The sequence below is a fragment of the Gymnoscopelus microlampas genome, assembly GCF_963454915.1.
Source record: "Gymnoscopelus microlampas genome assembly, chromosome: 7".
NCBI lineage: Eukaryota > Metazoa > Chordata > Actinopteri > Myctophiformes > Myctophidae > Gymnoscopelus > Gymnoscopelus microlampas.
Window position 1 is genome coordinate 40,544,905 of NC_139944.1, and position 233,224 is coordinate 40,778,128.

At 43.0% G+C, this 233,224-nt stretch overlaps 7 protein-coding genes across 22 annotated transcripts; 1 reads left to right on the forward strand and 6 right to left on the reverse strand.

Annotated features, from left to right (window-relative positions):
* Window positions 1-20,526: 20,526 nt before the first annotated feature.
* Window positions 20,527-36,360, reverse strand: trpc4apa (transient receptor potential cation channel, subfamily C, member 4 associated protein a). The gene is made up of 18 exons (XM_084061353.1): window positions 36,203-36,360; window positions 34,427-34,555; window positions 30,305-30,421; window positions 30,109-30,166; window positions 29,768-29,823; window positions 29,199-29,327; window positions 27,711-27,912; window positions 27,153-27,341; window positions 25,521-25,663; window positions 25,293-25,424; window positions 25,111-25,169; window positions 24,837-25,022; window positions 24,526-24,616; window positions 24,271-24,411; window positions 24,033-24,144; window positions 23,172-23,284; window positions 22,739-22,945; window positions 20,527-21,618 (listed from the first exon to the last, which is right to left on the reverse strand). Exons 1-18 carry the CDS (start codon window positions 36,344-36,346, stop codon window positions 21,481-21,483), a joined length of 2,346 nt encoding a protein of 781 aa, XP_083917479.1. The 5' UTR covers window positions 36,347-36,360; the 3' UTR covers window positions 20,527-21,480.
* A 900-nt stretch (window positions 36,361-37,260) lies between these two features.
* sla2a (Src like adaptor 2a) lies at window positions 37,261-41,505 on the reverse strand. 3 transcript variants are annotated; one of them, XR_014601074.1, is made up of 8 exons: window positions 40,422-40,570; window positions 40,043-40,142; window positions 39,865-39,951; window positions 38,780-38,883; window positions 38,346-38,498; window positions 38,076-38,208; window positions 37,585-37,858; window positions 37,261-37,367 (listed from the first exon to the last, which is right to left on the reverse strand). XR_014601074.1 is itself a non-coding variant. In XM_084061369.1 (8 exons), the coding sequence occupies exons 2-8, from the start codon at window positions 40,492-40,494 to the stop codon at window positions 37,726-37,728; spliced, it is 783 nt and encodes a 260-aa protein (XP_083917495.1). In that variant the 5' UTR covers window positions 40,495-40,518; window positions 41,369-41,505; the 3' UTR covers window positions 37,261-37,725. The 3 variants fall into 3 exon arrangements, 2 of the variants coding, with proteins under 2 accessions (XP_083917495.1, XP_083917494.1); XM_084061369.1 differs by adding an exon at window positions 41,369-41,505 and having other exon boundaries at window positions 37,261-37,858; window positions 40,422-40,518; XM_084061368.1 differs by having other exon boundaries at window positions 37,261-37,858.
* A 4,798-nt stretch (window positions 41,506-46,303) lies between these two features.
* Window positions 46,304-94,154, reverse strand: ndrg3a (ndrg family member 3a). 3 transcript variants are annotated; one of them, XM_084061363.1, is made up of 17 exons: window positions 94,017-94,154; window positions 69,138-69,222; window positions 67,142-67,174; window positions 52,888-52,993; window positions 52,563-52,683; window positions 52,223-52,285; window positions 52,038-52,098; window positions 51,044-51,130; window positions 50,664-50,720; window positions 50,180-50,283; window positions 49,731-49,796; window positions 49,586-49,637; window positions 49,328-49,375; window positions 49,210-49,245; window positions 49,058-49,109; window positions 47,640-47,678; window positions 46,304-47,006 (listed from the first exon to the last, which is right to left on the reverse strand). In XM_084061363.1, the coding sequence occupies exons 2-17, from the start codon at window positions 69,192-69,194 to the stop codon at window positions 46,837-46,839; spliced, it is 1,152 nt and encodes a 383-aa protein (XP_083917489.1). In that variant the 5' UTR covers window positions 69,195-69,222; window positions 94,017-94,154; the 3' UTR covers window positions 46,304-46,836. The 3 variants fall into 3 exon arrangements, with proteins under 3 accessions (XP_083917489.1, XP_083917490.1, XP_083917491.1); XM_084061364.1 differs by lacking the exon at window positions 47,640-47,678; XM_084061365.1 differs by lacking the exons at window positions 67,142-67,174; window positions 69,138-69,222; window positions 94,017-94,154 and adding an exon at window positions 57,599-58,034.
* LOC311048220 (ATP-binding cassette sub-family C member 10-like) lies at window positions 72,183-76,772 on the forward strand (the record flags this gene model as incomplete). Its single annotated transcript, XM_084061339.1, has 1 exon — window positions 72,183-76,772. One exon carries the CDS (start codon window positions 72,183-72,185, stop codon window positions 76,770-76,772), a length of 4,590 nt encoding a protein of 1,529 aa, XP_083917465.1.
* Window positions 94,155-95,574: 1,420 nt separating the features above from the next.
* On the reverse strand, window positions 95,575-117,476 carry phf20a (PHD finger protein 20, a). 4 transcript variants are annotated; one of them, XM_084061345.1, is made up of 18 exons: window positions 117,338-117,476; window positions 115,883-115,987; window positions 113,248-113,354; window positions 112,678-112,849; window positions 109,618-109,702; window positions 109,432-109,508; window positions 107,762-108,377; window positions 107,554-107,604; window positions 107,191-107,457; window positions 106,695-106,880; window positions 105,774-105,869; window positions 104,970-105,125; window positions 103,425-103,606; window positions 103,090-103,189; window positions 101,311-101,506; window positions 99,953-100,427; window positions 98,134-98,314; window positions 95,575-97,073 (listed from the first exon to the last, which is right to left on the reverse strand). In XM_084061345.1, exons 2-18 carry the CDS (start codon window positions 115,910-115,912, stop codon window positions 96,931-96,933), a joined length of 3,120 nt encoding a protein of 1,039 aa, XP_083917471.1. In that variant the 5' UTR covers window positions 115,913-115,987; window positions 117,338-117,476; the 3' UTR covers window positions 95,575-96,930. The 4 variants fall into 4 exon arrangements, with proteins under 4 accessions (XP_083917471.1, XP_083917470.1, XP_083917473.1 ...); XM_084061344.1 differs by having other exon boundaries at window positions 106,683-106,880; XM_084061347.1 differs by lacking the exon at window positions 104,970-105,125.
* Window positions 117,477-119,959: 2,483 nt separating this feature from the next.
* arhgap46a (Rho GTPase activating protein 46a) lies at window positions 119,960-159,410 on the reverse strand. Of its 4 annotated transcripts, none has more exons than XM_084061341.1 (10): window positions 159,267-159,410; window positions 143,584-144,096; window positions 131,764-133,198; window positions 128,362-129,004; window positions 127,956-128,048; window positions 125,069-125,142; window positions 124,011-124,210; window positions 123,205-123,296; window positions 122,452-122,621; window positions 119,960-121,910 (listed from the first exon to the last, which is right to left on the reverse strand). In XM_084061341.1, exons 1-10 carry the CDS (start codon window positions 159,278-159,280, stop codon window positions 121,716-121,718), a joined length of 3,429 nt encoding a protein of 1,142 aa, XP_083917467.1. In that variant the 5' UTR covers window positions 159,281-159,410; the 3' UTR covers window positions 119,960-121,715. The 4 variants fall into 4 exon arrangements, with proteins under 4 accessions (XP_083917467.1, XP_083917466.1, XP_083917468.1 ...); XM_084061340.1 differs by having other exon boundaries at window positions 128,338-129,004; XM_084061342.1 differs by lacking the exons at window positions 143,584-144,096; window positions 159,267-159,410 and adding an exon at window positions 139,845-139,958 and having other exon boundaries at window positions 128,338-129,004.
* Window positions 159,411-160,376: 966 nt separating this feature from the next.
* sulf2a (sulfatase 2a) lies at window positions 160,377-214,856 on the reverse strand (the record flags this gene model as incomplete). 6 transcript variants are annotated; one of them, XM_084063065.1, is made up of 22 exons in its annotated part: window positions 214,567-214,854; window positions 206,342-206,391; window positions 184,396-184,657; window positions 177,677-177,916; window positions 177,178-177,329; window positions 176,286-176,455; window positions 174,390-174,540; window positions 173,883-174,058; window positions 171,482-171,610; window positions 171,036-171,092; window positions 170,779-170,908; window positions 170,216-170,429; window positions 168,996-169,263; window positions 168,453-168,549; window positions 168,230-168,324; window positions 167,986-168,045; window positions 167,701-167,867; window positions 164,213-164,355; window positions 163,864-163,972; window positions 163,715-163,748; window positions 162,383-162,436; window positions 160,377-162,018 (listed from the first exon to the last, which is right to left on the reverse strand). In XM_084063065.1, the coding sequence occupies exons 3-22, from the start codon at window positions 184,592-184,594 to the stop codon at window positions 161,988-161,990; spliced, it is 2,676 nt and encodes an 891-aa protein (XP_083919191.1). In that variant the 5' UTR covers window positions 184,595-184,657; window positions 206,342-206,391; window positions 214,567-214,854. The 6 variants fall into 6 exon arrangements, with proteins under 6 accessions (XP_083919191.1, XP_083919194.1, XP_083919195.1 ...); XM_084063068.1 differs by lacking the exon at window positions 206,342-206,391 and having other exon boundaries at window positions 214,567-214,855; XM_084063069.1 differs by lacking the exon at window positions 162,383-162,436 and having other exon boundaries at window positions 214,567-214,851.
* Between the last annotated feature and the right edge of the window lie 18,368 nt (window positions 214,857-233,224).

The window sequence follows — 233,224 nt, forward strand, 5'->3', positions numbered from 1 at the left end:
GATCTGCTACTTTGATGCTTTATGCAACGCTGTAGTATAGATCAAGTAGGATGAGAGATTTTTGCCCGACAGTTTCGAACGTATGCTTAACACTAGCCTAAAATAAGTGTTAAATAGCTCTATATTCTGGTAGTTCTCATTGCTATAGTGTTTGTTCAGTAACAATATTAAATAGCTCTATATTGTGATAGTACTCATTGCTATAGAGTGTTTGTTCAGTAAAAGGAGTCTCCCATGTCTCTCCAGCTCTTTATTAAACAGAACATGCATTTTCAGTGCCCTCTCCTGATTGGCTTACATTGTGTCTACCTGAACATGTACTATATTGTGTTTATTAAAGAGCTGGAGAGACCCCTGTGACCGAACAAACACTCTGTAGCAATGATTATATCAGAATATAATACTTTAACCTTTTTAAAAAATACCAAAAAATATAACTTACCCTATCTTTAAGGAATATATATATGTATTTTTTGTTTGTTTTTTGTTTTACAATCTTAATATTCTATTCTACAATATATTATATGTAATATTGGTGTATATCTGTGTCTTGCAGGTTAATCATTTGGTGACCTTCTGCAGAGTGGACTAAATCTACTTCATACAGTGAGTTAAAAACGCTGAGTCATGGCTTCTAGCTATGACTCAGCGTTTGACTCACTGTATGAGTTCTTCAGTGAAGGTCATGGATGGATGGAGTCATCAGGAGATAGCTGGTAATAGAGTGTCTGTAACTCAGGACAAGGGGCAGGAAGATGGAACTTCGACGCAGCAGCGAGCCCTGAGAGCTGAAACGTATAACGGTGCCAACGAACGCTCTCCGTTGGAGATACAAGGCGTACGGTGCTCGGGACGTGGTGCCATACAACCTACGCGGCTCTATTAATACCAGCTATCTTCAACCGAGCGGCGGGAGACCCCACACGGTACGTACCTGTAACCTGCATGGATCACACCTAGCCAGCAGTGGTGGAAAGTAACTAGGTGCATTTACTTGAGTACTGTATAAAGTACAATTTCAAGGTATTTGTCTTTACTTGAGTATTTCAATACTTTTACTCCACTACATTTCGGATCCAAATATTGTACTTTTTAACTTTTTACTTCACTGCATTTATTTGAAAACTTTATTTTAGTTACTTTGTAGATTTTGACTAATTACAAAACATGTATTAACCACTTCAGCCCTATATACATTTTGGCCATTTGAAATTAGCCGATCTACAAGCTCACAATGCGATGCGACACATTGTGAGCTTGTAGATCGCCTATTTTCAAAAGATTTTGATATATTTTGAAAACTTGAGAAACGGGATATTCTACATAATGAGTACTTTTTATTTTTGGCACTTCAAGTACATTTTGATACCAGTACCTTTGTACTTTTACTCAAGTGAATTTTGAATTCTGGACTTTAACTTGTAACAGAGTATTTCTACATTGCAGTAGTGACACATTTACTTAAGTAAAAACAAATCAGTATTTTCTTCCACCACTGCTGGCCATTATAAACTAGGGCTGTGTCACCATTACAAAATGGAAGTTGACGATTCATTGTCACATGATTGATTGTGATCAAAGATTTAATTGTGTTTGACGTTGAGCATGGGAACATTATGAATACAAATGTAATTTATTTTTGGCTTTTAGGGCTTTGTAAACAAAAGTTGCACAAGGTAGATATGACAAATAATATACATCATTTAATTACAAAAAAAACATTCATAGTGGGATTAGCAGAGTGGAAATAGCCATTCTACAAGCTCAAAACGTGTCGCATCGCAACACGTTTTGAGATGGTAGATCTGCTATTTCCACAAAATATTTGAAAATATATGAACATTTTTAACATGGTAATGACTATGATGATTATGCAAAACACAATTGCAAATTCAAATAATTGCAATTAGGCTATTACGTAATAATTGTGACAGGTCTAGTATAAACCCTAGGGTTTATACTCATGGTAACTGATGGCTGATATCAGACATCACTTTGAGAGCCACTGGTCTAGTATAAACCCTAGGGTTTATACTCATGGTAACTGATGACTGGTATGAGAGCCACTGGTCTAGCGGCTGAGAGCTGAACCAAGACGTCTGTGGTTTTATTTTCAAGCCGAATCCCAACCCTCAACATTCTGCCTCCTCCAGTATTATGGAGAAATTGGTGACCTGACAAAAGATGTGTCCATCACATGTCAAACATCCAAAGTAAATCACTGCTGTTAGTTTATGAACAGAGTTGCTCTGTTCATAAACACATTGTTATTTACATTTGGACATGGTGATGTTTTTGTGAAGTCCATGAGATGGTTGCATGTTTTCTGAAGGTCACCAATTTCACTGTAACACACAACCATGCTGGAGGTAGGAGGCACAAACTGGAGTTTTGGAATCAGCGGCCATATTGGAAATAAATCGGGCCTCTTCCTCACTTCCCTTCACAGGTGTTACGATGATGCTAATGAAGGCTCTGTTCCCAATGGACCCTTACGGGTTTGTAACTCTTGAGTGTACAGATGGAAACAAATTACAGCCTCAGGTCCATTTGGTTCCATTTGTACACTCAGAGTTATGGGTGTCCTTTGAGAACCACTGTGCTACACTAAATAGAACAGAGCCTTCATTAGTATCATTGGTAACGTGGTAATGTGAAGGAAGTAAGGAAGAGGCCCAATCCTTGGCCAAATGAATATTCATGTGGGGGTCCTTGATATGAAAACGTTTGAGAGCCACTGTCTTTAGTTGTTTCTGAAACTTGATGAAATGATAAGTATTGTAGACTTTACTTGAACATGGTGTTTGATACAGGAATAGATGGCACCTCTTTGTTAAATTGGCAATTTTTCTCCCAAAATGTAAAGCAAATGAAGAATTTGCAAAATGTTCTTAAAGCAGGGGTCTTCAACAGGGGGTCCGGGACCCAGAGTTACTACAGGGGGTCCGCCAAATCTTTTTTTACTTTAACCACTTGAACCCTAGCATCCCTTTGCTGAGGAGAACTTAAGACAAAAATAGCAGATCTACAAGCTCACAACGCCTCGCGCTGCGAGTCGTAGTGAGCTTGTAGATCGGCTATTTTTGGCGAAGAGTTGTAGGTATAGAGGGAAAAAAGAGCAGCAAAAGTTTATCTCGAACACAATTTTATACAGTATAGAGGGGGTCCCTGCTTCATCTCTCTCTCAGCTAGGGGGTCCTTGGCCTGAAAACGTTGAAGACCCCTGTCTTAAAGGGATATGGATTAGTCACCCATGGAGACTTGAATTCATGGATATGTTTTTGTTTTTGTCTCATTCCTAAACCAATAATTTGATGACCAGCAGCGGTTCCGGTAGGAGACACAAAGAGTCTCCTTTGTGTCTCCTACCGGAACCGCTGCCTACCGGTCCATAATTCAAGGCTCCATGGGGTGACTAATCGATAGGAAAAAAATAAAGTTTTTGGGTGAACTATCCCTTTTTAAGTAATGTAAAGTATACATGATGTGGACATGTAGGGGTGGGTACATCATTATCAGACCTAAAACGTATTGTTTTATGCCCACAGTGGCTGTAGGCCAGTCAAGCATCTTCAAATCATGTACTTAAAGGAGTAGTTCACCCAAAAAATTACTTATTTTCTATAAATTGCACACCCCATGAGGCCTTGAATTCATGATTTTGTTTTAGTTTGTCTCATTACTAAGCCAATAATTTGATGACCGGGTGTATTTCCGGTAGGAGACACAAATACTTTACTTTGTGTCTCCTACCGGATACATTAGCCGGTAGGAGACGGGAATCTAATTATTGGCATAGGAATGCGACAAAAACAAATCCATGAATTCAAGGCTTCATGGCGTGTGCAATTGATAGAAAATAAGTCATTTTGTGGGTGAACTACTCCTTAAGTTACTTAATTACGTACTTTGAGGAATAGAAATGGCCAATTACACATTGAAGTGCCCACTTTTCCCGGGTGCCCACTCTTCTGGTTACAAAAAAATTAATTTATTTTCAAACATGTTCAATGTTCATGTACAATACAATTTAAATCCTTAATCACAATTATTTGTGACAATTACTCAAGTAAAATGCCATAATGGTGGCACAGCCCTGTCAGTGACCAGCTTATGGCTCTACAGACCATCTTCTTCGCTTCCAAAATGTCACCCTGTAAGGCCTGCTCAACTCAACGTTTTTGTTTTCTTTTTTGTGTCTTTACAGAACACGAAGATGACAAGAAGAAGACGTCCGTAAGTGAAGATGGCAGGAAGGTAGGAACCTTTTGATTGCAGCTGCTGCTTGTTAAGGGGGCTACATGCTACCATACCATGTATGTGGTCATTTGCGTCGTCTATCGTTTCTCGTCATTTGCATCGCGTCATTTGTGGGTAAAGCTTCATCACGTCGGTCCACATCACATAGGACCATGTGCCTTTCTGTGATGTGGATTTATGTGATTTTATTTATTGTTTCACGTAATTTGCGCCCAAAGCTTTGATCACATCGGTCCACATCACATACGACCATATGTGGTCGTAACTTCTCCTCTTTTTCTCTATTCTTTGCTTTAATAAAGCAATAACAAAATTATTTGTTTTTATTTACTTTTGTGTCCGAGTTATTTGATCGATTTTTTGTTTTTGTCTATCTTTCTTTTCACAAACACATTTCTTTCTTCTTGCCTGTCTATTGCACTAGTTCTTCACTAGTGGTTTGTGTGTACAAATGTATGTGATGTGGAGCTATGTGATTTATATCTGGTATCATTATGGTAGCATGTAGCCCCATTAACACCGTGTTTACAGTCATCTATGCTGTAGGTCTGTGCAAACTAAAAGAGAAAGCAAATGATGTGCGACGTGTCATTGGCTTCTTTCTTAGTGTTTTTTAATTTCATTTGCTGTTTGAGTCGTGGCTGCTGTTCAAGGTAAGTGATAGTAGTGACACGGTCTATCATTGGTTGTCGGGCAGAAACCTTGTGTATATATATATATGTGTATGTGTATGTGTATGTGTATATATATATATGATTTTTTTTTTTTTGTCGTAAATACATTTCTTTACTTGGTCATACCGTGTGACAGTGTCACACACTAAAGCAGTACAAACAGCCGATCTACAAGCTCACAACGCAAAGATCATGATAATTACATTGGATCCATTGGAACACAGGTTATTTTGTGTCCATTTTAAAAAGTAACAATTTTGGACATACACGGTTTCTGCCTGACCTCCATACTTTAACTTCCCCTCTTTTCTCTTCATTATTTGCTTGAATAAAGTTATAACTTCTTTCTTTTCGTGTGTCTTGTGGTTTTTGTGTGTACAAATGGAACCAAATGGTCCATTTGGTTCCATTTGTAGCACTGACGGTATACGTATACCAGGCTGTTTATGTAATGACAGGGTACAGTATATGTAGGCCTACGCTAAGCTGTATAATATAGTGACCGGGTACAGTATATGTATACTAGGTTGTATAATATAGTGACAGGGTATAGTATATGTGGCTCTTGGTCACATAGCAAACTCACATAGTTAAACCTATTTGTGCTTTATCTATTTTTGATAAAGTTAAAAATATAGCTTTTTTTGCCCTGTCATAGTATCAACTAAACATTTTTTTAGCTTTAACCGTAAAATGTGCACTATCAGTGTCGTTCGCGTAGCGCCGATTGCATTGCGTCATTTAACGGGTGGCGGGCCAGCGGTTTGCGTCGTTTGCGTTCAATGCCCGTCATTCGTGAAGAATAAGTAAGAAGGGACTCGACCAGTGTTTTTTATTATTGGGTCCCGGCCAGCGTTTGTGTGATTTGTCTCGTAGCATTTTGCGTTTTGATTTGATTTGCGTCGCGTCTCAGGATTTCACGTCACCGTGCAGGTAAGTCTTCATCACGTCAGCCCACATCACATAAGTCCATGGTGTAGTGTAGTGTAGTATGTGATGTGGATTGATGTGATGTATGTGTTGTCATTTCACAACACATGCGGGTAAAAATTACATTTGATTTCACGTCGCTTCCGTCATATGCAGGTAAGTCTTCATCACGTCAGCCCACATCACATATGACCGTACAGGGGGGCCGTATGTGATGTGCATTGATGTGATGTATGTGTTGTGTTGTGTCATTTCACAACATATGCGGGTAAAACATCATCACGTTAGTCCACGTCACATATGAACATATGTGGAGGTATGTGATGCATGTCGTCCTTTACGTCGTGTGTCGTTTCGCGTAATTTAATTGGCGTTGTACCGTTTCAGGCTATTTGCGAGTAAAGCTTCATCACGTCAATCCACATCACATAATAATAATAATAATAATAATAATAATAATAAGGGTAATAATAATAAATCACATTACTGGTCGTATGTGAATTACTGGTCGTATGTGATGTGGATTTATGTGATTTTGTGATTATTTCACGACATTTGCGGATAGCTCGTCATTCACATCGGTCGGCAATTTTTTCTTTTAGGCGAGGTACACGCCGTTGTTTACAGCAGGTCAGAACAGGGAGAGATGTAGGGCCATCATTCATATCATATGCATTTAACCTATTAAGACCTGGAACTGGGTCATTTTTAGATTTGAGCTAAAAAGCTTTATTTCACACTTTGGCTATTCAAAAATAGCAGATATACAAGCTCATAGCGCAGCACCGAGTGCCGCGCTATGAGCTTGTAGATCTGTTATTTTTGAAAATTCGTGAAAATGTGTGCAAATCTTTGAATATATATATTTTTAAAGCAAATATTTTTTAACTCAAATCTTTGCTTCTGGGGGGGGGGGGGTGCGTGGAACAAAATATTTTGATGGGTGTCCGCGGCCAAATACATATCATTTTGGGGGTCCTTGACATGAAAAAGTTTGAGAACCACTGATATAGAAACTTATGTTTTTCAGAAAACTGTTGGGATTTAGGAGACTTCCTAAATCGGCTTCAGGTCTTAAAGGGTTAATGACTTTGGTTATTCCTGTTGCTTGTGTTGTATGATACAACACAAGCAACAGGAATAACCAGTTGTATGTTGTGTATTAATGTTATTCATAGTGTTGTATGTTGTTTACTAATGTCATTCATAGTGTTGTATGTTGTGTACTAATGTCATTCATAGTGTTGCTGTATTGCTGACAAATATTGGCACAATTGATTTTGCGTTGCGTCATTTGCGTTAAAGCTTAATCACGCCAATCCACATCACATATGACCAGTATGTGATGTGAAGGTGTGTGTGACGGATGTCGGCATGTGCATCACGTATAGTTGCTCGTTATTTGTGCCGTCATTTGCGAGTAAAGCTTCATCACGTCAATCCACATCACATCATCATAATAATAATAATAATAATATAAACTATACATATGACCAGTATGTGATGTGGACTTCGTTTCACGTTGTTTGCGTACAATGCTCGTCATTTGGCAGGAGAATAATGAAGAAAATGGACTGATGCTGGACTGAGACTGATGCAGAGAACATGAAGCAAAGAATGCTGCTGCCATTGCGTCATATGCGCCTCGTATAATTTATGTCAATCGCCCACAAATGATGTAAATTATACAAGTCTCTCTATCTCTCTCTCTGTCTCTCTATCCCTCTCATCTCTCTATCTCTCCCCCTGGTAAGTATGTTGGTGAATGTAATGCACATTACAAAGTGCTTTGGTTAAAGGTACTATAGATAAATGCACCATTTAAATTGTAAACTTTGAATTGAACTCATAGGCATCAGCTAGCAGCCACTGTGACACTGTGTAAGAGGCAGTTCAGTCACTGTAGACTGTATTACTCCTGGAAAATAAAATAAACATTAGTCATAACTGTGTGATTGCATTCTGAACATTACAGTCATAACTGATGTCATTCAAAATGTGTAAGCTCTATATTTAACAGCTACCAGGCCTTGTGCCACTGCAGAGGTTCCCAAACCTTTTAGCTCAGGACCCAAACTAGTGAAGATAATAGATTTGCAAGCTCACAACGAGCATGTAAATCTTTTTCACAACCTCTTTTTTTGTTTCTAATTTATTGCTTAGATTTGTTGTTTTCACGAAATAGCACATGTTCTATTTTGCTTGCTTCTTATATGTGCTTTTAATTCATTTTAATGTTACTATTTGACCCCAGGAAAAATAGTCACTGTTTGAATCTGGATCTGAAATGATCAATAAACAAGCAATGGCAAAAACACACTGGAATGTAAACATTTCAGTGTAAAGATTTTCATAACGTTTTAGCTCGAGACCCAAAAGAGAAATGTGATGTCTCCCTGGGACCTAGTGAGAATAGCAGATCTACAAGCTCGGCTTGTAGATTTGCTATTTTCATTACTCTTATTTTAATATTTTAAATGGAATTTCTTTGATTTTTGTTTTTAAATGTATCGGGTTCTTTTGAAACATAAGAACGTTTTACTACTCTAAATATTTTTATTTTATTCATGTAAAACAATTGTAGGATACTAAAAGGAAAGGGGAATATTTACTGACTGATCTCAAAAACAAATGAAAACTGGCAGAAATAAAGACTCACTCCATAAAAACCTTAAGGAAAACTCCTTAGACAGAGACTAAGAACATATATTTTTATTTTATTTTTTCTATGTGCATCAAGTGCTCCAAGTGCTCCAAGTGAAAAGTGCAGCAACACACATTTAGGTCGTAGGACCATCGTCAGGGCTATATCATCAGATGTAATCATTTGCAATTAAAGCTTCATCACGTCAGTCCACATCACATAATGACCGTAGTGTAGTGTAGTGTAGTATGTGATGTGGATTTATGTGTTGTTTGTGGGTAAAGCTTCATTATTCATGCCGGTCAATAGGCGAGGCACTGACGATAGTCCTTTGACCCAAACGTTTGCTGCTGCACTTTTCACTTTTAGCACTTGGAGCTTTTTATGAGCATGAACAAATAAAACACTAATATATTTTTTTAGTCTCTGTCTAAGGTGTTTTTCTTAAGGTTTTTGTGGAGTGACTGCCAGTTTTCATTTGCTTTTGAGATCAGTCAGTAAATATTCCTCTTTCCTTTTAGTATCCTACATTTCGGGGGGGGGTGTTATTTACTCATGACCCAAGAAAATGTGTCCACAATTGAGTCCCGACCCATAACTTGGGAAACAGCGGACCAGGGTCCATTTGTTGCCTTAAATCTATGAGGTTCTTTTGAAATATGAGAACTTTTTATTTCTGTAAATGTTTTATTTTAAAAATTGTAGGAAACTAAAAGGAAAAAGAGGAAGATTTATAGACAGAGATTAAGAAAATCTATTTTTGTTTTATTTGTTTCATGATCATAAAGTGATCCAAGTGCTCAAAGTGAAAAGTGCAGCAACACACATTTAGGTCATAGGACCATCGTCAGTGCTATATCATCAGATCTAATCATTTGCGGTTAAAGCTTCATTACGTCAGTCCACATCACATATGACCATAGTGTATGTCTGGTGTAGTGTAGTGTAGTGTAGTATGTGATGTGGATTTATGTCTTGTATCATTTTGCGTAATTTGATTTGCGTCTCGTCTTATCATTTCACGTCACTTATAATTCATTTGCAGGTAAGTCTTCATCACATATGACCATAGGCGCTGTATGTGATGTGGATTTATGTGTTGTCATTTGTGGGTAAAGCTTGATTATTCACGGCGGTCAGTAGGCGATGCACTGACGATGGTCCTTTGACCCAAACGTTTGCTGCTGCACTTTTCACTTTTAGCACTTGGAGCTCTTTATGAGCATGAAAAATTAAAACGCTAATATATTTACTTAGTCTCTGTCTAAGGAGTTTTCCATAAGGTTTTTGTGGAGTGAGTCTTTTCTTCAACCGGTTTTTATTTTTTATAAAGATGTTAACATGGCTACCCATTTATGGTCTGTAAATGATTACATTATTACAATTTTCAAAAATATAAAATTGGTTGGAGGAGTCAAGATTTTATTTCACACTTGTAACTTTTGTGGACATTTTTGTTTTTTGATAACAAATATGATCTATATGTCGTTTACCCGGTTAAAAGCATCATCAGGTTTTTATTAAAACAATGTCCACAGAGCTTTAAAAAAGTGTTAAATAGAATAAAGTTCCTCTAAAAATGTCAATCTTAATTGTGAAACTTAATTACATGTTGCTCATGTACTTAATCCATAGGGTTAGGTTTTCATCTGCCGTAGTTGTAGATCTTTAATTAAATGTTCATTTCTGCTGTAGTTGTAGATCTTTGAAATGTGTAAATCAGTGGTTCTCAACCTTATTCTGGATCTGACCACTTAACACGGCAGCCGTGTTAATTGGACAGATGGGTGGGCCTTTTCAGAGCATGCTTTAAAGACCAATCAATCCATTGGTACTAACTTAGTATAATTTTTTTATTTAGTATAACTTTTTTTATTATTAAATCTTAATGTTTTTGCCAAATATTTAGGAGGAGAACCACTGGTTTAAATTTCAACTAAATGTAAGTTGTATGTTAAACAAATGATTCCCCTACTTTATGGAATTGCTTTCCTTTTTTTAATTTACTTTATGAAATTAGTTTGAGCTTGTAGATCTTCACTCTTGTAGATTTTCATTATTTTCTTTTCTTTATGGAATTTCTTATTTAGCATTTTATTAAATTACATTATTTTGAATGTTTTTCTTTATTTTGTGACATTGATCTTGTAGATCGTCTATTTTCACTTTTTATAATGTTTTTTGGACATCAACAATATTCCAATATGTCATATCTGCTCCATTCAGAACAAACCAATGTCATTTTCAAATGTATTTAATACATTACAATGTTCAATGAACCGTAATCCACAGGCCAATCACCTGCTGGAAGCTTTGATTGAATACTTAATTAACAGGTTGGGGGGGGGGGGGGGGGTTATTTACTCATGACCCAAGAAAATGTGTCCACGACCCATTATTGAGTCCCGACCCATAACTTGGGAAACAGTGGACAAGGGTCCATTAGGTTCCATGTGTTTCCTTAAATATATGACGTTCCTTTGAAAAATAACGTTTTATTTCTGTACATTTCTTTCTTTCTTTTTATTGTAGGAAAATAAAAGGAAAAAGAGGAATATTTACTGACTGTAGCTGGTCTCAAAAACAAAGCAAAACTGGCAGAAAAAAAGACTCCCTCCACAAACTCCTTAGACGGAGACAAAGAAAAGCTATTTTTATTTTATTCGTTTCATGATCATAAAGTGCTCCAAGGGATCAAAGTGAAAAGTGCAGCAGCAAACATTTAGGTCATAGGACCATCGTCAGTGCTATATCATCAGATCTAATCATTTGCGGTTAAAGCTTCATTACGTCAGTCCACATCACATATGACCATAGTGTATGTCTGGTGTAGTGTAGTGTAGTGTAGTATGTGATGTGGATTTATGTCTTGTTTCATTTTGCGTAATTTGATTTGCGTCTCGTCTTATCATTTCACGTCACTTCAGTCATGTGCAGGTAAGTCTTCATCACGTCAGTCCACATCACATATGACCATAGGCGATGTATGTGATGTGGATATATGTGTTGTCATTTGCGGGTAAAGCTTCATTATTCACGGCGGTCAGTAGGCGAGGCACTGACGATGGTGCTTTGACCCAAAAGTTTGCTGCTGCACTTTTCACTTAGCTCTTGGAGCACTTTATGAGCATGAACAAATAAAATGCAAATATATTTTCTTAATCTCTGTCTCTGTGACGGGATAGATGAGGGAGGTCAGCAAGAGTTTTTTTTTGTGCAAATATTAATTTGAATATCTGTTAGTTTATTGTATCTTATCTATATTTTGTTTTAGTTTTTCTCCTTTTTTATTGTTGTAATGTTAATCATTGACATGTATTTTGGGTTATTGTTTTCCTGTTTTCTTCTTGGTCGTCATGACTTTATGGCTTGTCAAAATTACATAATAGCATTAGTCATTGATGGATAATATCATTGGAAATTATGTAATATTTGCACAAAACATATTTCAGTTGTAATGTATGTTTTGTTTTAACTTCCAGAATGTGAAAAAAATTGTATTTATTTGTTTATTGCTTTCTTCTTTTTTTTTATAAAGGCGTTATATCACTAAACATTACCGTATCTGATCTCAATAGGCTCATTATCTGTAACTGTACAGCTGTGCTGCTTCAGGAATTCTGTGACCAACAGCGTAGCTCATCATTGTTGTAATGTGAAGAGACTCATCTTCAGACTCCACCTCATCCTGTAGCACTTAGATGCATTTTGAGCTTGTTGATCTGCTATTTTCAAATGGCCAAAGTTTAAATAAGGTTAATGTTTGTATGTTTTGTAACTAAAGGTTTCAAATAATTGTAGTGGAGTACAAGTACAATATTTGCCTCTGAGGTGTGGTGGAGTATAAGTAAAAGTACTGAAAATTGGAAATACTCCAGTAAAGTAAAAAATACCTCAGATGCTGGGTTCATTTGTTGACCTGGCATCCTATAGTTTCTATGTACAGATTATTAATTTATTATACCGTTTAGACTGATGCTAGGTTCTTGGTTTACCTGTGATCCTAGTTTACTGAGACGCTACACTGTCTCTGCTTTCTATGTATGTGTTTACCTTGTTTATTGTGAGTCACTCTGGACAAAGAGTATAGATGAATATCTACATTGAAAATTGTGAAGTGACTTTACTGTTGAAATGTAAATGAGTGAATGTTACCATGAGATTTGTAAATAACAACATAAAAACAAAGGCTCTGGTGTGGTTCTCCTGGTTTACCGGGATGGGGTTCAATTCCCTGCAGTGCCCTACTCATAGTGTTGTATTTACCATTTTATATGGTCTGTTTTATTTATGTTCATAGTGTTGTATTTACCCTTTATGGTTTTATGTTTTATTCTTTATGTTCATTGTGTTGTATTTACCCTTACATGGTTTGTTTAATTCTTTGTTCATAGTGTTGTATTTCCCCTTATGTGGTTTATTTTATCTTTATGTTCATAATGTTGTATTTACCCTTACATGGTTTGTTTTATTTCATTTCATGGATGAGGGCGTTGTGCAAAGACAGGCTGGGCACCTGCCTGTGCCTGGAGTGGGCCCATGCGCTGGACGACCCTGCCCTGGAAGATGACAGTGGGGGAGTAGTGAGTGAATCTGCGCTCATGTACTGCTAGGCTGGCAGCGTTATTGAAGACACGACTGTGTGCGAAAGAGTTTGGCCTCAGGGGTGTCGGCAAACCACAGATCATTGATGGGCTGTGGGGGCGTTGGGAAGGCTGGAAGGCGTACCTTGCCCTGTAAGCAGCAGAGACTGCTCGTCTCCTTATTGAATTTATATGTGCCACATTTGACGCACTTGATGCTGATTGTGCCAATAGTGTCAGCTGTGCGTGTGAGTTCAGAGATGTGTAGGTTGCCATTGAGAATGTGCAAAGTCTTAGTTGCAGGTTTGAGATGAGGCCGGGGCTGTTGTCTTTGTGGCTGTTTGCGGGTAGTTGAGTTGCGTGGTCGGTGTGGCCTTTGTTGGCTGTGTTGTGCTTCCATGTCAGTGGCCTGGGCCGGTGTCTGGCGTGTGTGTTCCTGGTGTGCAGCTGAGAAGGAAAGACAGTGGAGTTAGATGAATAAGTGGAATGTGAAATGAAGGCATGACAGGGCCAGGTGTTGTATGGAGGAGCATGAGAGTGGTGTTTTTTAGTGGTGAGGTTGTGAATTGGCATGTCAGTGTAGTAGATGCATAGTGTTTGACGATGAATGTGAATGCATGCATAACTCACCAGTGGCCGCAGCTTGTCGCAATGAGCGTCTACGTCTCTGTGCCTGGCTTTGCTGTTCCCGCCTGTGTGTCTTCTTTGCGAGGAGTCGAGCTGAGAAGTAAAGATAGTTGGATGTGAGGGGGAAAAAAAACACAGTACGGCTATATGCATGTGAGGTGTGGTCATGAACGGTAATGCTGTCTTTGGGAGAGATGTGAGAAATAATGTGCAGTGTGTTTGGGAGGGATGGGAGAAATTATGTGCTGTGGTGTTGGTGGTATGTGCAGCTGGGCAGGCAAATGTAGATAGGGGTGTGGGTGGAGAGAGTAGTACATGCAGGCGTTGCATGTTGGTGTGTATGTAGTGTGGTGTGCTTTTTGCTGAGGGGGAAGCAGTGTATTAGTTAGAGGGCATGTGTGAAATGACTCTGCCGTCATGTGGAATGTATGGAAGTGCAGAGGAGGGGCAACTGAGGAGCAGAGATAAGGGCAAAGAGGGCTGTGTGTTGCAGACAGAACATGCACACACACACGCAATGCACAGGGAGACACATACCCAGACTGTGTGCATGTATGTCGTGTGTGAGTATAGGGTGTATGACAGTGCAGTGGAGAGAATGTGTGCAAGAGTGGAGAAGAGCATAAGTCATTACCTTGTTTGGGAGACAGCTGCAAGTAAGGTTGTGCTGTGGCTGGCGCAAAAGTCTCAAGGAGCGTCTCGGTGTGTTGGGCTGCGGTTGGTGCTGCTGGCAGCGTGTGTTCTTTGCGAGGAGTTGAGCTGAGAAGTGAAGACAGTTGGCTATGAAGTAGTGTGAGGAGCAATTATGCAGTGTGGATGAGAGGTGCGTGAATTGGCAGTAAGGCAGTCTGTGTGATGTAAGTGATAGATATTGGGGGCTGGTGTAGTAGGTAGCTAGTGTTCAGTGTGAAGATGTACATAGGAATGTGGGGTGGAGACTGAAAGAATTGCACACACATGTATGTTGCGGTGTATATAGTGTGTGGTGCTGTTTGTGGAGGTGAAGCAATGTGAAGGTGAAAGGCAATGAGGGCAAAGAGTGTGGCGAGGGGTGTGATGTGAAGGCCAATGCAACAGCAGAGGACGTCCACCTGAGGACAACAGATGTGCGCAAGGACGTCTGTGTCGTGCAGACAATAGAGTGAAACACAGACACTCTGTGTGACAGAGAGACACAGACACACACACACACACACACACACACACACACACACACACACACACACACACACACACACAGACACTGCCACACAGACAGACACGCACACGCACACACACAGACACACACACACAGGCTGTAGTTGTGTGTGCATGGTGGTGATGTGAAAGAGTAGGTAGTACTTGGATGACAGTGGACTGCATGAGTGGAAGTAATGAGAATTGCATTAGGCAGTACCTTGCTTGTGAGGCAGCTGCAAGGTAGGGCCTGCTGTGTGTGCAGCGTGCTCCGGTGTGTGGTGACTGTGTTGATGGTGTTGTTGTTCTGTGCCAGTAGGCAGGTGTGTGCTGAGGCGATTGGGTTGATGGTCTGCACCTAATAATGGAAGACAGTTGAGGTGGATATATTTGTTGCATTGGAAAGGCAAGTAAAGGCATCAATGAGCAATTTTTTTTTGACACAGTAGGTGTACTGTGAGTAAGAGAAGTAGGTGAGGGTGATGTGGTGAGGATGTGAAATAAAGATGTCCCTGAAGTGAAGAGAATGTGTTGGAGGGTCAATGTAATAGCATGAGTTATCACCTGTGGCATGGGGCTGGGTGAATGTGCGTGTCCGTGTGTCTGGCGGCTGTTGCTGGTCGTGCGGGTGTGTGTCCTTTGCGAGGAGTTGAGCTGGGAAGTGAAGATAGTTAGAGATGAGGTAGTGGAATGAGCAGTAATGGCATGTGGATGTGATTATTGCAAGGACGGCTGCGTGTTGCAGACAATAAAGGGCCACGCACATAGACAGACACACAGACTGGCAGTGTTCCTCTGTGTGCATGTTGGTGAGGTGAGGTGAGGGTCTTCTACTCCTCCCCCTACTCTGGTTCCTACTCCTCCCCCTACTCTGGGTCCTATTCCTCCCCCTACTCTGGGCCCTATTCCTACTCCTCCCCCTACTCCGCCGCCCTACTCCTCCCCCTATTCCTACTCCTCCCCGTACTCTGCCTCCTACTCCTCCCCCTACCTCCTACTATCTATCTATCTCAGTAACTGAGACCGAATTGGCCAGATTCGGTCTCAGTTACTAAGGTGGTGACTGGATTTGAACCAGGACACTCCTACAAGTTATTCTACGGATATTAGTCAATTTATCCGCTGCCCCAATTTACCGGGGACTTGACGTTAGTGGGAATCGAACCCAGGATCGCTCGGTCCTGGGTTGCACTGGATTTGAACCAGCACACTACTACAAGTTATTCTACGGATATCAGTCAATTTATCCGTTGCCCCAAGTTACCGGGGACCCTTGACTCGAGTGGGAATCGAACCCACTCAAGTCAAGCCAAGTCATGTTATTGGACAGACGCTCTACCAGTTGAGCTATGCTGTTGGCTGAGAGTTGCAGGTTTCCTGGTGGTTTTAACTTGTTTTTCTAGAAGTTAGTCTGCAAAGGGAAGCATCACTAAGGATATCAGTCAATTTATCCGTTGCCCCAAGTTACCGGGGACACTTGACTCGAGTGGGAATCGAACCCACTCAAGTCAAGCCAAGTCATGTTATTGGACAGACGCTCTACCAGTTGAGCTATGCTGTTGGCTGAGAGTTACAGGTTTCCTGGTGGTTTTAACTTGTTTTTCTAGAAGTTAGTCTGCAAAGGGAAGCATCACTAAGGATATCAGTCAATTTATCCGTTGCCCCAAGTTACCGGGGACACTTGACTCGAGTGGGAATCGAACCCACTCAAGTCAAGCCAAGTCATGTTATTGGACAGACGCTCTACCAGTTGAGCTATGCTGTTGGCTGAGAGTTACAGGTTTCCTGGTGGTTTTAACTTGTTTTTCTAGAAGTTAGTCTGCAAAAGGAAGCATCACTAAGGATATCAGTCAATTTATCCGTTGCCCCAAGTTACCGGGGACACTTGACTCGAGTGGGACTCGAACCCACTCAAGTCAAGTCAAGTCATGTCATTGGACAGACGCTCTACCAGTTGAGCTATGCTGTTGGCTGAGAGTTACAGGTTTCCTGGTGGTTTTAACTTGTTTTTCTAGAAGTTAGTCTGCAAAGGGAAACATCACTAAGGATATCAGTCAATTTATCCGTTGCCCCAAGTTACCGGGGACACTTGACTCGAGTGGGAATCGAACCCACTCAAGTCAAGTCAAGTCATGTTATTGGACAGACGCTCTACCAGTTGAGCTATGCTGTTGGCTGAGAGTTACAGGTTTCCTGGTGGTTTTAACTTGTTTTTCTAGAAGTTAGTCTGCAAAGGGAAGCATCACTAAGGATATCAGTCAATTTATCCGTTGCCCCAAGTTACCGGGGATGAACTGGACACCATATTCTCAGTAGCCTACTGTACACTATTTAATGGGAAACTGCAACTCAGTAACTGTTGTTTACACACAAACATTGACTGTATTGACCTCAGAGATGACTTCTGTGTACTTATACTGTATATTATTCAACTCATCATGAGCAGAGCTTTCATTAGAGCCTAATAAGAAGGCTCTGTGACGATTTTGAAAGAAAAACCTTTTGGAGCTCATAATTGGCAGCCATCTTGCATTTGAAGGTCAACAATAGGTCAAATCATTATATAAACACCAAATATGTATTCCTTGACCAAAATAAGCTGAAACGATGTATTGTGCATCTTTGTAGGTCAAACCATTAAAAAGTTCATTTTCACGGTCGCCATTTTGGATTTTGGTCTCTCAAAAATTTTCCCCGCCCCTTTTAAAAATACACCCCGGCTAAATTTGTTTAATAACCCTCCTAGATGACAAATCCATTGAGAAACGGACCTTCGCTCTCCACAGTCACGGAAGTGCCACAGATGACCCAACTATGTGTTAAAGTGTCCCTGAACAAGACACTTAAAAGAATAGTTCATCCAAAAAATACTTATTTTCTATCAATTACACACTCCATGAAGCCTTGAATTAATGGAGACATCAAATTTCTCTTTTGGGTCTTGAGTCAAGACCCAGGCTCCCGGAGGGACATCAAATTTCTCTTTTGGGTCTTGAGTCTTGGGACTGAAGACCCAAAAGAGAAATTTGATGTCTCCCCGGGAGCCTGGGTCTTGACTCAAGACTCTTTTGGATCTTGAGTCTTGAGTCTTGAATTGACTTTCATGGTCTTTTATTCACCGGTTTCCTAGGCTGTGTTTTCCACTTCTTGTCGATTTGATCCAATGAAATTCAATGAAACTGGTCAGATGACCAATGATATAAACATTTTAAGTTGTGATTCTAAGCATTTATAATAAGTGTTATGCCTTATAAGCGCATTATGATGCATTATAAAAGCGCTAATAATGCGTGCCAGAAGTTTTCAATATGTATACAAATCTTGAAAATAGCAGATCTACAAGCTCACAACAAGTTGCGAGCTTGTAGATGGCCATTTTCAAATAGCCAAAGTATAGGGCTGAAGTGTTTGATGTATGTTTTGTGATATTAATCAAAAGTAAGTAGCATCTAAAATTGTCAAGTTTGTCAAGAGTACAATATTTGCCTTTGAGATGTGTAGTAGAAGTAAATGTATTGAAAATTGGAAATAAAAGTACAAATACCTCAAAAATATACCTAGAAAATGTACTTAGTTACTTTACACCAGTGGATATTCCAGTGCGGAATACATGATGGGGTGGGGGGGGGGGGGGACAAATGAAACTGACATTTTAAGGAGCATTTAGAATTTATTATTAAATTCACAAACAGCTGTTAAATAAGGTAAAATGAATTTCAATACCAGCATTAGGAGGATGAGCATGGGTGTGAAAGTAGGTTATGAAAAAAAAACTATCTTTTGGACGTTAGTGTGTTTGGAGACACACGGTTAGAAATAACTAAATTCTTGTGTACAAAAGAAACAACTTCCTGGATGCAGGAATCATACAAATTTGCAACACAACCAATGAGGTTTCATTTCTTACTCAATGCCATGGCAAATGCTACAAGTACATTTCTCGTTCAATGATTTCACCGCATATTTGACATACTGTGGTGTGATTCATTTACCACCATCCATTAAGTTCTCCAAACACCGCACATGCTGTCAAACCGGAATTGTTACAATCGAATCATGAGTTTGCTGTTAGAATGGTGTAGGATGTGCTGACAGAGGCAAAGAAGAATCTACCATGAACATGCCCACAAGTCATAGACCTGTTCATGCCAAGCACGTCATCCATTCTCCCTTCCATCCTGTATCTATCAAACTGTTCCATAAAGAAATGCCCCAAAATAATCTTATTGCAAATAATCTGCATTCAAAGTTAACCGTTATGCGGCACATATTGAACATTGGGTATTGGGATGAAAGGGATAAAAGATAACCAAAGCCTTTCAGCGTGAAATACATTGAATAAAGTAAATTAATTGCAGTGGAGTTATTTTGTACGTCATAAAAAGGAAACTCAGAAACTACTGTAACCAACAATTTTCAGAGGTACAGAGAGCAATTAAGAACAGATTTACTCTAGAGTGGATAGTGCCTCATTGTATTTAGTATTTTGTTGTATTTAGTATTTTGTTATCAAGCACACAACATTCATGTTCTTATGGCAATAGCTCTCATCATCCATGGCAGGTGACTGGAGTGATGACAAGACCTCTGAGCATTTGCAATGCACCATAAAAACTAGGACGATTGTACCAATATAGAAGTACCTACTGTCACACGACATCATGTAAGAGAAAAACAAAGCAATCTCCCCGGAAAGCTGTTGAAGAAAGTGAGAAGTGAAATTGCAAGAGAGAAGCACTTGTAAAAGTACTTGCATAAAGATCACTGCAAAGCACCACAATTAATAGGATACACACAACCATATAATTCAAAATATGTGCACACCCATGACTGATCAAGAGTTTTAAGACAACATGCTGAATGAGTTAAATAGCAAAAAACAAAGCAGCGTTTCTGCTTTAGTATGGATTTTTAAGCAAAGCAAAGAGATATTTAGAGCATAAAGAAAGCTTGTGGTGGCATCACATGATGGCATAGCACAAGTAACTCTTGGCATCAGGGCCAACCTGATTAAAAATGCCCTCATACATTCATTCATCTGAACATACAATATGATCCATGTGAGACATTGGGAGTTAAATGCTACACCCCCATTATTACTGGACAGAAGTGGTTAAATTCTTATGGTGCCAGGCAGAAAAATGAGGTAGCTCAATCATTTGTCATTTTTGTGTGGGGGGGGGTTGTCCATTTAATTGGGGCGATGCAAAGTGTTGGCTAAGCTCTGCATCCATTTCCACAGAAATGACAGCACATCCTGACCCGAAATGCCATAGCCACTTAGCCATACCCATCGCTCCCCAATAATCCAAACAAAAGGTTGGCGTTATCATGCAAAAGAACCATCACATACAGATTGTCAAATTCTAGGGGCTTGGGGTCAGAATTCTGATGTTACGTAGTGGATTGCAAGTTAAATGGTACAACATAACACTGTTGGGGCTGAAGGCCAAATCATATAATAAAGAAATGCTGTAACTGGGATAAAGAAAAGTGGTATTATAACGCTAGCGCCTGCATAGTTTATTCTTTTACCAAACCATCTCTAACAACATGGATACAAAGTCAGATACAAAATGAAAACAATGTATTTTTCAACAAAAAAAAAGTTAAAATACAATAAACAAAACAATTTAATCTGTGCAATGTTTTATTCTACAGTTTATCCAGCACTAAAAGCTATTTTTTCCAACAATATGAAAGAAGAACAAGAACAAAAAAAAAAGTAAAACTCCTTGGATGAGGTGTTTGAAGCCACTACAGAGTGGATGGGGTTAAGTGAGAGGGTATCTTCCTGTGTCAACTGTGAAACATCTCAGCATGTCCACAAGCTACCCAAGATGTGCTGAGAGGAGTTAAAAAAGCACCAGTCAATTCTAGTCACCAAAGAGAACAGACCCATGTACAGATCAAATGAAAGTACTCTTCAATTCAGAAGAACCATGAAGGATCCCCATATCACCATTGTCTCCCCAAAGGTCAGGCAGTGGAGTGGTACCGCCCTTCCCCTTGTTCTTGAGCTTTGGGGTTATAGTCTAACCTGGTGGTATTCCATTTTCAACCCTCAAGTCCACACAAATCCCAAATCTTTTTTTTTTTTTACCATCTCAATTTGTTGAATCATAGATTTCTTTTGTATATAGTATTTTGAATAGATCATATAAAAAGGCTCTATTTTAATTTCACCTAAAGCAAAAGAACCAAGTTAATTCCCATGTTTCCTTAATTTTATTTCTACCATGACCATGTGGAGCTTCTGGGGCGGGCAAACAGTCCTTCCCTCTCTTCCTTCGAGGCAAAGAAATAAAGAAAAAAGCTAAAGTGAGCGGAAAAAGACAGCCGGATATGGTTACGTCCACTCCGGTCTTGATCAAAAGCCTCTAGGCAAACGTACAGAAGAACAACCCAACTTGTCTCTGTGTCCACAATGCAGTCGCATAGTACTTCCCCGGCTGGCTGGTAAATAGAAGGGGAGGGGCCGGGGGTGTTACCCTCATCCAATCTAGGCTCAGAGGAGTTGTCACCAGAATAAAGCGTCCATACTCCCAGCAGCCCCCTCCCCAATACATGGGATTCCTGGCTGGAGTCAATCTTCCAGTAGGTCCCTGTCCAAGTCCATGAAGGGCTCGTCAATGTAGCTCGCTATGGCACACAGAGAAGTCCTGTCTGAACCCAGAAGAACTGAAACAGTCTCCTTCCAGTAGCTGAAGGGTATGCAGGAGCTCTGAACAACAAAAAAGGACAGACAAGTTAGGAGTTACACAATGAAGACTCAAACAAACAAGGTCACGCACATCCCCAAACAATGTTAAGGCAGGTGCTGAACCCAAAATGAATCTAGATCAAAGAGGAAAAGAAACGCCTGCACACTGTAGCTCCCTTGAAGTAACTTTTTGTTTGCGGCATCCACAAGTGATGTTTTGAGCAACACAGCTCTTCTACAGTCAGGCAGGTCTAAAGAGCTGTGTTGCTTGAAACGTCCCAATTTACATTTAAAACTCTATTAGAGTGCTACAGGGATGACATCTTTTTGTAGGCCAACCTGGAAGTTGAACACAACTCCGATGAGCAACGTCACACCCCAAATGCCAATCAGAACCTCACTAAATGTAGCATTAGTCAATGAGGAACAATACAGGGATGTTGAGTAATTCAAAACAAACGCTCTTCTATAAACCAACACCAACGTGGGTCCCATAATGAGGAAATTAGTTTCTTGTCCTTTTCACCATGGTGCGTTTGGTGTGCACTCTGTGGAAACCCAAATTCTGGAGGATCAAAGTGTACATAGTCATAGGATATGGAATACAAAAAGATAGAGAAAAGTATTTAAAAAAATGTTTGTGCTGTACAAAGTATTGTACAGCACTTTCTAGATGTTTTTTGTGGAGAAAATTACTTGGAAATGATTTGTCTTGAGTATTTAAACTACACAATGGGACAATGGGACATTTTATGCCAATATATGGGGATCCCCTGATGTCATCAGAATATGCCCAAATATTGTAATATATTGGAACTAGAGCGGTCTGCAGCAACAAGGGACTACTATACAAGGGGAATTGGGTATTTCATGACTAAATTGGAGTAAAGGGGACAATAGAAAGTTCAACTTGGTTGGGGATATTGTTACCACTTCACCAATTTTCAACCTGAATCCGACGTCCTTTTATTGACAAGATATGATATAAAACTTCCAAATGAGTTCTGTCTTGCGAGCTCACCATCTAGGTGGTCTGAATAACTCTTTACAGTAGAATGATAGGATTCAGCTAAAACAGTGAAGCTGGCTTTTACTTCAATGATCTTCTCGACTACATTTTCTCTAGGGGGCGGCCACTCACATTCTCCAGACACGTGCTGTCTTTGTCCTTGTTGAGGTAGTGTCGCTGCCAGAAGCGCAGTAGGTTGTGGAAGTTATTGAGCAGGCAGCCAGGGTATTTTTCAGCATACTCCTTCTCTCGCAGGGCGTTGAGGTAAAAGGGCAGCTTGGCCCTCCTCCTGGCCAGCATCAGAATTACAAGGCTCGTGTTCAGACAGCTCACATTCTCCTGTGTGTGAAAAACAAAGGTTGGACCAAAAAAAAAATAGTAGAATGAGCAGGTTAATATTTTACATGTCCATTAATATTACATCTAAATGCATTCAAATGGGAATAGTTTCTCATAATGAGAAACCGTTCCAATTCATACATCTAATTTATTTAACTATTTCTTCATTTTAAACCTGACATATGTTATGTATGAGTTATTGTGAATGTTAAAGCAGGGCAAAGACCTGGGTAAGAGTCTGCACGTTGATGATGTTGACCAGTCTGAAGAGGAAGGAGAGTCTGTTCTCCACTCTTGCCATGTAGGACAGCAAACAGCACTCTGATAGGACCTCTACCACTGGAACAAATAGCCCAAGGACATAAATAAATGTTTCAATTGAAATCAGTTAGCATCTTAACCCATTAAGACCTGAGGTCGCTTCTAAAAAAAAATCTAAATCCTAAAGTTTTTCAGAAAAAAATAAAAATTATTTAAGATTTAAAAAAAATAGCAGATCTACAAGCTCATGCTATTTTTCAATAGCCAAAGAAATATAAAGTGATACAGATGCGTTCCAGGTATTAATGGGTTAATGTAGAAAGTGAAACAGTAATTTCCACTTAGGTTTTACCCTCTACAACAAGTGCAAAACTAGAAAGATGCTGAATCACAGGGACGCTATGCAGTATTTTGCTGTTGCATATACAATACCACCAGGGACCCAGTGCACCCTCATGTGTTGACCTAAAGCACTAGAGTGGTCAACACAAATTTCAAAAAGCTGATTTTCTATGTTAGGGCCTAGGGCTGTCACGATTATGACATTTTACTTGACGATGATGAATTGTCAAACAAATAATTGCAATTAACGATTTAATTGTGATCCTGTCGTTGAACATTATTGGAACATTATGAATGAAAATTATATTTCTGTTTGGCTTTTAGCCTTCGTAAACAAAAGTTGCACAGGACAGATATGACAAACACATATGTAATTACTTTATACTAAAAAGAAACAATATGCGACGTGTTTTGCGCTTGTAGATCTACTGCTGTTATTTTTTCATTCATCGTTAAAAGAAAAACCCAGAGTTACTGTGTTTACCTTTGACGTCCTCTGTCTGGCTCTCAAAACGGTCCAAGGACAGGACAATGCATCTAACCAGCATGTTGGAGTCAACCAGAGAACTATTGATCTGTGTCAGAAATGTCTGAAACTGCAGACAGGGAATAAAACCACATCATGGGTCATATGTGATTTGTTGAAAATCAAGGCTCAACGATTACTAAAACACATTGATTCAGTTGGCCTGGACTTTGCTAAAGAGGGTGTGGGGCTGTACCTTCTCCTCAGTGTTGACATATTTGTTGAATCTCTTGAAGGCGTCAATGTTGAACTTCATGAGCTCTCCGAGCAGGTCAAAGTAGCTCTGAAGGACATCGCGAGATGTACAGCCACTGTCTATGATGCAAAACAGGATGTGCTGCAGTGGAATAGAGGCAGACAGGAATCAACCATTTTGAAGAAATGCTTTCTATATCTGTAGGAGGCCATAAAGGTTCTGTCATTTAAAGGAAGCCTCCGGCAGTATGATTACCTCTAGCAGTCCCCTCTTCAGGAGGAACATCTGGTCTGCGTAAGAGGTGGCTCCTCTGAGAAAGCTCTCCACAGCCCTTGCCTGCCAGAACCTGCAATACGGATCAGATATAAAAGACCGTGTCAAGCTAGAGGAAGTTGTCAAAACCATTTTAAAAATAGCTGATGCCCCTTCAAATTGAAAATGTTTTCCAAAGATGGAGATACAGAAGGCATTGGTACATTTCATATCAGATTCAATTTGAAAGTCTTCCTCGCTTATTGTCATTCCCCTCCATGTCCTAGAGCTTAGACTCCGCCTACAATGCACACCTGAAGGAGGAGTCAGGCGGCTCTCTCTTCATGACGGTAAGAAGGCGCGTGAGGAGGCCTTTCTTGCCGTCACACACCAGGCTCCTGTCCGTGTTGACAAGGGCCTCGACCTCAGGGATGTTGGCCTTCAAGGAGATGGCACTCAGTTCATTTAGCTCCTGGCTATTCAACAGCAGGTACTTGTTCCTGGAAAGAGGAGGCACGGTCTGAATACCCCAGACAAAGCTAGAACAAAAAGGTCAATACCACAGAGACTTGTTTTCAGCTCACTTACTCGTGGTGATCGCTGAAACTCTGCAGTAGCCGTAGAAACTGGATCTTGAAGGATATTTCCTGTAAGTGGTAAAGAGTAAGGATTAGACACCAGATTGGGGGGGGGGGGGGGGGCACGGACATATCATAATCAACGCTCAAAAGCAGTTTTAAAGGAGAAAGTATTAAGAAAGAAGTCTGTACCGGACTGCAGTCACAATTCTCGTTCTGGCCGTGCACCACATGATTGGAGGCGGTATACTTCCTCCAGATTAGCTTGTCGAACAAGTTATTGAGCCCTGGGATGAGACGGAACTCAGCCAGCATCTTATGGACCTGTGGAAAGAAACAGGAAAAGGCTCAGTAAATAGAGAGAGCTTTATTCTACTAGCTGCCCACGCCTTAGAATTAAAAATATCTCCAACAGATTACCTGGTTTCTCTGCCGGCCCATCAGAAGGACACAGAGCACATAGAGCACCTCCACCTTGTACATGATCTCATGGACAATCTTCATAGACTGGGGGAGGCGGTGTCTGAGAGGGCTGGTTGCCAGGGAGCTCTCATCTGATGACTCTGCAGGGATGAGGGGGAAAAAGGTCGATTTTAATCAGACTGCCAGGATCTGACTGATTGGTTTGGTATTGAGAATGTTGCCAGTGCAGTACAATCTAGTCTACAAAAGAATCGTTCAGTGCAATCCTTGGAGTGCGTCTGGATCGGACATTATCCTTCAAACAACATCTGGAAGAAGTCAAGGCCAAGGTGACATCCAGGGTCGCGCTGATCCGCCGCCTCGCTGGAACAACCTGGGGAGCCTCCGCTAAGACGCTGCGAATATCCACCCAAGCCCTGGTCTTCTCTGCAGCGGAATACTGCGCCCCAGTCTGGAGCAGAAGCCCACATGCGAGAAAGGTCGACGTGGCTATCAATACCTCACTCCGAATTATAACTGGATGCTTAAAGCCTACCCCTGTGTCCCTCTTGCCAGTCCTCGTGGGAATAGCACCGGCCGGCCTCCGACGGGAGGCTGCCACCCTCGCCCTGGCCAGGAAGGCACAAAAGTATGACTGGCACATCCTGCACAACACCACAATAACACCAGCACCTCCAAGCAGACTCAAGTCCCGCCACCCCTACAACAAGGCAGCACAAGAGATGCTCAACTCCACCTCTGAGGACATCTCCAGAGATGCATGGTTGGCAGCAGCTTGGAAGGAGGAGTGGGTGTCAGCCGGGCCCTCCCGAATCCACCGTTACATCTGGGACCCAGGAGATGGCGCCATTGGAGGAGATGACCTACCACGCCGGCAATGGACCACACTGAACCGTCTACGAACTGGGGTCGGTCGCTTTAAAACATCAATGAAGACGTGGGGCTTGGCGGACAGTGCGGCATGCGAGTGCGGTGACCCTGAGCAGACCGCCGACCATATAATCACCATCTGCCCCTTATAGAGACCACCCTCGGAAGCCAGCCTCTTTGACCTAGGACCAGAGATGCGGGCATGGCTACACGACACCGAGTTGGACCTCTGACGTTACACGAAAGAAGAAGAAGTGCAATCGTTTTAAGCTGTTGAAAGCCATCTTTTTCAAAAGGGGACATATACTGCATCTCTTGGCTACATCCACTTCCTGCTCTCTGGAAACCTAGTTCATCATCAGTGGTTGTGAATCAAAAATAATTCCAAACTAGAACGGAGTACCCTGCTGAGGGCAAGCCTCTGCCAAGCTGGATTGCGAATTAATCACACGGAAAAAGTTGAAAATCTATGCATGTAAAAAAAAAAGAAGATTGGCAAATCTCTTTGTTACACCAGTATAGGTCTTGTGAAGCACTTTTGTTGTAATTGATGAAGCATATATCAAGACCATTTGGCCAAAAGACACGTAGACTGCCATCACACCAAGACATGCCAATCTTGTGTAACTTTGCCACTGAACCATTGTGATTTGTGTGGCTTCATTCACAAACTGCAAACATAGTAACTATCAATAGTTGAAGATTCAATAGTGAAGCCTGGGGTAAAACAAAACCTGTATTTTAGGCGTGCCGGTTCACCTGTGCTACTTTGTTCAGCTTCCTCTGTGGCCATCTGCATGAGTGCATCCAAGACGAGAGCATTATCTAGCCATGTGTACCAGTCCTCCAGCTCCTGTAGGAAGTTGGATGCCCCGGTAGCCTCAGACACTTTCCTGGTGGCCAGTTTACACAGCCGTTCAATGAATCCCGGGATGTTCAACAGGGTTACTGATGGGAACAAGAAAGAGATCATTGATTCATCATTGCGGGATCGAATGTTTTCTATGATCCATGTCTATACAAAGAATTACATTCTGAATTCTTTAAAAAAAAAGTGAGGGTGTAGCAAGAGCACAACCTACTAGGGCTGTCAACTTTCCTCAGAAATGATATTCGAATATTGGTCTTAATTTTTTTTGTTGTTGACAGAAACAATGTATCGAGTGCTCGGATCCAATAAAACATATCTTTTGTTTGTTTTTATAACTTGATACATTGTTTTTTGTATTGTCCCTGTCAAATAAACATTAAAAAATTTTTTTTTTTTTCGAGGAATATTCCATATTCGAATATTAATTCACCAGCCCTACAACCTACCCTGGTTGACTTCTGCCCGCGAAGGGCTAGCGTTGCGTTTCTGCTGGGCGTTCTTAGCCAACAGGGTGTGTTTGTCATCATTGCCTATGTCAGGCTCTGAGATAGTGACGGACAGGATGCGACAGAAGTTTGCCAGCTGCTGCTGGTCGAAGCTCTGTACCAGGCCAGAGAGGTTGGGGATGCCCTCTAGCTGGATCATCTCCTGAAGACACCAACACACGGGTAACTGACATCATAACCACAGTTCTCAAACCACAATGAAAACTGAGGTAAGCAAACCAGCCACCAACTGAATTTATGATGTGGTTTTCATGTTTCCGTAGATCGTTTAAAGAAATTATAGCATTACAATATTATGCATGTATATGACCAACAGAACAAATAAGTTGCAAAGACGGTGGACATAATAGTCGCTCGAGAATGTCAATCTGTGTATTTGGATATTCGTCTGATTGACATGCCAATTTTTATGAACATGCCAAAATTTGCACAATTGCAGATGAACAAACAAAATAGAAACTGACAGATCTCCACCAAGGTGTCAGTTTGACTATAAGCTTCTGTCACCACATTCCATTTTGGCCAATATAATACTTCATGATGAATGTGACCAGAATGTGTGCGGTTTTGTGAGAGAACACACCCATGTGACAAATACCTGGCATAACTACAGTGATTGGTTCAGTATTGAGAATGTCAATACCTCGCCTTTTTGGGTAATTTGTGCGAAATGTTCATCAGTTCGACCACATTATGTGCAAATCCTCTCATGTGAGATGATATTGTGATAATAGACAGACAGGGGCTAAGAGGGTGTCCACAGAAAGCGCTCTTTGAGCGATGGAGCGCTTTGGATATCATGTCCGGAGGCAGCGCTACACACGCACCGAACAAGGCGCCTCTGATCAATGATTGTGGCATGTGTCTCTCCAACACTCTGCATAGGATTTTTTAGGTTTTACGATCAATTCAGATCATCAGGACATATACCGTATATGTCCTGATGAAGATCTGAATTGATCGAAACATTGATGACGCAATAAAAAAAATACACCAGCGCTTTTGTGATTTTCGAAAATATTGCCTAGTCCTCCTGACATTGAATCTCCAACCAACAAATGCGAGAAATAAAAACTGTTAGAAGACGAGATGTCGATGCCATGGCTACATTGTAGCAGGCAATTCCATATTGAAGAGGAAAGAGCTGCATGGGCCCTTAAGGTCCTTACACACCGGGCGACACCGGCGAAAATACGCAAAATTCGGACTCGTTCCGAATAATTAAAAGACGCTTTTTCGCTTCGCTTTTTCGCTTTTTCGCTCCATGTACGGAGCCATTGACTTTATAAGGTTTTAAAAAAAACGCATTATTCGCACAAAAAAATCGCCCCGGTGTGTAACAACCTTTAAGCTTCAAATTCAATATGCTATGATTCATTTAGTCAGTTAATCAGTTAAAGCATTAGATATAATAAAGCTTTGGCTGACCTTTTTAACTCCCAGAATGTCTTCAATTAAGGTAGCAGTCTGTAGGAAGGTCTTCTTGTTTGTCATCAGGGTGAAGAGAAAGAGAACAAAGTCATCTCTTGCAGCCAGGCTCTTCGTGACACCTTCCGTCTGAAAATGGGAAAATTGAGAGTAAATTTACGTTAATTAAATAATCATATTGTTTTTCTCTTTGTAAAAGGATACTGTTTTTTCTCTTTGTAAAGGGATATTGTGTTTAACACAGGAAAGAAAAACCATAACACTATCAACCTTTTTATTAACCCATTTAGACCTGAGGCCGATTCTAAAAATGCCTGACCTATTTGAAGTTCTGAAAAACTTCAAATATTTATTCAAAAATTACAACAAATGTATGTTGCTATATACTGTACATAGCAACAAGAACCCCAAAAGGGGTTCCCGTTCTGAAAGGTATAGTTACAAATAGGGGTTCCTGCCCAAAATGGGTTAAGAAAGACTCCTAGATATGATTAAAATGGAAGCAACACAAGTCATACTGTGCGTTAAAACATTTATTCGGTATGTGCAGGTGTAATATATATACTTACACATAAACAGCAGTTGTAGAGAACAGTAAGGCAGTCTTTGACCAAGTCATCATTCACTAGTAGGGCAAAAAAATAGACATCAAACTTCATTATTAGGGGTCTAACAATACAGGCTCTCTCTCTGCGAGGCGATAGGAAAACGCTGTTCGCCTCCCCACCTACCCTACCTGGCCACGCCCACAGTGGGCATGACCACGCCCACAGAGGGTGTGGCCAGGAATAAGGTCAATAAGACCATCACATCCTATCGAACTAAACCATGAGTTATGAGAAATAAATGTTGAATCTGGACCATATTCCCCAATAGACAACAAAGGGTAGGTAATGTCACATCGACTTACTTTTGGGTTTCTTCTTCTGCATAGTGAGAGTGGGCCTCATCAAGATCTCCACAAGCAGCTTCAAAGAAGGCAAAAATATATGTACAGTGAACAAATACTCTTGATTTCTTTTTGTATTATAACCTCTACAATACAACAGAGTGGCCTTATCTGGAGTAAGAAAATACCCTTTTGCATACAGTAAAGTAGAACTTACATCTACTCCGCCAAAGAGGACAAAGGTGTATGTGTGGGGGAAGGTGGATTCCTGAGCCGTCTTCCTGTCCTCGGTAACAAAAGACATGGCCTCCATGGAGAGTTGGGATGATAATACCTGATCAAAAATAACAGTTCAAGTCAGGTCAAATTTATTTGCATAGCCCTTGTTCACCGTTGCCATATAAAAAGGGCTTTACAAACGCACAATTGACAAAGGAAACAAAAACGATACCGCCTGTCTTTAGACCCTTTAATCAGACAAGGAAAAGCTCAATAAAAAAAGAAAAAACCTTTCACAGGTTATTTATGTCACTCTGGCTCTTTCACTTAAAAAGGGGTAGTTCACCCAAGAAAGGACTATTTATATTTTTTACATACCCGGTGGTGTCTTGGACTCATGGAGAGTTTAAGTTTGTAAAACATTGCTTAACGGTGAATCCAGAATCCAATAATGGAAGAAAAAACTTGATGGATGGAATTAATCAGAGACCCGAATTAACAACAGCAAAACAATATAAAATAATCTATCCTTAAAAGTCCAAAACACTGTTCTCTTCACGTTCAATTTTCTTCTTCTATGGTTATAGAACGAGAAAATAAAGGTTTTAAAACACCCGGAGGATAAACTGGCTCATGCACCAAAGACGCACGTGCCTGGGCGCTCACATGCATGTGAATAAGCTCCCGTTGAACCCTATGGGCATGGGCATGCCTGTGCAGGTTCTTCACTCGTGCATGTCACGGTTTGAACCGGAAGCGTTTTAAACGTTAATTTTATTTATTTTGGTGACTTCTTTCAACAGGCTTCGGCAGAAGATAATTTAAATGATATATGAGCGGTGTTTTGGACTTTATGGACGGATTTTTGTATATAGTTTGGCTGTTAATTCAGGTCTCTGATTAATTCCATTCATGAAGTTCTCTTCATTTTTGGATTCTGGATTCACCGTTAACAAATGTTTAACTAAAACTCTCTGTGAGTCAAAGACACCACCGGGTAGGTAAACAATAAAAATAAAGTCATTTCTTGGGTGAACTACCCCTTTACCACCAAATGGCAAATATTTAGTGGTGAGAGAGCTAAACCCAGTAATAACAAGACTTGTCATTTTGTCAAACATGGTATTTCGCTTTTCGCTGGTACCTTCCACGGCAAGCTCAACGCAACTTATTTTGTTTTCAGGCGGAAGTTGTGGTATCTGGTACTTTTTGGGGCACGGTGCCGAAGAGGTCAGCTGTCAAGAACAAGTTCATATCTATAGACCGTTATTCCAACTGTCCCCTAAGGCAGCGCCATTACGCCCGTTTCTGTGTGAGGTAGGCTAGCTACTTCCTGGTTAACTTGCGGGGCGTCAAATACTGCAGCAAACAGCTAAGCTAACGTCATCTGCCAATGGATACAGAATACTACGGAGCCATCTTCTATATCATCAAAAACCGACTTGGCTACTGTAATGCACTTTATGTTGGCATTAGCCAAGCCTGCCTGTTACGCCTACAGTAAAGTGCCATTCACACTGAGCATTATAACTATAACTAAATGATATCGTTCACAATTGTATTTTTTTGTGTGAACTCTGCCATCCACTTGACTTGGAACCATTTTTTAAACTATATTTTTATAGTTATAGTGCTCACTGTGTCAATGGCCCTTTAGTCCAAAACACTGCCGCTCGCCTCTTTAAAAAAAGGGGCATGCAAGCATGATCACATCTCCCCGATTCTTGCTCCCTAAACTGACTTAAATGCTTAGCTTGCTGGCTAGTTAGCTTATTATACAATCTAGTTGAGAATAAGTATTTAACATCTAATCATCCATGGTATTTCTTTCCAAGGCCTGTTTGTTCTGTGGGTTCTACTTGCTGACTTCCTGGTTTAATGTTAATTGCCTACCTATACATTTTTTGGGCACAGGCTTACAAAATGCAGACAACAAGCAATCCACCAGGCTACTAGTGCTGTATGCCTTCTGTCAGTCTCATAATGACAACTTTGATCTAAGCTAACACACCTTATCATTCTTGTTTAATATGGACCATTGAATAATTATTAATGTTGAAAATCCACTTTACATTCGTCATTACATGGATGAATGATTATGGTTTGGTTGAAATTGCTGGCCACGAGCCTGGCTGGCAAATGCCAAAAATATTAGGCTACTGTAACATCGTTGAACATATTATTTACATTCAGTGCCTTTTTTAATCTCCTTCAGACATGTTACTGTGAACCAAAGCTTTGAGGTTTTGTCAGGAAGCAGAAATGTATTCTACATTAAAATGGTGCATTTATATAGCGCTTTTATCCAAAGCGCTTTACATAGATTGTGCATTACATTCACCCAGTCACTAGTGCTGCACAATTAATCAAAAAAAGATTGTGATCTCGATTCAGACACCTATGCAATCTCGATTTTAAATTATGGCGATTTTTTTTCAATATTAAAAAAACATTACATTGACATTTTATTTTATTTTATATATTTACAAGAGAATCGTGTGAGAATCGTGATCTCAATTCTTATGGAGGAAAATCGTGATTCACATTTGAGCAAGAATCGTGCAGCACTACCAGTCACACACACACACAGATTCACACACCGATGGCGGAGGAAACCATGCAAGGCACCAACCTGCTCATCGGGAGCAATTAGGGGTTCAATGTCTTGCTCAAGGACACTTCGACACCAACTCTGGGGGAACCCGGGATCGAACCCGGCCACTCTACCCCTGAGCCACTGCCGCCCACATTGGCTAACACCATGCAATGTTATTTCAACAAACTGTTTTCACACACTTCTTTGAGAACTGAGACTACTAGAATAATAGCAGTGTTTAAATGACCTTGAGCTTGAGTTTTGATTACAACCAATGTTATCAACATCACTTTATATTTTTGGAGTGAACAGATTAGGAATGAAACCAATAATAATAACACGAAATATGAGTATTTGATATGGTGCAATAGACTAGCTTTCTCATGGTGCAATAGACTAGCTTTTTCATTGCTTTGATTAAGGTTGATTCATTTGACATTTCAGTCGCTGAACACAGTACACATGAATATAATTGGTATAGTGTAATAATACATGATTATATCGATGATAATGATGATAAGTCAACAATGTTCAGGAGCATGAGGGCAGAATAGAAGGCGGTGCAGACAACCATGGTTCAGCTACACAGCTGCAAGCCTGCAGATGTCACTTGCCACGGTATCTCAACATATTTACTTCCAATGACATTGGTCAACTTGGCCACGCCCCCGTGAAAAACAAAAAGGGAGACAAACAGACGAGGAGACAAAAGAACTGCCGAAGTCACCAAAACCTAACGCATACATTGATTTTATTTTAGCTGTTTATACAATAATGAAGTAAGAAGCCCTTATTAAATTGTGTTATTTAGCAGTGTTATACCTGAAGCTGTTTCACTCATGATACAATTTGTCTTTCAAAAGAGATATAGGCAGTAAGGAAATCCCATCAAAACAAATACCATATAGAAAGTACAAAAACTTTTTTTGTTGACAACCCTTTGATTACAACCCCAGTCAGTCTAAAAAAAACGAAATAATTCAGATTTGCCATATCCTAAGCTGATTAACCATTGCAATGGTTTAAATTCTGATCTACATCACAGCATAATGTTGCACACTCTGAAATGGTGAGACCAACCAAAGAGACAAGACAAATGTAATAATTTGGAGTGAAGCAGCTTCATCGTGGTATAACACTACAAAGTAACTCAATATAATATAAGAGCTTCTTACCTCATTGTCTCACTTAATTTCTGTAGTCTGTTCTGGTGACTTCAGTGCAGTACAGTATGTAGTTTGTCATCTATTTTCGCAGGCCTTTCGGACATAGCTGTAGATCAGTATCAATATCTATCTTCATTAATAGGAGCATCTTTACCTCATTGTCTAAATCGCAAAAATGGTTTGGTATCCATTGTCGTTCCAAGCGAGCCGAGGGAGTACCAAAAGGTGACATGAAAATGAAAATACTGCAGATTGCCGAATAGTCCGACAGTATCGTCACTAGCATTATTGCCTGACAACTCGAGTCAGTACCATGTGGTGTACATTTAGTTTTCGTGGCACAGTGTGGTTAACTTACCTTAAGTAAACTATGGGTGTGTGAGAGGTCACTATTGGGATGGCTGCTCTCATAGAGCTTCTGCAGCAGAGATGGGATGCCATGCCACTTTGCCCGCTTATCTCGCTCCTGGAGCAGGCTCTCTGGAAGCTACAATACATAGGCAGAGGGAAATGTCTGAACATTGCATGGTTAAGACATTTTGAGTTCTGTGTTTTATGTGAATTTAAGCACACACTTTTTTTCTATAGTCAAATGCCTGGAGTAAATTTAGTCATAGCAGCAGACAGCAAAGCACAGAAAGCCATAGTCAAGTCTTAGACCCATTATTTCAATGTACTGCATTAAAAAGTAAACAATTGTAGAAGATTCTAAATAACAGTGCCAACATAATTGTTAAGCATCAAGTTGCAGTAGCTGTAAAATGAAACATGTATAAGCCAAGAACCATTAATATGGATATAATACAATGCGTGTGATAAATATTGAAGCCATACAAAAAACGTGACCGTCTTGGGTCCAGTTGCCTTGGCAGTGGCAAAAACAATGCGATCAGGCAACGCAAAACGCAGCATAAAAAGCAGGGAGGAGGGCTGTAAACATCTAAACGACTGAATACTTGCAAATATAAATTAACTTAAATATAGGAAAAACTTTACACAAGTATGTCAACGTTAATTTATGCACGCAGCTGTTTGTGGGGTATCATCCATTTATAGCAGAAACGGTTATTGTGACTTGCGTGCGGTTACGTAATCACCCGAGTTGCTCACGTCACACGTCCCTTTCGACAACTGTCTGTCACTCACACGAAAATGACATGTTTTCAACTGAAAATACTGTCGACGTGATTCGCGTTTGACCCCAGAGAATAACATACATCATTTCTGTAGAACGAAAGAGTCGTTCCATGTATAAATAAAACATTAGCTAGCAACACATAGCGTTATGTGGCTTGTCAAATACTCTTAAAAACATTCCCAAATTGGTCACAAACTCATTTATTGAAAGAATTGCACGTGTCTTCGTGCAGTGAATATCCAAAAACAATTTATTGACAGCAAATGTACGTTAAAAAAACACTCAAATCAAGCAATGACGTTTATTACAATAATGCCTGCTAAAGTCAACTTAGCTTGCGATGCTAGGCTAATGCAGAGCTAACAACAAAGGAAACACTTTTAAGAGCCGAGCTGACCAACTATACCATCGAAGTGTACTCGTTTTATAAGACAACGTTAAGCTGCTAACGCACAGACAAGATGATAATGATGTTAAGTAGCATTTATGTTGTTTTAAAGTCCCCCACTATTGAAACAAGAGGGCGACTTCGTTCATCTTCACTCAAGGCTTCATTTATATATACTGCGTCGTACGAGCCCTTTCCTCTCAAAATAAATTACGTAGTATTAAGTGGAAAACGTCGCTTTTATCGCACGTTAAATGCTCTTTTGAGGTTAATTGTAGCCTATTAAATTAAGCCTTTTACAGCAGTGCTTCTCAAAGTGGGGTCCAAGGGGGTTCCAAATGGACCCTTGCAGGTCTGTAACTCTGAGAGTGTACAAATGGAACGGGTCCATTTGGTTCCATTTGTACACTCTCAGAGTTATGGGGGGGTCCTTGAAATTAAAAGGTTTGAGAACCACTGCTTCACAGGGCAGAATAGAACAGAAAAGGACTACGTGTTTGGTTGGTTTCTAGGCACTAAGGCAGGGTTCCAAACACCCTCGTCCCTCTGCTGTTGAAAGATGGAGCTCTATAACTCTAACCCGTACGTCACACATATATGTGTCTCACCTGTGTCCCTCGACTGAAACCCTGGCCGCTAATCTGACTGCTGGTGATTCTGGTGACAATGCTGCTGCTGTTGCAGGTCCTCGGTTTTCGTCCAGTCCAAGGCAGGGACTCGTCGGGGGACTCGGACCCCAGAAGCGTCGCCATTATTTCTGCTCTTCTTCCTGTTGAACTGAACTAAGTCGGGGCAGGAAGTACGCGAGGGCTTTGATAATCTCGCGTTACGTACGCAGCCAGACAGACCCCTCGACCTATCCGCCTGACGAGATGAGGCAATGGGGGAGAAGGGGGAATGATTCGATAAGGAGGTATTTTTTATGTTTTTTAAAATGTATTTCTCAAATAATGTGTATTCTCAAATATTGTATTGACTACATCTTATTCATTGGTTTAATTTGTTTAGGGCCTGATTCATTACAAACATCGAGGCAGCTTGGGCAAGCGCCACCTACTGGTTGAATTTGACAGTGATAGGTGGGCACTATAGGGAGATCTGGGCACCTCGATGTAAAATTGGCTACTTTGTCCAAAATGTTGATTATATATATATATATTTGAAAAAATTGTCTCAAGTAATGTAAAGTATACATGATGTGAACATGCACATGTACATCATTATCAGCCTTAAATGTATCCTTCAACTTCTTGTTTATGCCCCAAAATGACTGGGTAATAGGTGTTGTAGCAATTGTAGAAAATAGAAATATTAGACCTAGTTGAATGTTTAAGCATGTTCTAATCTAATCATGTACACTTTACTTCGCTTTAAAAAAGTGACAAGTAGTTTTTTTTTTTTTTTACATTTTGGATAAAATATCCAATTTTACATGTGCCCAGATGTCCCTAAGTGCCCACCTATCCTGTTACCCCATCACACTGAGTGAATATTTGGAGTACATCACATCTAGGTACATCATCATGGCAAGGTAACTCACAACCCCTCTACTCTACCAGTGTAGTGTAATTTTGCTTTATGGAGGTTTTGTTTACACTTGTATATTATCTCATCTTATCTTATCTTAGGGTGAACTCACTGCACAACACAGAAATTATGTAAACAATTGACACGATGCACACAGCCTTGTTTATTGGATACCAATCGATCACATATGTACAGAAGCCCAAAGTATAATAAATATAATTCCAAAACCCTTTGCATTACTGTTGCCTATCCTGTTCAGATGAGACGTACGAGACCCAAAATAGCGGTACCGCAGTGCCGACCAGCAGTTAGGTCAGCAGAAGTGAAAACAAATGTGGGGAAGTTATTCCATTAGCCTAAATTATGACTACCACTAAAATTGTATCTAAAACCGCCAGTGCCATAAAGCCAGGGTGGAGCGAAAATGTCATATGGATTTATATTGAATGGAATAATATACAACTCCAGATGTTCCATGTTGCCATTCAGAGGCGTTCAGAACATGATTTCTTCCTTTTTGCCAGCTCGTCCAGTCTTTATTGACCAGCAGCTGACCAGGCATGCCATTACTCATTATCCATTATCTGTCACCCAGTGTCTTTCCTCAAGTGTCCCAACTACTTAGAGATCCATTGTTTTCTCCTGTCATGTAGAGGTATGAAGTAATGGATTCCAACAATCCCTCGCTCACTAAAGAGTTCTCCTCCGCATTCGTTTTCTTCCTAAAGATCATCGACCTAGGGTGAGAGAGGCACAAGACATTAATAAGTTACAGTTACAGTTTAAGGCCTGTCAAATGGTAAGTAATCAAGAAGTTTCTCATTCAAGGCCTACATTATACAGGCTCTCCCCTGCCCAAGAGCCACATTAACCCATCATCATAAGTAGCAGTACTACAGCGACATCTTGTGGCAGTCATAGATTCTCTCAGTAAACAGACAGAATGGTAAGCACCTGCTCGTGTCCCTCCACTTAAAGGTAGGCCTCCTGATGGTCAAGGGCAATGGCATGGCATTCTCTGTAGTGGTGTTTGAACCCTGGATGAAGCAAGGCTCCTTCAGCATACAACACAGGCCATCTCCAAACCCTGTCAATGGATACAACATCTCAATTTCTCTTCTCTTTTTCAAATCAAATCACATATTTATTCTGGGATATCCTTTTTTAGGTATAAATCATCATCAAGAAGAAGAACAACAACAACAACATATTTTCACTACCCACCAGAGTAGTGTTGGACTAGGTGATGCAGAGAGGGGAAAGTGATGCTGGGGGATATATATAACCAGCCATTTTGGAGTCGACAGATGCGGTAGTGCTTCACTGAGTCCAGATATGACGAGCCAGCTCTCTTCAGGATAGAAAGTGAGTAACAGTCTAGGGGCAAAACAAGTACATAGACCATATAATAAACAGTAGCTTTTGAAGCACTGAAATATGAAATACAACCCAAATATAAAATACATTTACGTGAGCACAATCTTGGAAGCTATTTGTTTACAATTATTATTATTTTTTTTTCATGCAAATAGAAAATACTGCATGTCTTCAGGGATAAGCAAGGAAATGACTGGGTGTTGAGGTTAGACTGCCAGACTTGGATTGAAGATACACATTTTTGGTAGAATGAAACTCTAATCCAAAAGCAAGATACTCACCTCTGTTGGACTGTGAGTCTCTGACAATGAAAGCCCCTGTTTCGTTATTTGGTAGCAAAAGCAGCTGTTCTGCTTTGTTTCTGCTGATACCTGTGAACAGCCACCTGAACATGAACAGAAGATTTTAGACATTTAGGCCACATGGAAGAGGTATGTGTCATACTAACAAAATATTCTTTTAAACAATACATTATTATTTTGTTAGGAAACTCTATGGAACTACATCAGAGAGAATCTATGACTGGAGAACAACAGAACCTAAAAGCTGATGTAAGTTAACCCAAGAGTATAAAGGTCCTCTTCCACCCCTCTGTCTGCGATGTTCGCCTACACATAAACTCCTCAAAACTCTCAGGGCCGTCCCCATGTAGTTTCAGTCAGTGGTGGAAAAAGTACTAAATTATCTTACTTAAGTAAAAGTATCAATACTGCAATGTAGAAATAAGAAAAAAAAGTCTGGAATTAGAACTTTACTTGAGTAAAAGTACAAAAGTATTGGTATCAAGAAGTACTTAAAGTACCAAAAGTAGAAAGTACTCATTATGCAGAATGTCCCATTTCACAAGTTTATGTAAAAAAAAAAGTTTGTATAAAGATCTTTTGAAAATAGCCGATCTACAAGCTCACAATGCGTCATGACGCATTGTGAGCTTGTAGATCAGCTATTTTCAAATGGCCGAAATGTATACAGAGCTGAAGTGGTTAATGTACGTTTTGTAATAATAATCCAAATCTATACAGTAACTAGTAACTAAAGTTGTCAAATCATTGTAGTGGAGGAAAAGTATAATATTTGCCTCTCAGATGTAGTGGAGTAAGTAAAAGTACTGCAATTTGGAAATACTCCAGTAAAGAAACGTTACCTCAAAATTCTACAAACTGGTAATACATATTGTATCATATTGGTAATACATATTGTATCATATTTATTTTGCTTTCCGTGCTCTTTAAGTACAGTACTTGAGTATATGTACTTAGTTACTTTACACAACTGGTTTCAGTTATTATTGTAATTGTCCCCTGTGCTTCGACAAATAACATATTATAGAGATTTATTTATAGTTGATCATCTGGATGTGACTTACTTGTTTGTCACTTTGGCCGTGTAGTCAGTAGGAATGTAGCTCTCTTGGCCTGAGGTTGTAGATTTCACCATCATGAAATCTCCATCACTGTCAATAAAATGAGCAGTCAGTCAAACCTACTCCTTAAGAGAGTGAAACTAGGATTTACTTAAATTTGTCAGTCACTTAAGTTGCATACTTTGATACAATGGTGAGCCTTTCCCCAATACGCATGGTGAATTCTCCAAGACCATAAGCAGGGTAGTCATGCAGGGACACAATCATGTTTATCTGGCAGTCTGCAAAGGCAAGATAATATATTGGGTTAATTTCAAAAGAGCAGAAGCCAAAATAAGTTAAATAAATGTAATCATTTTTGTAATTAAATGTAAAGCCTATTATGCACACCGAAAATAGCCCTCCTACAGTACAAGCTCACAACGCTTTGCATCCAAGACAAGTTGTGAGCTTGCAGGTCAACTATTTTTGGAGTGTGACGCCATCGTACAACTATTGAATTGGGCTTAATGCTGATGATATCCTGTGGCATTGTGCATAATTTGGGGGGTGGACCGTACCTGGTATGATGGGTTCTGGTGGATTCTCCTGGGTTGGCATCTTAGATCTGAGTTGGATTAGGCAGTTCCCCATGATCTTTATCTTCTTTCTGTAGCTCTGCTGGGTTAGATGGCTTTACTTAGTGGTCATATTCATAATTCAATTCTCAGAAGAGCATGGCTATATCGTTAATATAACAACCCACAGCTAAAGGCGTGGTGTACTTTTTCACTTGTAGCGAGGCAAGAGAAAGAAAGGGTAAAGGAAGACAACTAACCACAACAACAGCCATTGACATCCTGTGTTATATTTCCATTTGAGCTCACATTTCAGGAAATAGACAAACTATTGTGACTTTTTTGCACATAAAAAAAAATAATAATAATGTGTCACTCAATAATGGTTAATTACTTAGGTGGTCTTTACAAGCAAAATGGCAGCACATTAGTTTGCACAATACAGTTAAATTATAAAAAACAAATGAAATGACACAAGCCAACATACACAAGAAGTAAAAGAGGGGAGCAATGATAATAGGAGAAATACAGAGCAAAACATTGATCTGCATTTAGTCAATTTACTCAATATTTAAAATGTCTGTGACTTTAGATTTAAATTCACCTCTGTTAAGGTGGTGGAGGTAACACGCACGCACGCACGCACGCACGCACGCACGCACGCACGCACACACACACACACACACACACACACACACACACACACACACGTGTACACACACACACACACACACACACACACACACACACACACACTCTCTCTCTCTCTCTCTCTCTCTCTCTATATATATATATATATATATATATATATATATATATATATATATATATATATATATATATATATATATATATATATATATATATATATATATATATATAAATAAACTAGGCTACTGTGGCATTGACTTTAATGGAATGAAAAAAATGCTACATAAAATGATGCTCACCTTTATTTAATTATGTGACCAGAAATGATGATGTTCAAAAGTAATCCTTCGCAGGAAAAACTGATATATGTGCAAAACCTTATGACAAAAACTTGTCTTCCCATAGACTATGCAAATATGTGCTCAGATGTGTATGAGCAGAGCTTATATTCCCTTTCAGTCAGGCTAGGTTCTTCCTTCCTTCCTTTAAAGACCTCCTCATGTGACTCATAGATGTGTGAGTTAAGAGAGTGAAGCTGGTAAAGCGGTAACAGGCAGCGGAAAACGTCTCCATAAAGATGATTATTATCTTTATTTTGACGCTGTCCACCTGTAGGTTAGGCTCTGTCTGTAATAGACAGTTGGCTTTGTTCGTTGCATTCAAGCACTGACGTCGGTTAAGCAATACAGTTGCTGTGTCTGTGTGCAGGGCTTTTGAGTGTGCACTGCAATGTATAAATATGATGTCACTATGGTTAACCACATAACTGCAACCATAATGAACGGAAAGGGACATGTGTACGGTACATATGTACCTTTCTAAATTAGGTAGCATACATAGATATGATTTGTGATGTGTCACTGACAGAACATTAAGTAGCCTAACTACCAGTAAATATGAGTGGGAGGAATCTTTAAGCCTAATCTTTAAGCCCCCTCCCCCCCTCATGGAACAACAAAAGCAAATTGCTCCATGTTGGCTTGAATGGGGTAGGCTATAAGTTACAGAAAACACACAGACAAGGTTGAAAAGTGGCAAAATTCTCTCTCCTTTTAAATAACTGCCAGTAAGCAGAAGTGGGTAGAAGCCTGTAAATCTCAGTTTACTTCCCTCTTTGGGTCAATTCAGGGCAATGGTTTCCAACACTTTTGTTAACGATTGTAACGGGTTATGATGATGATGATGACGTTGATGATATTTGGTGATAAGTGTCTCTATTTTTGTGGAGTGACACTGAACCACTTCTATAAGTAATCAAATTGAGTAAAAAGACAATCCACAGAAGCTTGAAGATAAAAATCTGCATTCAAACACTAATGTCAGTCATGCTAAATGATACAGCTGTGTCAGCTGTTGGCAGTGGTTCTCAAAATGGGTACAGAGGACCCCCAGGGATCCTTGAGGGGGTTCCAGGGGGTCCCCAGAGAATGTTAGTAAAAATCCACCGTGGTGCATCCGGCTTTGTCGAGCGTCTACACGAACACAATTGGCCCGTGTGCGGGGGAGGGAAGCCGGGCGGCGAGGGTGATACTGGTCATTGCTAGTACTCCTACTGGCTGGGGCACCTGTCAGCGGGGAGTGTTGGGCGGGAAGGACGATTCCGAAGGCTCTACGTCCTCCTGGTGGGGGCTCCTTAGTCCTTACTGGCAGGTGAGTCAGTAGGATACGAGAGCGGTGACAACACAGAAATGTGTGTGGGGAGGAATCAATTGGCATAACGACTAAATTGGGGAGAAAAAGGGGTAAAAAATCATTTGAAAAAGAAAAAGAAAATGTGTAATAATATTTAACTTCTCTATTAATTTATCTGTACATTCACAAAACCTCTATCTGTGTGTTCATGTTTGTCTGTCCCGAGCATAACTCGGGCGGCCTCTGACCGATTGACCTCAAACTTGGCGTGTATGCCAGAGATGACCCATCTGGTGCAGTGCCGAGTGGGAACTTGGTCGGACCAATGGTTGTCGAGAACCAAAAAATCACTAATGTCTGTTGTTTGTCCACGGGTCTGTGGATAAGGATAATTCCTTTAACACGTCCGTTCATGAAAGTCCATGCGGTCTTGTTTCCAATGAGGGCCTGTGAGCAATTAGGGGTTAAGAGTCTTGCTCAGGGACAAATTTCATTTCGTCGACACATTTGCTGGCCTGGCCTGGAATCGTACCTGGGGCAACTACTGTAGGGCCTCTGGCTGCCTAGGCGGGCTCACTCAGCTATGGCCGCCCCACAAAACTCTGTATCTGTGGGGGTATATGAACCGGCTTACCTGATTGGCCAACCTGACCCATCAGCTTCACGGATTGACCATATGGCGTCGCGTTTGTGCTGCTGCACCAATAAGTGGTAGCGACGTAGCGTAGTGTGTACAATTCTACTCTGTTAGAACTCCAAATATGGAGATCCCCATATCCATATTTAGTTGATCGGTCACATGGTAGTGGGTACCGCACTAGGTACTCTGACAACATGCACAATGAGTTTGCATAAATGGGTGGGGAATTCATTCCTAACTTACATTGGTCCCGAATAGGCCGGTGCCGGTTTATTTAAATAACCCATTGATTGTAATATCAAACTTTATTAGTACTGTGGTAACAGGTGGCCTACTGCATGGGGTGCATTGGCGTAACAACGGGTACAGCGAGTACTCTGACAACAGGTATCATTTATAACTGTTGGGGTGGGGCTATTCATTTCATTCCCAACTTGCATCATTCCCGATTTACAGTGTTCCCGACTTGGTTGGGTCCGAGTTAGTAATGTTTGATTTCACTATTATTACACTGGCTTTAAGTTAGCCCAATGAGAGAAAAAGGACTATTCAGATCATAGGTTTCACTTTCTCCACGATCTCTGCTATCACTATGTCCCCACCAATTCTGTATTAAATAGGGGTTTCTAAGGCTGTTCATCACCAGTCTGCATGATGACAAACCCGGACTGCCTAAGCAGTTAAGTTAAGCTATACAATTAAATCCCTCTTGATTCTTGATTTCCCGGCACAAAATCATTTCAAATGGGGGTCCATGACCTAATACGTATCAATTTGTGGGTCCTTCACATGAAAATGTCAAGGTCATACAGAATTGGTTTAAAAAGGTTTTATTCATTAAACTTAGGTCAGGATTGCAGCCAAATGAGAAAATGAGCAAACAATGTGGGAGGAGATATGATACATTTTAGGCACCTCTATCTATTTGTACTGATTCACTCTCATTTGTATAAGTATAGAGATACTTGTGACGGATAAAATTTTCAATTTAGGCTTAATATGCGCTCTTATCCAGAGCGACTCGATATGCGATGAGATACACAGTGCATTTTCTTTCAGTTTCTGTTTTTGGATTACTGTCTCAGTGTATTTAGTGTATTGTCTTGTGGTGTATGTATGTATTGTTGTTGTTGAAACCTAAAAAACAAAACAATTTAATAATAATGTCTGCAAGTCTCTGGTTTGATGACCGGGCAAGCTGGACCATTTGCTGCATGCCACCCCCTACTCTCTCTCTCTCTCTCCTGTTTCCTGTCTTTCTCCACTGACTAATTAAATTGGCATAATGACAAAATTGGGGAGAAGAAAAGGAGGTGAAAACTAATTGGCTACTCTAAATTTGAAAAAAAGGGTGATAAAAGGCTGGAAAATCCCCAAAAATAACGTTAAAAAAGAATCAGGGGCCCATTGTACTCTGATGTCATGTTTTAAGATAACTAGTCAATTTCTGAACGCCGAGGTAACTTCAAGGTTCCATAATCCCAAAATGAGAGATCTATTTAGGATAAACGTCCTGCTTCAAGTAGTCCACTACTGTATGTAATCACATAATTCGATTTCTTTTTTACTAAAAACTTGTCAAGTCTCCCATTGATGCAGTATTCTGCATCTTAACTTTGTTCCATAATCAAGAAACCAAGCTGCATTCACATAAAGGGATATTGTAGGCCTAGCCCTACCTAATTTGAACAAAAATTTTATTATATATCTTTACAAGAACAACCAGATTTGATTTGTGAAGTCACTATAAGAACATTAACTGCCAGTAAACAAGAGTGTTTCAGCTATTTCTGGAGAGTGACACATCTAAGTAATGAAAAAGTAAATAGACCATAAGGCAATCAGCAGAAGCTTGGAGATGGAACACTTCTTACTGACACTTAGATTCAACACCCACGAGATTCTGATTGCCATTCAAATGGAAAATTAATCTAGAACATTTTATCAGAGATGCAGAAGGGCTGACAATTTTTTTAAAATATTAAACTAGAAGAACATTTAATTTGAACTGCAGTCTACAGATGACAATTCTAGTTTCTTTTTTAGATTAAGCTAGCTAAATATAGATGGCCTAAACTGTGAAAAGAACATTTAAAAGATTGAGATCCATCATGAAAATGAAAGAAAAAAGCACAACTGCGGTTGGAAACTTGACCTCAGTCATTTCAGTTTCACACCTTGCAGAAGTAGCACAGGGCACCGATCTCATGCAACTTCTTTCTCTTTACTTCTTATGTTGAGTGAGATCATTCTGATTGACCCTGGAGGGAAAATAGATTTTGCAAACACAAGAAAGAAAGATTGTAGATTGATTACACTCACAGACCTTTTTTCATCTTCTAGCTTTATTCAGTAGTAGTATAAATGACTTGAATCAGCAGACAGTGAGAAGCACCACTGGGCCTCTCAGTGAAGGGACCGAACACATTTTTTTTCACATCTGAATCCACTTTTCAAAAGGAGGCTAAATGTAGGATTATAGGTCAACTGAACAAAAAACATCAACTGAACAAAAACATCAATTGAAAACAGAAAAAAACTAAATCAGTTTAAAAAAAAACAATCCAAAACAAGTTAATGTATGTAGTGAGAACTGACTGAAGCTACATATTAACCACTCCATATTATCACTGTCCTCTTGTATTTGCACATGTAAAAAGCAGCTTTCTTCAAGGTTTGTTTGAAATCAGGTTTAGTTCTACTTCAGCTAGTATGTAGTACAGTCAGCAATTAATAAGATCACTCTACCTGCCCAATTGCAGAAGCAAAAAGAAAAAAAAAGATACTGTGGAATCCCATTTCTGCAGGAATCACTCTACAGTGTGTGTGTATGTGAGTGATGACTGAATCGGCAAGATAACGCAGCAAGAAATGTTTCCACATAAAAACAACTACACTACAGTAAGTCACAATCGATGGAGGCTGTGTTTAGAGTCAAATGCATGAATGACGGGCTAAATGATAAAATAAATGTTTCTATATTTTATTCAGACAACAGAACAGGGTATATGAGACAATCTTCTGGCTGGGAATGAACAGTCAGTCAATGCAAAGACACATGGCAGTAAAATAAATACAAGGAACACTATTACAGGAACAAAAATGAAGGAGACAAGATAACTAAACTGATGCCTCCAAATGTGACTGCACAAGACATGCTTACACAGAGTGAAAATAGTGGAGAATGGCTAAGTTGTTCATACCTTCACACCATTTAAATATTTAACATTTTTGTTTAAATATAATTCTTTATATCCCCATTCGGAATGTGTATCAGACAGTGTATTATTCAATAGAATATTCAATAATATGCATCTTATTATATTTATTATATCTTCAGGTCTATCACACAAGTCATTACAGATCCTCCTGTTATTGAAGAGCTTAGGAGCAGGTTAGGAGAGTGAGAAGAGAGACAGATAGGAGACGTATAAGTTACTGAAGGGAGGTGGAGAACAGGAAAGGGTGGTAGCAAGAGGCTGGAGGGGTGTCATTTTAGCAGGATACCTCCATGGTCTGGGGTGCAGACACACTGTCCAGACCCCCAGTGCCACCCTCCAGCAGGCTGTTAAGGTTGCTGCGGCTGCGACTGCTGTCCATGGAAGTGATGCTGGAGGATGAGGCGGTACGAGAGCGAGCCAGACGAGTCATTCCTGCTGTCGGCACTGGGAGGTACACACACACGCAGACACATTAGCATGCCAGTCACACAGCACAGAGACTCATTGCAGTGCAGGGGAGTGCAATGATGTGACTCGACTGGTTTAGAATCACATTCCCAATAAGATGACTGAAAACAACCGCCAATATTCACCATGCAGACAATTCTGGGCAATTGTCATTTTCAAAATGAATCAAAATGAAAAATAAATGGAAAACAAATACGTGTGTGGAAAAAAACAATATATTGCACGTGTGAATGAACGATACAATTCAGTATTCAATTCAAACAAACTGAGGCAACAACACCAGAATACAGCATTGGCAATTCCACTCAACTGAAAGGAAGCAGCACTAGCACCTCATGCAACAAAATAGGACAGATAGAACTGAATCCATGCTCGGGGACGTAAATTAAACGCCTACAGGGAGATGAATGTGAGTCAAAGTATGCAAAAGATTTAATTGTGGACAGTTTAGAAACAATATCCACCACACTCCAATGCTAAACTCTCTTCTCTGGACCTTCTATGCATACATTGACATTCATCTTTTGTAGGGCAGAGGTGGGCTAAAGTGGAGGTTGGCATTGGGTCAGAAGCCTTCTAGCCTGGAAGCTGAGCTCAAGAACTTGGTACCTGATTCGGTGCTCAGGTGACTGAGGAGAACGTAGGGAACTGTAAGTGTTGGTTAAAGACAGGAAGAAAAGAGGGAGAAGGGAAGAAATGTTGAAAAAGTAGCTTTTGAGTTGCCATTTACCACGTTGGTTTGTGCCCGATTCAAACAGAAGGTCAATGGGGTATTGTGCCCATCACCGTGCCTTATTAGAACAAAAAGGTCTTAACGAAACTGCAGTAAATGGACTGTAGGCCACACTGTGGCCAGCAGTAAGTTCAAATGGCTTTTTTGTTTTTACACAATAGATAAGAGATCAAAGTATGCATTGAATCTCATCTCTGATACTTGTGTAGCCTTTTTTCATTTCACACTGTTGGCAATGTGTTAAACCGAGGAAAAGCAGCTTTCAGAAACACGCTGAGGTGTTCCATTTATTTTCCACCACTTTCTCTGCATGAAAAGACTCTTTTAATTTGTACTAATCCTGCAATGCCATTTCCTCAACAGGGGCGGTGAGGTGGGGTCAGGGGGCTTGGTGGCCTTTATAGCAACACTGATCCACGGCATACTAGATTATTTACCACCAACGGGTGCCCTCCCACTGTGAAGGGTTGGGGTTGGGTGGGAGGGACAGAATTAGAGCAACACAAATATACACAGGCATCACCTATAAAGCCAGAGCAAAAGCAAATCTACATATTCATGAATTTATCCATCCATGGACCAGCCTCTGGCTTGTGCACTTGTGCATTGAAAATCAATACGATCTAAAAAATATATAATAATGTTTTTGTATTATTCGTTTTTGCAGATGAATGGGAAGGTAAAACCTGGAGGTCTGTTTAAGTATGCACTTTGAATGTCTCTGGAGGACACTGCATCATTAAACAAATAATAGAAAATAGGAAAGATAAACACACAAGGCAGAAGAAAAATGAGTGTTTTTCACTCCCACTCAGAGCTGAACAGGAAATATATTGCTGTTCAGCACACATCTGTGATGCCACCTTCACTTCAGACATACTAGAAGCACCTCACCTACTGAGGATTGGGGGTGCGACACGAAACTGCAAAGAGCAGAAAGGAAATGGTGTTAGCGACCACAGAGGCGCAAAGAATGCCTCGCCGTGTCCGGGGTGACAAAAGCTGGGTCTTTTCAAGCATTGTTGGCCACGATCCACAGCCCAAAATTGAACACCGCATTGAAAACAACTCTCCTACATTCGTCATTGCACTCACGTCAACAGGAAATGCACCTAAGGACACAGGCTTCGACCACAAACACGGCAGTTCACAGACTTGTAAATATGATTTGACAGTTAGTACAGAACAGGCTGATACAAAACCTGAATAACATACAACACAGGACTGTAGCAACACAGGACTTATAAATTATGCCAAAACTGCACTGAAGGAAATGCAAGATTTGTGGACTTACTGTATCCCATGCCCTGAACAAAGTACTTGAAGGCCTCAGCCAGTTTGCCAGGCTGTGAAAATCAACAACAACATAGAAGCCATGATTTAGAATAAATTCAGACAGATAATGCAACTTTATGTTGATCTTTTTCTTTAAAAAATAAAACCCACCTGCACAACCTGGGGCAAGCCTCCACAGTCAGCCATCTTAGAAAGAAAGAACAATTTGTGAGGCTTTGTAAGTGATTGATATAGACAGAAAATTGAAGGTTGCATCAATGATGTTTACCTTTAGCAATGTGGTCTTGGTCGGATTTAATCTGGAATTGCACTCCACCTGAAACACGGCCATACATCTGAATTACAAGAAGCGATACCAAAACAGAAATAGGCTATTTTCTATATTATCTAAAAATATTAAAATTTGTAATGATATGCCCAAAACAGGAATATAAGGGTGTGGTTAATACCAAGTTTATTATTACCAAAGCTTCTTTGGTAATGATAAGCTTCCAAAGTTTTTGGGATATTATGCCATTCAACTCACCACAGCCTCCACGGCAGGTGATGTGTCCCCAACCACCAGCAGGGCAGGGCATCTGGGTAAGAAGAGAACAGGGACAGACATGACTACAACAGACGCACAAGTGAAACTGATTAAGTATTGCTATTAGCCCAGTGCCAAAACCTACGTTAGTGTGTTGACGGTATCCTCATTCAGACCTACAACTGGCCTCTCAATCTCCAGGTCCCGACGGCTAGTAAACAGAAGACACGTTGTTAGCTTGGACGAGACGTACTCCGCACAATGAATGGCTACTACTATATGTGCTGTAAGGTGATCTATGTGTCTTTTGGGCTCCACTGGCCAAAGTCCTGATTTATTGTGCAACTCACTATTTGATTGTCCTTGAGTAGGGATTTGTATTTTTTTGTGTGTGTGGCATTGATTGCTGTTGCTACATTTTGGGTTTGGGTTTTTGTCAGCACTCGCTGACAATGCAGGAATTTCTAAAATCGATAAATAAAATACTATCTTTCCAAGGATAAGAACACATCCAAAACCTTAAAATACTGATCTGCTATTCAAAGGGATATAGACAAAAGAAAAAGGTATATGTTACTGTATATATTGTCATACTATTGGTAGGAGCCGCAGAATAGGGCCAAATTGTCCTGGTTGATGTCCTGGGCGATGTGCAGACGATAGGTCTGGATGAGTTCCAGGTTGTCCGTCAGCTCCTCCTGAGAAGTGTAGAGTAGAAGAAAACTTAATTTGTGGAATGCAGACATATCTAAAAATACAGGAACAATTCAATGAACCTGGTCAAATTAAATAAAGAAAATTAAATCAGCATTTGAGCAAAGAAGACAAGATTTTAATGCCATCGCACTGACAAAAAAAAAAAGCAAAACTAACCAGTGACCACATAATGAGTCATCCTACAATCTATGCTAAATCTCCATCACCCAGTGGTAAGAGGACAGAAATAACAGTGTCTCTGTATTTCTAAGATAAAGACAAGAAAAATACATGCAGGAACATCAAGATGTTACTGTCACTGTGACTGTAACAATTCACACAAGGGGAAGACACTGATAGGAATATTGTGGTAAATACTCACGGTGCTGAAGTGGTGAGCCATTATTATGTCCACCAGGTTACTAGTCCATCCTGTCAGCTGTCAATATGCAATAAAAAAAAGGTCGAATTAAAGGAGCTGGCATTGTGACCTCCATATGTGTGTGCGTGCATGCGCGCGCATGTGTGAATGTTAACGTGTTTAACATGGGGGAGTATAAAGATGCATGAGTATGGTAGACATACAGCATACATTAGGCCACTCAATGAAACGTAACTTAGTGTTAATTTAACTCCAACAAGAGTATAAATGGAACCATAGGGACTTGGTCCGTTTGGTTCTATTTGCACTCTTCAAACCAAAGGTTCCATTTTTGCACACTACAGAGTTAAATGAACAGGAGGATTTAACTTTGTACCAACCTTGGAGGCGGCCCAATCAATCCAACCCTCTGCACAGGGGTCTACATCGATCAGGACGAGGCCTTCTGCCAGGGTGGGATTGTTCAGCTGTGAAGACAAGGAAAAAGGTCAGTTGTGGATAAGGTTTTAAATGAGCTTACTCTGCAACAATTGGCAGTTCACACATCTTTACTAATCCAGTATTCAATGGACTTGGATGATGAGGTAGTTTGTACCTTCTTGCGAACATACCGTCTTATACCAGATTTATACTTGGTTGCGCATTGTGTTGAGCAGTGAAAATAGCCGATCTACAAGCTCACAATGCATTGCTATTACTGCACAACTAAGCATAAGTCAGGCTTTAGCATCCACTGGGTTAGCCTACATGCTGGACACACCAAACTACCATGGTTTTCTTCCCACAAACAACCAATCAATCTTTCTTAATTAAATTCTGAAGAAGACCGGACCCTCCAAGGAGCAAGTCAGCTCAGTGATTACTAAACCCACCTGCATAGGCCGTAGCCCCCAATCCTCTCTTTTCGCCATTACATTTTTCCTCGACCCTGCTCGCTTTCCCTTCTTTCTGCTCTATTGTACAGACATCACGCCTACTAGCTATTCTGCATGAGTACAGTAACGTTAAAATTCTCTGCTTCAAATAAATGAAACAGAGAAATTGAGAATCACCTGGGGGGTGGTTCTGAAATGTTAACGTTTAGTAGATCAGCTCCATGACCTGTGTGGGCTGACCGACCCAACAGCCTGGAGAAGCTGTGGTTATGGACCCTTTTCACAGTCCATGCATGTAATAGATGGGCAAGCACAGCTGAAGGTAATAACACCCGCATGGAATGGACCCAGAAATGAATGTCATTACCTTCAGCTGTATTTTCAGCTCTATGAGAAAAGGGTTTTTTATTACAGGCCCGACAGAGATGATGGACAGCAGGGGATAGAGAGGTGGAGAGGTGGGGTGAATCAGTGGCTGAGCGTGTAGTTGTGGACATACCGCAAACCGGGAGAGGATGTACGCTCCTGCTCCGACACCGATGCCGATCACACTGTTCACCCTGCAGGGAGCACAGCCAGTTATTACAGGGACTGAAATGAACAGTCAGTGTGCAATATGCAGATTGTCACTGACACATTGATTGATTTGACAGCGGGGTGGGGGTGCAGCATGCATGCACTCACTTGAGCTGAGTCAGCACAGAAGGCAGCATCTCCGCCAGTTCCTCCATGGTTGGGTACTGGTATCTGGAGATGGACAAAGAGAGAGACAGAGAGACAGACAGAGACAGAGAGAGACTCAATCAGTTTGGGAACTTAGGATCACATCACCCAATTTCAACCTATCTTCATATAATTGGACCTCACTAATATTCATAATATGGTACCAGAAAGGAGGTGTCATTCACTGCCGCCGTCTTTCCTTTTTACATTTAATGTTTTGTATTTGTTGATGACACACACTAAGAGAAAAACATTGCCTATGAGCAGACACACGCTGACAGAAAAACACTGGGACACCCACCCAGCGGGGAAGGGTGGAGCACCCTCTTGTTGTCCAGGCGCGTCAACATGGACTACAGCAAAATGTTGGGTGATCTCCTGCATGTCCTCATAGTTGAACAAGGTGTTGAAGCAAGACTTGTCTGGATACGGAAAGAAATGGAAACGGTCACAACCATAAATATAAACTTTTAAGTCAAGAGTAGGACCCCCAACAATAGGTCGGAGCCTAATTTGACTCATGTAAGCTTTCTGATCCCTGTTAAACCCCCATGGCCCTGGCTGTAGTCTCAACTAAACAGAACGTAATGTACTATTTCGGACAGTGTGTGTGTACGCTGACTCACGGTTGAGGCCGATGTCATGGTACGTGAGGATGATCGGTCGGTTTCCCTTGGGCACGCCCCTCATGGTCACATGGAGGACGCCATGGGGTGTCTCAATGTCATGCTCCTGTATCCAATCAGAGAGAAAGAGCACACAATTCAGGATATGACAGACTCAACATCGACTTTTATCATTCTGTGTGCATATACTCATGACACAAACAATAGTTTGAAAACAAATGTTTTCAGGCTAAGGACCATAAGAGTGTAAAAATATAGACTTAAATTAAAGGGGGTGTGAGGGCTATTTTCTTGTTAAAATAAGAGGTAAATACTAAATAGCTCTACATTCTGATTGTAATCATTGCTATACAGTGCTCAGTAACAGTGGTCAACCACTCTCTGGCTCTTTAGTACAGCGAAGAGATGAAACAAAAGGATAGATGAGCAGGCAAAATATTAATTGGGATACTAAACATTTGAAGCCGATAAATGGGTTCTTTCTCCTGTTTGGATGAAGTTGGTTTACCACCTGAAAATATATTTTCTCTTCTATTAGAGAGTTGTCGAGAAAGGGACACCCTGAAACTGAACAAACACTCTAAAGCAATGATTACAATCAGAATATGGAGTTTTTACTTTTAACAAAAAACCTTTCATTTTAACAATTAAAAAAATGAATCACTTATAGCACTTTAAAACTATGCCCTTGTTCATGTGGGCGGAAAAGGAACACAATATATTAGGGATGGGACGATATGAAAATTACATGTCACGATTATTGTGGCAAAAAGAATTGCGATTAACGATATTATCGCGATAATCAAAATATGCTTAAAACTTAAAATGCCACTTTTGTTAACCACTTGAACCCCCAGCATCTCTATTATGGGGCGGAACGATCGCCAAAAATAGCAGATGTACAAGCTCACAACGTGCGTTGTGAGCTTGTAGATTGCCATTTTTGACGAATCGATGTGTAGAGTGAAATAAGAGGGTACCAAATCCGCTCTTACTCTTTTATCAAGTATAGAGGGTTTAAGTGGTACTGAATTTGCAGCTAAATTAAAGCCAATTCATCCTAGGGTATGACAGAGGACAATTTCACAATAAATGTAATTCTCTGCAATACAATTATTGAGAGCGTTCTTTTACCGACGATAATAACGATTATACTGTAGTCCCATCCCTACAATATATCTTATCTATGTATCTTATGTTACAACAACACTCATCATAAGAAATCAATGGTCAGGAGGACAATCCAGTTGCCAAACAAACTGTGGGGGTGCATTCATATTTAGGACTCAATATTCAGTGCATGCACGCCTTGGCTCCCAGCACAAAGCCCCAATACCCTGGGACAGACAAGTGTCTGAATGGGCTGTCTGGGAGTCCTTTTAATTTCAGGTTTTCTGAAACGCAAAGCCCTAAGCCTAAGTATGACTGCACAGAAAATCCCTGAGTCATACTCATCGCCTCTTGAATGCAGCTGCAGGAGGCTGCCATTAAAATTCAGGGAGCTGAAAGTTGATTCAGTTCAGTCCCATCCATCTCTCTTAGTATAGGCATTTCTATGAAGCCGTCAATTACCAGCGCCTTGCGGTAACACGGGGAAAGATTAACCGGAGCACACAGACAGTTAAGGCCTGTATTTGTGGTGCACAGGCTAACGTTTCAATGTTAGTACATCTTCATTAGTCAAGAGCAGCAGTCGAGCACCTTGCAGCACTCTTCTACAAAAGCAAGCGATGAAATGGTTGGGAAAAAGTGGCCATCAATCCACATCGATTTGCATTAAACAACATGACAATCTTGGTCCTTACTAGGGTTGTGTCTTGTGTCTTGGTTCAGGTAAAATGGGAGGATGACACAGCAAAAATACACAGTGGTCTGCATTAGTATTCAGAAGACACGAAAGAGGAAGTGACGCAATATACGGTAACAGACAGTCAATCTTTGGCATGTGTCCAAACTTTCCTCGTGCTCAGCTCTCTGCTGTACCGCTACAGATTCACAGCATCTTTTGACGTCACACTTGTACGGAATGCACGCACGCACGTGCAGCTTCCAAGGTCAGCGTGACTTGGCGCTGCACACAAAGGTGTGTGTGAGGAGATGGAACGAGAGAGAGAGAGAGATGGCAGCAGTGGCTCAGACGGTAGAGTGGCTGCCTGAGAACCTGGAAGGTCCCGGTTTGATCCCCAGCTCCTCCTGGCTCTGTGCTGAGGTGTCCTTAAGCAAGACACTGAACCCCTGCTCCAAATTAGCAGGTTGGTATGGCATGGTGGTTGCATGTTATGTTGGTGTGTGAATGTAACACACACATTGTTAAGGGTTTTGGATTAAAGGCGCTAAATCAATGTAATGTAGACAATTTACTACAGAAATGCAGACAATTAATAACACACACACGTTAATGTGCATGCACACAGACCTATTCTGCCTGTGTGTGTGTGTGAGTGGGTGTTGGGTGTGGTCCAGAGCCTGCCTGGCCTCAAGGCCCACTAGTCATCAATAATCCAGTGCACAAGCAGACACTCAGAGACAGAATGGCCACTGCATTGTGACTGTCTGTGTGCCCCGTTCCCCATTTTAGACATTTGGCTGATGGATACGTGTCACAAACTCTCTGGAGGTGTTGAAGGTTAATTCTCAAGGACGAGTGTTGCAGTATATTTTACGTCTGTGGCCACAGTGGGACCACATGAATCGTGTAATGGAAAAACACCCGTTCTCATGGCGGTAGAATGAGACATCGCCCTCTGAGTGGGTGTCTGTAATTACCCACAGTAAACACAAACAAGACAAAAAATGGCCACAAAAAAACAAAAAAAACACATTCAGACAAATTCACATAGCCTAGCCAGCAGTAGAAAAAAGATTACGGTGCCTCTTGAATGTATAACTATCATCATGTAATTACCTAACTCCGTTATAGAGGCTTTTCCAGGGCCTTTTCGTACGCCTCAAAAATGATTCTGCAATGCCAAGATGAGCGGCACAACAAGCTATCAAGGATGGAAAAGAAATTGTCCCCCATTTGACTGCAGTTTTGGAAATTGGGGAAGGACAGTGTCAAGGACAAACCATGTGGGAGGAGAAGATTTGTTCTAAGAAACGGGGCGCACAGACACACTCAGACTCACAAACTAATAATGAATGAAAGGGGAAAAGAGGGAGAGAACACCGCAATGGCTCTAACCCCTCATTTTTCGCTTATAACGCAGACGGCCATGCTGGCTGACAGCTGGGGGGGGCTGAAGCGGGGAGGGAGACCTCACCGGAATACTGAGCAGGAGTTTGTTTCTCTGAGGAGAAAGAGAGAGGGTTTTTTTTTTCTCCGCCATTCGCCTGGGGCTGATGGACGAGCCTCTGCAGTGTAACCACCCACCAGAGACTCTAGGTTCCATAGATAGAACCACACACGGTCCCATAATGAAGGAGAACGGGGGTAGAGAAGCTGGGGCAGGGGGTGATGACAGTGTGATGAGAGAGAGCGTGGGGCGTAATACTCAACAGGCAGAGGGGGCAGGGGGATGGTGTAAGGAGAGATTGAGAATAGGAGAGCAGTATGTCATGCTTCATCTCCTCCTGCAAATCCCGCTCCAGTCTACTCCAACCGCCACCCCTACCCCCTCAACCCCCACCCATTCTGTTTACCCTGCCTTGATGCTGACATCAATCAAACTCCACCAGGGAGCACCATTACAGGGCAGAAACGACGGGTTGCAAATGACCAACCCATGCATGTATTGTACACACACACACACACACACACACACACACACACACACACACACACACACAACATCCACACACACACACACTCCTCCACAAGCATTGATGGGTGGGTGCCCACACAAAATGTGTGTCTCCGTCACTGAAGGACTAGGTAAAACAAATTCAAGGTCTCTAAAGGAGAACAAATGGTGATTGGGGGGTTCTGCTCTGTTGTTACTATGAGCGGAGTGGGAGGGCATGTCCCCTGCTGGACTATTGCAGTACATCGTAAAACATACTGAGGGACAAGGCCATGTCATCAGTGATATCTAAAGTCAACACTATGGAACAATGCACCACCTCATAGCTATCATTTACTCTAACACATCCAGGCACAAAGGCACACACACACACACACAAGAATGCACCAAGAAAAACACGTGCATGTGAGTGCACAGAGTCTGCACACATTTACACTAATGGATAGAGTCGTAAACAGGCATTGAACACCCTCACAAATGCACACACAGCACTGTCCGACACAGACGGGCACGTACACACACTCTGGTTGTGGCATTTGCAGATTCAAAGACACTTAACACACAGATATGCATCTTTCATATCATCATCATGTTACAATGCACCACTGAACACCGGGTATGTGGTGGCTGCGCATCCTGACTTACAAAATAGACACACACATAAACACACACACAGGTTTTCCTGTGTGCACGCGTGCAAACATGCATGACATGAAATCGCGACAAGATCTTGCAGGAAAACGGTTCCACCCAATAGTACCAACTGCCCAGAAGAAAACAGCTCAGGCTCTGAGCTGTCTGTCTGAGGCAGTGATGGGCGTGCCAGGAAGACCCTGCACTCCACAGCTGGCTTCTGTCAACCTGGAGCCTGGCTAACGTGCCACAGAAACACCCCCTTGTTGAGCCAACCCCCCCGCTCCCTTCCCACGGCGAGGTGTGTCAGACAGGACAAGACGCACTTCACTCACCACTCCATTCCCAGAGCATGCAATCTGGTCCAGATCCAGAATAGCAGACATGTTTTCCCACGCAGGAGAGGAGTGTGTTATGCTATGAGTGCGTGCGCCAGAGGAGCTTTGAAGATCTACAACAGGGAGGGAGGGCAGGAGTGGGGATGCAGTGAGAGGCAGAGCAAAAGAGGTGTGAGTGAGAGAGAGAGACTGAGAAGAGGAGGGAGGGGAGGTAGAGGAACGGGGACCGACTGCACCCCTTGACGGCAGTGGGCTGAAGCTGTGCAGTAGCGGCGGGAGGGCGAGCGCAGCGACAGGAGGAAGAGGCGGCGAGAGACAGAGATGCAGCAAAGGGAGAGAGAGGAAGAATGGGCGAATAACCTGAATGAAAGGAAGGAGTAGGAAGGACAAGACACAGAGAGAGGTGGGGGAGAGAGAGAGAAAGAGAGAGACAGAGAGAGAGAGAGAGAGAGAATGAAAAAGATAGGCAGAGGCGGGGGAGAGTGAGACTGCAGTTTGCACTTGGTAAGCACAGCGCGTCCGTGGATCCAGCCAGGGCAGCTAATTGGATTAGAGACGGTCATGTGGATGAAGAATGGGCGGGGTTATGGGGAGAACGAACGGGGCTGGGGGATGAGGATGGATGGAGGAGGAGTGCTGGGTGGGAGGCAGGCAGCCCAGGAAGCAGCCAAGTGACGTCAAACAGCTCATTAACCCATTCAATCCGGAAACGCATCCGTGTGATTTTAGATTTCTTTGGCTATTAAAAAAATAGCAGATATACAAGCTCATAGCGCGGCACCGAGTGCCGCGCTATGAGCTTGTAGATCTGCTATTTTTGAAAATAAAATCGTGAACATGTGTGCAAATCTTTGAATATATATAAATCTTTAACTCAAATCTTTGCTTCTTGTGGGGGTCCCTGGAACAAAACATTTTGAGATGGGGGTCCGCGGCCAAATACATACATTTTGGGTGGTCCTTGACATGACGGATGTAGCAGATCTACAAACGAGTGCCGCTTGTAGTGCGGCACTAGGTGCCGTGCTATGAGCTTGTATATCTGCTAATTTTTGAAGATAATGGTTAAAGTGGTTAAAATCGAAAATGACAGATGCTTTCCTGGTCTTAATGGGTTAACGTGGTGCCATAGGAAGGGAGAGGAGATGAGAAAGGAACAGAGCATGGTAGGAGAGGAGAGAAGAGAGGAAAGGAGATGCTTTCACTGCTGACCCCAGCTGAGAGTTGAAAGTGATTTACCACTAATTGTTTTCTGTTCACCTGAACTCACCTCAACATTTTGTTTCAGATTAATTTGAATGATCTCTTCACAGAAATCAACAGTCATGGTCCCGTCTTAATACACCATATTAGTTCGTTGTTCTATCAAATCCAGTGATCCCAAATGCATGTTTTCAAAACGTGACAATGGCCATCCTTACAGACTACAGTATGCTTTGTTGTGAATCTCGGCTCAAGGTTCAGTTCTAGTGCTGTATAGAGGTTCTCTCTCACCACGTTCAAAAATCCTTTTCAGTAAAGTGATTTCACAACCTTGGAGGTCACCTTAGTTATGTTCTGCTGACCAGAAAATATAACAAAAACAATCCTCCTACGAACCCCCCCCACCCCCCAAATTAATATTGGTCACCATACAGTATTATATCAGTACTTTTCCACCCCAGTACAAAAACTGGTCAAATGTAAGAACGAGGTATGTGAGAGGACATATTTTCTCAGAATCTTTTCCTCTAATCCACATATTTTGTTCTCTAATTCCCGAGTAAATTCTGTAATTTAGAGCAAACATTGGCTGTTAGGGTGAAGCAGTGTGTGAAGCCTGTCCTTTGTTGAACCACTTGAAACCCAGCATGCCTATTCACAGGGGGTAACATTCGCAAAAAAATAGCCGATCTACAAGCTCACAACCAGACGCATTGTGAGCTTACACAACGCTTACTAGTAACTAGTCCATTTTATTAAGACTTAAGTGGTTAAAGCTGTCTAGGCTGCTGCGTGACCAATGATAATCCTGTAGCCAGAGCAGGACGGGTGGGTTGGTGGAATCAAGGGACATTCCACTCATTCATTGGTGCCAGCTACATCCAACCAGTGCAGCAGCATGCATGGTCGTGACTAGTGTAGTATTTCTATTTCCAGCACTGCTCGACAGGTGGTGCACCAACACATTATTAGGAAACACTCCCTTCATTGTCATTGTTGTACACAGACTATACCCAATTAAAATTATATACATTAAGCCAGATAAGAACGATCTGTTAACAACATTTCAAACATGCATTAAGTGACAAAAAAGACATGCAATTTTCTACTATACTCAGACAAAACCGAACATTGTGCTTGACACTAAACACCTAATTCAACTGATACTCTGGATGGTATTACCTAAAGCTGGACGCATACTCCACTTTTAGGTGACCACGCTCTCACCACGATGTTGGAAAACTACAACATGACGTCACTGAGCCACGGTGTGCCAAGTGAGTCACCACTCACCCCAACACATCTCTCTGTTTTTACTAACCGAAATCACCCTGCCGCTGTGATTGGTCTAGAAGTTGGGAGCATCAGGCTCAGTCATTGTGAATCTAGCAGTTCAGTGTTCATAGTTTATGTAGTCCAGCTGACATAGCATACTGGTATCTCGGTCATAGTAGAAGGTCCAGCTCTTGCCCATTCTTTTCCAGAACAGGGTGTTTTATGTAGATCCATAAGGAGGGCAACACTAACCGCAATTTGTCATCGCGGTTAGTGGTACTTGGTCACACTAGAATTGTTAGGAAAGATAGATAGATATAGATATATAGAAGATAGATTTCTTTGGCAATTCAAAAATAGCAGATATAGCTATATATCTGCTATATAGCTCTACTATTGTAGATCTGTTTTGTTTTTTTTAAATCGTGAAAAGGTGTGCAAATCTTTGAATATATATATAAAGAGATTTTTAACTAAAATCTTTGCTTCAGAAACTGGCTCAGGCTTATCTTGCCTTGGACTAGCCCTTAGTTATGCTGCTAAAGCAGTGGTTCTCAACCAGTGGTCCAGGGACCACCAGTAGTCCTTGAGGGGGTTCCAGGTGGTCCCCAGCTAAATGATGGAGTTGGTAACCAAATGGACCCTTACAGATCTTTAACTCTTGAGAGCGTAAAATGAAACCAAATGGACCGGTAAGGGCATTTTACGCTCTCAAGAGTTAAATTATTGTTAAACATAAATAATTGATGAAAAGGGTTGAAAACCACTGTGCTAAAGGCTTAGACTGCTGGCGGACTTGCCTTGCTTCACAGAGTTCCTTCCACTCCTTCTCTATCTGTAGGTATTCATGTCCCATCAATGCTTGGTACTACCTTGACATCTTTCCCCAAGTCTTTGGTGCTTTCTAGTTCCATTGCTGTACTGTAGCTCTGGCCCCTCCCTCCCACCCTCAGTCTCAACCCAACAGGCCATGGCAGATGGACACCCACCTTGAGCCAGGGGAGTTTTTCCTCACTGCCATTGCCAAGTGCTTCTGCTCATGAGGGAATTGTTGAGTCTCTGTATATTACAGAAAAGAGTATAGACCTGCTATATATGTAAAGCATCATTAGATAACATCTGTTGGGATTTGGCACAATATAATAATAATAAATATAATAAAATAACTAGATATAGACAGACAGAGAGGTAAAGAAAGGTTGATGAATGTACAATAGTACATAGACAATTCATATGTACTGTAACAATATAACATTTTTGTCGGTAACAATTCTGTTAAGTTGGCACAAATACAACTGAAACCATTATAATGTTATCATTGGCCAAGGTTAAAATCTGGGCTGCATAAAGGGGACATTTATTTCCCCCTTGCAGTCCAATCCGATCAATGATGATAAGTTATGCTGCTATTATGATGTCACACTGATCAAAGGTTGCCCAGTTTTCAGGAACAACATTTGGTGGAACATCATCATCAACATTTTCTGACTTTGGTTCCCTGAGCCAAAGAGGCATGCCCTCACAATGCTGCCAAGCAGGACAGAGTAAAAAAATAGCAGAACAGCATACAATGAGACATGGGAATGAGGATAGAATGAGGATCTCAACATGAGTGGTCGACCCGTTCACACGGGCAGATTAAAAGATACACGCTACCATTCATTTTCAATGGAAACCAGCGACATGAAGACACAAAGATACATCCAACGTTTGTAGCTGTGGCTCTAGGGACAAAGATACAAATTCAAGTCGAGCTGGGTTCAACTTCCAGATACAAAGATACAACTGTAGCTCCGATGTCCGCGCGTTTCATGACGTCAGCGAACGCGTTGAGCAACACAGATACAAAGCAACACAGCAACAAAGATGCGGTGTATTCTTGTATCTTTGTATCTTTTAATCTGCCCGTGTGAACGCATCATTGTCTCCGCCAGGCCGAAGGCATGGTGGAGAGCATGTTTTACCCTCCGTGTGTCCGTCCGTCTGTGAACACCTAACATCACAATATGTAATATAAATAGGTAAGACAGAATTAATTAGGAACAGTACTTTCTTTTACCACCTCGCCTGGCGGAGGAGGAGCACATTTTTCTAGGTATGGCTGTGTTGCTCGACGCGGTCGCTGACGTCATCAAACGTGCGGACATCGGCGCTAGCTTTGCATCTTTGTATCTGGAAGTTGAACCCAGCTCGACTTGAATTTGTAGCTTTGTATCTTTGTCGCTAGAGCTACAGCTACAAACGTCGGATGTATCTTTGTCTCTTCATGTCACCGGTTTCTATTGAAAATGGATGGTAGCACGTATCATTTAATCTGCCCGTGTGAACTCACCATTAGTCAGCAGTAAGCACTGCTGAACCCTAAGCATACAAATGTAAATAAATGTTCCATTAGCACTAGCACACTAGTACAGCATTCAGATATATAGAAACTTTAAATTTGGACTGTAACATGGTACTTGCATTGCTTCAATAATATGAAGACTGGAAGTGTCATACAAAGTCACAATCCTATACATACATATGCTCACACACACCTACACAGACATGCAAAAATAGTACAGGACCCCTGTAACAAAGAACAGCCTTATACTGCCCTCTCCTGGCCTTGATGATACAGTGCTGCTAGTTTAAGAGGCAGCAGCCTGCTCTGGCCTGCACCCTTTTGTTCTAATGTGGAAGCACAGGGATATTTTCTGTCTTTGTGCAATGATGGTACAAGGACACGTCGATAAGGGCCTCCGACGTCCATTACAACCTTCATATTTTGCATCACATTATTGATGATCAATGTTTATATAGGGGGGATTCTGAGGCAATATGTCACAGCCCATAAAAGACAAAAAAAAAATCATCACAAGAACAAACAAAAACACCAAAAGGAATCGTTGTGCTCCATTTACTCCTCTTGCACTCCACAGTGATCTACATCCACCCTGAGCAGTTCTACTTTTAAAAGCGGTTCTATTTTTAAAAGCGCACCGTCTGCCATTTCCTTTTCTATAAAGTTACCCAACCTTGAGTGTGCACTCTATAAAGACATACACGGTCTTGTGAGTGGATGGATTCCTCTAACTCACTCACCCCCCCAACCAATGAAGGAAGGACGCCTTAGGGGATGTTGAGACTGCACCATTGTACCACACCCTATTCGCCTTTTCCACTGCTTCCTCTGCTCCACGATTCAGGTACGGACGGGGGCATGGACTGACATGGCAGCTGCAATGCTTGTGGAATTCCTCTAGTGGGAGCTCTGGTAGTTCTGGAACAACCACAGAAAGGGGGAACGCAGCAGCATAGATACTTTAGCCAGCGGCTGCAGCAGCAGCACTGGAATATGAAGCCCTGATGATATGTGAACTGTGCATAGATGAGACAACTGTATGGTATTGTGAGTCTTGCACTGTCCTTTCTGCAGCGTACGTACACGAGAGACCTCTTGTCGTACAGTATGTACTGTGATACTGTATAGGTAGAGCAAAGCAGGGCATGGCAAAGCTCTGTTTCAAAGTAATTATTGTGTATTGGCTGAGCTTGCCAAAAAAGTGATCGAATTCTCATTCTTTTCAACTGGTGTCGGCTGGAACTGAATCCCACTAGAGCATTGACCTGTGTCTTAGTTTTAGAAGCTTTATGTTCAACTGGATGACTGACTACTTCCGACACTTAGGACTGGCTGTTGAGCTGTGCCGTGTGTGTGCCATGCACATGCATTTGATGTCTATACATAAATTATGTTGAATTAACAATTTATAAATACATTCATTATATATACACACATGACAGGACAGACTTTTCTCTTTGCTGTGGGTCACGGACAGTAGGAAATCCCTACACACTGTACATTCCTACCTAATATACACACACACACACACACACACACACACACACACACACACACACACACACACACACTATATAGTACATACACAGTAGGTACTAGGTAGTGTGTAGTGAGTACACAGTGAAAGAATAAGCCTATGCCTATTTTAGTAACAAAGGAAGAGGGGGCAGTGCAGACAGGAGCACATATGCCATGAAACACATGCACAAAGCCTGCTGTTCGGCACTGGGCGCTCTTCCTCTCCTCTCCTCTCATACCTGCAGTAGCTATTTTTAGCCCAAATGGGATGCTGGGAGCCGGCGTGACTGCAGAAAGTAAGGGGGGTGGGGATGGATGGGGTTTTAACCCCTCTAAGGCAAGTGAGTGATGAAAAGCAGCCTTTGGCTACATCTCTTAGTATGGAAGCTCATCACTTAGATAAAATCAAATTATCCCTCACATTGCCGTCCTTCCCATTGTTGAGCAACATGGCGCTAGTGTGGAATAAAAAAAAGTAGGGCAGATCGATATATTTTTTCTGGAACACCATTTCCTACGTCCTTCCTGGTAAAGATTTTGGCATGCTTTCTGTGCTGAGCCTGCTGACATCCAATCCATTGCCAAAAATAATTTCCCCTTAAAACATATCTCACCATGGAAAAGAGTGAAGGTTGTACACAAGAATTGGCTAATCGCATTTTCCGTTACATGTGCCTGTCTGTATCTTGTACTATATGTGGTTCTACATTATGCTATTCTTTTCCCTTGCAAGTTAGGATAATAGTACAGTGTGTAAAGATGAACTACCGTCTGTGACGCACTGCAAAAAGAGTCCCGTTCTCGTATCCAATTAGCGTGTCACAGCAACATGCAGCTTTGCAAAGAGGGAACTAGAGAATAATGGAAACAAAACTGTCAGATGATTATCTAGGTACACTTCCTGACACTAATCTAATATGAGGCTTACTTTGATCACACACACACACACACACACACACACACACACACACACACACACACACACACACACACACACACACACACACACACACACACACACACACACACACACACACACACACACACACTATGAGTTGCAAACATGTGAATGGTGACCAGTGATCACTCAGCACATACTGTACAATATTGATCATCTAGCTGTGCCACCAGACATTGGGACAAACCTGTTCCACAGTTTCTTGGGTTGTTCAGTAAGACCCGCGGTACAGTCAGGCATGGTTCCAAGCCCTCATGTGTGTACATGGCAGTAAACATTCCCCTGGGAAGCTTATTTCAGTAAGCAGGATTAGTATTCAAACTAGTGATACAGAATTTTAAGTATCTTGATGCACTTGAACATTTGGCGTGTTCAATTTACAAGGATAACACCTTGCCAAGCCATAACAACTGATAATCTTTACTTAAGCGTTTCCCAGTTTATAGAGCAAATCCTGCTCCTTGAATTACAGCCACAGAGCCAGCGGACCAGTGCAAGAAGAAGGGCTTTAATTGGCTGTTGATCAGCAGCACTGCTTAATGAGCCATGACTGCGATTTGACTGGGAGAATACAGAGTAAACAAAACACTACCTGACGGTTGTTAGCGCAGTCAGGCCTCAACTTCAGCCATCACAGTGCAGGGCACAGCCTCCAGTCTCATTTTCTTATCTCCTTCATTCTATCCCTCTCTTCCACTTTTTGTACTCTCCCTCACTACAATTTATTCTAAGAGATTCACATAACATAACATTTCTAATTACTACCATATTGTAGTGTAGCCCTGCTGGCTGTTCCTAAGACCAATGTGGAATTCATTTAAGGGTGTGTAGTAGAGCCATGATCATCACATGTCATATCATATGATGAATCCCACCTGTTCGTAAAACAAATGCACGTTCATGTGTCAATCAGTTGCCTTGTTCCACAGCACACCCGGTTTAATGCGTTCCTCTTCTTATTGCACTTGAACACATGCATTCTGACATTCAGTTGGTGCAGTGGTAAAGTAGCTGCGACCACCGCAGAGTCTGTGGGTTCGAATCCACCACGGTGCATCCGGCTTTGTCGAGTGTCTCTCTACACACGAACACAATTGGCCCGTGGAAAGCCGGGCAGGGAGGGTGATATTTGTCAATGTATGTACAGTACCCCAACAGGCTGGGGCGGCACCTGTCAGCAGGGAGTATTGGGTAGGAGGAGTAGGACGGAGGCGGTACGTCCTCCCGGTGGGGGCTCCTCACTGGCAGGTGAGACAGTAGGATACAACTGCAGTGACAACACAGGAATGTATGTGGGGAGGAATTAATTGGCATAAGGACTACTTTGGGGAGAAAAAGTGATAAAAAGCAAATAAATAAATAATGATAATAACGCATTCTAAGTGACGTCACGCATGTTTTCTGGCACACACAAATGTCTCAGAGCAGTGAGTATGGGCGTATCTAATGTACAAATTCACCTAAGAAGAATGATGAATCAGACTACGCTTGTGGAAATGCTCGCACAAGCATTTTAAGATAAAATATGAAATATGCATAAGCATGTTTCATGAGTCGTGACTGAGGCCCATTGATGTCTCTAAATAGTAACGCTCAGTTTGGCGTCGTACTCTAAATAGTAACACTCAGTTTGGCGTCATACTTAAGTCACGCACAAAACACAAGATCAACTGAATGTGTTGGCACTAATATTCTGGTTTGTGATGAATCTATAGTCATTAGTCACTGTAAGCAATGACCTTAGGCAATAAGGTATTCTTAGAGAGACAGGAACAAAATACAAGGGCCACGATGTGATCTTGGTCCTTGTTGAGTTAAAATGGACATGAGTTCAAGTTGAAAAAAACAGTTGTGTCTGTCTGCTTGTGACACACACACACACACACACACACACACACACACGATATGCTCTCCCTTATCAACAGGCTCAAGGCCCGGCCTGATGGAATGAATAATAGCAGGCTTGGGGCCATTACCAGGGGTGATCCAGCAGAATAAAAACCAAACCAACACACACACGAATACTTCCATTACCTCAGCAAAACAGTACATTCTTAATATATCGTCTTAAGCACAAATTCCCAGTGGAATTGCACACATGCACGCACGTTGCACGCACGACCTGTGAGTGAGGAACTACCTTAAACATCTAGGACAAGAAACTAGCCCGGTTCAGAATGGGGCCATGTAGCAATAGCTCCAGCCCTCCAACAACACACAGCTACTTATAACCAACACTCACCTGGCAATCAAAGTCTTGGAAGTTGCGTGAATTCTGCAAGAGAGAAAAACAGGGGAATCAAGAAACGTCACATCATAGTGTCAAACTAGCAAATGAGGTGGACTGTGCGTGAGGCCTGGCTCTCAACTGTGACACAATGGAAAAGTTGCAACACTCCTAGTTTGATTCCGGCTGGAACTCAGCGTTACATGTCTGTCTAAATAAAATAAAAACTCAAAACTGTCTAAATACCACCCCCCCTACCCACATCCCCTGACAAAAAAAGCAATAAACAGAAAGCAGCTGTGTGCCTGTGTCCCCCCTTTTCCCCCTCCATGGCCCATATATCTTTTTATACAGTGACCTCAATTGACTGTTGAGTTTTTGGTTGAAATGGCTGATTATACATGTAATACTGAAATTAATTTCAGGAGTCATTGAACGACTAAGCATCATCTTAAAACTACAATTAGAAAATGGTGGTTTCTGTGTGTTTGTGGCACATCTCCCAAAACACCAGGAAGTTTAATTGTCTACTTAGACGACATGTTTTGCACTTTTTGTGCCAATAGCTTGGCAACTAATGCATACCACACTGCTTGCTTGTGCCATAATTTCCAAATACAAGGACCCGGTTCAAAGTGGGCTCAGTGGGGCCAAAGAGGGCCGAAAAGGGTGGTCTGAGGCAGGCCAAACAGGGCCAAACAAAATGTGTAATGCTGCTTGCTACTGATTGGCCATGGTCATGACATTTCGGGAAACTAAAGTGAGGACTGTATTTGCTCTCCCCCAGGACTTCAGAACATTGTTTTTATTTGTATAAATATTTTGCACTGGATTAGCTGTGATTTAGACTGGGTTTGCTGTGATTTGTTTACATTTGTTGTTAATAAACGGTTTTATTAACAATATCCATTTGGTTCCATTTTTACACAGACCTGTAAGGGTCCATTTGGTTCTTACCGATAGCTGGAGTACTGATTTGCTTTGGTGTGCAGGACAACTGGCCAGTGGCCACTTGTTTACATTATATTGTTAGGCAAGAAGCAATGATCTCCACCTATGTACCGGTACTTAAATTACAAAGGAGTGTCAATGACCGTAGTCTGCTACACGTACCTGTGGATTTGATAGGAGGGGTACTATTGTGCTATGGAAACGGGAGATATTTTGGGTGCTGGGCTGTGCAAGGCTATGTGAGGCCATAAGGTGCGGTGTGTGGTGCTGGGCTGCTATGTGGAAACGCAGCATAAGGTGCTAGGCACCAAACATCTTTTATCTAAACTTTTCAATTATTTCTCGGATCATGGAGGAACTCAATTTCCATTCTGGCAGACACTGCTCTACCTCTCTTATTGTCTCAGCTGTCCTCGTTCCCGTCTGTCCTCATGTCTCTACTTGTGATGTCTTTTTAATGAGCTGGCCACTAGGTGGAGTGAGAGGTCAGCTCTGGCATCATTCATTGAAATGGGTTTTATGGCACTTTGCCCTGATCACCACTCAGGAGTCTTTTGACAGAACCGGTCAATCAACCTGGTGAAATGTACTCCATTCATTGTGTCCCCCTTTCCCCCCACCACACAACAGTGATGCAATCCCCCCTGAAGCTCTGAGAACTTGCTGTCAGTGACAACTGAATGGGAGGTTGAGAGAACAGATTGTGACGTTCCCAGATAATAAGCCTATATTTAAAAAAATGCCAGCCTTTTCTTTGATCTCTCCTTAATTCATTCTCCATGTCAATCCATCACTCGATCACTCTTCTGCCCCCCTAGCCTTAGTCAGACTAAAGCCTCCTGATTTTTCCTCCCTTTCTGTTCATTAACTCGCCTCTTTTCTCATTTCGACAGTAATACAGATATTATGAATTATTCACTTTGATGAACGGAGCTGAGTGCATATTCAATTTTAATTGTGTGCTCTACAAATACAACTGTTAATTACTGTGTGCAGCAGCCTGCACACGTGTTTGCATTTCTGCCAGCTCAGCAGGAGGCCACAGTCCCCAAACCCTCACCTTGTTGGTCAGCAGGGGCTTGATTTCGGTTAACTGTACATCCTGCAGCTCTTCCATCGTCCTGTCTGGTCAAATGTAGACTGCTCTGTGAACGGAGAGAAAAATACAACCGTTTAAGCTTAGCATCATCCACTATGTAGGAATACTGCACAAACAACACCATTGCTTATTAGTTGGTATGTCGTGGAATGCCCCGACACCATCCATTAAAACATAAAACAGGAGACCATAAGGGGAGGTAAATGCAAATTCCTATAGAAAGGAGGTGTAATTCTCTGCCGCCGTTTTCCTTTTTCGCCTTTGCAAATATAGTGTTTTGTATTTGTTGACAACATGTATTATTGTGTTATTTTTTATGCCATGTTGATGAATTGAATACATAGGACCACAATGGAAAGTCCCCAGGACCTTTTGTGTTATCCTTTTAGCCTTAATGTCTGACTACCTCGTGCCGTTTACATTTCTGACGAATAAAGTATTCAATCAATCAATGTTAATATGGAAAGTTATGAACACCGGCTAGCAAAAGAGTACAGCATCTATATTTTCCAATGTGTGACACACAAACGCAAGCTTTGCGCACACACCTGAAAGACATACATATATAAAAGACCTGAGAGAATATATACATGCCAGATATTTTGGGCAAAATGTGGGTGATTGATTGACTTGGTATGGGGCTGACAGAGGCGCTGCCATCTCTCTGCTCCTCTTCTACTTCCTGATCTGACAGACTGTCATGTCACATGTTGGTTGGCTGGCTGCTCGATACTTGGTGATGCGTGAAATGTTTGGGGTGGGGACTCAGGAGGATGGATGGTTGAAGGACATCCGCGCCATCAGTTCTTACAGGGAAAGGTCACCCTAGGTGTTTTATGCATGTGCATGCATATAGACAACCAAGCACACATGTGCGCATGTGTGCATAGACAACCTACACACTATCACACACACACACACACACACACACACACACACACACACACACACACACACACACAGTCCACCTGATTTGCTTTCCCCTTGAAATCAGCAATTTGTCCCTCCAAATAATTACAAATGACAACAAAAGTCTTTAACAGCGCCTTCCTCCTTGCTCTTGTTCCCCCAGTGGCCTGGTCTCTCAAGCCAGACAACTTCTTCACAATCTTTGAATGCTACAGACTCCTGAAAGCCGCAAACAGAAGTCAATATCGGTTCATCATTTCAGTTACGAAAATATATTTTAAAATATCTTTCAAATATATTACTGAATGTCCATCTCTGCTCTGCAGTTTGATTTACAGTAGGACACATTTACACAACTGCAAAGATTAAACAGAAGTAGTGGGAAAGCCGAAATCCGTTTCTTCAGATTTTCAGTGCTTCCATTAGTACCATTACACAGACTATGGCATAAGCGTTTGAAAATTGTGTGAGCCAACAGTCCGTCTGGAGACACTACCAGTGGCCTGGTCAGCCTCCATAAGGTGAGGACAGGAAGGGGTTTTGGGTTACCTGGCTAGTGTTACACATATGGTAGATAGAGCCTCAACTCCCCTCAACTCCCTTGTCTTTCTAGGTCAATGCATACAGCAGAGGGAGGAGAACACAAAGGTTAGGGGTTATAAATTGCGTCATGATCCAATGAATCCAGGGAAAAAATATGACGACCTACGGTTCAAGTCAAGAGTTATAAGACAAAACGTGAAGTGGGCTGTTGCAGCGGAGATAAAAAAAAAAAAGCGAGTCTTGTTTTGCCAGTTTTCCTCTATTTTTGAGATCACCACACCTGCAGTCAACCGTTACCAAAGGACAAAGAAGGGCGCAACAGTTTTCCCTGTTCTTCATTACTAATAATTAAATGCTAAAACATTTGAGCGGTTAGCAAAAATGTTACAGACAGACTATATCCTGGAACTGGATACCAATCCTAGCAAAACGGCATACTGTTAGCAAAATGGCATACCATTAAAAATATAAATCAGATTTTGGAACAGTACCACTCCCAGCAAAAGGCATAGACTGTTTGTTTTTTTATCGGTATAAACCGTTTTGTTAAGTGGCATACCACTTTTGGAGGTAGCTGTCTCTCCCAGAGAGAGAAAGCTGCATCAATGGTGTAATAATATTATTGGCCGTCATATGGCCATCAGCACACCCAGAAACACTGTCGTTGTTCATACGGGTGTGTAGTAAGTTAATAAAAGTGCTGAAGGTTTAATTACAGAACAATCTCATCAAGAACACACTGCTGTGGATTGTTTAGAAGCACTCAGCTTTCTACAATGACATAACGACTGATCAGCATACAGGGACTTTTATACAAGTGGTCCCTTCTCTTGCATTGTTTTAAATCTTAGGGGGCTATCTGTAGCCACGGTTACAGTCTCAGGTCTGTACTAGATAATACATCTCTATATATCTACTGTGTGTATGTAATATGTACACACACATACACATATTAACACACACACACACACACACACACACACACACACACACACACACACACACACACACACACACACGTCGCTGATTTAAAGCCAGGTCATATTTAAATGCAAAACAATGGTCAAGTCACACACACACCAATAGTTAACAACCATATGCTGTTTGTGTGGAAGTTTTTCAGTGTGAGCAGAAAACAGTTTGATTGAGCAGTTGAATTGCCTGGCAACCACCTTTAAAACAAGGAAATAATAAGCACCCAGTTTCATCTCTTGGTTTATACTATAATATATAGGGTGTTGTGTGTCAAAAAGATTAGATCTACAAGCTAAAATGCGTTGGGATACGACACCAGTGTTATCTTGTAGATCTATCTAGTCAGTGTTGCCTACTGTAGCAATGACATCATCAAATGACATCATCAGATAGCATAATCAAATCTGTAACCTCTGGGTGGGTCTAAAGCGACAGACATACCTCCATGGCACAACAAATACCAAATTATTATTAATTTACATATTGAAACAAACAAAAGGAGGTTCTTTGATATTTACCACATTATTCCAAACTAAACATTTTGATTTGTTCCCAGAATGAATTGAGTATAGGGGAGACATGGGTGATTTTGGCCCAGCAGAGTTGATCTCTGGCATCTGTCATACAGATGTCTGGAACCCCTTCCCGGTTTTGGAGAATGGAAGCATAAGCCCTTGTTTTAACCAGCTCATCCTGGGAACCCTGCCTCATGCTGGCATGGCAATCGTCAGTGTCTACTACCTTTGCATAACAAGGTACAGACTTCCTCAGAGGTCTACTCCATGTAGCTGGATGCTTAGAGTGGCATCGGCCCTGCTAGTGACACTGTTCTTCATGGGTGATGTAGTAGTGACAGCCCTTCTCAACCAAGATGACATGTACCTATATATCTTGGCTGATGGCTGTGCCATCTTGGCCTGGCTGGTACATTTTGGCACCATGATATTCCTCCGGAGGTCCATTCTCAGGGGAACCAGAGGCCCTCTGACTTTACTACTGTTGGTTCTTCTCACTGTTCCTAACCTTATGATCACCCTGATGGCTTATTACCATAGTGAGGCAGATCTAAGAAAAGAACCCCTCAAAATAACACAATTAATACTTGCCTCAGGTCGGACATTCCCTCTCACAGTTTACATCCTGGTATATATGTTTCCCAGCATTGGTGACAGAAGGGCGACCATGTATATCAACACCGTGGATGGCACTGACCTCATTCCAGAGAGTTCTCATCTGGATACAGGTGAGATGGTCGCCGAGGATGGTAGCGGCTGTGTCTCTGGGCTTCTGTACTTGTGGCTGAATCCTCTCCTTCAGCGAGGGCAGTGCGGGGAGTTGAACAGAACAAGCGACATCTATCACCTCCCTCAGAAACTGCGCACTGACGTCATCCAGCAACACTTCTACCACTGCTGGGAGGCCAGCCAGCAGGATGCAGCAGCCCGGTGCATAAGGCAGGATCAATGGCTCAGCCCAGTTGAGCTGAACAGCGAGGTAGTTTTGATGAGGGTACTGCACAAAGCCTTCGGGCTGAGGTACTACATATTAGGCCTTCTGAAGCTTTTAAGCAATATGCTGGGCTTTGCAGGTCCCCTGCTCCTCAGCAACCTGGTTAGTTTTATAGAGGATGAGGGAGCCCCTGTCAGCCAAGGCGTCTGGTGTGCCCTGGGACTCTTTGCCAGCACCCTCCTTTCGGCCGTCCTCCAAAACATTTACACCTTTCAAGTGTCCAAGGTGGCATTGTCTGCGCGCGCTGCACTTGTGTCGACCATCTATAGGAAAGCCCTGCGAGTCAGCAGCAGTGGGTTGGCACGTTTCACCCTGGGCGAGCTGGTCAACTTCATAAGCACCGACACAGACAATGTGGTCAGCTTCTTCAACAGCTTCCATGAGCTGTGGAGTTTGCCCTTCCAGTTTTCCATAGCCCTCTATCTCCTGTACCTGCAGATGGGCATGGCTTTCCTAGGAGGGCTCTGCGTGGCCTTGCTGCTTATACCACTCAACAAGATCCTTGCCTCCCGTATCCTTGACAACAACAAACAAAGGCTCAGGTACAAGGACAGTCGCATTAAGCTGATGGCAGAGGTCCTTTTTGGAATACGCATCATAAAATTACACAACTGGGAAACTCATTTTACTCAAAAGATTGCAGACTGTCGCAAACAAGAGCTGTCCCATCTCAAAGCCATCAAGTACCTGGATGCCGTGTATGTCTACACCTGGGCTGCCCTGCCTGTAGTTATGTCCATCCTCACCATTATCACATATGTGCTGCTGGGACACCAAATGACCGCAGCTAAGGTATTCACCACCCTGGCTCTGGTGGGCATGTTGATCCTGCCACTCAACAATTTTCCCTGGGTCATTAACGGCATCCTGGAGGCCAAGGTGTCCCTGGAACGGATCCAACGGTTCCTCAAGCTGTCCAACCAGGACCTCTGTGCATACTACAGTCTTGTGTGTCCCAAAGACCCTCAGATATCTGTCCTGTTGAGTCAGGGCTCTTTCTCTTGGCAGGATTCTGATGGCACAGATCATAACACAGAGCAACATATAGAAATGGAGACTTGTGTCACTAAAGGGAGTCTGCTGCTATGCATCATGAATCTCAACATCACCAAGGGCTCCCTTGTGGTTGTGGTGGGAAAGGTTGGCTGTGGGAAGAGCTCATTACTGGCAGCCATCACTGGGGAACTCAACAGGCTTGGTGGTATGGTGTATGTTGAGGAAAGAGAGGCTGGCTTTGGCCTGGCCTCTCAGGAGCCCTGGATCCAACATGCAACAGTACAGGACAACATCCTGTTTGGAAGAAAATACAACCCCACCTTTTATCAGACTGTGATCGAGGCCTGTGCACTCACAGATGACCTCAACATTCTTCCAAAGGGGGACAAGACAGAAGTAGGTGAAAACGGTGTGACTCTGAGTGGAGGACAGAAGGCTCGCTTGGCCTTGGCCAGAGCCGTTTATATGGAGAAAGACATTTACCTTCTTGATGATCCCTTGGCAGCAGTTGACAATGATGTTGCCCATCACCTTATGCAGAAATGCATCATGGGAATCCTCAGGAACAAGACCAGAATCCTTTGCACACACCGCATAGAGTTTGCAGACAAAGCTGACATGGTGGTCCTTATGGATAATGGGACCATCATTAAAACAGGCACGCCAGCAGAGGTCCTGCCAATGGTGGGGGCAGTGCCTACAAAGCACAGGAATGACAGCAATGCTAAAGAAAAAGACAGTAACGAGCAGGTGGAGGACCTGGGTGTGTCCAATGAGCTGCTAGCAGAGGATGAATCTGACCTATCAGGGGAGGAGCAGAAGCAGGTGGGCGGGTTGGCGTGGAAGGTTTACCAGACCTACTGGGTGGCTGTGGGCAGAGTGCTGTCTCTTTCCATCCTGATGTCTCTGCTTCTCATGCAAGCCTCAAAGAACGTGTCCGACTGGTGGCTGTCTAATTGGATATCTGAGTTGAAGAACAACGGTTCCTCTTGGATTAATGGTTCCTCTACAGTGGCCTACAACTCACCACACCTGCTGCTGTTCTCACCTGGAGGGCTACTAGTGTCTCCATTGCCCACTATGAAAAGCTCAGCCACAATGAGCTCAGAGATATTCTATCTGATAGTGTACAGCTCCATCGCCATTGCCAACACTGTGTTCACTGCCGTCCGTGCTTTCCTCTTCGCTTACGGAGCCATATGTGCCACGACGGTAATTCATAACAGACTTCTGGACAAGGTCCTTAAGGCCACCATGACGTTCTTTGACACCAACCCGCTGGGGCGGGTCCTCAACCGCTTTTCCTCAGACCTGTACACTATTGATGACAGCCTGCCGTTTGTGCTCAACATCCTGCTAGCCAACATATTTGGCCTGGTGGGAATGCTGGTTGTGATGACTTACAGCCTTCCCTGGATCCTGGTTGCTCTGCTCCCCCTGGGTCTGCTTTACCATCGTACGCAGAACTTCTACAGACAGACCTCCCGGGAGCTGAAGCGTCTCTACAGCCTCACACTCTCACCCATCTACGCACACTTCTCTGAGACACTGAGCGGGTTAGGCATTATCCGGGCCGGTCGAAGCTCAGCCAGGTTTGAACAGGAGAACTTAAGGCGTCTAGAGCAGAACCAACGCTGCCTGTTCCTTAGCAACGCTGCCATGCAGTGGCTTGACATTCGCATGCAGATGATTGGAGTCGCTGTGGTGACCGGCATCTCCATGATTGCAGTCATCCAGCACAACTCCATCGACCCAGGACTGGTGGGTCTGTCTCTGTCCTATGCCTTGTCAATCACAGGCCTGCTGTCTGGCCTCGTCTCCAGTTCCACACAGACTGAGATGCAGCTGGTCAGTGTAGAACGCATTGATGAGTACTGCAGCAGCCTGCCCACTGAGCCACAGCACCAGAACCCACAAGTGCCGCCATCATGGCCTCAGAAAGGCAGGCTGGAGTTCTGTGGAGTCGTGTTGGCCTACAGAGAGGCTTTGCCCAATGCCCTGGACGGTTTAAGCCTGGTGGTGCATCCCGGAGAGAAGGTCGGAATTGTAGGCCGTACAGGGTCTGGTAAATCCACACTGTTCTTGGCATTGTTCCGGATGGTGGAGCTGAACCAGGGACAGATCCTCCTGGATCACCTGGACATCAGCACTGTGGGCCTGGCTCAACTCAGGTCCAAGTTGGCAATTATCCCTCAGGACCCCTTTCTGTTCAGCGGTAGCGTGAGGGAGAACTTGGACCCCAGAGGACGGTACACGGACCAGAACCTACTGGAAGCTTTGGACCAATGTCACCTCAGACATATGGTCGACAGGATGGGTGGTCTGGATGCTGAGGTAGGAGAGAAGGGGAAGACATTCTCTCTGGGTCAGAGACAGCTGTTGTGTCTTGCCAGGGCTCTGCTGACCCAGGCCAATGTTCTATGTATTGATGAAGCCACAGCCAGTGTGGATCACAAGACTGATAAACTACTGCAGCAGACAATCAGACAAAGGTTTCAGAACAAGACTGTTCTCACAATTGCTCACAGAATCAACACCATCATGGACTCTGACAGGGTGCTGGTGATGCATGCTGGGAAGGTGGTGGAATTTGACACACCCTCCGCTCTGTACCAGATAGACAACTCAGTCTTTCACAGGCTAGTAGATGGAAGAGGAGAGTGACACCGTGAGTTTCTCAGTGAAGACGGCAGCACTTTTGACCCAATCCACATTTACACAGTTGAAGTGGCTGTAAAAGGGTAACAACATGTAATAATGACATACTCTCAATTTAATATGTTAACCAACCAGCCAAATTTGAATGATTAAAATAATTGGCAACATTATGTTTTAAAAATTGTGAAAATACATGCAGTTTTCGCTCTACCTTGGTGTCTGCTAAGGCTTGCTATATTTCCATATTTCACATGCAATTTGGCACACAGAAAATGTGGAGTTGTTTATAGTTGTTTGAATATGGGAATGCGTTAGGGGATTATGTTATGGGACTTTATGTGTAGTGTTGCGTCATGGTGTTAATATGGTGATTTGTGTTTGTTTTCACTAGCCCCTCTGCCTTTTCTTTTACGTCGTGTCGTTTTATGTGGCTGTGCCATGCATTATTCTTCGTCACACAACGCAGTATAAAACGGAACTGAAGGAGCTCGAAGGGCAGTCATTGAAAAGCTGGCTGCCGCTATGTAACTCTCGTTCTGTCTATTATTTGAAATCATCACTTGAAGCTGCACTGTATGTTCAGCAATTAGCATATTACAGTAGGAGTAGGACACGGCTTGCCTATTTCGCTGTTAAATGCATACAGTATAGGGCAAACACTACAGTTCCTACTTTGTCCATGTCATATTTTTTTAAGATTGTAGATTATATACAGGCTATTTACACTATTTTCGCACAACACTGTTGTGCGAAGAAGTAATGCTGAATGGGGAAATCGATTGCTTCTTGATTATTCAAAAACAGTAATTGATAATCAATAATCGATAATTGGAGCCCTAATTTAATGTTATTTACATTTCTTTCAGCCAGTTTATATTAAAGTTGGCTAATGGGAGGGAGGGCGGGTGGACCTCTGACTCAGCCATAAACAAACCATGGCTACATCACTATAACATAAATAAACCACGGCCACGTCACTCAGACAACATAATTGAGCTTCTCTTCTTCCCAGCTAAATCCAGCCCCACGCAGGATCTAACTTTTTCCATAGACAACCAAAGTCACCAGGGCGGTTCAAGGCACACATCACAGTGGTCACTTGATCCTGTAGGTTTACACGCTATAACATTCGAAGGATCAGACCCTTCCTCACCCAGGAGTCAGCCCAGCTCCTTATCCAGACATCAGTCATATCAAAACTTTACTATTGTAACTCTCTCCTTACTGGCCTCCCGTCATGTGCACTTAAGCCTCTCCAAATGATCCAGAAGGTCGGAGCACGCTTGGTCTTCAACCAGCCAACATTTTCACATGTCTCCTCCCTTCTCCGCTCCCTCCATTGGCTCCCAGTTACTGCCCGCACAGAGTCAAAACACTGATGTTGGCCTACAAAGCAACCAAAGGTATGGCACGGTTGGCACCCCCATATCTTCAAGCCCTGATCCAACCCTACAACCCCTCCCGCTCTCTCAGATCAGCTAATAGAGGGAAGCTGTCAGAACCTTCGCTAAAACATCCGGGACATCGCTCCACATGTCCCAGACTCTTTCATCTTCTGGCTCCCAAACTATGGAATGAAATCTCCATTGCAATATGGAAATAAAAGGGACAAGGACTGACAGATACAGAGATCTCCTTATATGGGCATATCAGCATGCCCATATATTGGCATATAGCGGCCAGAATCTCTAGTTATGAACAATCAAACATACAATTATTTACTTTTCTATTAAAGAAAGGTTACAAAAATGTTTTGTTTTTTGGCCATCAATTATAGCTTTTAGAAAGAAAATCTGAATTGGAACAATCGGTGAAGAATATTCCAATCTTATCTTCTCCGATTATAAAAAAAAAATCAATGTCACTTTTTTAGACTGACCAACCAAAATTAAGGAAGAGGCAAGACTAAGTCGTAAACTGCCGTCCAACTTCCCTGCCCTCTATGCCAGTACACACTGATGCACGTGCACTGGAAGAAAGACTGCACATTCATTTTTTTGTATATCCAAAGCATTCGCCTTCACGAAAATAAAACAACACTTTCTGTGGACACAGCTCCTTAGACGCCAACCAACAACGGGAGGTTCCTGTGATGATGACGCATTCCAGGTCGGAGTCAGCAGGAAGAATCCTGCAACCCTTCCCGTTTGCAACTCCCTGAAGTGAACGCGTGGTGGACAGGCCACAGCTGCCTGCTGACGCGACACGCAAAAAAAAGCAAGGAAAAAAAAGCAGAGGGGTCAGAGGTCACAGTATCGGGAAAGCAGATGGGACATGAACAAACAACAATCCACAAATTACATAAAACAATCAGTGGGGGGTGGGGCCCACGAAATCCCGCCAACAAATCCAGCTCAAGGGGAGGGGAGGGGGCACAGGGTAGTGACTAAATAATGTTTAGACAAGTAAACTAGGGAAAAAAAGAAAAACAAATACTCTGCATGCTTGAGCAGATTGAGCATATTGGCCGGATCAATCTCAACAACTTCCTCAGGCTGTCACAGAAAGTGGGACGGAGGCAAAGGCCAACTATAATCGTAGCCTGCTAAACGGCTAATTGAGGTGTTACCCCAACTGACAGACTGATGGCTCAACCCCACTGACCTCTTTACTACAGGCTTACCTAAGACCACCTACATGAAAGAGTAGCGAAAAACAATTTCAAGCCCTGAATGAGATTTAAACATGCAAATGTGTCCGTTTGAAATGTTTAAGTTTAGATTGATCCCTTTCATTAATGTGCACAATCATGGTTGGAAACAACACAGTACTCTTTTAATAACTATGAAAAAAGAATGCAATTCCTGGCTAGGATGACATAAATTCACATTTTCAGAGTCTGTGATCAACAATAAATCACTTAAGATCCATGTTGGCTGAAATTATGGTCTTTAAGTAAATGGTGTAATATTAGCTCAGTCTAATGAGCGTTTACCTCAACAACAATCACCCAAGGCTTGTTGCTTTAGTTTCAACCTGAAACACAAACACGGTTCACAAGGCTCAAGACCCCCCTATCCTACCCCATTTAACCTTGTATCAAATAACCAGTTAGAACACCAGGCCCCATGATTCTACACTACACTACCATCACCATCCACCTCTGTTTCCAACACAGTCACTTTAACCATGCTACTGTACAACATGCACTGCCGTTGCCATAGCGACAAAGCCCGTTGCCAATGTTTATTCTAAGCTAGTCTAGCCCCGAGGGACAAACGTGAGGCAGGGAGACGAGAACAGATAGAAATGAGAAGAAGAGGCAGGCATTCAGTGGTGTTAAAAACGTATGCTTTCAAAATATGATGCAGATTCTGTCTAGATTTGGCAATGAAGCTGCGATTGCTGTGGGGAAATCAGGAAAGAAATTTGTTTCTGTGCCAGATGACAGGAGATAAAAGTATTTGTCGTCTGTGTGATTTGCGGGGTTTGTCCCATATTCATCCCATACCATTAGCATGGATGGAGATTAGGGGCAGATGGTGGGGGTTGGGAAGCTGGACTACAACAGCTAACAGTGTGGAATGAGCACCTCTATTCTGGGTCGCAAAGATGGCAGGCTTGGCTGGTAGGGTGGATTGTTGTTAAAAGTGTCTTATTTGAGGCACACTGATAGATAATGATACAGTAATGCATCAACCACATACATGCATACCCAGTTAACATACCCAGTTTGAGGTTAGAGAGCGGGACACAATGTCACACAATGTCTCCAGCAATCAATTATCAGTCTGTCTAAGATAAATAGGAAAAATGGCCGTGTTCATATGCCATCATAATCAGTTTTACATCGCTCTGGTACTTGTAGACAAACACACTGACACACAATCATGTCATTTCAATTAAATTTCCCTACACAGCATGTAGCTGCCAGCGGAGCCTCAACTCCAAAATGCTAAATAGCACACTGCTTGCCACCACAATAGAGTGGCAATGGATGAGAGGCTATGATGGAATTAACAACACCGTGTGACATGCGACCAGGGTCAGCCTTCACAACAGCCTCCTGTCTGTGTTGCTGCTGTAGCAACTTAAACCTTCACTGTGTGGTGTTGAGCTAGAATAGAACACAACCCGCCGACTTCCGTAAGAAGTTCATTTGCGTTGTTTCTCTATGTGGAAAATGCGCAGGTTGCTCAGCTGTTCTCAATAAGCCTCGTTAACCCACATGTCGCGGGGCATTTGTGTTGAAAATACTGTGTATCCACAGCGTGATTAAAATGTAGGCATAGGCTAAAAAATTTAAATCACATAAAAGGATTTCAATGTTTTAGCTACACTTGATGGTTGGTGGAGACGCAAAACTTTGTGACAGGGGTTACTAGTGAAATGCAGTGTTTCAAATATACATGAGTTCTTACGGAGTATGTTAATGGATACTCATATGTGGGTTACTAGCACTACATAATAAGCTTAACTTTAGGTCTTACATTGTCTGTTTCAGATTGCATTTTGTTAATCTGCTCCAATTTTCAGAAAGAGACAGAGAGACATTGAGACGGAGAGACAGTGAGAGAGAGGGGGACAGAAAATGTAGTAGCCTACAGTTTTAATACTGATTTTAAAGATCAGTAGAATTAGGTGGGTTAGGTACAGCACATGTCTCCTACTACTCCGTGTAAGGTACACATGAGGGACAAAGATGCAAGGTTCATAATAATATGAAAAAGATCATTTTACATGTCATGGAAACAGAGATAGATAGCAAGTAGGAACTAAAGAACAAGGCAGAAAAAACGCTATGGGGAAAGGGAAGAATAAGAGAGACGTAACAGAGATATGGACAATAGGAAATAATAAAGACGTTTGCGACTTTGCGCCAGTATTTACTCACAGGTCTGGTGTTCTTTACAGAGCGGGATTCCCTTCAGATGATTTACAGTAAGCCTGATTTATACTACGTCATACAAGCTCACAACGCATCGCCATAGAGCAGTGCGTAGCAAGGTGCGTGACACCACTGTGGCAAAGTTTAAATAAAGATTGCCAGCAGAGAGGCAATGGGGACTGGGGAGGCGGGCACGTTGCCTGTAAAGAGAGGCAGGCACTCTGAAGAGAGGGAGAGAGAGAGAGAGAACAGAGAGCAACACACTCAAAGCCTTTAATAAAATCAATATGTCTGCAATATTGCGGCCATTTTTGGTATTGTGGTATTGGAAATGATATCTAATATATATATCTATATTTCTCTAGGTATTGTAGTGAAGTTAGAAATTCCAGTATCGTGAGTGTGTATGGAAGAAAACACGAAATCTAGTCGGGTGGAAATGGGCAGGGCCTATATGGGGAGTTGTATCATGATCCAAGGAATCCAGATACAATCCTTTTGACTGTACAACCTATGGTTCAAGAGTCATGGGCCAAAACATAGCTTGTTTTAGCACCACCATGAGGCCGATTCAAAGAATATGTGGTGGACGTTCTTCCTTAGCCTACTGGGAGTATGCGTTCAAAGTGTCATGTCAATCGGTCCAGTGGTGCTGCTCACAGACAGACCTGGAAAACCTTGAGCGAACCACATTTGTTGGGTCAATGTGTCTCAACATATGTGACAATATCTTTCTTCGGCGATAACTGAAGAGCTCATTGGCTGTTGCCTTTCACGGACATGACAGCCCTCCCCTAACGGCAAGAAAATCTAATAGTTTTGATGTTATCACAACAGTGTTAGCACTTAGCAGCTGTTAACACCACTCACGGTCATGGTTGTGCGCTATGACATGCCTATAATGCTTTGAGATATTCATAGGATAGGTAAATGAAGGCCAAGACTTAAAATCCTAGGGAAGGGGTGTACATGGCATGCTGTATAACTGGCAAAGACATCTTCCAATGCCTAACATGGACAAACTTTCCCAGCAGCAATGAGACAGATCGGCCCAAGCATGCTTGCTCACAGAAGTTATAGACCACGGGTCCCACGCAGACGCACAGCATATGCTGAACTAAAGGGAGTCGTGTAGCAGGTCCCATAGCAGCAGGTCCCACATGATCAACGAGGACTGGAGGATATATCCACCTCCCCCCACCCACCACAACCTTTGTTCTCTCTGTGTGTGTCTATCCATCTCGCCTCGGGCCATCATGATGTCTGGGAAGGCTCCATGATTGAGGACACGGACTCAGATCACAGCCTTGAGCTTGACCTCCACTCCACCACACCCCTTTTTAATCGCCATCAATAAGTCTCCATTTCTCCATGGCAACAGTGACTTTAAGCATCCTGCTCATCATCACCATGGTGACTTCAGCGTCAGACAATGATGACCAGGGAAAGGCCCTTGGTGAAATGTCACTGTCGTGACCTCATTTTGACCTGGCTGCATATCTCTGACTCAGCTATCAACAGTAGGCTAAGGATGAGTACCTTTCACATTTGAACCGATAGGGTACCTGGGGTACCTGGAATACGATATGGTACCAAAAACAGTACCTTTTTCTGTACTTTATTTTTGTACCTTATTTGGTATTTGACACACCATAGTTATTACGGCAAGTTTTTAGTTCTCCTTTTCTTTAGACTGGAGCAGGCAGAACTACAGACATCTGTAGCAGAACGAGACAACTTTTCATTTTTTGATACGATACTGAAAAAGGTAAGAAATTAGCAGATCATTTCTATCTCGCTCGCTGTCTTTTCTATCACTCAGATGTGTTCAAGAGTACCGGAATTTGGTAAAGTTAACTGGCATTCGGTAGTACTAACATTATTCGGTCGGTAGTCGGTACTGGTTAAATCCAAAGTACGGTACATCTCTCTCTCTCTCTCTCTCTTGCGAGTAATTTGATAGTTTCATAGTCTCTCACTTATTTCCTCTTGTCCAAAATCTCTGTTCCGTCTCTATTATTCTTCCCCTTCCACATAGTGTGTTTCTGAGTTAAATTAAGACTTTCTCTTGATCAAAGTAAAAAGCAATCTGCCCCAGATTGGAAGCGTTGCGTCATATGCCGGTCTGCTCCGGGCCCAAATTCTTTTAATTAAAGTTCAAAGCAAAGCTCATCTGGGGCCTGAATCTTATCACTCAGCCAGGCATCAAAAACACAAACAGAAATAGGTCAGGCAAATTGCATCTTCAGAGGTGAACCAACATACTGACCATGTAATGGCTGAGGAAACAAAACAAAATAGAAAAGTGCACTGCTCAGAGCACAGATCCCCCATTTGTGGTGGCGGCTCTTCAATGGCCTACTGGGAGTGTGTGTGCAAAGTTTCATGCCAATCGAACACTGCGTTCATGATTTGTGCCATTTTGTGCAAAACGGGCCCCTCCTGCAAACTTTGAAAAGCAATCATAGCCAATCGGAATGGAATCTGAAACATCTGACAGATACGTCTTGATCACACTACAGAGATAATGTGTGCCAACTTGCGTGAGGTTTGGACAAAGTCTGTAGGAGTAGTAGCAAAATATTTGTTTTGCAAAACGTCTGCATCATGGTGGCGCTATAACAGGCCGATTTGAAAATAATTGGGGTTCTTCCTTGGCCTACTGGAAGTGTGTGTGCAAAGTTTCATGTGTAAAGTTTCACGCCGATAGGTCCAGCTGTGCCCAAGATTAGCTGCTCACAGATGGACGGACAGACAGACTCAAATGAGCGAAAACATAATCCCTCGCCTTCGGCCATTCCGGCCTGGCAGGGATAAAAATCTTTATACCCATTGTATACAGTTATGGCTCTACTATTACCAGTAGTCTTCAAGTCCACTCCACCCAAAGCTACTACTAGCTATTACTAGAAATGTCTCTCTTTCCAAGCCAAGACACTATTTACAGTGCCCAGTCTGCAGAGGCAGTAATCTGCGTCTGAGTAAAACTCAACGAGTTCTTAGTTCCAGATTATTGCTCTAACCCGGGCCATTTGGTAAGAGAATTAGAGGAGGCAAATCTCTTGGCTTGGCATTTTCACTTCCTCCCCCTTCAGGGCACAACCACTGGCCAGGAAAGACCTCATGTTGTAATTTATTCAGACAGATGGATACAAACAAAACTGGCATAAACCATAAAAAGGAATGTACTTTATCAAGTTATTTATCAGAACCCAGTCAACCACTGACCTGATATAGAATGGATCCTGCATTGATGCACTCAGCACATGAGCAAGGAACCAAGCACGTTCACAGACACACATACATGCGCACACACAGCTCCCTGTGCTCCCAGTCTACTTAATTAAAGGTAGGACAGAGTGTTCTCTTGAGGCACCATCATCACGATCGTCACTGCTCATATTTTAGCTCTCATGATACAGGCAGTCATATCCTTTTTCATCTTCTGAGAAACAAGAACACCAGTGATGAACACCATGACAAGACTATTTTTGTCTACTGATATACCCAATATATCCCACATTACACATCCATTGTGGTGCTCAATCTTTTTCATGTCAAGGACCCCCAAAATTATATGTATTTGGCCGCGGACCCCCCATCAAAATATTTTGTTCCAGGGAACCCCCAGAAGCAAAGATTTGAGTTAAAATGTTCGCTTTAAGAATATATATATATATATATATATATTCAAAGATTTGCACACATTTTCGTGATTTTTCAAAAATAGCAGATCTACAAGCTCGTAGCGCGGCACTCGGTGCCGCGCTATGAGCTTGTATATCTGCTATTTTTGAATAGCCAAATTGTAATATAATGCTTTTTAGCACAAATCTAAAAATGACACAGTTCCAGGTCTTAATGGGTTAAAGTAGGCTGACACTAATCCTACTGGAACAGTGCATATCAAAACACATAATGCAAGGATATGAACAGTGTGGGTGCTTATCTTTCTGATGCACGGCTCATATGCAAGAAAACAACTCAGAGTAGCTATTTCAAGCCTGGTATTAATAAGAACACCACCAACACCTCCTTTTGTGAGCCTATTCTTGGATCCCTCCATGAATAGAAGGACTAACACATATGCCGTGTTGTACTACTTGACTAGGCCTAATCCTGTACAGTTGTGGAAAAACAAAACATTGCACACAGACGCGCACACATTTAATATCCTGAGCCTTGAGCAATAACTCAATACAAGTAATAAAACATAACACGCAGTTCAGGTCACGCTTGGATGCTGAATGAATACTGGGTACAGCGGATGAAATCAAGATATGAATGAATGAATGAATTATGCACACACACGCTCATGGGACATGTGACAGGTAATAAAACCCTGACCTTGAACTGTTCTGTGATGTCCCTTCTCTCGGTCAGTCAGTTTCTCGGCCTGCATGTTACTTGCACATAGACAAGTGAAACACACATTTTTTGTTAATTATATATATATATATATATATATATATATATATATATATATATATATATATATATATATATATATATATATATATATATATATATATATATATATATATATATATATTCTGCTTTTTGCACATTTGACACTGCTGTAAAGATATCTGTCTTTAGCTCTTGCACATTTTGACACTGCTGCTAAAGAGATCATACCAGTCTTTTTAATCATAGGTTTATCATACTGTTCCTGCCGTTCTACCTGTAGTCCTGTGCTTTACCTTTATTGGGTATCCCGACCTGAAAATGCATTTTCTGGAGAGACAGGAACGCCTGTTACTGGACAAACACTATAACAATGATTGCTATCAGAATATAGAGCTTTAACTTTTAACAAAATAAGTTTATTGTGTGCTTGTCTGTGTGCAAAAAAGGGAGCCCCATCCACCACTCCCTAAATTCACTACACACTGGGGACAGACTCTGGCACATTCACAAACTCTCACACACCATCTCAGACCCGCCAAAAAGTGTGCCGCTGCAACACACTCACCTCAAATCACCAGTATGTACATTACAAGCCCACAAATGGGAAGCATATCATGCACATAAAAACACTCCCTTCTGCTGCATGGCTACTTACAGCAAGACCAATTTAGGCATAACATAAGACGCTCTCATTACTCTCTGGGGGCTTTTATAGAATTGCATTAATCCTTGCGCGGCCACTTTATCTACTAATGGTCTTATGAGATAAAAAAAAAAGCATCTGGTCATACTGATTTATAGCCTACTATCCATTAGCATCAGCAGCATGCTTCACCTTCTATCGCTACCTCTGACTCACACGCATACATGGCACATACAGTAGGACACCACACACACAAGCCTGTTGGCTTCCTTACTATGGTCCACTTAATTTGCCGTGATTTCCAGGATAACTTCATGCTAAATTTACTGCACTGTTACATGGTCTGCAGACCAGCCCACAGCCATTTTCCCCTTTCATAAAGTAATGTTTCAGTCCAGCAACCTGGAAACTCAATTTAACCATTACATCAAACAAGAAAACTAAAGTAGCAGCTATGAATCATACAGTACATGCAATATGTGATGCAGCCTCTGGAGTGTCTTTGTGGGGGCAGGTTGTACACGAGTATGTGAGCTACAGTATGAGTAGTACTGTATGTCGTTACTCGTTGCCATGTTTGCCCATCAACAGAACATCCATGGCATGGCCTCAGTCAACTAGCCTCTATTTTGGTCTTCATGCATAAATTATGGAGAGGTCCATGCATGCACTAAGCTGCATATCAATTTTAAAGGTGATCACACATTGCTACAGGCGCCTTAAAAAAAACACCTTGGCAAAACAAGGGCATCGGGCAAAGCAACGAGGTGCGCCTGTGGAGCAGGTTAGGCTTAATACAGAATTGTGTGGGAATTATATGTATTCAAGTCACTGGTCTAATACACTTGTGTCTGCATTTGCCATTGTCCCAGTGTTCCTACCACATCTACCAACATCAAAATAGGACGAAAAGAAATGGTGCGACTCTGCGCCATGCACTAATAAGTGAGACTATTTGAACTTTTATGCATGTCTAAAAACTCAACTTCTAGAAAAATGTGACATGCAGCGAGTGAGAGTTTGTTAAATGTAATTTGATTATTATAAGTGCTACTTGTGTCGACTACTTGCCTTGTGTTCTCTCGCCAATCTGAGGAACAGATTGAATTCACAGTAGGCTTTTGCACAGATCCTTGGCTTTTAACACTGCAGTGATATACAGTACAGTACTGTAGACACTCACAACTCCTCGGCTTCCAAATAAGCCCTGTAAGGCAAAGCTGCATCTGATAGTGATGATTAAAGGGGAACTTTGCCTACATCCTATCACTCTATTGTTGTGAGGACTTGGGAAATGGAAATATTACATAACATTTTTGTGTTCTGCGATATCTGTGATTTGAGAGCTAGTGCTGGAAAATCACCACCAGTACAACTCATTATTGTTTTACATAGACTTTTCAAATGTGTAAAGAACGACCTCTTGGCAAACAGAGCACACTGGGAAGTGTTCCGTCAGAATTTCACATCACAATAGGAATGGATTCACATTAAATATCATTTAAGTTGCCCTTTGGGATGGAGGTTGGACCAGTAACAAAATGGAGACACAGACAACAATCTGGAGGGTGGCAGCTACATGGCAATGCATCATGGATAAATCAATACAAACAGGTTTCACATCACATGAATTCTGTAGGCAGATGAATCAAAAGAATCCAACAATAATATACTACTAACTGCTACTACTACTAAAGAGCAGACAACAGATGGATGACTCCCGATAAATCTGCTGTGATCTATAAGATGGGGTCAGAGAGAGGTGTGAAGCCGGATAAATGATTTGCTGTTGACCGGGCTTCCCTTGGTACAATCTGGCTATAAATCCGGGCAGAATGGCTCGGCCTGTCGCCCCTGCGCTCTGCACCGCTAATAGACTACCTGCCTGCCACCGCTGCGCTTTAGGGCTGTGTTACCTGCCCACTCGTCTATGGGGATTTCCCTCGCTGCCACGCTCACTCGTGCAGATAGTGGAAGTAGAGAAGGAGGGAGGAGTGGGAGAGAACAAAAGAGAAACGATGCGAGACAATAAAGAAATGGCTGAGCGTGGATCCTGAAAGACAGCTCTCTGACGTAGATGTATGGTACAGTACAGACCACCTGGCTGTGGCCTCCTGGCCAGGTGATAGATGAGGAGGGCCATCTGGTGCAGCCACCAGCCACCGAAACAACAGCAGCAGTACACTATCGCACAGCAGTCACAGATAACTATCTCATACTGTACTCTCACAATTACATCACCAAGCTATAGACGACTTCAAAACATAGTATAATAAATTATAACGACATGAAAACCCTTCAACCCATTCAATCCGGGAACGCATCCGTGTCATTTTAGATTTTAGCTATAGCCATTATTTAAAAATATATACACAGCTTGTAGATCTGGTGTTTTTGGCAAGTGAAATACACATATGATGGATATAAACTGATATAAACACTTTTGTGAGAGTGAATAAAGTATTTCTCATGTGTAAATGGGAAGAAGAAACTAGTTTTCCTAAGTTTAAACAGCGATGCCCTGGAACGAGATAATAATAGCATGGCAGGACATTATATAGAACTATATAGATTGTTCTACTAAAGAATTGTTCACAGTTGCTGAGGAGAAAAAATAAGTTGTTTGATGAAGCTGGAATGCAGGACACCGAACAAGTTATCCGATATATCGATTAAGGAAAGAAATAGCAAGCTCATAGCGCAGCACTTTGAGACTCAAATCTTTGCTTCTGGGGGGTCTGGAAAAACGTATTTTAAGATGGGGTTCCACAACCAAATACATATCATTTTGGGGGTCCTTGACATGAAAATGTTTGAGACGGCTAGTACAGGTCTTTCTACTACCTCTTTAAAAATAAAATAAAAGCCCCAGCGCACAGAGATGATACTGTATAATGGTTAAGACTCATTAATAATACATCAAAGGTGTGTTGCAGAATGTTTGTGCATGAAGCAGTGCCGAGCTGCCTGTTGCCCAGCAGAAAGAGAGCCTCTGTTCTTAGACTCATCCCAGAGGCTGCACTGGCAGTCACAATGACTGATTAACGACAACTCAATTTCCCAGAGAGAGGCCGAGCTGAGCCCTCCACCTCATTACAGCACCGACGCCTTCCCTCCCAACTCCTCTTCTCAGAGGTCGGCCATGTCCTTGGCAACCATGGCAGGCCACCAGCCCCGGTGGCGCCATGGAGATCGAGTAACTTTATCACTTTACATAAAGCCATTCTCTGGTCATCATGACAACCCCAACAAATTGGAATGCACCACCAGTCAACACATAGCTGTACTTGGCATTTAACAGACGCAATACTGAAAACATACCGTTTTGATAAAGAATAGGGGAAAGCATAAATATAGGCTAGGTCTAGTTAATTGTTACCACTGTCAAGGGAGGTGAGCCAGGAACAAGGTCTTCGAGAAGCTAAACACATCACACCCACCCTAATTGGTCTGTTGAGTTCAAACTTGTCAACATGAAAGAAGTGCAAGGATGAGACTTGATGATTCTACAAGCTTGGGCTATGGATGCTTTGTACCTCATTCACGAAACTCTCCTTAAATATCTACTACATTTTATTGTAGCCCCCGCTGCCCTCCTCATAAATAAAGACTGCAGTTGGATTCATGAAATATGTGTACAGCAGCCTTGATTTATGTGCAAAACTGTCCATACACAGGTTTATCCAATGCTGAATGCTACTCGTTTGTGTACACTGGTTGCAACCCATTTAACACCACAAAAAAGTGCAGCAAGCCTAACTCTATATCACAACGGTGTCACTAGTCAATAAGGACAGATGTACAAACTGACAACACAGCTTGTAGATTTGGTGTTTTTGGCAAGTGGAAACTGAACTTTTGTGAGAGTGAATAAAGTATTTCTCATGTGTAAATGGGAAGAATAAAGTAGTCTTCCAAAGTTTAAACAGCGATGCCCTGGAACGAAATAATAATAGCATGGCAGGACATTATATAGAACTATATAGATTGTTCTACTGAACTATTGCTCACAGTTGCTGAGGAGAAAAAAAATGAAGAAAAAAAAGTTGTTTGATGAAGCTGGAATGCAGGACACCGAACAAGTTATCCGATATATCGATTAAGGAAATGCATCCTAGCATTAACATATCCTATCTATTCAATCCACAGTCCTAAATCGGGAATACACATATTTTATTCAGGCTGCATGCAAGTGGCACCAGTGCTTGAAGATCAAATATGATTGTAAGCATGTTGAATATTGCCTCTGATAGCTCCATATTACAATGTTGACTGTTTTGGTAGATTTTTCGTTTGGTGTTTCCCTGGGGAATGTAAACACCACCAGTGCGAGATGAAACGGATATCCCTCAACACCACCGGTACTCTTCTTAAACTAGGCTAGTTCTGGGTAATCCCAAGACAAATCTGGGTCTTTTGTTGGTCAAAATACCTTGTTTCATCTTTTCTCTTCACAGACAGTCACTATTCACTACCAAGCTACACTCACTCACTCAGGGATGGAGTGATCGAGTGCCATTCACTGGTATTTTGTTTGTGGTGTATCACTTCTATAAATAGAAAACAAGCTGCACAGAATGGAAACAGCCTGAGAAGGCAGGCTACTCAACCAACTAGGGCATAATTTGGACTTGCCATTTTCTCCATTTCAATTGCGTCCATGAATGAAAGAAAATGAAGACAGATCGAGTTACCCTCCAGCAGCCTGTGTGATCCAACAGTTTGGCATGCCAAACAAACGACTGTGTCGACTGTATGCCACTGACATCTTGCACAGGCAAGCTGCTGAATGCCTCTGGTCATTCAAAGCGGTGCCTCTTATCACTGGTCCTGGGGACCGAAAACACTATCGCTTATTTAATAATAATACCTGAAATGTATATAGCGCTTTTCTAAGTAGTCAACGTCACTTTACATAAGTGTGTGGGGGACTGTCAAATCTATCAATCTCAAACTTGGTCAAATTTACAACCGAGCCAACAGGTGAATGCATTTTTTTAAAGCTAAAACTTCAAAAGTCCCCCTCCAGACATATTTTAAATGTTAAGTATGAACAAAAAAAAATTACATTCATTCTCCTCCAGGCTTTCCACAGGTACTGCGGAAAACCTGGGGAAGAGAGGTTAGAGGATATATAGTCTCATATCACAATATCAATTATGGCTGTATCAATATCAGCCAGCTATACATAAATTAAATACCACCCAGCTATAGGACAAAACTAAAAAGACCTTTTTATAAACTCCTGATACTTTTACAACAAAATACACTGCTTTACTTTTATCATAAAATCCATTAGTAATCAGTATATGCCCATATAAGGGCATGCACCAATAGGTCCAGTAGTTTAGCTCAGGACAGACAGACACACAGACACAGAGACACAGAGACACAGAGAGAGACACACACACACACACACACACACACACACACACACACACACACACACACACACACACACACACACACACACACACACACCATAAAAATGTGAGTTAAAGTGAGTTGTAGAGTGATGTACATCCCTGGAAATTGGTCAGTCAGGTGCAACAATGGCTTGCAATTACTGGAAACCTTTAAGTTAAGAGGTTATCCTGGAACAGAGATGTATGCATCAGCTGTTTTTGTTCTAAAAGCACCAAGCTGCTGTGCAAGGCTTGTTCTGTAACTCTAGTCCTCCTGACAGAGCTTGTATTACAGACACACTTCAGTTACAAAGACAAAACAACAGTGGAGCTCCAGTATAGAAGGCCAGGCTGTGTATTATTCACATACTGTGAAAATGAGGCTATCTACATCTACATCAGACCCACACATTTATTCACAGCAGCCTTGCTGTGGTTGTAAATAATGACAATAGATGATGGCCAGTTTCACCAGTTAAGAATCAGGGATGAGCTGTTGTTAGTTGATACAAGCCATTTGTTTTGAGCTGTGAGAAATGTTTAAGTCAGAGGCCCGACTCCAAGCTTGCAGCTTGTTTTGCCCTCCAGCACTGATTGACACATCTATAGGCTGATGCTGAGGTGAGAGTGAATACAGGGCTTGCTGACTGTCAAGTAGCTCTGTTTAATTACGACCGTCGACAGGCATCTCTCCACTGGACATTATTTCCCAGCACGTATCCCAGAGAATTCCTCTTGGAAAACCTGTTCCACATACGGTAGGCACCCACTGTAAAAAAGCTGGCTCAGTAGCTTAATTACATTACATAGGCATACTACTAGGCTATATTAGTCTATCATGGATGTGATTTTTATGCTTTCAACTTTAAAAACCACCAAACTTGAGCCAAACGTTACCAGGTTTGCAGGTAATGCCCCACCAATGCATGGCGCAATCAACAACTTTTGATACTCCCAGCAGTTAGGCATTTACCTTTAGGCCCTCTTAATAGTTAGGACCAAGTGTGATAATTAACCAGGCTGGGACTCCTTCCAAGGACATGGACACACCAACCAACCAACCAACCAACCAATACCATCCACTATCTTCTCCTCATTATAGCCGTGGCAAGCAACCTTATATAAAAGCATTTATCTCTAGGCCTACACTGTTTCTTTGTTGTGAGTCAAAACAAACGCCGGTTATTTTCTTGTTGTGTAAACTGTATTCTAGGGCATGCTGATAATGTGACCCCGATGAGATCATTGGGGGAGCTACATTATCACCTTTAAGTAAAACACCTGATGATGCCCACTCCACTCCAAACCATTCCGCCTGTGACCTTCGCATGGCGACGAGTGACAATGTCATGGGCAGCATTGTGTGTAGTATGTGGTAGCGAGACGGAATCCCCAAGCCCACGTCTCATCTGTCAGTATAGTTAGCATTCTGCTGAGAGGGGTATATATGGCGTATAGAGGGCCTACTTACAGGTTTCCTCACCTAACTTCGGATAGGAAACGCTCATTACGGATGAATGTAGGTAGTGTGAAGAATCGTGACAGAACGTCTCATCAACGAGGCCTTGTTCAGTCTCACAGATATATACCTCAAGTTACAATTAAGACTAAAATGTGTTAAATGACCTCTTTGTATTCAGACAAACCTCAAAACAACGTAGCGTATTGTCGCATGACCCGGGCGATGCAACAATTAACTCTGTTCGATTCTTCAGTTATACGGACCCGCTTCGTTGACTCATTTGTATATATGGTTACGTATCGTCGTTGAACCACCAGTGTGTGCGAAGGAGAACCCTGTTGGGTTTCATCATGAGCGATTCACTTTACAAAGAGCAACACCATCAGACTGGGCAAACAGCGATCTGTGATTATCTCTCCTCCTGTGGCATCGGATCGAACACACCTGTTAAGTAGCAAATCCCTCAAAAATACAGCCTCGGAAATTATTTCTTTAGACTTACCGCCGTGAATATAATAGTATCCACTGGATTCTGGTCAATTCCTCTCGGGGGTTTTATATGAAATGATAGCGATACACTCCAGTGCACACAGTACGCTCTAGTCCTGCCTGCTGCTTCCTCCCTCAACTAGTATTTCAATCGTCACAATGTGGGCGGAACTACACATTGCGTCCTTAGACATGACGGAGGACATGCCCAGTAGCGCCCAGTAAGCCAATGCGAATCTTCTCCAACGCCCCCTAGAGGATAGGTGAGGATATATAGGGTCTTCAACAGGGCACAAGGGGGTCCACAGAGTTATACAGGGGGGCCACCAAATCTTTGTGTGATATTAACCTCTTGAGCCCTAGGCTATAATCCCTATTCTGAGGGGAACATTATTCGAAAATAGTAGATCTACAAGCAAAAAACACGTCGCGCTGCGAGGCGTTGTGAGCTTGTTGGTCAGTTAAAAAAGAGCAGAGCAAGTACAAGTTTTCTAAGTATTGAGGATTTATGTGGTGAATTGTCAGAAAATACAAGTTAACATGAATCCAACACAAGCTACACAAGTCTATGAAGGTATAAATCTATGAAAGTTTAATCTGCAACACAATTTTATGTGTGAGGATCCCTGCTTCCTCTCTCTCAGATAGGGGGTCCTTAGACTGAAAAACGTTGGAAGACCCCTGATATATAGGAAGACATAGGGGTATTCATCTAAATTAGTCGCTACAGTAGTAAATTAGGAAATACATTTGACCTACCAACCAGAGTGGTGGATGTCTCTATAATTTACTCACCAAATACGACAATTTACCTGCTTTTGCGGGTCATAGGCATTCCTCAATTCTAAATAGAACACACTTCATCCTTATAACCATCTGTTAATGGTTAAAGAACCGTTATGGAGTTTTGGTTAAGTTATGAAAAACATTATTTTTGTACAACCAACCATTATGTTTTACATTTATTTTTACTTTGGGATATGGAATGTTCCAGTCTAGGGTCCACATGAAAGTTCCCCAGGGGTCGGATTTGGCCCGCAGCCGGCCGGCAGTTGAACAGCACGGCAACACATTGAATATTTTTCTTCCTGGTAGGGAATCAACAAATATATTTGCTGCCCTATCACCACATTATGCTGATCCAATTTGAGAGATTGATTAGAATTCACATTTTAGTTGTGTTTTCAATCAACTTGTGTGAGTCAAGCACATAAATAGGATGAGCAAAGTTACTCCGGAGATGCAGCCTTTGACTTACTTTATTGCAAGCAGTATATCCAACTGTACACCTGAGGTGAAGATGCTGACTTAATAATACTGTACATTTGCTTTTCCTAAGAAACTTTTCCTGGGTAACTATAATTTTCTGTCCCATGACATTATGCTGACTCAATTTGAGAGATTAACCGACTAAACCTGACATCAAGTAGTATTTCCAGCTGTACAAATGAGGAGCTCAGCGGGGCCAGTTTGTTTTTCACAAAGGTCAAGCCAAAGTCATGTCATGTTGCGAAACCACATAACTTGGAATTAAGAAATGTCTGCGACAAGATCGTGGTCCACACAACAAGTAGGCTATAACAATGATAGTTTATTTATGTACCGGCAATTCTGCTTGCATTGTTTGACATCTCCCCTGCTTCTAGGCCAGACACATAAACCCAATTTATGCTTTGTCGCACGACTGTGTCACTTATTTTTGGTGAGCGACACTGTTATGCGACAACATATAAACTTGGCTTTACAGTACAGTAGCATACAATGTTATCCTTTTTTGGAGAATAAGGTTTACTTTTCAATACAAAGATCCCGAGAAGAGCACATTTTTTGAATGACGTTATTTACAAAGAATACAAAATACTGCAAATAAACAGGTGAAACAAGAACAAGGAGAAAGAAATTACAAATCAGTTGAGTATAGTTTGTCACTGACAGAGTACAAGATGCTAGGTTTAGAACAGACAGGTCCACATACAGCGAATCATAAATCAAGTACTACAGCAACAACGATGCAAGAGCAAGTGGGAATAAGGGATACTGTAAATGACAAACTTATAGAATAGATAGATACAACAATGGGAATACCCTTTCTTTATGAAATGAGCCAAAACACATATTACCGCAAAAAAGAAAAACAGAAAACCAAAACTCACTCTTGTCACCATCTCATATAGCAGAGTTTAAGATGCCTTTGATTCCAGACAAAAAAAAAAGACTTTCACAGTGTGGTATAAAAACTAACCATTGAAAAGAAATATTACTGATATGATTATACAGTGCTTTTATATGTTGAATGTCTTCAAGTTACACTCTGTCCACACTGAGCGCAAACAGAAGTTTAAACATAGTCCGACATGAGGGGATGTTGACTTAACTACTTTAAATATTGTTAAAGACCAATAAAAGAGTGATCTTCCTTTTAAAGACTATTGCAAAGAGGCCGTGTGGGTTACATGGATCAGAATTGAGATCTTTGAATAGTAAAGCTTTTAAACATAAAGCACTGTGTGTATTGAGATAAACGGGGTAAGCTCAAACAGTAGCTCAGACTAAAAGGCATTCATATGGTTTTGGGAGTTGCACTGGAACCATTAAATTGTCAACCTGGCCCTATGCATTTTCTCCTGCACATAAGAGGTTACTTTTGTGTGTTAAATCCTGATACGCGATGCTTGCTTTCCATACATGTTCATATGTGGTTACATCACTGGCCGTTAGGTTGGATCCCTGCACACACAACCTTTCAAGGTGGACAAACACCGGCCGACTTCATGTGAAGAAAAAAGCCCTGGGCAATTTGAAACAATATGCGCTTGCTTTTTCAACATCTCGACATCACTCCAACCCGAGGCCACCAGGTGTCTGCTCTGGCTGCTTCCTCTCTGGTTGCCTCAGTAACTTGTGGCCAGAACCGCTCTCTGACGCCCTCATGTGGAGCTATACAGGGCAATCTGCTGCACCTTGCCCAGTTCGGTCAACAGCTGCTTCATGCGGTGTTTGAGCTGAGGCAGGCGGGCCAGGGGTTCTGGCGGCTCCAGCTCCCCAGTGTAGTCCAGCCAGCTCTCCAACACTGAGAGGGAAGGAAAATCATGATTTAAGTAAAGTATTATATACCTGCGATTCATTTGTATATATGGCATAGAGGTAAAGTTGCAGTCTCTAGTGTATAATGTATATCATATTATATTTTCATTTATTGTCAAAAGATCTGTCACTCTGGACTATAGATAACTAGGTGCCAGGGGAACATGAGACACCATAAATTAATCTGACTACTACTACCAATCACTTTGACAGCTTACCAGCCATGATTTCAAGATTCTGTTCAACACAAAAAAATGTAGATCGCTGGTAAAACAGCAAATATGGATTTTGGGAAAGGGAAGTAGTCACTGTAGCTGGAGGTAGTTTCAAATCTCATTTTGAACCAGCCACTGTGGTTAAGGGTAGTTTCAAACCTTGCTTTGTTGTGGAGACTAGGGATGCGCAATACAGTCAGCTTATCAGAATTGCCAATAGAATATGTTATTGATATGTTGATGGAGTTGGTGTTGATGGAATAGACACCAAAATAAATGTTATATGTGTTCTACGTTTATGCTTAAGTAACTTTCTCATTTCCTTCAGTGAATTCGGGCACCTGATAATGTCATGTTTAGTTAAATCAGGATAAAGAACATGGTGATATTGCAATGAGACATGTGAAATTAAACACCACTAGTGCAGTACAGCCCGTCAGTCGTGGGTGACAGCCGTCAACCACAGGCAGTACCCATAAGAGTACCAGGAAGCCAGAATATGAAATCAGTACTATGACATCAGTCATTTCCATTTTTGGACATATCAAGAGACACACACAGAGATTTCTGGAATTTTATGAAAATCATCAGTTGTTGCTAAAACTAGGGAACCAGGAGACCTGGTACTGCCAGACCCATAGTGGTTGAAATCTGAATGGCCGGACTTCGCATGACGTGTGTGCAGAGGAAAAGAGGGACAGAAAAGAGGAAAAGAGGGACAGAAAAGAGGGACAGACGGACAGACAAAGCCTCATGTAGGCCGACCCTCTGGGTCTGGCAAATATCAATATAGTGCATCCCTCGCTGAGATCACTCCCCTACGTGTCTTACCATCCAACTCCCTCTCAATGATGTCCATTCTGTGAGAGACTTCATCCTGGACTGCATCGATGTGGTCCAGGAGGTTCATCTGCCACTGCTGCTGCTGCCGGCTGTCGTCCGGTGCTCCTCTGGAACAGGTAATCCCCTCCTCCTTGGCTTCTGCCAGTGATCGCCGGCCGGCGTTTGAAAACTAAGAGACATAAATGAGGGAAATGTTCAAAGTGACACAATTGAGATTTTATTCTTCTTCCACCACAACTTCAAACTTAGAAATCTTAGAAATTACATTCCAGGGCCTGGATGTCAACACCAGCATAATATAATTGATTCCTGCTAATTTAACACTTATAATGCAGAAGATTACCAAACACACTGTACGGACGATCTATCGGTCTCCATTCGTGTCTGCCTCTCTCTACAAGGCTACGAGGCAAGCATGAGCCCCCCCTTCCCCGTGGGCTGGCTATGCTTATTTATACTTTATACAGTTGGAATGTCATATTTCAGTGCACTGCACGCTAGGTGCACTGAGTGTGCGACCCTACTCAGAAGCAGGGATGTCCAGTGCGTTGACTCCGAACACTGATGAAAACAACAATGGTGGAAGAAGTAATAGCTAAATGCCTTCTAGACGAGGCTAAATGCATGGCAAAGAAGCCGAGTGCTACTGCCAGTCATTGCTTCCAGTAAACTGTTATTATCTAACACCCGGCACATGGGGCCAGTATAGGAAGCAGTGAGGGACAATACAGATGAAAGGCATGGAGGTGCAAGCAACAATACATTACCATCCCTAGGCAAGGTGTGTTGTTTTTACTGACCGTTTGTAAATCAACTGAACTAAGCGCGCACGTACTAAGCGCGCACGTAGTCTGTGACATCACCGCCAGAGCACTCTGAAAACTGAGCAGATTCTCTGTGCATACATCCGAAACGCAGCCTAGATCTCAATGAGAACGCCTACAAGCTCTATCTTTGGTAGCTATGTGTGGGCTGGTTCCTGAGCATTTACAGCCAAATTGAAGCAAATCTAGAAGGAAAGAATGTGTATCTAATTTCACTATTTTTATACATCAAAACCAACACATAAATGAAAAGAACTACATTTGAAGAAAAATGGACACAGGGCATTCTGGTGAGGTAATAAGTTAGCGTGACCACATAATAGACCTTTTTTTCACGGCAGCCATATTGACATAAATAGTAGGGTAATGTTAGAGCCTGTGTTACAATGTTACACCCCATACAGTACAGGCAATGATACCAATTAAAGTTGTGTCCCATTCAGGCCAAACAGAGTCAGGGTGCTGCTGCTATGCATGTTGGCTCACTGGAAAGGCTCTGCTACTTTATAGGTCGTCCTCAGACGACTACACTAAACAGAATGAACCTTTAATTTGTATTGTTGTTAACACCTGTAACATTACCCTACTATTTATGTCTATATGACTGCCGTGAAAAAGATCTATGGAATCTGTTATGAACTGTGCTGCATATCATCACCTTGCTCTCTGATAAAGCAGAAATGTCTTAAAAAAGAAAAAGGAGAAGTGGAAATAACAGCTAAGCGGTGTTACGAAAGAGTGCATATGACATTTGTTTCAAATTATTTAAATACATTATTGATTGCTTTCCGCTCTGAGCAATAATTCTGTTTCAGTAGACAGAATTTAGGCTTTGTCCTCTTTTTTTCTTGTTTCTTATTTTGTAATGGCAACCAGTGCAGTAAATGACGAAAGTTGTTGAAAATTGTTTGAATATTGGCTCACCAAAATAACCAAACAGTTGCAGTTTGAACATGCTTGTCCCTTGTGGAGCAGACGCTTACCCTGGTGGTAGCGTTGAATGCTTTAGGCCGGTCCGCTTCCAGCAGTCCCCCGTAGCGCTGCTCTCTCTCCAGTAGGTCCTCCGTGCTCCGCATGCTGTCCTCCAGCTCCGAGCCCTGTCGCGTCTCCACCACCAGCCGCTGCTCCACCGCAGGGTAGTACGCCCGTGGCTTCTGGTAGCAGTGCTCGCTGAAGATGTACGAGTCCTGGAACGATATGTATGGCGAGGAGGAAGAGGAGCAGGATGAAGAAGAGGAAGATGAGGAGGAGGAGGAGGCGGCAGCAGCGGCGGCGGCCCGACTCAGCTTCTCCAGGGCGTTGGACATCAGGATCTCGCCGCGTGTCATGTCTTCGTCGTAGGTGGTCGCGGGGGACGGGGCTGCGTCTGTACTGGGACACGAGTCGTAGCTCTTCCACGGCCGCTCCGACTGCTTCCACGGCTGACACCACAGCCGCAGGTCTGGGTGGGTCTTACTCCTTAATTATTATTAAAAAGATTATCATTGTCAGTTATCAGACCACTATCGCCCCTCCAAAATCTGAATTAAATATCTTTATTTTTAACCTTTCAACGGTTTTTGTTTTACCCCAGTCTAGTGTCACTTTTACCTGTATCCCACGTGCATTCCTTTTAATTGTTGTTTTCTAGTGTTACCGTCGACGGCATGCCTCTTTTGCACTACAGTACTTCCTATTTATAATCTATACAAGCAGTAGTGAGTCTCCAAGACCCACAGAGGGTCATTCAAGTCCCCAATACAATTTGTGAGTAATTGTAGTGTTTTTCTTTAGAGTAGCCGATTACTTTTTAACCATTTTTCTCGCTATACCAATTGATTCCTCCCCACACAAATACATGTACATTTTGGGGGTCCTTGACATGAAAAAGTTTGAAAACCACTGATAAAGCTAGAAGGCTTTTCGTAGTATGGGATATTAAGCCTGATCTATACCGTAATTTCCGGACTATAAGCCGCTACTTTTTTCCCATGCTTTGAACCCTACGGCCTATACAACGGTGCGGCTAATCTATGGATTTTTACAGCTAACGGCCACTAGGGGACCTTCTAAATCTATGGATTTTACACCTGCGGCTTATAGTCCAGTGCGGCTTGTATACGTACACATTTGTTTTTTTCCCTAAATTTGGCTGGTGCGACTTATATTCAGGTGCGCTTTATAGTCCGGAAATTACGGTACTTAGTTTAGAGTGCATAAGGTTCTATTGTTTGATTTTATAATGTATTCTGTGCTCTTGCTTCTGCAACTTTACATTATCGTGCTCTGCTATGGTGAAAAAGAATTCCCCCGGAGGATGTACAGTATATGCACATATCAATCAATCTATTCTTGTACTCACTGTAAGACACTCATTTTGAGCTGCAGCCCACTAAGAATCTCCACCACGTGGTGCACATCCCCCAGTAGTTGGTGGGTAGCAGCGATCTTCTTGGCATTTTGATGCGAGTAGTTCTCTTCGAGGAAAGATAGGCCGTACATGTGGCCATTGCTCAGCCACTCTCTGTCATACCAATAGCGCAGGCTCTGCCTCTGGCCTGGAACACATATCAAACACATGGACATTGGAAAAGGGGTGGAACTGTAATAGTTGTGAGCATCATCAAACTTTAACTTACAAAAAATGAGGGGAAAAGACATTAATTCATGGAACAGAAAACATAGAGAAAAGAAAAGAAAAAACAAACTGAATTATTTGACATGGATATTCTTATCAGTTAAGCCTGGAGGTCAATATAAGATGGTGTCGTGGTTGGTATACTGACATTATAGAAATGACTGTTGACTCTCATAATAATCCATGCTCATTTTCAAAATACTCGCTGACGCTGACCCATTCCTTAAATCAGCTGCATCATACCTTTGTCCACTAGATGGCAAATAATGAATTCCTAAGTCAAACCTCTTTGCTGCTGTATTAGGGGCCATATAGAAAATGTTTTCAGTGTGTAAAATAGAAAGTGCAGCTAAAAGCAAAAAAAAAACAATCAACCAATCAATAAATAAAGGTAAAATATTTAGCAAATCACCATTATGTGTAAGCATGCTCATTTAATTTAATTGTTTTTGTAAATTATTTTGTTTCCATTTTGTCCATATTCAATAAACGATACAGAATGTACCTGAAAGGTTTTGTCAACATAAGCTAAAGCTCACTGTATCATTAAAAGCCCTCTTCAGGCTAAAATGTGATTTCAAAATGCAGCACTTGTAAGTTTTCCTGGCATATTGATATGCAGATGCACAAATCTGAATAGCTTGTCTTAATTTTAGATAAAGTAGTCTTGTCTAGTGTTTTCTTACACCATTTCAATATGGAGGGCAGTGAATGACATTTAAAAATGAATGCTGAGATCTACTAAATTATACAAGGTGGTGCAGTGCAAGTGAGTTGTTCTGCAATGTGGGAGTCAACACTTTTCATGCCCTATTGAGAAACCTGATGTACAAATTTATGTGCCGACTGAATGAGTCTCTTAGAATTCTATTAATATGCTGCTGTGTAACCCCAGCCTCAGTGTTACAAGATATCGGTCTACTTTCTGGAAACACTGGTATGATTGTCTCTTGTAATAGCTGATGTTTTTATGGTATGGGGTAGTGTTCTTTGTGTATGTATGTATAGTGTTTTTTTTATAGTTTGCTTTTAATGGATCCCTGAGTCTGACTCTACACAAATAAAGTTGAATGATATACACTGCCTACAAAAGTTGTTGTTGAGATGGGCATTCGCTTCTAATGGCAAGATGTCCAAATTAGACTGGTATGGTCATTCAAGACATAATTGAACATTTTAAATTATAATAATATGAAACAATAGAAACATTACAAATATGAATAGTACAAACATTAAATAACCAGGATACAATTTTCTGAAATGTCTAATCAAACAGGATAACATTACGTTTAATAAAAGACAGCTTTCTATGCACGTTAAAAAACATTTGCACATTTAGAGGGGGCAATGTATCACGTGTCATTTTTCATTTCAAGTATAAGTTTATTTGCATCTGGGACCATGTACAAAATACATTCATCTCAAGCAATGACAAAAGATGCTTTGTACCAGCCACTAGTTGATTTCAAGCCAGATTTAAACTGTTCCATCATTTCAGCTCACCTGGTGGGTCTCTGCAAATGTAGCAGGCGTATCTCTCGGGAACATTCTCTTCCAGAAGGCCCATACAAGTCCCATGCTGCCAGCACAAACACTCCTCACACTGTGGGAAAGACAAACAACATGCATTTACTGAACAATGGTAACTACATTTGGAGGATGATGAAATCTCCACAATTACACTGTGACAGACATAACATTATTCATACAAACGCCTGGTCTGCAACTCATAAATTATAATTTACTTGTACGCATGTTACACTTTGGTATCATTAGCAGCCATTAGGTGAGATGAGGGAGTGAGGTGTTACCACCACTACCACAGCTGAGCAGCTCACCTGGATCATGAAGTCATTCTCCTCTTCCACCTCGCAGACGCACCTCACGATCTCCTGATCGCTCATATCCAGGGCAACAGAGTCCACGCTCAAGGGCGGAGAAGTGGAGTCCAGATTCACCCCGAAGTCGTCGTCACTCCATCCACAGCTGTCAGTCGACCAATCACTCAAACTATCCTCGTCTACGGCGGCAGCAGGGACAACAAAAAGTTAACCACTCAAAACCATAGGTTGTTGACCGGAGTCCCTTGAGGCTCTGTACTAGTGTCTTTTCCTTTTCGGTCTACATTAAATATCTTTGCTGAAAATAGCTTGTCGATGTGCTATTTTCTGCGAAGGTTTTCCCCAGAATACGGATGCTGGTAATTTACTCATTCACTGCCTGAAATATTTCTGGCCGCGTTTGCCCACTGCCAAGATTTTTCATCTTTCATCAAAAAAGTACTCAGGAGCCGAGATACAGAATTTTTAAGTTTTAAGTTAATAAGGAAGTGGATGGGAGTCTAGATCTTCGAAAAATCATATCTCCTTGGTCTTTGGGTCAAATTAAAAATTCATTTTTTTAAGTCGTTTTAGTCATTCTAGGCAGGCATGGCTTATGGGACAGAAGTCGTTTTAGTCGTTCTAGGCAGGGAATGAGTTAACAACACTGACATAACAGAAAAAGTGCTCCTCGGAGCACAAGTCTCCGCCAGCAGACTTGTGTTGGGAATGTTGGGAATGTTCTAATTCTTATGTTCTAATTCTTACAAAAAATAGAACATGTTACTGTGTCATAGTAACATGACACAAGTGTCCAATCCGTCTGTATAAGTGTCCTATCCGTCCTGTCTGTATAAGTGTCCTATCCGTCCTGTCTATGTAAGTGTCCTATCCGTCCTGTCTGTGTAAGTGTCCTATCTGTCCTGTCTGTGTAAGTGTCCTATCCAATTGTTACAGTATCCGCCATTTCTCAGCCATTTCGTGATTATTCCTGTCTTACCTCACTTTGAAAGAGGCTAAAACTCTTTCAAAGTGACACATGTATTTATAGGCCGCTATACGTCACTAGCCAATCAGATCACACTATTTCACCGTATTGTCACATGTCACGTGAGGCTTGACCAATGTTAGCTTGGCCGAGGGGGGACGGGACGGAAAGTGAAAACAATGTCTCCTGGCGGAGACAATTATACCAATTACATCCTCCCAGCTCAATTAGTATATATTTAACAAATGTTAATTATATTTCAGCTTTTCATGAATCATGAGGAAGGAATTGTATAGTAAAGCAAGCCACAGCAGGAAAAATAAAACCCCCTTCAGGATTTAATCAATCAACCATAAAAATCCCGTCTCATTTGTGACAGCAGCCCAAGTCGACTCCCTTTTCATACCATGGAATGTGAAGAATTGAGTGTGAACATTTAGACATTTGACATGGATCAAATTGAAAGGACGGTTGGCTGATGGATTGATTCCCAGCAGGCAAGACAGCAGAGGGAAGAGAAAACACTTGCAGTGAATAGATTCACACACGCACACCCACTCACAAAATATACCCACCATCCACATGTATCTGCTCTGATTGGCTGTATCCGGGCCTGCAGCGGTAGGCCTCAGGGTTGTGATTGTGTGAGAGGGGGAATTTGATTGGCAAATTCAATTTGGACTGAAGACCCAATACTGAGATGTCAATATTCTCCTCACTACCTGTATAGTCTGTTAATACAGGGAAGGAGGGGGGGAGCAGATGCAGAACAGAAGTGTCAACTTTGGAAACAAGACCGAGCCTACAGGTTGACAGACTGTGGTACAACAAACACTATGGAGGTGCATGACAATAATTCAGTGAACATTCAGTGAACATAGCCCATGTTAAAGGCAGTGTTTTCAGATTGTGAAGTAACCAGTCAGGGGATGCCTGCATTGTGAGTTTGTGCATGCTCTGCACACTTCTCCACATCAATCTTAACCAACTATATTGGATGCTAGTGTTGGGTTAGGTATTACTAACCGCACGTCGCACGACAACTGAATATTAACCAGGAGCACTTTCAGAAATGTTGTATTAGAGGGAGGGAAAAAATAACCCCAGTTGACTTCAAATCAAGCTGCAACATCAATTAGATACAAAACAATAACAGACAGTAATGATTGGTGTGATGAGGAGCCAGTGACAGATGGCGTGGAGATGGAATGCTCACACACACACACACACAGAGCTTCAGCCACCACACTGAGATTAGTGAATGGAGGCTTTATGTGCCATGGGCCAATCCACAATCACCATGTCACAGCAAGTGCGCATGCAGTAGGAGCAGAAAGGATGGGAGGCCCCATGCAGGTCCACAGCATCCCCCATCTTACCAGATTTGGCCCTCCTTTTTTTCTTCTTCTTCTTCATTTTAATGCGAAGGAAATCTTTCTGTTTGGGCTTCTCTCTCAATCCGTCTTTCATAGAGGCTGTGGGGACAATCAAGTGGCAAGAGGTAAGTCCCACGTGGGCTCAGTTAACTTAGCAGGCAGAGAGCACTTTCTAGTGAACAAATGTGAAACCTTGACTAGCCATGTAATTTAATATCATATGCTTCTTTATTACTAATCTGTGAGCTTTTTCTGCAGTCACATTCCAGAATGCCTACAACAGTAATCTCTATAACAGTTTCCACTTTTAACGTTGCATTCAGAATACATTGTAAGAAAAACGGGCTGCACAATTCTACGGGCTGCACAATTAATCAAAAAACATGATTTTATGTTTTACAACTATGTAACCATGAAACATTGTAAAAACCCATCTCCACATCCATCAGGCTTACTGAGGGACGATAAAATCACACAGGCCAAAGATACACCACCGATAAGTACAATGAGCAACAAAAGTATTTCTATAATTTTATAATAATATATATAGTCATATGTGACAATAAAAAAACAACACCACAGCCACTACTTCCAGCATGCGTTATGGAGAGAAGCTAAGCATTAAGATCCAAATTCTCTGAATGTGTGTTCTGATGTCATGTTGCAGTGGGCGTCCTGTGTGTTCATGCACTGACTGTTAAGTGGTTGCTGAAATATGTGCCAATGTAATTATGCTAGATATGATAGCAGAATTATAATCATTATAACAGAAGCCAGAGACAATATGAATTGTCTATGGCTTCTGATGCAGTCACACCATGACACCACTCGGTAGGTCATTTTGCATTGACAAAGGAGGCCCGCATATAGTGTATTCCGCAATAATTTCCAACTACAAACAGCTTCTCTCACCATCATACTGACCAATATCAAAGCTGCTGTTCTCCCCATCTTTGTCCTGCAGTTGGCATCCGTTCCTTTCCAGCTGGTTCTCCTTGCTCTTCTCTCTGAGCAGCGACCTCTGCTGCTGGCCCTGGGTGTCAACAGCAGGTGGCGCTGATGTCCGTCTGCCTGCAGTCTTAACTTCACTGCGGGATGTTCCTCCAGGGTCTGATATGGAAAAGAAAAACAAATAATTCATATTTTAGCAAAACCAAGCACAGTATTTTTTCTACAATAGTGTGGAAAACATGTAAGTATGTGATCATTATTTATTACATATAACAGATTTAACAACCTGGCAGAGACCTATGCTCATAGGAGAATACTTTTCTAGTTTTAATTTAGTTTGCTTGACAGCTTTCCTGCCATAATGGCAGTGTAAACAGATGAAACATGACTCTGCCACGTGATTTCCAGAGCTCTATAACGTTCGACCTTGTATAAAGAGACTGCAAGCCTTGACATAACAGGAACTCACGCATAGAGGCAGAGATAGTGCGCCTTCTCTTGGGACTCTCGAGGGTAGCGATGGCCTGCTTCTCAGAGGCCCTGGTCTGGATGATCCTTGTGGGGCTGAGGTCGGCCTCCGGGGGCTGGTCCTCCCCGTGGTAGTATTTCATGTGATAGTGCAGCAGTTTGGCCTTGCGGAAGGACTTGGTGCAGCCTGGAGCACTGCACTTAAAGGGGTTGTGGTCTAGGTTGATGGACAGGACTGGTGGAGGCTGGTTTTTGATAACTCTGTACACTGAAAACAGGCCACAGGAGTTCACGAGGAGGTCAGTGGAGCGGTTTAAGAGAACACTGCTGAATTGGTGCAATATCAGGAATGTTAAATACTCACATGGTTCTCTGCTGAATCTGTTGGGGTTGTGAAAACCTTGCTTTCTTACAGCTATTAAAACAAAATGAAATACAAGTCACTTAGCGATTGACACTCAAGTCTCAGAAATATGCTCAGGTCCTATTTACCATTCACTGCACTTGAGTTCACACTCAAATAATTTCAGTAGAAACCATTCCCTCTAATCCTTCATACGCACTTCACTTACGTTTTAATGGCTGTGAGGGCAGCACCTCCCCCGTGGGTGGAGGAGGCTTATCTGACTGGATGCTTGGCTTCTGTTCCTCGTCACCATTGGATTCTGGGGCTGTCATAGCAACAGACACTTGTCCCGGCTGTGCCAACGTCTGACCGGGCATCTCTGTACATGGCTTGGACACCTCTGTATATGGCTTAGTTCCATTCAGTTCCACTTCCACTTCCTCTTTCTTCACGTGTCCGTTTAAATGACAGGTGCTTTCCTCTAATTTTACATTCTCTTCCACTTTAAACCCATTAGTGAGTCCTGGTTCCTTCTCTACACCATTGAGCTTGGTGTTCTGATCGATGTGCTGCGTTGTGTCCTTTTCACATTTAACAGTGGGCGACTCTACCACAGTGCCCTCAATCTTGGCTTTCTTCTTGCTCTTCTCGTCAACCGCCTGGTCCGCCCACTCTTCCTCGTCCTCACTGTGGCTGTCCTCCTCCTGGTCTGACGTGCTGCGTCTGGCCCGCTTGATCTTAGGGCCGCCGTTCTCCTGAGAACTCCCTTCTCTTCCATTTTGGACCTTCCTAACCATGTTCTTATCAGTGGCCCGAGACCGCCCTCCGATGACACTACCTTTCTGTTTGTCAGCAGGGGAAAAACACACACACACATGAGTTTAAAGTGATATTGTACATCATTAAAACCATGGGTTGTATAGCTACCTGGGCACAATGTAATTAATGGCCACAAAGAACACTTGATTCTGATTGGCCAGTGGGTACGCATTACTTTCAGATAACTACACACCTTTGACATAGTGGCCATGTCACTGTTCTAAATTCATAATAAAGACTGTGCTTTATTGAGGGTTTGTGTAGAGGGTGGGTGTGTGTGTGTGTGTGTGTGTGTGTGTGTGTGTGAGATGTAACTATTGTCAGCCGATTGACTCAGTTGGTAATTATGTATAGGTCATTGCTACTCTCTCCTCGGAATAGTAAGGTAACATTTATTCCAAGGTTGATGAAGATTGGATGAAAACAGCAGATCTACAACGCTTGTAGATTGGCTATTTAAGCCAAGATATTTAGTGTAGAGCGAAAACAGGGGGGTCCTAGTATAGACCACTGGGGCACTCCAGTCAACTAAGTATATTGTATAAGCGTATTCTGCTAATATATAAAATAATTCCATCCTGGTGCGTAGTAGCAGGAAAATAAAGTGATGGTATTCATGTTATATTACCCTTGACACAAGTTCTCTAGCACAACAAAAATGGATAGGTCACTATATCAGTGTAAAGCTAGCACCCTTACCCCCGGTAGGCAAAGTAGAAGGGGAAAACGATTACGTACCAGGACTTTATACAATATATTAGCAGAATGCACTTGTTTGTATTACTTAAAGTATAGTGAAAAAGCTCTCAAAATGACTCTTATAACAGAGAGAATAGAATCGCTAATTCCGGTTCTTCAATCACAGAAAATATACAATATTCATATCCTGCCTAGGTACCTATCAACCCAAGTTTCAAACAAAGTTCAACATCACTTTAATACACCTCTTAAATACATGTGCCTAAACCTCAACATCTAACATAAACAAAACAGTCACATTGACATCTGGTGGTACACCAGATGTCTATGTGACTGTTGCTGGTGCAGAGGAATTCTGGGTATTTATTACAAATGTACCTCTTTAACAAAAGGCTTCACATGAATCCCCTTCACTGTCTGGATGACTCCATCATAGAACTTCACAGTGTAGGACGCTGAAGAGGATAGAGGAAATCATATTAATGCAAAGTACATTTCCACAATCGTTGGCTGATATTTATAACACATTATAAATGCCGTTATAAAGAGGTCAGTGGTACTCACCATCTTTATTGACCGAAAGAACCTTTGCCGGGTAGAGGCGGCAGTCAGACCAGCTGGCCAGGACTTTTTCATTCACATGAAACTCCTGGAAGGAGGACAGAGGTAGCAATCACTTTACAAGTAGTCTACCGTACGTACATTTATTTATGGAGGCACTCTGACACCACCTTCGCTGCTCACTCGTGCAGAGCTCCGGCTGTCTATACCAGTCTCCCAACTCACCGGCAACCTGGTTGTGTACGTTTGCACAACAATAGACAGCAGTTACCTCGTCGCTCTTACGTTGTCAGACACAGTAAAAACACAATGAGTATGCAGGTAAGTATCACCTGTAGCCAAGCCGAGACGGTTTGCTGCTGTGGTTTAAAATGTTGTTCAAGGAAAGAGTTGACGTTAACCGTCAACGGATATGAGACGATAATTAGATAAGACTTATTTTTGTTCTGTGAGTTCAAGGGCAAACCTGTGTCTCTCATATGCTCTTTACAAGTGGCTGTTGCACTTGTCACAGTGATAAAAATATGACAAGTATGCAGGAAGAAGCAGAACGCAAAAGTTAAACTTGAAGCTTGAGGCGTGAAGCAGTGCTGAAAAAACATCAATCCTATTCTCCAGAAGTGGGGAGAGATAGTATCGGGATGTTCAGGGGAACTCTGTGAGCAGGCTTTCTCCGTAATGAACAGCTATAAATCTAAACTGTGCTCGCAGGTGACACATAGACATATAAATTACATTATGAAAATAACTGCTTCGAAACTGGTCCATGATGTTGACAGGCTGGTTAAAGCCAAGAGATGTCAGGTGTCTGGAAGCAAAGTTACAGACACTGTACAATGCACTGCGACATGTACGAAAGATTCCAAAGAAAAGTAGCTAATAAAAAGTGCAGGGATAGTATTATACATTTCTGTATGCTAACATTCAATTTCATATTAATGGAAAGGGATCCCAAAACAAATGTCATCATTTTGTTTTCCCCATCTCTCATCACACATTTCTTGTAGTCTATGACTATAATACAAATCATAAATGTAATCTTCTTCATGATCAACAACATTTGTAAAGTTACACTGTAGTTACAGAAGATATTGAGACGGGTTGAAAAACCTAAAGCAGTGACAGCTGTAGGAGTACATGCGGCCATGTACATTTGCTTGTGCTTAGTGGGTCCAGGACTACATATTTATGGAACTACGTGAAATATATTTAACTACCTGCTAGTGCCACCTTCAGTTGAGAGACATTTTCATATTTTGGTGAATGACGCATGAACTGTTTGGCTTAGGAGCCTTATGTGGCTACCTTCTTATGTGCCGTTGTGCACCTTATGTCTTGCCTCACATACATACCTGCTGCTATTTACACCTGTGACAAATCAAACTGATTTGTATTTATGTATTTACTTTCTAATAATAAAAATAATAATAATCCATTTTGTCTTTGTTTTTTGGGGTCTGCTTTTGATGCAATAACGTTACCTGAGGCTAGTATTTTGTGGCACACGCTCTAAAAGAAAACAGGCAAGTAGCCTAGCAATCTACTGTAGTATCCGTTCTGTCAGTCAGTTTGATATGACACTATTAAATAAGTTAACTAGAGTTTTGATTACAAATGTATCGACATTGAAATGTAATAAATACATCATAGATTTAATTGATTGATAGAATTCATATGGTGCAACATAATTATAGGCTTTATATTGCTCCGATTTGGATAATGCAGAATGAACACAGCATATGAATAGTTATAGTGGGGGTAGGACATGTTTAATGTGGATTCTCTCAGTTCTAGATTGGATGCTGCAGCACTTTTGCAGGGTAGTGGTGGCAGGTTCCAGTAATTCATGTTGATGTAAACATACCGAGATGTTTAGAACACAACTCTAACCTTCCCTGGACAAAATCATCAACCATGGTTCTGGAGTCTGGACTGGTCCAGCGACTACACAACTGCGGAGAACATCTCCAACCTCCATTACCACCAACGCATTGTGCCAGCAGGAGTTATTAATACACTGGCCTGGTTTGACACGTCAAATACATAAAGCTGTCATGTTTGTAGTTTAGCACTAAGCACACAACCAACTTTTGTTGCTGTGGAGATACTGGTAAGCTTCTGCACCTTTCAGATTAACCATCGCATTACCATACACCACCATCAATTCCATGAAATATGAACACATTATGCCGAACGTTATTTTGGGCTATTTTACGATCCGCCCAGGTGGGTACTGTTCACAGGTGGGGGATCACCCCAACCCCTTCCCGTTTCAGATGACTGGATGAATGTTCCCATTGTATTTGCATTGTTAAAAACAGTAGTTATAAAACACAACCTACTATTAAAACCACAACAGTGCACAGATAGAGGGGGAGAGGGGGGAACATACGGGGTGGATTCAAACCCGGGCTGTGGACCGACTATATAGCCTTATTTTATTTTTGTGGTAAGCATTCTTACCAGATACCACACCTCAGCTACCAAATTGTGAGTAAAGAACCAATATAATACAATTATTAGGGGTGTGAATCTTTTGGTATCCTGCGATTCAATTCATATTCCGAAGCTGGTAAGGCACATTTTTAAAGAGTCGTAGAAAATAAGAATCTTAATTTCTACATTAATTGATTTTTAGGGTCGGCCGGGTAATTGGAAGTGGATGTGGAAAGTACATTAAAATAAATGCATAATAGAAAACATTTTAATTCGTTATCTCTGTCGTACCAATAATACTATGCACAGGCAGCCATTTTCTGGTTGTGCCTTTAATATACTTCACAAAGCTAGCAAGTAGTGGTTTGGTAGGAACCACAGAACTATGCGGGTGCTCCACCGAATCAAATGAGAAACACCAATAAAGCGCTTCAGGACAAAAGAAAATAGATGAAAACAGTGCATATATCACGTGCACTGTTTGTAATTTCCATTTGGCAATACTGAATGATTGAATGGACCTCTAAAATGCTGTTGTGATGACACTGGCCGTATGCTGCGTTTCTTACCCATACGCTGTAATAAGCAGCACATAGGTAAAGCTAAGCATAAAACAAATGTTCTTACCGGTACAGGAGAGTCGTCCTGCAGGCCCTGCCTTCTCAACTGGATCCTCTCCACAGGTCTCAGGTAGGGACTCGTCCACTCAAACCACTCATCATAGCGGTGACTCCACTGGCGGTAGTGGATCAACACTTTCTCGTCGTCATAGTCAATCTTCTCTATGTTGGCAGGATACCTAAGTTAAGGAAAGGAAATGGGGCGGCCTTCAGTAAACACCAGAAGATTTTACATGTGATTTGACATTCACAAATTCCTTTTAATGCCTTATACTATAAGGCTTATAGTAATGGTTTGTGGGTTATTCTGGGTCACAGGCTGGGCTGGTGCCTGCTCAAAGTGCCCGTCAGTGTGAAAGTGATGCAACCACACAGCTCTCCAAGCCTAAATCGATCACTAATTTTCCTGAGCCTTCACAAACACTGCTCTGTATTTTCTTAATGTATGGTAAGCACAACAAAAAGCTGAGCGTAGCACAGGTGGGAGAGAAAGAATTAAGGAATGGATGAAAAAATAGGAATTGACAGGAAGATGGCACAATTTGAGAGACAGAGAAACAGCAGGACCATGACTCACCAGTTTTTGAGGTTGTCTCTGGCCTCGAGCTGAGCTCCCACCTCAAATTTGATCCCTCTTCTGTTGGGGGGTGTTTTACTCATAATGCCCACATCAAGGCCCGCCTCCTGTAGTGTACACACACACATACAAATTAAGTTAATCAGACACAGACAAAATGACACTCATATACATGACCTTAATGACACCACTAAGAGAGAACAATAATATTGTGTCTTGCTCGGGTTACAATCTTTTTTATTTAATTGAGTGTATTTATTCAACCTTCGTTTCTCTAGGCTGGCAAGTCACTTAAGAACAAATCATTTTTTACAAGGACGCCAGCCAGGCAAGAGTTCATTTACTTCTTGATAGGCAAGGGAAATGTGACAGACAAAACATTCAACACTGAGGGATAGACAAGACTATAATTGCTAAAATAACAGGGATGGGGAAAGCAAAAACAATGCAATGCAACAAAAAGCATAAGAGAACATAGCCTTGTATCAAGATTGTAAGTATTTTTCTTATCAATTTTTACATTTGCATATCTAGCATAGATACAAAAGTAAAAGTCAGACTCGATAAAATACATTTATGATAGTCTTGATCCAAGGCTGAAGAGAACATAAAGAAAGAAAACAAAAAAAACAGCGGCAAAAAAGAAAATAACTAAACACATGACAGATCATAAAAGATGCTATGTCTAAGACTACTCAGCTTTAATTCCAGGTCATCATAACGGTTATTTAGAACAATACCAAAGGTCAGGCTTTGCATCTGAAGGGTTATTTTGATCATTGAAGTGCAAGGAGGAAGCCGGATAGTTGGGCAGGTCTACTGTTGAGGCATGTAATGACTAATACAAGCTCCATTTCTTGCTCAATCTGTACCAAACATGTTCAGCCCATAGCTGAGTGCCTTAGCCATCCACTCCACACACAGGTCAACTTTAACACTGTGCAGTGCAATGTAATACTAGTAGTATGAATTGACCATGGTTAACACAGTCACTTCCACAACAGAGTGCAAATGACTCTTTCGCATGAAAAACAATACAAATATTTACAAAACAAAAATCATGCAAAAGAGGTATTTGCCCCTCTGTCATAAAGGCATATCCCCATCATTAGATAGATCAGTGGTTCCAAACCTTTTTAGCTCAAGACCCAAAACAGAAATTAAGACGTTAGCCTGGTCACTAGTACTACTTCTTAAACATTCGTTTTCTAATTTATGGAATTTCATGAACAATCATTGAATTTGTTTTTAATTCATGAAAAATTTACCTTTTTTATGTTTAGAAATTTACTTTTGACCTATAAAAATGTGTCCGCGACCCACAAATAGGTCCCGACCTACTGTTTGGGAAACAGTGAGAGATAGAGATAGAGATAGAGAGATAGAGAGATAGAGATAGAAAGATAGAAAGATAGAAAGATAGAAAGATAGAAAGATAGATTCTGGAACTGATTTTATCACAATGTCAGAGCTGGCATGTGTGGACTACCTTAAAAATGTCAAGGACCAGCGTAACTCTTGTCTTGAGACTGTACAAATGGAGCAAAATTGACCAAAGGGTCCATTTGGTTCCATTTGTACACTCTCAGAGTTACAGACCTGTTAGGGTATTGGTTCTCAAAGTGGGGTCCGGGGACCCCCAGGGGTCCGTGGGGGCGTTCCAGGGGTGCCCCCGCGAAATGTGTTAATATAGCATCGCAATAATTTGAACCACTTTAACCTTTTATTCTAGTATTTTCAAAAATAGCAGATATACAAGCTCATAGCATGGCACGAGTGCCGTGCTATGAGCTTGTAGATCTGCTATTTTTTAAATATCGGGAAACTTTGTGCAAACATTGAATATATATATCTTTAAAGCGAACATTTGTAACTCAAATCTTTGCTTCTGGTGTCCCTGGAACAAAATATTTTGAGATGGGGGTCCGAGGCCAAATACATATCATTTTGGGGGTCCTTGACATGAAAAAGTTTGAGAACCACTGTGTTAAGGTCCCCGGATTTGCGCCCTGTGTTTTGGGGCGAGCGTTTTGGTATCCTTTGGAACCCCCTGTAGGAATAGTTACAGGGAAGTGGGAACCATTATTAAAGGACGACTTCACCGCTTTTCAACCTCTCTTCATATAATTGGTCCTCACTAATACTCATGATAAAATGGTACCATTTTTTTCTACTCGGTCTGTGTCTCAGAGGAGGGCTGTGGACAGTTCAGAGTCCCGTCTACCAGTGACATCATCAATGGGGAATCCAAGCTAATAGAAACTGCAGGCTTTCTATTCCTGGAAAGTTGCAATGCAATAAAAGAAGCCATTGTTCTCGTGTTAATAAAAATCGAAATAAAACATGTGAAATCTTGTTGGGAAAAAAAATCATGCCTAAAGATGATGTCACTGGTAGACAGGTTTCTGGACTGTCCACAGCCCTCCTATGAGACACAGTAGAGTAGAAAAAAAATGTACCATTTTATCATGAGTATTAGTGAGGACCAATTATATGAAGATAGTTTGAAAAGCGGTGAAGTCGTCCTTTAAGAGGGAATCGTTAAGGAACCGGAATCGTAAAAAATCCTAAAGGATCCCAACCCTATACAGTACAGGAGGACACATTAATTCACCCTATGACGATAATAGCTCACCTCTGGCCTGGGGAGAAGGGGTGCCTGCATCCCTTTAGTCTCAGTGCGACCCTAGAAGCACCGGATATGTTCTTTCATGCTACTTCACTGTGATCCACGTGCTTTCTGGTCAGGCGATTTTCGGATCGAAACAATGGAGCACAATAGAAGAAAAACAGTTATTCGCTGCTGGGCGGTCAGTCAACCTCCTCGAGGCGTGGTGTTGCCATATTTTGCGAGAGAAATAAGCAACCCAGGTCTAGGAAAACAAGCCCAAAAGAAGCAATAAAAATAACAGATTTAAGCTGTGAGCTTGTAGATCTGTTTATTTTCAAAAACTCTTGCAATAAAATTTGGATTATTTTTTTTTGGAAACAGTCTAACAACACAAATTATCCCTCTGGGCACAAAACATTTTCATAAAAATATTTTACAACCATTGGTTTAAATAATAATACACAATACAATAACCACTTCTTCAGCGAAATGTTTAATAAATAAGGTAGCAGCAGCAGCACAACGTGTCTTGTGAAAAACGAAAGCGATGTCATGTAAGCAAAGCATGACGCACACTCACTGACCGCTCAGATACAAGTGACACAAAAGAACATATACAAGAAATAAACAATTAAAAATACAAGATCATATAAGGTCGGAGGACAATGAAGTTGATAGATACAGCTCAAACGGATACAGAGAAACGTGTAACCTAGTCTAGACAGAAACAAATATAATAGTTTCTAATAAAGGCGTAATAATGTGTATTATGCCTAATAAAATAATAATAACAAAGTAACCCTTAAGAGAGTTTTATCCAACACACCCAGTAAACCTCCAAATTCACAGCAGAAGTTAAAAAGCCAAATTAAAGTGTCTAGTACACTTCCAGGTTAGCTATTGTTGACCATACTTGCATCTAGTAATGACAGCTTATTGTCCGGTGTTTTATAACCGAGTGGGAGTGGTGAGAAATATACCACCTCATACGTCAGGGCTTAAAGCCCACATGATAGGCTGCCAGGCCCAGAGGGCGCGGGTCTAGCGCGGGTTGTGCAGATCTAACTGGCTCTCTGTGCCGTCGCTCACACAGATATCACCGCCGGGCCTCGCTTTCAAGGCCTGCTTTCTTCATACTTTGGTTGCCGTAAAATGCACGGCGTGGAAATTGTGAGCTTTAAACTTCCCCAAGTGGAAGCGAAAGAAGCCTTTGGAGTAAACCGCGACATTAAACTCGCGCCAAATGAATGCGCGCGACATCAAACAAAGGATCCGCGACATGAACGTATATACACAACAACGCAGTACGTACTTCGTCACATTTGTTTTGAACTCCAGAGCCACCAGCATCAAGGCAAAGCCACATGCGGCATCACCCACAATCTAGGTTGTTGTCTGATGATGATGATGCCTCAACAAATGGGGCCTATTTTGCGATTATCTTGTGATACGCACATTCTCAATAGTAATAAACCTTACCTTGCTCTCCGGTCCACGCTTTCTCCGGTGCAAAGCGTGCGATCTAATCCCAGTATGTGTGCAGGTTCCAGCGCCTCCTCCGTCTCTCTCTCTCTCTGTCTGGATCCAGGACACGCAGTTGAATTTCTTTCCGTTGCATTCACCACCGGCGCGGGTAGAGTGGCGCTCGAGTACGCATGTGCAAGGCAGGACCTTTTCATAAATTCATGATAAAGAGTACTATCAATGGTACAGGTAATTGCAGTGGTGTAAAGTAACTAAGTACATCTACTCAAGTACTGTACTTAAGTAACATCTTGAGGTATTTTTGCTTTACTGGAGTATTTCCAATTTTCGGTACTTTTACTTCTACTCCACTACATCTCAAGGCAAATATTGTACTTTTACTCCACTACAATTAAAACTTTAGTTACTTTGTAGATTTTGATTATTATTATTACAACTACAAGACAGAGGCTACATTAACCACTTTAATAGCCCTATATACATTTCGGTTGGTTGATACTTTTACTTAATATAAAGTGTGAGTACTTTTCCACCACTAGTAATTGTCTACTGTAATATCGCATACCGACCTGCTTTTGTATTTAAAACATATCTTTTTACCTAATTCTAGAGCCTTAAACTAGCCTATAGAAATGTATTGTTTGCATACTTTTGACATATCATATAATTAATCATGCTTTTCCCTCATGGTCCTGTATCTAAATGAGAGAGAGAGAGAGAGGCTGCTTGGTACAAAATTAGTTTTCGCAAATAAAACATCTATCTATCTATTAATGTGAATATAGATATCCCAGATGCTACTAGAAGATGTGTTTATTGTGACCCAAGAGTAAAATGTTGAAACACACAGTGATTATAGCTTTGTACTACGACGTTATGAAGTTGTTTCTAGTGCTCTACTAATAATCTCGCCTACTCCACTTTACCTCACTGTGTGCACAGCGCCATCTACCGTCTGTCTAGTGCAACTGTTGTTTACAGTCAAATGTTCTAGGCTCTTATCTGCGACCAAAATATGCAACCTTGGACAGACATGATTCATGAACAGTTACTTAGCAAAGCATGATGGCTTAACTGTGGCAGCTTTGTAGTGTGCTACCATAGACTGTAAAATATAGCGTGATACCGTATCACTGATACAGATATGTTCATTAATGTTTCCTCTTAGAGTATATTGGCAGATGCCATGCCCTGCCTGTGTCAGCAATGATGCAATCTGGGAACCCATGATTAGTTAGCAATGATGAAATCATTAAGCACAAGAACTGTACGCTTGACATCTAATTAATATGTGAGATCTATCATGTGGAGGAGGTGAGAAGGTCAGGAAGTAAGGTAAAGGTATATACTACTGTGAAACAAAGTATGTCTTCAGAAGTTGTAACTGGGGATTTATCAAGGCTTTCTCTGCAAGTCTCCGGTTAAGATGGATGCAAGAGGAGTCAACATTGGCCTAAGAATAAACTAAAGGGGCTATGTTTAGGCAAGGCATTTTAAGTATAGCCACTGTCGTATTTTGGTCCATCGATCAGACAGGAAAAACACTAATCCATAACTATTCCCTAAGTGCAAGAATAAGAAGCATCCATACCACAAAGCCAAAAACTGTTGTAGTGATGGCGTACTCAGTACTGTGTGTCTTATAATTTATGTCTGTCTCTGTCCGTGTATACCGGTATTACTCTGTCCATGAGTATGTCCACCAGAGGGTGCTGAAAATGCCAAAACAAACTTGTTTACGTTATATGAATCTTTCGTTAGTCATTATTTAAAAAGAAAGAATATCTGTTGATTGTACACTAAAATGTTTGGAGAGTTAAATAGACTAGAACAGGCTTTTATTTGTGTTTATGAATTGCTTATTATATTGTAGCTTCCATTTATGACACTCATGAATCAAATGATTTCCCTAAAATGTCAAGGTATGATGTTGTCTATGTTTAAAAAATGTCACAAATGCAAGATCTCAACAATTTTATGTGTAGTATAATATGGTAAAATGGCTTCATTAACTGCAGTTTCTGACTCAATTCATACTAAAACCATTTTTTTTACCAATCAAAAAACTGTTTTATGATGTTGAATAACTCGCCATGTAAAATGTATTCTAAAATAACATGTATTGTGTGGTATACTAATGGTCGGCGATCATATTCCCAGAGGTCGGGCTGGGCAGTATATTGATATTATGTCAATATCATGATATGAGACTACCAATATGGCATGTGTGGTCTTTTCCTGGTTCACTGAAGCTCAATGTTATGCTTTCAAAATCTTTTAAAAATAGCAGATATTGCAGATTTGACCTACAGTGACAGTATTTTAGGATAGGATCTTCAAGGTGATTCTACCTGAGATTGAAAATGTCATGGTTTCTCATAGTAGTCTGTCTACGGTCTGTCCATCCACAAATTGTATTCTCATTGTGAGAAGGGTGGCACAGTTCTAGTTGTTTTTAATTTTCAATCTTTTAAAAAATCTTGTAAAATATACATGTATGATAATGCATAATATTTTCCGTAGAATTAATTAAAACATCATCTTAATGGATGTGCCATCTTGGCCACATTTCAATTCAACACATAGATCGTTTTAGACAGAAATAGCCAATCAATCTACAATTGAACAAACCTTTATTTATGGACAATCATTCCATACTATAACAAGGGGGTATGCAAACATACATATACACACACACATGAATAGTGGTTTGAATCAGATCTATCTCTCTAAGGCAGACGCTCACAGCAGGTAAATTAACTAATTACAAAAAACACTTGTCTTTTTTTTTTACTTGTCATTTCACAGACACAAAGCTTCACTTTTACTTTGGATCATTAGAATACACTCATTAGAATACATTATTTACAAACAGATTTTATTTACATTGGCAAAGCCATAGAGGAAACTGAAAGCCTTATCTACATTCTGAGAGTGCTTGACAGTTGAACAATGCTCCATCCTCATTATGGGAGCCTGTGTTAGTTATCTTCTAATGCTCAGTCTGCAGGGAAGGCCAAGTATAGTTATCGCATCCAACACCCGTTTTATTTTTACACCTGAGCCAGAAAGAAGTACAGACCGCAACAAAAATAAGAGAAGGTAATCTCAGTTTGGGATATTACATACAGATAAGAGAGGGAAAGGCTGTCATCAGTGGCATAACCAGCACCCATGTAACTACTACATACAGACCACACAGACTGTAATTTTATCACCCTCGGCTGGCTTCAGTTCAGTGTTATGAGTTGTCAAATCAAAGCCTTTCTCATGTTTATTTTGTGTCTGATCTCAGCACTGAAAAAAGCTTGCGACGCAATCTCAAAACACATCCGTTTGTGCTTTGAAATGTCGGCTCTGTACAGTTTACCAAAATATTCATGGCAAGCAGTACTACCCTCAAAGCTAATTTATACTGCATCAAACTATAAAAATGACATTAACCACATTAACCCTAGCGTCCCTATTTTGGCTATGTCTTTATAGGCAAAAACCTTTTTAAAAAATCCAAAGAATTTCCAAAAAGATTGTGTATTTTTCTGTTGAAATTTTTTTTTGTCATATGATGTTCGAAAAAGTATAAATTAGCCCTTATGCCATGAAATTAACAAGAGGAGACTGTGACAGCCAGGATCCTATCATTACAACCACTAACAACGTCACTGGCAAGCATATGAATAAGACATTACAATATATTTGTCATACTCATCATTTTAAACATTTCTGTACATAATAAACAAAAGGCTGTGTCTTTTATCCCTCTCGCACAAACACACTTGTATGAAACCAGACAGCCAGAGAAAAAGCCAAGCATCAACATTCTATTAGTAGATATAAATAAGGCAGCTGACTGCACTCTTTTATCGGATACAGTTTCCTTGTTCATCTTGTGAACATGTCAGAATCTTTACACATCACGGTTTGCAAATGAAATTGTAGCACTTTGTATTCAGTGAGAATAACGGAGAAGTAATTTTTCTCATGCTGTTAAAAAAATACAGTAATTAAAAGGAACTCTAGTCCAAAGAACATTAGAGTTGCCATGAGTCACGTTGTCTCTGGCAAAACCATCCATCAATGTGGATTTGGTATCACAAAAGTACAATACCCTTAAGGTGATGGGTATTGACCTACAGTATGAAAGCAGGACAGCCCATTGGATCAATTTCCAAACGATTGTGTTATGCATTGTACAACATGGTTAGGCAAGGACATCTTGTCTTCATGTGAGTCCCACTTCTGTTGTCTCACCCTCAACATTTCCAGTGTGCTTTTGAAAGAGACCAAGTACATGTGTATGACTGTAGAAGTCCTTTGAACCTGTGGAACTGTATAGACACTGGAACGGATCCAGCAAATAAGTTAGATCCGTCTACACAACCCCCTCTATGAAGCTGGTGTCCAGGTGGACAATGAGCATTCTGAGAAAGGACATCTCCTTGCGTGTGTTCTCGAAGATGATCCGTGGGTCATCAGATTGACAGCGGAGGCAGTTGGGGGCCATCACCATAGCCAGGTTGTTGACGTCCATCTTAGTGACAGACACATTGGCAGGCTGAGCAAACACCTAGAATGTGCAGAGGAAGAGAACGAGCAGTGAGTTAACCCATTTTGGGCGGTATATAGCAACATACATTTGTTGTAATTTTTGAATAAATATTTGAAGTGTTTCAGAAAACCTATGTCAGGATTTAGAAGGCGTTTTTAGAATGGGCCTCAGGTCTAAATGGGCTAAGAGACCACAAATTGACCTTTGAGCTAAACTGGGTCATATTCAGTTTGTCCTTAGATATAAGATTGGATATAGGTCATAAGCACCCTACTTCCGTGTTCAGCAACCTACTTTACTGGGGGAGTGGGACCCAATGACGCTTATTACTATTTATACAGGGACCTGCACATCGTGCAGAACACGTCACAGAGGTTCTCTGTGGAACGATTACTTCCTCTTCTGTGTTTGACACAGAAGTACAGCATTTCTAGTATGAATGGAAATGACCATACTACACCATTCTATTTCTACGCAACGCACATTATGTTCCCAGCATGGAATATACTAGAAAATATTTCTGTTGCATTTAGCAGCATTCCAGTGGGTTTAGGGTTACCTGCAGAAAGTGAATGAAGTAGCACAGCACCAGCCTGTTGAGCTCAGGCAGAGATTGCACCACGGCGATGGCTTCCACCGGGTCGTCATAGTTGGTGACACACTGCAGGTAGAAGTTCATGGGGATGAGAGGCTCCTCCAGCTCTCGGTACCACAGCTTCATTAGCGAGGCTGAATGAGACACATAGGCCACATAGGTTAACACACCGACACAAAGATAATTTTCTTTTATTTCCATCTTTCCCCATTGTATTTGCCCTGTGTAAACTCAAATTCCCTATATCCCTTAAACTAAATCTAACCCTAACCTTAAACCTAACCACACCTAAATGCCTAACCTGAATCTTTTCATAATTGTATCCATATCCTTTTTTTTTAAATTAATGTTATTATTATATGTACCTTTTTTTCTCTCTTTAAATTTCCCCCTAATTTTGTTATCATGCCATTTCCCAATCCCCCCCCCCTGTCTATTGTCTATTGTCTATTATCCCTGTCACTGGACTGCTGAACCCTACAGTCGGTCTTAAGAAGGGTGGAGACAACTACATTTCTCCTCTGATATCAATTGATGATTTCACTACCGTGATGAATTCGCTAGTCTGAAAAAACTATTTTTCAACCATAAACATGACATTATCTTTATGAAAACCCGAGCAATGTCCCTATGAGGTCGATTTCTTTCTGGGTACTTTTCATCTCCCCACACACCCACACAAGTTCAAATCATAGAAGAGGGTAGAGCCTGTCTCACCAGGAACATTGGGGTCTGACAGGTTCTCTGGGATCCTCCACTGATCCACTTGCAGCTTCAATGCATTCACTTCATCAATGTCTCCAGGCACCCTGAGGATCAGAAGAATAGTTACAGTACATACGTTGGCCAGAAGGGGGAACCCTACTCCCAGTGTTCCAAATGATCCACGCTTTGTGGTGAGTCTATCATTCATGCCCACCCAACAGGGTCCAAATGTGCGTGGTGACTTTGGAAATATACTGTTCCCTTGTTGGTTTGTTCTTTGCAGCCAAAATAACAACAGAATAAAGTAAATATATATCAGTCGTGATGATAAAACAACACACTGTTCAGGCACATATCCAAGTGGGAGTTAAAGTTTCACAGGGAGATAAGATGTTTGATGAACAGAGACAGGAGTCAAAAACAAATGAAAATCTCCCAGAATTAAAGGAACCAGTATCACCCTTTGTGCAAACAAATTGTTCAATGTGCACGTGGAGACACAAGCAAAGCAAAAGCTTGTGTTTTCTTGTGCTTGTAAACCTCAGCTTAGGCAGCAATGTAAACCACATTATGAAGCATCAAATTAAACAGCGCTAGTCTCCGGAGTAAAGTGGGGGCCATGTTTGTTCTGCTGTCCATCCTGAATATTGCAAACAGGGGCAGCCTACATTAAAGCCACCCAGGACCACCCACACCTACATACACACATAGGCTCTTAAACCGTATACATACTATGTGTCACCGTACACACCCCTAACTCAGACTCACACAAGTCGTGTCATGGCACGTTAGTCGACAGGAGTTTTTGTTAGCCTCACCTGAAGATGCCCTCCGTCTGGGCTCCGCCCAGCGCGAGGACGTACTGAGAGAGCTGCACCTGCACCCAGGGCAGTTTTCTGTCTGGGAACAACTCGCTCTGCCGCTCCATCACCTCCTCCAGGGAACTGCCGAACAGCGAGGGAGTCACGATGGCCCGTCTGCTGTGGTCTATCTCCTCCAAGGTGGGCTTACGGAGACCCTAAGGGCGAGGGAGGAGAGGGGAAGATTAGCACCTCTGTCTGCAGTGGTGTAAAGTAACTAAGTACATTTACTCAAGTACTGTACATAAGTAAACTTTTGAGGAAATTTTACTTTACCGGGGTAGTTCCAATTTCCAATACTTTTTACTTCTACTACACTACATCTCAGAGGCAAATATTGTACTTTTACTCCACTACAATTATTTGAAAACTTTAGTTACTAGTTACTTTGCAGGTATAAATATACAACATACATTAACCACTTTAGCCCTATTTTATACCTAGGCTATTTGAAAATTGCCGATCTACAAGCTCACAACACGTCGCGATGCAACGCATTGTGATAATAGCGATCTGCGATACTAGCGAATAGCAATCTGCTATTTTCAAACATTTTAGTACCTTTACTTTTGGTACTTTAAGTACATTTGGATACCAATACTTAAGTACTTTTACTAAAGTAAATTTTGAATTCCAGACTTTTACTTGTAACAGAGTAATTCTACATTGCAGTATTGATACTTTTACTTAAGTAACACATGTGAGTACTTTTTCCACCACTGTCTGTCGGGGGGTTAGGGGAGGGACTATGATACTATGATACTAATCATAGTTGTGTCTATGGCTGCCTGAGATCTGTGATTATGTCTGGAAGGCAATATGACTGGGCCTATGTTTAGGTCTCACCTGTGACTGTGTCAGCTTACCTGTAATTATATGTCTGCCTATGACTGTGTGCAACATGAATAAGTTGCACAGTAGTATCTTTAAATGAGTTGACTGATTTGGCAATAAAAGCTACCTATTTGCTCTACTATACCATATTATATCATTACTGTATATTTCGTATGACTCACCTTTTTTCCTCCAGTTATTGCAACTTTCTGTAGTTTCCGATAGCAGAACTTGGCATATGTGCTGATAGGCAGGCCTGTTAGGAGACAGGAAAGCCAACAATGAAACCCAACACCTGAAGAAACAGACACATTCCTGCCATTGATTCGTCAACATAACCCAAACCGGTCCATATGAGGACCTGACATTAAAGAACACATAAACTAGTGAATGGTTGCGTTTAACCCCTCCCAAGCAGTGGCAGGCAGTCAGTGGTAATTTGAGAGACCAAATGTGGATGGTGTGATTCTGACATATGGGGATTAGAACAGACCCGTCGAAACTGTAAGGCTGGAGAAAGATTTACTCCAGTACAACAAAGGCTTTACAGGCAGGAGCCGGCCTACGCATCCTGTTCTCAGGTGATTCATCAGACATATAGGTCATCAGAGGGAATGAGGAACACAGTGCTGCCTTCTACTACCTGTCTTATGTACTTTACGGAGGGCTCAAATCTATTTCTGAAACGTGCCACATCAGAGGAATGACGTTCTTTTTTTGGAGGTGGCACATGCTTCCAAGAGACATCACAACACACAACAAAACACAACACAGCAGCCTAGTCTGCCATCACCGGAGAATTAATCTTGAATTTCAAACACCTCAGTTTGTAAAAACAAAAAAGGTGAACAGGAAATCACAATTTACCGGTCACCATCTACACTCACAAAAGGAAATCATCCCCATTCCTCATTTCCGTGGAAACTCAAGTTTACACCAAACACCGGTTTCTCCACTTCCTCTGTACAGTCTGTTCAATTACACCCACGGGGTCCCAGAGTATTCTGTCTCAGGTACCTGAACCAGTGCCAGATGGAACGCCACATGCTGGGGTGAAAAAAAATGAAAAAAGAGGGGGAAAAAACATCCTTTCCGGAATGTTCCCCTGTGCCAAAGCCCCCCAGATTTATAGCAAACAGGTGACTCATATGCATGTTCGCAACTATTGTTAGTCTGACCAAGTTCAACTATAATTACATCTAATTAAAGAGATCATACCAATCATTTGCCCATGATCTGGAAGATTTACTTTCCCAGGCGTCCCAACACAGAGGTTGTGTTCATTTGCTGTGAAGAAAGCAAATGTGGTGAGCCCCATTCTTTCCCCTGCCGCAGTGACAATAGCACTGAACACTCATGGAGGTCTTTGCTTACATGTTGTATGATGGCTGTAGTACCATGAAAACAACGAGAAAGAAATGCAAGTCCAGGAGAGATCGGCTCTTTTTAAGAGTTTGAGTACCAGTTTGCTGCAACAGGCTGAGAACACCTGTTTAACGATGAAACACAACGCCCAGGATGAACTGATGACGTCTATCTCAACATGGTTATTGTTTTTGTCTCTGAGCCTAGACGATGACACTTGTGTTAAGTAAGTCCCATTGTTTACCGAGCACCCCCCAAAACACACACACACACACACACACACACACACACACACACACACACCCTGAGCCCAAAGGAGTCGAGACTCGAAGCCCATTCCGATGTCAGGTCCGGGACCGACAACAGGCCTCCAGTTCCCACACACGACTCCCACCCTTTCTACTCCCAGCTGCTCCATACTGTGGTCAGATGCACCGCACTGCATTCCAACTCTTCTATCCATCAGGCAGACAGCAGCTCTCATTATACTGTTTGCGTGGATGGCCTGCATGGACTTTTCTTTTTTGTTCTTCTGGCGGTTAGCCTTCATCGAGAGCAATAATAGCCCCCTTTCCCTGAAGACACGATTCTTCTCTCACTAAAGACATTTGGAGTTAGTCAGCGACTTGTGGAGGAGGCTCTCTTTTTGGAGCTGTTCTGCATGTATGACCTCGTCTGAGTCATCGATGGGACATTATGTGGGACCACCGTTTTGATGACAGCTACCAGATAGCTGGGTTCCTCGCTGAGTCGCTGGCGACATCACCAGAGCTGGTCATGTGGCCTGCCCTAATGAGAGCATGTGCCAGTGAGTAGGCTTCCTTTAAATGGGTGACTGCCATGCTATGTGGGAATGCTAAATGAGACCACTAGTATGAGTCACTGAGCAGTTCATTGTGTGTCTATAGAGCCACTCTGAATCTTTCAACCTACATATTTTTCTTCTTCTCAGGCCCTCCTTTCTTTCTGTGAAAACCATCCATTGTGTCTACAAGGGAAGCCAGTGCACAGCGTTTCATGTACGCACAGCCAGCACAACTTTCCATCCCACTCCTGAGTGTTCGCCCTACAGGGAGCGATATGTTTGATTTGTTATGATTTCTATCTCTTGCAGATCCAAGATAGCCTTTTTTCTTTTTGAGAGTAGAGAATAAATATTGTTTGTCTCTCATTCACTGCAGTTCCATTCCAACCACCTCACCACCCTGTCAAACCCAAGGGACACACTGAATACCTAAAACTATGTATTTCTTTATTATTATTGATCAATTAAGTGGTTTTGCAAATTCCCTTTCAACAATGACCTACAAGGTCATCTTGTCACCCCCATGGTACAAGTGGAGTCACCATCCACTTCTTTTCAACTGATAATGACAAGTGTAACACACGATTTCTCCCAGTTCAAGTAACCGACCAGCCAGTAGGAGACACTAGAGCTGCGACAAAGACAAACTCCCTTGCTGGCTTCCCACTCATGAACACAGCCAATGCATATCGGATATCTCCGCCTATCTCCATCTACCAATCATCTGGATACATCTAAATTAATTGTGGGCTTGGACGGCCGGTGAAGGCGACAGGTGACAGTCGTCACAGTTTTTTTTTTAAATATCTGAATTGTTACCACCCACCTCTAACCCATACCAAGTTATCTGAGCCAGCAAACTGGGGGGGGGGGGGGGAGCAAAAGAACCAGTTATTTACCCTCTTCCTCCTCTGTATTCTGCTTTCGCTTCTTTCTGGACTTTGAGTTCTTCTTCAGCTTCAGCTCCTGCTGTTCCAATATGAACTGAGTCACTATAAAACAGAAAAGAGAGCAGACATTAATGAAAGTCCAACTGATAAGCACAAGGCCCAATTACATTCACCAGGCTCAACATAAACGATGAGTTCATTTGATGTTATGCCCATATTAAATTGATAATATTAGATTAGAATTCCACTAGCAAACAGGAAAACATTAGAGAAAATGGGGGAAATTAGTTTAAAAATAAAAGACTTCCATCAATCAACTCAAGTCACAGGTGGCGAAATGAGATGATGAGAAACACAGAGGGAGGGACGGAAAAAGAGAAAGGTGACCCACCCTGTTGCTCAGTCTGAGACTCACATTTCTTGTCACTGGTGGGCTCGGTGTGTCTCTGGATGTACCCCTCCAGGTAGCACCTGAACTTGGGTGAAGGAGCAAAGAAGGCCAGGCTGACGGCCATGAGCTCCCAGCCGGCTGCCAGGCTCCTGGGGCTGGTGTTGCCCGTGGTCTGCCGGACCAGCTGGATGTACAGCTCGTCCCTCAGCCCCGGCATGTCCCAGCACTTGGTGACAATAAGCAGGGCGCAGTGGCGGCGGTCCAGCCGTGACGGCCGGTCCCCCATGTAGGCCTGCACCAGTTTAAACATCTCGCAAGCCTCCTTCCGAATGGCACGGTTGCTGGTCACCAGCATGGGCTTCTTGATGGAGCCGCGGTTCCATGATAGCATGTTGGCGATGGAGACCCGGCGGCGGAACAGGCCCTGCGTGTGCATGTTGAGGTGCTTGCTGGCCCAGTCCTCCATGCCCATGTCTGGCGGTGGGGGCTGCCGTAGGGTGGCATAGGAGAGCTGGTAGGCGGAGCCTCCTGCCCTGCCTCCATCTAAGGCGGCCGCCTCGCGGTTTTCATGGGCGGCAGGCCGGTGTGGGCCCAGCGAGCTGGTCCGCCCGTCTACCATGCCTTTCTTCCTGCTCTCCAACTGAGCCTGCAGCTCTAGGGTGCCCACCTGCAGGATGAAGAGGGGGAGGAGGAGGCAAGAGAGATGGACAAGAGAACAGGAGTTAGGCAAACAGTAGTTGAGGAGGAGGAAAATGAGGGAGGGAGGAAGAGGGGACAGTGCAGCAGAGGTATAAACTGTGTGAGTGCAGCTGCAGTATCTTTTGTGTCACGGCAGGAGCTGGGCTGCCTTTCTCCTACTCAGCTCCGCTCTGCAGTGCTAGGGCTCAGGGGGGCGATTGAAGCAGGATCGGAACATTCATTTCCTAAAACTGGAAAAGACTTGTGAAACATTATCCCTCAACTGTCTGCAAGGACCCTGACCTCTGAGGGACATAGCACCCATGCCAGTTCCAACTCCTCTTCAACACTATACTGTGGTGAAGTCTCACACAAGTCCTCTCTGTGATCCCTACTTTGGGGCTTTATGGCCATAAGGAACCCCTCACCGCCCCTTGCAGAGAAAAAGCCAGCGGTTCAGATACACTCTGCAAATAGCCAGGAACAACACACAACCTGAGCCAAATCAAAGCTCAAAATTCATAAAACACGACACGTTGGCGTATCTTTTGAATAAGACTATGACGTTATGCAGACTTTGTGAGTGCCAGACATGCTGGACTTTAGATTTAGGGTTTCTCCGTTAAATAGAGCAGATCACCGTGGCTTGGCATGGTTTCGGCAGCGGTTTCTATACGCTTGTATGGAGTTGATGGGTCTTAAATAGGTGGCAGGGGTCAAATCCAGAAGACCAAATGCAAGCAGGGGTATTTTTAACTAGGTACAGACTAGAGACATTAAACATACAAGTTATTTTCCTACTATTCTTTTCACTCTTTCCATTACTCTTTTATACTGATAGCTTACAGATGCAACAAAAAAAAGAGTGGTGACTTAGCTGTGTAATAAGTTAGTAACACCAAAATGGCAGTTCTCCAGAAGGCCCTAAAATGTCAAATATCCCCTCTGAGTTATATAGTAAATTACTTTTTTGTCTTAAGTCTTTGAGTTTAAATTGTAAGCCTTTGAACGAAGGAAGGAATGAAGGAAGTGCTAAGCATTAAGACATGAAATGTATAGAATAACATTCCACACAGTCATAGACGGAAAGCCATAATCTGTATGAGTGAATACATGTGTATGTGTTGTGTAAGCATTATGTGCGTGTGTCATGATGATAGAACAGCAGGTATGAAGAACATTCCAGGACAGGCTTAGAGGGGTCAGTCAGAGCTCTTTGGCCAGCGTCTAATATTGCTATAGTGGTGCCAATAACAAATAAATCTTGGTACCAACTCTCACTTCCCTTCCCTTCTCTCCATCAACTGCCAAACCTGGGCCATATGGCCCACAGCAGCCTTCCTTCCTGAACAGGGGAAGCCATGTCCTGAATCTCTCTGCCTAGGCATGGGCCCCTGACGCCCTGCCACAGAACTGGCATGTGGGTATAAGAAAACTGCTGCGTGGGGCAGATGGAGGACGGTAAGAGGGTGACAGGTGCTGCTGGGATTGTGGCCATTATACTCTGCGGTGCCCACTGTCTAATATCTTGGACCAGTTGTGCGTTGGAGATTGGAATGTAAGAGGCGCTACCCACAAAATGGCTTCTGTTCCTTCTCTCACAGCCAGATAGGATCTTTTGCCCTTATTGTTTCCATCCCAGAGCGCTCTGCAGAATTAAACATTCCCTCTATGGTTTCACTGGAGTCCTGGAACTCATTTCTGACAGGCCAGACCATAATGTATGGAGGCATGGGTGTGATTTGGCTGAAGAGGCTTTAGAGATTAGGAGTAGCAGATCGTCGTGCGGTGCTCGGCTCCGACTACCAAATTCTGCTGTGCTGCTTATATAACTCTTTGGAGAACTCAAATACTTCCCCTAATTCAAATCATGTGCACCTGTCGTAACAACGTCTGATGACGAGATATTCACCATTGAATGGCTCTGTGTGTATGTCCATGAGCGTATGTACTGTTCTGCCAGGTCAAAAAAAAAATATCGTAATCAATGTACTGTAAAAATACTTTTAGGATCCAAATCTATGCTTTTCAAATCTAATCTGACCATTCTTCCATTTAAGGATCTCAGAGGAGGGGACAACAATACAAAAAGGCAAGGGGTAAAAAATTCCCAAATGCTTTTGTGGAGCAGAACTTGGCCTCATGTGACACACTGAAGCAGAATTCACAGCAAATGGGCTCCTGGACAGGCACCAACAAACTTAGTACTTCCAGACAAAATAAATAAAATTGAATCCAAGCAAACCCCCGTGAATAAACACAGCACAGAATATTGAAATCTTAACCAGGCAGGAAAATGCGATAATATTGGATTTATCAAAACGGATTACAATCTCTGTTAACTTTTACGAATGAACACAGGTCTCCCGCACGTTGGGAAGGCAAGTCATTTCCATTAGTTTCATGCAATACCTCTTGCCAACCAGTAGTGGTTCTACCTGGCCACAGGATCACCTCCAACCACTGCAGTTGTGGTAGTTATATTGCATTAACATACTCTACCATACAGATTGGTTAAGATTAAAATTGTATGCGCTTAACAACAGATAAATATTTTGCAGCTTTAATAACATTTAATAACTTACATGAAGTGTGATAAATTACCCCAAGGGACAGAATGTATATAGTGCATATAGGCAGAGATAAGTAGTGATATAGTCACCAGGTTATTATATGTCAATATATATTTCTGTCAGCGCAGGTTATGCATTTGTTTCCCTATCTCTCTCTTTCACACACAAAACACACCTGTGAGGATGGTCCTGGGGTCTCTGGTGAGGAGAGACTGGCCTGGCTAGTGATGCTCTTTTCCAGGGTGTCCACCTTCTCAAACGTCCTCTTCTGCCTCCCTTGGATCTCCAGGGGGCTCAGAGCCGCCGGGTTGCAGTAGTTCCCTGTCCTGCTTAGCGACCGGGCACTGGCGCCACCTGTGACGTCCTCTCGCGATGAACACCTGCCTGTCGATCCTCCTCCCCCTCCGTACCACCTGAGCGAGTCGGCAGGGGAGCGCGTCCGAGGCACCAGCGCCCTCTCGCCCATTTCTGGCTCCAACCCTGGCGCCCTCACCTCCCGCATGGTGTTGGAGCGACTCACAACCTCCCGCATCTCTGCCATCAGCCGCTCATTAAGGGCACACAGCTCCCCGCTGCTACCCACGGACCCTGGCCTACCACCGGCTCCACTTCCAGCGCCCACACGCCTCCTGCTCTTCCTCCTCAAACTTGGCGAGGGCCCTGTGGAGTAACCAGAGTCCTGGTACGTTGGTATGGCCTGTGGCGTGGAGGTGGGGAAGTCCTGCGAGGCCTGGCTGCTCTGCCTGCTGTGTCGTGCCTCCATGGCCCGTTGTACGGTGGCCTCCAGGGCTCGCCATGTCTGCTTCTTCTCTAGCGTACCTGGACCTGGGGTCCCTGGCTCCCTGTCCCTTGGCTGACCCCGGGCCTGTGCCTGAGGCTGGAGGTGTGGCTGATGTTGGGTCGGGAGAGGGTCTTGCCTCATGGTAGGGGAGGGTGTGCGTGTGCGTGTGGGGACAGGAGAACCGGACAGGTGCCCCTGTTTGGGGTCCACGTTGACCATGTGCTTGATACACTCCAGGCCTGCTGGGCTGTAGTCAGAGGCAGACGGGTTCCTCTTGTGTCTGGAGCCTGAGTGTGAAGAACCAGGGTGCTGGAGGAGACGAGGCTTCTGGAGGCTGTGGGTGGGGGTCAGGCGTGACAAAGAGGGTCCGTTGTGAAGGTGAGCCCCCTCGACCTCCATGTCCATTGGGGGCTCATCGTATATGGGGCACTCTGTCACCGGATCATCGTAGAGTGGTCCCGTGCAGCCGTACTGCGGAGTGACAGGGCGAGGCGTGCTGGTCTGGGACCTGTGAAGCAGTGGACTCGGGTGGCAGCTCTCAGAGGGCACCAGGCAGAAGCTGCCATTGCTAGCCTTTCTCAGGTGGTGTGCCTGACGTGAATCGGCAGCTGTTTTGCCAGACGGGGCAGTCTTATATCCCTGGGTGGAGCCGAGGTGTCCCACAGAGGGCTTGGCAGGGTGGAGAGTGAAGGTGTTGGATTTGCTGTGAGCACTGTGGTGAAGATGTTGTTGCACGGTGGGGATAGGCTGGCTCCGGCTCATACTGTTCACCTTCACTAACATGGCCGCCTTAGTGCCTGGTGGGGGCTGCCATCTTTGAGCCGAATCTCTGAAGGAGAGAAAAACAAGATGCATGAGCTGATGAGTATCAGTATAGTAAAAACAATACAATTATAACAGTGGTAAAACATAAAACAATCAACAATTAAGTGTTTATCATAATACAATTCCATACACTGGTTTTGAGACACTCCTATATTCCATCCATTTTAGAATCGGCTACTTGAGGCACAGAGGGCTAGAATCCAGAAATTCTTCTCTAAACATTTCGTTGACCTTCAAAAGCCTGCACTCCATTTTTAGTCTGGAGGGCCATAACATTGCAGTTAAACCCGTGAGACAATAACTCCAGTGTGTTGTGCTAACCAAGCTCCCTTAAGCGAAGGGCTACACACAGAACTGAAACCAATCAAGAATCCCTGCAACTGTCTGTGATCGGATGGTGTGGAGAATGTGTCCCATATAATGCTGCTTGCCAGCATTCTTAATATACCTCTGCTCTTTCTAGCGTAGACCCAAGAAATAACATGGCCTCAAGTTCTCAGAAACAGTTGACGAACATTTGGAGATGAAATCAGCAGATGTTGATTTGAGCACTTAAGAGTTACAGTGTTTTACAGTCTCAATCTTCACAAGAGCATAGAGCTTAATACCTCCCCTTCCAGCTTCAGATCCACTGGCACAATGCTAATCCTGACAGCAGCAGAAAATATCTGTCATTAATCTGGTCACACCGCTATGCTCTGTTACACTCCACTCCACTCAGCCTCATAATCATCCCCTGAAATCAAGACTTTCCAGTCCTCCATTGATCAAACACTTGTCCTCTCGAACTGAGAAGTATAGTTGGAAGCACACGCGTGCGCACACACACACACACACACACACACACACACACACACACACACACACACACACACACACACACACACACACACACACACACACACACACACACACACACACACACACACACACACACACACACACACACACACACACACACACACACACGCACAAAGCTACAACTGACTATGACTGACATACGTGGTGTACCCAAGGTCAAGCGGATACATCTTCTCTTTAATGATCAACGGTCAAACCATACTTTATGAGCGCAGATAAACAAGTGCAGAGCCAAGGCCGAGGGACTTACCTTCCTCTTCTACACCTTCCCTTTACTTAACTTTCAGCACAATCAGCAGGGTAATTAAACCAGATCAAAGCTGATCACCTTCTGTCCTCGGTACATCCAAACATAAACACAGATCTACTATGCAGAGGCTCAAACTAAACCGTTCAAAAGCTTCCCTTCCCTCTAAGCTCCATAACTTTGTGGAAAAGTGGACTGTAGGGCAGGGAAAGAAGGAAAGAGGAAAAGGAGGCGGAGTACCCCCCCCCCCCCCCCCTCCCCCGCGAATGTCCCTGCATCTCTCTGGAACAATACTGCAATAATTCCCCCGGGGTCCCGACAACCGACGCAAACTTCCTTTTACTCCCCAAAGCTACTGCGTAACATTCTCTCGCTCCTTTACACTGGCACTGCCCCCCTTTTTCTCCTTTATAAGTGAGTCACGCCACCTCGGTGGTTTGAATGTAAACAGCCACTCTTGTCTTCAAAAGGCCCTACAGATATGGCATCCATTCCAGGCACGGCCTATAAACAGCTGGGCCTCAGCCACCTGGCACAGGCCCAAGACAGACTGCCTCAACCGCTGTCGACGCTGGGAAATGCTCCAAATCGTCGCCTTTTCCCTAAGACGCAGTGACAAAATACCCTAATCAAACCAGTTTACTGTCCGGCACGCACGCCACACACAATACATGCGTGTGAAGAAGAGGTGCTGGATTCACTGCTATTGTTTAGTAACTACTAAGGGGGGAGGGGGTAGTGTATGCATGTGTGTGGGTAAGTGCCGGTGACTGTATGTATGGGTAGGTGGGACTGTGTGTGTGTGTGTGTGCGTGTGTGTGTGTGTGTGTGTGTGTGTGTGTGTGTGTGTGTGTGTGTGTGTGTGTGTGTGTGTGTGTGTGTGTGTGTGTGTGTGTGTGTGTGTGTGTGTGTGTGTGTGTGTGTGTGTGTGTGTGTGTGTGTGTGTGTGTGTGTGTGTGTGTGTGTGTGTGTGGATTGACAGGGGACAGCTGTAAACGAGTGACCACTCTTTGTGCTCTTTGAAATGCTGAGAGTTTTCTCACTTACATCTTGTCGTGAGTTGGGGGGGGGGGGGGTGATGTCACCTCAACACCAACTGCAGACAAACACCACAAAACAATTCTAGGCTCACTGCAGCCCACTGTTTAGCATTGGACTGTTACGGCAGGAAACAGTTTGCAACCCAACATCAAGGCTTCTCTGGTAATTAAGCAGCAGAGGAACACAGGAGAGGACCACACAAACGCACACCGCAATAGTAACATACCGCTTCCATTATGCATGAGCAAATAAAAGCCTTCCGCTCATGAAAATCTGATTTAATTCAACAGCCAGACAAAAAAACAAACAAAAAAACACCAACATTTGAGAACGGTGAGTGTTGTTGCGTGAGTGGTCTACTTTAACAAGGAGTGACCCTGAAAGAGTACTGACCACTACTTCCTGTCCAAAGAGGCCCCCTGTGAGAGAGGGCTTCCCTATACAGCACAAACAGGAAATGCCGCATGTAATGTTCACGTACTGCATGATGGCCGGAAGCAAGGACTAATCCATGCTTATAGAGCTTATATCAAGCTTATATATCAAGCCTCATAAAAACTCTTGGCTTCATAGATGAGAAAATTCTACTTTCTTAGGCCGCTAATCTATTTTTGTATGTGAAACGGTGAGAACAGCACAGAGTCTACATACAGTGTTGTCTATTCAGGACACAAGCCAGAGAAATGAGACACTAGATACATATAAACTGGTCATGTGATCTATATGTATGTCAGTGGTTCTCAAAGTGGGGTCCGGGGACCTTCGGGGGTCCTTGAGGGGATTCTAGAGGTCCCCAGCTAAAAATAGATTGTTTGATCTCCTTTCCCCCTTGCCCCCCCCCCCCTCTTCTTCTTCCCTTTCTTTATTATCTATGGAAATAACGATACGATGGGAACTATGCACAAAAACAAATGTCACCCACTTTTTTACTTCTGTAAACCTGTGATGTGACAATAAAGCTGATTCTGATTCTGAAATGGTAACTAAGAGGGTTCACTGAGAGTTATAAGGGTCCTTGAAATGAAAAGGTTTGAGAATCATTACTGTACGTCCTTTTCATATTCATGCTAAATGACATCAGGACTGTTATTATGGCCAAAAACAAACAAAGGAAACCCTATCCTGTGGATCGGGCTGAAATGGAACTCATTCAGGGGCCTGAGAAGCACTCTGCTGAGTCCAGCTCCAAGCATTGAGAGATAGGGATTTCATTGGGCTTTGTCTCTGTTGTTTGTCATTGTCCCAGCCAGGCTGGGACAGGACTCGTGTGTTGTTCAACCCCTCCGGCATCGACACATTATGGTGTGTGTCAGCAGCGAGCGAGCAGACGCGATGAGATGATTATCACGATCACATGGGGGACGGTGGCCAACTCCAACAGTAAAGGCTGTACACTGTCTTGGGTCTCACACTGCAAAGCTCCTAATCCCATTACACTGCTAGAACAACGCTCACATATTACCAAACCCTGGGTCAACCAAACAAAAGTATGATTACAAACCCCAACCAAATGCGGGAGAGACAAAGAGAGACAAAGACAGCACAAATGGTGAGAAAATGAGGACGAAAAGACCAATGAGGACGAAAGAAAAGAGAGGGGAACAGAGCTAGTGAGACAGAGAGAGGATGAGAATGTGTGTAAATGAGAAGAAGGGGGGATTAGTCGTGGGAGAGTGCGGAGAGGGAATGAGCGGGAAGGCTGGCATTCCTCAGGGCTCGTTCAGAGGCCTCTAGGGCGTTTTGTGTGTGCGTGTGTGTGTGCGTTTGTGTGTGTGGAGCCTCACACAATGCATTGCTGTGCCATCGTCACGGAGACGGCTCTCTAAACAGCAGCAATGGGGTTGAGGGTCGGGGGGAGTGAGGGGAGCATAAAAACAGAGGGAAGGAGAGAGAGAGAGGAACCATCCTCAACAATCAAATCAGGGGCATTCAGGCGAAGAGGTCGTCTCTTATGTAACCCACAGTTGTGCTGACACACCACCATGTTTGCTCTGTCCAATCATGAAGAAAGTTGTTTAACAAGGGTGTGTTGCTTGATGTTGTGCTAGCATGCCTACCTGTCAGGCATTTATCTTCTGTTTGCAAAAGGAGGGATAATACGCTGTCATCTTCTCACAGGGTTTATGAAAAGGCATAATTACCATGAACTAAAGACAAACAAGCGGCCCCACATTTTTCAGGATTTCTCGCATGTTTACAAAGTGATCATCTCCAGATCAGCTATTCACCCATGTCTCCCCACAGACAGACAGACGCACACACACACACACACACACACACACACACACACACACACACACACACACACACACACACACACACACACACACACACACACACACACACACACACACACACACACACACACACACACACACACACACACTCCTAACAAACCTAGGGAGATAGCTACTGAGACTTGCAGGACCAAAGGGAAATGGAAGATAAAATGAAGTTAGTGTCCTTTGGAGCCCAACTGAGTAATTCGATTGGCCCATGAGGCAGCAAATCAACTTAACGGTCAGCAAATTTCGATTAGTCTCAGCAGCTTGGGTGTCTCACGCCCATGACCAACGGCCCGGATACCTCCGACACTGTTCTGAATATCACTGTGGTCAGGCAGTCTCAATAACCAACTATAAATATATGCAACTATGGGGGCTATGCTACTAGCAGATGTGGTGTCATTTTCCTTAGCAACAATGTGTGTTAATCTAACTTCAATTAATACTCAGGATTTTCCAGTGTTTCTTTCCTTCCTGGACTAACCATTGTTGGAAAAGTCATCAGCTGAGTCATTTGGGCAGATATAATATGGATTTGCAGGTTCTTAAATATACCGCCTCCTCCCTCTGGGAATAACTTGCTCTGAAAAACAGGGGGTTATTAATATCATCATCATCTGCAGGATGGGAAGAGGAAATGAGGTCACACGGCCTGGCTCTGGCTTCACAATCACCACAGAGTGAGGACCAATGGGATGCGTTGAAGGAAGGAAGCTGAGAAGACAAAGGAGGATTTTCTACAGACATTACTATGCCTTAGCCACTTCAGCAGTGTTCAAAATTCAATTTAACTTGCTGAACAAACCGCCAAGCAAAAAAAAAAAACACAAGGTGCAACTTGAAAGGATGAGGTTTCAACGACACCGATAGGCTCCTATAATGCCTGTAACTTAAAGACACCTCGAAGGTTGAGAGAGCCAGCTGTCCTGAACAGCTGAACCATCGTGCCTCCCTCCGCTGAGCCAAGATGTCTACCAGCTGTACATATCTGTGGCACCCGCAGACCCACCCTGCCTGGAGCACTGGGCCCGGGCCAGAGGGTGACCACAGGGAACCCTGGTTGTCGTTACTGAGGGGGCCAGAGTGAAAGTGAAGGAAAGAGATACACCTCTGAAATATGAACATGTGTGTCTGCATCTGTCTGACTGTGTGTATGAAAGCAGATCAGTATTAGAAAGCTTAAAGTGTCCTCAAAAGAAAGAAAGATTGATAGCTGCTCTGTGGCACGCTGCAAAATCATGTGAGTTTCAATAGGCTCTATGCTCTATCTTCCTTATTTCCTTCACAGGTCTTACCATTAATGAAGACTCTGTTCCATTTAGTCTAGTACAATGGTTCTCAAACATTTTAATTTCAAGGACCCCCATAACTCTGAGAGTGTACAAATGGAACAATTTGTATAGTATAGACCAGTGGTTCCCAAGCCTTTCAGCTCAAGACCAAAAAGAGAAATGAGATGTTTGCCCGGGACCCATAGTGAAAATAGCAGATCTACAAGCTCGATGGAAATTATTTGATTTTTAAATTTTATTTATGAATTACTTTAAAAAAATATTAGAATTGGTTTAATTGATGAAAAGTTGTGATTTCTTTGCTCAAACTTTTTAAAATCTTTTTAAATAAAATATTATTTTTTTTAAATGTAGGAAACAGGGATATTTACTAGCGACCCATAAAAATTGGTATGCGGCCTAAACATGGGTCCCGACCCACTGTTTGGAAAACAGTGGTATACTCTATACTAGGCCCCCTCATTTTGTTCCTCTACACCAAAACACGCCAACAATAGCCCAAGCTATTTTCACCAAATATTCACCCCACAATAGGTACGCGAGGGTTCAAGTCGTTAAGGAAAACGAGTGCAATTTTTTTTTAAGAGAAAGAGAAAGCCAAGCTTAAAACACTATCAAAATAAAAGAAAAGAGGTTTTGGATGCACTCCTCTAGTTAAGACACATAAAAACCATAGCTCTGTAATCAAGGTCTACACAGCGCTATAAACTCACCATTTACAACAGAGAAAGTGAAAAGTTGACATACGTAGCTATAAGAAATGGGGACGATGTCACTCACTGGACCAAAGAACTGAGGTAATGTAACTACATCCCAAGTTTAAAAGAGTAACTTTTTTCATTGTAAAGGAGAAAAACACCCCCGCCTATATCATTAAGGGCAGACTTAAAAAACACCATCTGGAGAGACGAGAAATGAGCTTACCATGCTTGGAGCACAGAGATAAAACAAGCCATAGTATTTCCAGTGTGTGTAAAATGTCGCTGCTGGGTCCTAACGAGTGGTGGAAGATGAAAGTGTGAGAGCCTTGTGCTCGCGCTATAAACATGTCATTGTGTGACTCATTGAAAATCTCAGAACTCTGTTTACCCATATGAGACTCCTCATCATTTCCTAAATCAATTCCTAAATCTCCTGGATGACTCACAGACAGACAGTCACACATTGAGGAACCCTCAACATGTTTTTGTTTACATCTTATTTGGGCGGGATGGACTTCTTTTAACTCTCCAGACTAAATAAATACTTAGTTAAACAGAAATCCTAAGGTGAAAGGAACACTTGTTACCTCAGAGCGAATTATGAATTATGATTCTACTTCCTTGTATGTACAAAAACGAAGCCGTAACTGAATGGCTATGTGTAGAGAGGCTGTCTTGCAAACAGAAGGTCACCGGTTCACCACCCGGCAAGACAATTTCCCGCTCGGGATGATACAATACCCCATCTCTTCCATAGCCCAACTGACAACTGTCACAGCTGCCGTTTAAAACCTTTGTAACTCAAAACTACATGTTAAAAAGGTCTTCACTTTCCATTCAAATCACCTCACAAATAAGTAATGAATATCAAAGACGGAAGTTTTACATTAGACAATGAAATATCAGTGTCGGCAAAAGGTTAAATAGCAATCTCTCAATTGGAGTCTGTACATGTTAAAGCTAGCTAACGATCCGGAACAACGAGTTCTAAGTGTTTGATGTCATGTCAGCCTGACTGCCTCGGACTGAATGCAGTCAGTCTTCAGAGCAGTGCTGTATGATTACAGGCTTAAATAAGAGGGCACATACTAGTCATTTGGTGTTCACTATTCAGCATAACTAGACTTCCTGCTGGAGAAAGCTCCCAGTTGACCCTGGGGACAAACGGGCTTAACTAAAAGGGCTTTTCTTCCTTCTAGTGGTCCATTATGACCCTTCGACCAACCCACAGGACAATAGAGGGCTGTGACCCTCACGTGAACCACTCTCTGGACGGGTGACTTCTGGGTTGCCGTACACTGCACTGTCATGAGCTCTCCACAGGCAGTAAAACATCCACTCAAACACAAACTATCTGCTCTAATTTCAAAGTAGTTTGGAAGGCAGCCCACACACAGTGGGCCTTGGGCGCGCATGCATGTGGTTCACACTCACACACATGCCGCAGGTTATCTATGGTGAAATATCATACAGATGTTACATGGAAGATGACCCATGTAGTAATGCCACGCACACAAACACACACACACACACACAAAAAGGTGAAATATGGTACAGATGTTACTAACTGGATGATCAGTTCCACCTTTCAGCACCACATCATGCAAACAGATCAGTGCGCCTCTGTTCCCTCTACCCACAGCCACATGTGACACAGTTGTTTACCTCTGGAGAACAAGGTATTTTCCTGATGAGCGCCACAGGCTCAAAATACCCAGAAATCCCCAGGACATGTGATAAAGACTTGGCCAATGAGTAACAGCTTTGCACACACACACACACACACACACACACACACACACACACACACACACACACACACACACACACACACACACACACACACACACACACACACACACACACACACACACACACACACACACACACACACACACACACACACACACACACACACACACACACACACACACACTACACTCCCTGCTTTTACACACGTTAAGACAGATACGAACCTTTGCAGATACAAAGGGGAGAACAGAAGGGAAGATGACTCATCCAACCAGTGCATACAGTAAGATAACACAGATGGTCTGTAGTTGGAAACTTGTCCACCTATTATGACCACTCCTCTGATTTATTTATAGGGTGAAAACAAAAGAAGGGAACTAGCAATGGAACAAATGGGACTGTCCCATTTATACAATGACCCCCTGCTGTTTTTTTGTGTGTTTTTTAAATAAAAACAGAAACTATGCTCCCATTTCTGTTCAAATTCTTAAGGTAAAATGTAAGGAAAGTATGGGAATAAATTATCTTGCCAGAAATTGTTTAAAATTACGTAGACATAAAAATAGAGGAAATCAAAGAGGTATCTGAAAATAGAAACACCATAGAAATAGAGAAACTTAAAAAGAGAAATGTATGTGACTGAAAAAAACTATGACCAAAAACAAAACAAGCACTAAAATGCCTCCAGTTAATCTAAGAGGACAATAAATAGCCTTCTGGAAGACTCACAACACTTTAGTTGTGGGTGGGTCCATACAATTAATTAGACGATGTCGGAACCTTTTGGTACCCTTCCTAACCATCTTTCACCCTTATTCTCATAGCCACTGACTCCTGTCATTATCAATAAGCCTGTTGGCTAGCTAATGAAGTGCATATCTCCTCGCCGTTTCTCCCTGACCCCAAACATGAGACCACTGAGTTTGTTTTCATCCATTCTGAGCTGTCACATTCCAGCTTCTCTCCGCCTTGCGTGATGGTTTCTAATTACTTGCTAAAGAGGATGGCCGGTGAAAATGTGCACGGCCATATGGCTGAGTGCGGTATCGAGCTACTGAGCGCTCAATCCTCCTCAAGCCCTGATCTCAGGAACACAGCAGGCCATTGTGTTTTGGGGAGAAGAGAGAAGGAGAAGCTTTGGGAAAGGTTGAGTCATTGGGGATGAACAGAACAGAGTTTAGAACTCCCACACCCTGGGGGTTAAAGCACAGAAGTCTCCAGAAGTGGTCTTGAACAGCCTGGGCTGAACAGTTAGTTTCCCCCATTTACCTTCATGCAATCCTAGGAGGTTGGGGGCAGGGTCAAAGGTGAGATCTGAAAAAAATCTGATCACCAAGGAACCAAGAGGAACCGTAGAACCAACAGAACAGCAGGGCTGGCAGTTCTACATGTTATTAACCACAGACAGCGACACTCGCTCACATGTCTCTCATGTGTTCTGCGTATGTACACAACACGATGCAGTTCTTTCAAAACCCTGAGTTGAGAGAGGTCATGCAGCCGTGTTCCAGGTCCATGGTGGTTGAAGTTAGTCATTGAGTAGAGGTGGTCGTATAGTCTCTAATGGCCAGCGGTCTTCGAGGGTTGTTTTAGGAAAATGAAATGAGTCTAAAGTGCCAGAGCGGAATGAAGACGAGAATAAGGACACTAAAGACAGCTCCGGTGGCCTTGGGCCAGGGGAAATAGAAGTGGCATGCCTGGAATCTGACTGGGAGGGAGATATGGTGGTTTAGACTAGGCCACAGCGCTGAGCACATGATGGGGTCTCTTGAATGACTTACTGTTAGGGGCTCCGCTCCACCATGCAACACTCGCAAGGGGGGGAAATGTCATGCCCTAACAGTATGACTGCAAGCCCGCGTTCCCATTTGGTAGCGATTTGCTGAAATTGGTGTGCACGGTTCACAGACCATGCTATGGAAATACAGGGCATATGGATCGCTCAGATAAGTGAGAATGAAAATACAAAAGGCGGTCTGGAGATCAGCCTGACTGGTCAAAAGTCAAAATAATCCAGCAAGTTCTCATAGCCCCAAGCATTTGAAAGTCATTACAAGTCACTGTGCCACATGCATGTGATCGCTATCACCTTCCAACCCCCTATTTCCCCATGTAATAAGATCCCTTGATAATTATGCTCAATTCCCCTTTTCAGCTATACAGTAGAGGAAACCATGGCCTGTTTGTAACATGTAGGGTCTAAGACGTACCTCTGTGAGTCTTTGCTGCTCTCTGTGCTGCGCTCAGAGCTGCTGCCATCTCCCTGCGACCTGCTGTCTGCCACAGCCAGCTCCAGCTCAGTGTCACCAGTCTCTTTCTCACTGGTCTCCTGGGCTCTGGAACTGGTCGCCTCTCGCTCTGGTTCGGCCAGCGGGGTTTGGCGCCCCTGGCTTCCCACGCTGCCTATGCTCCCCGTGGTGCTGTGGTGCTGCCTGTCGGAGTCCCCCGCAGCCCGCTTGGCTTCGCTGCAGCGTTTCATGGCCTGTAGTTGGGACAGGGGCACTATATCTCCACCCTGGGGCCGGTGCCAAACGGTCCGGCGGCCGGATGAGTTGTAGTAGTAGAAGCGGCCACTTTGGGGGTCAAAGAGCTCCCACCATTGGTTGCCGTCGGCCTGGCGGACAGGGGCACCCAGCGGGGGTTCCCAGCCGCACTCGCCAGTGGCCAGGTTCACGTACATGCGCTCCCGAGAGCGGGGCTCCAGGATCTCCACCCAATCAGAGCTGAATGAGAAGGAAAGAAAGGATTTTGCTGTTTTAGATAAAAAGAAATTAGACAAAGACACTGACAAAAACAATCACAACAGGGTAGCGTTATGCTCAACTGGTCATCGGGAAGACAAGCTGTAAACAGCTCACGCTGTTCAGCAGACTGAGGAGCATGGAAATGCCTCACTGTCCATATGGACGGAGTGTAAATGTTTGTGTGTCCCTTTACATGCATTGTGTGCGTGTCTGGATCGGTCGTGATGATGTCATCCCTTTGGCTGACAGCAGAGCAGCAGAGCAGCAGGAGCAGCGCTATGTGAGTGCTCCCTGACCAAGGAGACAGGTGGACACACTCAGCAAGAAACCAGGAGCAGTGCCAGAGCAGGGGCCCAGATCAGAGGGGCCTGAAGAGAAGCCATCCGTTCGTGGTTCTACTAACTCAACCAGCATATAGCCATTGGCACTTTAAACAATGCTTAACCAAAACTAACGCACAATGCAAAAAAGAAATATATATATATATATGTATAAGTAAATACATTTATATATATGAGAGGGTTTTTTTTTAATAAAAAAAAACGAAACAATTAAATTCAAGTACATAGCGAAATCATTGTATGTTTTTCAGAAATTACTACAAAAACTGTCACTGTGTAACACAAAATTATTGTTGAGAATGTATTTATTATTAAATATTTATTTGTAAAAAAAAAAAGAAGGAAAAAAAATAATCATAAAAAATCATGACCAAAGCAATAATAATGTGTGAAGTTAACAAAGTCTGTGTCAAAAGGTATTTGTAGTAGACAACCATTTTATGGTGTAAGTCGGTACTTTTTAAAGTTGATTCTCTAACTTTAGCATAGAAAAGTGAACAGAATGCACTTCCTAGCATTCCTGTAGCTGTAACATTGTTTTAAAAAACATGAATTAAGTACCTCTGTGCAACCTATACTTGTGTGAGAGGGCAAGAGATGTGTTTGTGTCCACACAATTGGACTGCTTGGTGACACAGATTCTGATTGGACGGCTTTGTAATGGTGATTGATCAGACAGCTAATAGCATCAGGTATGTGAGAAATAACACGTCAATAACGGTGATTCTGATTTGACGACTTAACTTATCCTGATTGGAGCGGTTTGTAAAGGCGATTCAACCGATAAACAGGTCATATAAGAAAGAGTCTGAGGCACAATTAGACCATTAACTGAATTTAAGATAATTTACCAACTCAGGTCCAGTTTACTGGACCCTAGTCTCAGTCTAGGGGGTTTAAATGGTTAAATGAATAGATCGCAAATGAATGATACCATCCCAAATTCTGTGTCTTGTGCTGTACCAATAACAATAGAGTCAAAGTAAAGCGTGACAAAGCAGCTTGTGCTGGAGTTGGAGATGTTGCATGCTGATGTATATCCAGGTCATGCTATCCTTTAGAGGGCTCCATGATGTCTCCTTGATCTAGTTCCCTAATGCAGAACGGCCTAACTGTGCCAACCAATGCATGTGGGAGAGCAATTTAGAACAGTCGGAGAGAGGCCTTTCGCTGTGCTAAGCACCATGTAAGTTACAGCAGGCATAGAGGGAGGACAGCAAACAGTACACAGAGATAGAGGCAGAGTAAAAATGTTCAGTGTGGACTTTAAGTATCCAATATATCACAACACTCCCTTGCTCTCTGCCTGTAATGACCACTTGTGGCTCTGGCGTTGTTAGGACTTTTCATTTTTGCCGTCATCCATCCAACTCTGGCCCTAGTATCTTTGAGAGAACAAGGTTAAAGGCAGAGATTAGCGTTAAAGTATTATGCCTTGGAATCTGGTTATTTCCCCAGCTTACTCATTACAGAGAAGCTCTTCACTTCCTCTCTCCAACCAGTATGGGACACAAGCCCACTGTCCAAGCAACCCGCGGTGATGAGAGCAGGGCGTGATGCCCAGCGTGGGCAACTGTACCCACATAGTCCACCAAATACCCACAATCGTGTCTTGTGTGCTCGCCAAGTCAACCTTTCTCCTTGCCCTCCAGACCCAGGAATAGAACCAGCATTGCAGCACAGTGCCAGCCGGGTCTGCCAGGGTTAGCATGTTTGTGTTTTGGGTACAAAACCTGCTTGGAACAATCTGTGATCTGTGATACTTTGAGTGGCACTTTACTGGGCAAGACTATCAGGGTGGAAGAGGACAAAGCCTCATCTCTGCAGCCAGCATTAGGACCAGACTCTCCCCTTTATCCTTCAACAGCCAGGTAAATACTGAAAGCACACGGGAAGGAGGGGAAACTGGAGCCCACTGACACACCCCCTGTGTGTCAGTGGTCTAATGCTGGGAGGCCATCTGGCCCTGTCACTCACACCAGTCATATACAGACATGGATAGAGCTCTGCCACGGCCCTTAGGAGCCATGCAGTCCACATGACTCTGTGGTTTTAATGGCACATTCTTTAAGAAGAAATAATCAGCAGAGAACTTTATACTAGCTCTAGTTTTTACCAGCTTGTGGACCTGGTCTATATTCAGTCGCTGCGCTAGTAGTGATTTTTTCGTGACTTTTTCATGACTTTCTCCTCAAGGACAAGAACACTTTGGTAGAGGTTTGGGTTGTGTAGTTACCTTGCCATGATGTAACTCCAAAGGTGGGCAAAAAAAAAATGCTCCTCATTGACACACATTGTACGGTGAAGAGGCTCAGGAGGAGCTCTTTTAGCCCATAAATGAACGCAAACAAAGCTGATTCTGACAATATAGAACATCACCAAACCCAGTAGGCAGTATGGTTTGTTTACTTAAAAATGTCAACTTCCTATTGAAGAAACCCCAGACTGGATCCGCGGATCCGGGTGTTCAAATAGGAAAATCAACAGGAAATTGAAGACTGAAAGAGAGCCCCAGAGAATAGCTAACCCAAAGAATTCAGCACGACACTCACTAAATTACCGTCGCTAACTTACAGTAGACACAGACACACGCTACTCTTCACCCTCTGCCAAACATTTAAATGAACACCTTCAATATGTTTCAAACTAAAGCAAGGGAAAAGAACAAAAGAATTGCGGACTAAGGGACGACATTCATGCACTCTCACAGGCGCAAAAAAATCCAACATCTAACTTTAACATAAACAAAAATAAATAACTTACAACTTCTAGACTTCTAATAAAAACTACAGTATTCAATAACATATTCAACTCCTTTGAACACGTTTCAGAGACATAGCTAATTTAATTCTTCTTCTAATCTATTAAGTATTAATTCTTATCTAATTATAATCCTGACCTGAGTGCCTCATTGCGGCTGCAGAGTTTCTAATGATCTAATTTAACAATTTGGTTCTTGCGCTGGACCTTTTAAGTCAACTTTAGATGTAAGATGCAAGAGTCAAGACAGTACTTTTAAAGAGTTTTAGTGTGGCACAAGCTGGTATAATATGACTGTGTCATTCTTGTTTTCCATAAAAGCAACAGGTGATACAATACAAGCTTACCTATTTATCTGCAAAAGCAAGATAAAGACATATCGGTGTGTACATAATGAGTAAAGACAGAGAGCAGTCTGTCCTACTCTCAAAGAGGGTTCTTATAGTGAGGCCCCTGTGGGTAGCATCACTGTCTAAAGAAGGTGACAACTTTTACATTTCTTTAGGTTGAGTCCATGTCCACGGCTTAATTTGCAAGAAGGCCTTTAAATAATAGGGCTTTCAAATGCAGAGGCCCAAGTGGTCAATATACCCACACAAATACACACACAAGCTTTCATTCCATTGCTGCCCCCGGCATTCTAAAGAGGCATTCACACACACACCCAGAAAAAAAGAGATCTCTCCATGCTGGATTCCTTTCAAGTCATGTGTTTACCGTTACAATATTGTATAAGACAGCGTTACACCTCGGATTATTCACAGCAACCGTGGCGTGCACTACTGCACACACAGCCGTTGAAATCAAACTGACAGTGCAGCACTGCTACTGCTACTAACTTTTGCAGTAGAAACACCAAAAGACGAATAAAACTGGTTCGACATGCGCAATATACCGTATGTAGAAGTGCTATGGCTGACCTTGTGAGGGCGTAGAGTAGTTGCATAAGGACTTTTCCTTCTGTGTAAATAAACAGCAGTTAGTGCTGGGATCAAGCCCGCTGGGTTTTGTTGACACCAGCAGATAAGCAGGAAGACAGACCGGTGTTCAGGTTCCAAATATTCTGGGAACATCACTTCTGGGAGTACTTACATAAGATGAAAAACCTCCATTATACAGGCGTGTTTTAATGCAGTGTGACATCCTTTATCTACCTTACTTTACTGTGGAAAATCTGTGTGGAGATACTAGAGTTGTTAGTTACCAGTTTTTTTTTGTTTAGTTTTTTAATGCAAATTGAGACTGTGATTCACATAATAATTTCAGATAATTTCAGAATTTCATTGTCAATAACTTTGATATACAAATATTTACTTAATACAACAGATGCTAATGCTCCGTCTGTAGCCCAACTTTTCTATGGGTGGTCATTTGCTCACTGATTCGACAGGGAGACATAAAGTAATGCACAGGTCTCTGATCAGCCACAGCGGTCGGCTCTCTCACTGCAAATGTTCATAAATGGTTTGGAATGCAGTCTGCTCTGCCGTGGCAAAGCTAAAACCCAGTTGAAAGTTTTGATAATGAACTAAAATTGGCTCATTACGCACACGTGGTTGCAGGGCTGGCGAGCACCTGATTTACCTCTAGAGAGCACAATGTAATTAAAGCAGACTCAAGCATGTGGGGGGGGGGGGGGGGGGGGGTGGGGGGCAGACCACCGAGAGAAGCCCTTTAGAAGAAGAGGTTCTTGTCTCGAGTAGCCTTGCACCAGCACCTCAGCACCTTCAGTAAACACTGGATAGGATGGAGTGCAGAGATGAAAAATAGGACATCAGCTATGTGAGAGGTAAACTAACACCATGTTTAGAAGCGACTGGAAAAAATATTGGCTCAAAGGGCTACTTTACAGATAAGTTACCTCGATACTGATTCCCATATAAAGGTTTTTCTCACTATGTCACTATGTTCAATGTGTGTTTTGGGTTCAAATGCTTTGTCTTGATTTGGGATTCCTACAAAACCCTACACATATATTTAAGTATATTGAGCACTTTAATTACATGTAACTATTTGTATAATTAGCCGATTCCAAACTGAGGTTTGAGTCACATTTATGTTCCATCTAAAAGTGATCTTTTAATGGAACTCTATCACAACATTATCCTCGTGCTGACAGTGCTCCAAGGACGATTTCACACACACACACACACACACACACACACACACACACACACACACACACACACACACACACACACACACACACACACACACACACACACACACACACACACACACACACACACACACACACACACACACACACCATTTTCTTTTTATTTACTGTTGCATGCGCCACTTATAAGCGCACGCACACACATGGGAAGGCAAAGCACGCAAACACACACACACACACACACACACACAGAGACAGACAGTGAGTGCACACGCATACGCACTCAAGAGGCAAGCGAGTACACGCATGACGCACACTATAGCAGCAGGCCCTGCCGATTCTATCTTTAATTTGCAGTATTTGCATCACCAACCACAAACCAGCTCAGTGGCCTTGTGGTTAGAGTGTCTGTCTTGAGATTGGGATGTTGGAGTTCGATTCTCCAACTGGTCATACCAAAGACTATTAATCAAGCTGCCTCACCCTATACAGTAACAGGAGATAGGCTCCTGCCCTATGGGCCACAAGGCTTGCTTAATTATGTGCAATGCATTGGTGTATTTTGCTTCAAGTGGCGCTGTACTAGAGCAACCCATCGACATGAATGGACAGGGATCTAACATTGTTCCTCAGGTTAATACCTCAATGAAATAAACTCAAAGGTACCGCTTACTTCACACTGGTGTGTTTTTGGGGCTACTAATAGCCCCAAAGCTAGTAGCTTTGGTTTGTGGCATAGAGCCCCTATGACTGTTTCATTGTCATTCTGTTACTGATAACACATCTCGCTGCTCTCGAATTTCCTACAGGAGTTTCTATGTCCCATTTGGGTCAAGGAGACGTTTCAGTGGGCAATGCTTATTCTAGAGTGACTAAAAATAAGGCAGGCCAAATGGTGAAAAAATACTTCTGCAAACATAGAACACGCGACTGAGGTCTACTCTGGACCAGAAACAAGAAGCCAAAAACTCACATATGAATGGCTACGCTATACACATATGTAACAACTGTAACACACCCACACCCACACAGAAGCTATTCTGTTTCTCCCAGTCCCAGTGTGCCAGAAGTCTCCTTGTGAAGAAGACATAATACTCCATCTATCATCCACAATTTACAGTTAGCTCCAAAAATAACTGCAGATCTGAGAACGGTTTCCCAGAGTGAGGGAAACAACAGCAGAGGCTCATGGAATCTGCCCCATTGTTCTAAGCCAACCCCAAAGTGTAAATGGCACTTTCCCAGCAACGGAAAACATAGAGAACTGGACAATGCATTGTCTGGGAATAGAGCAACACACAGCCTTCTGTTATTGTTCAGCTTTGGCTTTCAATCAATCTCAAATGCCAGTCAGGCTGTTGATTCCAGAAGAAAGATAAACTACAGGGTAAAAAGTTTTGCTCTGAGTGGCTTCGCTTTTTGACCAGACATGACATGAGTAGCAGATTTTTATCTGATAATCTCGTCATGGCTCAAGCCCTCCCTAGTGCCCCAATGACACTGTCTGGTGCACAGATAGAGCTCCTTCAGCAATTGAGCCAAATGGAGGCATTATTGCAATCATTTGTCTCTACATTTAGTATGGCGAGACAATAGGGCGGTTAAGCTGCCGTTTGCCATTTAGTGCTCTTGTAAAGTCACCTCTAACCTCTCCTAACAACAGACTATTCTGAGCTGGCCTCTACAGTCTGCAACTGTCCGGGGTGGACCCAGGCATCCTGGCCTTTTCACACAGGGCCTGCCATTCATCTCATCTAAGAAACATTAGCGCTCTGTTCACCAACCACAGCAACAAGTGCCAAAGTATGCCTGGCCGGTTTATTTAGAGACCTGCTATTTCCTATTTCGAGACATAAAACATCCTTTCTTCTCATACTAGTATTTAAAATAAAATAAAATGTAATTATACTCACCACCTTGCAGGTTTCAAAGAGAAGATTAATTAAATTTAAGTAGGCCAGAATCACCCTAAAATCTTTGTCATCCCCGGAAAGACCATTTTCAAAGAATAATTTGCTCTCACTGAGTAACCTGGGGCGTGGACCTCAACATAATAATGTAATATAATACAAGTAGCAGTCTTCCAACGTCAGACTTGTTTGAATATGTATTAGCAACGTACAAAGTCTATTCAGCGTTGCTGCTAGGCAACGCGCTTATCTAAATATTGCAAAACAAGAGTAGGGACATGGACCAACTACTGAGTACGCATGGCAGTAGCACCAGTAGCTGAGCCTGTGACTAACACAAAATGTAACCATAAACCTGGCACAATGTGTGCGTTGTGGACACGGCACGCTCCCCCAGTCCACTGGAGTGGAACAGAAAAATCGTTCTAGAATGTGTCACACCATCAATGGCTCTGCCAGCAGTGAAAAGGATTGTAACAAATAAAAGGGGCTGTGTGTTAGGAGAACAATATCTGGTTACAATTTGAAATAAACACACTGAAGTGGCAACACTGCATTCGGCTGTTAAGGTTATGGAATATAGGCTAACTAAAATTTTGGTGCAAAGTTCACATCAAATTCTGCCATCGTTACTGATCCCTGGAAGCCTAAACTAAGCCAGTATCTGTTTGGTACGATGGTAGGTACCCCATCACCAATTTGCAGGGCTGAAAGTCTAGTGGTCTCCCACACCCCACCCACACAGCCAAGAACAATCTAAGGGAGAGGCGAGAGTGCACGTTTCGGATGACAGAAAATAAAACAAAAAAAACATGCACCTGTCATACATGCATTCTTACGCTCTTTTGTTTAACACCTCTTGTTCCAAGGGCCAGGGGGTCACACGACCCCAATGCACAATTTGTTTGTGTGGTAGGTGAGTGTGTTGTATATGATGTAACACCTAACAAACCCAACAGGTGAGCACTGCAGAGTCTAGTTACAAAGTAATTGACCTCCGACAGTCCACTTGCTATACATACTACAAACTGCAGCAATTACCATAAAGTTATGTGGGTGTTATAGAACACTGAACACTTCTTATCTTAACCTGCTTCTTAGATCGGGCCCAGAGAGCTGCATGCTGCCTGCCTCCTTTAAACTTCTAAGCCTGTTTGGAATAGCTATACCTTTGTTTGTAATGTCACTGACTGCACTGTAATGCTAAATACCCTGTTACATGTCTTCCTCTAGATAATTACGGTGTTGATACTACAGTGTTGAGTCAGAGGATGTATCTTTCAGGCATGGGATAACCTATGGGCAACATTAGTCACAGAAATCATGATGGAAAAGGTCTGAAGATATTATCCACTTTCCTAGTCTACACACCAAGATCAAAACTGCCTCTATATATTTGTTTTCACAGCCACAACACTGAGCAGTCATCTGTGTGTTTCTGAAATGGACTTGTGTTGGGGGGGGGTCGCATAGCAGCTGTAGAAAAACAAATAGAGTGAATAGAATATAGAGGGATATATCATATTGCTTTTATTGACTGTTAATGACCAATAATGAGCTGAACTACACCTGTCCAAGTACCTGCCTGTTCACTATTTCAACAGGTTGTTATACTCTATTATCCACCCTTCCTGTCCTCGGTGACTCCCCCCACCCAGCAGTTGTCAGTGTCCATTCCTCACATGTCCTCCGCTGACATTGGGAAACGGGTGCGGGGGTCGTTTTTCACCAGGGCTATGTCAGGCATGATAGAGCAGGTCTTATGTGAGCTGACCAAAAGGCTTGGGTACAGACAGACAGGCAGGCATGAGAGGCAGAGTGCCAAAGGCAGGGAAGAGAGACAGAGAAACAGCCGAGAGGAGGCCACATGCCTGGCAGAGAGAACGAGGCCATGGCAGGACGATAAGGAAGAACAGAGGGACAGACTCTTTCTGTTCATCTCCATAAGCTCTGATCTGCTTGGCCAGCATGCACAGATGTCTAACCTCAAGTACATACATGCTACTTTTTGCACCTTATGTCTAACCTCATATACATACCTGCTACCTTGTTTTTATGCTATATGACTATGTATAAACTGATTTATTTTTATTTTCACACGTTTTTTTCCTGTTTTTGTCTCCTTGCTCTCCCTTTCGCTGCTCCCCCTTTTCCTGAAAACTACAAATGATGGAGCTCAGCTTGCACGAAAAAATATTTCACACACTTCTTTACACTTGTAAACCTGTGATGTAACAATAAAATGGATTCTTTGAACCATCAAAGAAAGTCCAACCTGATGCTCCTTACACTGAAATAATGAAGTAATCTGGCCATGTACCGTATCATTGTGTGAACATAACAGTATCAATAACAGTCCTGAGTCACTTAACTGTCAGTGTGCAAACCTAAAACTCTGGGAACCCGATGGTCCGGTTTGGCCTTTGTGCTATAAGGCGTGCCAAAGTTGGGGTCTATTAACACAAAATCAGTGCACAAAGTGGACAGTGGACATTCCACAACCTGCTGATTTGTTCCACACAGCACAATGTGCAGTTGTCACTCGCCATCACAGTATATACAAAGGAATATTCTCTCCTTCCTGTAAAGGACAAATACATTTGGGCAACAGATAACGGACAACTTAGTTCAGATATTTACATACTACACCATATCTGGAAAACAATATCAGTTGCTTTTTTTTATATAATTGTACGGTAATAAGTTATTAAAAGCAGAGCTTGGGTGAGTTTACCAAAGAGGATCTTTTTCCACTCCTGACATCACAGACTTGAGAATGGGAAATGTTGGGGCGGGCAGATTGTGTTGTTCAAACACCTTTTTTTTAATTGATTGATTACGTATAAAAATACCAAATTAAAACATATACTGTTTTTTCACATTATTTGAATTTCCAGTGATTAAAATGATGTGTTATGTGCTTTAACAGGTTGACCCTGTTCCAATGAAGTGAGTTAAGAATTCAGAAAAATACTGAAATTTCTTTGTATTACAGAACTTGATGGGGTCTCCAAGAATGGCAAAAGAGTTACCTAGCCAAAAGGCTCACAGTACAATCAAGACTAACTCAATATGCATTACAAAGCAGGTGAAGTGCATCCTTTGTAAATGTCTCTGTGATGGCAAAGAACAATGGACGCCTTTGTCAGATCAACAGGCAGACTTCATTCAACGAGAACTCTCTTCTGCCTTCCCACATAGTTCACCAACCAATCACTGAAGCGGGGGGAGGAGCTTGGGACATCAGGGGGGTGCGCGTGGTGACCTGCCTCAGCAGCTGCCCTAATCCAGAACTAGAGACAGTTTCCCCCTCTCTTGGCTCTGGATTAGACCGGATCTCAGGGTTGTTCCGGCAATGTCAGCATGTACAGTCTTTCCCAAGCAGATTTCCAATGAGCAATATTACAATGCCAGGATGACTGCTCAATGGTCACGTTTATCCTCATGGCAACAAACTGTTTCTTCATAAGGTGTGTGAAATCATGGCCTCTACCTCATGACTGACTTTCAGTAGAAACAGTTTTGTTCAGTACTGAAGGAACACCACTTCAGATATCCTATTCTTTGCACTCTGCCTACAAGCTAATCTCAGAGAAGAAGCAATGCCCTGTGGTCTCTGTATGGCGACGATTGTCTTGACACCCCCCCCCCCCCCCCCCACACACACACACACACACACACACACGCACGCTATGCAGCAGTATTCAGTGGCAATGCTGGAAACTTCCGGCCCCCTCATTGCTCCACGTAGAACAGTCTGTGTTTGTCTGAGACGCGAGGCAGCAAACAGACTGAGCACTCAATAAATCCCCTTTTTATAGAGTTCGACTCCGGCCAACAGTGGCATGTCCATCCCTGCTAAAAAATCCTACAGCACATAGGCCGTTTCCAGGTCAGATAAGCCTTCAGTTGAGAGGGACAGCATGTGCAGGAGACAAGAGGACGTGTTTACTGCATAAAAGGAAGCCTCTCTCTGGCCACACAGCGCACCAGCTGTCAGGAATTGGGAACAATGGGGTCACTTGTCCAAACAAGAGAAACAGATGAACTGATTAAGGGTGAATTGTGATTAACAGTCCATAACGTACATTGTCCAATCTACCTCGTCAGATCATTTAGGGTCAAAAGGACATTTTCTGCAGTAGTGTTTAATAAACACTGTGTCACTGACTCGCTGCCTGGACACTGGGCTCGACCATCTGCTTTTTTTTTATTGACCTGTTCAACTGTGACCACCAGTGGCTGTCTGCATCTTCATTTCTGAGTTGGGAGCACCACCACCGGCATCCCCCACCCCCTGCTGACAAGACAAATGAGGCCAAAAGTCTCAAGCCAGGGCAGAGTACTAGGGTGAGCAGGGAGGTCAGGAGGAGGTCCGTTTAAGGAGACCCGCAGGAAAGAAACATCTTGATTGTCCCCTAGAGGAAACAAGGCTGCTGATGATGGCAATTCCACAAGGGTTTGGAAATCCATAGACACCTTATGAAGATGTTAACTGTGGACGTGGGGCCAGGGTATAGGAAAATTACCACCAGCCACAATCCATTTTGGTTTGAAATCATTTGGGTTGGAAAAATCCCTTTCCTGGATAGGGTTGAGGGGAAGGGTGTGCTACTACTAATCATTGTGTGTATTCCTGCACTGTCTGCATCGAGTGACCTCGGTACATAGAAACACTGTACAAACAAACAAACAGAGCACTAACCTTTAAACACTTTTGAAAAACAGCTGCTAATTGTGCACAACTTTTCAAAAGCTTATCAAGCTAATCTTTCCTATGTGAATAATATCTATAGGCTAACTATTTCTGACAGCAAATGCACAGTTCTTATGGGTTTGTAAGTTAGATTTCCCTCAGTTGCAATGTAACAGCTCTGTGTACACATCATTTCTATCCCCTTTTAATTGTACATACATTATTTTCTTTTGATTGTATTGTTCCACTTTTGCTTTGGCAATGTAAACGTATGTTTTCTCATGCCAATATAAAGCCCTTTGAATTGAATTGTGTGTGTGTGTGGGGGGGGGGGGGGGGCTTCACAGTGCAGAGACAGATTAACATTGTGTTAATTACAACAGACTGCAGCGGAGGTGTCAAAATGGGTCATTGGTTCAGCATGCTGATATCCCCCGACACCTCTCTGGAATTCAGGCCTTAAAACCAGCCTTTTCAAAAACGATCATGGATGACTCAGACATACTCAACCAGCCAACACTAGAAGGTTACACTGTGAAGATAACACTGTGGCGGCACTACTGTGAGCAATGACCAGAACACTTAAAATCAGGTTAGAACCAAGTGCAGGTCAAGAAGTTAAGCTAGGCCTTTATCCGCTATGCAAGAGGGATTTCAAATGTCAGAGGTTGGATGACGGCATAGCAGACAAATCACGTAGATGCCCTATGTCATCTTTGTGGCAAGCCTTGAGACAATAACAGTGATCTACAGGGGTGTGATCAGGATTACAGTAAATGGCATGATGGAATAATGGATGAGAAGCACGAAAACAGGATGCAAAGTGGTGTGCCGTGCCGAAAACTACTCAAACAGTGGAAAAGAAAGGCTGAAATCTCCATCCATAGATCTTTTGTCGTAGTTTCAACCCATCACAAACCTGAGGGAGTGATTGGTACAAGGGCACGAGGTTCAAAATCACACTTCCTCTCAATGGACCAATCAAAAGGGATCTGCCTTGAAAGCCATGTCCTGCCTTTGCACCGTCATTGTCAAAAACTGACTTCAAACCAGGATAACCTTGCCTGGGGAATGCAGTGTTTTGTTCCCTTTTGTCCAGTCTACCATTGTGAGCCAGTAGAGTAAACAGTAGGACAACGTCCTATTGTCAGGTTTCTTCTGAGCTCACACAGACATCTCAGTCTAAACTAAGAAAAATAACTTGAGGCAGTCAGGATAATGAAATTGACTAAATTTAGGCTGGTAAAACAAGGATGCATTATGAAGTGTCCACCTTAGTGCTGGACTGCTGGTCATTTTTATACTGTTTAACTTCTGAACAGTTGAGCCTCATAGTAGCTCAAGCTCATACATTTGGTCTTCTTGCGTGTCTCTTTCGCTTGGAAAATGTTTGGAGTCAACACATAGAATTTATGATAGTACACTGCCGTAGCAGCACTCAACAAAACCAGTGAATGCATGGGGTGTGCCGGACCCGGCGGTAGCTGACTGGATATAGTGTGTCGACCACATAATAGCAACGTCCCTGGTTCAATCCCAACTTGTGTTTCATGTCTTTCCCTTTCTCTGCCCCTAGCTTCTCGTCTCTTTACTACTAACTATACTAATTAAGCAACAACTACAAAAGTAATGTTAACAATGAACGCAACATTTGCAAAATCCAACACCAAACTGATGCTGGTGCCACCACCCATGAGGTATTGTATTGGACCTCATGGGTGGTGCCGTGGTGGCACCAGCTCCTAGGAGAGAGGTAGAAAACTGCTGCACCCAGGAAGTCAGGTTGGTTTGATGTGTCAACAGAACTGCTTAAAGTTTAAGACACATAATAAATGACTTCTGGCCAGCTTGCTTACCAGTGTAGAAATGCTGACAAGGTGTAGTTGCACCAGATAACATAAGAATCTATAAAATAATTCTGAAGCCTTGAATTTTCGTAAAAGCTAGTGAATCATGAAACTAGTAGTCGTTTATGAATTGTGTGTAGGCTATTGTATTGTGTATATTGTTGTTATGGATAAAAAGAAAACAGTAAGGAGACAAAACTAGCCTTTCCTTACATTTAAACTAGCTTTAAATTCAGTGTGAGCTAAACAAACCCATCTGCCTCCAGATGAAAGCAATGTGTGTGTGATTCAACTCACATCTGCAGACCAAATATATGGTGAATATCAACATAATAAAGTCAACCAAAACCTAGTGATCCCAGTTAGGTTTCCACCAGTAAAATGGGTGCAACAAATGGGCAATGGAACATTTGTCTAGTTCCGTCTAGGGGGTTATTTATTGGTCTCTAAACCACAGCAAAGACTTAACTGAGCCAATTTGTGGACTAGTTTAAAAAGAATCAAGAGGAAGAGGATAATTATAGGAAAAACCAAGACACAAGCTTTATCTTCCCAAGTACAGTATGGTTGAAACATTCTGACTGCATTTTCAGTGTGAAACTTCTCCGAACAGCAACAAGCTAAAAGATATATTGGCAAGTGTGATGTTTGTGGATTAATTTGATGGAAGAAGTACTCACATGTTTTACTTAAGTAAAAGTATCAATACTGCAATGTAGAAATACTGTTACAAGTACAATTCCAGTATTCAAAATGTACTTGAGTAAAAGTACAAAAGTATTGGCAACTAAATATACTTAAAGAATCAAAAGTACAAGTACTCATTGTGCAGAATGTCCCATTTCACAAGTTAAAAATGTATACAAATCTTTTGAAAATAGCAGATCTACAAGCTCACAACGCGTTGCATAGCAACGCGTTGTGAGCTTGTAGATCGTCTATTTTCAAATGGCCCAAAACATATATATAGTGGTAATGTACGTTTGGAGATGATCTAAATCTGCCAAGTAACTTGTAACTAAAGCTGTCAAATAATTGTAGTGGAGTAAAAGTACAATATTTTCCTCTGAGATATAGTGGAGTAGAACTAGAAGTAGCCTAAAACGTATTGACAATTGGGAATACTGAAGAAAGTAAAAATACCTCAACATTTTACAGTACAGCACTTGAGTAAATGTACTTAGTTACTTTACACCACTGCAACTATACAAGTTTTAAACAATGTAACTGTCCATTCAGTGACATGGACTTGTTCGCCGAACACATGCACATGCACAGACACACACACACACACACACACACACACACACACACACACACACACACACACACACACACACACACACATCCATGGCTACACTCCACCAAATGCTTGCGGGACGGCGGGTAACTAACGCCGAAGTAACACTGCTATAAACTTTGTGCAGTGAATAAATCAAGTTTCAAACTATTTGAACGTGGATAATGAAAGCTTACCTTGTCCCGGCCATTTCCGTCACATTGTAAGGTAAAGGGTGAATAAAAGAAATAAAGCCTTTTCGTCTGGTGGTTGTTTTTGTCTCTCCACTTGTAGATGAGTAGAAAGAAAGCAGGCTGAGCCTGAGTTCGTGTGAACAGGAGACACTTCTCACTAGTGAATCCGATATGGAGTCTCCGCCTCTGCACGTGAGTCATAGGACGGCCCGGGACTGGATGGGGGGTCACCCCCCTCCCCCCAAACCGACAGGGCTGCTCTACACCCCCCACCTCAAATCCAGGGTTGCCATCTCGGCTTATTATAAGCGACATTGGACTTGTTTTTCTGTAATGTTGTAAATATTGGCAGTTTTGGGGCTTGTTTTTAAACTTTAGAAACAAACCAAAAAACGCAACCCGCAACTACCAATATTTAGAATCTAAAGTGAAGTTGCTTATTTGGGCTTGTTTCCAATTTCTATTTAAATTATTATTTAAACCATGGTTCTCAAATATTTCCATGTCATGTATTTGTCCCTAAACCCCATCTAAAAATGTTTTGTGCTAGGGAGCCCACTCAGCCCAGCATACCAGATTTGTGTTCCTGGAATGTTCAAAAAGATATTCAAAATATTCGCCTTTCATTTCAAGATTTTTTTGAAAATAGCAGATCTACAAGCTCACAACGCGTCCCATCTAAAGTGCTCATGTGACCTAAGTTGCTTCGTTTGGGCTTGTTTTCATAGTTGCGTGTTTCTCTCTCAAAACCTGGCAACACTGCCCAAATCCCCCACACACTCTCCCACTAGCCGGTGCTGCAGACAGGCCAGTCTAGCCTACTCCAGGCTCAGATTCCGTTTTGGGGGGGGGGGGGTTTGGATTGGTATATATACTAGTATTTTTTTTTCAAGGGGGAAAAACAATTCATTTAATAAAAGAATAAACTGTCCATTGTCTGTTTCCAAATCCCATCTACAGATGGTCCCAAGTGAAGTTCAGGATCCAAAAAGGCAACAACATGTAGCTAGACTCTAGAGGGCAGCCTAGGGAGATTTGAATGCAGACAGAGACACCTACTGGAATGCAAGTGGACTATCATGCCATTTCAGAACAAAAGTAACCATCATCATGTAATGGCCAAACAACACTTTATTCACAATTACGATAAACACTCAAATCTATAGAAGTTTCGGGGAAAAAATAGAAATAAAAAATCATAGAAGCTAACAAAGGCAATATGCTAAAATGTCACATTGATAATTACATTTGTTGTGCTGTTCCATCTTCTGCACAGTATACATCCATTCATTTTTATAGGGACCTATCTTTTCACAGTGAATGTTTTAAGTGCTTTCCCAATGTAAGGAAGTGTATATACTAAAGCCAGTACACCTTTTATCAAACGTCTCTAAAGAAGGTAAAGGACAACCATACAAAATATGAGCAATGAAATTTCTCAAGCTATGTTTCTACCTAAAATGTCATTTTAATCAACCCATATCATACAAGAGATGTGCCTCTTAAGTATTATAAAAAATATTGTAAACATTTATATTAATTGCACAACATACATTCAAATACATACTGTACTGTACAGCAAGTTTTTATTTCAGTATTGTTATCTTATAGCACCATATGTATAGCAAGCTGAACAAACTATTTAGAACCTCTACAGTGTGGCGTTGACAATACAAACAAATAAAAGGGAATACACTAAAGAAGCACTCAGAGGTTTGTATTGTGCCATAGATGGGATAGTGGTTAGTGTAGGCCTTTTGAAGGTGTGGCTGACATGGCATGGCGAAGCTAAGGGCAATCAGTAGGGTAGGCAAAATTTTGTGACCTCACCTCTTATTAACAGAGAAGGGGTGATGGTGTTGCATCAATGACATTCATCAACATTAAGATTAGCTATAATACAAAAAAAAAATCAAATATCCATCATTGAGTCCAGACCACTTTACATGTGCACAGACATATCGATGAACATTGAGCAAGGATTTCAGAAATCACATTCCTATTAAGGGCTAACGATTGCAGCTAACCAATATGTGGCAAATAAGACAGTAATTGATACCCAGAATATCAGTGTGTAGCAGCAGAGTGGATGTCTAAAGCCTAATTTATACTTCATCGCAAAACGGAGTCGTTTGCTAAAAAGAAGAGATTTTCAAGCTGACGACACGACACAATCCTTGACGAAGAATAAATTAGGCTTAGTAAAGCCTCATGTGTATTGGTGCTTCGGTTTCCACCTATTTCCACATGACATGAAAGGAAGCCAATTAAAGCCAATATACAATATACAGTATACAGTATAATCTACATGTAATACTGCGAAAATGAATGTCTGCTTGTGGACACCAAAACAGCCCCACTTCAAACACAGCATCCACAGGGCGATAAGGGTCCTGAGTTTTGCTGGGGTGTGATGGGATATGTGATTATGTAAGAGTGTGAATGTGTGAGAGAGAAATAAGAGTCTTGGGGAGTGAGCGAAGTTTCCTGTTGATCTCAGCGTTTCTCCCGGTGAGGTGGTGATCGGAGCGTTAGCTGGTCGGTGCCAGCGGGCTCTCTCAGAAAACCCTCAAACCCAAAAAGACAATAGAATAGTATCTCGGTTACATTCCAGCGATGTCTGTACAAGGTCCTTGGGTTCTCCCGAACCCCCCCTCTCTCCTCCACCTCCTCTTACTCCTTTGCCGGAGGGACCCGAAGTGGTGGGTTGTGGTAGACAGGTGGTTAACCGACCCACCCTTCCCAAATCTGTCCTCTGTGGGGGAAGGAAAACAAATATTGTGTCATTTGAGGTGTTCACTGGAAACCATGGCTCCAGGTGTTGTCTGTTCCTAGCAGCAGCAGTGAGAGAGACACACTGACAAATAAAGACTGACGACATATTTCAAGACAATTGACTAGTGTGTGCAGGGCTTCAGCATTGCAAACGCAGGTACAATAGATAGTTGCGTGGAGGAGCACAAAGAGGCGAGAGAGGGAGAGATGGTGAGGGATCGGTGGGGAGGAGGTTGGGTTATGGAGAGCGTGCTGCCGGGCCATCTGACCAAGCATAGGATTGAGGTTGTGGATGGGGGAACTTGGCTGAATATGAGGGAACAGATGGGTTATGACAAACTCACAGCGATTTGGAGGAGGGCCTCTTCACTTTTGGCCTCTTTCGACGATGAACTGGCCTGAAGCATGCACAGCACGTTACACACGCGCATGGGCAGACGCATGTGCATGGAGACACGTACACAGGTACGTATATGCACACACACAGAAACATACAAACACACACACACACACACACACACACACACACACACACACACACACACACACGCACATGTGCATATCACACATGCGGGCACACACGCACGCACACACACACACACACACACACACACACACACACACACACACACACACACACACACACACACACACACACACACACACACACACACACACACACACACACACACAGCAGAGACGAGCAATTAGGCTTCATTACAAAAAAGGGAATAGCAGAAGCTGAAAGCAGCCTTGCATTTTGGCGCTCACTGGCATCCTCATGCTTAAAGCGTCGGATAAACCTTGGGTTGTGTTGCAACCTGCTTCTGTGCTCTATGATCTACAATCCAGAAATGTGATTATATTCAGTCTCATTCTATTGTGAAACAGGTCTCCAAATCATAATTTTAGCAAATAAACGAGCAAAGACATTCAGTCGATTCCACCAATTTATATATATATATTTAAAAAAAAAGAAACTTAATTGAAATGGCTTTATTCATGTTATATTACCCATGACCCATCTAGTGTAACAAAATATGATACGTCTACATCAGTGTAACATGATGCCATGAAATAGGCAAAACTATTGCACCAGGACTTGTTTTTCTATATATTATCAGAATTTGATTGGATTTGTTGCAAAAGTGTTATTTTGAGACATTCTTCACCATGCAATGAGAATGAATAGAATCACTACTTCCGGACCCCCGCTCACAGAGCACACAGAAAACAGATAAAGATGATCAACGCCCACTCTTAATAGTTAGGATCAGTAAATGCAGATTTCACATGTGACAAATTTCACATGTGCAAATGTACAGTGGCAAATAGCCCAAGAAAGTTCAAAGAAAAGAAAACACTTACTACCATAGCCATTTTGCTATACAACCCAAGGTTCTGAGAAAGTTCTAACATCGCTTTAACACTTTGATCACAGTATTAGGAACCCATGGCAATTCAGTACAATTCAGTACAAACATTAAAGAGGTTCAGTTTCACCAGACTATCCCTGTATTTTATTCCTTTGACTCCCCAAATGACTCTCAGCAGCCGGAAACATGACCAAAGACCATCTTGGGAGGCTGTAAACTCTGAGTTCACATTGTAACATGAATACCATCTGTGGCATTTGTAAAAGTAATCAGCTATGGGCAAGGGGAAGATGAGAATACCTGTAGTCGCTGAAGGAGTTTCGCTCTTTTCCTCCTGAAAAACAGATATGGTATTAATCATTTTGTTTCAACCCCAATACACAAACTAATACAAACTAATACAAACTAATACAATACAAAGTATGTATTGTTGAGTCTTGCTGACTCACCCTTCTCTGGGTTGCACTGTTTATGTCCCTTGCAGCTCCGCAGTTCCATAAGCTGTTGGTGCATTGAATTCAGAGCGTCGCGGTCCAGTGTGCTGACGCCATTTATCAGCTACAAGCACAGCAAGGACAATATTTTCAGTAAGAGTTTTGCCAAACATGACTATAAAGAGGATTTACTGGAGTCGCCACAGGAAACTCCATACCCCCTGTGTTGGAGATTACGGAAATACCATATGAATCATGTTATGATATCCTGCTGCAGAACTCTTGGAAACTCTGGCACTGGTGATGTACGTGTCTGTGTGTACATATGTGCATGCATGTGTGTTCCTGTGCACAGATTACATACCTGATACGGGTCAGTATTGAGGTCAAAATACTCCAGGAAACCAGTAGCAAACTCGCAGAAAACAAAGTTGTGCGTGTCATTGATGGTCCTCAGGCACCAGTAAGTGTTGTTGTTGGCACTGGTGCATGCACAGAACGGACCCACTGACGAGGACAGGGACCGACAGGGACGTGTGGAGCCATACAGGGAAGGAAGGGCGTGGAATGGGAGAAAACAAAACAAAACAATATTACTAAAAACACTGTGTGTGTGTGTGTGTGTGTGTGTGTGTGTGTGTGTGTGTGTGTGTGTGTGTGTGTGTGTGTGTGTGTGTGTGTGTGTGTGTGTGTGTGTGTGTGTGTGTGTGTGTGTGTGTGTGTGTGTGCGGGTGTGCGTGCGTGCGTGTGTCGGTATGTGTGTGTGTGTGTGTCGGTATGTGTGTGTGTATATAGTATACATCAGTATATGGCCATATATGGACATGCTCCCTTTTGTGCCCATATATGGAGCTGGCTGATTTGTTGTACCCGTCTGTCTGTGTCCCTTTTGTGCCCATATATGAAGATATCTGTATAGTCTGTCTACTTGTATCCCTTTTATGCTCATATATGGAGATCTCTGTATCTGTCAGTACTTGTCCCTTTTGTGCCCATATATGGAGATCCGTGATGTCATCAGTATATGCCCATATAATGTAGGCATGCCCATATTTGGGCATATCGGTTGGATCGACGGTTCTGGACAAGCACATATCCAAACGACTCGACGGCAGGCACCACACTCCCTCGAGTCCTTGCCAATGTGCGAGCCGAGTTTGAGGTCGGTCCCATATATGCACATGACCATAATATGGCCCATATCTATCTATCTATCTATATACATTTCTAAACCCAAAACCCCCCAAAAAAACCTGCCACTGTGTGGGACTAAACACAAAAACAACATATCAATGTCACTAACAAGACACGCCACAACGTGCAGAATTACTACGCGCAGTCTGTAGGCCACTTCATACTGCTCAGCACACATCTGCCCCCTCGCAGCATAATTAATTGCGGCCAACACAAACTCACAACATTACAGTCGGCCATGTTGTTCCTTAGCGTCATCGCCGACCACCGCCCAACGAGACCCAAGTGAGGTCAGACAACACACTCCATATTTGGGCATAGCTCCATTGGGAACATCTCCTATTATGGCTTTATATATTATAGAGACCAACAAACACAAAGCACCGCGCAGCGGATAGGGGGGAGGGGCGCGCAGCGCCCCGACCCTCTAGTATATTATATGGGCATAGATAGCGGTCGGATCTGTGGCTCTGGACAACCAAATCTCCATATTTGCCTATATATGGGCAAATAGGATTTGTTAATGGTTATGTCTGAGTCATAGTGACATGCCTATATATGGGCACATCGGGTTTGTTTATGGTTATGTCCGAGTCATAGTGACGTGGCCGTGGCCGTGGTCTTGACTATCTATGGGCGTATCGGGTTTGTTTATGGTTATGTCTGAGTCATAGTTGTTTTTTCTCTTCTGTTTGTACCCTTTTAGTAATGTTTATATGTGCTCTTTTTGGGGCGGTGTAGCCGCCCCCTATAAGTGAGTTTTGGACACCGACCCAAAAATTTGTGTACCCCCTAACCCTTCCATTGTTAATGCAAATCGATACTTTTTTCATATCAGCCAATCACATTACAGCTAGTGTCATCACCACTAACTGTAATGTGATTGGCTGACTTTGCAAATTCAGGACTGTGATTGGCTAGCGAAACACATGTGCAGCCCTATGAATAGCAGTATGGACTTTTTTTAAAGTGAGTCATGTTGTGATGACCACACACCGCCCACTTCACACTGGGTGTGATTTTTTGTAATGTTGCTTGTTTTCTGTATGGGGACTAAGGATGAAAATTAGCATTCTTGCTAAATCCGGTGTATTTACACTACATTGAATGTGTGGTGTTCATTAATATGCGCTCCAAATAAATAAATAATAGTGACGTGGCCGTAGTCCTCCTGACTATCTATGGGCGTATCGGGTTTGTTTATGGTTATGTCCGAGTCATAGTGACGTCCCGTGGTCCGTCTGTTCGCCGGCCCTCCCAGTAGCCAATATGAATATAGGATATATATTTATATACAGTATATATACTGTATAATTTATATATTTATATATATATACATTGTATACCCAGCAATTGTAATTGTATGGGTGAAAATGGTTCTCTACCTCCCTCTCTTACTCTCTCTTTCTCCCTCTCCTTCCCTCCCTCCCCCACTCGAGTGGTGAGCTGATCCGGGATTTCGTGAGTCAGTCAACTATGATGTCAGTATTGTGACATCAGGCATGTCCATAATTGGGCATAATCCAGGCACTTAGTACTGTAACGTAACCGTTTCCTAACAACATTGATTTGACCTGACGTCAGGAATCTTCATATGCATAAAACCGACTTGCATTGATGGCATTAATTCCAACACACTTTTCTAGTTTGGGATGGCTCAGGGTAGAAGACAGGGTTAAGCAAATAACAATGGGATTGGTATTTAAGATAATCAAAGGGACAGTGCCCTAAATACTCTCGTAGCCGTCTAACTACTTCTCCAAAGTGAGTGACACCCACAGCCACAATACTAGAGGGAGCAACCATGATCTGGTACCACCTAAATTTAGAACAAACATGGGAAAATTCTCATTCTGCTACTCTGTCATCAAAATGTGGACATGGATGTGGAATGTGGATCACTGGTTTCTTTCAAAATTGGCCTGAAAAAAACATCTATCAGGAGACCATAACAGGAGGTAAATGTAAATTCCCATCTAAAGGAGGTGTCATTCACTGCTGCAGTTTTTCTCCGTTTGTATATAGTGTTTGTATTTGTTGATGGCGTGTATTATTGTGTACATTTTTTATGCTATGTTGATAAATTGATAATAGGACCACAGTGGAAACAGGTCCCCTAGATAGTCCCCAATTTGGTTTCATTCAACTTAGACCAGAGTTCTTCAAAGTTTTTCAGGCCAAGGACCCCTTAGCTGAGAGATCCCCCACTATTTACTATTTATTGTCTAACATTTTTCATAGACTTCATAGATTACTTCATAGACTCATTTGACAGCACTATCATCAGTGTTTATGTAAAATAATGTTTTTTTATTTGTTTTTTTACGCGTTATCTTTTCAATGAATATGTTGGATTCATTTTCATATGTAATTTCAGACATGTAACCACTTAAACCCTCAATACTTGGTAAACCTGAACTTTGTCTCTCTGTAGTTGGTCTGCTTTTTTCCACAGTCTACACCAAACCTCTTTGCCCAAAGAGGTTTGGTACAAGTGCAAGCTTGTAGGCTATTTTTGGCATACGGTGATAGGGGGGGCCCTATCACGCAAAGATTTGGCGGCCCCCTGTAGTAACTCCGAGGACCCCCTAGGGGTCCCAGACCCCCTGTTGAAGACCCATGACTTAGATAGACCCTGAAAGGCTTTGGATGTCTCACTTGTCCAGAAGGGGGCAGTCTGCCAGTGCTGGTTGTCATGTGTGAAGCAGGTGAGGCCAGGCATGCTGCAGGTGTCATTGTTCCGGAGCCTCTTGAGGAGCTTGCGGAGCTTCTTCCGACGCTTCTGCTCCTTCATCATCCACTGTTTCTTCTGTTTGGATGGCATTCTGTTTGCAGTGAGGGGTGGAAGGGTCACAAAAAAGCAATTCCCTTCTTACTGTTTTGAAAAGCATTATGGTCTGCAGAACTTGGAAACAAACTGCAGTGCTTTGTTTTATTATGTACCTGATTGAGTGGATGCGACCTGCATTGAGCCTGAAGGCTTCGTTATTCTTGAAGAAATAACTGGAAAGAAAAGGCAGGAGTTCCGGTTGTAATTGATGTTTGTCACATGGACAGCTACACACACAGCAAAATCCTGAGTGTTGATTTAACTGTGTGTGTGTGCGCACGCGCGTGGGTGTGTGTGAATAATTGGAGTTAAATCAGCCAATTTGGTAAGCTGGAGATGGTATCCATGAACCCTCACCTGGGAGTGTCACACTCGCACTCATCAGGTCGCACCTTCTTCAAGTGACCTTTGACGTCACGCAGGTTCTTGATTTTAGTCTGCAGGGTTTCGATCTAAGCACAAACAAGAAGCACAATTGCACGTCTGCGCATGAGTGTTTCAGTTAAAACAAATCAAATCCACTGAATCAGTGAGAGTGCAAGGAAGAGGATAAATCTGAAGGAAAAGAGCACGGCTGTACCTCATGCTCAATGTGCAGCTTGTGGTCTTTCCATGCTTGAAGGGATTTGTAGAGACCTCCGTCACACTTAACAGTGTCATTCATAAGAATGGCACACCTGCCGAGAACGCAGACAGAGAGATATAGACCAATTATTTGTTTACTAACATTGAGCCTGGACGCACAGGTGATTTTTTCACGCAATCAATTCCCAACCTGTTTCGGGGTGCACTGGTTTCAGCACACCCCAACCCCCTCTTGTGTGTGTTGGCTAGTGAGACGCGTCCTAACGAGACCTGATATAATGGGTTTCGTTGCGCGCATACTGGCTGCACGCAGCCAGTATGACGTCGTCTGTTAAGGGGTCTATTAGAAGAACCATGGCTTTTACTATAAATCCTCCACCCATCACTCTCTCTCTACCCCCATCCTCCCTCCCTCTCACACATACACACGCGCACGCACACACACACACACACACACACACACACACACACACACACACACACACACACACACACACACACACACACACACACACACACACACACACACACACCTTACCTGTAGGTGACTTTAAGTGCAGCGGAGGGTGTGGAGCTGTTGTTGCTGGGGGTGGGTGTGACGGTGACCTCCATGCCACTGAACTCCTCATCATCCTCCTCCATGTTCCCCACTTCTCCTCTCCTCCTGTCCCTGACACCGCTGCTGTTCCTGGAGCCCACAGGTCGGTAGCCCTCCTCCAGGTCCACAGCGTACAGATCTCCGTCCAGTTCAAACGGTATGGAGCGTGACCATCGGCTCCTAGGCACAGTCTTGCTGGTCTTCATCTCTGAGTGTGGTAAAGTATGCGCAATAAGTGATAGTGATACAATATATTTCTACCACAGTTAGTTCCAAACTTGCCTTTTCCAATGGCTGAGGTGTGCCGGTTAGGAGCAGGCCAGTCTGCTCATCCAATCAACGTCACACTCAACACTGTACTTCCTTGGGTCCTCAGCAATACACCCGCCAAGTGTGAAGCTGATCGGATGAGCGGTTTCGTGAGATAAGTGTGCCCAGACAGAGCAGACCGGGACAATTCTGGAAAACTGTTCATAAGAACTTCACACTGTACTGTAAAGCTAAGGAAGGACCCAAGGAAGTGCAGTGTTGAGTGTGAAGCCGATCAGATAAACAGTTCTGTAATGTTAACCAGCATCAGTTTGCTACGCTGGTGTGCTGATCTATAGCACTCAGCCTTTGGCTTCATACCTACCCGCAGCACACCAGTGCCTATATCTTACTGTATACACTCAGTCAGTATACACTCTATATTTAGTACTGTAGACAAGGGTGCACCTGGATTAAAATTAGAAACTAGTTGTGGTTAACAAAGGCATTTATTCTCTAAATTGTTTCTCCCAAAAAACATGCCCATATATATATATTTGATATCTTATGATTATCTTCTTATCATTGATATATACATTTCATCACAGTCACTATCATTGATATATATACATTTCATCAGAGTCACTATTTTCTAAACCCTGAGTCATTAGACTGATCAATTACAGTAAGGTGTGAGTTTCTAACTTGACCACTTGGTGGCAGCACTGACACATCCATTTTACCGATTCAAAAGCTAGGAATTTTAGCCTGAGATTAATGGCCCTGTTTTTTAAGGCTTTTGTACTGCAAGGGCATTTCAAAGTAAGGCACAAGTATCTTTCAGAACAAAATAAGCTGTATCTATTAATAACAATGGCAAACTAGTTCACGTGACTGACGGGGGAGCTTACTCTTCTTGGTGAGCAGCCTCTTCCTCTTCAGTACAGCGGTCTGTTTGAGGCCCAGGGGGCCACAATCACAACTGTCGGAGTTGGTCACGCCACCATAGAGGCGGGAGCCACCACTGGCCATCAGAGCCTGCATACGCGGGGCATAGAGACTGGCCATGCCCTTGCATTTATACAGCCTCAGCTTGCCAGTCGAGTCCTCCACGCACTGCCACTTCTGTGAGTACACAGAGACATAGATGGTGAATTGGGTTAGGTAGTTAGGTAGGTAAGTGTGTGTGTGTGTGTGTGTGTGTGTGTGTGTGTGTGTGTGTGTGTGTGTGTGTGTGTGTGTGTGTGTGTGTGTGTGTGTGTGTGTGTGTGTGTGTCTGTGTTAGACTATTATGTGCTTCTGTCGTCATACTATACAGATTCCATGGGTGGTTAAAATAGGAACATGGATGTCGAAGGAGTCAGGCCCAGGAGTACGATGATAGCTGCAAAATTCTATATTTTACACCCACTGCATCCCATACTTCTATGTGTTTCACAACCTCTCTTTCTCTAGTCCTTCCAGATGAATATACCTGTCCTGGTTGCTGGCAGGAGGTTTGGTACTCCGCCTTCTGACAAAGATCTTTGACCCGCTGGTATTTAGGCAGGAAGTTCTCCTCCTGGGCCACTTCCTTCCCGTCAGCCCTCTTGTGCAGTGGCTTCCTGTGTGAAAAAGTAAAGGGTTAGTTTTAAAGCCGGTAATGCCAACCTGCTACAGAGACTAATGTCATAAGGTGACAAAGCTCGGAATGACAACATATTCTGTGAAAGGTCAATCAATAAACCTTACCCTCTCTCTACCAGGAAAGAATCCCTCCATGTTTTCGCTTTCTTGTTTATCTGGAACCTAACAACAACAACAACAAAAAACTATCAGCAAAAGGGGAGAAATCGTTTTTCTTGTCACAGCAGGTGCTGATATTTGGAATGAGCAAACATGTAGTGCATTTTCAAATGTCATCGTTGTACTGCGCTGAACAGAAAGTGGAGCAACATAATTTGCATTTAGTTTGTGATTTCAGCTCTGACTAAGACAGCATGGGTTTGTATGTGGGGAGGGGGGAGGGATCTGGGGGGGTTGTATGTTTACTTTGTAAAAATTAAAATGAAAAATAAAATATTCAGAAAAAAAAGACAGCACTGAAATGGGATATTTGTTTTAACTCTCTATCTAGTCTTTTTTTTTCATTATCTCATCCATTCAAAAACATTAGTTTGGAATATCATGTAATTGACCTGTTGACCGGCCTGTCAGTTTCCAGCAGTTTGAGGATGGACTTGCCGTCCATGTCTGAGGGGATGTCAGCTCCAGCTATGTCCAGCATAGTGGGGGCCAGGTCAATGTTCAACACTATGTGAGGGTTACTGCAGGGGAAAAAAGAGTGACAGCAGTGGTTACAATAAACACTGGGCAGTAAAAGTGAACATTGAACTTTTTTCCCCACAAAGACATGCATGCACGCACACACACACACACACACACACACACACACACACACACACACACACACACACACACACACACACACACACACACACACACACACACACACACACACACACACATACACACAAATACACACACACACATACACACACATACACAGTCACACAGCGGATTTGTCAGATGTACTTTTAACACATGCACTGCCAATATGCTCAGGGGTGCACATAACTTTTTAGGTCTGGTACGCAGAAGAGCACCTGGACATGTGACTTGGTGCGTATGGCGCCCGTCCCGTTTTGTCAACGGGGGGGGGGGGGGTTCAGCCCGGACAGTTTTGTCAACGGGGGGGGTTCAGCACGGTGCCCACCGGACAGTTTTTGCGCTCTGCTTCTAAATTCCGATTTTCGCCGGTTTTTTTTCTCACGCTGTTAGATAAAGCCCCCATGGTTGGTGCCCTGTGCTGCTGCGCTGATTTTATCCGCCAGATTGGGACGTTCACGGCATATTTTGCACCATTACGGTGCGTTCATCATCGGTGACGAGTGCCTCTAACAGCCGCTGCTGGCTGCGTGCACGCAGCGAGGCAATGCGAGGCGATGCGAGGCGACGCGAGTCATATCTCTACCCCTGTGCCTAATGGCTGTACATGGGGCCGACGGGTGCTTTAGAGTGATTGTGTGAGTGTGGCTTCAGGAAGTAAATTCCTAGCCTCGATCTCCAGGCTTTTATTTTTTAGTTTTGCTAAAAAATAAAAGCTTGGAAATTCCTGTCCCAGCTGTTGGTGCGCAAAAGCGCCTCGCGTCGCCTGATGTGGTGCGCATTTTTTATTTTGGGTGCGCATGCGCACCTGCGCACCAGTTATGTGCACCCCTGAATATGCTGCTCATGAACACACTGTACACAGTAAAATCTCAAGTGTTCATTTAACTCTGAGAGTGTAAATGAACACACCGTAATTGACTGTGTGTACAAGCCAAGGAATTATCACAAGTACATATGCATGCACTCACACATGCAAGAGTACACACACACACACACACACACACACACACACACACACACACACACACACACACACACACACACACACACACACACACACCCACACACCCACACACCCCCCCCCCCCACACACACCACACACACACACACACACACACACACACACACACACACACACACACACACACACACACACACACACACACACACACACACACACACACACACACACACACACACGTGCGCGCACACACACACTCATTCTTTCACTTCCTCATTACATAATTCACACATACATGTTCAAGGACTGCAATAGAAATAAGCTGTTGGCTTTCTTGCGTATTATCCTTTTCATAATTGTGTGGCTAATGTATGTATTTGTACATTACCAACAAGTCCCTCTGACTCCCTCACATAGTTCAAGTTCATAAAACTCCCATGATTAGTCGAGAGATACTGGGAGCATCAAAATTCTAGGAGGGCCCAAATACAGAGGCAAGGAATAACACAGAGGCATGATTGCATGATGCTGAACTGGATACGGAGCACCATAGGCCACCACTTGAGGGAGAACCAATACGTTGGATCGGCAGTTGTCCAGAACCACCATTCCAACCGATATGCCCAATTATGGGTATCTCCATATATGGGAATGAAAGGGACAAGTACAGAGACATACAGAGATCTCCATACAAGGGCATAAAAATGACATGGACAGATAGATACAGAGATCTCCATATATGGGCATAAAAGGGACACAGACAGACAGACGGGTACAATGAGTACTCTGACATGGGGTACGGCATAACCATGTGGGGCATGCATTCGTCTGTTGCATTGTTCCCGAGAAGGCCGGCGCCTACTCCAGTCTAATCCCATTCATTCAGGCAAGAATAGGCAGATTGGCATTAGTGCCTAGAGTGAATGTCAGGTAACAAGAAAGGTCCCAGTTTCAATCCCTATGGCAGCCATGTGTCCTGTCAAAGTGTCTTTGAGCAAGACACAATCCCTACCAACGTGTTCCAAGTTGCTCTATAGAAGAGCATCAGCTAAATGCACATAGCAATATTCTAAGCTCCTAACCACTCCCTGATTGTAATATACTCTTGATGACAGCACCAGCGACATAACTGAAATCCCATAATTTTGAGATATCTAATTTTCAAATAGGAACCTGCAGTCACTTACGTGATCCCTGTCTCCACGTTGGGTCCCCGTACATAGAAGGGCACGCGGATGTCGAACTCGTAGGGCATTGATTTGCCCTTGACCAAACCAAACTGTCCGATGTGGTAGCCATGGTCTGAGGTGTAGATGATGTACGTGTTGTCAAGTTCTCCCGTCTCCACCAACATGTTATACACCTAAACAGAAGAGCAGCTCAGTTCTCAGAGATTCTTCTTTTTTGACAGGAGTGGAAAAAGTAGAAAACCATGTTTGATCATTGAAGTCCCCCATGCAAGTTTTATAGAACAGGGGTGAAACATTTAGCAAGTGTGTCAGTGAATACATTAAGCAGTAGCCAGTAACAGTCAGAGGAATGAGCACAGATCTCTTAGGACTTGGGAGAGTCAGGGCGCGTGCGTGTGTGTGTGCGTGTGCATGTGCGTGTGTGTGTGTGTGTGTGTGTGTGTGTGTGCGAGAGCGTTAAGAGTCTGGATGTATGCGTCTATCTCTAAGGGCTTGTCCACCCACCTTTTCCACACTGTCATCCACAGACAACAGAGTCTGCATCCGCCTGCGCTGCAGCATATTAGTGAACTGCATGTGGACAGGCTTCATTGCTCCAGTGTAGCGCAGGATCCAATGCTTGTCTGGGTTCGGGGCATAGTTGTAGCTGGGAGTTCTGAAAGAGGAACATATCGGGAAGGCTGTGAATATATATACACTGCAAAATCTTGAGTGTTAGTTTCACTCTCAGAGTGAGGGTCTATTTTTACACTCAGGAGTTTTGGAGTGTAATTGCAAGCCCTGATACAGAGGAGAACGCATTTCATGTCCGTCATTTACATATGAAAGAACGCTGTGGCGGAGTTGGGTGCTCATTTCATTGTATTTCATTGTCCCCCACTCCCCCTCCATGCATTTGCATTGCAGTTGTTTTCACTGGTTCTACTGGGGATTGGATTTGAACCAGAGTATGGATGTAGTGTGCATAATGTAAATAATGTGTGTGGTTATGCACACAACAGTAACCTCAGCCAGTGGTTGCAGAAGATGTCTGCTACTCTTTCCTAAGTAGACAGAAAACTGTTTATGTAACACAGAACTGGAGGTTATATAAACCATCTAAAATGCAAAGAAATGCAATCAATATGCTCGGCGCGCAGGCAGCGAGGACGGTTTGATCAATATTTAACTCCAGGCCATATGGAACCTTAATTATTTCAAAATAAACACTGCTAAATATCTAATGAGATCTTAGAGGCAAACATATTTAACGTTTAAAGTGGATCGATTTTGGACTTTTAAGAAATGCTAATGTCTCACAGGCAAACCCAGCCCCCTATAGTGTCTGACGTGTCTGCTCTGTACTGAGGTGGGAAGAAAGTTCATCTCTGGAAGGGCTGCCTTTTTATCACCATGTCATGGATATGGGGGGCGAGAGAGGAAAAGGGAGGGGGAGCAATTGCCCGAGAAAACTGTCTCAAAAATTCAAACAAGGGGGAGGTCATTTATAGCCAAAGAAGCAATTAAAAGTTACTGCAAAAACAGTGGAGTCTAGCTTCTCTAGACTTTTCTATGCATAAAGGCTGCATGGCGTAGGTTAATGATGCTGGTTGGTTTAGTCAGTGCTGGGGGTGGAGGGATGCTGGCTCATTACTGGCCTCTTGGGTCTATCTCTGGAGGCCAATAGGAGGAGAGCTGCCATTAGCCAGCAGCATTCAGGTGCATGCAGAATCAGGGATGAGACAAAGGCTGGAGCAATCTGCCCCGTGCTTGTGTGTGTGTGTGTGTGTGCGTGTGCATTTGTACGTTTGTATTCATTACCTTTACATGGCTGGCATCAATCATGCATATATTTAAGCGTGCCTGACAAAGTGATGCAAATTACCAGATCTCATTACTATGGTAAAACTAATGGGAGCAAAACGTAGGAGCAAATAAACCAGAGCAGTACACTGTTGAGGGAGAAGGGCGGTTATTCTGCCAGAAGCACGGTACAGGCAGAGGAAGATAAGATAGCTGTGAGATTACGGAATTTGTGTCATTTGGGTCAAATGAAAGTGAGCATGAATGCACATGAGTCATGTGCATGCAAAAGAGGCAGTACTGGCTGTGCTAAAAAAAATTACTGTATATATTGCCTACCTGAGTACTTGTCAGCCTCAGCCCAGATAAACCCAATCAAGTGCTTCTTCCAAACACACTTCATTATCATTTACAGAGGGTGAGTAGTTAGCCAAGGCAGTACTTACAGTACACTGTTTTTCAATTATTAATTTATCCTTGATTTACCCCAGCCAGTTTCAATAAGGATAGGATATCTCTTTTTCAACCCTCACGGGGCTGCACAGTTCCATTGGGAGTTCAGCATGGTTCAATCATCTGAAAATGTGCAAACGTAGTGTTTTAAAATGGGGCTCTTACATATGCTGTGAGGCATTGGAGAAGGCGGAGCTGTACTGGGGTGCTGAGTCCTCTGGACCATGGGGGGCAGCGTGGCTCAGGACCATCATGACAGGTCGGTGAGGGTACATCCTCTTCGACATGCGGAAATAGTTGATGCTGTCGTTGGTGATGACGTCTGTCAGATAGTCCTACGGAGCAAGGACGTATGAATTTAGTAGGAAAAAAAATCACTTTCATTCTTTTAGCTACAGTGACGTCACACCCTACATGCTAATAGGGGAAGAGAATTGCCATCACGTGAGTGGGTTGGAGGCAGTGGTGTGTTCTAGTTTTTTTTCGGAGGGTATACGCTAATTATTCCCTGCACGACATGCGCGATTCAATGGATGAAATGGTTATTAGACTGTATGCGCTTTTTTCCAAAAAGATCTGCACTGTATAATACGCCGTATACAGCGTAACACGGTAGAACACACCACTGGTTGGAGGCGCAAACAAAGTTGCTTCTCTGATTTGGCTCCAATTCGTGGCTCATTAACATTTTTCACAAGATGGCGGGTATTGAAGGTCCCTGCACCACAATAAGTAACCATAGTTTTGTGCTGTATACGATCCGTCTCACAAACGGACTGCTGATACCTGTGTTATTTGTACCTCCAAGACAATGGACATGCCCCCACATACCCGTATGGCGTATGTGTGCCTCAAATAATTCCCCATGAAGCCAATTTTACTTACACTGCTCATTATTTGTAAAATGACTAATGAATCAAATAAATGTTTTCAGATGTAATTGACCCATTTTGACCACAAAATGACCGTGTAATGAAACACCTACAACTAACAATTTTCTTGTGCAAGTCTACTTAGTATACAGTTTTTGTGAACTCGTTACATAAAAGTGTGAGACCTTTGGGTAGTCGTTGCCGTGCTTCTCTCGGACTCCGTTCCTGCAGAGGGTGTAGTTGTAGAAGCGGGAGTTCTTAACCAGTGCCACCCATTCTCTCCACCCGGGGGGCACATAGGAGCCGTTGTACTCGTTCAGATACTTCCCAAAAAATGCTGAGAAAGACATACAGTGGCAAGTGGTGACAAATGTATATTCGGCTCGTTAGGTAGTGAGAAAAAGTAGCTTAAGGCAGTGCTGACATCTGTCACAGTGGTGATGTCTTTAATATACCCACTGAAAAACATGCCTGGAGTCAATTTTTGGGGCCCTACAGACTATTCAGATCTATTTCAGGCCTTCAGGGCCACTTCAACGTTAAATCATGCATGAGAGCAACCATACCAGTTGAAATTAGTGAGATCTTGCAATTAATTTACATGCAAGCTTGGGGCCATGGAGCATCTGCTCATGACGTTTGGTCTGTGATCAAGACATGCAGGAAAGACATCACCACACTCACCTGTCCTGTAGCCGGAGTTGTTGAGGTGCACGGCGAACGTGTATGGCTCATGATGGGCTTGCCACGACGGTGACGAGCAGTTCTCGTTATTGGTGAAGGTGTGGTGGTTGTGCACGTACTTCCCCGTCAAGATGGAGGAGCGTGAGGGGCAGCACATGGGTGTGGTGGAGAAGGCGTTGGAGAAATGCGTGCCCCCCTTCTCCATGATACGCCGTGTCTTGTTCATGGACTGCATTGAGCCTGTGAGAGAGATGTGCAGGTTGCATAATATAATAAGGGACAGGAGGGCGAGAGAGAGAGCGAAGGGACGTGTGCAGAGAGGAAGAGGAGTAAGAGATGTGAGCGAGACAAATTGAAGTAAAGGAGGGTAGGAGGGTAAAAAAAAGAGGAGAGAAAAAAGACGAGAAAGACAGTAAAAACCGAGAAGGGTAGGGGTAAAACAGAAGGGTGAAACATGAGATAGGAAAGTGAGGCGTAAGAAGAAAAGAAGCGGGGTGACGAGAGCGAAAGCGTAAAGGGGGGGCGGGGGCAAAATCGAAAGAATAAATCTTCTGAGCAAAGTGTAGCGCATTTGAATTCATGTGTACTAAAGGTCTTTCAGTGTTGATGGCGATTGTTTGGGGAAACAGATGCTTGACCATAAATTCCTGCTTTTCAATGGGAGTCTTCTCACTAGTGATCACAGGAGGACAAAGGGTGTCACCATGGCCCATTATGCAGCCACTCCAGCCCAATACGCCGTTGAAGGGCTTAAGCGGGTAGGGAGATGGCCAGGGTTTGGCACCCAGACAATGGATGCCACAGGCCGCTCTCATTTCATGCCAGCAGAGCTGGCACAGGGGAGTATGACTCTGAGCCGGCCAGAGGGGTTAATGGAGTGAGAGGCAGCATTAGGTTGACCTTTAACGTGCCGAAGCAGTTGGACACGGATGGACAGGATATCCATAACCACGGGAGATGGAAGCATGTTGCATGCACAAGCATGACAGTACACATTCATCTCCACAATCGTCCATAAACCCCCCCCCCCCCCATATCCCTCTCGTCTCACAAATGCGTATATGAATGCTTTATTCTAATGCAGTAATTCCATTATTCAGCATAGGATTACAACCTTACAGAGGTGTTACATATCTTAAAAGGACCACATTCAAATATTGATGACTTATACATTGGCTAAATTAATCAGCAAAACCATTTTACGAAATTTTATGAATCATACAACAACAAAGAATTAAGCAATTTATGGCAAAATGGTCTATATTAATGACCAATATTATGGCCTTAGCTGCGAATAGACAAAGACATGTATTTAGACCTATATTCCTTAACCATTTAAGCCCTAAATACTTTGTTGTATGATGAATAGCGATTAACAACGGAGTCCGAGAGAAGCACGGCAACGACTACCCAAAGGTATCACACTTTTATGTAACGAGTTCACAAAAACTGTATACTAAGTAGACTTGCACAAGAAAATTGTTAGTTGTAGGTGTGTTTCATTACGCGGTCATTTCGTGGTCAAAATGGGTCAATTACATCTGAAAACATTTATTTGATTCATTAGTCATTTTACAAATAATGAGCAGTGTAAGTAAAATTGGCTTCATGGAGAATTATTTGAGGCACACATACGGCATACGGGTATGTGGGGGCATGTCCATTGTCTTGGAGGTACAAATAACACAGGTATCAGCAGTCCGTTTGTGAGACGGATCGTATACAGCACAAATCTCATCTCTCGTAATGTGTTACGAGAGATGTGTGAGATTGTAGGTTTATTTTGGAACATTTTGAATGTTAGAATAAGATTTTCGGCTATAATGAAATGCTGAAGAGTTTTATATATAATGTATACGGTACGTATATACAGTGTATGTATATATTACACATTTTATGGCTCTATTCTTCTTGACATTTACAGTGAGAGACATATAGTCGTACAGTCGTATATGCAGTAAGTAAATGTCACCACCACATTATAGTGACAAACTATGACAGTAACCTCTGGCTTGTTATCTGTAACATGCATTCACATAGTGACTAATGGTGAAATCACCAAGTTCATATTTGCAAATACTGATTCAATGTATCCCACCCTATTTGTATGCATTTTTTGCATACGAGGCATATTTCTGATAATGGCTCCAAATGTGACCCTCATTTTACTATCTTTTTTAACTATAATATCTGATCACAATTTAATCAAATTCTTAATTTTACAGTGCCAAATATCTACCATTGCATTGGTTAACCACACACCATGTCTTGGAATATTGTAATTATAGATAGATGGCTTGGTTCTAGGCTTAAAACCCCTAATTTTCTGAAATGTCTATGGAGAAATGAATGGGATTTCTATATGTGTAAACTAAGCCAGTGAAACAAATGACAGCCGCTCTATACACCAGACCAGCAAGTGCGTCACCGCCAAAGGGTGCCCCTTTATGGAGGCATTCTCCCCATTGTAACCAAATGCTATTAGACCTAAATTATATTATATAATATATAAAACATATATTATATTTGTTTCATACTAAGTTGAACATTTTTTGTTACGTTCCGTCTCCGCCCCCATTAACATGTAGCCTGGTAAAGCCCCTCCCTTCGGAAAATCTCATTTCCATTTGATTTCAGGAAGGAGTATGAACGAGAACGAACGGCAGCCATCTTTTTTGACCGCAGTGTTTTCTACTTTCTTTTAAACTTCAAAACGCTCTCAGACTTCTATATCAGCCTATCAGCGTCGTCACTCATCGTTCTGTGATTGACAGCGAAAGTTGTCCAATCAGGTGGCGAGTTCGAGTGAGCCCGAATGGAACCGAGTGCAGCCTGAGTGCAGCCGACCAAAAACGAACGGCAGCCATCTTTTTTGACCGCAGTGTTTTCTACTCTCTTTTAAACTTCAATACGCTCTCAAACTTCTATTTTGAGGCACGGAATTTACTTTTAAGATATCGTTTGGATAGAATGTAGTTGTTTAACTTCATTTATGTGGTCAATTAATCATGACAGAGCCTATTTAAAAATAAAAATTCAGAGAACCGGCAGGGGCGCGCAGTGACACGCATGTATCCGAATGAGGCAACCTATTTTGGGCATGGCCGTCTCAAAAGTCCCGTTGCGTCACATTAGTCTGGAGGTGGTAAAAATGCACTGGCTGAAAGGGAACACTTGCTGATTGGCTGTAGGGGTTGTCAGTCAACGGTATTACTCCCGCCCAACTCGAGCCCACAGCCAAATTGCCGAATGGGCGATCATGCCAGACTCACTCCTGAAATAAATTACAAATGAGATTTCCGGAGGGAGGGTTTACCAGGCTAATTGAAATGTAGTTGCAAAATCAATACTTTCCAGTCATATCTTGGGAAGTTTGATTAGAAAAATAAGTTATTAACTAACTGTAGATATTGTAATTGTCTGTTGACTCCCCCTGCTGATTCATTTGTTTCTATCTGCGGAGTTGTGTCTGTATTGAGTGTTTTGTAGGAGTAATTGTTATTTGGGGTACTTCAACTGTGCACTCTTCGGCCTCTCAGCTGTTTTCTCTACTATTCTGCACTGTAGCGGATTGTTACACTGCGTAACCAGAAGTTTGATTTAGAAGAGAATTATAATGAAGCAAATTACACAGTAATTAAACAAGTCAAGGCAATTTGTATAGCGGTAAATGATAGTAGAAATTATTTCAAGGCAATCTTCATGTGTAGAGAGTATTATTTATGCCAGGGCATATAGTGGGTTCTTTTATACTACATTTGTTTTATCATTTTTGTTTTAGAACAAACAGCTCACCTTGGGCAGTACACTACAATAAAATGAATACATTTCAGATGTTTTCATTATGCTTATTATGCTACGGCCTATTCAGTCCAATAGAGAGAGATCCCAAAATAGAACAACATCAGTCATTTACAAAGTTCTCAGTCCGTTCCTCAACGGTGGCAAAGTCCATGGCAGTTTGCCAACAGATATCCCACAGATTCACTCATAATACCAACAGCATGATGAACGTGCCTCCAAATATAGCAATAATAATAATAATAACCAAGTAATATACCTCTACACAAAGCTCAATTTCACCTACATATACCTACATACACACGAATAAAGATCATTCACAGAATATCCATTTTCATGTATAATATCCATTTCAACCAGTATTTATAAAATGTATCCATACAGAGTCTTTACAGAGAAGGTCCATCTTGTATTGTCGTGTACAATGGCTATCCACTACCTCCTTGTTGGCAGGGTTTTGTCCAGCCACGTCCTGGTTATTACCTTCTTGCTGGCTACCAGTAATATTTGAAGAAGGTACTTATCCGGGGTGCAAAATTTGGTTGGTATATTACTAGGTAAATATTGCTAAAATTACACTCAATCTCAGATCTCATTATTGAGTTGATGTCTGATACAATCTCTAGACAGTAGGTTTGGATTACTGGACAATCCCAGAATATGTGAAAGTGGATCAGCCATTGTATTATTGCATTTTCTCCAGCAATTCCCAGATTCCGGTGTACCATTCTGTAAGTACTTTCTTCTTGGAGTAATAAAGAACCTAATCATGTTCATCCATGACAACTCTCTCCAAAGGCCAGAGCTAGAAGTGGTGGATAGTACATTACATATATTAAGCCATTCATCCTGTTAGGACCATGCCTGCCTCCTTTTCTCATTTAAGTTTAACATAAAAAGTGGCAGACTGTATAATATTTTCCAATTTTTTTGGGTCTTTATATTCTTTAAACCAGATATTTAGAGGAACCCTCATCCAATTACTTAATGTTTCTGAATGCATCGTATAAGTTTTATCACCCAGTATGGCTTGGAGGCGGACATCCAATTCGTCCAGTTCCACTTTCCATTTTTATCACTATCACAACAGCAAACTAGATAATAGGTATCTTAATTGTGCTGCTTTATAATAATCTTCCAGGCAAGGAAGAGACACGCCTCCCTCATATTTTGTAACTGTAGAGTTTTGAAACACACCCTAGGGTTTCAGATCTCTCCAAATAAACCTGGAGATCATTCGGTCAGTTATCAAACTGTTTCTTTGGGATTTTATCTATATTTATATTCTCATCATACATACCAAATATTAACGCATGTGATTTTGCGGTTGTATTATATCAGCATGGTGTAAGCCTCTGATTAGAATTCGATAGGAGAATGAGGTCCACATTTCTGCCTCACTGTCGCAACTTAACGTGGATAATGTCTGTGTATATGACAGACAGCGCAATTGTGTAAAATATATTATCTCTGGAGTCATGTAATCAAGATGTATCAGTCAGATACAATTTCACTTTGACCCATAGGGGCACCACAAATGCTACAAATGTCGCTGTTGCCAAAAAGTGCATTTTTAAACAGCAAGTTAGCCATAAATGTTCTTGTGAGTCATGCTACAATGACCGTCAGACAGGGTTTTCATACGCCAAACCGTTTACCGCTTGCCTGTAACTGCCTTCAAAAATGTGTGGCCGGGGCATATTTCTTATAAAAAACACCATATCCAATCATAACCAAATTGGAATCTCATGTTGAGGGGCCTCTATAGAGCGCACTTCCAAAACGTCTTTCACTTGTGCCCATAGGGGGTGCCACAAATGCAAACAGTTGCACCTTCCGTCGTATAAACTCTGTTACCCCCCGCAGCTTCCTCGTGTCCTGACTGCTGCACCCCACAGATGACCCAGCCCTGGGTAGGTGAGCATGATTTCTTTTTCTACAATTTTTTTAAATTTCTTTCCACAGAGAATCGAAATGGTGACAACTGCATGATCTGTTTTCAATCAAATTAAAATAGTGTCTGCGTGTGTGTGTGTGTGCTTCAGTGTGTGCGTGTGTAGACAGCAGGGCCCCCTCACCCGCAGCCCTTCCCCCACCCATTACTCCTCCAGTGAATGACGATGCACTGGAATATAGCTCCAGTAAATGGTAAAATGGTAAATGGTGCATTTATATAGCGCTTCTATCCGAAGCGCTTTACATTGATTGTGCCATTAACCCATTCACACACACATTCATACACCGATGGCGGAGGAAACCATGCAAGGAAGGCACCAACCTGCTCACCGGGAGCAATTAGGGGTTCAGCGTCTTGCTCAAGGGCACTTCGACACTAACTGTAGGGGAGCGGCCCAGCCCTAGTGCATCATGGTGTCATTAATTTCAGGTCAATACCCTTAAAAGTACAGAGTTCAGTAATCTGCACCCAAAATATGCCATAGCCATTGCCGATCAAAAATATGCCAAGACCAGATTCATTTTGTAATGGAATTGAGGTGCTTTGCTGATTAGCAATCCACCTCTGCATTTTATGCTGCATGTTCGGGTTCTTATAGGTTAGTCTACAATGAATTTATGAGTAATTTAATTGAATATTGTGGACGTAAGCTGTGCATCAGGCCGTCAACCAACCAGCACATTCACGATAATAGACAGTAATAACAACTTTACATGTCCAAGACTACCAAATATCAACACTATTCTATACAAGACATAACCTGTAATATGTGTCAGACAGTGTCACTAGGGGCTGATCGTAGGTCAGCGTAAGAAGACTTGTTCCAGAGGTAAAATTATCCACCTATCTCAATGTTCAACACTTTTCTTTGATCATGCTTTACAAAAACAATACCAGGGATCATCATCATTATGGATATTGGAAAAACAAAGACGTAGACGGCGTGAAAAGAGAGGCCCACCTAGCTCTATATCTTGATCGTCGGTGAGAATGAGGATGATGTTGGGACGGACATTGCGGATATGGCGGTCCCTCTGCAGGCGAGACCTGAGGCGATGTCCAGACAGATAGCCGGAGCCCTGGGCCAAAGGGAGGACGGAGACCAGAAACAGCAGCAGGAGAGGGAGAGGGAGAGGGGCCCTCGGCCCCCACCCTGCCATCTCTCTAAACCCTGCAGTAACCTCCTCTCTCGTCTAGAGACGCCTGCGGCTCACACACTTCACCTGGGAGATGAAAACACAACACACAGTAAACAGTCAAATCCTCAATGTTTAATATAGCTCTGAAAGTGTAAGAAATCTAAGAATGCAGTATGTACACGGCTATGCGGTAGTGTATGCAGCTAAAGAAGATAGTACATGATGGAGGTAAGAAAGGACAGAAACATCTGCATATACGGCAAGGCAAGGCGAGTTTATTTGTATAGCAAAATGCTTTACAGTTATAACCCATTCAATCCGGGAACGCATCTGTCTCACTTTTAGATTTCTTTGGCTATTCAAAAATAGCAGATATACAAGCTCATAGCGCGGCACCGAGTGCCGTGCTATGAGCTTGTAGATCTGCTATTTTTTTTTAATTGTGAAAATCTGTGAAAATCTTTGAATATATATATTTTTAAAGCGAACATTTGTAACTCAAATCTTTGCTTCTGGGGAGGTCCCTGGAACAAAATATTTTGAGATGGGGGTCCGCAGCCAAATACATATAAGTATAAGTACATATACGTTGGAGCACCACTGATATAACAACATAAGGTTTTTCAAAAAACTGTTAGGATTTAGAAGACATTTGTAGATGCGTTTGCCCGGATTTAATGGGTTAATATAGCTAAAGATTTATAGTTTTACTCATGTCAGTTGCACACTATCAGAATAAACTGGTATTTGTCCCACGTCCTGGGACGTACACGAATGAACTCGCGAGCGTTAGAGCACAGACTACCAGAGTATAGAGGGCACTAAGAGGTCTTTTTAGTGTTGTATACACACTGCACCTTTGAGAGATGACAGGCCTATCTGTAGTATCTGTAGTCTTTCATCTGCTCTGTCTCTCTCACTCATAAACACACACACACACGCACACGCACGCACGCACGCACGCACGCACGCACGCACGCACGCACAAACACACACACACACACACACACACACACACACACACACACACACACACACACACACACACACACACACACACACACACACACACACACACACACACACACACACACACACACACACACACACGCATGAGCACACACACAAACACAATGAAAAATAGCAGATGCAGGCCTTGCAGGGCCATTACAGGGTGCTCTTCCGTACAAATACCCCCATTTGGGCTGAGATCAGCTCGTTAATCAATCATTAATGATGCATTAGACCGGTGTCATTGGCTGGGTGTAATGATCTCTGTGTGTGATGAGCACAAGGCTGCCAGGCTGAGGGCTAATGGGCCTGGGCCAGGGGCCAAAACAGACCTCACCACCCTGGAGAGGGATGAGGGGATGAGACGGAGGTCAGAGGTCAAGGTGAGAAACACTAGGTGTAGAGAGGATGAGATGTGGGGGTAAAAAATATAAGGACACGGGTCACTGAACAGGGTGATAGAAACAGAGGAGAGAAAGATGGAGAAAGAGTGAGAGAGAGAAAGAGAGAGAGAGAGAGAAAGAGAGACAGACAGACAGACAGACAGACAGAGAGACAGACACACAGACAGACAAACAGACAGACAGACAGACAGAGAGGGAAGTTTAAGCTTATCCTAAATATGATAGGGATTGTTCGACAGGCAAAGTGCTGGAGAACAAAAATCCAGCTTTAGAGGAAAGTGAATCTAGGGAGCTGCTTCGTGTTATTGTTAACAGAATGATATGAAACAGCACAATGTTAATGTGACACTATCGCCAGGCACACTCTACAGTACATGTTCCATAAAAGTAAATTGCCTCTAGGTGTGCAGAAAATTGCCAATTCTGCCCTCCCTGTGTATGTTTAATAAAATGATTAATGTCAAGGCAACCACAATTCTCTTAATGAAGCTCTGCGTGCTATTTGCTAAAATCACACTGCCGACCTATTATCTCTTCTAATACAAGAATATCTGCAACTCATTCCCAGCATAGCCCCACTGAGTTTGCCATGGCAACTGTCTCACTGCAAACACAGAGAAGCACTCGCTTGATAATGTAGACCGTCTCTCTCCATCTCTCTCTCTCTCTCTCTCCCAGCCAGGTTCAAGGTTTCTTCCCATTAAAGGGGAGTTTTTCCATGCTGCTGTCACCAAGTGCTTGGCTCGCTCATCGGGGAATTGTTGGGTCTCTGTAAATTACCCACATGAACCCTCGCGTCCCTATTCTGGGCATGTCATAACATGCAAACATTCGGAAAAAATGGGCAAATTAAATGAAAATATCAGATCTACAATGTGACGTGTTAAGATTGTAGATATTTTCGACAAAGAGATTTGATGTAGAGGGAAAAAAGGAGGGGACCAAGTATAGACATCTGAGGACCCCGGTCAACAAAGTATAAGAGTTTAAGTGGTTCAATACTTCTCTATAATAATATAACATGTAAAGGGTCATTACATAACTTTGTGATTTGCCACTATATAAATAAAATGTATTAGAACTGAACAAAAGTAATCTCAACAAAAAGGGAAGTAACAACATGAGGTTCATATGGAGAGAGCAAAGATATTAAGTGATATAAACAGTTTCACTCCAAAATGTGAGTTAAATTTCTTCCTCTAGTCTTACACAATACCTTTGAAAATAAAGTTTCCTCAACTTCAAGCTATTGTTTGAAGCTTATAACATTTTGTAATGCTGTAACACAGTAGTTGTAACTGTGAAATACAACCCACTTAACATAATTTAACAGTAAATCATCATTTTAAAATGAAAGTATTTGCATTTGTTTCATGTCACACTATCATTCAGCGTGCCAGAGGTCTGACAAAAAACCTTCAATATTCAGAATTCAATGGGGTTTTATTTATTACATCTCATATACTAGGAGTACACAGACGTGTGTGAAAAACTAATTATAGCAACAATAACAAATATATATCTCAGCACATAATCAGAGCAGCCAAGACCAACACAATGACCGGGAAGTAAAATCCATTTTAACGTTGAATGTGTGTGTGTGTGTGTGTGTGTGTGTGTGTGTGTGTGTGTGTCTGCGCGCACCACAGGGAGAGTGCGGCTCTCAGAGAGGATGACAACAACAGCAGCCCATCTGCAGACTCCCTCAGCTGGGAGAGCGCACACTGCTTAACAACAACCTCACTGTTAGTGTTATGTCATTCATCATCATAACAACACCATGCACCCATGTGTGCATGGTGCGCATACAGTATCTGACGAGCACTTGAAATTTGAGGGAAGAGACAAGAAGTAATAATCGTTACCTCTTTAATCAGCTTCCCTAATGGCAAAGGAACCCAAGCCGTGTGGAACGTATCTCCAGGCACACTCACTGCAGATGAGGTGATGTGTGAGCCATCACGCCATGCCCGAATAAGTTCCCCTTGTCTGACACAGAGAGCCTTGCTGTTCCTCTCTGGACTAGGTTGTAGGCTAATGTGTCACTCGGTTAGGTCCTCCCTATTGCCCTCACTCCCTCATGTCCTCCCTCCTTAAAATCTTATCTCATATGCGCAGACAGAAGTGAAGTCATAGACCCACGCGCATCAAAACGCACTAATACGTGCACACGCATATGCACTCAAATGCCATGCATATGCATACACATACAAAGTGGGAGGGACGCGCGCACGCACACACACACACACACACACACACACACACACACACACACACACACACACACACACACACACACACACACACACACACACACACACAGAGAGGGAGAGACACACCAGCTGTGTTTGCTCTGGTTTAATTCCTGCTCTTCTCTGCAGGGCATGCGGTTGTTTCCCCTCAGGAATACATGAGCTCTGACCCTCAGCGGTGAGACTGTTTGAAATTCTCCCTGCATCTTTCTCTCATCCCCAACACCCCCCCTCCACCCCACCTCTCAAATTCTCCATCCCTCTCATGACTCGCATGGGTTGAAAACAAGGTACCAGCCGCAAGGAGAGCCGCAGGAAGAAAAAAAAGACAACGAAAACATGCAAACCCCGTTGAAGGAGAGTCAAATACTTAACCAGGTCTGTCTCCAAAACGGCGGTCTCCAGCGAGTATCAAAATGTCGTCCAGGACATTTAGGGACACAGAGAAGAATAGATTCCCTGTGTTCAAATTAAGACTGTCTACCACGAGTGCAGTGGTTCCTCCTTCTGGAGAAGATTCCTCTTTCAGAGAGGTTTTGCGGTAAGGGACGGTACTTCCTGTTGAACAGTTGTTTGTCTGTGCAAAGAAGCTGATGTTGGCAGAACACATGAAGGAAGTGTGCTTAATATAGCCATGAATTTACAAGAACCACCAGCACCATTTCTCACACATTGTACAGATCTATCTATAGTCAACCATGGTGAATATCGTGTTATTGACCGTTATACTTGGAACAGCAGATCTAAAAGCTCACACCGTGTCGCAGTGCGATGCGCTGTGAGCTTGTAGATCTGCGACACGATGCACAACCGCGTATAAATCAGGCAGTGGATATTTCCGTATGTCCCCCCCACCCCCCCATGAGGCCTCTTCTCCCTCCAGATAGGAAAATAAATTGGATTTACAGCCTTTTATCAGCTCTGACTCATACGCTCCTTTTGTTTTTGTCCCCCATCACTCTCTCTCTATCTTTTATCTATTCATATTGTGCCTCTCTACGGGTGGCAGATGCCACATGACAATATAAAGGAGTGAAAGTAGTGAAGCAGTTTCCAGCAAAAAGCCACAACTCCCTTGATGAGGATACTGTGTAATACGGAACATGGAAACAGATGATAATGAAACAGCCGATTGCAGCCAAGCCAATCCCTATGTCCGACAGACAACATGATGGTTTTGTGTGCTTTCATAAATGCCAATGGTAAGCCGCGTTGTTTCCATCGACTGCGGTGATTTAACACCCTGTTTCTGATACTTAAGACAGAAAGCTGCACAGATCAGCTCTTTGCACTAAGTGAGCGAACGGTGAGGCAGTAATGCTGATTCAGCCGCATCAGATAGAAACGAAAGTGGGAATTTTGCCATTTAGACAGAAGCACGGGACAACTCGAGTAAATGTGACTCTCAGCAAAACTCATTAAAGGCTTTGGAGAGAGAGAGGAGGAGGAGGAGTAGCGGGTAGAGATAGTGTGATATAGAGAGTACAGAATATAAGATCACACGGAATGTGCTTCTAAAAGCATGTTGGAGGATCAAAGATCATCTAGGTTATACTAACAGAGAGGAGCAAACTTTTACACTAAAGTCCTCCCAGCATAAAGAGCTCATCGGAAGGCAGCAGCACTGCAGCGTTTGATGAAAAGTTAATGCCGTCCATCTTTTATTGATAACACTGAATTATAAATGCCATGACAGCAGAGCTGGCCATGTCACAGTGTGGAGGATACGGTGGCGAGGTAGCGGCGGCTACTGCGCGAGCGAAGGGATGAAACACAGCCATGTGAGAGACAGACAGTTAGGTTACACTCTGCACAACACACACACAAGAACTGAATACACCAACTTTTACAGCCAAAGTGAGTAGTGGGGAGGAAGCCAACAAAGAGTATAAAAGCGATAAATCTTCCAAAGACTTTGCAGAGGCGTTAATGTACTTTTTTCCCCTTTATAAATAAAATACCTGGAGCTTTGATGTGGGCATAAAGTCTGATTCATGCTATCCGTACCCCTCACCCCCCCACCCCACCTCCGAGAGGGTGCGACCCTCAGAGAGAATATGAGAAAACCGGAGGAACAAAATAACATTTATTACATATTGCAGAAGCATGAGTCACAGCACACACTTGCAATTTAATCATGTCTGTCTCATAATGTGCGTGAAACCTGGAGGAAATAACCCACCACCATAAAGAAGTCATACTTCTCTATTCTCTCTATAACACATGTTCGAAGATGGTGAAAGTGCAAAACACACAGAGAGAGAGACAGAGATACATAGAGAGAGAGGCAGAGGGAGAGAGGGAGAGAGAGAGGGAGAGGGAGAGGGAGAGGGAGAGGGAGAGGGAGAGAGAGAGGGAGAGGGAGAGGGAGAGAGGTTGAGGGAGGAAAAACCTCAAGGCATAGAGTCTGGTGAGAACAAAGTGTGAGCATTTCCATTGCAGGCTGCAATGTTCCCCAAACATGAAAACTTGATTCACAGACCGAGGGCTCTGTTGGAAAAATAGAATGAAATGAGACTGAATGCAATAGTAGAAACCGCTGAATCTGTTTTGCATTCTCAACAGGAATTTTTCAGTCCAATGTCTATTGGTGCAGGCATGAAGGAAATGGCCGGGCAGGAATGTTTAAATAGACACATCCAGGCCTGAATGCAGCCCTGTTGCAACACCATCAAGCCAATCCCTTTGGTCATAATTGAGGCTGGCAGAGCTTTGCTAATGTGTGACTTTGTTCCCACTGGCCTGTATAGCACTGCGCTAGAATGTGCAAAATCTCCAAGGACCCTTGAATTTTCTAACAACAGTTGGCATTCAGATGCAAATCTTGCAACGGCATGCCTGTATGTCAGACTTTCTATAAGAGAAGAGTTTATGTGGTGTGTGTGCATGTGCGTGTGCATGCAGGTCCACATTTGCAGTGTGTGTATGTGTGCGTGTGTCTGTGAGCGTGTGTCTCTCAATATGCTTATGGGGCAGTATAGCAGTGCTGAACACTGTACAAAATGTATTTCAACAGTCACTGTCATCTTTCATCAAAAATTCCGTTCTCTCAAATCTCTGCTGCAGTATTAGAAGCCATGGAAACATACAAGTAACTTTAGAAGCTGGCCTGTCAGTCCACACAAATTAAATACACAACAGCTAAAAATAGCCATCATCACATAAGCTACATCCCAGGAACACAGCTGTGTCCCGAGTGGATTGTTCTACCCGATGACCTCTGAGCTTACTTCTCAATAAATGAGACAATGATTTAATCATGTCTAAAACAATGGCTCCTGATAATGTCAACGCGGCCCATCAGCGCTGTCAGGCCCCAGGACTGATAATGGCCAAATCCCATTCGATAACTCTGCACTAGCACTGTTCTTTGGTTTAAAAATAGGACCCACACCTTCCTTTGAGAAATGGGCTTTTACTTCCTAATAACGAACTTTAATAGTCGAGAATGACAGGAGATAGCGTTGAGGCAGATTCCATTCGCTGGGAAGATTTCATTTAGATTACCCCGAGGTTCTGATAAGCTCAGCACTCGGCACGCGGTCTAGCTTGTCAGGCGGAATCTGCACGGCAATTTTCCGTTTCAATAAGCCAACACAATAGAGCAATGGCCGCACTCTAAAAGGTGTGAGTTAAATGAATTTTTTGCTCACGATGAAAGGTCTCCTGTGTGAAATATTTTGTACTCAATTATAGTTAAACTCTGCCTGTGCGAGCGCACGTGTGTGTGTGTGTGTGTGTGTGTGTGTGTGTGTGTGTGTGTGTGTGTGTGTGTGTGTGTGTGTGGGGTGCGTGTGATGACACAGACTCTCCCTTTCATATCAGAAGGAAAGAGCTGCCCAGACGGTGAAATATGAATGTGAGAGTAATTTTAGAGTCCAACACATCATTAATTCTGCACCGAGTCTGGTTCTCTGTCTTTGAATGGGGTGTATCCGTGATGTGTTCTGGCTGGAACCATGGAACATCACACACACACACACGCACGCACGCACACACACGCACGCACGCTCGCGCAAGCACGCACGCACACACATATAAAGTCATACTTTAACCCATTAAGACCCAGAACGCATCTGTCATTTATAGATGCTAAAAAGCATTATTTTACACTTTGGCTATTCAAAAATAGCAGATCTACAAGCTCATAGCGCGGCACCGAGTGCCGCGCTATGAGCTTGTATATCTGCTATTTTTGAAAAATCGTGAAAATCTGTGAAAATCTTTGAAAATATATATTTTCAAAGCAAACATTTTTAACTCAAATCTTCGCTTCTGGGGGACCCTGGAACAAAATATTTTGAGATGGGGGTCCGCGGCCAAATACATATCATTTTGGGGGTCCTTGACATGAAAAAGATCTAGCGCCACTGATATAGAAACATACGTTTTTCAGAAAACTGTTGGGATTTAGGAGACATGTAGAATCGGCTTCAGGTCTTAATGGGTTAAATCACACCGAGCTGTATGAAGCTGCATTTAAGTTGCATGAAACTAGGTTGTTCACAAGAGATTTGATGAGACGGGTCCAAATGCACTGACGCAGCTCCATCTGGGGGAGGCGCCCTCTGTTACCAGGCCAACCAATAATAAATTCCAGCTCAGTAAGGCTAAGGCAGATGACGATATAAGGGAGTTGTGTCAATGTTAGCTCTACATAATGACTAGAGCTTCAGAATGACTGGGGAATGAAAGCATCGGCTGTTCTGGAGGCTAGATGCGGGGGGGGAAAAAGCGAGATTCCGTGACGGAGAGTGAACGTGCACTTGGATGGTCTTGTATTTGATACTAGTGTGAAAACATTTGTTGTTTATTTATAGTTTATTTATCACAGAGTGGAGAGCATATAGTTTTATACATACAGCATACAGCAGTGGTTTCCAAACCTTTTAGCTCAAGACCCAAAAGAGAAAATAGCAGATCTACCAAGCTCACAACGCGGCGCGAAGCGACGCGTTGTGAGCTTGTAGATCTGATATTTTCACTACTTCTTAACCATTTCTTAAAATGTATTTAAGGAAATGATTAGATTTTTTAATTTTATATATGAAATACTTTTGAAAAATGTTGGAATTGTTTTTAATTGATCAAAAGTTGGGATTTGTTTTGTTTAAAGTTTTCAAAATATTTAAAAATATTTTTTAAATGCAGAAAACGAAGAAAAAAAAGGGATAGGCCAATTTACTTGTGACCCAAAGGGTCCCGATCCAATGTTTGTGAAACAGTGAACTACACAGCACATTACTGCCAGACATGACGCTTTATCCATTCCAAACCCTTATCATTCACTCTAGCCCTAAAACTAATCCTAATTCAATGCCTTATCCTAACCCTAAGATAAGGGGTTTCCCGCTTTCAAAACTAGCGAAAATGCTTTCATGTCATTTTCTTGTAACCATGCAATATTTGTCTGTGTGACCTCTGTCCTTATGGTTACAACTTAAAGTAATTAAGCTTAAAATAATTTGATGACCGGCAGAGTCTCCAGTAGGGGACTCAAAGAGTCCCTTCCCCACACCCCTGCCGTACGCTCTAAGTAGCCTGGGCAGCATATCTTTTCGTGTCTATGATCCGGTCGGGAGTGGAAGTAACTCTACGTCACCAGGCGCGTCATCCGCGTCATCAGGTGGCCGGATGGGCATATCCGGAAAGACGTCACCCCAAAATAGGTCAGTCCTAATAAAATCCTTGATGCGGCGTAGTTTAGCTTATTTTTTAAATATAAATGTGCGTGCACTATCCGGAGACTATTTAGCATCTATATTATCTCACAGGGAAATTCTATTCCATTTAAATAGGGATTGGGGAACCAAAACAAAGCGGCTGGGCAGAATCCGGAAAGAGAATTATTATTATTTTTTTTTTTTTAGTAGGCGTGGCCTAGACCGGATCATATGGGTCTTTAGTAACGCATACCAGGCTTTCCTCCGAGGTGGAAAGACTGGTGACGCGAGGTTACGCTCTAAAAGACCCGGTCATCAAATGATTGGCTTTGGAATGTGACAAAAAACAAAAAAATCTCCATGAATTCAAGGCTTCATGGGGTGTGTAATTGATAGAAAATAAGTTTTCTATTTGGGTGAACTACTCCTTTAAGCTTACAGAAACTCAGATGCGTACAAATGCATGCAGGAAGCCTTTCCTGCACGTACACTCCACATGGTACATTATCTTCTAAATGTTTCCTATATCACAGGGAGGGATGCAATGCTGGATGATTGGAGAGGTGGAAATAACGAGGAGGCGAGGAAGGAATGGAGCAAGTGGAAATGGAGCAAGTATGATGATGGTGTCAGTTCATACAAAAGGCCCAGTCATTAAGTGATCTCAATGCAGAACAAAGAGCGCGGACAGACTCCCTGCATCTGCTCTGTTGACTGACTATAAATGTACACCACGCTCGCCCTTGTGCCTGTATGGCACACACAAGCACACTCACACACACTCACACGCACGCACGCACGCACGCACGCACGCACGCACGCACGCACGCACGCACGCACGCACGCACGCACGCACGCACGCACGCACGCACGCACGCACGCACGCACGCACACACGCACGCACGCACGCACGCACGCACACACACACACACACACACACACACACACACACAGTCACACACAAGGCACGCAGTCACACACACACAAACTCACACATGCATACAGTACTTACATTCACAGAGAGACGTAGAGATACTGTAAATACCAGCTCGAATATGGAAACGTATAAGCAATAGCATCTACACATAATTTATGCACACACAACAACAGTAGATACACACCCAGACACACAGAATAGCATCGGCAAACATACTGTACAGCATGCACACAAACACACACACACACACACACACACACAGACACACACACACACACACACACACACACACACACACACACACACACACACACACACACACACACACACACACACACACACAGATCCACACACTGCCTGATACACACAAAAGCGCGTATCAGATTCTAAACCTCTGTCTCTCTCTCTCCAACGAGACAGGACACAAAGGCGAGAACAACAGCCAAGCTAATTATCTCTGAAATCTGACGGAAATGAGCAGCATGAACAGCAACATTTGAATTGAAATTGCCCGGCCTCAGTCGTGGTGGAGGGGACATCTCACAGCTACTGTCTGCTGTTTTTTTGGTCTCATTCTAGTTTAACAAACTAACACAAGCCAAGATATCCCTCATAATGAGCTTGGGCTGCTGCCATACCGCAATAACACTGTCACAAAACTGTTGCAGAAGGGACTATTCTGTGACACCACCACCATCAGCTCTGAATTGAAGTCACCCTTGCCGGCTTAAGGGACCCGGTTTAAAGCCCTTTCTACTCTTCTCCTCCACCGTCCTGTCTTGGGTTCCTCGCTCTGTCTCCAGCAGCAACGGGAGCGGCATGCGGGGGCTAGCGTGGTGGTCTGTGAGTTTTTGTGAGGGTGGGGGGGGTTGGTGAGGGGGGGGTCTCCATACGGGGCCCCCGCGGCTGTGTGGGCTGACCCTGAGAGGTCATGGCATTTACCCCCCCCCCCCCCCCCCCCATCTGACACCACCTCCCAGCCCCCCTTCCCCACACCCCTGCCGTACGCTCCAAGAGAGACGAAAAAAAGGAACATGGAGAGGTGGTACAGAGAACACCAACAGAGGTCTGATTGTCCCCAAATCGAGTTCAGCACCCCCATCACCAGCCCCCCGAAACCCCAACACCCCCACAGCCCCCTGTGGCCCCGCCTCTGAGGGGTTTTAAGGCTGAGGCGAATGAGAAACTGTCAATGGTGTTTTGTAAATACTTTAGCTGTTTGGATGGGTTTATTCAGAAGTCTGGGGGGAGAACTATGGCCTGCTTCACAGTCCGCAAGCGTTCTCCCTTTTCCTGCGCTATTGAATTTCTGTATGGGAAAGCCATTTGTGATGTGTCCGACAGAGAGAGAGAGAGAGGTTCAATCGCCTGTGTCTCCACGACAGGGGCCTGACAGCTGAAACAAGCCAGTGAGCTGGTGGACAGGGCAGCCTGCTGAGTGATGGCTGTTCCTTATTGGCACTTATTGACGAGAGGCAAAGCCCTCCTACCGTGTGTCACATCTCAACTAAACGGATTACAGACAAATCAACCGGGGCTCATTGTCCTCCTGGCCTAACCACCTCAGTCAGACCCTTAACACAGCCAACTACCTTGTACGTAACACCGTCGCGACCGTAGGTCCAACGAGAGCTAACCAACGAGAGCTATCCATCAATCGCCGCCGATCAAAAGGTAGCATCTGAAAAAAAGCATGATGTGACAAGCGCCACTAAAATGGTCAGCAGCGCTAATCTAAACCAAAAAAAGATATTTAGAAGGAGATTGCAGTAGAACCCGCTGTGATCTGCACTCCAGGCACAGCTCCTTATTTCCATTTCTACCCATGTCAGTAAAATTAGATCAGCATATACTCCACAGGACCCAGAGGTTTTAAACTGTCATCTGTTCTGTTTTAATTACATCCTATTTCTCTTTTCCGTCATCAAATTAGCGCCTGCAGTGGGGACCGCTGCTAATGGCCTCAACTTAATGATGATTACCGACAATATCGGTTTCAAAATTTTGTAAACAACTGCCGCCCGCCTCGTGGATAAATTACAGAGCCCGGATAAATCAATAAACTGGAAGTGAGCTACTGTCATAACTACCGCACAGGTTATTATTTTTAAAGACTTGGGGTTATTCTACTTGGCTTTAAAAAAAACATGGGCTCATGTTGACAAGGCCCTTGGGGAGAAAGGATGTTCAAACCCGCAGGAGGGCCACTTGTAGTACTGGGCTGAGGATCATGGTTGTCAGCTGCCTCCATTACTGGCTTCCTCCACACATCCCAAAGCTGGATAACATGGGAATGCCTAATGGGAATATAGGCACCACGGGGACCATCTTATCTGGTGTTAAGCATGCCCTTGGGGGAGTAGAGAGGCAAAGACCTCTGGTTTACTTTGTCACTCTTCCCTTTCTCTGTCAAAACCCCCCCCCCTCTCTCTCTCTCTCTCTCTTTTGCCGGCTTTCTCAAAACCTTTGTTGAGAGATTATGGGGTTTTACAAAGGCACACCCTGTTTTCCTCAGCCCCTCAACCCCCCGTCGGACCAACATAGGGGGTTGAGACTGGCGTACAGAGGGGGAGACCTCCACACAAAGATGTGAATTACGGAGGTTCTCGATGTATGCCCACTTATATGCCCTCCATTTGCCCTGCTCAGAAACAGACATAGACATAATTCAACAACAATGATTTTCCCACTAGGGCACAGTGCCAAAGCCTTATGGCTGATTTGTGAAGTTTAAAGTAAAAAAAGGAGGGGAAAGAGATCATTTAGTGTTTATATTGTTTTTTTTTTGCACAACTCTCCTTTTTCCTTTAATTCTCCACGTCTATACACAAGAATCCTCCAGGCTTATACAGTCGAGCAGAATGAAAACCCAGATGACTGCAGGTGAAACCGCAGCAGTGTGTAACCACATCGAGTCAACAAACGAGGCCCACATCCATCTCTGCTGTGAGTACAGGCTGTCTCCTCCTGCACGGGTCCATATCCATCTCCCTCTGCCCCCTCCCCGGGACAGATGCCCAGACAGTCCATCTGTCTGTCCTGACCTGTGCTCGGGACCGTGGGGGGAGCCTAAGTGGCCTAGGAAAGCGGCCTTTGGCACTGTGCCCACTCGTTAATGACAGTTGGGCTGCCTAACAGCTCTGGATGTCTCTCTGTGGCGCTATAGTATTGATATTGTGTAAGGTTGCATTGAGCCAGGCAGCCTTTTAATGAAGGTTCAGATTGATCAGGCAGCAGGTTTCTCCCTCTGCTCCAAATGATACTTATGGACAGAGTTTAGCTGTCCCTGTGGAGACGGCCTTCAGATCTATGGCAGGGACAGAAATGAGAGTGACACGAGTGGCACACACACACACACACACACACACACACACACACACACACACACACACACACAGAGAATGAGAAAATAAAGGCTTTAAGTACTAATAGTGAGTCTTCACATTGCTGGTCATGAAATGGTGAAGGAGCATGTGATTCTCTCCATAATAATAATAAGAAACACCCGATTAACTGCCGACCCTGAAATGTTAATGTGCTATTAAAATTTATAGAAAACAGAGATAACAGAGGAAGTGCTACATTTACAGCAAAGTCAAGTTAAACCCAAGCAAGGAAACTAATCTAAAATTTAAATCAAGGTTACAAATGAAAATTTGTCCTGAAGCCTGCGTTTAGACACAAATACAGGCACGCACACGCGCGCGTGCACACACACACACACACACACACACACACACACACACACACACACACACACACACACACACACACACACACACACACACACACACACACACACACACACACACACACACACACACACACACACACACACACACACACACACACACACACACACACACACACACACACACACACACGCCACACAACACCACAGGGGAAATTATGTAGATTTAAGTACTGTTGTTTCTCCATGTAGTACTGGCTGAACTAGCAGCAGTAATTTGACTACTGGAGAGGTAAACAACATTAGGTAGAATCACGGATACCGTAGCTTAGAATGACAGACTTAAGAGAGAGAGGGAGAAACAGTGAGTGAGAGAAATTGAGAGAGAGAGAAGCAGAAAAAGAGAGGGAGAGAGACACACCTAAAACTACTTGTTAACCTCTGGTGTCATCTCACTCCCCAGCAGCAGACCCCTCCCCCTCCACCCCCATCCACCCACCTGCCTCCTACCACAGTAACCACAGTCTCATGTCAAGGTCATGGCACAGGGGGCTGGAACTCCACTCTTTCCTATTAGCTCTCCATTAGGCTCCTGTCAGGGAGGAAGCCGGCTGTCAGCCCCCCTGCGGCTGTGATCCTGACCCTCCCTCAGCCTCTTAAGCCCCCCCCCCCCCCAGCCTCTGGGATCAACGGTAGAGAATGAGAGGGACGGAGATGGTGTCTAACTCGCTTTAACTGCTTTTCCACGGCTCTTATTTGTGAAGGAAGCCGGCCGACTGTTTCAGTGTCTGAATGCATGGCGGATCAGAGGAATGCCAGAAGGCAACGTGAGACAAAAAGACAAAAATGTCATACGCACTTGATTTGCTCGAGGAAAACATAGGCACACAAGATGATGCTCCCCTTGCTGCATATTTGCGACTGAGCGCCTGCTCATCACCCTTTTCTCTTTCCTTCTTTCTTTCTTTCTTTCTAGATGGATAGATAGACCTTTATTGATTCCTGTGGGGAAATAGACCTTTATTGATTCCTGTGGGGAAATACATGTGTCATAGCAGCACAACAGCACGCATGAAACAACAGGACTGATACGGGTAAGAGAGTAGAGCGATACAACTAAGATTCAAACAAATAAATAAAAGTAGTAGTAGTTGACTTAAGAGTCTGACCTATCCATCAGCACTAACCGCATAATAAACTAATAAACTAATCGCATAATGCATAAATTATTGCTAAATATAAATATAGCCGGAAGTATAATGTACAATCTATCAGCAGAATATTAACACATCGCTATCGTCCATGAATGGATTAATTTTCTCTACCCTGCGCAGCCATTAAACATGAATTAGCAGAGCTTTGATAAAGTTCATCACCCCTGCGTTGTAATTAGTGCTGTGTCAGAGGACGGAGATTAGGGCCCCCCCCCCCATTTCGCTAATAGAGTAATTACCACACTGGCAGCCATCTCGCCCTCCCTGCCCCCAACCTCCACAACCATCTTCACCCGCAACACCCCCCCCCCCCCCTGCCCCCCCTTTATTGGACCCCTCTCAGTATCGCACCATTCATTCTGCTCAGACAGACCATAAAGCATGGGACGGGACAGGAGATATACCCAGCCATTCATCCGTGGGGTAAAGGGGGGGATTATAGGTGCCTATAACCTTTTACCGCAAATCGCATAGATCGAAAAGGTCAATCAGATTCATGAGGAAAACGTCGCAGATGGATGTCCGCCGGTAATGAACAGCGTGTAGCACAGTGTGCCAAGAACCGCTGTTGCACTCTCCAACATGTGGAGTGGATGAGCACTAAAAATAAATGGTGGAGGGAGAAGCCAATTCAATGTGCTCATAAAACAGCCAGTAAATTCATAGGATAAGTAGGCATAGGGACAGGGATATATTGCCTTGGTTTAGAGTGGGACAGAGGAACACCGATTTAACGTTTTACTATTGAGAGGATTTCAATTAATGATCCCTTCATCGTACACCAAGAGATGTACTGATAATACTGTAAGCAAAAGACCCACGGCACCGCAACCCAAATCCTGGCCAATACTGATTAAGTGGTTAGAGGGAGGACACTGGACAGTGATGGCTTGTGTGACCCTCGATGCGCCTTAACCACCACAGCTGTGTTTAAGAGCTATTAAAGCAATTTTCTGAACAGCGGGAGAGTAGAGGGGATCAGAGAAGACAGCCCTTTTGTCGAATTTAGATGAAACTTCCTTTAAGCACTTCCAACACAGATAGTAGCTGAGTAAGCTGAGTGTTGAAGCAAGTGAGCAGAGCACGGGGGATTCGTTCAGCATGCAATATAGATACTGTACATGCCCACAGCGGCACAGACTATAGCACAAAGGCACCTGATGAGGAGCATGCACACTGTACATTTTCTCTCGCACGCACACGCACACACACACACACACACACACACACACACACACACACACACACACACACACACACACACACACACACACACACACACAAAAAGACAGGATGATGATGGGAGCTGTAAGGAACAGAGACCAAGTGCAGACACTCTAAGCTGTTCCTGTGTCTGTACCAGGAAGCCTGGCTAGAATATTGAGGGGGCATCTCTGTGTGTGGCAGGTTGGCCCACTCACAGGGGGGCTTTATTGGGGTGCCATCCCGAGCAGCGGGCAGCATGCCCAATGTTGACAAAGCCTGGTATCGCCTGCTGTCAGCCCATTCTGTGCGCGCCCGGCGGAAAGAATCAATTAAGCCGAGCTTCACAACAGAGCACTTTAATATTTGACTTTTAATCAGTGAGCAGAAGGCAGACAGGGACACGTGGAAGAGAGGAGCAAGTGGGCCCAAGCTTTCCATCTTATTGATGTGGAAAATGAGGGTTGAGGAAAGAAATGTCGCACAGGCCAGTGCAGAACACACTCTGGGAACAATCTGCCACCATCAACAGAAGTCTCTCAGAGAGAAAACAGGTCCTCGTTGTCAATCGCAAGCCATTAAAGCTACAGGCCGTGACTTTTAATGAATAAAATTTAATTTTAAAGGGATAGTTAAAAAAAAACTTTTTTTCTATCAATTAGTCACTCCATGGAGACTTGAATTCATGATTTTTTTTTCTTCTAATTTGATGTCCAGCGGACTGATAGGCAGCGGTTCCGGTAGGAGACACAAAGGAGATTCTTTGTGTCTCCTACCGGAACCGCTGCCGGTCATAAAGTTATTGGCTTAGGAATGCGACAAAAACAAAAAAATATCCATGAATTCAAGTCTCCATGGGGTGACTAATCGATTGCAAAAAAGTCATTTTGGGGGTGAACTATCCCTTTAATCTGTATGAGTATGTTAATACAATATAACTAGCACATCTGCTGGTTGAAGGTGGTCTCCCTACTCTTCCATTGAGACATTTAGACCCTGGTGTCAGGTAGATGCAATACCCTCTTTATTGCATTTTTTGGACATAATTGCAATTACCTCTCCCCTTCAGGGGAAGACATAAAACTTAAAAACAGATTGTAGCTTTAAGGTGAACCTTATGCAACCAGCTGCAACAAATCAGTGAGAAACCTCACATTTCTCCTGTGCTGACACAATCAGGGCTCTCTGTGTGGAAGGGACAGCGGTCGGGAGGAGAAGAAAATATAATCTGTGATGTTGGTGCGTGCCTGCTGAACCTAGCCTTTGAAGAGGATCTCTGGAAGACTGGCTGTTTATTGCTTAATGTGTACTCTGTCATAAGATAAAGATGGAGTTGTGCGCTGAAAATAGCAGATCTACCAGCTCACAATGCATTGTGATGGGATGCATTGTGAGCTCATAGATCTGCTATTTTCGGTGGGTGACTCTGCCGTACAATTAAGCTAAAAGATTATCCAGGACCGCCAAAGGCCCCTTCCGCTAGTGTGAGGAGGATGGAAGGTGGGCGGCGAACTGTGCCCTCATACTGTGGTTTTGAAGTGGAGATCAGGCCTCAAACAGAATAGTGCATCATTCAACTGTCTTCTCCTGCCGCCATCACACAGATATGAGAGAATGCCTCTTCTGTGCTAGATCTGAAACCTTCCTTCCATGTGGCAAGCCACATTATTATCGCTTCTTCAAATGCACCTGTAAACTACCAGGGCATTGTTAAGCACCGTTCTACCTGATGGTTAATCTAGAAGGAAAGCTGATTATAGCTCCACAGGCTGATGTTTTTGTCAGTGATTCTATGCCAGGCAGCTGTGCAGATAATATGGCTCCACATCTGCTGAGTGCTGCTGCTGCTCCAGTTGCTACTGTTGTCGTCCAACTGTTCTCACAGGATGAAACAAATCACATCAACGCCGCAAACATGCTGCCTTCTCACTGGTCAGTAGCCAGCAGCACCAAAGAAACACTATCCAGCCATGGTTTACTCGGCCTACATGTGCACAACAATATATTTTCCACCTTCTTCTCCCAATTTAGTCGTTATGCCAATTCCCAATTTTCCCAAATATATCCACACGGTGTGTCACTGCTAAGCCTTACAATTGGTGTGTGGGAGGGTGTAGATGAGCATGTGTCTCCTACGATACACATCACCAGCCGCTTATTTTCACCTGACAGTGAGGAGTTTCAGGGAGGTTATGTAACGCATGCTGAGGAACACGTTAGCGTACCCAGTTTCTCTCCCTGCCAAACAGGCGCACCAAACTAACCAATAGGAGTCGTTAGTGGAGTGAAGTCGTAGTGACAGAGATCGCCCTCTCTGCCCAGCTTACAATACTAGTAACTAACTAATTAACTAACTAAATAAATAACACTCAGTATTGTACTCTGCAGTAGCTAGCATCATTAATCCTCATGTGAATGTCCATCATATAATATCAACCAAGACATTGTTCACAGGTTTTCTTTGAAGTTCCAATTGTATCTAAATCAGAAGCCAAAAAATCTTTTATGTTTAAATCTCATTCTGACTGGAACGACCTACCTGTTCATACTCATTCAATAACTGCGCTGTCCTCTCACCTTAAGATTACCTGTTCATGTTTTGAATCATTATAACAGATCTATGACGCAATAATTCATATACGTGCTATACTGTTGTTATTGTTGTAGTTATTGTTGTGTTGTTTTTCGTTTTGTTTCTTTTGTCTGGTTGATCTTGTTTGAATTGTCTGTAAAATTGTTTTGTCTTAATGTATGAAGTAAATTTTATAATTTGGACCCCCTTGAAAATGAGATGGTTCATCTCAAGGGGTTATTCCTAACAAAGAAATGTCAGACATAACCATCATAAAACCATTACCCAAAATCCAATGTCCAAAAGAACATAAGGATTATAGACCCATAGCTCTTACTTCAGTGACCATGAAATCACTGGAAAGAATACTGTTGCAACATCTTGTGAGTATAACTAAAGACAAATTTGACCCCTGTCAGTTTGCTTATAAGAAAGGTTGCGGTACAGAGGATGCGGTTGTCACACTGGTCCACTTCATTACAAAACACCTAGATAAGTCTAATAAGAATCATGCAAGGGTGCTGTTCTTAGACTTCTCTTCAGCCTTCAATACAATACAGTCTGATATTCTGGTGTCAAAGATGGTACAGTTGGAACTGAATCCATACTTAATTCACTGGTATGCTTCCTTCCTTACTAACAGAGTACAGAGGGTGAAAGTGAACAAAACCCTCTCCTCAGCATTAACCACTAATGTTGGTGCTCCCCAGGGTTGTGTAAGCTCAGCTGTATTGTTCACCCTTTATACTGACAGCTGTAGTACTGAGAAATGTCTGTCTGAATGTCGCACTGACAAGCCAGACCAATACATTCTAAAGTACTCTGATGATACAGTTTTGATTTCTCTTTTGGATAGTTCCAGTGATCCTGGACTGCACCAACACAGAGTAAATAAGGTGGTGGAATGGAGTGATAACAACGCTCTTATCATTAACACAAAAAAGACAGAAGAGATTGTTTTTGGTGCCCCACTAGAGATACACAGATCCCCTATTACTATTCATAGTGAACAGATCAACCAGGTATGTTCGTATACATACCTAGGAGTAGTAGTGTTTTTCACTTCTGTTATTATGAGTGTCCTGCAGTACTGTAGTACCACCTGGTATGGATGTCTGTCTGTAGCTTTAAAGTCACAACTGCTGCAACAACTGAACATTTGTTCAAAGATTGTTGGACAACCACTTCAGAGGCTCTATACATCTACGTATGATAACAGTATGATAAGGTTGGCAAGGAATATCACTTCAAACACTAGCCATGCTTTGTATGGAGAATATAGGTTGCTGCCTTCAGGAAGGAGATACGGTGTTCCTACATACAATAAGGTCAAACTGAAGAGGTCCTTTGTCCATCAGACGACATTGAGGCTTAATCAGGAGTTATAAGCCAGGGGTAGGCTGAGTGGTGGACATTGCTCTTGTCTTTGCATGTCTTTATGTATGTATTTGTATTTTGTTGTTTTCTTGTGTCATGTCAAATGTGTGTACTGTTATATGTCGCATACATGGCTGTTTCTGGGTCGCAAGACAAATTTCAGTGCAAACTGACAATAAAGTATTATCGTATCGTATCGTATATCGTATCTTCCTTGCTCCATTAATCTTTTTTCCAGTCTCTCTTGTCCTGGACAGATGATCAGCACATCTGCTGCATTCAAACCTGTGCGCAGAAGGACACTAACAACTGACTTTGATCATGCCTACATTGTGTGTGTGTGTGTGTGTGTGTGTGTGTGTGTGTGTGTGTGTGTGTGTGTGTGTGTGCGTGCGTGCGTGCGTGCGTGCGTGCGTGCGTGCGTGCGTGCGTGCGTGTGAGAAGATGTACAGTATGCCTCAGCTGGTGCAAAAACAACCTCTCTCTTTCCTGGCAAATAGAAATGCAAATCTCAGGGAACCACAGTAAGGTGATATGACCATGAGTTACAGAAAGGCGATATGGACACAGTATGTGAATTGCCTCAGACAGTGAGGAATCTATTCCCTGCGGTAAAAACAGCTACAGTGTTGACACTAGCCCGCTGTGGAGTTTTCCCCCCCATCTCCCGTGTGGTCTGTGGGATCCATAGTGATAGTAACACTAACTAGAGTCTGATTAGTAAGCCTACGGGCCACTGGAAAGCACCACTGAACAATGGGTAGCACACAACCCATAAATAGACCATATGATGCACATGCTGTGTCAAAGACGAAATACACAAACACACATGCACACATGCATGAATGCACACAAACACATACTGTACACACACACACACACACACACACACACACAGAAGCATGGACATGAACACATCCACGTCCAATATAAATGCACAAACTTATGCATAACACCCAATTGAATGTGCACACGTTAACCCATAACCCATTAAAACCGGGACATCTGTGTCATTTTAGATTTTAGCTATACATATAGCACATTGGTTGGCTATACAAAAATTGCAGATATACACAAATTGCATGTCACTTTATGCCGTGCTATGAGCTTCTAGATCTGCTATTTTTGAAAAGTCGTGAAAGTTTGTGCAAATCTTTGAAAATATATATTTTTTTAAAGCCACATGTTTTTACTCACATCTTTGCTTCTGGGGGTCCCTGGAACAAAATATTTTGAGATGGGGGTCGGCGGCCAAATACATATAACTTTGGGGGACCTTGACATGAAATAGTTTGAGAACCACTGACATAGAAGCATACGTTTTTCAGAGTTAGGATTTAGAAGGCATTTGTAGCATCGGCCTCAGGTCTTAATGGGTCAAGTTAACTGAGAGAGAGAGGTTAGAAAGATAATTGAATTCCCAGTGTGTAAGAAATAGCCTTACCTTTCTTTCAAAACAGTTTCTCTTCTCCTTCAGCCTCTGGGCACCAAGTTCTGGAATCAAACACAAAGTCCAGGGAAGGTGAGAAATATACTACAGTGTGTACGTGTGAGCTCACGCAGAACCTGCCGCTCTAACCAGTTCGGTCTGCGTATCATAACGCACACTCTGTTCATAGCTGGTCCATTTTGTCTTTTGAGAGGGGATTTATGAGTCATATGTCAATTCTGGCTCATCCCCAAGCAGATGCAAGTGTCTATTGTCTCTGTCCTCAGTGACAGATGCCATACGGCTCTCTGAGTCCCACTTAGCAGATGCCACTCCCAGGCACAACTCCTCCTTCGCAGATGCCCAGAGGGATGATGACACATCTGTTTTAGGACAGAAAAAATAATAAAACACTATGATGAACACTGTGATATGCAGAATAAACAACCCTAATACAAGGTGGCATACCGCACAAGTTAATATCACACCCATCTGGAACCAGTTACAAGCACAGCAAACCGTTTTTGACTTACAACAAGGCAGCAGTCTGGGTGGGTGGTTTCATTAGAGCTGTGCCAGAAATAGTATAGCATCTTCTCTAAAATAATTACCTCTCATGTCCCGGATTTTTTTTAAAGACATATATTAATAATCAGTTTGCTTGTTGTTAAGCTGTGTAAGCGCCGTTTGTATTTTGTCAGGCAGACAGGTAAATGCCCATCCAGCAGGCGAGGTGTCAGGGGGAGCTGGGATACATGAAAATAGTCATTCTCAGCCGCCTCGTTCCATCAAGCGGCTGTCTCTAGTGCTGCCTCTCTGCGCCTGAGACGGCCTCTTGTTGTGGTGTCTCGGCTACGAGACCTTGTTCCGTGTCTGCATGTGAAGATGCATTGACAGGACCGAGGCCGGTTGATTGCTTGTTGTGATTGGACGGGTGTCAGTGGCCTATAAACTTGTAGCCCCTCGGAACCAAGCCAAACCAAACTCGATGGCTCCATGACCGCGTGTTGTAACATTGAACCAGGTCCACTGGCTTCAATCTCCCTCTAACGCGCGCTGCTAACATTTCAAAACCTCTCTTTGGTGAAACATTATCCTGGGGGGCGCACCACAAAGCCCTATCAGTGAGGTCTCCTGGTAGTAATGCATGCACAAACTTTCACACATGCACTATATATATATATATATATATACAGTACCCAATCAGCCTATAGCCTGTAAGTGTACTGTATGTGTGTATTTGTGTATCAGGTCTTTGATATTCTAAGAATATGCTTGAATACCTTATAAGCCCACATGCGGCTCTCTGCCAGGGCATGTCTCCAACCCCAGCTGCTTTCTCCCGCTACCCGCTCTGCCAGCTACTCATGGGCATCAAAGAGAGGCGCGGCCAGGCACCTGTGCCTGTCTATCTATCTTCCCGTCCATCTGGAGTGCAAACGATAAGGGCTCTGTCATGGCATGCTTTGCACTTTGGAGCATTTTCCTGCCCAGCTTAACGCGGAACAGAGATACAAGTCGGACGCCAAGGGCACAGAGATTGAGAAGGCCTTCTTCAGCTGTGCAACAACACCACAAAACGAGTCAAAGCACGACGTCCATGTAAAGGATCTCATTTTGGCCAACCGTGATATCCAAACAAAACTGTACTGTCTCAGCAGACACCAGAGGCTTGTGAACAACAAAGTGATTTATTTTCCTATTCTCCTGCTAATATAAAGGACTGACAGGTTTAATATAAATAAGCGGAAAGGCAGGCAGGATGAAGGGGAGAGAATGAAACGAGCGGTGGGCGACGAGGCGATGTGACAAGCGTGGCACGGAGAGAAAATGCGACACCTGGCCTTGTCCTTGATGTGGATAAAAGGATGATACATCAAAAAGTGACAGGGTAAAGAGATGGTTATTACCCCAACGAAGGGAGAGAGAGGATGAAGAACAGGGGAAAGTCGCTATTTTTAGTCATCGAGTAAAAATACGCCCTGCGTTCAATTATTATTCCCAGCCATAAAGTACCTCTCTGTTCATCCAAATCATATTTTATTCATTAAAGCAGACTCCCATTCTTAACATAATGAAGCCAAATTTCTAAGTGCATTTTTATGTGTCCTCGCAATTCAAATCATCAAATGCCTTGTGTAACAATCGGCTGCAATCATCTGGCTGCAGACTCTTTTGAGCGTGATGAAATGGAATGAGCTGCCCGTCTCTCTCTCCAAGGCTGATCCTGATGAAGTTTGACCAAGGGGCTAAATGAGCAAGAGCCCCGGGCCATGTTTTCTGTGATTGGCCGTGTTCTCCCTCTTGGGCAGCAGACTGATTGATTTCAGTGGGCCGGAGCTCCGGTTCTGGCTCTATTGATCTCTCATCCTCAGCCCTGTCTCTTCCCCAATTAAGAGTTCACTAAGCCGCTATACGACGGACGCTCTGCTAATGAATGCCGCCTTTGCTGCCAAACGTCTTCCACATTCAATTGGCTGTACACTTTCACTATCACGCTTTCACACTTTATTTCTCAGAGTTTCTCCAACCTGTCCCCTGCCGCACACCTCCTCCTCAGTTATTGCTTGAATCTAGCCTGTACAATAAGAAGCTGTATCGATCTGGTGAGGGGGTGGCATAGCCTTTCAGGGCTGTGGGCGGAGTAGGGAATTAAAAGTGTAACGAATCATGGCCTAACAAATGAATCCCACAGTTCATTAAATGCCATAAGCATGGGCAGAGCCCAGCCCAAATCTTTTTACATCGCTGGGAGCGAATGGCTTCACCAGCCCTCAGAACCTGAGGATTATGCAGCTACCTTGGATGTATAAAAATCAGACAGTCTGGGATGTGTCTGGCTTTCAGTTAGGACAGATCAAAGGATTCATTAGATCGGAATTAGATGAAACGGGGAGAGAGTTCACAGAGAAGGACTGAGAGAAGCCAAAAAAAATAGATAATGTGTGTGTGAGAGATGGAGGTGAGAAAGTAACGAATACAGTCCTACAAAAGAACTAGAGTGTAATTTTATACATACTTATGGATTCACCTGTCTGTCTGTTGCCCTCTATTGATCTATCAATCAGAGCCTGGGGGGGGTTGAGAGGGTGGCGCATTGCCAAAAATGGCCATGTCACAGGTTGCTGATCCCCTAACGCATCCACCGTTAAACCACAATCCCCCCTGCTTTGGTGTAGCGAGAAAATCCAATTTCAGAGGTCTGTAATTCCATAAACCTTATTAAGCACCACAATGGTTGCAACACCCCTAGGGGTTAGGAGAACGGAAGAGAGGTTAAAGTTATGACCACACTTAACAACTTTCAGGAGTCAGGGGGCGAGAAAACACACAGGGGCACTGATTAACAGGGAGTCAGAATTTGGCAACGCAGGGAAATTAAAAATAGAATCCATCTCCCCTGCATTCACTCTGGCACATCAGGCACTGCTTCTATGCCAACATTACTAGATGTAGAATAATGACGTGCGTAATGATTCAGAGAGTCAATCTTCACTTTCAAAACTTGCCAGTCACTATCGACATTCACACTGGCGACGTTCTGCAGACAACTGCAAGTGTCTCATCTCAATCTCAGATATCTAATCGATCTGACTTATCTTGGGATCAGGTAAATAGGTCTCAATTTCCTTGATTCTTCCACACCTCTTTCCTGTCTTTATCCTTAGTTTCTCTGCGTCTTTCAAAAAGCCTCTGCAAGCTAAAGTAGCCAGAAGGCTTTCTACTGTAACTGGATAAAACTGGTTGACAACTTTACTTGGCAGCAGTGTGTATGCTACAGTGTTTACACAGTAGCTACCAAATACAGAATATGAGTACTGTATCTGGCTATACTGTATGTATGGCAGTTCTAAAAGATTTGTACAGCACTCAGACCTTGTTCTTGCAAAAAAAATGCAGCTGGTTTTATTCTGGGACTTGGCCTTGTGTGTTGACCTTGGTCTTGTTAACCAGGTCCAGTATTTGTTTGGTCTTACCCGGAGTGGATTTCTTGACAACATCTACGATGTTGCTGTCCTGTGCCATAGCAGGTCCTAGTCTCCCATCACTGCATCCCGTACTCATTTAATCACAGCATCGATGGGCCACTTAGCAATGCTGTTATCTGAGAGCTCTCATTGATTGTTTGCCCAAGTCCAGGAGAGCAGGGTGTGTCTGTTTATTTGTTTTTTCTCTGCTAATGGATACCTTTACCAGGGCACACCTCACCGAGAGCACAGCCAATAATGGCCGGTGGCAGAGCCACGGGTTTGGACGAAAGAGTGGACACTATGGATTAATCAATTAAGAAATGTAAAAGATTCAGGCCAAAAAAAACAAAAAACAAATGAAAACACAATGTTTTTTGTCGTCAGATATCACAAGGCTGCGAACACTCCTCTAAACCCACAAAATTCTCTGAGAGGAAATTTAAGAGAAAAGGAGAGTGAGATTTTGTCCAGCTTCCAACATCTCTCTATTAGTGCTCTTAGCAACCGCAGCTAATTCCATCATAAATAATTCACATCCATAATGCGAAAGGCCAGCGATAACCCCCGGGATCAGGAGGGGGGAAATGATTTGAGAAAGAGGCACTGGGATTTAATACAAATACAGAGAGCTGGCTGGACCTGTGTGACATCTCTGCTGTTTGATAGGGGCTGGTGAGAAGGGCCCTCCAGTCGCTATCCCTCCTGGGAGATAGATAGTGCAGTGAAGCCTGTGCGCGGTGGCCAGCAGGGTATAATTACATTCCCTAGTGGGGCCACCTCCACTGCAGCAGCTCAGTTGTACAGATGGGAAGAGATTGAAATCTGATTGCACTCGTGCACAGCAGGTGAACGGGGTCTGAACACGTGGGCATTTTGGGAACGGATACGTGCACGACACATGCAAAAGCGGAGACACTTACGGAGACACGCACACACACACACTCACACACAGAGATATGAACTGAAAGTGTGCAGACATGATACCGGAAAACATAAAAGCATACATGAATAAACACAGGCTCGGGTGTGTGCAACCCCCCCCCTCCCATACACACACACACGCACACACACACACGACTATTTATGGTACTCCTTTTTCTCCCCATTCTCCTAAAGACCTTCACATGTTCCCTCGTTCCCCGCTGTTGAGACAGGCGCACCTGAGAGGTCTTAACACAGAGCCTTCTGCCTCTCCATCGTTAGAGCCGAGTGGAGCATCGCTGCTGAGATTTACACACTGATCTCCTGATGCCTCTTCATCACAGGACCTATTAACAGCCAGTTCATACATACCGATGAACAGGGAGACTCTGGAGGAGAAATATGTGCAGACTGCTCACTGCCAGGCAACTTGTAATGTATTTTAAAACAGCCCGTGAGAGAGTGTGTGTGTGTGTGTGTGTGTGTGTGTGTGTGTGTGTGTGTGTGTGTGTGTGTGTGTGTGTGTGTGTGTGTGTGTGTGTGTGTGTGTGTGTGTGTGTGTGTGTGTGTGTGTGTGTGTGTGTGTGTGTGTGTGTGTGTGTGTGTGTGTGTGTGTGTGTGTGTGTGTGTGTGTGTGTGTGTGTGTGTGTGTGTGTGTGTGTGTGTGTGTGTGTGTGTGAGTGAATTCACGTGACTGCGAATAAAAACAGCAGTGTGAGTGTATAAGATTAAGTGAGAAGAGCGACAGTGGAGAGAAGGCGGAAGGATGGATATATAGGTGTAAAGAAAAGAACCGAGAGACATGATGTCTAAAAGCCCCTGAAATCTAACCATTGTGCCCTTAAAACAGATTGTCACAGAGCTGCGGTAAAAGCGAGCTGTCCCAGGTGCCTGCAGTGCCTCAAGCCACCCCCCCAACGCAACCCCCAGAAGTGGTCCAGCTGTCACCTTGGCTGCTTGTCACTGATATCTGTCACCTGTCTTCAAGGTGTCCCCGTGGCCAGCGATGTGGCCCGTGTCTACTACCGGCCTGTCAATACGACTTCCTCTGGAGCCCCTGGGGAGGGAGGGGTGGGCTGGGGAAGCATGGCCTCAGCCTTCATCAGCAGGTTGAGACAACAGGCTCAGCCAGCGTGCGACATTAGCATACAATACATATTCATGCTGGTGTCTGGCTTCAATTGCATCAAAACCCGCCATCCTACCACCGGCATTATCACCGCCCCCAGAGCTGCACATTTTCCAGCCATTTTTTTTTTACGGACAACAACGCCGTCCCCCACCTCCCCACCTCCCCTGTCTGCGCTGGGAGTCCCACATGTCCTCTTATGTATTCACACCACAGCTACAGCGAGCAACGCCAACAGGTCTCAAGGTCGTCGCTACTGCTGATTGTGTGTGTGTGTGTGTGTGTGTGTGTGTGTGTGTGTGTGTGTGTGTGTGTGTGTGTGTGTGTGTGTGTGTACTTTATGCGTAAAGTGTTGAATTATACAAATCTGGATAAGGGTGTGGTGGCGGGTGCACATATGTGCCTGCTCACAATTGTGCATAATGTGTAATTTTACCGTATATATACAAAATGTGCATCCAAACGCATGTGCTCGATACTGCAATGTGCACAAATGGGATGTGCACAAATCCAGTTGTGTTATACTGCATAGCCAGAGATGCAACTGTGTGCAAGTGTCATTGTCTCAATAGCAATAGTCATAGAGTTACAGTTTATACATTGCAGCAGTTACTGCAACAACTGCAACTGCAACTACATGTAACTTACATGTGATTGCAGTTTGTACCGCAGTAGCCATACTGTCGATGTAACAATCTCTTGAGCAGTAGTTACAGCTGATGCATGTGTACCCTTAGACAAAAGCGGATGCCCCAACTGAAAATGTTCCTTTGCATGTCTCATGTGGTGACATGGCCGGGGAATAGTTGACAGGTAGACCAAGCAAGAGAATCCGCTCGCTGGTCCACCAGAATCTCGCTGAGAAAAGAGGCCAGTTGATGAGGGGGTTATAAGCCTCCATTGCTGAGTGCGCGGTTGCTAAATAATGAATGCTCAAAGCAGAGATCTGTAAGGCTCTGCTACTTCCATCCACCCATACCTTCATCCTTCATCCTATATACCACACTCCCGCCCGTACAGCCACATACACCATGGGGTTGACACATCATATATCATAAATATTTCAGCCCCTAGGTCAGTGGCCATGCCCTACTCCACGTCATAGCACTTAACCGCTGGCATTTGTTGATGTTGACAACACAGCCTTTTGACCCATAAAGACATTGACAAAACACAGCTATTGAGCGCATTCACCCGAATGCAGACACTACAGGGGTGGCAGGGTTGGAATGGTTGAATAGGTGACAATAGAATGAATTCTTACTCCACCATGCAGTCCCTGATAATTCACTGAAAATTACATATACTGTAGGCAATATTAAACAATCCAAAGACGGACACATTCCGCCTTTCTTTTTCGACAAAGTTGTACTTACACTTTTGCTTTAGTTGTTTTCTCTAATTGTATGTTAACATTTTCAGTCTCTTCAGCAACAGTCTGGTGGACAGCCTCTCATGCAACCAGGCTCATATCTGGAGAGGCAATGGCATCAAAAGAAAAACGGACAACATGGCTGTGCCAGTGCTACAAACCATTAAGACCATAAAACAGAGAGACGGAGTAAAATTAACCAATGATCCAAACCAACACCATGACAGACAGAGAGACAGGAAGCCGTGTCAACACTAAAAGGCTGAAAGAAGTGTCTTTTTTAGCACATCTTGCATTTCCGCCAATTCAAACAAAAGCACACCGTGAGTCTCCCAACACTGGGACACTTTCAGCAACACTTGAGGATGCTGGTCTCGCTTCAGAAAATCACCAACTTGTACAAGCAGACAAATAGCTCCTCCATTCTACACCGATCCCAACGCACATTACATTACATTACAGTCAATTAGCAGACGCTTTTATCCAAAGCGACTAAGCCAGTATACTGGGTGAAGTCCCTGTCCCAGTGATAGATGTGTGTGAGGTTTCATCTTCCTTACCCCCTGTTAAGCAGCAGTGTTAGCAGCTGGATATGAATAAGCCTCAGAGGCGAATAGAGCGGAGCTGAGCATTCGAGTGTAAACTAGGGCAAAGCTCGGGCACTGTGTACCTTTCAACATGTACACAACTCAGGAGACAGGTCCCCGAGTAGAGCACACACACACACGCACGCACACACGCACGCACACACGCACGCACACACACACACACACACACACACACACACACACACACACGCATGCACGCACGCAAGCAAGCAAGCGCGTGCACACGCTTGCACACCAACCTGTTTTGTTGGTGAGTCGGGTCTTGTCGATGCAGCCTCCCTCCTGTGCTGGCAGAAGTGAAGAGCTGGTCTCGCCCCCCACACAGCCCCGTGCAGACAGCTCACTGTTATAGATGCACTGACAAGTGAAAGGAGGGAGGCGTGGCCTCGCCACATAAATGCAAGAGGGAGGGGAAAGGGGCGGAGAGAGGGCTCCACTCAATCTACAATTCAATTTTAACCCCAACTCCCCCCTTTCACCATCTCTCTCTCTCTCTCTCTCTCTCTCTCTCTCTCTCTCTCTCTCTCCCTCTCTATTTAACGCATTCTCGCTTTTATTCTGTCACTCCTTGTCTTCCTCAGGTTCTCTCCCTCCTACTCGCTGTCTGCCCTTCTCTGCTCCATGTTCCTATTCATTTCTGCCTTTTCCTGTATTGCTTCCTGTTTTCTGCTCTCTCTCTCTCTCCCTCTCTCTCTCTCCCTCCCTCTCTCTCTCTCCCTCTCTCTCTCCCTCTCTCGTCACATTTTTCTCTCTGCCTCTCAAGCCCTCTCTCAGGGCTCTCATTCAGAGAGCAACCGCGCGCATGTATGTGTGCGCTTGTGCACGCGCACGCGTGAGAGTGTGTGTGTGTGTGTGTGACTGAGAGAGAGAGAGAGAGAGAGACACACACAGCGGAACAGGGCAGCTCCAACCATCTGTTGAGAGAGAGAGAGAGAGAGAGAGAGAGAGAGAGAGAGAGAGAGAGAGAGAGAGAGAGAGAGAGAGAGAGAGAGAGAGAGAGAGAGAGAAGGAAGGGGCGGGAACAAGGGATCAATCTTAATGCCAGAGATCCAGTGACACCATATCTATCAGGCTGGCACCTCTGAGGCTGGCACACTGGCACGGGCATGCCTGCTTGTTCAGGGAGACTTTGCCTCTGTTTTGCACAGGCATGCAGATATAAAAACAAATGCTCACACCAAAAAAAATAAAGAAATAAAGGGGCAGGGCACAAACATGCACACATTTACAGCCACACGCAAATTCATCTGTGTGCCATGCAAATTTGTATGGCTCACACACACACAAAAGTCACGCACGGTTTGCGTGCACTTGGCTGCATATGCACGGTGAAATCCTTTTTCTCCTTGGAACAAAGCAAACAGGATATATCAAGAAGGATAATCCTGCAAACTCAACGAGACAAGGGGGAGGAGAACGTAGGACAACTCTCTCATAAACATACACACACACACACACACACACACACACCCACGTGCACAGTCACGCGTGCACGCACGCATGCCTTGCTCCGAATCATTCCATCAACAATGCAGCTAAAGCAGGCATTTTTGTGCTTGGCTGGAGCCAGGTATTTCTCCTGAGTGCCGGTGTCACTTCCCATCCCATTGCAGGGAGGCTGGTGTGGCGGTGGGGGGAGAGAGGGGAGGGGCCGGTTGAGGGGCGGAGGCATCCATCACTGTCTCCACTGGCCGTCCCATGATGGATGCGCCTGTTTATCCCTCTCTGCAGGTTATTTAGATGCAGTCGCAGCACGAGAGATTAGTGATGAAAAACCCTCTCCACCTCCTCCCCCACTTGTCCTCCCACCCCATCTAATCAATAACACTCTTATCTGGCATCTGCATTTCTAGGTATTTCTCCGTAGAAATCAGACACAACGGCAGAGAAGGAGGGAGAGCGAGAGAGAGAGGGAGAGATTAATTGTCGACCCCTGTCTCAGGGTTTTCAATTAGGACGCCTGCGATGGATCGTCTGTCCGTCAGCATGGCGGCGTCGCGACGATATTTCTGCCGTCGCTAAGAGATGTGAGAACACTCACGCCTCGAGATCGAGGATCAGGTTCCGTTTCTTTGGCTTCAACTGCTCTTTGCAGACTTCTTCACAACAACGGGTGTAAAACTGGGGACTTTGCATAAAAATCTTTGCCAAAGAAAAACATTGTATTTCCTGGCCTACTGTCAGGTGCATTCATTGCTAATCCCTGTGTAAAGCATGAGCGGTGACATTAAAGCCAAGCTGCACTGAGAGCCCTTTTGTAAGACTGGATTATCCAAGTGTAATACTAATCACTCTATAACAAAAACATACTGAATGAAATATCCCACATCTCTACCGTACGGATATCAGATTAAGACTCTAGACTGGGAGACTGCCTGTATAGACCAGTCATCTCTGCACTATAACATGCAGGATTACAGACAAAAAACCCTGAGACGCCATGTTTTTCCTGAGCAATGTTGACATGCCGAGTTGCCGACATAGCAAAACCCACTGACACCACTTAGCACATGCTTTATTAATGCTCTCTCTCTCTCGACTCTCTCTCTCTCTCACGCACTCTCCAGCTGACTGATGTCTGACTCAGTTCAACACAGAATCCAACAGTCATGCATCCTCTGGCGAACTGCCAATTAACAATTTACTGACGTCACGGTGGTAAGAGGTGAGCTGCCTTTATAGAACCCACTGCTACACGGTATCGTCTGTCGTACCTGGCCGTGCTGCGTTTACCGGAAACAAATTAACACTGTAGCGTGGAAATGGTATCAGCAAGAGAGAGCCGGGGTTCAGGGCCGCGGAGGTGTGTGTGTGGGGGGGGGGGGGGGGGGGGTCGAGAGGGTGTACAAATTTCCTCACACAGCAAGCAGATGTAACAATAGCGTTTGGAGACCCCAGAGAAGGTGGGGCTCATTGGTGTGTTCTACCGTGTTACAATATATACGTAGTGTGACCTGCAGAAAAGCGTAGCGAGAAAGAGTATCTGATATGCAGAAGGATGGGCTGGAGGCAGCAAGAATGTAAACTTCAGTTCAAATAGCCTTTTTCATGTGATAATGTGGCGTCTGAGGTGAAGACTTATGTGTGACTATTGTCTTGAGGTGATACGGAATGAGTTTTGCAGCAATTCACACATTAACTACTTAACAATAGAGCGGTTATTTCATTCGGCAACCACTCGAATGGTTGTGGGAGGGAATAATTATAGTATGCCCTCCGAAAAAACCTAGAACACACCACTGGTGGGGCTCAACCTCGGGCTAACCTAGGGAAAACATTTGCCATTCCCACTTTGTTCCTTTTGGTTGATCTCAAGTGAGGAGGCCTTGCGTGCACGCGTCCCCTCTGGGTGATGCCATCGCCGGGGTCACGGTGCATAAATAAAAATAAGCGGTCTCCTCCTGTGATGGTGCAGAAAGACAGCTATGTTCTATCCTGCTGAGATCTTGTCCTTGGCCACGAGTCAACCGTTACAAATGAATTTGTTCTTTTTTACACGTAGCACGCTGCTTGATAAAAATACCCCCCAGTGTTTGTGAGGAGGGGGCGACTTGGTGCAAACGAGAAAGACACTCCCTTCGCCCACCTACTTCACTCACTCTCGCTTTCTCTGAAAGCATTACTCCTTCCATTATAAAGCCCCTTTACTTGTCTCTAGCAGCCCCCCCCCCCCCAAACACCCTGCTCCACCCGTGATCCATCGTCCAACTCCTCCCTCCTCCAGCCGGAGAAACAACGAAAGATCTGGCTGGCTGAATGTGCGAGTGCGTGTGCGTGTGCGTGTGCGTGTGCGTATCATTGGGGCTTTCACATCGGAGGCAGCCCTCCATCAACATGGCTTCCTTATGGACAAGGGGAAAAAAAGAAAAAGAGAGAAAGCGAGAAAGCCGTCACAATAATGATGGGACTCAAGGACGATGGAGTGACTGATAGTGAAGATGAGAGAACGGCATGGTGGAGAAGTCTGTTTGAAAGGAGCACATAGGCAGGCTGAGGCTACTGCGAATGAAAGTACGATAGGCCTGTCTAACCTCCTACAGGTATAAGACAGTCAGTCATTACACCTGCCATAGTCTCTACTGTCAGCTGGAAAACACATCACAACACGTGCGCACACACGCACACACGCGCACACACACACACACACACACACACACACACACACACACACACACACACACACACACACACACACACACACACACACACACACTGCGGATTTGTCAGATGTACTTTTAACATATGCACTGCCAATATGCTGCTCATGAACACACTGTACACAGTAAAATCTCAACTGTTCATTTAACCCTGAGAGTGTAAATGAACACTCCGTAATTGACTGTGTGTACAAGCCAAGGAATTATCACAAGTACATATGCATGCACTCACACGTGCTAGTGTACACACACACACACACACACACACACACACACACACACACACACACACACACACACACACACACACACACACACACACACACACACACACACACACACACACACACACACAGAGGATTAAATAGGGGACAGTTTTCTTGGCTTATTACAATTGCAAATAGCTGCTTCGGTCACATTTTTGCAGTTGTGCTAGTTACACGTTAACTGCATTTTTATTGCCCAATCCCTGTGATGCAGTGGCCATCTTGAATGTCAGACAAGGACTTTGGCGGAGCATATCCAACATCATTACATCCCAGTAACGACGTGCGTCACACACCATCTTGTCACTGCTGATGTATCTGCTCCTTATTTATTTTTGTTCCCCTCCTGTCACTAGCACATCAGGAGCTCCCATTATAAACATAAATAGTTAATAAGACAGTTATGAACAACCATCTATTTCCAGCAATTGGTTCCAGGGCCCCCGAGGAATTGTTATAATTCATTCATGAGTGCAACTGTGCAAATGATCATAAATCTCAGAGAGAGAATGAGAAGACAGACAAACACGTTGACAGACGAGAGAGACAGAACAGAACTGATGAACACAAAGTCTTTACCCCATAGGCCTCTCTGGCTCGCTCACGTCCAGCAGGGGGAGCTTTAAGTCTGAACCACATAGAGGCAAACCATTCTGCTCTGTGTCCAGTATTGAAAGTTCCTCTCTAAGCTGTGAAAGATGCAAAAAAAACAAAGTTGTAATTTCCCCTCTGAGATGAATAAAGTACCTAGAAGAGCAACACCATCTCAGACAAATAGCGATAATTGGCCGTATACTTCAAAGCCTGTTTTAACTTAATATAATAACAGCTCGTTGATACCGTGATACGAACATAGGTAAGGATGATAAGAAAACAGATCAGAACAGTATAGTACAGATCAAACACCTAGAAATGTAATCTCACCAACACACACATACTGTACACACCCCCCTACACACACACACACACACACACACACACACACACACACACACACACACACACACACACTCCCATCTGTCCAATCCGTGCAGTGGTTATAGGAGCGCTTGTGGACCGTGGGATCCACAGATCAAAGAGCGGCCTCCCGTTGAGATCCGCAGTCCTGGTGAACAGAAGCCTCAATGGAAAAGATCCAGCGAGCATCAACATCTATAGCTAATTAACCAAAGCCTCTTTGACGCCTTGCTATTTGCATAGTTAATGTACATCGTTCACTGTACTGTATCTGCCACACATATTTAGTGAACAGCGCTTGTAGGTTCGTCTAACAAGGCACCCCAGTGCTTCTAGCACAAATACATTCGTAATCACTTTACACTGGTTCACTATTAGGGGGGAGGCATTATCAGAAAAAAGAGAAGTAGAACTTTTCTAGATTGATTATTTTTTGTACTGTTGTGAATGTACGGTAAATGTTTCATTTGCGTTCCTTTCCATTAACCCATTAAGACCTGAGGCCGATTCTACAAAATGTCTTGACAGTTTTCTGAAACACTTATGTTTCTATAATATCAGTGGTTCTCAAGCTTTTTCATGTCAAGGACCCCCAAAATTATATGTATTTGGCTCAAAATATTTAGTCCCAGGGACCCCCAGAAGCAAAGAGTTGAGTTACAAATGTTCGCTTAAAAATATGCATATATTCATTGATTTGCACAAATATTCATGATTTTTCAAAAATAGCAGATCTACAAGCTCATATTGAGCTTGTAGATCTGCTATTTTTGAATAGCCAAAGTATAACGTAATGGTTAAAGTGGTTACACAGATGCGTTCCTGGTCTTAATGGCTTAACGCAGGGATTGTTTCACACACAAACACTTCAATGAATGCGCTCACACAAGCGCTTTTTTTTGTAATGACAAAGACATAGCCCCAGCAAAGTTCTTAAGTGCCCTTCACTGCCGAAAGGTTTGCCCTCTGCCGTCACCACTCACTGGAGTGAGCAAAGGAGAGAGAGAGAGAAAGGTCTGAATTATAAATTGCGAGGCCTTTTAACAGCTATGTAGATTAGCAGGCAGTCGTGTTTGGTGTCCTCAATAATTAATTACTTGTTTGTACCAGGAACGGACCTCACTTCCTTTCTTGTAAGGCTGTCTCTGTCTGCAAACAAATAGTCTCAAGCAAGCCATTACAGGATAGTTGCTGTCTGAGGAGAGCTCCAGTCCGAGATGACTGGTACAGGCTACAGATGTCACACACGGAAGTGTGTGTGTGTGTGTGTGTGTGTGCGTGCGTGCGTGCGTGCGTGCGTGCGTGCGTGCGTGCGTGCGTGCGTGCGTGCGTGCGTGCGTGCGTGCGTGCGTGCGTGGTGTATGTGCAAGTGCATTTCATTGCACAATTATTCCATGAAAATTAGCACCCTGTACATCGGCAGCTTACTGGCAACACGGGGTCCGCTCGTAATTTCAATGGCATGGCACCTTGGCAACACGCCGCCTAGCTGTCAAAAAAACAACAGTTCACTGGGTCTAAGCAGCCATAAGCATCTAGAGTGTCTAACCCAGACCCTATCTCCTTATCTAAGCCTTCAGACTATCTCTGCACGGCTGCCCTGAAAGCGCCCTGTAAGCACAGAGCAGAGACAGGTGGGAGGATTAAATAGCATCTCCCACTCTCCCATGAGGGGCAAAATGATGAATTGTGTAAAATCATCTTTGGCACCTCATATTAAAAAAAAAGCCAGAGATTAAGCCAGCCCCGCAAAAGGCAGAAAAGAGCTGATGTGGACAGAGCAGAGAAGGGCCCATTAGAGAAATAGTCCTGTCTGTTAGTCTGTCCGGGCGACACCTCTCTCCTTAATGAGCTGTCTCAAGACAAACAGAGAGAAATACCAACACAATAAATTACCAGGCTCATCTCCCCCCGGCTTGTGCCTCCACTCAGATATGGCTGACTAATCTTTCTATCGGACCACGCACCATCCAGAATGAGATTCATTCTGTCAAATCATATTCTGCCATTGCTGACTGCATTTGCATAACTATGTTAGATGTTTCCAGCCAAAGTGAAAACTGAAGACATGACGTTTCCAACAGTTAATTTAGTTTTGGAATTACTTTCCCGAAGAAAAAAAATAAAAGGGGAAAAAAAGAGTATTTCTCTTCTGCTTGGTCTTCTGTTCTCATTTGGGAAGTGACAAGATGGAATTGTGTGAGAGGGTAATTGCATGGCAGCAGTGGAATTAACGCTCAAGAAGACAGAATATATTTTGCAGTTAGGGAGCTAACTAACGCTCCAGTCCTATTTCAATCTGTTTAGCATGCACTCTGAATCATTCCTCACTACATAGGAAAACCTCATTAAGATAGAGAAAGCTAATTCACTTGAGGAACAAAGCTAATTCTTCATATCTTTTTCCCTCTTAGATAAAATAGAGACAAGCTAAATTGGGTCTTGGGGGGGGATCTGTGAGACTTGAAGGTATAATTCTTGGCTCCGGTGAGTCAGAACTCGTTTAGAGTAGATTATAGAGGAGGAGGGAGAGGATGTAACCTTAAGCTACCTGGCTGGAACTCTGGCTGTCAAATACTGTATAACTGGGCGCTGGGCCTATTTCCCCCAGTATGGCACTGTCAGTTCACTCCACTGTCTTTTCATTTTGGCCAATAAAAACACAACTAACCTGTTTCTGAGGTAGAGGAGATGAACAGGGGGACAGGGATGTGAGAAGAGCGGAGAAGGAAAGAGAAGAGGTAGGGAGATGGAGGGATGGTGCAGGACACAAAAGAAAGGAGAGTGAAGTCTGGCCTGCCATCGTTAGACATCCATTAACCAAGCACTCAGCATGGGATGTGGCATTTACCCAGAGCAGCCAAATGCCATGGCAATTAATCAGGACCCAGAATGCCAACCATATCAATACTATTGTACATTCACACACACACACACACACACACACACACACACACACACACACACACACACACACACACACACACACACACACACACAGGCATATGCAGTGCACATACACACACACACACACACACACACACACACACACACACACACACACACACACACACACACACACACACACACACACGCATGCACTCACGCATAATTACATCCACAATTAGACAGAAACAACAACGACACATCTGCGCAGCTCACAATACATTCTCTACTTAATAGGTCTATACCATTTCTTCTGTAGGCCTAGATGAATGATCCATTTTATTATTATTATAGGTAGCGTCGTACAGCGGCTGCTGGTCTCAAACTAGGACACATACTGTGAGATGGAATGAGTATTTCACTAACAAAATCACAGAGCAACGATCAGGAGATGGCACAAATTGTACTCTGCGGGGAGTTGCAAATTGCTTTTGAATAACCAGTGGTCTAATTGACAGGAGAAGAATGTGCTGTCATTCTGCTAGCGTGCCTGTCATTAACACATTTTTCATTGTGCGCAGGCTCCGAGGCGTTATTGTTTTGCTGGCCTAGATTGCTCCCTGGTGAAGAGGGTATGCTTTTACTGTAAATGTTCTGAGCAGAATGTTATTAGCTTACAGAACACAGCCCAAGGGGGAAAAGAACACAGGAATATTTGGTTCATTGTTAAGCACAAACCTCTACAAACTAGTCACAAGGGGGCGAATAGGAAAAACACTATGAAAGAGCGGAGAGACAAAACGACAAAAAACAGAGAATAAATGTTGGTGGGATACACGCAGCACTGAATGTTGCATGAGACACAGCTACTGTGTGAAGATGTAATGACATCCAGTAAGCACTCGCACAAAAATATTTTTCTGTTATTTAGGGTAACAGATAAAAAATGCCTTTTCATTATTATTATTATTATTGTTTTAAGAATTTAAAGCGGAGAAGAATTCACATTGTGAGACTACATTCACATCTCTTGACATAACGGTTAATACTAGGATAAACCATTACTCTGTGTGTGGCTGTCTGGCACACTGCTAGTATAGGCCAAATAAGTGTCTCCACTTTTTTCCCACATACATATGTTTTATACTTTTTGAAATATTTTACTTGGATCGGGCTGAAACTTGACAAACTTTGGAGTCATATGTGATATAGACTACTGATGTCATAAACCAGTGGTTCTCAACCTTGTCAGGCTGTGACCCCCCAAAATAATCATATTTGAACTGGGGACCCCCCAAAATAATCATATTTGAACTGGGGACCCCCCACCCTGACAAGCACTTTGAATTGTAGGGGTTGAGGCATTACATTTAGTTTGACTCTGTTCCACAGAAAAATATATTAAAAAAATAGCAAGCCTATAGATCAGCTAATTATTCTTTTTTTGCCTCTTTCTTATATTATATGACAATTTGGCCAATGTTTGACCAGTTTTTTTTATAGTAGAGTTGTTGATTTTCTTTTTTTAGGTATTAAAAATGTCTTAAAAGTCCTTCAATTGTCACTGTCATCTGGGACCCCCCCCCCCAAAAAAAAAACAATAACATGTGGGGAACCCCCAGGGGATCCCAACCCACAGGTTGAGAACCACTGTCATAAACGACTGACGTCACTGGCCTCATGAAATCGGAAATAAACACTGGAGCCACGGCATCCCCGTATGGATCCCACGGTCCACATGATTCGAATTCTTTACTGTAATCTGTCTTTGTTGTTTTGTCTTAGTTTCTTTCATTAAACTTACAGGGAATGGTCTGTGGGCTGCCCCCGGAGAGATTACTTTTGGGTTTAAAAGGTCAAAGGTCAATGTCACAATCAAGGTCAATGTCTGACTGTAAGTAAAATAACTCAAGGACAGACGGGGGGGATTTTCATGAAGGTCGGAGGGAATAATAATTAGGCTGACTGTCCCGAGGTGATGATTATCTTTTGGGTTGAAAAGGTCATGCATGGTTACAAGATCAAAAATCGAGAACGAATGGGCAGATTTTCATTGAACTTGGATGGGAATGATGAGTAGGCTAGGCTGCCTGCCCTAAAGAGTACGTTTTGGGTGGAAAAGGTCAAGGTCATAATCAAGAGATGTTCGCACCCCCACGCGCATTTGTTTAACCACTTAAACCCGATTCACTTAGTTGAGCTCTCTATACTAGTCCCCTCCTGACTCGTTTTCACTCTACACACAAATATCTTTGCTGAAAATAGCGTGAGCTGTAGTGAGCATACAGCTCAGCAATTGTTCGCTCCCAGTATAGGGACGCTGGTCAATTGGAGATATAGTAACCCAAGCTAATTTAAATTAGATCTTGTAAGCAAGTTTGAGTTTCCCAGTGGATTAATAATATATGTGACAGATTACATTTTGAAAGTAACCTTGCCAACCTGACATGTGCATTGACCTTGAAGGAATCAAACTCCCTGACCACCAATACCTAAGCAGTGCAGCCGTGATACAGCATTTGTCGCAGGACTTCTATAAAAAGAATATTGAAGTACTTGTAATTCAGACAGACAATGACCTCCCTTTGAAGGCCACACAGAGACACATGCCCCAAATACACCAAGCAACTGGGAGGGAGAGACCCGCCGCTGGTCTACTGACCTGTCTGTCTGTCTGTCTGTCTGTCTCTCTCTGTGTGTGTGTGTGTGTCTGTCTGTCTGTCTGTCTGTCTGTCTGTCTGTCTGTCTGTCTGTCTGTCTGTCTGTCTGTCTGTCTGTCTGTCTGTCTGTCTGTCTGTGTGTGTGTGTGTGTGTGTGTGTGTGTGTGTGTGTGTGTGTGTGTGTGTGTGTGTGTGTGTGTGTGTGTGTGTGTGTGAGAGAGAGAGAGAGAGAGAGAGAGAGAGAGAGAGAGAGAGAGAGAGAAAGAAAGAAAGAAAGAGAGAGGATGAGAAGTTTCTCTCTCTCTTTTCCAGTGATGGATGATGTCATGTGACAGAATGGAACAGGTAAGCTGTCCTGATCGAGCTTCTCTATCTATGTTTGCACAATTGACGTTAATATTTCCCTAGAAGAAAATATCTAATGCTTATCACCCACATCACTGGCACTCATTACTCAGCTGCATGCAATCATAGACCTACCGTCTGCCTCAACAACCCTGAAACCATGACCAATATTCAAAATGTTTGCTGTTTTTCTTAACATATTTCGTTATTGGTAGGCCGACGTTAAGCCACAGTTACTGTTCAATTGGGTAAATATATTTAGATAATAAGTCAACATTTATAAGATTGATTACACTCAAATAGTCATAGAAAGAAAATACAAACTCCATCTTACCTGAAGAGCTGTTTGGTTTCGACGCCGTTGATATGAAGCGCGTGTCATTGTTTAGCGTCGCCCTCTGGTGAGCATTGTTAATGTTTCACCAAGCACCGTCGTTCTGTTTGAGTAGTACAAACCACTACAAAACAAAGTGTTCATTATGGCAATTGATTTATCGTTGTGTACCACTGACAAATACGATGACGTTCACGCTAAACTGATTTTTCAAAATCAGTTTTTCAAGCTTGCATTAACAGGTTTGGGGCAGAGGAGGGCGCCAAAGGGCTAGTAGGCTACCCTTTCAAAAGCTGTGTGAATGAGTACATGAGGTTGACAAGGAGGTCACTGTTATTTCCCTTTTCTTTAATTGTGTTCTTTTTTTGCTCTTCTACTGCTACAACTAATATTATTATTACACTTTTTCTACTATTAATTATATTCTTCTACTACTACTACTACTACTACTACTATTAAGATCGGATATGGACTGAACACAAGATACACATATTCTACTACTTCTACAACTACTTTTCTGCTTTTACCTGTCATGCAGGACCTTAGGGAAACATGACTAGTAGATTATAGTAGACTATGATAAAGACAAAGGGCACGTCTTATATAAGTGTCAACTACTGTTGTTGAGGTTTGAGGATAATTAGAAAATATGTATACATCCAGACCACCTCTATTATATCCAGACAATAAATAAATAAATGTGTATGCAGTGTTGTGAGATGCTGAACTGATTAAATTGAAAGTTTACAAGTAACCATTGCTTAAGTTGGTTAGTATGCACTGTATAACATTTAGCTGAAAAGCCTAAAGCCTATCTAGGTGTAAATGACAAGAGCACCTGACATCTGTTGCCCCACAGGCCTCTGTGTGTGTGTGTGTGTGTGTGTGTGTGTGTGTGTGTGTGTGTGTGTGTGTGTGTGTGTGTGTGTGTGTGTGTGTGTGTGTGTGTGTGTGTGTGTGTGTGTGTGTGTGTTGCGTGCCAGTGGGGGGCTCCTTAGATTATATAAACGCATTCAAGAGCAATGATATACACAATATTAACCTGTGTATCCCTTCATTGTGAGTCAACATAAAGGCTTTTTGTTTGTTTTTCATTATTTCCCAATGGCCCAAAGCCATGCTGCAGACAGTTCCCATGACCTAACACACACACGAAGACTTGTCTTGTCCTCCCACACCGCTATATAGCACTGATTTTAACCGTGAGACCTCAGAAATCAGATGACAGATTCACCATACTATCGTCACTGAACCGTTGTCTTCGCATGTTTTTCTAAGATGACAGTGCTTACGCAGATGTAACAACAGCCTCCACGCAGGGAGAGGAGCCCATAATCTCTTTAAATATGTCCCTGGGAATTGGTGTTGTGATAAGCAACAGAACTGTTATTATGGGTATTATCATAAGCTTGGCAGGCACCTGACCAGGCACTGACTTGATTCATTGTCACAGATGCCAGCAGCGGTAAACGACGGGTGGGTGGTTGAATGGATGAATGGATGGATGGATGGATGGATGTAGATATTTTACCATGAAAGGTTCTTAATTAGTACATTCCAAGAAAAAAACTCCAATAAATAAATACATTACTGTCCATCATTTTGAGCTGACTGTAATGCAAATGGTTTGACTGGCAATTGAGATTTAAGACAGAGAGAAAGGGAGAGGGTGCATGAAAGAGAGAGAGGGGGGAGGGAGGGAGAGAAAGAGAGAGAGTGAGAGAAAGAATGAGTGAAAGGTTAAGTACTAGCTACAGACACCAGATCGTTAAGGATGCCATAACACAGGTATATAAACCCCCCACTTAAAGAGTTTGTTACAGACCAGGTTAACACACTGGAGTAGTTTACAACTGGAGCATAGGGAAGCACTATACAAAGTGACTGGTCAGGCAGATTCACATGGATGCACACGTGCACGTGCATTCACACGCGCGTGCGCGCACACACACACACACACACACACACACACGCGCGTGCGCACGCGCATGCACACACACACACACACACACACACACACACACACACACACACACACACACACACACACACACACACACACACACACACACACATGCACGCACATGTGCACTCACGTGCCCAGTCTGAAACAATATGCTTTATTTTTATATGTTCCAGCTGAGTGAGTACTACAATAACAGCATGTCTTGTACTCCTCTGTCATTGAAACTGTTCTATTCCGGTTCTGCCTGACTGAGCTGCTCACAAATGCAGACATCGACCAGTGTGACAACAACACTGTCTCATCTTAAGCCTGATTTATATTTGGTTGCCTGCCAGTGTTGTGCGCCGAAAATAGAAGATCTACAAGCTCACTGAGCTTGTAGACTGGCTATTTTCACACATGGCATTGGCGCGCATGTCACGTTCAAGGCCAAGGAAGCATTCAGTCACATATTAAGTTTTGAAATGTCTGCACTAGATTATATTTGGACAATGTAAAGTTGTTTTTTTGTAAAAAAGTTAATAAAAATCAACTGCTCGGTGATACTAGCAGTTGTGTTCAACCTTTGGATGATGTGTTAAGCCTGTGTTTACCCAACTCCCTCAGAGTACAAACATGGTTAATGCCAAGTCGGGCTCACCATGTCTGTTGCGCCTCACCCAGCAGGGCCGTTGGGCAGGTCTTTGTTGACAGTGTTGCTGCCCCAGTGGGTCTGATGAGTCACACACAATGTTCTGCCAATCTGCCGGTCCCAACACACCAACGGCACACACACACACACACACACACACACACACACACACACACACACACACACACACACACACACACACACACACACACACACACACACACACACACACACACACACACACACACACACACACACTCAGCCAGACTAACGGCAGCATTATTGTGCAATGGCACAATGACATTTGTAATAGCAAGGAATTGATTTGGCTCTGTGGCAACTCACATTAAAAACGAAATCTCTCCCTCTTGCTCACTTCAACACACACAAATCTCTCTCTCTTTCGCTTGCTTAATACACACACACACACACACACACACACACACACACACACACACACACACACACACACACAGCTGGCACATTTCATTGTGCCAGCTTATAAGTCTCAACTGGTCAATATGGTAGTAGTTCCTCTCGGCCTGCTACCAGTAAATCACTTGGACTTCTGTTGCTGTCGGTGGGGGCGGGGTAGTTGCAGCATCAAGACTACTGCAGCATTGTTTTGTCAAAGTCACAAAATGTGTTTTACGATTCTCCGCTGGGTAAAATGTTTGAGCCGGCTGACCAATATGTGGTATTTTGCGTGTCAGTGGAGAGTACCTTTTGTTCTCCGGGTGTCAGCTGGGGTCAGCTTGGCACTTTAACAGGCGGTCGTGGAGAACTGTTCAGATGGCTGGCTCTCGCGGTGCAGCAAAAGCAAGGGATCGGATCGCCCTGACCTTTGTCATGTGTGATACCCAAGCTCTGCAGGCCTCTGTGCAGGTGAGAGTCACACTGGCTGTTTGCACCTGTAACCTGAAGAATTGAGGTCATCTCTAACACTATTCACTCGGGAGTAGACTCTCTCTCTCTCTCTCTCTCTCTCTCTCTCTCTCTCTCTCTCTCTCTCTTGTAAATGGAATCTCTCTCCATTATACCACCCCCCTCCCCTACAAAACAAGGGTGGGAACAAGAGTGGATACAGGTGGTGTAAGGGTGTGAGAGCTTCCACCAGTGCAAAATGCGAGAGATTGATTTCATAGTTTGAGGGAGCCATTCAAACTCACTATAGGTGCACTTTGTCTATTTTGTCATAATGACTTCCAGAGAAGGCAAACATGACTAGTACTATCCAGATGTGATAGACTGTCTCCCACTTTCTTCGTTGGTTGGTTGGTTGGTTGGTTGGTTGGTTCTTTCTTTCTTTCTTTCTTTCTTTCTTTCTTTCTTTCTTTCTTACTTTCCTTGCAGTACCCAAGCAGCAGTATAATTTGTTCCATTTTAAGGTCTGGAGGGGAGGCAGGCGACAGTCAGGCGAGTAGCCATACAGGTTTAGGCCTTGTTGGAGAGTATCACGTAGCTGCCTTTTTACGACCTGTTTAACACCAGAAACTTGAACGAGGCCATTTATCCTGGGCTGCATGACACAGTGTGAACGTGATAGGGTGAATGTGGCAGTAAAAAAATACATGTTCATTACCTTGAGAGGAAATCAGGGTACATGGAAAAGAAAAAAAGAAAGGAAAAGTAAAGGTCCATATTTCTTGGCAGTAAATCACGTTAGTGCTCATGACGCCTGCCTTACTGGATCCACTGACAGAGAGGCTGTTTCTTCTACAACTTTCCACCATTTGAAGGGAGACACTATTGTGATTGTGTCCGTAAGCCACGGGGAAACCCTGATGCTGGCTGTTTACTGGAGGAGCAGTTATTAAATCTGAAACGCACAGTTGAGCACATGCACGCACGCACGCACACACACACGCACAAGCGCACGCACGCACACTCACACAAACAAATACACACGCACTCACGTACAACCTTTGTATTCTTAGTCATGTCTCAGCTAGAAAATCAAAATCTTCCTGGAGCATCGGAAACCCATACAGTATATGCATACATACATATATACATACATACATAGTATATATATACAGCATATGATACATAGACTTTAAGTCTATGTATCATAAAGACGAAGGGAGCGTGACGTCACCCATTGGTTTCTACAGACCCGTTTTGAAGCCTCTAGTTCAGCGAAAAATGGCTATTGGTTTGAAGGGGAGCAAGGAGTAGGTCTTAATTCAGTAGAACCCAATCACAAGCCCCAAAAGCATACTCTGCGTTATCATCAATTTGAAAATTAATGGGACCATAATTTACAAAAACGCATATCATGCTGTGTGAAAGAATACTTGAAACTAATGATTGAAAACATAAAGTCTTTATGAAAAGATTAATAAAAAGGTAATAAACCCAAGTGTAAAGTCGGGTCCAGTTCCCATTGACTTCAATAGAATGAAATTTATTTTGCAGCTGGAGGAGGGGAATCAGCGCCAGCTGCTGGGCCATTAATGAAAGTTAGTTTTCATTACTTTCGGTAAGGTTTCGGTCTTGAAAATGAAGCCAATGCGGACATTGGCTTCATTTTCAAGACCGAAACCTTGCCGCCTCATATGACATAGGTAAAGAGAGTGAGAAGGGGAGGCAGAGTGTGATGTCAGACCAGAGCTTGATCACAGAGAGAGAGAGCCTATTTCACCCACGCGAGAACCCAGTCAGTGCTGGGTACTGAAACCTGAACATGCTGATCAAAGGGACACTAAGGCGAAGGGAGGCTCTCCTCCACCGAGGCAATCTGGGAACGCCTTCTGTGTTTTTGCCTCTGGGGGCACCGCACCGCCTCCTTTTTTGTGTAATACCGAAACTCGATTTGGCTCCTTCACTTTCTTAGTCCACTTCCTCCTGGGTCATCCTGTGTTTATTCCAACTAACAACAACATTGCATGTTTAAGGCAGTGGTGTTGCTGACAAATTGAGATTACCACCAAGGTAAACTCCAACGTAGTGACACTCAACCGGAGACTCATGATTCTCACACCTGCCTTGCAACTCACACCTTGGGCAACTCCAGAGAAGAATAAGGTCCAAACCCATGTTCAGGAGTTTAGTTCCAGAGCCTCTGCTGTGCATGGAGCCCCACAAGCAGAGCCGGTGCTAGCCGTCAACGGTCGACGGCGGTCAAAATTAAGATTTTTTAGCTGAAGACAGCTGAAGTCCTTGTCATGTCTGTCTGTCTATACACACAACACCACTGACCACTTTCTTAACTTTTCTTAGGTTTGATGCCGAAACGCTATTAATTGAAAATACCAGACGGTTTGTTTTTTTAACTGGCAGTCTTGACTGAGGGGGCGAGATGGTCCGGTTTAGGGGGCGTCGCCCCCTCACACCTGCCCGTGACGCCGGCCCTGCCCACCAGGCCTAATTGGTAATGTTCCACCTCATGCAAAAGCTCAGGCTCCTTCCCCGTTCCCCATTCCACGTACCTAAAGTCAGCCTCTGCTGCCCAGGTCTGGTCGGTCAAAATCCCCTGCTTTCACTGCCACCCATCTGGCAACGCACTTGACCCCCGCAGTTCTTCCTGTGGGTGGGCGGCCTGTGGGATGGAGAAGAAGTTGCCACGTATCTCTTTCAGGCTGTGCCCAGCCGGTCTCCGTTTGAAATAGATCAGTTGGACGGTGCTCGTGTTTCGCCCAACAATGTTGGGAATGCAACCCATGCAATACCCATTATTGTACCCATTATCAGAGTATACCCGTTGTATCTGTTGTCAGAGTACTTAGTGCAGTACCCGTTTTCATAGTACTTCGAGGCCAGTCTATAATGTCAGTACTGACGACATATTGATGACATCTGGAATGTACATTGGCATAAAGGGGACACAGATAGACAGATACAGCTGTGTTGATGTTGTGTAGTGTGCTGATGTTGTGATGGTATTGTGTAGTTATGTTGATGTAATGGTATTGTGTAGTGTGTTTATCAGTTTATGTTGTGCTTATTTTGTGTATTTGTGCTGATGTTGTGGTTGGAGTTATGTAGTTGTGTTGATGTTGTGATGGTATTGGGTAGTTGTGTTGATGTTGTTGTGTAGTTGTGTAAGTGTTGTGTAGCCGTGTTGAAAGTGCAGTACCCGCGTGCCGACATTTACGGACGGCGGCCACCATTGCATTGACTTGTAATCGTCGCACCTGCCTAAAACATGAAGGTGATTGATTGGAACTTGGACATCTCGAGATGTGCGAAGGCCAGACATGCACCCTCACACTCACAGAGATTAGTTGACGAGAACGATGAAAGTAATGCCCTTATATGGAGATATCTGTATCTGTCTGTCTGTCTGTCTGTCTGTCTGTCTGTCTGTCTGTCTGTCTGTCTGTCTGTCTGTCTGACGCACGCGCCAAGTTTGAAGGCAATTGGTTGGCCCGGTTCTTGAGATGCGTGGACAGATACACAAACTCACGCAGAGATTTCGAGAATTTATTGAAGGATAATGTTGTTATTATTATTAAATACATAATAAGGATAATGATAATAAAAATGTTATTGTTATTAGTAGTAGTAGTAGTAGTAGTAGTATTATACAAATATATTTTCTATTTCCATACAACTGATGCTGGAGCTGACCCTATTAAAAGTAATGAGAAGTGAGAACAAGTCACACTTGTCCATATGTGTTTGCAGATTAGTCAGAGTGAACCTCACAGGCTCCCATACAATGCTAATGACTCATACAGTATGTGATGTATG

What these genes read in the sequence shown, in the direction of transcription:
- sla2a (XM_084061369.1), bottom strand. Translation starts at nt 40,494, where the DNA reads ATGGGGAACTGCCTAATCCAACTCAGATCTAAGATGCCAACCCAGGAG. An exon ending in AGGCTCACCATTGTATCAAA is followed by an intron (nt 39,952 to 40,042) that starts GTATGCAACTTA and finishes TTTTATTGACAG; the next exon opens with TGATGGAGATTTCATGATGG. An exon ending in AAGTGGAGGGACACGAGCAG is followed by an intron (nt 37,859 to 38,075) that starts GTGCTTACCATT and finishes CTCTCACCCTAG; the next exon opens with GTCGATGATCTTTAGGAAGA.
- ndrg3a (XM_084061363.1), bottom strand. Translation starts at nt 69,194, where the DNA reads ATGGAAGAGCTGCAGGATGTACAGTTAACCGAAATCAAGCCCCTGCTG. An exon ending in GCTCCACCCTTCCCCGCTGG is followed by an intron (nt 52,286 to 52,562) that starts GTGGGTGTCCCA and finishes GTCCATCTCCAG; the next exon opens with ATACCAGTACCCAACCATGG. An exon ending in TCTGTGCTGACTCAGCTCAA is followed by an intron (nt 52,099 to 52,222) that starts GTGAGTGCATGC and finishes TGCTCCCTGCAG; the next exon opens with GGTGAACAGTGTGATCGGCA.
- phf20a (XM_084061344.1), bottom strand. Translation starts at nt 115,912, where the DNA reads ATGCAGGCACCCCTTCTCCCCAGGCCAGAG. An exon ending in AGGACGACTCTCCTGTACCG is followed by an intron (nt 109,703 to 112,677) that starts GTAAGAACATTT and finishes TCCTCCTTCCAG; the next exon opens with GAGTTTCATGTGAATGAAAA. An exon ending in CATTTGCAGAGACCCACCAG is followed by an intron (nt 101,507 to 103,089) that starts GTGAGCTGAAAT and finishes TATGTGTTCCAG; the next exon opens with GCCAGAGGCAGAGCCTGCGC.
- arhgap46a (XM_084061340.1), bottom strand. An exon ending in GTCTCAGACTGAGCAACAGG is followed by an intron (nt 128,049 to 128,337) that starts GTGGGTCACCTT and finishes TCTGTTTTATAG; the next exon opens with TGACTCAGTTCATATTGGAA. An exon ending in GAATACAGAGGAGGAAGAGG is followed by an intron (nt 125,143 to 127,955) that starts GTAAATAACTGG and finishes GTCTCCTAACAG; the next exon opens with GCCTGCCTATCAGCACATAT.
- trpc4apa (XM_084061353.1), bottom strand. Translation starts at nt 36,346, where the DNA reads ATGGCGACGCTTCTGGGGTCCGAGTCCCCCGACGAGTCCCTGCCTTGG. An exon ending in GTTTCAGTCGAGGGACACAG is followed by an intron (nt 34,556 to 36,202) that starts GTGAGACACATA and finishes TATGTATTGTAG; the next exon opens with CTTCCAGAGAGCCTGCTCCA. An exon ending in ACACCCATAGTTTACTTAAG is followed by an intron (nt 30,422 to 34,426) that starts GTAAGTTAACCA and finishes ATTTTTGATCAG; the next exon opens with GTATTATCATCCCAACTCTC.